The sequence below is a fragment of the Accipiter gentilis genome, chromosome 28 (assembly GCF_929443795.1).
Source record: "Accipiter gentilis chromosome 28, bAccGen1.1, whole genome shotgun sequence".
Lineage (NCBI taxonomy): Eukaryota > Metazoa > Chordata > Aves > Accipitriformes > Accipitridae > Astur > Astur gentilis.
Window position 1 is genome coordinate 2,572,719 of NC_064907.1, and position 288,358 is coordinate 2,861,076.

General features: G+C 38.4%; 2 protein-coding genes across 7 annotated transcripts; both read right to left on the bottom strand.

Annotated features, from left to right (window-relative positions):
- Positions 1-5,238: 5,238 nt before the first annotated feature.
- Positions 5,239-36,540, bottom strand: FEZ2 (fasciculation and elongation protein zeta 2). 4 transcript variants are annotated; one of them, XM_049830783.1, is made up of 9 exons: positions 36,245-36,540; positions 34,453-34,561; positions 31,237-31,353; positions 29,733-29,877; positions 25,952-26,220; positions 23,093-23,173; positions 18,062-18,137; positions 15,771-15,836; positions 5,239-9,271 (listed from the first exon to the last, which is right to left on the bottom strand). In XM_049830783.1, exons 1-9 carry the CDS (start codon positions 36,484-36,486, stop codon positions 9,255-9,257), a joined length of 1,122 nt encoding a protein of 373 aa, XP_049686740.1. In that variant the 5' UTR covers positions 36,487-36,540; the 3' UTR covers positions 5,239-9,254. The 4 variants fall into 4 exon arrangements, with proteins under 4 accessions (XP_049686740.1, XP_049686742.1, XP_049686741.1 ...); XM_049830785.1 differs by lacking the exon at positions 23,093-23,173 and having other exon boundaries at positions 5,240-9,271; XM_049830784.1 differs by lacking the exons at positions 5,239-9,271; positions 15,771-15,836 and adding an exon at positions 15,843-17,785.
- Positions 36,541-38,649: 2,109 nt separating this feature from the next.
- Positions 38,650-242,124, bottom strand: CRIM1 (cysteine rich transmembrane BMP regulator 1). 3 transcript variants are annotated; one of them, XM_049831050.1, is made up of 17 exons: positions 241,449-242,124; positions 227,502-227,675; positions 152,550-152,792; positions 143,574-143,694; positions 121,541-121,662; positions 108,172-108,354; positions 103,465-103,662; positions 84,272-84,400; positions 70,904-71,060; positions 62,835-62,956; positions 58,615-58,824; positions 53,567-53,782; positions 51,689-51,910; positions 47,007-47,201; positions 45,879-46,001; positions 44,298-44,485; positions 38,650-41,549 (listed from the first exon to the last, which is right to left on the bottom strand). In XM_049831050.1, exons 1-17 carry the CDS (start codon positions 241,798-241,800, stop codon positions 41,373-41,375), a joined length of 3,132 nt encoding a protein of 1,043 aa, XP_049687007.1. In that variant the 5' UTR covers positions 241,801-242,124; the 3' UTR covers positions 38,650-41,372. The 3 variants fall into 3 exon arrangements, with proteins under 3 accessions (XP_049687007.1, XP_049687009.1, XP_049687008.1); XM_049831052.1 differs by lacking the exon at positions 152,550-152,792; XM_049831051.1 differs by lacking the exon at positions 103,465-103,662.
- Between the last annotated feature and the right edge of the window lie 46,234 nt (positions 242,125-288,358).

Below are 288,358 nucleotides of genomic sequence, written 5' to 3' on the forward strand. Positions count from 1 at the left end.
CATGTGATGTCATGCCCAGTATATATAAACTGGGGGGAGTTGGCCTGGGGGGGGGCAGATTGCTGCTCAGGAACTAACCAGGCATTGGTCAGCGAGTGGTGATCAATTGCATTGTGCATCACTTGTTTTGTACATTCCATTCCTTTTATTATTATTGTCATTTTATTATTGTAATTATTATTATTAGTTTCCTCCTTTCTGTTCTGTTAAAATGTTCTTATCTCAACCCATGAGTTTTACCTTTTTTTCCAATTGTCTCCCCCATCCCACTGGGTGGGGAGGAATAAGCAAGCGGCTGCGTGGTGCTTAGTTGCTGGCTGGGGTTTAACCACGAAAGCATCACACTGCAGTGATGGATTACTTAGATAACCTTAGGCACTGGAAACCCAGGCCTAAAGGTGAAAACCCTCAGATTTTTCTAAGAATTAAATATATACTCATTGGGAAGCATTAAAAAGAGATTACATACCTCACACTCAGTATTTAATCCCCCAAAGAATTAACTCCCATACATACTACTGTATGTTAAGGTATTCAGAGCTCCTCCCCTGGGCCAGCTTTTGTAGCCAAGCAAATTATCATGTTGTAATACACTTTGTAAAACATGGTTTTCATTAATAATGAATAAGAATACATAAAGGCTTTTCTGTGTTTGTCATATCGCCTTCACAGAGTGACCTAGTGTGAATAGTTTATCTTTGGACTTCATCCAATACTCGAACTGAAAGAGGATGCTTCAAAGGTGACTGATTGCTGCCATCCTGTGGCAGGCACATGTATTTCAGACTGACACTTGCCAGAGAGAAAATACTCCTTTAAAAGGTGTCATTTTAGAAAGAACCCTTATATATCATATTATTCCTAAATGCCACAGAAAGCAAGCTAGACGTCTCTAAATGGCGGTCTTCAGATCTTAGAAAGCCATGGGCCATTACAGCGATTCTAGCAGAAATGACCCTCCTAAGCAGAAAGTAAGGACCAGATGAGAAGAGGCTCACGTCCCCTTTTAAATTGAAAGATATTGCGGTATTCGGTGGTCTAACTCCAGAAAGGGCGGTAACCCTAACCCAGCTCTAACCCTAACCATATCAGACTGCCAGTTCCAGAATGCACATAAATACAAGGATCTCCCTGTTTCTGATGGTTAACTCTGCTGGTGTCCTCTATTGGAAAAGCCATCAGATGGCTCAAATAACATAAACCCACAATGCAATAGCACTGTTCCTAACACTGAATCTAAAGGGTGGGGATATAAATAAATCAGTAGATGACCAACGGGCTGTTGCTTTCCAAGAATCTATTTCTCACATTTTGTCCCCAGTTTGTCTTTTGGGGGAGAAATGAAGTTCACTACAACATGGCTGTGAGACCCAGGCAGCTGTGAGCACATGTGAGAAGTTGCAGACTGACAGCAACATGCTTTTTAACTCCAGATGAGCTGGAGACTCCAGACAGACAAACTGAAGGTTTAAGAGATCCCAGCCTGAACAAAACTTGAACCCTATGAAACAGTACAGTGATCACACAATTCTGGAGAAGCTACAGTTTGCAGAAAAGACCAGAACTGTTGAGTGTGGCACTTAAATCTCACCCTTGGCCAAGACTAAACATGATACGGAACAGAGACACCGGACCTGACTGGAAGGCAGAGAAGCAGAGAGTCTTCAAGACACCCGAGACTCTGCAGGCCCTGACAAATATGGCCACAACTGAGACTCAGGTTTCTAGAACTGTTTTCTTGTTAGAGAACCAAAGACTTCACAGGGACTGAAAACTAGCTGGTATCCTATGCAGGCTGTGCTGCATCTTTGGAACTGGCCCTCAGACAGAGTGGACCCCAGGAGACTTTGCACCTGGTCACCCACGTTCTCCTGTAGCAAAACACTCTCCACGCTCACGTGCCCCTCACAGGCAAAATCGCATCCACTTGTTGAAGAAGCCATGAAGCAACACACTGAAGGATTCACAACACTATTTAGTAACATTTGCAGGACTCCTATATCTCCTGTAACTAGACAGGCACCCACTCTTTTATAACACCAGCCCTTAGACACCACCAGGAACAATTCACAAGCACCAAGGTTACCTGTACCAGTCCTGGTCCCGCCTTTGATGCCAGACTGTGAATGCTCCCATCTCAAAGAGTGAGGGCAGAGTCTCTTCCACCCTACAGATACCAGGTTCTGTGAGGGTCCAAGTCCAATTCACAGCAGAGTTATTATCACTTACCTCCTGTGCTGCCCAAGACCTCAGTAGAACAGGTGTTTGGCTAGACTGTTAAATCTAAAGGACAGGTAGACACTAGGAAAGTTGGTATGATGTGCATCATCTCTGAACTGTGAAGTCTGCACAAAGATGATAAGACATTACAGACCACAGCAGGACTGTGCCCCACAGATCCACATGCAGCCCAGCCTTGCTTTCCCCTTAGCACATAATGACTGAGCAGGCACAAAAAACATGGAGTCCCTCTATTGCCAGCTGAGAACTAGACCACAACAGCCTCCACAAAGCAAGCAACTTACACCAACACAGAAAATACGTGAGCTTCAGTCTCCCACACACTCTCCGAGGCACGCACTGACAATCTCCTCTTTCACCCAGACCTGCTCCTTCTCAACAGCCCCTTCCCTTCTTCTGGGCTCAGTACTCAATAGCTTGCAGCAGCCAGACCGCGTTTCTGCCCATCAGCCTCACAGCCACTATGTCAGCAGCTGCTTCTGGCTCCGATTGCTTCTCTGTGCTAGCAGCCCACCACAGCCAGCCTGCCCTGCAACTCCTTGTTTTCCCTCAGTGTTGTCAGCACCCCCAACACATACCTGCTCAGTTTCTGAGATGCTTTCACTTACTCAGACACAACTTGCCCAACACCCAGCTCCCTCCTGAATTTCCCCTCTTCAGAGATAACAAGTCTTAACTACTTACATTCCATGGGATATTTCAAAGGAAGAAGGGGGCTTACAGCTGCTAATATAAATGAAGAGCCACTAGGCTGGGAAAGGGGAAAAAGAAAAAACATTGGAGTAGCAGGGGGAGGATGGTCACTCCATAATGTTCCTCTTTCTGAGGCAGAGAGCAATGGTTGCCACAGAGATAGCCTCAGGCTAGCAGAAGCAGGTCTGCGAGGGAGCACAGACAAGGGAAGGTGCAGGAAGGGCCACATAGAAAGGAACGGGTAGAGGCAGGGAAAGTTGGCCACTGTGGGACTCAGCTCTGCCCAGGAAACACAGGCTGATGAGTGGTACAGGTCAAAAGGAAGCAATGAAGACCTTCCAGTTGGTCCTGCTGGTTCATGTCCTGAGTCAGTAAGTCACTGCTGTCAGTATATCTTACCTTCTGAGGTCTATCCATCCACAGCTGATCTCCACCTGCTCCTGAGCTCTTTCATAGTGGCAAAGAACACAGCTGTCTCCTGACCTTCCAACACTTTGTGTTGTCTAGACTCTGCCATTGCTTTCAGCTGTGAGAAGGGGATTATTTCCCTGTTCCAGGGAGAATGCTAAAGGTATGGATTGCATGGTATATTCTCATCTCCTGTTCCTGGTATTGCTCTAATGACTGAAACATGCTTGCGAATTGTTTAGGGATAATACTAATGGAAAGTCCATTGAAATCCATTGTGTTCTTCAGGTACTTGTTTATTTAAATAGGCTTTTCAAAACTCAGATTTTCTTTGAAAAAAATTCTGGCTACATACGTAAACTTTGCTCTGGGAGCCATTTGTAAGAGTGCAGAATTGTCTGTAGACAGCCAACAGAGCTGTTGATCAACACTTGAAAAGAAAATGTCACTATCAGTTTATGTCAAAGGCTACATGACAAAGAATGACCATTAAGTTTGCCAACTCAGACATGCATGATTAGATAAAGGGCTCTTAACATTACCCTGAAAACTACTTGATTTTTACTCCAAATTTCAACACTTGCTGTTCTAAGCCAGCAAAGTCATACTTCAACTTCTTAAAAGTCAGTTCAGAGCAGTACAGAAATTTATGAGGCACTGGAAAAGCAATGTCTACAGAAGCAGGGAAAAAAAAAAAAAGACATCCCTGTCTATCCTTCATGGCTGAAATATCATACAGTAATCTTAAGGATGGCAAAAGCTCTGTCCTACTGAAGCTGTCACCACTGCAGTGGTTCTGCAAGACCCTCCTCCCACACCAAGTGCTTATGCAGCACAGCTCGCTCTTGTACCGTTCGGTGTAACAGGCAACTGTAGTGCCATGTTGTGCTCCAATGTCTCGAATGTTCACAGGGGAATCGCCCACTGCACTGAATGCAAAATGAAGCCTTCTAGGGCTCAATCTTTTACAATCTCAGATATGCATTTAGAGGAAGCAATCATTCAATTTTAGGCAAACACTCAGTGGTTCTGGTGACAATGAGGTTTAGATCAGGCCACTATGACTGTTCCCTCCATGCATCAATGACAGATGCATGTACAAGGAAGCAGCTCTCTACTCAACTATTTTCATGCTATTGCTAGCAGACATCATCAACTTCTGGAAATGAAAGTGACAGAGGTTCTGCATTTGCCTTTGTCAAATTTATCACAAGGACAATTTCTATCCTTCAGGTAGGAAAGAGGTGAATGCAGGTAATGCTGCAGAGGTTTTTTTTCGTGATGAAACAGCTGTAAGGTGTTTTGAGTGACTTCCGTGCTCATTTAGGAATCTCCCAACCCCAGATTCCAAAACATGCAGATTAACGGTATGATCTATAGAGGGCTTACTTTGCACGATTAGTTTTCCTGTGAAGGCAATACAAGCAGAAGGAGAAACATTCCTGGGAGTAGTCAATGATTTGTCTAAAGATAAAAATTAACTGACATTTTAACAGCAATGCTGACATTACACTCGAAAGACTTACTGTACGCCAGCCTGCTTGAGCTGGGCAATGGAAGCTGAAGGCCAAAAATGCAGTCAGTGGGAAAATCTGGATTGTTTTCTCTGAACTGGTCAGTCATCTGAACACCATCAAGCCACAGAACTGTGCAGGATTGCATATCAACAGAAACATGTAGGATCAGAACTTGCTTTCCATAGTTTTGAAAAAACTGGGGCATTCTCCAAACATTTTCCTGATCAAGAAAATCCAAACACTTCACCTTCTTTGCTGAGTTTTTCATCCCATTGTATTCAGCCTAAGTTATAACATGTTGTTTCCAAGAAACATGTACTTGAATTCATAAATTTGCATGCAATGCTACAGAAGATTAAAATTAATATTTATTACATAAAGTTAACATAAAACCCAAACACAATGACAGGCTGGAAAATTATGAACTCTATTTAAATTAGCATTCAGTGCAAAGAGAGACTGCTATCCAACTTTTGCAGATTATGAAGAAGAGAAAAACAAAACACAGCGACAAAACTCAGTAACTAGTTCTCCCAGTTCATACAGTTTCTTCAACAATTATTGTTAGGACTGGATACTGATCAGCTAATGCAGAGAGCCATCACTGATCAATACATTCAAATAAAAAGGCAAGAAGTCCTGTATTAGGTCCTGATCAAAAGAACATGAGCAAGGGAACAAGACACCTCATTTCACCAGCTAGGACAAAGCACTTAAAAAAATGAAAGCATTCCTTCTAATTCTTCAGTGATAAGAGACTCTGCAAGGAAGGTATCTAGCACTTCTCCATCATTAGATGGGCCCTAAAAGCCCTCCTAGCACTCACTGCTACCTGCAAAATTGTAGACATCTTGGAAAGAAATTGTACTATCTTAGCATTGGAACAGGTAGATTTCCTGTATGACAGAGTTTCTTTCTAGGCTTAAAATAAACACTGCTGTGCCTCCAAGAGAAGCAGAACACTAAATTCACTCAACATGACTCAAGATCCATTTTGTTCTGAGATTTCATTTTTTACTGGATGACAGAGTTTTTATGGTTTCTGGAGTGACTTTATATCCAGGGATAACTTGGAGGTTCAGGAGAAGTTTTAAAAATTAGGATTGATATCTGAATGAGAACATAGTTCCAAACCCACATGGATTCTGTTGCCGTTACAATACAGCCCCAGCACCCAAAAGAAAGATACACTTTGCAGAATGAGACATGTCAGTAAGGTCAGGCTTGAGTGCATCAGAGCTGAGAACGCTTCACTATAAAGCTTTGGTTCTAGGCCCTTGCCAACTGTATTGGTAGTTGCCTTTTTAAGTGGAGCAAGCTGCTGATGTCCACTGCCCATTGCTACCATAGCTGGAGAAGCAGGCTTCCTGCTACACAGGCTCTGAACCATCTACAACTTCAGGAGCTGAAACCTGTATCTTAAATTGTCCCCTTGGAAATGAGGGGGCAGCTGCTGTAAATGATGCTGCACAGAGATACACACTTGATTACCAACACTGTTGCCAAGCACACAAAGTGCCATTTCTGGGCTAGCTGCAGTTTCCAAGTGACATGCACACAGAAGAATACCAAGGTAATCCAGTCTGGAAGCAACAGTGATGTGAAATGCTGCAATTAAACCACCACTACGAGTTAAAGGCTACAATTACCTGGCACAGTCAACAGCAGATGTTCTTTATCACCAATTATCTACACCACCTGAAGAGTCCAGCTAAATCATTATCTTTCACCAGAAGGGAACCAACATAGTTTTCAAGTTTCTTTCCTTAACCAAGAAAATACAATTCTAGGACTCTTTACTACCCTTAACATACTGTCCAGACATTTCCTGACTCCAAATTTGACTCTAGCTAGCAAGTGAATAAGCCTATATCAAATGAAATAGCTGAAACCCAGAAAAAGGGTTTGATAAAAAAAAAGAAAAAAAAAAGGCTATTAAAGCAAGTGATACAAATAACCTAACTTTAAGTAACTTAAAATTCAATTTTTTTTTTTAAAGAGACTTTGCTTCCTAGACTCTTTGTATTAAAAATGGAACAGATTTTGGTAAAAATGTATTTTTACCAAATCTCTTCTAGGGTATTTGTCAGCAACTGTTCTTGGGTGGCCATTTACAGCTATCACATGCTAAAACTAAAAAGAATAATGAAATCCTGCTCCCTGAAAGAATGCAAGACTCAATAATACATCTGGAAAAAGAAGGCATAATAGAGAATATGAAGTACATGGAACTCAGCAGAAAAGCAGATTTGCATGGTTCTTTTTATTCAAATCTTTTGAGATTTTTTTTTTATGTACATATATAGATATATATATAACACTTGCCACCTTTGGCAGCTGTTTTTTAATGCCAGAATGCTACATACAAGGTAAACAGGTACTTTTCATAATGAAGTGCTTAGCTCACTAAAGCTGTTTCTGGTCTTTAGTGTTGGGTTTTCTTTCAAGTTTTACTCCCTGTAGTATTTTGTGACTAAGTCATCCAAGATTTGCTACAACTAACACCACAAACTTTTTCAGAGGGTTGTTTTTAGTTTTCTTTTTTTTTTTTTTAAATAAATTCTTCCTTTAATTTTCTTCTTTTTTGTTCCCTCTTGTCACCTCAAGCCTCTAAAGTAGGTTGAAACATCTCTGAATAGATCTCATTTGGAGACATGGTCTGTTTCACACCATACGTATCTTTTTCAAAAAACATGAAGCAAAGCAGGGTCATCCCCTTTGCCAATTTCCAAACATCAATAGTCAACATCAAGGATTTCTACAGAAAAAGCATGCCATAGTAAGTTAGTAACACATCAGCTAAAGAAATAAATGGCAGCTTGTTAAAAGAAACCACAAATAAAGTTGAATAAAGCAACAAAAAACCCCTTCCTCACCTATGACACACTTATGCAGAGGATCAATTTACTCCTGAGCAAGCTGGCAAGTATCCACTGGTGGTCTAGTAGGGGAGAGGAGGGACGAAAGAATTTTAAGCTGAAAACTTTACTGACTGTAAAAGGCACAAGAGACAAAAATATTGAGGCCTTTCGACAAAAAAAAAAAAAAAAAAAGAGAAAGCATAATGAGAACTATTTTCAAACTAAATGTGTTTTACTGATCAAATGACAATGATAAAATTGAGTCTTAAAGAAGTGACAAGGTATTCAGGAGCAAATTTCTCTTCAACTAACAAAAAGACTGAAGACTTCAAATGGAAAAAAATGGTTGAAGAAAAGACATGTTTATCTCTTTAGAACCTATCTTCCAGTGCCTTCATATATACAGTATATAAATCTGGGTGTGGAATCAATAGGAATTCATCCTAGATAGTAGTTCCTTTATTTTTATTAAGTACTTCTTATATTTTAATCTCATCTTTAAGACTGGCAAAATTACTTGTGACAAGTATTTAATGATGAGATTATGGGGTATGTTTCTTTTACAGGATTTTTAAAATACATTCTCATCTGTTTGAATGCAGGTACCTCATCACAGATGAGACAGTGCATACAATTTACAAGAGAGATTTGTAGTAAAATTTAGAGATGCACAACAATGAACGTCTCAATATAATACTAACTTGGAACCCAGGTGCAAGTTTTTCAAACTGTACATGTATTTTTAAAAAGATATAGCCTTTTAAAATGTTTATATATTGAAGCATATTCATTAAGATCAAACACTTATTAAAACCAGTAAAATTACAGCAGCAATATGGAAGAATATCTAAGCTACCTGAACATTAATAATTAAAATAAAACCAAATATGAAATATTACATTACTCAGATGTTTGTGTTAAATAAAAAGGATAGGTAACACAGCAATTACTTATGACAAACCATCAAAGAATCTGGATTTGTTCACTGTATGATTGATACTGTTGTATAGTTCAATCAAAGTTACCATTTTAAAAGAAGTGTCAAGTGCTGACTTCCACCAACATTGTTCTGGAGTGTTTCCTGGAGAACTCAAATCTTACAGTCCAAGCCTGACTATGATCCTTTTTGCATCTTTGCTCTAGGAACTAAGGATGCTTTTAAATATGTATTCCTTAAAACTAGGCTTATTTTATTTACACTATTCAAAGTTTACTTTTCCTTCCAACAACAAAATGTGCAGGAGGATTTACTACATGCTATACAATGTAAAAATAGACTTTAAAAAGCCAGAACAATGTGAGTAAAACTGTACACTGTTTGTTCCCTGCTCCAGTTCATTGCACTATTAAGTTAAAATGGATGAGTTGTCATGCCCAGAAGACTTACTGTAGGATCAGAAAATCCACACACACACACAGAGGAGGTAAATGCATACTGATTTAGGTATAGTGCCGAATGAAAAAATAGTGAGTTATCCATGGAAAGCTTCTCATCACAGGAAGGAGCATGGCTAATTCCGAAAGACAGCCCTCTTCATGTAGGACACAGAACTGCAAAAGAACCACAAATACATCTTGATAAATATCAGTGAATTTAGTCTGTATAAAAATGTATTGTATATACTAAAATACTTAAACAGTGACTTCTATCCTATTAGTAACATGGTAAAATCTAGAAATCAGTTGAAACCGACAAGATATCCTCTTCTCAAAAGATAACTAAGTGACACAACCCACTATCTTTAACTAATATTATCCAGAAATGAGGTAACTAAAGGTCATGTCTTAAACAGTGCTTTTTGAGGTGTTCTATTAGAAAACAGAACATTAAATAAAAGGCAACTCATGCAGTTATATTTTAAAAATAGGCACTGACAATTTGAGATTCTAACTCTACTTTCTAATTCTGGTGTGTGTAGTTGAATCACACAGTGGGAAGATAAGACATGTCCTTCACGTGTTTCTCATTCCTGTTTCACATGTAAGACACAAACCTCAGAGCAATCCAGCTTTCAAACCAATGCTAGCACAACACAAAAGCAAATAAAGAAGTAAGGTGTAACAATTAAACAAAAACTTCAAAGGCAACAAAATAAATGTTCTTTTTCTGACATATTTGGATAATTTAAAAATGGAACAAGGTGTAAATTCTTGCTTTATTAAAACAAATGCTGGGGGTTTTTAAGCCTTTATTGGAAGCTTGGAAGATGAGATACAAAGTAGCAAAAGCACGCCTGAAGATGGAAAATGATTCTGCTTTCATGACATCTACATTCAGAAAAAAGCCTAAAAGAAAATACTAGACATATTTAATGTATTTTACTCAGCAGTAACGTATAGCATATTATTTTTAGCACTGTATTTTTATGTCACAATTACTGTTTGAGGACAACTGGAAAAGAACACAAGGCTTAGCAATAAATACATCTTAGAACAGTTTACTGTAAGGATACATGTATTTTCAATGGCATTTATTTCATCTATAAATACACAGTTATCTATTGTTATATATAATAGTTTTGAGAATGTCACAATTATTTACGCTTACATGTGTTCTCGAATTAAGGAAAAAAAAAAAGAACCTTGCAGGGGTACAGAGAATGATTTATTCATTTTGTGTATCGTACTGGTAGTATGTTATATTCAAAAATTATCCCTGTACATGAAGTTAAATTTTTGAATTTTGTGAAAACTGAAAGTAAAACCTAGTAATCTTGAAATAATGTCCCCAGATGGGATACCAGACAACCTATCCCTGGTATCTTGATTCTGTGTATATCTACAGGCTAACATTTCATATATATCATTGATTTGTTCCATAAGTAGCTAAATTAAGGAATCCTTGCTTCCAGCAGATTTCCTCAGATATTTCTCCTTACCATCGTAACAATAATACTAATTAATTCCCCTTCCCACAACACCTTCTTCAGCTTCTACTTTAAATTTGCTATGAACTCCATCCCAGCAGGTCCTCCCCATATTGTTCCTCTGTCCTCATGCCTCCAAACTGGTAGAAGGTATTCTAAGTGCATTCACCGGTACATGAATCCATAAAAGCGATCTGGCCAACTGGATGTTGGCTTTTCAAAGCAAATAGACTTTAGCTCAATAGAAATAGTGGTTTCAGTCCTTCTCCTACCTCGATGCAGTTACCTACAGTATTTGTGAAATGCAGTTATACCCACAACCCTTCTTTCTGTCTTGTGGGGTTGAAATTGGCAATTATTATTTGTGAGGCTGAAGAGACAGACAACATAACCACACAGAGGCATTTTCTTCAGAAAGCAATCTAATCTTGCATACTTCAAGGATTACAGATGCTACTGCTTGTTGCATTATTGTACTTGGCAAATAAATCATAATGCAGAAAGTCATTACATTATACATGCAAGAAGAGAGACTGAAAGCTTCTGTTAAAAAAAATTCAACGGGTATAGTCAATAAAAACATGCTTTCATCTAAGGATATGGTATCTATTCTTGTTGCGACACCTAAAAACAATGCAACTACAAGATATGACAAAAATATCTCCATCTGTGCTCCCTGCTTTACAGCTGAACTTGCGCACAAGAAAACTTTGCTGCCTACTTACTTGTGTAGGTCTTTCAATGGAAACACAATGTTTTCAAAGCATATTATATTTGTTAAACTATCCAAAAAGATCAGTAGAAAGATGAACACAAACAGCACTTAAATACAGTGAGTTTACTAAGCTGCTACCCTCAGTCTGAAAGTGTGCCAAGATCAAGAATTTCAGTGTTGGCTTGATATTTCTTTCCCTGTCAGCAAGCGCATTCCCCCACCCTCTTCCAAATCTCAGTTTCTACTTCATGACCCCTAGTGAAAAACTGTAATAAAAATATTAATATGTTAAAATATATTCAGAAAAATGTAAGCACAGTTGCAAATGCTTATAAATTTCACGTTACCATCTATTTTCATTCTAAACTTATAAAATATAATAGGAATCATACGCTGGTAGGGAAGAACTACAATTTACTTGCAAAGTAAATCACTAAGTCCCTTACTAACTTTAGGACAGAAATGCTCACTGAAAAGTAAAAAGAAACAGAACCCCATGAAAGGAAAAAAATCCCTTTGAAAATAATTTAGGTTGCATCAAGAGTAACATGAACAAGAGAAGGTAAGTTACCGCACTGAACTAGACTCTACATAGAATACATACATAGTCTGGCTTTGGGATACTTACCTCTGAGGAGGTACTCCTTATGGAATAGATCCAGGGGAGAGCTAACTCATCACTGGAAAGAGGGACTTAAGCATGAGGACAAAATGATGATATTTTTAACATTTTGGGGGACACAGGGAATGGCCAAAATTGGGAAAAGAAGATGCTTTAAAAAAACAAAACACCAGAAATAATTTCAAAACTAATAATCCTATTCAGAAATGCTTATGGAGAGGATTGTAGTTTGTTTTTTTTTTTTCCTAACATGAAATGCACTGAGTTGCATTGGCCTTTTTCACTTCTCTATTATACTGGATTTGCATATCCCATGTTCTGAGGATTTTCACTTCCAGCATTTCAGAAGCATTAGCTGGTTATGAAAAAAAGTGCAGGAATGATCTATGGTAACACAGAAGGTCAACAGCAGATCTGGTGGCAGAACTCTCCTTCAAGTTCCAGTCCCATGCTCCAGCTCTTGCCCAAACTGCATTGCCAAAACAAACGCACTCACTTATTATTAAATGAAGATATCAAGTATTAGACAACACACACAGAGGGAGACTGTATGTATCTTCCTACATGATCCAGATTTAGTCTTTCACAAATTTCAGAATTATTTTGGCATTTAGTTCAAGATATTCAAGATGGTGACAATTCTACAAAACACTATGAAATTCAGAGAAAATATAAACTTATTTCACTGTCTTTTTATCAGAACACCAGTGAATTTGGCAAGATTTCTTGTTAAATCAACACTTATTGCTCAGTCTTATGGTTCCATTAACCTTTCCAGGTTTACAGCATTATTCTTTTATTTGTCCCATTATGTTATGCCAACAATACAATGGCAATTGTTAGAATCACTTTTTTCCTGATATTTTTCCTTCAGCTCTTGCTTCTAAACAATCTAAGTAACTTTTCAACAGTAACCAACAATATCTGGGCAAGTTTATTACTAATTCTGTGGACAGCCATAACACCCACATAAGATGGTATGTTCTAATTTTTTAAAATACCATAGAATAAAAAGACAGTGCTGCTTTAAAAAAAAAATCATTAAGGACTGCTAAGATTTTTTTTTTCTTTGCTCTGTAAAATGGAATATAGAGCTAGAAAGGTTTCACCTAGTGCTGACAAATGCCACACTTACCAGATTTTCCATAGTTACACATACCCTATTGTCACATATAATTTACTGCCTGTTTTTCTGTTGTAAGATTGGAAAATGATCCTCAAAGAAACAAGAAGTTAACAGATTTTAACAGAACAAAGTATCCTTGGTGATATAATTCACATATTTCAAAATTTCTTTTCTTGATTAAAGCTTAATAAAAGGAAATGGAATCCAGTGTAAGACAATAGCTAGATCATAGAGTAAAAAAAAATGTAAAATGAATACAATTATCACTGTAACATAAGGATGATTATTACTGGGTCCAGAACTTGTTATCCTCCTGCTTCTTTTAGAAAACAAATTCAAACCCCTAAATCCTCATAATAATTTCACCTTGGCAAGACCTTTTTAGTCTTTCCAGTGAAGAGAGCAAACTCTTCAAAAAGTAGGTCACTCCTTTTGAAATTCAAGGAGTAGGCTGGCATTTCAGGTACAAAAGCTGAGCTGAAAGTTGCTTTAAGTGATTGTATAGAATCATCGAATCTCCCTTTAACAAGCTTTAAAAATAATTTCCAGACAATAGACAGGTGGCTGGGAGTATTTTGTACCATGTATGAAGTCCCACTGAGGCCTCAGGCCAAAAGTTTTAGTGGCAGAAAAACAGAAATAGATTTCAACTTCAGAAACAATTGGAAGACTTTGCCTGTTCCACAGGATAAATCTACACTACAATGTAACACTGTCAGCAGAGCTGTAAGTACTTAAGGTAATCGAAACACAGCAATATGAAGCTTAGACAAGGCTACATTGAAAGGAAGAGTAATATTCTGTGCTCACTAGCTTGTATGGCTTCTTGCCATTGTGCCAACAGACCCACAGAAGATCAAGAAAGGCTTAGTTCTGTTCAGTAATAAAATGGTAGCTGAGGGAAAAAAATCACCTTTTCTTTTCAGTATGAGTGATATGAGTGATTACTCTTCATACTCCCATAATTTGTGTTCTACAATTCAGAGACAACAGTGCTTGTGTATGACGACCTGTTTGATCCAACAGAGTTAATGTGAGTATGATGATTTTGTCATTGTTGCATCTAGCTAGTAGAACATCCCTGGTGATTTTAAAGTCATGAGCATGCAGAGGCAGAGGTAGGAGGGAACCTCAGTATCAAGCTTCCTAAATCAGCCTGTCATATGTTCAGCTAATCTACTTTTATAAGCCTCCTCTGCAGAAGTTTTCTCCATTTCCCTAGGCGGCCAGTTTCTTCTCAGCATCCTAGTAATCTGAAAGCTTTTCTGGATAGCTAAGTCTAAAAATAAGAGCAGACACTGTAAAGAACACTATTAATTTCAATCAGCTTCTACCAGATGTATTATGATGAAGAGTAAATAGCTTTAATTATTGGCAACAGTTCATCCTCTTGGGTCAAAGATTCTGCTTAACAAAAAAAGTCTAGCGCTATCACTATTAAGAAAACCTTGATCCTGAGCCTAAATGGATCTCAGCTCATAATCAAATTCATCTGTCTAATTTAAGAAGGATTTTCAGAAAGGGTAAGTTAACAATGGAGAAATCAAAGGAATCAACTGAAAGGATCGCTGCATTCTTACTGTATGTGGTAGTTCTGCAATGCTACACAAAACTTAGAAATGAGCCTTTTCCAACAGGAAGTCTATCAGACCTTCTAGAATACTGCACAGCTCTCTCTTCAGATTTTCTGAAGCAACAGCACACTAAATTTCATCCACAACTTTAACCTGAAAGCACTTTCGAATCTCTGCAAAATGGGAGTGATTAGAAGTCTGTGTAAGAGATACAAAAACCTTTAAAAATCACACGGACGGACTTAAGTCAAATGACTGTATTTGAAAAAAATATTGAGACTTGGAAAGCATGATACCAAAAGAAGAGAAAAACTTGGCAGTATATGAACATGAAGCAGAACAAAATATATATTTGGGTGGCAAATAAAAAGGCATCCATCATCCTTTTGTATACCCATTTGTTCAGATTTTGGGAGTTTGATGCATACACTAAACTTTAACCACTAAGATGACGGTACCGTTTATATGCCAAGAATGAAGTAAGAACATAAGCATTAGTAAGATCTAGGCAAAAAATGAAGTCAGAAGAAAAACATTTGAAAGTAATTTAACAACCTGGAAACTACCTGGAACAACTCCTTAAAGCTAAAGCAAGCAGTGATTTTCAGCATCTGACATTCTAGTAATATAACCAATGTATAAGACTGGAAAATAAATGACTTGTACACAAACCTTTTAAATAAAATGTGAAGAAGGTATAACAAGTAAATGTAAAGTAAATAATTTTTACTATTGATCAGAAGGTTAACACTTAAAATGAAGCTATAAGCACTTCATCTAGCAAATGCATTATTACCATAGGCAGTTTGAATTCTGATTCTGAAAAACCTGTACAACACAAGTTTTTAACTATACCCATTTAATTTTGTAAGCCATGCTGCTCTGCTCCGGTCACTGTCCTTCACCTATTTGAATACACACCACAAACTTTGCTGTATTGTACTATTACAAACAAAATAAACATGTTTTATTTATGAACTATATGCTCAGAAACCTTGGACAAATTAGAATCACATATAAATGAGAGTTGTGTTTGATAGAAGGGCAACATAATTCATGAATGCTGTAGGACTACTCTTCAAATACACATTGTAGTACATTAAGTTAATTTAGAATACAAAAAGCCCTGCTAAGACACATACTCACCCTTTAAAATATAGTCTGTTAACAAGCTTGGCACTTTCTCGCTGTCCTCTTTCATGGCATGCAGGACTGAAGTATGAAAAAAATATTCAGATATTTAGTCATAAATTAAAGACAACATTCTCAAAAGAAATACCATGGAGCTGTTTCAATTACTTATAGGGATATAACTACCAGATTAGGAAGAAAACTCTGAAATGGCATATGAGAAGATAAAATGAGACACATCATATCTCCACCCTTCACTTGTATAATTCTCACTGAACTCCACAGTAGATGGATGGTTAATTATGACAGTAAAATGTCATTAGTCATAACAAAAAAAGCACCTATTCCTTATAAAATAATCTCTTAAAAATAAAGTCACCATATCCAAAACTAAAATGTGCTAACAGCTATTGGAGGGTTGGGAATCTTAAGCCAAAAAAGTATGCTACATTACTTAATTTATTTCCCTGATCTCAACTCAAATCATGGAATAATGACACTTTTCTGGAGAAAACCTGCTGTGAATGATCTGATGAAAATGTTGGTGGTTTTCTTCCCCTGAAATGGTGAACATTAGCAGCTGTAGCTTAAATACATGACTGAATTTGGCATTAACTTTGAATACTGCCAAAATGCCATTTTTGTTACTTGTATCAAGTCAAAATTGTCCATCCTTGCATATTTCTGAAAAAGGAAAAACATTTAGACTAGCTAAACTTGACACATGTAAGCTTGTCTCTTACTCCATAAAGAAGAACAACAATCCTTTATGAAGTGCTCTGGAAATGACTTAAAGAATCAAAAGTACAGAATTATACTGAATAGCAACAGTATTTAATAAAGTCCAAATTCCTCACATTGAGACTCTAAACTAACAAGTGTTTTATTTCAATTTTTATGTTGAAGTAAAACATTAGTGTTCATAACTATGGAATAATACACAGCTTTAAAAGAAAAAAACCCCAACCAACGAACCCCAAACACCTGCTTTACTGTCTGCCTTAACAACAGCAGAGAGAGTGAGTCAGAAATCTGCAACTGAGTCACAGGATCAAGGTCCAACCAGCCCACAGAAGGCAATACTGTTAATACTCTTTACACTGCATTTGTACAAGACTTTTTGTTAATAAACTGTCAAACAACACAAAATGTTTTCAGGAGGCTTTAACCTCTCTCTGCTTAATACTGAATTTTTGAGAATATTTTCAAGTGAAATTTAAATACGGCAAGAGGATAAATTTCTCTGCAGGAGTAAATATAAAATGAAATATCCATTTGTCACAGAATAAGTATGAATTACCAGCTAAGGCTGCCTACTGAAGAAAAATAAAGGGAATTTAACTCCTGCTTAAACATTTAATTTACTTGAGAATTTGTAAAATACTTCTTTTCTCTTTCCAGGAAAAAATCAATGAGTCTTTTACCATCCCTCAACCACCTGAGGAATCACAGACGCGTGCTGCTGGAAAGCACCCTAAGACGTAGTTATATCCAAAACCCTGCACTGAGATCTGATCAAATACATTGACGCACTGTACCATCTGTTTTTAAACTATAAACCTATAAACCTCAAATGAAGGAAATGTCATTGACTCCCAGAGATGCTCTGCTGTATTTCACCACCTTAAATTATTTTTTTAAAAATACCACCTTATTTTTCATGCAAATTAGAATTTAAAAAAACCAAATCAGCGGACTTTGAACTTATAAATAATTTTGAGGATCTGGCCTAAAAAGATGTGAAGAAGGGGAAATTCAAAGCACTGTGAGAACTCTGGTTTACACTTCCTAATTATTAAAATCTATTAACAAAAAAAACCCAACCCAGAGAGAAGCAGGCTGTTTTAAGGGCAAACAAGTGCAATCATTATACAACTACTCTTAAGTGTCCTAACATCCATTCCAATTTTTGGAAGTCATTACAATAACCTCAGTAAAGCACAGCCAGTTGAAACAAACAGGGGTATATCAGGTACTGTAAGACAGTATTGCAAAATTCCATGACATGCAGTATTTTCCATAAGGCCCACCTGTTGAAATAAAGTGAGAACATTTATTTCCTGATACATGCAAGTTTGTTTCTAGCCTTCAGGGTTCCAGAAAACAGCTAGAAAATAAACATACCACCATGAAGGCTCAGAAAACAAGTAAAAGCTGGCCAAAATGCATGGTTAAAAATCATGCAATCTTAAGTACATGCCACAGGGTAAGGGGGAAGAGATAACTGTATCGATTGATTGGTTTTGAGCAACCACAGCTGGAAATACAAAGAGGAAAGGATCAGCAGGGGAATTTCATATGCTCACTTTTGGTTAATGTTTGAAGATCTTCAACAGATGGGGGTCCATTTTTCTTCTCATAAGGAATCACAGTTGTTAAGTACTGTCAAATGAAAAACAGTGTTACTTGACAGTCCTTTCAAGCAATTTATGTTGCTTGCATTTTATTTTGCAAAAGTTGTAGCAATTGAAATTGCTAGCCACCAATAAAAGCTTTTCAAAAGATCATATTTCACAAGAGATTAAGATTCTACCTTTCCTATCCCAAAGCTTTTATCACAGAAGCCAACTTTTTTTTTTTTTTCAAATTCTGTGACCACCTTAGAAGTCATGCAGCTAAACACTAAAAAAAAAAAAAAAAAAAAAAGTACTTAAAAAATTGGAGCTGTTTACAGTAAAAAGTTTGTCAGGTTTCTTCCTCAGAGCCTATGCAAACCAATTGTAAAATCTTTCCTCTTCTCCCTCCAGAACAACCAGAAGTCCTTCATGTATTTAAAGTACTTCTTACAATCAAATAAAAGCAGGAAGAACATCCTTCCCACCACCTCCCCCCAAACAACGCTATGAATGCAGATGAACAATTTTCAAACTTGATCTTTAAAAAAAAGAAAAAAGTATAAATATCATGCAAGTGTCACCAGTTGTATCAAAAATTGGAAAGTAATTCTTTCTTACCATGAAGTACAGTAAAAAAAAGAAATCTTTCCAGGTAAATATTGATGTTGCCTTCAAGTAACTTGGGAAACCGATAACAGCTTTTTAAAGGATTCCAGAGCACAACTGATAGAGGCTGTGGGGGTGCCTTAAGTAAGGCATTCAGGTTTGTAGAAGTGTGCTAAGAAGTATTTGGGAAAATTAAAAAAAATAAAAATAAAATCTTCAAACTCCACATATACTGTGTTTGAACAGCCTCAAAACAGCTGTAGGATTTTCTCAATGACTGGTTAACTCTTACTGAGAATGTGAAACATTCCAAGGATTTTGACAGGTGAAAGAGCCTTGCCCAGTCCCAGCTCCAAAGGTGATCTACAGCCCTCTGTGCAAAGAAAATTAGGCTGCCCACAGTTAGGTGAAAATGAAAACAGACAACTTTCACTTTCTGATGCTATACACTTCCAACCAAAAGGATCAAACCAAGCCTAATTAATTTAAGACCCCACCATTTGGATTTTTAACTAAACTCTCAGTTTTACTAGTCGAGTGTGCAAACAGATTGTTTCAAACCAACTCCATGTTTGTTCTATTTACTCTTTACTGAAATCTTTCATTCTTGTCAGCTAAAAAAAAAAAAAAAAAGCTAAAATATACTTAAATCTTTCAAGATTTTCATACCTGCAGTGCAACCAAGATTTGTTTTCTAATTCTTGAAGCAACCCTGTTGCTCTTTCATTAAATGAATTAAGTACCATCTTATTGTGCAGCCTGTATGAATGCATCTTCTTAGAGAGGTCAGGATTTCAAAAGTACTGAAATCACTGGCATTTTCCCCAACGAAAAAGCTTCCTGAAATCTCACTCAATTCAATTTTTAAGAATTTAACAGGAACTTTATTCTGAGTTAACAGCTACAAGACAGTAGGCAAAGTAACCCTCTATCTCTCATTCAACTTGAGACATATGTGGTTCCGCATGTAACAATCAGAAAACATGGTATATACAAGCTCTCCTCCTCTCCTAGTAGCCACATCTTGAGCCAGAGTCAAGTGTAACTCAGACTCTGGTGAAGAGGTTCATTTTGCAGAAGGAGATTTGGCGTTACCAAATGCAGCTGTAACTACTGCCATGTTTAGAGCAGGATCATGCACCTCATGCTTAATCATATCCTCTGCCTAAAAGACACTCAGACTCAGTTCTGTGTCACTCATGGAAACCTACTGTACAGGATGTACTGACAACTCACCAAGACCTTATGCAAACACAGGGTGCTTGTCTCCCTCCCTTTCCCTTTTGCATTTTCTCACATCCCCTTAGCACAGCAGAGGAAAGTATGCAACACTTTTTAGGAAACAGCCAATTTTCAATTTCTTTTCTAGCAGATGTAATCAACAGATATCGTCAGAGAAGTGCACTCTTACTAAAATTACTGGAATCAACAGCTAGATATAAGGCTGTTAAATCCGCAAATGTCAGAGATGAAAGTAGATCTACTAACTCAGAAATCAGATTTCAGGCTGTCATTTCCAGCCTTCAGAACTAAGCGGCATTCTACCCTTTACCTAGACAACAAATTACTAGGACATGTGTCACTGGACAAAACACCAATATTCCCTGTTTTCCTTCTGCTGTAAACCCCACCTTCCAATTTGCCTCTCTAATAGAAATAATTTTTAAAAAAATATAATTAATTCTTAGTTTCCAGAAATCACCTTGTTTTTCTCATTTAACACTTTGCTGCCATAACAATGTATCTATAACTGCACTACAAAAACTCATTCCCTGAATTGCTGTGTGAAGGATAACATAATATGAAAAGAAATAAAAATGACTAAAGTGTAGCTTACTGGCATGACCAAGTGTTAAGTCTACTGTGACCTCTAAATTTTCGAAGCAGATTTGACAATATCATAAGCAGCAATTCCCACTGCAATTTGTAATCACCCATAAAATGTGTTCAATATGCCTAAAAATCAAAATGAAGATGACTATTTTGAATTTTCTTCTGGAAATATAATCACCGAAAGAACTACCAGCATTTCAATGGCTTTTATGCAGTTGGTGTTGTTTTTTTCCAGCTGCATTATCAGATGGGAACAGGGAATTCCCACTGGAAGTTTCTCTTTAAATGTTGAAAAATTTCAAGTCATTTTTACTCATGTCTCACACACAGAAACAAAAGAACTAAAATTTTAAAAAGGAAAGTACCCACTATCAGAGTAATACTATCCAGAAAATAGCAAAGGTAGTAAATGCCATTAAAATTAAAAACTGAAAGAGTTCTGAAATAACTGTACAAACTTGTCATAAACTTGTATGTTGTGACTTTATGTGTATGAACTTCTACCTTCTAAGGTATACAAAAAATTGTCTGTCCTTGCTTTTTTTTTTGAGCACAACTCCAGATTGTTAACTAACTCTTCCCTGCTAGCAGAAAACACATTCAGGTGAGTTTATGACAATACACCCCGAAAAAACACTCAAATGAATATTCTGAGACCACCACTAAGCAACTGAACATCTGATACTTTTTTTACTTTGCAACTTGCTGCAATAAGATGACACCAATATTTTAAAAGCAGGGCCAGGGTTTGGTAATGTGACAAAAAACAAACAAATGAAAAAAAAAACCCAAACAAAACCCAAATGCCATAGAAAAACAGATTTATAGGACTAAATCAGAAAAGACATGGTATCTTTCCTACTTCTCTCCCCTATTTTTTATTTTAAGTTCTTGTTATTTCTATGATTGGCTTTAGGATACAGGAAGGGATAAAACCCCATAAACCTGCTAACAAGGATATAGTACAAGATAAACCGGGGGAAAAGTATGATGAACATGAAGGATAACATTAGTAAACTAACTCAAAAAACAACTGGAAGAGTTATCCAATCAGTGTTGTTATTAATACATGATTATGCTAATTATGTCTAGAAAGTTAGGAGGCAGTCAAATAAGAAAAAGTCCATTAAATAGAGACATGCATATAAGCAGTCTTTTAACCAAAAAGCAAGAGAGGCTGGCATAGCTAAATATGTTCACTTCATGAAAACACATGATATTTAAAACAGCTAAAGATACAGGTAAACAGCTGTAATATATTATTAAATGTTAAAGATAGCAAAGAAAAAAACCCCAGCACAGCTATTACTTTACCAGTATTGAGATAATGTAGAGTCATAGAAACTCTGTTAGGTAAGCTCTATGCCTGTGCTCAAGATCCCCACAGCTGGGGACAAATAGCAGATCTATGGATTCATGAGCTCTCATACATATACCTTGCTTGAGAAAGAGGGTAAGTCCATGATTTCTAACCTCGTGATTCAGAAACATCTGGAGAGTTGTTTCACCTCCTGAACTCCTCTGCAGAATACTCCACTCATCTTCGAGACAAAAGCCTAATCAGCCACAACTTCTGAACTACCAGGCAGTTTATTGCCTCAATGCACTTCTCACCAGGGGAAAAAAATAAAATAGTAGTTAAAAAAAAAAAAAAAAAAAAAAAAAAAAATCAAACACACTCCTCTGACAACTGCATAAACTATAATGGGTGGGTATGCGTTAAATAACACAAAATACCAATATTTTGTAATGGGTGCCAAAAGCCTGAACAATAGCATAAGCATTAACACTACCAAAATACTGAATGTATTCAATAAAATACATACTACAGTTCTGAAACAAACAATTAAGTATTACTTTGAAATAAAGCATAAGAATCTTGCTACTTACGTATATGTAACATCTACAGTGATACGTATGGAATGTGGGTCTCTGTGCTGTGTATTTCAACATTTCAATAGTCGATGAAAAGACACAAACTTGCCTATGGCTTATGTATTTTTTTATCAGTAATCTGCATTGCACACATTTGGCTGCTTTTAACATCATGCAGTTTTCAAAGGCAAAAAGACATACAGTAGAGTCCAGGCGTTTTCTAGATGCTACTCTGGTTTTAGATGTATTGGCTCTAAACATTTGAAGAAAAAAGAAAACCTTTTTTTTTCAGTTGGAGATATTACTTAAGTCCTTATGGTGAAGGCTGAAATGCTATGTCTAACCTGATACATATTTTTTGACTGGATATTAGATTTTTACAGACATGCAATGTATTTGAAGCATGTGTTATGCCAAACCAGACTTTTAGTCTGGAGTAAGAAATAAGCGTTATTATTTCAGTGCATCAGGATATCAAGTCCTGACTGTCTCGAGCTGCTGAGGAAAGAAAGAGACTGTAGGCTGACCAGAGTCCTGAGGCAGGGAAAGAGTACAGTTTCCAACATTTTTGTCCTATTTTTTTTCCTGTCGCAGTATTTATCTTCAACTACTGTCAGTTTTCAAGATCTCGGCTCCTACTGAAAGTGCAGGCAAAGAATGAGGAAAAGAGATAAGATAGCCCAGCACCTGTTTCTCTCCACCTGAGTTTCCAAACGTGTGGCGGAAGCCATTCTGTATGACATTTGAGATCCCTTCCATGCTGAAGCGCTAAAAGTAGTGAAAACATAGCAGAAAGAAAAAAGGGACAGAGAAAAGTTCAGTAGACGACTATTAATCAGCATTTATCAAGATTATAAAAGACAAATGACAAAGACAAGCTCCAAGATGTATTTCAGCACATTTCTATTTTTTCGTTCACCTACTTAATTTTTATAATTAAAAAGCAAACCTTGTAAAGGCAGTTCAGCAGTATATCTACATCAAAAGTTAATCAAACAAAATCTTCACATTGCAGACACAATAATTGAGACTTGCCTTTTAAGTCTGCTTCAATTTCAAATGTAATAGTATTTTTAAAGTTTATTTCATAGTACAATCTCCTTTAAAATTTGAGTTTAAGCAATATACTTTGAGACACTGCTGATACCAATTTTTCAGATTTTAAAGCACCTACTAGAAACACTGTTGAGAGGTAGTCATTTTCAGCTCTACTCTTTAAAACATTTAATGCTTTCATGCTTCCTTTTCCATTACTGAAGCAACAATTAGTATTCCCCATATTTTTGTAATATGATGAAATATACACAATTAGTTAATAATGTGCCCATATCAATTTTGAGCTCCATTACAGGGAATCATGGAATCCAAGTAAAGAAAAATTAATAGATAATCCAACCACAGGTTTTTTTTTCTTGAACTCTGTAATCCTTTTTGTTTGCTGGAGAAGACAAGTGGAAAAAAAACCCCCAAACCCAAACAATTCTGAAGTTTAGCATGAGATATAAAAATCAGCAACTGACAAGATTATAAAAAGAAGAAACTGTCAGGCTGCTGACACAGGGCAGTATGATGCACACGCCTCAGCACGCTTATATGAATGTATTTATTTATGGGAGGGGGAATAAAATGTGCTGGAATACAGTATTCACTTGCTTCTAAAGCACAATGAGGTCAGTAAATAGACATAGATGTTGCCAAAGCCATCTTAACTCTTTTAAGATATCCTACTTAAAGGAACTGGTATCTTCAAGACCTGACTATTTTTAATTACTCCCCAGTTTGTCCTTGTGAGAGAGGTAAAGAAGTTTTAGAAGTCTTTCTTAAAGTGATTTACCCCAAGGCTGTATTAAGGACAAAGAATTAAAAACCTCTGTCTATTAAAATACAATTATAGTATCTACAGGAGAATTGATTTTTCTTAAGAGTATAAAAATTTAACCCTATTTGCAAGCTGTGTATTTAAATGAGACTGCATTATAATTTTAGTTAATAAAATTACTAATTTTTACATTATTTATTAACAGAAACTCACTCTTCACAAAGTTACTTGAACATACTATCTGTATGCATATTCTTAGCATTTCCTAAAAAAACAAAAGAAAAAAGAAAAAAAAAGCTCATTGAAGGAAGGAAGCTTGCACCTCTTTCTGGGAGAAGGCTCTCAAATCTGTACTTGGTCATAGTGAAAGCTATTTTCAAAGGAACCCCACGTATGCTGCCTACTGTCTTACTTGGGAGCTAGTTTGTTTAATTCCTCTCAGAAAGCAATCTGACACATCTATATCTTGAAGCAACCAAATATGAAAATGTCTTATATTGGGACCATGCACAGTTATACCTGAAAGCATCATTCAAATCTCTAAACTTGGAACTAACCAGAATAGCTTATGGATCACTCAACTTGAGTTTCAAACCCAAATAATTATTTTTCTTTACAGTTAGAATACCACCTTCTGTTTTTCCATGACTGAGAACCAAAAAGGAGTACATTTGAACTTTTCACTGTGCTCTTGCAAAGGGATGACAATTTTGTATTGTTTTCCAGACATACACTTTCTTAAGAGTTCCATTAAAACTTAGCTATATACAGAAACGCTTTTCATTAGATGGACAAGATCAGAATTCCATCTGGGTTATATCACAGGTATCTTATTCTTGTGAGTTTAGAAATAGATTCTGAAGCATTAATGTTTCATTACAAATGTTTATTCCTTATGTTTGAAAAACAAAACACAAAACCTTCTGATGTCAAACGGAAGCATTCTTTCTGGGACTTAGCCAAGACCTACAATACATTAACCAAATTTTCTGCATTCTATAAGAGACGCTAAGAAATTCTAACATTAATATCCCACTTAATTTAAAATTATACTAGACAGATAAGAAAGAAAAAATTGCATTGACAAGATATTAACCTAATTTCTTTCATTCTCTGCCTCCTATTATTCAAACTCTGTTGAGAAAGAAATTTTTCCTTTTGTTGCTATGTTCTGTAAAGAATAAACCAAATCATCTCCTCCCTGTACACCTACTTTGGCCTCACCGCTGTCTCTCATTGGATGTAGTAACTCTGCCCCAGGTTTCAACAGATCATTTCAACAGACTTTTTTCCTACCTAAAAAGCAACATGATCGATAAATATCTGTACAACGACACCAACAATAATACCGAATTTCCTCCAAGACTAACAGTGGTACACACACACTAAAATTCATACAGTGAAACCAAACAGATAAATGAGTTTGCCTACTGACAACAGAACGCACAGCAGGACATCCAAAGACAGTATTTTTTGCAAGAAAGGTATGTTGATTCCAGCCTAATTTGCAAACAATAAAAAAAAAAAATCTTTTGAGCATGAGAAGAGTAAAATGTTGTATGACCTTGTGAAAAACATAATCTCAATAAGAAGTGCCTAAGCCTTGTCTGCAAATGAAGGCATGGAAGCAGGTGTACCAGGTATCTTGACAGAATCTAGGACTACTACTTCCCATTGGGAAAAAAAATATATTTTGAATGTATAAATAGTCACAAAAATTTTCTTACTGTTCCAGGCATATGACCTCTTTCTTGTTTACCATTCTGAGGACTACCGTTTTTCAGCTTCTTTTTCTTCTTTGCCGTTTCTTTGTGTTCTCTCTGTTTGTTTTGTACTTCGATGAGGACAGAAATGAAGCTGTTTTTCACTTCCTTCTCAAACTCCAACTCATCTCGAAGAGCCAGCTGCTGTACCAGTTCCTCAGAATAATCCTTAATAGCAGTCTCAATTTCTTCTAGCAGTTCATTTAACTCAGCAACAGACAATCTTTTTACTCCTACAAATAGTTGATATAAAAAGTAATCTGTCAAGATTTTAAGCATGAGAATACTTGTGGGAATTACAAGAAAAAAGCATCCTGAAATTTTTCAAAACAAAAAAATTCAATTCTAAACCTACACAGAACAAAACAATTTTCCTAAAGGAATAAACAGGGACAACTAGATTAGCAACAAGAAGATGGTTGAACTTTCTTCTTATTTCTGAGAAATCTGGAATAATCTGCAAATATGAAGAGCATGTCATAGTTATGGAAGCTGAAGTAAACGCTAAGCTTCTAATACTGACATCTCTGTTAACTATTACTTTGCACCTATGCTCATTGTTCAGAGTAAAAGGTTTCCATATTTTCTGACACAATCATGAACACCGGCATCTCTGGAATCCTTGGATATTTCACCTACAGTAATACAGGAAGTATACTCTTCTTGGGGATATTGCTAAGGTATGGATGCATATTAATAAAAGCTTGTGCCAAGCTTTTATGATAATACTTTCAGATGCATTTAGTAGAAAAACCAACAAGTCCTCCAAATTCTCTTTGTCTGGGAATTGTAGTCAAAAGCATGGCCTTCTATTACCTGAAACAAGGACCTAGATCAAAATTAGCTGACAGGCTTGTTTCAATCAAAAATAAGCATGAATAATTTTGAGAAAGCATGAGACTGAATTGGTGAAAGCTAAATCAGAAGCCTGTAAAATGTCAGTTTGGAAACAAAAAATCCGCCAGGTTTGCATTTTGAACATACTGTTGGGTCATGTATTACAGAGAGTGAAATTATGACCAAGAAGAATGTTCTGAGGCCTGCTTGGGTTAAAAGTGAGCACGTTCTTTGAGGACTGCTTTCCATTCCCAATTAAATCTGACACACCTAGGAACCTAGTAAGTCCCAGCAGCCGCTATGTCACAGAACATAATTTTCATTGGCATTTCAGAAACGGCTAGTCCTGCTTACACTAAAGGGTACAATATGTTTAAAGACACTGCCTACATGTTTGTAATTATTTGGTTACGTTGAATTAGTCTAGTACATGTCACATCTAAAAAAACTGTTGTAAGGGAAAGTGCCTACAGACAAGTGTTGAAAAATACAAATAAGGCCACCAAGTACAAAAAACTATAGCCCTTAGAAGCATCAAAGGCAAGAGGTGAAACGTGATTTTTCTCTCTTAAACTACAGCAGGGAAAACCCATTGGAGAAAGCTCCTTGTCACTTACTAAAGAAAAAGCAGTAAAACCTGTTAAGGCAATTCTCCAGCAAGGAGCCACAGTTTTTCAGAGTAGCTTAGGACTTAAACTCTGTTCAAACACTGTAACAGTACTATATGCTTAAGGATCTAATTCAAGGAGTTTGAACCATGCATCGCCTACATTGTTTAAACTATTCTAAGTATGTAGCATGCACGTTATGGCCTCTACTTGCAACACAGACCTTGGCTGTGCTCACAGGCATTGCATGTTACCACAGTAGGTCTTACCACAGCAGTAACTTTTTGCAAAGTCAACTCTGGTTGTCAGCAATAGCAAATAGCAACATCAACTCAAACAGAAGCAGGGGGAAGAAACATAAATTCAGCGACAAGCTTATCTGGTGCTCTGTGGGTGTAAGTTGCAGAATAGGCCTTACAGTCTGTGAAACCGAGTATACTCTGTGGTAAAAGTTAATATAACTAAGTTCCATATGCATTCAGTACAAAGGACAGTCTAAAAAACATAGGTTGCACCACCGTTTTGTTCTTGTGAAACATGACTAGAGAGAGAACCAGTGAGTCCCAGCACTTAAGAACCAGCTTCACAGCCTAAGAAGCAATTGTTCCAAAAACATAGGTAAATATTACCCAACTGCAATCCTGACTTTTTTATGATAGATCAGTTGTCATCAAAGCCTACAAGAGGGCTACATAGGAGCTACTCAGCTGACAGAGGCGAGAGAAGACAGAGTAATTCAAATGCAGAAGGCTACCTGGATTAAATCTTAGATATGTAGGCTAAAGGACTCACCTGTGTAACCAGAGCTGTAACTGGTTTTATTTTTGGACTGTTAATACATGTCTTTTCCTATCCAAGAAGTAAGTAAATACAAGCTTTGATTTCCTGCACTCAATCCTAAGTATTAACACCTCTGCCTTGCCTTATAATAGCCAGACAGTTTCTAGGAAAACCCTTCAACAATTTCAGAGAGATGCAGACTAATTCTGAAGCAGCTTCACACACAAAAAACCAGGTAGCAAGAGCTTTTCATAAAACAGTGACCTAAAGGACATGAAAGCAGATTCTGAGAAACTGGCGAAGCAAAGTTAAATTATCTGCCGAAGTAACTAAAGGCACTGTTTGGTCAAGGCTGACCTTTAAACCATAAAGATGCAATAGACAAGATGAACTCCTAAGGCAAAGCAAAATAAATATGATATGAAATGCCAAGCAAGCTTGATTAACTCCAAACCTCAAACCTAAGGACATATGGAACTGTCAGAAAAGCAGGAAGCCCTGCTGAGCAGTATACACTTTGCTTTCACATTCCTGAAATTTATGTCTTGAGACAGCTAAGAGTCCAACCATGAAAATGGGATCTCCTCCATAAATCTGAAATGTAGCAGAAACTGTAAGTCATGTCACAAAAGGTCAGCCAGTTTTCTGAATCTTCTATAGAATTTATATTGCTGACCCAGACTAAAGGAAAGAAAGCACTGAACTTTGTAAGAGGGACCAAAGTAGAAGGGTCATCTAGCAAATATTCTTTGTGTTTCCATCACCTTCTAGAATTGATTTTGACAAACACACAGATGAAACAAATTTCTACCATCAAACTGATTAATCACATTCTTCTACATACAATTCAACCTACTACAATTAAACTATACATGTAATTTCTCCTTTCCTGTTGTACAGGGAAAACCAGATGATTTCATATGAGTAGAAGAAGATAAAAAGTGTTGTTTTTTTTTTTTTAAACTTTTAACCTTTTTGAAGAGGAATGGAAGGCGAGGAGAGAAAAATATGCAAGGTCCTAATGGGGGAAAAAAAAGCAATGATTGCCTTATTTTTATGTTACTGTATATCAAGATATGTTGCAGTGACTGAAACAGTACCAAAGAAACACCATTTTCTTTATTTACTGCATAGCTTTCAAGAGCTTTAGCTAGTCTTCTTAAACAGAGTGTACTGGCCTCAAGAAAGTGTCTCACTTTAAAATACAGAAATTAATAAAGTTTAAACAAAAATGACCGACTTAACACTTTACCTATGAAGGGACCTCATTCTAGTGAATCAAGCTTCAACATATTTGCTTTAAATTGAAGTTCTGTAAAGTTTTATTTTTATTCTAAGAAAGCTGACAAAGATAAGTCTATGTTCTAAGTCTAGTTTATTCTTTCAGGGCATTTTGAAAATATTTTTGAATGCAGGTATTTCATAAGAAGGACTTGCTAGAAATCAAACAAATGCCAAAATTACTCTTTAAACTACTTTCAATAAGCATAAGAGCGAAATACTAAATAAATATCACTTACTCTCTTCATAGCTGTTGTTTGTACTGGATCTCTTAAGTGTTTGAATTTCCTGGGAAAGTATGGAGAGCCGATCTGACTGGCTAGGTGTTTCATCATCTTCTGGATCAGGCGATTCCTGCATCATTTCCTCTATTTCTTCAATCACCTTCAAAAAATTAAAACCCTTATGAAAACCCTCCTGCACAAAGAGAAACAGCCTGAAATTTGAAGCAAAGCTGTTAAGAGCTTAAGGTTTTTTTACTTTTGATTAGCAAAGATGCTGCTGTATGAAACTAATACCAAGACTGGATAGAAGAGAATCAACAAAATCATATTGACATTTCCTCCCCATCCTTGCTCTCTGAGAATAAGACTACATTTTCAAGATAAATTGGTGACCTTATAACATTGTATATGAAGGTACACATGGTTCTGCTTAATAGAACTGAAGTAAAGAGTTAGCTGGAATATCTTTCCTGATTATTCAGTTGAAGGAAAGCAAAACAACAACAAAAATCAATTACCTCCCCACCCCCCATTTCACTATACTTCTGTAAGGCAAAAAAAAAAAAAAGAAAAAAAAGCTCTGAATAACTTAGAAAGCTACTGTGCTTATGAGAAGTTTTATGAACTGATCCATCATAATCTGAAGCTGAATTGCATCCTTGGACTTAAGATCTGAGCCAGACAGAAAGTATGAGAACAGAAATCCTGTGCATAGAGAGCTTACTTTTCAGTATAGAAACGACTGCATTTCTAAAGACTAAATTATTAACTGAACTGCTGAATAAATAACACATCATCTTTTAGAGGTTTAAAGGCTGTAGACAATGCTGAGATCCACCTTACAGTAAAAAAAGAACTGAGGCAGTTCAAGCAATCCTGTCTCTTGTACTCTTAATAACCATGTTCATCACAGTTCAGAGGTAACCGTTTAAACAACAAGAAAATATATTCTTGCGTTCACTTTCTAAAGGAGGATCTTAAGGGACAGTCATTAACCTTACTCAGAAGAGTGATTTTCAAGATAACTTAAGTAAATCCATGGATTTGGAACAGAAGCCTTTAGACACTACGTAATTTGAAAGCTTAGTAGCTGAACTGTTGATCTGCTCTCATTAGGCAAAAACTTGAAAGAATTCTTGCTAACCACAAAGCCACATGAAGATATGAATGGCCATACACTGATGCTGGAAAATGACAAACTCTACAAAACCACCAATATTCTGAAAATATTTTTGCTTCTTAACACATATATTTAATTTAGCATTATTTAGCATTTCTGACTAATTCATGGTAAGAAACGTATAAAGATTTCAAAGACCCTGGACTATCAACCGCACCTGAAGCGCTGGAATACTTTTCAAATCTGAATGATGCAGTAATACCTCACACATTGTTACAACTCTAAAAAAAGAACAATCAAGAGGCTTAGCTATGGTGAACAACAAGGAAGAACAATAAAAAATAACTAGACTAAAAGAAAATACTACACCAACAACACGGTCTTTGCTGAACACTTTACCTGCTCTGCTGTGAAGAGTGGTTCATCATTGATGCAGGAAACAATGATAGAATGCATATCCAACTGTTCCCTCAGCTCTTCGTCATCTGAGAGGTCAAGGTTCAAGTTATCATTTACCTAGGAAGCATGAAAATGCGTGTTTATGTGAACAGATATACACATATATGTATGTGTGTATATATATACACAAAATACATGTACATATATAAAAAAGAAAAGTGGGATTGAATTTTAAGAATCAAACAGATTCCTTGCCCATAATAATAGAATCAACTGCTGCCAAATACTTGGAAATTGAAGTACCTTAAGAACTGAAATCAAAACTGCAATTGTAGAAAGTTAAAATAGCTGTCAGTCTTTAAATACCCTCAGCATATAAAGACCATATACACAATGACATGCAGATATCTGCAAGGCAGTCAATCCAATGTAGATATTTAAATCTTCAATGAAGATAGATGTTTGTCAGTGTGGGGTGAAAACCTATCTATAATCTCTAACATGACACAAATCTGTTATTTCAAGTGCTTTTATAGTTCTACTTTTACACATAATAAGAGACACAAAAAAAGTTGTTTTAAAAAACAGAACATGGTTATGACGCCAGGTTATTTTAAAAATATACTGTTCAATATTTCAGGGTCTTTTTTTAAAAGAGAGAGAAATAACACTGTTCCCACACATATACCATCAAGTTACACTCATCCTTCAAAACCAAAGAACTACATATACTAAAAGATTTAAGTTCCCTCCTTAATCAGTCAGATATATTTTACTCTCACACAGTGATATATTCTAGTTTATTTACAAAGTTGTTTGCTTTTTCTGCACTTTGTATATTACTAGATTCCAGCCAAACAAACCTAGAAAAGCCCTCCAGCCCCCCAAAAATGTAACCCCCAACCTTTGAGATTTTGAGCTTAATTGCTTTAACTGATTTTGGGCTAATTTAAGAGCATTATGACTAGCTGTATTAAGTCCTTGGTCTCAGTGTATCAGTTTTAAATTTTTGTTGTAATTCCTCTAATTTTCCCAGTTTCTTCAGAAACTTTCATAGTTCTCAGATTCATTTTGAAAATGGTACTGATATCCCCAGATAGCTAGTCCGTAGGGGAAAACATAAAATTTGTATTTCTTCAGCCATCAGAATGAAGTGAAATGCCCACTTTTTTCCAGAATCTGAATACCAATAGCCATGCGGTGACAAGGCTCCACTAAGAACATCTGTTCACCTACTGCACAAATACATCCCAGTTTCGAAATCCTTTAATGTCTGCAGTCCTCAAGTGTTTTTCCATGTATATAGGATTATGACAACAACTATGGGATAGTAAGCAAGGATAACAGTTTATCCAGAAGGAGATCATCTTCTCCTCCTGACATCCCAGAAACAACATTTTGCAAGATTATCAGAATATATTCTGATAATTTAGGCTAATAAACCACCTAAACCAGCCCAAGATACAGCTGATACCAAAAGGACCACTTGGGCTTCCACCCAGCCACACTCCATGCCAGTTTCTGTCCTCACACTCCTAACCAGGGAATAACCTGTTTAATCTAACAAAAATACAATAAAGAAGCAACTGGGCAATCTTGTTCCTTGTACCACTGTACAACACTTCCACCCAACTACTTCTTTGACAGTCAGAGCCTTATAAAAGCGTTCATAGGTCTGTGATGTGAAGCAACAAAAATTAGAAGAATCAGCCTCATTCAGTTTACATTTTTTTCCCTACTAAAACAGGAAGAGAAATACTTTAAACACAAGTGCAACAGCATATTATTCATTTCAAACGCATCAAGGAAGTGTTGCTTGGCTGTTAGTATTCATTGTAAGAAAGTTAAAACAAGCTACTAGCTGGTCCATATGTGCTGTCACCTATCCAGAAATAACTGCTGAAACATAGAGAAGTAGAAAAAAACCAGTATGTCAAGCACTCCCAAACAGATGGGCTTTACACATCAAAAGGCATGCCAGGTGGAGTGAAAGCTGAAAAAACTTGAGATATGTTTAATCCATAAACTGATTTTCCCTCTACTGGCAGCATACCTAAGATTCTTTCTAATCCAGCAACACCACTTTACATTTTTTTTTATGTACTTCCTTCATAACTTCCTGCAAAGAACTTAGAAAAACCTATATGAAACATTTTTTTATATTGTACCTAGTTCCTTATCAAGAAATCCATCAGTCTTCCAGTCCATTTTTCAGTCACACAAAAAGGTCATGCCATGGGGGGGTTGTAAGTCTTTTTACTTTAAATGTAAGGATTTAATTACTCTAAACCCACTTAGAAAATCTGAATAAACATTCTAATAAAAATTAAAATAAACACAAGTCAAATTCAAGGGATAATCATCAGACTCAAATTGAGAAAGTGAGTTCTTCCCCTGCTGAACCCCAAAGTATCCTCTTCAGCAGAACAATCTTTGCTCCTGTCACAGTAAGTAGCAGCTGTGGATTCTATAATGGATGGCAGAATTCAAAGCATTACCCTATTCTCAGGTTACACACATAGATATTTTTACAACATAACTCAACTTCACTATGTTTAAAAGATAAGCCACTTGTTTCCTCAGAAGACCTGGGAAATGGGAATTCTTTCTAGCTTTTCTTCCTAAAGCGTTTTAATCCACTTTTAAGAAGATCAGAGGACAACCCTTTCTATAAACCTCTCTGAAACTCTTCATTCCCTGCTCCCTCCCCAGACCGCTATTCTACTCATTAAATAAGAAAAACAACCAAACCAAACTCTCAGTATCTCCTGGGTTACCTTTCCTGTAAAAGCAGCCACTTCAGTCTCTTACCTGACTGCAGAATCAGATGAACTTAAAAAACAAGACCACAGCGGATTTACTAAATCAGAGTACTCCCACCTTTTTTCCTCCCTTACCCACAATAGTGTTCAACATGAAACAGACAGCTGAAAGACTTTATGTGAAACATTTTCTCATTTTACATTTTTTTCTATCACACTCTGGTTCTAATGAACATCCATTTAAAACTAACCCTGAATTATTGCAACCCAAGGAGATGCAAACATACATCAATGGTTGTTTGATTTTTTTAAAAACCTTTCATGTATAATGCCAAGCACTAATAATATTTTAACCCATTTAATGACAACACTCTTTTATACAGATGCAAATTGTTTTATTTCCCTGCTGAGTATAAAATATCCAAAGAGGGTATTCCTGCTGATCAGAACTTACCCCTTTTTCTGAAAGATTCAGTGTTGGCAAGTGCAAAGCTCTGGTGTGGGAAGATTTCCAGTCAACTGGCATTACGTTACCATAATTATCAGTCAAAGCATTCCAAATCCTGGAGAGAGGAATAAAGGAACAAAACCAAAGACCTTAAAACAAGCAGCAATTGATCAGCAGTAAACATATTTATAAAGATAATATATTTCTGTCAATGACTATTTTTTCCTCCCTAAATACTCATCTAGAAGTTACTGACAGTATTTTTATAATGTTTTGAAGTGAAAAGAAAATGGTTTTTCGAAAAACATAATTTATTCCCTTTTTTAAACCAACAACGTATGCACAGCAGTGAAATAAAACAATGTGATGAAGAGACAGCTTCACTACTACTTATATAACCATACTCAAAATCTTCTTGGGGGGTGGATGAGTCCTTCCTTTAATGAAATTTGAGCTCAGCTACAAATTCCATTCCTAGCATTCTTCCTGTTTTCCTCGCCTTTTGCACATTAAAATCAGGAACTAGCAGAGTGGCAAATTCTGAGCCAAATCTTTTTTTTCTTTCTTTCCATTTATCAGAGAATAATGAACACGCACAAATTATACTAAAATTTTGCAAGAATTTAGTTTTATCCAGAAGTACTCTTGCTGACCTCAGCCCACCACTCGTCTATAGTTGATCTTAACTGTGTCTACAGCGTACAACCTCTCTGGCTGTTAACGGAGGCTTGCATGTGCAGTCCCATTCTGGTATACCAGTTCAGATTTTGAAACAGGGCAGCCCTGTTAGCAGGTTGCTGCCTCAAGTCAGCTAACAAACCCTGCCTCTTAAGTGCTAAGCTGTGGGTGCATGTTTGGAGCGGTTGCCTAGCTAGGCTCAGAGGAGGTCAGAGGAACAGCTGAGCCAGGCACAGAAGGGCAGACAGAGCCTCATCACTGCCCAACATGTCTCCGATTCACGGTTCTCTGAACTTACCTCATTGTTTATACCATAGATAGCTAGTCTTTTGCTAACAGTTTTTTCTTCCTTCTCTTAGGAAAAGATATGCAATTTAGGTACCTCAAAGTAATAGAAAAACTGCGGTACTTCCACTGACGATAAGCTGACTGAAATTTACTGTAAAATAACAAGCATAAATACTTGTAAAATAACGTTAAAGACAGGAAAGCAGCGTAGATCAGAAAGGCCCTACTGCTCAGGGGGAAAAACAATTATCGCTGTTGCAGCTGACATCTTATTCTCCATCTGCTTTCCGTACTTTCCTTGATCAATTTCAAACACCGAAGCAGCGGGCATTTTGCGAGACGCTGAAGAAATACCACCCTCGGTCACTCTGCATTTCCGAACAGCTGCTTCTCTTGCCCCGGAGGTAAGAGGCACCGGGATGCTCACGCACTTCCCCGGCCGTTAGGGAAACGAGACCAGAAGGCTCGACGTCAAACCTCGATGTCCGCCGCGCAGGCTGAACGGGTACGCCTGCCCCCGCCTCCGGGCCCGGGCCCGGGGGCTCCCAGCTGCAGTCCCGCGGGCGGGGAAAGGCTTCAACTCCCGCAGCCCACAAGCCCTGCTGGGACTCGGCCAGGGGAAGGCCCGGGCCACCGCCTTCGCAGGGCCACCGCCTTCGCAGGGCCGGGCTGGCGAGCCGCCGAGCCCGCGCCGCCCCCGCGCCCCGCCCCGCCTGGCCCCTCCGGCCGGGCCAGGCCTCCGCCGCGGGCGGCCCAATCGCCGCCGCCGCCGCCGCCCCCTCTCCTTGCCTCCCCCCCCCCCCTTGCCTCCCCCCCCTGGGCCCGCACTCACTCGTCGTCCTGCAGGGCGCTCTGCTCCGTGAGGGGCCGCAGCGGAACGCGGCTCTCGCCGCCGCCGCCAGCCCGGGCCTGCGGGGGCTCGAAGCAGAGGGACAGCTTCGCCCCCAAATCCCCACCGCCCCAGCCGCCTTTGTCGCGGGCGGCCTCGGAACCGCTCCCCGCGGAGGGCTGGAAGCCCGAGAAGTCTTGCCAATCCCCCGGGTCCCGCTGCGAGGCCGCCGCCGCCGCCGCCATAGCTGCCGCCGCAGCTGGAGACGCCGGCCCGCGCGCCCGCGCCCCCGCCCCCGGCGGCGCGCGCGCCCGGCGCCTCCCGCAGCTCGGGGGGGGGCGGGGCGCGTGACGGCGCGAGGCTGCCCCAGGGCCGCAGCGGGCGGGGCGCCGAGGCGGGCTCGGCGGGGCGCCCCGCCCCCCGGCCTCCTTGCGCGCGGAGGGCGGGGGGCTGCGGGTGAGCGTGCCGCGGGCCAGCCCTGACACCGCGGGCGGGGCGGGGCGAGGGGAGGGGGAGCGGCCTTGAGCGGAGCCGCTGGGCCCCACTCGCGGCCACTTGACGGGGATCGTTCGTGCGCACGGGGAGCGGCAGCCGCAGGCCTGAGGCAGGTGCTTTTCAGGCAGCGAGTAGGGGCAGTTCCCCGGGGAGGGGAAAGGGGACGCTGGAGGAGTTGCGGTGGCTCCACTGCAACCCGGTAAACTACGGACGGGGTGGCTTTTTTGGCTGTCTTTTTAGCCTCCATTCAGCCACCTAACCCATATGAAACTAAGTTTTGGAGAGAACGTGGTGGTTATTAGCGCCGTCACTCCCATGCCCTCTCGTGCTAGCTTTGTATCGTGTCCCTATGTGCAGTAGCTTATGATGGCCTTTTTTTGTCCAGTACGTCTTTGAGCCGCTGTAAACTTTTGATCGCCCAAAGCACGTAGCAAGGTTTTTCTCAGCTTAACTTCTGAAATTTCTTTTGAGCCTCCTTTAAGTTTCTCCTCAAAATTCCTACTTGATGCTTGGAAAGAGACACGGTCAGTGGAAAATTAATTCTCTGTTAAGCATCTGCGTGCCACTGAGGTAATCTGAAGAGTTTTGTCCTATCCTACTCAGTTATAACTTTCTCAAGCTGACAAACCCTAGCATACACAGGCATTCCAATATGATCCTTTCTGACACTGGGAGTAGGGCAAAGGAGGCCAGGACTACTGTGAATCTTCAAATGTGGATGCACCATTATTCTATACATGAGTGCAATGATGTTTTCTGTTCCATTCTGATGGAAAAGCAAAATGTTTGCAGGCAGAATTTGAAGATGCTCTTTCTCAAAGACATAGTCTTCCATAGCCATAGTCTTGGGAAGGAGCAAAAATGCTGGGACAGGTAATGAGCAAGGGAAAGGAAATTACTGGAAATTCAGCATATATAAATGTAAAGGCATGCACAAAAATACCAATCTATCCTAGTCCATTATGGGCTTTGCAGTAACTACTACTACTTGGGCATTTTTGGATTATTTCAGCTAGCTCTGTAAAAGCACTATCCAAACAGTAAATACAATGCTAGATCCAGGGTGTACCATGTTTGAACAATGCAGGCATTTTCAGTCCCTTTACCCTTGATCTTAAAAGGATGTAATAGAATGGGAAGTACAAAGAACAGCAGGGTTGGCCAGAAGGTATGGAACAGCTCCCAGAGAATCATCTTGGGATTTTCAGCACAGAAAAAATGGGGAGAAGATCCAGGTCTCTAAATTAATGCGTGGCATATAGATACCAATCCACTGCTGCTTTGAATGCAGAAAGTCAGGGATATCAAATGAAACCACCAAGTGGGTAGGTTCAAGGAAAGAAAAGGAGGCAGTTTTTCACAGAGCAAGTACTTAAGCTGAAAAACTTGCTTCAGGAAGTTACATACCAGAACTTTACATCAAGTCCATTAACTTACAAATTAGTAGAAGAAAAAAAGCATTATAGGCTAATAGGTAAATAAATGGTCTGTGGTTCAGGAAGTCCATGAAGTGCAAATTCTGATTCCACACACTTTCTATAGGACTTCATGTTAAAGTCCCATATGATTGGTTATGGCTTTCTGACAGGTATGACCACAGGGACTCAATGGCAGGCCAAAGGCTTAACTTTGCATTTGAGAGAGTGAAAGGCTCATCTTTACTGAATGCTGAAACTATTTGGAATTCCACAAATCCCTATAATGTGAAATTCCCCAGTGTAAAACCCAGAACTTTCTGTAGCTGAAAACTGTTCTTTACCCACAGTATGTTCTGAACTGTTCTGATCTAAGGTCAGCAGGACAGTAATACGAATTCCTACTCTCAGGGAAAAAAACTCACTATAATATTAAGATATAAACTAACATCTCAAGGACTGGTGTACGGAAGTAATAAATGTGAGCGTTTAAGAAAATGTGCATCAATAGGTTTAAAATTTTTTTATTGTGCTGCCAAGAGCCAAATTACAAGAAACCGCCTTACAGTTAAAAAAGTAAACAAGCAATCTGCTGAACCGCAGTGCACTCCAAGTGCCACATATGCATCTATTTTTCAGAAAATTATATCTGCATTTCTCTTACAAGAGCACAACAGGAACCAAAGTAAAAGAGTGTAATGGATACAGCACATAGGATAAATCATATCTTTAAAATAATAATAATAATAATAATAATAAAAACCATTTTACACCATGTCCTATATCCTGCTAATATTTTCAGAATATGGCCTTGATTGTAAAACATAAGCAAGCATTTACAATTTCTGGATAAAGACTGCTTACTCTTATGCAAGGAATGGATGTTTTGTCTTGACAAAATCTTTAAGGTAACTGGACAGAAACATCTCTGTTTCAATATCAGATTGAGTACAAAACACTGGGGAGACCACATTTTTTCTTACTGGTGGTTGGAAACGGAAGTTATATAAGCAGAAAAAATGTTGACCCTTAACGATACACCTATTTTTTTTTTCTTTGATGCAAACAGCTAGAACACCTTTTTGATATTCTAAAACAAAAAATTGTTAATCTTCAGATTAATAAATTAGGTCATTATAATAATAAATTAGGTTTTTTTTTTCAGTTTTAAAGTTCAGCAACCTCTGACCAAGTATTTATAACAATACTTGAGAGTTCCTTTACAAAAAATACATTTTCTTTTCACATTAAGCATACTGGGTATCTGTGTCTCTTATGACAAGCATTTGTAAAAGAAAAAAGGCAATGCACAAATGGGTAATTAGTATAAAAGTGCCAAGACCTGTTTGGAAAGTTAACATTGTATTATACAGTCAGAGTTATAAATGAGGCAAGCTACAACACACTTCCAGCTTAATGTGGACAATATTCCAGTAGTTGTTTCAAACAATTGTTTGAAAAAAAAAAAAAAAAAAAGAAAAAAAATCCAGGAGCCGATGGTGTTATTCTATGGAGCTGATTAGTGCTGCATGTATATTGTCATCAGTGTCTCTAGCCAATGCATTCATTAAAAAGCCTTTTTAAGGCTAAGCAGGAAAAGAAAAATAAGAAACACCCTGAAATGTAGCAAGTAGCAAGAGCAACGCTTACTGCTATAATCGTGCACGTACTGTACACACGCAAACACAAGAGTGCACACACACACACGCACGCACACAAACACTTTCAAATCAAATCAAACTGTAGGTAGAATGAGATGCTCTTTTCTTGTCTTTCCTAAACTCACAAGCGATTAAGCATTGATATGGAATGCCTGTTTATCTGTTTCTGCTCTGGGTAAAACCTCTCTCAGATAAAAATACATTCAACAAGAAAAAAAAATAGAAAAATATATACTGTATACATAGTATTTTATATATACAGTATATATATGTATAGTGTATATACACATGCACGTATATATACATATGTATACCTACATGCATTTGTATATACATATATATACACAAACATACAAATACTTTTTGTTGTTTTTAGCATAATTATATTTACATAAATATTCCTATAATGCTAAAGTTTAAAGAAGCATGATCTCCTTTTTTTTCTGAGCTTCAAAAAAGGTGCTTGAGTAATATACAATTAAAATTAAGCAGCTTCCTAGCATGGAAGTAGTTTCTAAATCTGCATACCAGTAAATAAGAACATCAACAGGAAAAAAAACAACAACCTTAAAACAGTCTCTTTTTTACTCTCTTGTAAGCAAGAGCTTTGTCCAACAAAAATATTTTTCCTTCTCCTGTATGAACAACCAGAGATTGATATAAAATAACAAAACAAAACCACAACAGACAAAACAAACAAACAAAAGCCCCTGGAACTGCATGGTGTTCTTGACTTTTCCTTCCTTCCTTCAATACTGCTGTCAAAAGATCCAGTGCTCATATCAGGAATTACTTAGGCCTCAGTCATTTGCTAACTCTGCCGAAGTCCGGCTAATCTAGCCAATCAGCTTCGAAGAAACAAAAATAAAACCAAAAAGCAGCACAAGGTATAATTTTATACATCCTTAATAAACCCACCCTTTATTTTCTGCTATAACCTTTTCCTTGCTATTTCATTAACTACTGCAGCTTCTCATCATATAGAAAAATATTTGCAGCTACACCACACCTGTGATGTGACAAATTCTGTTCTAGGAGTATATTACTGTAGCAACAGCTGGAAAAAACCCAAAAATCAGACCTTTTCATATTTTTTTCACCTGGGGTTAGGCTTTGCTGCAACAGATGCAATTTCAGAGCAACAAGAAAAACCACTATCCTGCTGCCCGGCAGTATTCTTTATTCATTTTTTTCTCCAGCCAAGCATGACCAGCTTTTCTTGTCTGAAGCTTCCTTTTACCTCATTGCCTACCCCTAGCCCCTGATTCCCCCTCCCCAAAAACCTCTATAGCTATGTTACAAGCAAATATATCTTAACAAGTTTTAAAACTTTGGTTCTAAGAAAACACTTGGTCAGTTATCTCAAGGAAAAGTGGGAATGCTTTTTCTGGCACATTGCAGGAGTCAGAGCTCATCCCAGTAAGGTCTTAGAGCTGTACATGTAGTCACAAATCCAATACAATCCACTAAGCAAGTGCACAATTCTAGTTTTATTTTAATAACAGACTTAGTCTCTCTCTCCCTCTCTCTTTCTTAAATCCTTGGTAAGGGTGCAATTCTTCAAACTGTTTGGTAGAAATTATCTGCCTGTAGGTTGTTCTGTTTCTGCATGCTGTAAAATCCACTGTATCTTGAATCTGGGTCTGCAATTCTTAGCATCCTCTGAGAACTGTCCACCTGGACCATGGTACCTTTCTTGCAGTCCACATATACCAGTTGATTGTTTAGGCAAGAAGGCTGTTAAAACAAAAAGGGAATATTGAGTAAATTAAAAAATTTTTGTATTTCACACATAATTTAAAAAGTCTTTTGTGGTTCAATTCTGTAAGCACAAACCAAAATCAAATCAGCAATGAAAGAGTCTGGACTTCTGCTGAACTTGGTAAAGGCTTATGCCAGGCACAGCAACAGACTAGCACTCTCTTCTGAATCACCATTTTTCATCTTCTGAATGGAGGTCTGGTATTCTTATATCCCAGATGGACTGGTTTAAACTGTTCTCTGTTAGTCTAGCACTACACAGGGGCTTAACCTTGTTGCCCTGGATGTGCAGCAGCTTGTTTCCAAGACTTTAACAGCCTCTTTATTACTGATCATTTTCAAGAATGTTCTGTTCCTGGTTGCAATTCGACTAGAAGAATGGGGGAGATCTCAGCTGTTATAGTTAATCCTGGCATGGGGTATCCTATCAGATCCTTGTATATTCCTTTCCAAGGTGGTTTATGTATTACTTCCTTAATTAGGAAATCATTCACCTTTTATCCAGTATTGGCTAGGCCTTACACCCTTGTGAAGCAGAGTGTTATTACGGAGATGCCAGTGTTTGATGTGGCACGTGGTAGAGCTGTCCGTCCTTGCTTGCAAGTGTAATAGGGGATTTAATTTTAGACAAATGTGAATAAGTGAGGTTTTGAGTATGTCATGATCTACAAGCATGAATGCGTATAAAATACTGCTCAAGAAAGAGCTGAGCTATGTGTACTGGCTTTCCAGTCCTGCTATTCCTCTGTTTGAGAACACTTCAACAGAAAGGTTCTGCAGCTGAGAGGAAGGTGAAACAATGCTGGGTGCACACTACCTTAAATGTTTATGGGCTAAGCATGAAGGACGACAGGCAGTAAGCATACTCTATGGATATGTGGGAAGTTAGTGACAATGCGTGTGTATGCTCGCACTGTAAGCATACAAGTGGACTGCAAATCTTAAAAATTCCAGTTTCCACTGACGTACCTTCTTTTTCCAAGGCTTAAATCAGAAGATCAGAAGGGCTTTTATTACTAAAAATTTACCTTCAGTAACCTTTATCACAAAAAGCATTTTACCCAAATATTTATTACAAAACAGTATTTTAAAATGTTTTACATTTGGCTCTTCAAAAGTCTGTGGATTGGATTCACAAAGAAGTCCTGAGGTTCACCGATGTTAACAGAATCATGGCTAAATTTTAGCAGTCCATCTGTAATTTTAAATGTCTTTCCTATCATCTTTCTTTTGGTATTCATATGATTTAAGCACAGTTGTTGATTTGTTCTTTAATAAATAGCTGGACTATTCTGAACAGAAAGAACATAAGCCAAAACAGGCTTGCTAAAATTTATTACTAGGAACCATCAGTCATCTTGCAAGGAACAGGAGAAACTAATGAGTCACATTTGGTTGAAGAAACCTTAAAAGAAAGATAAATTTATGACAAAGACTCTCAGAAGAAATCTGAGTTTCAGTATATGGTCTTGCATTGAATATGTATATGGCTTACTGAGCTTTCTTAACATGTGGATGATGTCTTTTGGTGACACTGAAATAAATGATGTTTCAGCAATAGAAGTGTTTGAGGAAAATAACGTTCTGTGAGTAAAAAAAGTAGGTAGAATTATTGATTCTAGTTCCAGTTAGAAAGTTGTCATTTTCACTTCAGCTTCAACCATTTTGTCACACAGCACTTGGATGGAGAAGAGCCTTTCTGAGACTTTAGGAGTGAATCCATTAGAGTAAAAAATGAATTTTTAAATGCCTTCCTTAAGAAATTCAGAAACTGGTATTGCTTGCTTGTCTTGAAAGACTGGAAACGGGATAATATCAATTCCTCATGCTTCCTATTTAATTAAAATTGAATTCAACTTTATGCTCTGACTGTATTTGTAAGCTTATTGGAAATTATGTGTTTTCTTTTAAAAAAGCTCTGCAGCAGTGACAGAAAGAATTCTGGAACACTTCATTTTTAAAATGACTGTATCACTTTTCTAGGTGAAACTAAAGAAAAGATGCTCTCAAATTATGTTCGAAGGATGGACAAAGTCTGTTTCATTAGAATTAGGAATAAAGTGGGATAAATGGGGGAACTGATATGAATGACATTTGAATATGGAATAAGGGCTTAGTCTGCTGATGGAACTACTATTCAGAACAAAACAATGCTCTTTTCACTGTTGACTTCCAAGCTACTTGCTTCTTCCTTTTTTTGGTGGTCTCAGAATACTTAATTGGTAGATATTGCCTGAGATCTCTCTTAAAATATCAATCCTAGAACCCTATGATGCAGTTACTGGAAAATGTGATAAACAGTGCAAGTACCTACAGTACCTGACGTTGGACAAGACTTTTAAAGTGGATGAAAGTTAAGAAAGCAAAAATATTCTCTTAAGAGTTTGACTACAGATAAGAAAATTGCATGTATTACCTACACATATACAGAGCTGGATTTTTATTTTTATTTTTTTAATTTTTTTTTCTGAGCTTTTTTTCTGTCTAGTGCCAGCTCAGTACTATAAGAAGCAGGAAATGTTCTCATTCAATAGTGAAAAAAAATCATTTAGGAGACTGAATAAATACCAACAGACTGACTGGTATAAATGGTTTAAGACATAAGGAGAAAATAATTTGAGAGTGTTCACATCACGTGAACTCAATTGCATCCTACGCAATATTCTTGTTCACCTTATTTTCCAAAAAAAGTGAAAGCCTGGAAACAAGACTTAAACAGGGCACCTTTGTTGGAGCTTTGTAGCAGGACACTGGAATCCACTGCTTTTTCTGATTGATGAGCAGAAGGACGATGATCAATAACAGCGCTATTGTGATTGGAATTGTCACCAAGGCAACAGAGCTAACCGAGGCATCTTCGCTTGGGTGTGGTCCACTGCCACTTCTGTACTCTCCCTGGAGATGACTCATGTCTGCAAGGCAGATGTCAGCATTTGTTAGCAATTGTAAATGGGCATTGAGCATAAAGAAGAATGTAATTATGAAAATCCCAGTCATGGATCTTGTCACTCGTGTGAATTCAAACTTCCTCTCCTGAAATGTCACCTTATTTATGTAAATTAGAACAACTGAAAGCTAGTATCTTCTATAGTGACTATAATAGCTGGGAAAAGGCCATCAAAAAGAGAAGAAATAGGATGGAATCTAAAGCACAGTAACAAGCAAGTCTGACAATAACCTCTTAGCTCAGTTGTGTTTGCATCATCTTACCTGATCACAACCAGATACCCACTGAAAAAAAAAACCAGCCTGTGTTTCTGTGCTAAGGAAAACCTGGAAGTCTTAGGACAAAAGTCCTTTTTTTTTCCTTTTAAAAACTGGTAAGACAATTACGATGTATTTGCTCTCTCATTTGCTGAGAACATACTACAATACTTGAACCACTCAGCCTGTGAAAACAGACTGGCAGTCTACTAAACTGTAGCAAGTTTTGCATGTAATTGCAAAGAATGGTAGTTTTCAATGACATACATAATATTCACACACAGTCTGCAGTGTGTGTTTATAATCCCCAGCCAGGAGAGTTGCAAGCCAGCTACTAATGCCTGTGAAAAATGAAAATGCTGTAATTATAAAAGTGTAAGCTTACAATTTTGTAAAGCAGTTACATTTCAGGTATCCTTTCTCCAAACAATAGTATGCTATGAGATCATCCTTAGATTTCAAAAAAATATATACAAGTTTAGGTAGTCCTTCAATTAGAAAAGGTTAACAAAGACAGTGTCATTGAGTGTTTCCCTTACCCTGGAATAATGATTTCAGCACAGTTTTAAACAAAAGATGGATTTACATCCTTAGACAACTTTATTAGCTCTGTGTCATTATACCTGAAGTATTTCTTTAACTCTGACTTTTGTCTATGATATATGTTAAGTTGTGGTACATCTTTTCCCATTTTTGTTTATCAATATAAGAATGTCAAATGGATCAAATGAAGGTCTGTCAACTCCAGTGGCCTGACAACTGCCTGCTTTCTAGTTTTTGTATCAGAAAAGACACTGCAGAATCAGTTCTCATTCATCATCGTGTTTTTAATTTTACAGAACTCCATCATACCAACACAGATGTTTCTTCCAAGCTGAAGATGGAATGATAATGAGACCAAATTGCATAAATATAATTTAATAAACTGACTCATCTTTACTCAAAGCAAAAGGCATGTAAGAGTTCTGCACTGAAGAATATTCTCAGATAACCACCTTTTCAAAGCATTATACAGATGCTACCTGAATAGAACAAATAAATGCATTAAAACATGGGGAATAAACACAGACCTAATTTAGCCCAGTTTATATCGCATCTTACCTCTGTGAATGTGGATGATATCATTTTCACTTGGTGTTGGCCAGTTTGGTGCTTCAAGTTCAATGTCTCCTCGATGGTTTGTCTTCTCAATGGGGATGTTAGTAGGTTCAGGTACATACATCTCTGTGAAATGAGATAAATATGTTTCACCAATTACAGGCTGCTTAACTTCCCAGTGCTGCTCTTAATTCAGGAAATATACTTGGCCATCTGCAGTGCTTTGTCCTATGAATCCTTTCATTTGTTCAGAGTTTTCACCATTACTACTCTGGGATTTTGTTTTAAAACCTGTTTCATACTGTATACAGGATACATGCCTCCTGCCATCATCATTATCCTAATGTGAATGGGATGATACAGTTGTGTGGACAGATTTGCTTTTGAAAAATATCACTTCAGAATACACACTTTACTACAGTCTTGCTCCTTTGCGATACTAAACAACAAAAATACCAAGGGAAGGCTACATCTTCCCAGCTGGTATGTAAACTGTCACTCCTGGTTTCTTTGCCTTCCTTTTTTTGTAATCCTCAAAGCAGGAGAATTGCAAGAGGGGGTACTGCTGAATCTCCCCAGCTGTCCTGTCAGAATTAGTTACCAGCTGACTAAGTAAGATGAGCAAACTCCTGCAGAAGTATGTCAGCACTAGCATTAAAAACCAATTGCAATTCTTAGGTTCCTTGTGTCCATAACTAAGAAAATTTCGTAATATTTTTAAGCCAAGTTAAAATGACAAATAAAGCAATGTGATTGCTTTATTGAAAGTAATGAAGAGACTTGGAAAAGACAGAAATGTTAATCACTGACAGAATCTGCAGAGATGGAAGAATATTCATTTCCCTACTCCACTAATGTTTTTCCATAACCTTATGAAAGGACACAGCAGGAGCAAGCAACTAATTTTTGAGTTCACAGCTCTCTCTCAGAAAAAAATAAAATTCAAACTATATATTTGCACAATATGCCTATCTGTTAAGAATATTCATTTTTCCTGAAGTCTAAACACCTGTTGTATTCTTGATATTGTTCAAATATAGACTGATGTTCAAAACCCAATTAAAAACCCCTTATAATTATCAGTCCTGGAAAACCAGCATTATAATAATCTGTGTCGTCATATCACATTACCTGGACACATGGGACAGCAGCTTCCCTCCACGTTGATGGGTTCAGCACAAGGGAGGGGTGGGCAGCTGACAGTGGAGCAGAGAGTCTGGCCCTGCAGGCAGTAGCAGTGTGTGCAGCTATCAATGTCCCAGCGTTCCTCATCTGCATATGTTTTCCCACTGAAGTGGCAGACCACTTTCTTTGGAACTGTATCTTCTGTTGAAGGAAAACAGACTGGTGTCATCACGTGGTAATGGCCAATTACACACAAAGCTGATTTCTTCCCCAAACACAAAAGCGAAACAATAACTACAAAGAAATCCCAGCTGTCATTAAGACCCTCTCTACATCTTTCAGAAAATCTTTGTTAAAAAAGTGTCATTTCTGCTTCTTTATGAATTACATAATTTAGCCTGGGCTGCTTCTCCTCATTTTCCTCATGGAAGAGGCTAGAAGATGGATGATGGGGGACATGAAATGATGATAGTAAAAGTGCTGTGAAAATTAAGAAAAATTTATTTTTTTTATTTGACTGTTTGAGACAGCCAACTACTTCTCGTTTCCTAGTAAATTCTATTTAACTATAAAAAAAAACCCAATTACCTACATTTCTAATTAGCAAGGTTCAAGAAAGATGAACTCAGTCTGGAATACTTGGAGAAAAGATTAGGCAGGATGCCGAGAAGGATGAAGCAACTCTCAGGTGACATACCTAGAAGTGCTTAGACTATTTATTATGATAAAACAGATTTGAAGGGGATCTGATCATTCCCTGTAACTACATCAATGGACAACTCCAGGAAACGGGCAATAACCAAATTCAGTACCTTTTTTCCATGGTTAATATTATACAAATTGGAAATTGATGTGATCTTGACCCTCAGAAAAAGTGAGGTTTCAGAACACCTTTCCCAAAGACTGTAAAGCTAACAACTTTTCAGATAGATTTTGACATAGTACTTAATAGGGACCTGGACTTGATGAAGCAACTTGGGAAAACACTTAAAGGAAGCATTACACTTTCTGCCTAAGCATTCAATACAGCATTTTTTTTTACACTGCACCCTGTGCAAGCCTTTTAGGTGGTCTACAGTATACCTTCTACTTCACTGAGAAGACAGTCATGAATTGCTTAGCCCAGGATGTTTTTTGCTGCTATAGCTCTTTATAATCAAAATAAAACTACACAGCAGAACCTCCAAAAGCCAAGCAGCACCTCATTTTCATCTTAGCTTCTTGCTGCCTGTTTTTTCTTAGAGGCAGAAATTATGATGATGAAACCTGCTGATGACATGAATTTGCAGATTAAGCATATGCATGAGAAAACAGAATGAAATCGCGAAGTAACTTCTTAAACTGTCAGAAAAAATACTGGTTTAACATTCACACAGATTACATATGTAAATATGTCAGTTAGAATTACCTCCCAAATATACATAAAAAGCCTTATTAAATAATTTGGCCATCAGTACAGCTTTTAATTAATGACAACATAATAGACTGACACCATCCAGCATAACAAGGTTAGCAGTCAGCAGACCAGTGCAACAGGTCGGGACAGAGTAAATTCAAATGCAAAAGGACACCAGCAAGAAGTACTGTTGTGAAAATACTAATGGAATTATCTGAAAAGTGTAAATGTTCCAGGCGGCCTTGGTATGGGTATCCCATGGCTTCCATGGCTCTAAGTATGGGTCCCAACCTCTCCAAGTAGCAGATTTTGTAAGTGAACATGGGGTGGACATGGGAAGGGAAGAGTGGGAGGAAAAGGTGGCTGCAAGCTTGCAGAAAGCACATTAGGTTCTTCCATAGATGACCATGAGCCCTTCTTCCATGAGCCCTGTACTGATCAGAATGTCTAGGAAGAGGGTGAGGCACACAGCCTGAGCAGTCCTTTGCAGACCTAAAGCTGTGCACTCAGGGCTGATTTGCTCCCAAAGTGCTACCTTGCTCCACTCAGGGCAGCTTCTTCAACTCAACAGCTGGCTTGGCTAAAAAGTCCTTTAACTTGCTCGGGCTTTTACAAGTTTGTAAAGAACACATTACAATTTAATACAGTAAATGTTTTTTAGAAGAATGAACAAGGGTGAAATTGCAATAGCAGTGTTGCACCCTTGAATCTTGAGAAGAAACTTTTAAGTCCTGAGAAAGTACTATCCTGTTTGTGTCTCCTGTTTTGGTGTTCGTCTCTATGCAAGTATAAGCACAGGATGAAGACGAAGGCCACAACACCAACAAGCGCTCAAAGACAGTAGAAACAAGAGAATTGCAGTGAGAAACCCACATACAAAAATTCAGTTCAGAATACCATGTGTAGCTCTACCTGTCTTCTCTCAAACTTCCTCTAGCTGCACAAGTAAATCAATCTCATCTGGTAGACAAACAGTCATTGCTGTTTTCTGCAGAAGACTAATCTTGTCTCTAATTAAATAGATATCCCTTTATCCGCTCTAAAGTAGAAGGTTATCTTTCCAAATTAATCTCGCTTTGCATGAGAAAGAAGAACATTGAACACACAGGGTGAATTTGAGGAGTCAAACAACAAAGCATCAAAGGCCTGTAAAATTTTGAATTTGAATCTATACTAACTTGTTAGGCATTAACCAGACCTGGATCCAGAAAGAAACAGAATAAAATACAGTGTTAAAAACCCTGCGTAATTTTTGAAATTCCAGTAAATGAAGAAGACCTGTTTCCACAGAGTTTGCCTACTAAACATTTTATCAACTATTACATGAAAATAGTAAGGAAGAATCTGTACAAAGATATGCTTCACAGTTCTCAAGAAATGAAGAGTAAAACAGTAAAACCAGGAAGACAAAAATTAAGTGCATGACCTTACTCCTCTTACAGGCAAAGAGTATATAGTTCATAGAAACCATTAAAAAAGTAAGTTTCCATGAATTTCAGTTATTTAGACCACAAAACATACTGACAATGTAGTACAGCTTAGATTAATAAAATGTATCATCATTGAGAGTCTTCATACCTGAGCACTAATTAAAATCTGGCCTCTGTATTTTGTATTGCTGAGTGAGCAGTTGCTACTAAAAAAAACACATTAAGTTTTTACAGCTCACACATTTAAGTACTTGCAATATTGTGCAATTTTATGGGATTCAAAGTAAATTAATTAAAGCAATAGCTACATGTTGCGTGTGTATATATTTGCAAACCTGACATGCAAGGCGTAGGCACAAAGTTCTAGGGGTTTTAGTTTTGTAGTTCATGGCACCAGTCCCTGTGGTGCATCCCTTCCTCGACCTAAAGAATTCTCCAGTACAGTACTAAGGCTCATTTTCTGACTCTACCGGTTTGATTGCCCAACTGCATACACTCTATATTTTTTTAACATTAAAATGTATTCTGGATTAAAATGATCTTTTTGGTTGCAAATTCAATCACAGGAAGAAAAGCCTGCAAAAAACAGTTGTCAAATAAACTTCAAATCCTCCCCATTTTGTATGCAAACCATGATGAGAAAGTAGTAATAGGGTAATGGTACTTTCCCCTCAAAATGTCCTCATCAGGAATCTAAGTAGGATTCCAAGGGAAACTGAAATTTTGATACTTTCTAACTTTTCCAGGCATTTCTCTGATGGAATTCCTTGCATAATTGTATCACCTATTAGTAAATAATTTTATCTGCAACAAATTAAAGATTTCAAGAGCTATATCAATGGTACATATCTCAAAGGACTTCACAACCTTTGTGACATCTTTCTGATTAAGAACTGTATTGCTTATAGATGGGGAAGTTGATTCACATGTTCAATTAACAATACTTAAAGCCCATCAATTTTTTTATATTCCTTTTTACTGAATTGTTTTCTACTCTATCTCCCCCACTACTTTTGGAAATGAAGGTTACAGTAAGCTCTGAATGCCTTCCAACAATGCTACAAAGACTTAATTTCAGTAAGTTCATTATACGATTCTTTATCAGCAGCTTCCATTCTACAGCCTTTGTACTTACTGTGAATTCACAAAAAAGTAATCTGTAAATAAATACTCATATTCAAAATGCAATGAAAAAATGATAGGTAATCTCAAATTCTGCAACTTCAAAAATGCCTGGCAATTTTCACTATCTACAGCATTCACCATTTACTTCAACTCCAAATTCAAAACCAGTGCATGGCCCTCAATTCTTTATGCATTTTTAGTATTTAAAACCCAAATTCTCCCTAATTTTTTTCTCAAATATATTAATTTGCCTCTTCTGTAACTATCTTTAATGAACTTCCTGTTTTTTCCCTGTATTTTAATTTAGGTCCCTTATTAACACTTATCCATTTTGTGAAATTTCATAATGCTTCAGCTTATCTTCTACAGTCGTAATTAATATTTTCCTCATATTACCACATATCTTGACATAAAGTATGTGTTACCTGGCAGATCTTCCTTTAAATAAAACAATTTTTGTGTAATGTTTTCATCTAGTAAGGTATATTACCAAGTTTTCTGGAGGATGTCCTCTCAAGTTTGTAGGCAAATTACATTTATATCTTCCTGCACTTCTACCTCAAAACCACAAATCATGATCCTCAAAGCTCCCTATGCAGATTTCACTCTCCAGTTCAACTGAAGGTACAAACTACATCTCCCCAAAACAGGGAAAACATATTTCAATACAGAAATAAAACTTCCTTCTTATTCCCAAGAAAGGAACAGCAAGTTATCAACTATTTTCATCTGCTCACCAATACAGTAAGGACAACATTGTCCCTTTCTCAAAACAGGTCTCTCGCAGGATACCAGTGGGCAAGACTCAGAGTAGCATCTAATCACACCATCCATGCAAATGCAGCTAGTGCAGACATTGGGCTTCCAGGACTCAGCTGTCAGAAAAATATCTCCTTCGTCGTTTTTGCAATAACTGGGCATGCTCTCATTGCTTGATGAAGAGGGTTGAAGAGGCTCGTCTGTAAATATAAACAGATTAAGTTATTTAACTTACAGTAGCTAACTTCTTTCATATTTCCCCAACAGGGTTCACTCTTGAAGAACGCAACAGAATTGTAACATTTTGGCTCACTACTTCAGAAGAACTAGAAGGACATGTGATGAGGATCTCATGATGTGCTCTATAATAAAGTTTATGTAGACCTTTATTGAGTTTACTCAAGAAAAAAAAAAGACAGCAAAGTCAAAACCAATCACCATCAGGAGCAGCCCCTCAGAAAGCCACTCTGAATGCTCTGAATTAAATGGTATATAGGAATTCCCCTTGAATTAGATTAAGTTTTAAATCTAAAACATGAATCCCAGCTTCTGCCATGTCAGCTCAAGTCCTTGAATGATGCAAAGTAAAAAGCTATTATACTGCTGTCGCCTTCGCTAGTGGACTTATATGAGTGAATTATAAGCTGTTGAGAAACGGAACTTGACTGGGCTTCAGCTTGATGCCAATGGGTCTGCTTCAATTCTCATGCCCGCAAATGGAGAAGACATATTTCTGCAATTAAGCTGTATCTTAACAGACACTATGGATCAAGAAATATGACTGTATATGCAGAGAACATCTAAGAAAAGGGGGGCTGGGGGTGGGGGGTGAGGATTCGTAAGGGCACTCAGACCAGGTTCTCAATCTAACTATGTAAATTATGAGACTAAGCTCCTTATATAACCAGTGAGGGAAGATCAGCTCCTCCAAAAAGTATTTTGAAGTTAAGCAAATGTTCACTGTTATTAATGAGAAAAATCGAAGTCGGGAGAATTGGCTAACTTTTTTACCTAAAGTATTTTGTCAGAAAAAACCTACTCAAAACCCCAACAAACACCCTGCTGAAGAAATGGCAAAACCTAACTCCCCCCCCCCCCCCCCCCCAGTAATATTTTTAGATTTTGTTTTTAATGAAGACAAATATTTTCACAGTGAGTTTACATACAATTCACAGGTTTGGACTAAATTTCCACTGCAATAAACTCCCCCATTTGCTATGTAAAACAGGAATTCATGTTCATTTATAATTGCATCTCTTTCCTTGGGGGAAAGCAAATCCTGTTACCTTCCTGACACTGTGAGGCAGTCTAAGAGGAATCTGGCACACCTGCTGGGCTGGAATGCTTTGATATTACTCACTTGCCTTCAAGTCACTCTCAAATCATACCAGGTGAAGGTAAAAGCAAACAGAAGTATTTGTGAGACCAAATAGACAATACAGTAAAAAGAAGGTTCACAGAAAACAAGGCATGTAGAAAGGAAAAGAAACAAGCCTGTATCTGCCTAGCACTTTGACTACTTTCGAAGCTTCTCTAATCCTGCATGTTTCCATAAACAAGCCAGTGCATATTTCATAAACCTTCCAACTAAGGATTCTGGTTCTCATGCAACCCTTACATTATTAGGTTGCCTTCAAAGATCTTCAAACTTCAGGGCCACAACTCCCCTTGCCATATAAGATATTTCTTGCACACAGTCAAGTTTTGCAGTTGAAATAGAGGACTGCAGGCTCTCGCTCCAAACTGCTTAACAAAGGCCCCACAACAACCGTGTACATATCGAAACATTCAATATTCACACCATATGTTTTCAGATCAAGAAAGGACTCTGATGAAAGGTGGTTGTCAATATATACCTGGGCACTGTGGACAGCAGGAGTCCTGTGTGCGGGTGGGGTTTTGACAAAGCAGTGGTGGACAGACTTCAGTCTCACACAGGACACGTCCACTGTGGCACGTACATTGTGTGCAAGAATCAATATTCCATGTCTCTCCTTCTACAAAGTATTCCCCACCAGGAGCATGACAGATTGATGGACTGGTGAGCTCTGGCTTCTGCACAATTATTTCATCTGGAAAAACAGAAGTGGAAGACAGGCAAAATGAACTGTGACTCTAATGATTAACAAATGTACGCAAGATTAATAATTTCTGTTATTATTGAAAATATTAGGAATAACAAAACCAGATATTGATTTTGTCACCTGCATCTCATGGAAAATGGGGAAAATATAAACAAGAAACAATTTCAGAATCAGTCTGAATAAATGCTAGTTAATATAAACCAGATAACGTCAAACATTCTTGACATTTCAGAAAAAAATCAAACCAATACGTGATGTAGGAATTCCAAGAGACAACTGTCATTTTCTGAAAAATTATACCGATCAGTTTCTTAACTGCTAAATACTAGCGTCAGTGCAACTCTTGAAAGGATGGATAAGTATGCTTCTTGTCTGGGATTTAGGAAGTCCAGATTCAACTGTCTGCCTTTGAGTTTCCTGAGTGATATGTGTCTGTACTATCAGGTGCCAGTTTGGAAAAAACGAACAAACAAACAAAACAGCAAAGAAAAACACAGAATCCCCCACCCAACCCCTAAAAACATATAAGCACTTAACACTGGTGGAAGTGCTTAATCACTTTGTTCCATTAAATAAATAAATAAACAAACACATAATCTGCAGTCTTTGAAGTAATGACTGCACCCAAGGAGATGCCAGAGTGTGTATACTCATATTTCCAGTGACTGTATCTCACCAAATGAACTTTAATTCCTTTTCACACAATTAATTACATTACCTCTACAGCCCTGTCTAAAAGACTGACCCAGCCTCTAACCCAGGCATTTTAGAGAATGGATTTGATCTCCTTCAAGTTAAGAAAGGAGCTGAAACTGTTTGCCTTGTTCAGCATGAGTGTCCTCCAGCCACTAGGGCATTAAAAAAATAGGGGAACTTTCTTTACGTCTTGGTGTTTTAAAAGAAAAAAGAAACCTGTCCTGCACTTTGAAAGCATTTAAGCAGTTAACCATCAAGAAAAGTTTATGCCAAAAACTGCATACTCTGCAGCTCTGACTGTGGCCCAGTATATAAACTGGGGGAGAGTTGGCTGGAGGGGGCAGATCACTACTTGGGAACTAACTGGGCATGAGTTGGCAAGTGGTGAGCAATTGCATTGTGCATCACTTGTTTTGTATATTCCAATCCTTTTATTATTAATATTGTAATTTTATTATTGTTATTATTATCTATTATTTTCTTCTGTTCTGTTCTATTAAACTGTTCTTATCTCATCTCATGAGTTTTACTTTTTTTCTTGATTCTCTCCCCCATCCCACTAGGTGGGGAGGAGTAAGCGAGCGGCTGTGTGATGCTTAGCTGCCAGCTGGGGATAAACCGTGGCAAAGACACACCACTCAATTATTTGTTTTCACTTCTGGAAAATATCAGTAGAACTCAAGGAACCGGAGTCTGGCCTATCTTACTCTATTCACAAAGTACTCGTGCATTTCTTCTTTCATGGAATTATTTTATCTTTCACTGATTTGCTTATGCTATTCTTTTCCTATTGCTCACATTTATGAACCATATGTGATTCAGTAGCATTTACCTGAAGTGAGATAGCTGGTCTGCTGCCTTGTCACTGTTTGTTTTTTATTTCATCTGGAACAATGTATTACATTTTATGCAATGGCATCCTAACCCCCTACGGCAAAGCAATACTAATTATTTTCTGGAAATTTTATGAGTCATCTCCTTTGCATTTCGTTCCCTGCAAAGTCACAGGCCTGTTTTACTACAGCTCATATACTGTTCATAAACTGAAAAGCATAACCAGAAAGTACTGCTGTACATATGGTACTGCTTACAGCTCCCTTAGCAGCACTGATATTGATACAGCACTGCAACTGAATTGCTACAAACGTACAACTACTATATTCCTGAAGGAGCAACTAGCCAAACAAATACAAACTTTCTGGATAGCATGGTTCTGCAAAACACTAGCAGTTAATGGCCTTCTAAATCTTACAGGAAACATGGAGCTTTTCACAAGCATTGCGACAATCCACTTAAACCTCTTAATATATAGAATCACAGTTATAATTAATGTTGTAGCAGTCAAGGTATATCTTGCTTTGTTGAAAACTAACCAAATATGGAATTGAACGTAACCACTTTTTTTCCTCAGTCTGAAAAATGACCCCTGAGTGCTGCCACTTCCCTGTTGACAGGTTAACAGTGCAATTCAAAACTCAGTACATCAGGATTGCTAATTATTTCAATATCCTGATGCCAGACACATTTGAGCGATGTGCTTATAGTCTCACAATTCCGAAGTTAATTCCTGTTTACTGAAAGCTATGATTTTTTTTTTTAACATCAGTGGGGAATCAAAACATTGCAAAATAAAATCAGAAGTACATTTCTAACAAATATAAAACCTCAATGGGGGACTGGGACTAATTTGGCCATATTAATTCAGATACTTATATATACAATCACTTTTAAAAAAAAAGTGCTGTGTCTGCCCTAGCTTTGTAAGAATTTTTACCAAGTATGACTTCGCTAACACAGAAGCTAGGTGACTAGTACCTCGAAAGCAGGAAAGATGTCAGAGAAACCTACGCAGACATTGTATCTCAAAGGAATGGACACTACTGGGTAACTGCTCTTTTATACAAGAGACCAACATCGCTGGCGCTTAGAATCAAACGCTGATCTCATCCACAAGAAATGTACAGTGTGAGAAGATAGATACTGCTGATCTCATACTGATCTTTTTTCCATGAACTGAACATTAGACTTATGAATGGATTTACCCAAACTTATTCTCTGTAAACAGAGCAACTAGCCACTGGTGCTGCTGAAACACCAAAATTAACATTATTCTTACTTGAACGCTCTGAGGTGTTCTGTATGTGTTAGGTAGATCAATACGCACAAGTATGCTGATAGTAGAGTGAATCAGGAATCAGTCTTGGGGACCTAATACCAGAATTGCTGAAACTGGAACAACTATCCTACATTTTAAATTTTGAATCTTGAATGTTTATTTAATGCAAGACTGACGTGCCAACCTGTCCCCATCCATACAAAGTATACCATCCCCTACAATAGTACACAAATAATTGTGAAAAGGTGAGCGACTGCTGCAGGTACTCCACCAGTTCTGTGCAGCCCTGAATTCCAGCTAGTGCGAGTGGAAAATAACATCCCTGTCCAGTAACATGACTTCAGGAATATGATATTCTGTATTTATTATTTGCTGTTTGGCTGCTCCTTCTGGAACAATATTCACAACTGAATCTTTTTGTTGTTGTTGTTTTCTTCTTTTTTTTTTTTTCTTCTTTTGCCACACTGAGGTTTCACATGGAGAGAAGTGTACTATTTAAGACAGGCTGTGGATGTGTGTGTGCATGGGGAGCTGGAGGAAAGAATGACAATACCTGATGGGATGCATATGGACCAACACTGCATACTGCTGTGGCAAAAAAATGTGCTCCAAGCTGATAAAACACTAAGGCTCCCTTTAAAAATCTTATGATTTCTAAATTCCCCATCAGACTAGCCAGGTACTCGATAATGGAAGAGAAGGATGAGCGAAGGATGGTTCCCCTAGCGTGCATAACTGGTGGGAGTATCCTCCTTAGTGTTTTCATCTCAGCTAAAAATGTCATTAATGGTTGTAATTACTAAGATGCTAAGCACTAAGAGCTCGGCCTCAGTAACCACTGCTAAATTATTTAGTATTGAAAACAGCTCTGGCTCCATAAAAGCCAGTGCCAAAAGCAACACCATGGCTGGCCATGGAACCACAGGCACCACAGTGCCCAGTCTTGACAGTAAGGGGAGGAGTGTGGTGGAGAATAAGAAAGGCTGAAAGGGAGACACACCTTTTGGACTCTCCCATCTTTTTGGTGACTATGTTTTTCCAGCTACCACAAGGTGTGAACGGGCTTGGAGATCACCCTTTGTCTAAGCAATCTAAAGAGACTGGTTATCTTAGGTCCTAGGGAGGATACACTCTGTCACTTTTAGAAAGAGCATCTGGCTGCTTATTTTACCCCTAGGATTTCCTGTTCTTTAGGAAGAATTTGAAACAGCTAGTAACTGCTTATATCCTGCCAGTGCTGTCTTACCATTTTGCTATTTATAGTAGTATCATGAGCCTCGTTTTTCCTACTTGTAACGTGACTTCCAATAGTCATAGACAATATCACTGTATTACAAATTAATCTACTTAGCACATAAAATGTAGGAATCATTCTGAAGACAGAGGGCATTAATATTACACTCTAACATCTTTCATAGATGCTTTTCATATGAACACTTACTATTAAAATTGTACTGGAATGCAGCATTAATTGTACTTGGCCTTCTCACCAAAAGCATTAAAATAATCTACTGCTGGTGGCACAGAAGCCTTTCCTCAAAACACAGAATCATAAGGTTCAATTACTTAAGACATCTGTTTAAATGTATACTCCTTTGAGGGGTTGTGAAACACAGAATCAGGAGATGAATTTTAATAAAACTCCACTTCAAATTAAAAAAGAGAAAATGTAATGACTTATTTGCTATTATGGGTAACAAAATTGTAAATGAGTAAGAATTCGTTATTATAGCTAATATAGACTATAAAATTTTTCTAGTTTAAAGATTTCAATGGGTCAAAGATTAACAGGTTAAGACCCACAGCATGCATATGCTTTAAATATGTAAGTTCCCACTTTTCACATCTGAGATCTTAACAAAAACCACCCATCATGTTATATTTGGGCACAGAAACCTTCATATATACCTATTACTGAATGATGCATGAGATTATTTTCATGTATTAGGAAACAGAACACAAGTGAAATGAAATCCTATTACAAAGCATATAGAAGAAGGCATGTTACCTGGACATGATGGGCAACACTGCCCTGGATGTATGGTGGGGTTGCCGCAATTAGGAACAGGGCAGGTGATCAAGGCACACATTTCCCGTCCATTGTGACAGTAGCATTCCCTGCAGCCATCGTGCCAGCCCTCCTCATTCTCATGTCTGCGCCCATCCATTGACAGGCAAGAGCCTGTTTTAACAGGAGGCATAAGAGAAGCCGTTGCCTCTGCACAAAATCAAAGGAAAATGAAGTGTCCTGATAAGCATGCATTGCTTAGGAAGAAAGCACACCAACTTTATGCCTGGATTGCATTCATTTTTAAAGCACATAAAAGACCAAGTGAACAATAATTCTATCATTTACACTTAAAAATAAAGTAACACCACACATGAAACAAGTAAAAGTTATACTGAAGGGGATGATAGGATGTAGTAGAATGTATTTCCTTAGAAAATACAATCACTTCTGTTACACCTGTACTGATTTTAATCATACAGAAATGCAGTACTAGCTAAATAATATAAGAAAAAAGAGAAATGCAATGGAGGGAAATAGCAGAACGCATGAAGCATATTTAAAATGAAATATTTAAATATTGCAGTTCATTAAGATTATCTATAATGTTATCTAGAATATAAAAGCATTAACTAGAATATAAAAGCATTTACAAGAGCTGAGGATGGTCTTATATCATGAATGACAAAAAATTACAAGCAAGTTCTAACAGGGTCATGCTAGATACTGGAAATATTTCATAAAACACCTATGAGAAATTATTTGGTTACACTACTATGATAAATGAGATGTTTGGAAGATAACTGCTCTGACAATTTTATCCCTCATTCCTAGCTTTTACTGAGATGAGAATACAGTAGCTTGGACTGCTGCATTACTTGCACTCAGCCGGAACACACAAGCAGTTGGTCTAGGAAGGATAAAGTCTCATTTATACCTTAAGGGGTACTTAAGTGCTGCAGGATTCAGCCTCAATCTATTCTTTTTTAATCAGCAGAGTGAATTTAGATCCCAACACTCCCTCGCCCACATCATGATGATGATGAAGGACTTAGGATCAGTTTGTTAGTGAACTGACTTGTTTTCAGTGGTATGTCAACCATTTTCTGCTGATACATATATATAACGTTATTTGTATTTAGTTGCTTATTTCATTTTCTGTTTAAAAAGGATGCAGTATGAAAACTAGTAATGCTTATATGTAATTTTAGTAAGGTGTTGGTTTTTTGTTTGGTTTTTTTTTTTTTTTTACTAACATGTAGGTCAGCACTTCTTCAGCTGTGGCAGATCTGTCAAAGGCAGTCTAAGAACCACAAGCAGATGGTACGAAGTTAGTTTGATGCATGTTATCAGAATAAGAACCCAATACACAGAAATTACATTAGTATACCATTTTGTGAAGTAAAGAAAAGCCATGGCATAAGGATATAATACTTCTTAAAACAGACTTCATCCTATTGCATGAACAGAAATACTATGAAAAAAGTTTATTCATTTACTACACTTTTGTACTTCAGTATCAGATTATATATTAATTCCTATTTGAATTAGTATCACTGGAATACGTTAAAATTATTGACACGTAAAAATCTTAAATGGTAATACCCTTCCCCTTCCTTAATAAATAAAGGATCTGATGTAATCAAACTTTTTTTTCCTGAAATATTCTAAAGTATACTCCAAAGTCTGGAGAAACAAACCAAGCATATAAGCAACTATTCAAAATTAACTTCACAAACTGAGGTTATTTTCACTTTTCAGTTTTTAATTAAAATTAGTACAAAAGATAATACTTAAAGAAGAAAACAAATGCCCAAGTACAAAACAGGAATAACTGGATAACTAGAGTTATATTTGAAATTATCTGGGACTGCAGTAGCTCACAAGTGAAAATGAGTCAGTAATGTGATACCAGTCCAGAGAAGGCAAAATAAATCTAAGATACAAGTACAGGAGCATTGTAAATTTAAGTGCAGTACTACTATCTCCACGAGTTTGAAGTTCTTGCTACTGCTAAAGGTCAATATCCAGTTTTTTAACTGTAGTGAGAGACCAAAATAACTGGGTTTACTTGACTTAGGAAAAAAACCCCAACCCCCAAAACATTTAGGAGGCTCCAGTTGCAACCCCTTAAATACTGCAAGAATTCTAAGGGGAATGGTGCTTAGCTGTTCCATACGTCTGCTGAGCTTAGGACGAGAAGTAACTGGTTCAATTTGTAGAAAGGGCGACAAATATTACAAAATTTATTTTAAAGTGTCACATATTGGTAACCACAGGAAAACTTATTTTAGAGTGTTCTTTTTTTTTTTTTTTTTTTTTGTCTTTTGAGAGTGGAGTTTCTTAATAAACTACATCTTAGACAAACATCTGTCAAGGATTATCCAGACACACTCTATTTTATGTGAGGGCAGAGAAATGGACTCTCAGTTTTCCAGAGGACTACCCCAGCCCTGCACTTCTATGGTTCTACTATTAATCCTAGCATAAGCTATTTCTGGCAGAAGCAATACAGAAAGTGGAGCTAATTCACAGGCAGGGGATTTACCCATCCCTTCCCCTTACTTAGGGATTTTGGGTCAAAATTTTAACAAGGATTCACAGCTCCCCCAGAACATACTGGTGATTGCTCTAATTATTCTTGGACAATTTGCTAATGAAGTGATGTTGAAGTGATACACTCATGGCTCGGTATCTTTATGATTATGGTAACAATAAATACTACTTGGAGAAGGATCAAGTTATTTTCACTAAATATTTGTGCATGTTTTAAAATCCATCCTTGTTAAGGAAAGCACTTAAAAGTGTTCATACACATAATTAGTAACCAAAGAGTTGCATCTGTTTATAGTCTGGGATGCAATTATGGCACACCTAAGAGAACACCTTGTGTATATTCTATATTCCATCATCGCATCACGACAGTCAGGAAAAGAGTGTTGACTGTGAACATGAAGATACATGACAAGATAAGTGATGAGGATTGTCTCAATGGAATTCTATTTGGCAGTTAGCCTTTTAATTTAATTTTTAATTTTTTTTATTTCTAGTAAAAGTCATATATTGCAGATTATGTCAGTGAAATCTCTCTCTACTCATATCTGCAAGGTACATTTATAACATTTCAATTTTTTTTTTTGCTAGAAGTCTTAAAGTTTTGTTATAATTATCTGCAGTGTATGATGTCACGTGGAGAAAATATAATGTCGGATCTGTCTATTTATATAATTGCATGTTTACAGGAAAGTGACTTCAGGAACTCATACACTTTCTTTCAGTCCCATGTTCCCATAACTTGTCTTATATTTTATCATTTTTTAAACTGCAAAAGAAATAGCTGCTAAAAAAAGTTAAGAATGCAGTCATTACACAAAGCAAAGGGAAAATACTCAAACTTACTTGCCTATAGCTAGAAATCAAAACGTGCAAGTAAGAATCAAAGAAGATAAGAAGAATCAAAGAAGATAAGCGTAAAAGAGCAGTTAGGATCAGAGAGAGCCTGAGCACAAATGGGAAGTTATTAAATGCAACACATGGAGATGAGCAATGAAGGAAGTCTGATACCCAGAGTAATACAAAACACAAACTGAAATATCTTAAAAATGAGACACGTTAAAAGCAGCACAAAACTAAAGCAAACAGCTAATGAACATCTTAACCTCAATCTCCCCCTCGAACTTGGTGGTTACAAGTTTGGGATGTGGCACATGTGAAATTAAGCTTAAGAATACCCAGCCCTTTCTCCTGGGTGAGCGTTCTCTCTACTCATTGTTCCTCGAGACCACCTGAAAAGTGTCCAAGAAACAGCACTCTAATTTTAGGTGGTGTACAGGGCTTCTATCCAATCCAAAGCTTGAGTTTGTAAAGATGATGAAGAAGCTAAGATGAACACTGCTACTGACCACCCCCACCCCCCCTCACCAGCTTATTTCTAGTAGTTACTTATTAACACATGGATCTAATTTTTATTAGTGATAACAAACTCTGACTTTGTAATGGGAGATGAAAGTGGAGCAGAGGCTTTCTGTTGAAGCCAAGATAAACACAGATAATAACAAATACCTGCAAAACAATACACTCCTTTGAGCAAAATTGAAGCAAATCTCCCACTAGTTCCCATATTTCAATTCTTACATATTCTGTGCAGTATTCCTTTTCTTTTGCTCTAGCTTCCAGCTGCTTTGAAAACAAGCTGTAGTTGGAGGTGAACTCGCACGTACCTCTGCACTTGCAGATAACACAGCCGTGACTGTTCTGCTGGAAGCCCATCGGACAGATTTTACCACAGGGCAGGTCTGGGCATTTCTTACACCGACAGATTTCACAGCCATGCTTGTTCTTCCTAGATGACCAAAATAATTTGTGAAAGGTCAGCAGGTCACTTTAAATATCTACATGTCATGATCTTTAAAGCAAAACCATCCTCTCAAGAAGTGACTGATCAAGTAAAGAAAATTATTGCAACTGTAACCCTTAGGTTCAGTAGGTCTATGTGGTGTACAGGTCTCCATCCTTGGCATGTGCTCCCTCCATGTGACTGGCAAAATCTCTGCATTTGGTACTTTCAAGCTATAGCAAATAATACAGACATATGTGCTTGTTACTACTATCAATGATCAATTCTTTTTCAAGTGAAAAAGTTGAAAGAAAAAATTCTACAGCTGTGAAGAAGTTGGAGAGGTAGGTAGGAATCTGTTATAATTACTATACTTTTATAACACAAATTGCTGCTAACTTTCTTCCTCCAACAATAGGTAAAGTACAGCAGATTTCATCTCTTGCATATTAGAACTACAGCGAGATTTCTGAAAACATGAATCAGACACAAAGCTTACTTGAAAATTAGCATGTGGAATGCCAATAACCCATGTAAAAAGTAGCAGACACACAGTATCATATTTTGAAACAAAGAAAACCAGAGAACTTTTCAGCAGAGTACAGAGAATCAAGAACACAAATGCTTCCAAAGCTTCCAGGTGAAGCTAGGCAGGAGTCTAGAGCACCACTTGACAGTTAACCTCTTCACAGTGCCAAAAACATGCTGCTTCTGAGAATCCTATACTGAAGATTTGCTTGGTTTTTTCCGGAAGACAGATAATACCATTCAAACTTTAGGCACAAGCGTACTATTTCCCTTAATATACAGAGAGAGTAATATTCTGTGCCTTCCCAAGACGCAGGAGGAAAAAGAAAAGTTGTAGTGAAGAAGTTCAAGACAAAGAGGGACACCCCCCCCCCCCCCAATAAATGATTTTCATGAGTCTGCTGTTAAACATATCGCTCCAACAAGGTAACTCACTAAAACTGGGAAAAACATTTATTGGGAAACTGACAGATCAGATCCCTCACTGAATACTATACCGTTAAATGCCCACCATTTTCCCCCAAAACAAAGAAAAGACATGGAAAGTTAAAGAAGAACGTCTAGAGGGATAGAGAGGAAAAAAATTATTTAAATCTCTAGAAAGCCTCACTTAAAGCTCTGGAACACTTTATTTAATTTTTAGTTAAAAAGCTAAGGAAAACAAATCGTCACATAGTAGGATGGGAAGAATTAAAGACTTTCTGTCCTCCTATCCATCTATTTTTTCCTCCTTAATCTTTGTAACCACAGCCCTTATAATATCAAAATAAATGCTTCTTTCCATTAATGTGTAGAGCTTTCAAACAGTGAACTCTATTGAGCAGGTTTTTCTCAGACAATTGTGAAAAGGTTTTGGTTTCTTTAAAGACGCATGAACTTAGATTTTCGAATTACTAACCTCTGACAGTCTTTTGAAAAAAAAATCTCAAACATGACGATTACTCCTTAACTTTTCATTCTCTAATATAATTTTTTTATATATATATATATGCTTCTTTAGTCTCCTATTTATGACCAAAGTTTTACATTAAAATAGAGATTTGTATTCCGTTACATCCCATGCTTTTGATGGTTCATAACAGGCTTGTAAGTCACACAAGGCTTGCTCTTTTAGAAAAGAAATTGGCACAGTAGCAGTAAAGAACCAAACAAATGTACTATACAGCTGCAAATCTAAGTAATTTTAGCACCAAAGTAAAACTTGAAGTGAAATAATCTTAAAGTAGTTCTCACCACAATTTTAGCCCTTTATACTACAAGCTGTTACATACATAGTTATTTTTAAATGTTATTCATTTTATTCAGTGCAATTATTCATATATTTTGTAGACAGTGACAAGATTAAGGTGCTTATTTCCAATCTGTGTTTGTTGTGGTGGTTTTTGTTGTTTGTTTGTTTTAAATGACAATCATCTTAAGACTTATTAAACACTCATCATTTAAAAATACCAGCCAAGTGTTGTGCATAATTAAATTACATTGTACATTTAAAACCAGAATTTAAACTGAAGATTATTTTCCAATTAGCTTAAAGAATTTTAAAGTTCAGATTTTTTCAGGTGTACAAAAACGCAAGGGAAAGATCATCCCCAAAACAGGGTTCCTAAAACACTAACATCAGCTTGAAATGAACTTGTTTTTAAAACATCTTTATCTTACTACCAGCTACCATACTATGCCCATTAGTATTTGCTATAATTTCTAAAATGCTTTTGCTACCTAGTTCACATAGATTTTCTAATAAAACTCTTTTATGCACACTCTACTTTAAAAAACAGAGAGAGAGGGAGAAATGTGTTTCAAATTATCCAAGTACAGAAAACACATAAAGTTGTAATTTTCCTTTGTAGGTCAATATACTACATACAGGCTAAAAACTAGTACTCTTTACAACAAGCAGTGCAATTCTGTGAGAGGCTGAACATTATCTTTTTAATAATGTTTTCAATTTGAAGACAAGCCATGTGGTTCAGCGCTAGCCATGGAGCAGCCCTGACCTCTGTGATGTTTTCACCAACCTCCCACAACTCCTCTGAATGGGATACAGTAGGATGGGGCAGACAGCATGCCTTGGACTGGGGAAAGCCTGGGCAAGACATTAAACAGACCAGAGATCTGATACTCTGTGAGTCAATGTATGATCAAGGTGCCATTTTATCGTGTCTAGGACTTCAAATGAATAGTTGCGTATTGCAAGATTCAGTATTTATGCTTTTTAAATTTAACCTGTTTACCGTTCTTCTTCCTTTTCACTAAATTCCAGACACTTTCCATTTCTGAAGAGCTGAGTTTCCATTTCGAAGCATATTACTTTGTAATTTTAGTCTTCCTCAGGTATACAAAGTAAGCCTAGTAAATCTAGGAAATAAAAGTCTGTCTTACTATTTTCTTCTTCAACATCATAAACCTTAGTATTTTTCCAAATTTTTCCTACTCTTATATAGAATCATAGAATCATTTAGGTTGGAAAAAACCTTCAATATCATCGAGTCCAACCATCGTCCATGCCCACTAAACCATGTCCTGAAGCACCCTGTCTACATGCTTTTTGAATACCTCCAGGGATGGTGACTCAACCACTTCCCTGGGCAGCCTATTCCAATTTCAGTAAAGAAATTTTTCCTGATATCCAACCTAAATCTCCCTTGCTGCAACTTGAGGCCATTTCCTCTTGTCCTATCTCCACCCACCTGACAGAAGAGACCAGCACCCATGTCATTACAACCACCCTTCAGGTAGTTGTAGAGAGCGATAAGGTCTCCCCTCAGCCTCCTCTTCTCCAGACTAAACAGCCCCAGCTCCCTCAGCCACTTCTCATAAGACTTGTGCTCCAGATATGACAGTATCACACAATTTCTTAGACAATGTTTGCTTCCTCCACAGGTTTAGAAAATCACTGGGATTTGTGCCTGAAATTTGTATCCTTTAACAGACTACCCTTGACACATGATTGACACTGAAAAGTACCTGCGCCTAGGACTAAGCATCTCTGTATTTAGAGTGCTTTTGCAGCTCATGGACAATACTTATAAGGCCTTTTCCTACCCTTCTCAGAAACCGAGACATCAGTTCTTTATTACAGGAAATCATTTCAGCAAAGTGAATGATTTGATAGATTTCTTTATATAAAGCTAGGCCCATCTATCTTTTTTCTCTTCAGTCCTCTTTGATTTTCATTCAGAAGACTGAACCATTTCTGGGTAGACAGACAGCACTACTGCAAGCTTCAGGTATGTCCACACTGAAGAAGATGGCACGGACACCTTTAAATTTCCCCATACAATCAGCTAGATTACTATTGACACATACCACAACAATCACCTTAAGTGCTTAGGCACAGGTATCAGCAGGATAATACCACAGATCACACAAACTAAGGGGCCTACAGGTCGAGAGGATTGCACTCAAACACAGAAAATCAGTTTAATAAGGTACAAAGTATATTACGCTGCATTCTTGGGTTCTTATCCTTCTCATTTTTAGAGATTTCTCCTTTAAGGCCTTTCAAAATAATGCAGGCACATCTCACCTAAAATGCAACAAGAGAAGACCAACAGAATTATTTCAGATTTTCAGTTGTTGTCCAAAAAGGTATTCTTGATGATTTATACTGGTGTGTCATAGTGTAACCCTTAATATCACAGGTCAAATTCACTGCAGTCTGAAGGTCATCTTCCAATTATACATAAGGATCTTCCTCATCTTTGTTTAAACCTTTCTTTAGAAAACCAGTTGTCACAATTCATGAGAGACCATGAAAATCAGACCTCTCAAACCAAGTAACAAGTTTCTGAATTAATCAAAGTTCATTAATTCATTAATTAATTCAGTTAACATGGAACAGCCAACTTCACTGCAAAACTAACAATACTAAGTAGTAGCATAGGAGACAACAGTAAAGAGAAACCTTTGCTTAAGAAAAGAAAGTAAAAATCAGAAGTTGCAGAGTAAAAATGTATGTAAGCAGAAGTAAGGGGTGCATCTTTACTGAAAGCTAAGGAAGAAAACAGGACCAAAGAAAATACTATTCTTTTTAGCAGTTATACACTGTCTGGTGACTAATGAGACAGACTCAAATCAAGAACATTACTGCCAGTCACACACACTGGGAGCACAGGCCCAGGAATGGAAATTTACTGTCTTATCTTAGAATATTTGCTTCTTCCTGAAGATTCAGAATTTTGAAGGTAAAAAAATACTGAGTTCACCACAGGTTAAGGTCTCTACTATGTTCCATTTAAAGTTTTAATAATATTGTTCACTTTCCTCTAAACAAAAATTACAGTTTAATATAACCAAACGAGATAAACCTGCTTATTATGTGAAAGAGAGTGTTTCTTCCTAAATCTATGCTGTTTGGAAAGGTAGTGTACAATAAACTAAAAGAATGTAGTGGTAACCTTAACACATTTACACAAACAAAACACATTAATAGTAAATGACTTTGGTAAGTATAGTTCAGAACAATCTTTATCAGCAGTAGAAAATAATTTTTAACACTTTAGGGTGACATCTACATTGGGACTGCCAGTAAAGAAAACCAGTAGTAGTAAACTGAAAGAAACCAAAAGGAGAAACAAACTTGACTGCTCTAGATGCCGCAGCTGGAATGGAAGTAAACACCTACACCTTGGTTCATGAACATGTTCAGGCTATTTCCATGCAAGTCCAAAAAGACAATGACAAAAGACATTAAATAGACCTTAATTAATGCTTTTCTCATAACTTTTGAATAGGCTAAAGCAAATGGCCTTGAAAATAATTTGTTTATGCACTTGTTAATTGATTAAATTAAAAAAAGCTTTTCCTGTTCCAAGCAGAACGATACTCAGTTACACTGAGTAAACAATACAAAATTTTGTAGTTCATACCACCTGTCTCTGCTATTATTCAAACACACGCATACAAAACAGAAATAAAAAGAAATATTCAGATATACAGTCTGGAGACTGCCAAACTCACATCCTGTACTTGCTACTGAAGATGCGTTACGCATCATGAACAAAAAAGATGGCTTCCATCTTTGTTGGAAATAGCAATGAAATAAATTCTGATGGTCATTTATTCAGAACTTTTCTCTATTCTGTGCCAAAGTTCAAAATCAAATTTAAGCTAGTGCAAATGATTTCAGTGCCTCTTGAGAACTGGTTACACCGTATGAGGACTATATGGCAATTTCCAGTAAATGCTTGAATACTGTTATAAGTTGTATTGCTTTATTGCTGTTGTCTCATCCCAGCTACCCTTCCTGCTGATTCCATCATGGAGTTCTCCGTTTCAGATACCCCAACACCATTTGCCTCTTTGGCTCCCAGCTTTAAGAGACTTTTTCTTGGATTTTGTGCCTGCTCAATGGCATGGCTCAAACTTCACTCTCACTGTACGCTTTCTAAACAATTCTGCATGCTTTGTACTTGTTTTGACTTCACTCCTTTGGTCCTTAACGTAAACAGCTTTATCCTATCTGAAAAACCAAGACATCTAACCAGTCATTATTTCTGCTCAGTCTTTCACGTTTCTTTTGTTCTGCTACCCATCTTCAGTCATCCTTGCCTTTGAAGCCACTGGGCAAAAGTTCTGGGGACAACAAAACTGACATCCCTTTTCTGTCTCCTGCTCTACCTTCTCTCACTTGCAAAACTGAAAATAATTCTCAGTTACTCTTGAAGTTAACATGCCTGAAGATAGTTTTACTAACCTTTTAATTTAGAAGTCTTACTTCTCCTCTCTCACCTACTAAACTTTGAGTTTTGGGGACAGAAGCGAAGTTTGATTTAATCTTTGCTGTCTTTCCCTCATTTTGTCTTATTTCAATCCTATCGCTCTTATGAGTGCCGTTTCCTGCAAAAACTTCTATTATTTAACCAGAGGCAAGCCTAATTCTGCATCTCAAGTAACAGATATGGGATTATATTAAATAGTATTACTTTACTTTGTTTTGCTGGACTGCTATTATGTAGGTATTTTCAAATTGCACTAGGGATGTCTCAAGGATACAAGTCAAGCACCCTTTCTAACACAGAAAAAAAAGTGACTCAATGTTTTCAAGGCAAACATATTCTTCAAACATTCTTCTTTCTTTTTTTTTTGTGTGTCTGTGTATTGCAGCATATTTGCTTTTTGTTTGATGTAATGCCATCTCCTGTTTAGCACCACACACAATGCAAGAGCTGCATGGGCAATAAAAGTGAAGTCAACCAGCACATTCACTTAAGTGGAACACCACTCTGTGGCTAAGAATAGCGTGAAGATTAAAGAAAAGTGTAAGGCTGGTATTGTGTCTCTTTTTTTTTTTTTTTTTTCCTTTGGCAGCACAACTAGAGAGACTATAAATTGTTCACTGGCACCATCTATGAGCAGAGCTGATTAAATCTGTGAGAATGCCGCTATGTCACAGCTTGATTTCTATTTTTCTAAAATCTCTGGTACCTCTTTGGTCTTTCAGGTTCTACCATATTTTGATTCCTCCAAACTTTATTAAAACTGTGTACTAAGAGGACACATTACAGTATAGATTAGTGTTATAAAAACCTACAGCATTTATGAACCAATGTCAAACAGAATTCTGAAATGAACCAGAAATTAAAGGAGTACTAGTATCAAACACTAAGAGTTGCCACATTAGTAAACTTCATTACAAATCCTAAGAAAACAAATTACATCTGAACATTATCTGAAGATCAGCTGTCATGAGGTAGGAATTAAACTGTTATGAAAAGCAGGCAGTAACATGGAATGGACCCATCAAAAATAAAATGCGTTGGTAAAATATAGAAGCTGCTAGACTGATTACTAAGAATTTCTATGTGACAAAAGATCTGCCCAATTTTTGTCACCTGTTTCACAAATTATTAAATACTGCAAATATTTCCTTTTATTGAGAAAGAACTCCAGCAATGATACAGGTTTTGAACACATTTACAAAAAATTAGATGAGAGATGCTAGTGTTCTTAATGAATCCTGTAAAGTAACTATCAGAAATGTCTCACTAAAACTAGTCTGCTGTCATAGAACATTAAAAAACCCTTGAAATATTAGAAAAATAATTAGAATAAAATAACTGGGCTATAAAATGAAAGGGTATCACCGCGGAACATGCAAACAGAATTTCAAAAAGCTACATGCAAGAGACATTACTTGTAAGTAGCTTTTTCATCTTGTTTGTCAAATGTTCTTAAAAAAATTTAAGGACTGCTTTGCTTTTACAATCTGCCACTGTTTTTTTAGTTGCTGTTTCTTAATCTGTTGATCAAAATCCATTTTGAAGAATACCTTAATCTTATATCAAGTAATGACATTTCTATTTTTCTACATTTTCCCCTGCTTTGCCACAAAGTAAACACAAGTACATATGCCTGGATTTTGCATATTTTCAATATGTACAGGGTTTGTATTAAATATGCTTTCAGAATAAGAATACGTACAAGTATCCAAAGGGACAGTACTTGTCACATACAATGGGTTTGCACTTCTTGGGCCGCGGTCGGCACTGACAGATCTCACAGTTGTGGACGTCAGTCTGGAAGCCGAAGGAACAGTCCAAGGAACAGCCTGAAATGAGGCCAGTGCACAGCTCCTCCCCTGCGAACAACACATGCTGGTTATCACAACGTGAAAACTCTTTATACCAGATAAATGCATCTTTAGCGGACGAAACCTTCTGCTCTCTTTTACTTCATAACTTTTTAAATACTGCTAAGCCTTACCTTTGGACTGTCCTAATTTTAAAATATTCAACAGAATTCTCCAGTCATGACCCAAACCATATGAGCAGACGCTACAGGATGTCTTCAGTTCCAATCAAGAACTTGGGGAGTACTACCCAGTCCCCTGAACTAACATTATTTTCTGAACGGATGCACAGCCAAAGGAGTCCAACATCTGTGACTGTTGGCCTTTTATAAAGCATTTAAAATAACGTATAGTTTCAACACATTATGTGTGTTTAATAGGTTTCTGTTCAATATAAAGCATCTTTATTTCTCCTCTGCTTATTTTAAATAGAACTGAAAGGCTGGGATATATTAACAACTTCTATTCTTTATGCTGTTTGCTGCCAACTGTTTGGTGATTAAGACTTGCTTTTTAAAAATGTAACTATAATACCCTAAGATGTGATCTAAGCTTAGGGATGCTAGACTAAAAGACCATTCTCTTGAAGTCCACTACCATGTTTTATCAGCCTCTTGGGGCATGAGGGAGAGATGCTGGATTGCTGGCATCTCAATTTCTCCAGTACAGACATAAATAATGGTCATTACATTCACTCTCACTGGAATTTATTATTTTGATAATGATCAGTTTCTTTTTGTTCTTCTTGCAAGAAGTACCAGAAAGACCATTTTTACTTTGGGATACAAAGTTCATTTATTCGTTGCAGAGGTGAGAGAAAAAAGAAAATTATGATTTTTGTGACACGAGGGATGCAAAACACAGACAAAACCCCATTATTACAATAGCCAAAGTGGAATCAAAATAGAAAAAGAAGGTAATGTAATTGAGATTCTTCAACAGAAGAATATGATGGGTGATATCCAAAGGGCTGACTTTCAGAGTGATATTTAAAAGGACGGCCAATCTCCAGTTGAAACATCCACACCACTACAAAGTGCTGGTTAAACAGAAGGCAGCTGAAGAGTGCTCCTCCAGACGTGCTCCTCATTCAAGGTCTGAAGACCATTTTCCTTTAGGGGTATGAGCATTTAGGGACAGGGTTTTTCCCAAAGAAGACATCAGCGCATTGACTTATTCTGTTCCTTACACTATTTCTGTGGGTCTGAAATTTAAAGATAATCTTCACATCACTAACATGGTAATATAATGAAGGCAGACCACAGAACGAATCTTTGCTTTACTTAAATGCTTTCTCTTCTGTTTTTGTAATGTTGCATTTAAGACTGCAAAATACAGACTTGATCAGATGTGGCTAACCTAAGCATTTCCTTATCTATTCTACCAGGTTAATGCTGTTTTTGTAAAAAAGGCATGTTTCTTAGTAGCTCAGAGTGAGACTGAAGCCTCGGAGAAAACTGGAAAATTCACTGACTACTTCTGCAGTGGAATTTGGGCACACAAGTGCAATGCAACGCAAGAGCCTTATTATCCCAAACAGCAGTTCTCAGTTTAAGTAGGATGAAGACCATCAGGTTCATGGCCCCCACCTCTCTACTTTTATGCAAATTTGGTGTCTGAAGCAAAAAGGGTGCAATTTTTTTTGTCATTCAGAATATGGAAAAAGAAATGCGAGACCCTTTCACAACCTCTAGAGGTTTTCTTTGTCAGCAGAGTATCAATGCCACAAGATTTAAGCATTTACTCTCAGTCAGAGAGAGTGGTAACCATTATCTCAGGTTCTTGCTTTACTTGGAGAGAAACATATATACAAAGATCTTCATGAAATCTTACAAGTTTTTGAAGGATATTGTTCAGGCTGATCTATCAAGAATACTAGATCTTTTTAATACATAGCCACTAATGCTGATTTGAAAACAGTGTAATGCAGAAGAAACTCTGATACTCTTCTCTGGTAGATTGATACATGTGTAACACAAAGAAAAAGACTTTCTTTGAAAGAAGTTAAAATAATGAGAATTTGTCTTTAATGAGCTTATACAGCAGGATGTTTGTACACAATTATTCCTTGCCAGCATATAGTGACAATAAAATTAACTAAACTTCTTGTTATGCATGACTTTATAAGGTGGTCATAATTTTTAAAGTTAGGCTTGAACTTTTTAAAGAAGGTACTAAAAAGTACACCTACACTGGAATAGCTCCAAAAAGAATTAAGTTCAGTTATGACCTTTCACATGATGTAAATTATGATATCTCCTGCAGATGCTCAGAACTGATCAGTGAATAATCCCAGAATTGCATAGGTTGGATCAATCAGAACCATTAATTTTCTGAAGCATACTTTGTCATAGAGATGAAGTGTTTAGGTGGCTATCCATAAACATCAGGCTCATGGAAGACAGATCAAGGAACATGAAGGTACAAATGCAAAGGCATGGGAGAAATGAACAGGCATCTTAAAAAAGTGAAAGGAAGAGCTGGAAATAAAAATTATAAAAACTAAAATAAAATAAAAAAAAGAAACAACAAGAACATTTTTTTTCAGTTGGCATATTTCTTATCTTATTTGTCTCCACATTATGTGTTAAGGAGAGCTACCAAGTCCTTGCCAAGCCACTCTCTATCATCTATCAGCAATCCTGGTCAACAGGGGAGGTCCCAGAGGACTGGAGGCTTGCCAATGTGATGCCCCTTTACAAGAAGGGTCAGAGGGAGGATCTGGGGAACTACAGGCCTGTCAGCCTGACTTCGGTACTGGGGAAGATTATGGAATGGTTTGTCTTGAGAGCACTCACATGGCAAGTCCAGGATAAGAAAGGGATCAGGCCCAGTCAGCATGGGTTTACGAAAGGCAGGTCCTGCTTGACCAACCTCATCTCCTTCTATGACCAGGTGACCTGCCTAGTGGGTGAGGGAAAGGCTGTGGATGTTGTCTACCTTGACTTCAGCAAGGCCTTTGACACTGTCTCTCATGGCATACTCCTTGAGAAGCTGGTGTCTTATGGCTTGGACAAGTGTACTCTTTGCTGGGTGAAAAACTGGCTGGCTGGACAAGCCCAGAAGGTGCGGTGAATGAGGTTAAAGCCAGTTGGCGGCAGGTCACAAGTGGTGTTCCCCAGGGCTCGGCATTGGGGCTGGCCCTGTTTCATATCTTTATCAATGATTTGGATGAGGGGATTGAGTGCACCCTCAGCAAGCTTGCAGATGACATCAAGTTGGGAGGCAGGGTCGATCTGCTCGAGGGTAGGGAGGCTCTACAGAGAGATCTGGACAGGCTGGATCGATGGGCCAAGGCCAATCGTATGAGGTTCAACAAGGCCACGTGCCGGGTCCTGCACTTTGGTCAAAGCAACCCCATGCAGAGCTACAGGCTTGGGGAAGAGTGGCTGCAAAGCTGCCCTGCAGAGAAAGACCTGGGGGTGCTGGTTGACAGCCGGCTGAATATGAGCCAGCAGTGTGCCCAGGTGGCCAAGAAGGCCAACGGCATCCTGGCCTACGTCAGAAATAGTGTGGCCAGCAGGAGCAGGGAGGTGATTGTTCCCCTGTATTCGGCACTGGTGAGGCCGAACACACCTTGAGTACTGTGTTCAGTTTTTGGCCCCTCACTGCAGGAAAGACATCGAGGTGCTGGAGCGTGTCCAAAGAAGAGCAACCAAGTTGGTGAGGGGCCTGGAGCACAAGTCTTATGAGGAGCAGCTGAGGGAGCTGGGGCTGTTTAGTCTGGAGAAAAGGAGGCTGAGGGGAGACCTTATCGCTCTCTACAACTACCTGAAATGTGGTTGTAGTGAGGTGGGTGCTGGTCTCTTCTGTCAGGTGGGTGGAGATAGGACAAGAGGAAATGGCCTCAAGTTGCAGCAAGGGAGATTTAAGTTGGATATCAGGAAAAATTTCTTTACTGAGACGGTTGTCACACATTGGAATAGGCTGCCCAGGGAAGTGGTTGAGTCACCATCCCTGGAGGTATTCAAAAAGTGCATAGACAAGGTACTCCAGAACATGGTTTAGTGGGCATGGACGATGGTTGGACTCGATGATCTTGAAGGTCTTTTCCAACCTAAATGATTCTATGATTCTGTGATTCTAAGAAAGAAAAGCTCTTCAGAGCCTTGGGATGGATGACTGACTAACCACCACTGCCTCTCAGGAACAGACACTGAAGAGCATACATACTATGATCAAAATTCTGGCTATGTCAAACGTACAGGGAAAGTTTGCTGAAGTCAATACAGACCACTCTTCACATCTCTACTTACTAGTGTTATGTCAGTGCTATACAAGGAAATCAGAATAATCTCCACAGACCTCTGCTGACAGTCTTTCTAATAAGATGCAAAAAATGATGCCTTCTGAGAAGATGGTTGTTACTAAAATTAACATGTTATTGTACTTAAATTTCTGATAGTATGACACTACAAGCTGTGGAAATAGATTTCAAATAGTTTTTGAAAAAAATTCTCTATGAAGAAATTTAGTGTTATGAAAATCAGAAAGTGAATTCTGGTCCGCTGTCTGATTTCACATCTAATCATAAATTTCTCCTACTGAAACCGTATTAAAAACATGACAAGTACTGGCAGTCTCAAACTGAAGTACCATCTGGTACACGCGCAAAGGTTATGTCTGCTGCACAGGCCTCTACAATGTTTAAAACCATGTATTTTTTTTCAGAAACAGAGTGAACCATCAATTTTACAAAGGAGAGTGTAGCCCTCAGAGAAAGAAAGAAAAAAAAAGAGAAAAGTATTGTAAGCCTAAAGATTCAAATGTGAATCAAATTCAATGTGTACAGTTGTCATCCTGACAATATTTCTATAGCCTTAGCTATAGCTTTAAATTCAGCATCAATAAAATAGTCACAAGTTCATTATGAACGGATAAGTAAAAACAGATTTTCTGCTAAGATTTTGCATATCAAGTGACAAATACTAAAGAATAAAGAGAATTAGTTCATGAAAGTCAACTGCAATGAACTGAGAAAATTTATTATGGCAAAATGTTAGGAGGTTACTTGTTTGGGGGCTTTTTCCACCTCTGCTTAGATAAATTTCATCAGGAACCTGAATCCCAAATCATGGAACGTATTTGCAGAAAAGAGATCCAGCCCTAATTGGGCTAATACCTGCTTCAAAAGTGTACTGGGGTAATCAGACAGTCTGAAAGGAGAGGATAGGAAACATTTTAAAAGGTAATGCAGAAGGAAAACTACCTTTCAGAGAGTTTGAAAGCAACTCTAACAGAAGGGGATCAAGCTTCTGATCACATAGTATAAGCCATCTTTATTTCTCTAGCTGATTAGTTACAATGACATCACCTAGGGAACTAAACTAATGGTTAGATTGGCAGTAGAAGAGTAAAACAGAAACAAAATTATGAATAGGAAACCAATTAAAGAGAAGACATCACTCATTATGCTGCTTAGGGAAATAACTGGCTGGAGAGTAGAGTTCTTCCATGTGAGTAGTAGAAAGATGTTTATTAATTTTTTCTTATGAAACATGAAATGTGTATGAGGTAATGTCAATACAGAAAACAATCTTTCTACACAAGGTTATAGGAGGGCTTAGGGGGATAAAATAATAATAGTGGGGTGAAATGTAATACTGAAAATGTACAAGGTTGTGCCACCTATAGGGAATAAACAAGAATTTGTGCTACAAGCTGAGAGTTCAGGCGCAGGATATTGGTTGATCTTAGAATGATACTGACGTGATATGACTTCAGAAAAAGATGAATGTGCTCCTGAATGTCTCAGGCTAATTTTTAGCACAAATACTTAGCTTTTTAATGTGAGGACAGACATTAGCTGAAATACCACATAAAATCCTGGCAGAATTTCTACTGAATTAAGTACACCAGATAGCTAGGACAGTAATCACGGAAAGGCTGTTTGTCCTCAACCAATGACATTATTAAAATAGCCTCCTGCTAGGAACAAATACTCACTCAAAGACAAACATGCAACAAACATAGCAGTGAATCCAACCCACACAAGACCATGCAGTTTTCTTTTCAATGCACAACCATGACTACAAAAGCAGCAGCAAAGTCAGTTACCACCAGGTCCACGTTTCAAGTCAGAGTCCTTACTAGACCTCACTTACACTGGCAAAAGCTATTGCTTGTAGACTTTAACCCCTCTAAACACTGTAGGTCTAGCAAACCCTTAGTTCTGTGGTTTGCAACAATTTAACACATTATATCCTGACCTGGATATGGGAATTTCAAATTATTGGATTCATTTGGATCAATGTGATAAGATGCTGTTGGAAAGAAAACTAGAAAGGGAAAAGAACAGTTGAAGATGAATTGGTCTTCCAAAAAACATTTGTGAATTATTAACAAACAAATGAATATGAGCACCAAGGTTTTTAAGCACGGTCACCATTGCCCATAAATTCCTTTTAAATATAGTGATTTCTTTCTCCCCCTTTCTTCATGCACTCACAGTTTCATACACACAGACTATAATAAAACAAATATCAGAGTTTCAGAAGAGCATGATACTGTTTAAGGCAAATCTGTCTGGGATATGGGGGATGAGACAACACTCTCTGAAGAAGAAACTCTTAAGAACAGATGACCACCAAGATATGGTGAGGCCCTACCAGAGCACACTGCACACAAACTAAAGTGGCGTTTTAAAACTCTTTTCTACTAAGAATCTTATTCTCAACACTAACATCAGCTCTTGTTTTAAAAGGTTGTTGGATCACTGTAAGACCGAGTTACTGGCTGCTAAAGGAAAGAAAGATATGTACAAAAATCAGCATGTAAGAGCAGCTGATATAGCGACATGACCTACTATAGTTCAGGGCCCACCCTGCAAACAAGACAACAACAACATTCTGTCCCAGGATATGCAATGTTAGAAATCTTTGCATTTGTGAGGATTCACTCAGCAGTCAGATATTTCAGATACAACACAATCTCTCCTTCTCAGGTATGGTATCTCAGAGGCAATGTATCTCAAAAGGAATCACAGTTCTTTGCCCTAAATTCAAACCATCAGATGCATGATTTATTCCTGATTTCAGAGTGCTCACATCCCCACCTCACATGAACCTATGAATATTTGGAGTGTTATAAAATATTGCTCAAAAATCAACCTGAAAAGTAAACAAAATTCAATTCCGTGAAATGCATGTTCAGGTCTAAAAAAGGTCTTCTGTTTGAACTTCTAATAGCCTGACTGTAATTCCAGCTAACTCTTATTTAGAAAAAGACTTCTCAGTTTCCTTCTTCTAGCATATATATGGCATATAATAACTTTTAAGTTCTTAAACTGCGAAATTTATTTTTCCCCAATTTATTATTTTACATATGGACACACTGATAATTGTACTGTAAAGACTGAAAGTAATCTTAGTCTAAAAACCTTTGAAAATGCATTCTAGAGATGCATAGCTTGTTGGAATACTTTTAGTTTTCAATCTTCTAATTCACAGATTAAAAAAAAACCTGCCAGAGAATATTAATAGATACTTGATATGAATTATGTCAGTATTTCAACTTGGCTTAGGCTGGTGTCCATTTTTTGAAAATTTGTAGCGTGGCTACACAAAGCTAGCTACATACCTTTACCATCATTATTTTCTTGACGCTGAGGCTAGATCGTATCAGGAGAACTGTTTCACAGTACCTTTATAATTAAGCACTCCTCAGCCGTCCTCTTGGTGTGGATTGCTACTGCTGGTTAATCTTCAGGGGTGGGGATCTGGGGAGGCAAATTTATGAAGGAGAAAACTAGGTTACTTATCAGTAACTGGAATTCTCTGAATATATTGCCTCCACAGATCCACACTAACCCTCCCTCCTTTTGTTAGAATTAACTCACGATTCACAATAGCTGGATAAAAATGAAGGGACTGGGCACTGTGATGCTAGAAAACACTGTTTAAAAAAATATTCTCCTGAGTCCGTTGAGGCAAATTACCCGCTTGGATACTTGCTCTAAACAATTCTAGGATTCCCATACAACACATGACTTCCTGAAAATGGATTTGTAGCAGTGATAGCTCAAAGGTGCAATTATTGGAAAATGATCCAGCTTCCACAAACCTTCTAGCAGCACACTGTTTTGGTTGGGCTTTTTTTTTTGTTTGTTTTTGTTTGGGTTTTTTTTCCCCACAAGTCAAGTGAAGTTCTTATCTGCTTCTATTGCATTAGATATTTTGTAAGCATTACTAAACCCAGTATACTGTTGCAATATTCAGAGATCCCCGCCAAAGACTTTTATTCTAGTGAGAAGAGAGATAATATTTATTTGGCATGACATTACTAAACCCAGTATATTTTTGTAATATTCGGAGATTCCTGCCAAAGACTTTTATTCTACTGAGAAGAGAGATAATAATTATTCGGCAGGAGCAGTTCATCATAATTCCACCCTCTTCAGGGAGCACTTCCACTATCTTCCACATGTGTACTTAGAGTTAATATTTCTATTCTACTTAGAATATGTACTTTTTTCTGATCTAAGCCTAAAATTTTTAAGAAACATGCTTCACACCCAATTTTCCATGGCTGTATTTCACATCACTGCAGAATGATAGTACAATATCCTTTTTCTGCCAGGTCTATGAAATTATTCAAAAATCCAAGATGCGCACTTCTTGCACTAAGGGAAATTACCTGGACTGTCTTTGTTTTTATAATTTTTTGTTCTGTGGAATTTGTTGCTAAATCAAGGTAACAATGGGAGATAATTGTTACTAAAATAGAAAAGTGTTACCTAATTTATATTTTACTTTACTATTTCCAGGAATTTTGCATTGTCTGAAGCGTACGTTTTGCGTGATTAGTGTGTGTGATTATTTGTCCCACTTTAGTTTGATATAAAAATAAAATATGTTTATTTAAATGGACAAAATTAACACTGATGGAGTTTTGAAGGGTTCAGAACACATCCTGAGTATGGATTATTTACAGGAATAAATGAATGAAATAATCAAATTTTGGCTAGGAAGAGTGAAAGGTTATGATAACTCATCCCAAACTCTAACTACTGAATGATTAACACAGAAAAGGAGTTGAGATGTGTTCTCCCATTGTAGTCCCTGCAAATTTTTTCTGAAGCTTTTTCCCATCATCACTTCATATACTTTTTCAGAGCCTTAACTGCTGCTATTTATAGACAGCCCATAGATGCACCTACCTAACTTTTCTCAAACCTTGCAATCCTGTCTTTGACATCTATGCAACTAACCAAGTCCCACACTGCCAAACCCAAATTCCACATCAGAATTCCACTCCACTTCATCAGCTATAAAGGGAGATGGTGTGATTCATCAGAATATTGTAGTCCATGCTGCAGATGTCTGCTAGTATAGAATGAATGATAGTACCTCCTTTTTAACTCCATGGCAGAATACATTTTCTTCTCATTTAAGGAAAAGGTATCAACACTCTTCCAGAAATATTTCTGTATCTATATAGAATGTGTTTGGGGGAAAGGGGTGGTTTTATTTCTAGAGAACTATGCAAACACATAATATACTAAGCTTTCTAATATTTGAATAGTGATTTCATGGTTTGCTTTGACAGACAGAAGAGACCGCAACACGAAGTAGATGATGATGCACTATGATGTGCAGGGAAAACAACTCATCTCAGCCTTCTACAACTGTGTCTCTCCATAAGCAGTCTGGAATTAGTGAAATTGCATGACAGTTGCATCTTGCAACTGCAAAGGTAAGCCTTCTAAATGAAGCAAAGAATTTTTAAAATTGACAGCAATGCTGTAATTTTATTCAATTTTAGTAAAATCTGAAAGGTTAAAAAATATTAAAGCCATACATGCTTGCAGTTATACCCTCAACAGTATTTCACATTTAATTCTTTTGGGCTAAAATGCAATAGTCTAAGTTGCAGGAGACATTTTAAAGGCTTTTTTTTTTCATGAATATAATATAGTGAACAGACAACGCCAGATAAAACACTGGCCCTCACTGCAGGCACTCACTGAAGAATGATTTAGTGTCCAGCAGCAACTATCAGATTTTAAATCCTATGTTACTGCAATCAGCAGGCATTATTCAATGTGCCTGTTAAGTCTTCTTTGGAGCAACTGCCTCACAAATAGCCGATCTCTGGTCTTGTTTCATTCCTCCAATGTACTCCTCCTAAAGACTTTAATCCACTCCAGTTGTCCCTATGAAAGCAAAGGCCTAGACACGCCAAACACAATAGCAATTGCTGCACCCTACAAGTAATAATTTTTTGCTTATTTATTTTTTCTGTTTGTTTTTTGTTCTTGTATCTTCTTTTTTTTTTTTTTTTAGTGCATTTCATATTTTTCCTGCTGTTTTAGTTTTATTCTTGGTACTTCGCAGCAGTTTCTCCTATATCCTGGATTTTACTTTTTTCCTTTTATCCTCATGTAGTGCTTCATTGGCTTCTATATGCTACTAGTCAATATGGTCATTCTTTCTCCCTCATCATTTGTGGTTCCATCTCTACTCACTGGAACTTTTCCCCCATACCTATCTGTGCTCCCTCTTTGGTCAGTGGTACTTTTTGCCTCCCTTCTCTTACAGCTGTGGTCTGATTCTGCTTTTTTTAAAAAATTTATTTTACTTCGAAGCATGTTATGTTTTCACCAAGTGGTGTTACAGTATGTTTTTGCATTCACTGCAAAAACAGGAAGAAGGATAAAGGACAAAGTAAACTATTAAAATCATATTCTAGAAATATTACGATTTGCTTCTTTCTTCCTTCTCATTCTGTAGTTGGCTTGACTCAAGAAGGACAAACTTGAAACTAAATTACAATAAAGCACCAAACAAGTTTCATGATATTGTACTTAGATAATGATTTCAAATAAACCTGTTATACTGATTTCTCGCTACAGGAATGTATATGAAGGTAATAGTGAGGAACAATTTACAGCTTTATTCTATGTTCTTCCACTTTGTCATTTTGCTTTTATTTTGGCTGAAATCAACTGAAGTATCACAAATCTTCAGCAGAGCTATCTAAAGAAATTAGCAAAAAAGGAAACTTTATTGGAAAGAGATTAGTAGAATTAGGATATGACGACTTCAAATGTAATGGGGGGCATGTGGGCCTCCTTTACTCAAGCACTTTAAATCTGACTCAGTCGAGCAGCTTAGACCAGCAAGAAACAAGTGGGTGCAGTATAGAGACAGCGATGTTCCCAAAAGTCCATACGAGTCTACATGAGCTAAAGATAATACACATCCTCACATTCTTAGAGAACCAAAATGCAACTAAACTGGTTTGGACATGAAAGTACATAGGATCTCAAAATGCAGAGAACTAGTGCAAGACATTTTAAGCATATTTGACCTAAAACTCCTTTCTTCTCAGTGCTCACACTCATTTGTCCAGAGCCTTGCAAGCGAGAGACATTACCTGACAGAAACTTCTATTTCTGTCATTTTGACTGATAACCACCAAGTGATGAAGACTTCCAAGCTGTTATTTTTCTTCACTTTTTTAGAAAATACAGGTTTCCCCTCCCTGAATGACTGAGGAGATTTTTAAGCAACCTACCATTCAAGTTATTTAACTGAAAAAAGATGACAGACAAATGATACTATTAAGTTTGCTCCAGGCAGTTTGCTACTGCAAAATCAAAATAATTTCAAGCAAATCTGGCAAGAGAAAAATTCCCTTGAACAGGTTCTTAAGCATTATTTAATCAGAAACACTCCAAGCAAGAACACAGACTTCCTGGGATGTGGTATGTGTACACGTGCAATCTGGTAATCTAGGACAAAAGAAATGATCCTTTGGAGCGATGGGTCTCTTGTGCACCAAAGTGGAGGGAAGGACTGCATGCATAGGCATAGATGATGAAATTTGCCGAGTGAGTCCATCTTCTTGTTTGTGTCAAAACTCCCCAATCAATTTAACACCAATAAAAAAGAGAAGGAAAATTAAATTACAATGTTAAAAGCAGAACTTAACGTTTCTAATTTTGTCTTTAGGAAGAACTAAGCAAGGCATGTATGCGATAGCTTGGATGCAATCTATGGAAAGTTGCCCTTGCCATGAATACAACTTGTAATCAAAGGTATTATTTCTGTATTACCATAATGACATTATTGCTTGCCATGTATTTACTTGTTACTAAGATGTCCTGTCCTTTATGTTATTCAAATAAAAAAAATGCACATTTCCCCAAAAAAAGAAGTTGAAGAAGCCAGGACAAACACTTTTCTTATTCCTTAAGCAAAACACCAATCCAATCCTAAAACTCTTTAGTTTGTATCAAGTTTTATTTTGACCATTTCTACTGGGGACCCCTAAAATAGTCATATTGGCTTAGAACGTAGCTGAGAACGGGTGGGCCGAAATCAAAAGAAGAGGAACAGAGTAATAGCTTAGTTGTGAAAACCTCAGAGGCTACAAGGAAGCTACAGAACTACATAAAGAGATTTTAAACCCACTCCTAGGGCTGGGCTGGCAGCCAGAGTGATGCATCCTGCAGCTGAGACTAGTACTCCACAGGTGTCCTTTGTTGGGCAATTCCAACAACCACCCTGACTTTGCTTTGTATTTCATCTGTAAACATCAAATTCTTAAGGAAGCACATACAGAAAATACATTTTTGCTGCTTCACTGATACACACCAAGTTCTCACAAGGCACAATGGTTCTCCTTGGGGAAGAAATAGATGTTAAAGCCTCCATAAATCCTAACTAAAGTATTATATATATATAAAATATAAATATAAGAATATGTTATAGAAATAAAATCATATAGAGATATGTTTGTATATATACAAACACTCCCCCAGGCATGTAATTTTCAAACATTTATCCTCAAAACCTAAGTTTTGAGGAAAAAAAGCTAAGTTGAAAATAGGCTGTTTACCAATAGGAGTTTTTGAAGTGCACAAACCTAGATGCTCTTAAACTCTTTACATACACAGAGGAAAATGAAATGTGGAAGTCTTATCAAACTTCTCGAAGTCTGAATGAGCATTAAATCCCAAATGATAACCTTTTCTACTTAGCTGTTAATCTTTATCTGAAGTCAGACATTTTATGTTTTCCTCCAAACACATTTTAAGCAAGCAAACAAGCAATGTCAGAAGTCAGGAACCTATCCTTTAAAGATAAACAATTATAAAGCACAAGCAGATTAATACAACATATAATCAACTTCATGAATGGAAAAAACAGCATACTAGCATTTTCATATAGAGCTTGATATAAAAGGTAGAAGCCATTGTATTTCCGCATACTCACTAGTTTTGCACTGACAAATGCGGCAACCATTTTGGTCCAGTTTGAAGCTATAGATACAGTCTTTTTCAGTCAAAGTGCAGTTCACCAAAATCTCACAGGTGGGTGGACCTATTGTGATGTATGTTGGTTCTAAAGGTAAGAAAAAATAAAAGAAATTAATTTGAGATTACTTAATTATTTTAATTACGTTCACAAAAAGACATACACAGTGCAACAGTAAAGAGAATAATTTTTAATTAATTTTGCTTCTGATTAATGAGTATTCTTGGTACTTCTGAAACAATTCAAGAAAGAGACTTTGTTTTGAAGTGATGTACACTCATCACAAACAGTATAAAGCTGCATAAAATTTTTGAAATATTGAAACAGGAAAAAAATACTGCATTTTTTTTTTGTTCACTATGAAATCAGCTTTCCTGCATATGCAGTTTAAAACTGAATGTAAAATATTTATTTTGCCCACTTTTCTCCAAAAGTTTTTCATCAAAAGTTTGTGGAGATTTTTTACTTTAGAAACTAAACAGAGCTTTCTCCAAATCTCAGCTGACTGATACTACAAAGCTGCAAATCAAACCATGTCACTCAGTAGATCAAATCTTTCTCTGTGTAAATAAGATCACTTCTACTGAAATTTAAAGCATAAGAGACTCTGAATACTAAAAGGGAATGTAAGGCACACTGTGTGTGAAAGATCTCTGGAAACCATTTAACAAATCCATTCATTGAAAAAATCACTTCTTACAGTATACTTTGCAGTACCAGATTATGCTTTTTGAAGTTGAGGATATTATTGCCAATTATTAGGTATTTATGAACAGTATAATACTTACTTTTGGACACCATCTAAGTATGTTGGAGTAGGAAATTTGTTTTAATATGTATGGTAGCCAGAAATATTAACGTGTTTTAGTATACAAAGTTGTTAGAATACAATAATATCCAAAGACTTATGAAAATAACAAGGAACCTCAATACTACCATCATAAAACAGGATACAGAAGGAATGAAAAGCTTATCTTTTCCTGAATGGCTTTTTGTTCTGTGAGATTCATATAGTGTGTCTTGTGTTTTTCATAGAACTCAAGCACTTAAGAACTAACGAATTTATAATCACGAGCATTATTAACATTATACTAAGCATTCGGGAAACACAAGTTGCATGACTTTTAAATAACTGTGAGCTTTTGTTCCACTGTTTCAATTGTTTGGGTTTATCCTGTTCCTCTATCTCAACAAATGAAGACTTAAAGAAAATTACACTTTAAAAAAATTCAATACATATATCGATAAATTGTGAAAATATGGAAAAACATTATACTAAGCATCAGGGCAATAAACCGTAATATGTTTTATAGAGTATGCACATTTTCGTAGACTGGAGGTGGCTACATCTTGCCATCTCTCATCCTCAAGCCAAATACATTGAAAGGCAGATTTTGCCATCCTTACTTAAAGGCAGCTAGTCTTTACTCTCAGACTGAGGGTAAAATACTACTTAACATTAAGTTGTTAGAAGTATACACTGTTAAGCAAAATACAAATTCCTGTGCCTATTGGCTCCATGGCCAGCAGGCAGCTTTTGCACCCATGCCTTCCAGTCAAGTGAAAATTATCCTATTATGAGAATGAGCTTCTCTGCATTCATTGTCTTTCACAATTTTCAGCTTTCATAGCTTCTCCCCAGCCCTACTCTTCCCTTCACAACAGTTTATACAGCAGATGAACATTTGCAATCCTTTTAAAATTAGGTCAGCTAAGTACAGAGTTTGGAGGGAAAAACTGCATGAAAGACACTACAGTGAAGTTGGATGACTTCAAACTTATCCCACAGGTCACAGTTCAGATTCCTCACTTTGCTGGAAGTTTCAAATTAACATTCAAATTCTGTTGCTTGTGTAATTTTTGTAGGAAAAGTAGCTATGCTCTTTATATGTATATAAACCAGCACCAACAGCTTTGTTCAAACACAAGCTGGAAATTTGTATAATGGCATCCGTGTCTCTGTAGACCCCTCAAATCTCTTCTAATTTAAATTATAACTTTTCCAGATATTTTTCTAAGAGTTTAATACAGATTACTAGGTTGGCGGTCAAATGAGGAATTCTATAAATTTCTGTGAATTCTTCATTTCAAAGCTGAGTTTGCACAGGTAGCATGGAGGAGTAGCCATAATAAGCAACGTATTTTTGAATCCATGGATTCCCAAACTAGACTTCTTTTAATCTCAGTGAACTCTTCATATTTGTTTCCAAGTTCATTCAGTAAACTGACTAAATCATATTCATGTATAATATTTAACATTTGCAATTTCAACAAACCATTAGTTTAGGAATCCAGAACATATTGATATATACCAATAACATCATATATTCCAGAAACTTCATTAATTAATCACATCTGTTTAGGACTCAGAGCATATAAACTAGTTTTGCAAACAAAGTGATTTGTAGCATCTGGTGCCTATTCTGAAAACCTCCTTTCCTACCTCACTCCATTCTCTAACCAAAATACCCTAAACATGCAAAAGACCAAAGTACAAGAGTTACCCTGAAGCTACATTCAGGTTACTGGTCAGCCAGCCCAAACCCTACCCTGTCATTTTGTCAAGTGACAAAAAAGCCACAGCAACGCTTACGCTCACTGGTAGTTAAAACCACTACAAATCATGAATCATTAATGCTACCTAAAGTAAAGTTCACACACAGTAACAGTAACAGGAGAACTGAAGGAAACTGTAGCTTTACCATCTGACTGCAGAACAGTTAGGTAAAACACCTAGTTAACCCAAAAAATTACTGAAAGCTGAGATGCAGATTAGTGTTCATTGATCCACTTGGGTGTAAATTAAACCTAGAGAAAAAACAGGATTGTGTTTCACCCCCCCATCACTGAAGTTCACCCCTCAAGATAACGTCTTTTTAATTGCAGGTATAATTTAATATCTAGAAAAAACTCCATGGATATTTGTTACATATTTTTGGTGGTGAATTTTCAAATCTACACTTCTCTGTTTTGATGCTCTTGTGTCTTGGACACACTGACACAATTTTATGCCCCCTTGATACATCCAGTAATGTGGTATTTCTTACAAGGGACAAAATTAAACTGTCATTATATTAATTTGAAAGGTTTTTACTATTCCTCTAGTCATTGTGTTTTACTAGTTTGTTACCTCCCACTTTTGTGTCTGCTCTCAGCATCCTCAGTGTTTCCAGACAAGCTTACAAATCTGTTTTTTCTCCCTCCTGTCCCTGAAGGTAAGCCCTGAGATACAGTAATTTTATATGCATGCCTGCTTCTCAATGAGCTGCAAGTAGAGAACAAAAGAAATAATTTCGTTCCCTACCCCCACATGTGCAAAAATGCAGCCGGGGGGCGGGGAATTCAGCCCTTTTCACTTCGCTAGACAAGACTCAACAAATGCAGCTCTGCCTCTGCCAGGCTTCTGGCTATTTGAACAGGCAAGCAGTAGCTAAGCGTGAAAAAGCATGTACCACCACATGATCTGAGCTAGGCTTTTCACTGCTGCTCTTGATAGAAACTGCATAAGAAAGATCCAGTGCACAAACACACAGACAATGGGTGGGAAAAAAGGGTGCTGTTTCTGTCTGTGTGCTTTACCAAAAATAAAACTATACCGTAGAAAGAGAGAAGAAGAAAGTAAAAAGAAGGGGATTGAAGAGAATCTGGATGAAAATAATGCATTTTTAATAAAGCACAGATTTTGCTGATGTCAAATGCTTATATATAAGGTTAAATGCAGATTTCTGTTAGAACATCATGCTTCCATATACTCTCTCTGAGCCTGATACTTTCTATGCTGAATTTTAGTGCAGAGGATTATTAATTTGCCTGCTGTGAGGCTGATAAAAATTTTGGAATTAATTTTTTTACACTACCACTTGCTTAAAACAATTTCAAAAAGTTTGAAATCTACAGTGGATATTTCAGTCACTGGTGGCCCGTCAGTCTGACTGGTCCACTGAAAAATACTACTGTATGTGATCAAAACCCTGAATCTTGTTCATCCCAGCTTGAAATCAAACTGCATTTGTGGGGAAAGACAGACAGTGACATCCAAGTAATACCTGGAGCTGGCTTTGTCTTTACTGAGCCTACATTATCAATACCAACACAAAACTGGATTTCACAACAATAACAACAACAAAAAGAAAAAAGAAGTTGTCAAGGTGTAATAAGACCATATTTTCAATGGTATTTTTCTACCCAGGATACTTTTGTAATATGAACAAAACCAATCCCCAGGCCCCTCTGTTCTGCTATTTTCTGATTTTTGAGACCTCTCACTTCTCCTGTGAGTGATATGACACAGCTTGCATTACAAAGACCAGACATTTTTTTCTGTTAAAAAATACTGTATATATACACGCCCCCCCAAGAATACAGGATGGTCGATCTGGTTTAGCACCATGCCCTGTATACAGATCTTGTTATAACTGTATGAGTATTGAGGTCTTAAGATAGAAGTATTCAGAAATGGAGAAGTACTGATGCATCCATGTTTCAGTGAGACCAGGGGAAAAAGTTTCTTAGGATTAGAATTTTATTATACACACAGTTTGATCAATTAAAGTTATCAAAAATAAAAGAAAGAAAGCTAAAATTCAGCATTGATTGCTGAAGCCCTGGAAAACAAAACAAATCAAAACAAACAAACAAAAAATCAGAGAATTCATTGCAATCTTGTTGACTTCTACTGTTTATCTGAAAGTTAAAAATGAACTGTTCACTGAAGATTTTGTTTCTCTTTCTAACTTTGGAGATTTCATTTACATAATTCTTTAGTTAATTTTAAAGAGAACTAAAAAAAAAATCCTCCCTAAGGCTGGTACCAGATTGAAAAGTTATACTCATCTTCCTATCACATCCTTAGTTGTTCAAAATCTGAACTCAGGCCATTGAATGTATTTCAGAAAACAAAGAGGGATTCCCCTTAAGTGTACTACTGCAAAGCTGCACGTATTACGGGAGCACCAAGCGTTCAGTTTTGGTTTGTATGAAGGACAAGAGGGACCTGTAGTAGCAGGGCCAGAGCCTACAGGTGTAGGGAAGGGATGCTTCTCCATTTAGCACTTGGGAGCCCACAACTGGAGTAGTGTCCAGCTTTGGGCTCCTCAGTAGAAGAGACACTGACACACCTGACTGAGTACAGCACAGGGCCACCATGCTGGTCAGGGGGTGGAGCAGGTGGCATATGAGGAAGGCTGAGAGGCCAGGGCTTGTTCAGCCTGGAGAAGGAGGGTGAGACGGGCATGCTGCTGCTGTCCACCACTACATAACGGGAAGGTAGAAGGACGACAAGGCCTGGCTCATCTTGGAGGTGCTCCAGGCTAGGATGAGAAGCAATGAACACAAGCGTGAACATGGGAAATTACAACTTGATGAAAGTTCTTTTGTTCTTTCTTTCAAATGACGGGGGGTGGGGGGGGTGGGGGGGTCAAACCATGCCAAGAGTCCTTGAGAGGTTGTGGGATCTCCATCCTTCAAAATACTCAAAACTTAACTGGGACAAGGCCTGAGATCCTGCTGTCACTGGACCTGCTTATCTCTGGTGGTCCTTTCCAACTTGCACAACTCCACGCATTTCACTGTCACATAAACTCAGGACATTTCCTGTGAAAACAGCAATATCCTTGATGGATCCTAATCAGGGAACTGAAATCTAAAAGGTAAACATTTCAATTTCTGATGATTTCTGTATGCTTTTGCCAAGTACTGATGACCTTCCTTCCGCAATAAAAGTACGCATTTGCCTAACAACATCTCTCTGAAATCTACTTAATGACTTCAAGAGTAGCTTTTTATTCAAAAAGCAAAATTTCTTCCAGGCAGTTAAACCAGTAATTCTCTCTGAAGCATTATTTAGTGACAACCACAACCACCTTTCATCAGTCTCATTTTTTGTCCTCCTTTAAGTTAATACATTACCATGCTTCACCACTTGGCGAGGTATTATTATTATTATTACTACATGAAAAACACTTAAAACAAGCTCTTTGTTTCATTTGGAATGCAGTATTTTAACTCAAAACAGGTTTTGTTTCACACTTTCAGTAATACCATGCGAGGGAAATACCTACTCCAGGCTTTTACAAAATTGGTTTTAAATAGGGAAGTAACTATTGCATTTTAAGTTTTTAATTCTGCACATTGTTAAATATTACATTGTTAAACACAAATGAATTTAAATGTAAATAGAGAACTTCTATTGCTGCTTCTAATTGACTGTTAGAAATCTGGACCATCATGTATCTTAGCCCAAAAGTATTAGAAATCTAAGGGGACAGGTATTTTACACTACTCAATCATTCCAGTTTTTAATTCCACTTGTAAATGTTGCCCTGTCAATACAAAAGGGAAAAAAGCTATCCCTGTTGTAATAAAATCACTGTATTATTCTTTGCCATAAAAGTATGGCAAAAGCATGCATCAAAAACCTAGGTTCAGTTACTTCGATTCTGACTTCTCTTCATCGGTGCTCCCAGTGCAACTCTACTATTATTCTATGTGCATATGCTTGAAAGCCAGTGATTCCCAGCAACGTTTGGTATAAAGTGTCCCAAACATCACAGTATCATTTGTAAATATCATAATAACAAACTACAACACAGTGTGGGTTGACAGCAGTTCATGTGTGTAGTGTATATATATATATATATATATTCAACAGAAACTGGTAAACAGAGGACATTTTGGACCCCAAAGCTGCAAGTGTTTTATGTATGTATGCATGCATGCATGTTTTTCTTGCCTTGCTGGATTTTATATATATAAATTCATCTGTATTCATATAAAACCAGCATTTCCAGCCAACTTCACGCTAATAAAGAGGTTTCAATCTGCATCATAGAAACACATTTCTTCATCGAAACTATACAATTTTAAGCTCTATAGATATATCACTACAGAGAGGTTGAAAATTATCTTTTGAGATCCTTCTTTGAATACCCAAACCGCCATGGATTTCATCAATTCCATTGTAAGACTGCAAACTACTGCACAAGTACCTATCTTTTACAAGGAATTTAGCAGCACAGGCTGTAAAAATTAATTGCCAAGTCAACAATTTTTACACTAATAGACATTAAAAAGAAGTATGTCCCTGGAACCCACCAAAATACTATTTGTATTTTATATTTATTCAGTATTTGTATACTGACTATTAATGGCATGCTTAAAAGCAGTTTCAGATGTTTGTTTTCATAGTTACTATATAACACAAATACAGTATATTCTGATCAAGTTATTTTGAGGAATTTTGGGGAATATTGCTCCTGCAACTGGAAGATAAAGTTGCCAGTGATTTCTTCCCATGTATAAGAAAAACATATGAAAAAAAACCTGCAAAAAAAGGCATGCAAAAAAGCATTTGTACTTTCGAAAGGCTAAATTACAATCAAGATCATTTCAACATACAAGTTCATAGCAACAGTAACACATGAACTTTTCAAACACACCAAACTAACTGTTATACAGCACAATGAAGCCACCAGGCCTAAAAATAATCATAAACTTAAATGTGAAGACTGTGTAGTCATAACTACAGAATAAGAAGTGGGATTGTATGCTTTACCGCTCAGTGCTACAACTCCCCAGCCTCTTTCATATTCCCATCTTGGTAATGTGAACCAGTCCATAGTTTAACTAAAGACAATCAGATAAAGTAGATTAACTCCTTGTGCATATTATTAAAAAGGCTGGAACATGGAAACACATTTTCAGTGTATAGCACGGGGAAGCTTTATATCCACTTGTGAGCACCACTATGTATGTTCTTCCTACCTTTAGACCAGCAGTATTGCACAACAAAACCCCTTTTCAGTATAATATTCCAAATTCTGCCCAGTGATATTTCCAATACTTTTAACAAAAGTACCTATGGGTAGTTTTGTTTGTTTTATTTTGGTTTGGTTTTTTTTTTTCTTTTTTCTTTTTTTAAGGACCTTTTTATATAAAGGTCTTATTGTGCTCAGCCACAAACTAAAAAAAATAACTCTCTGAAGTTTGCACATTTAATTTTACAATGATTTTTAACCCCAGAGACAACAAATCATATAAAATAGCAGTGCATTTAGATTCTGCAACAATTGGTCTTGGGATATTTGGAGAAAGCATTAGCCATGTAGAAATAATAAGCTCAACAGAAGAGGATTCTAGAAAGCCCAACATCTCATCGGGAGCACGAAATGAAAATCTCTTCTGGGGAAGGAAGGAAAAATGAGTCAGAATCATGTTCTACACACGGAGAAAGACCTCTAACATCAATAATAAAGGACATGCCTGTGTTTGGGGAAGGCGAAATAGCTCCCTCTTCTGTAGTATTTCATAACACAAACTACCTTTAAAAGGATTAAGCTATTCTATCCTATGAAACCAGTACCAACTGACTTAAATACAGCATCAGTGCATTCAAACATTTACTATAAAAATTAAGAAGAAAAAAAAAAAAGCAAGCAGTAGTCTCACTTTTTACCTAATGCTTTACATGATAACTGGCTAAAACTGGTCCTGAAGGGTGTGCTGCTCAACAGCCTTTCATTCGAGTCTGCGTACTTGTTTGAATTTTGTCTGCTGTCCAAAAAAGTTAACTGCAGCCTACTAAGCAGCAGCATGTGTGTTTACTTAAGCTTCCTGTAAAAACATTCATATCATTCCAAGAGTGACTAAATGGTTTCCATCCTCATAGTTTGCATTCCAGCCTTCCCCACCCCTCCAGTTCATTACATGAAAAATATCAGTCCTGAATCCCGGGCAAGATTTCCTTCCTGGGTTTGAAATACCTAATGCCTTGCTGAAATTTTTTTCCCAGCATTTAGATATCCATGTTAACTATCAGGTTCAACAATTCAGCGTCACGTAACTGTTTATACAATGTCTGCGAGGACTTAAGATGATATAATTTTCTAATGTCATAAACAACTCTGAAAATATATTCACTAATACTTCCAAACACATAGTTCAGTTTGGCAGGCTTTAGTTTCAAACTTTATTCATAGTGTCAACCTGAAACTCCTTAAATAGGTATTTTTCCTCAAAAGTAACTATTATAAATCAAAGACTATTTTTATTGTTCCAAACTGAAGAAGCCTCCTATGAACCAAAGCTGCATGAGGGGAAGCGTTTATTTTTTGCAGTGACACAAGCAAAATACAGAAACTTTCCACTCCCAAGATGCGAAGTTAAAAACTTTTGTCTGTCACAGTCAGTTCTTCCAGTTTTCGGTTTAACAGGCATATACACTCTTCAAATATATTTTAATGCCAATAAGACTTTTTTTGACAATTTTATGTGGAGTGACACTAAGAAATAACCACCTTTATTAAAACGGAATCAATTAAGCCTATCAAGAAACATCCAAATAGATTCAGAAGACTATTCGGTTATCGTTACTAGGTGAAGATACGGCAAATGCACTAAATTAGTGTGCGTCTGGGGCAAATCTATGAATGCTAAAGGCACTGAAAAGAATTAATTAGAGGATCCATGAGGTTCTTTAGAAGCGAGACATCCTTAGCTGCATTGATGTACATACTCATTAGGATTCTTTGGTTATTTATCCTTCCAGTAGTCTTCCACTGAACTTAACAATGAATCACTGAAAACTAGGAAAATATTATTTTATACTAGTATAGTCTTCCTGACTTTCTTAAACTCAGAGTGACTTTCACTGGCAGTAGGTTTCATTATACCCTGGGTGGTGTGGTTCAGCAGGCTCAGTTGCCTTGTCTAAAACTGCTATACTAAATCATGATCTGGCAAATGTTAAGCCCAATTCTCTACAGCACGGCACTTGCATCCCTTAATTGACTTTGATGAAAAGGCTGGTTGAGAGCTACAGCACTGCTGCTGAACAATAACTTATACTTCATGCTCTAAGGAGATCTCTGGGCCCAAATCCTGCACCGGTGAACCCCGCTCACTACCACTGACTTCATCCTGAATGAATCAAATTTCTTTTCACTGGACTCTGCCGCCTGTTTTTACTTAATGAAGTGCTGGACAAGCTAAAGGAACTGAACTGAATCACATCTCAGCTAGAGTTTGGAGCCCTTTATTGATGAAAATGTTAATTTCTTTTTGTGAAGATAAAGTGTCAGCCATAATGACAGCAAAGTAATGTGGGCCTTATTCATGAAAATCCTCTGAGGGGATTTTCTTTAACACTTAATTTCTTATTCACAGCTTATGCTGGCACCCTGCCACCTGTACCTGAGGGCTCTCACGTAGAAGGATGTACTGCGAGATAATCAATTACTGTATATGAGCAGACTGGGTTGCAGCTTTCACTGTGAATAGCCTGAGCCTCTGCGAGATGCAAGGGAACAGAAGTGACCACAGACTCTCCTAAGGGACATTTTTGCATCACAGCCAGTGCTGAGCACTTGTATTTATTATCTTGTTAAAAAAAAATAAAAATCTCTCTCTCGCTAAAAAAAAAATAATAATAAAAATAATCAGGTATTCTCATACTAACCTACCCAATATTTACATGCTGTGAACACAACTATTATTCCAATTTGCAGATGGCTGTCCACAGATGCAGATGGCCTGAGGGAAACATGGTTATTTCTATCACTGTAGCTTGTTTACTGTTATTCATATGCTATTATATATTGACACTAAATAGCTATTTTAAGCTCCAGTATTTTACGCTCCAGTATTCACTTTTATTTTGGTAAAATTCATTAAAAATGGAATTGCTACTTAAACCACACCAATTTTATTTGGAAAATAAACAGTTGTTAGCCCAACAGAGAACAGCAGTACTAACAGCAGTGTGATCGCCAATGGATCTGGTTACCTCCAATGGGACAGGTACACAGACCAGCTCCTGTGAAGAACCTTTAAGTCTAAAGCAAGCATGAGCGCATACCAAAATTTCGCAGTCTCTTATGGCACTTGAAAAATCACTTTCTCCCCTCTGCCTAGCTGTCTGTTTTCATTAAATCTGTAGAAACGGGTTCTCTTTGAGACTTCTGCGTGCTGCAAGAAGCCATTGGCTCTAAAACTGTGGGGAAAGCACAGAGGGCCAGTATGATTACCTAAGCCTTGGCTCTTAATGAAGACAGTGTAGAAAACAAAGAAAGAAAAAACAGACTAAATAGATAATAGATTAAACAAACAAAGGCAAATCCCAAAGGACCAATGTCATTACAGCAGCTATAGAAGCTATATGGGAGCATCCATCAGAAGCTTAAAACTAATTCTTTGTGTTGGATCCATAGAATATGATGGGTCCGCTTTTCCCAGCTCTCACCAATTAAAGGAGGTGCCTGCCTTGAAAAGCTGCATTGATTGAAGAACTTGACTTTGGGGACAGGCTGATGAAGGAAGGTCTTCCCCTGAACACTGAACTGTCTCAATGTGCCTCTGTCTCTAGCCTCACGACTTAGCGGTGACCCTTGCTTTCTGCCTTCCTCCCCACTCCCTGGAAACACTGGCCTCAAAGTAGCCAGCCCCCTGCTCACACCTTGGGCTTTTATCTATACACCCCTTGCACAACCCACAGGCATTGCTGTGTCAGAAAACCAGCAAGAAGTGACAGGGGTGCACACACTGTAACAAGATGTCTTGCCAAAAGGGCTTTGATCACTTTGATGTTTACTTAAAAAAACCAGCAGCTATATATTGGTGAGCCACAGCCACCCCTTACGTAAACACTGAAAGCTACATGTGAATTACTATTACTGCTTTCAGTTATGTATGCAATTTCCCGAGTGAATCTCCTTTCACTGAGGCTGAAAATACAAACTGCGATGGATGCCCTGAATGGATCAAAAAGACAATCTTAGTCATGACATGCCACTGGAGGAATTTAGTTTTCCTCAACAACTTTCTGTCTTCCTCTAACACACAACTTCCCTCTTGCAATTCAATTCCATTCTTTCTTGTTCTTTTTCTTTGCAACAACCTTTTAGGCACTTGAAGACAGATATCTTCTCATTCCGACTTCATCATTTTCTCTTTCAGATAAGCCAACAATGTGTTTTGCAAATTTTGGACTGTGCTCATAGCTCTCCAACTCTTTACAGCTTGCTTACATCTTTTTCAGAGGAACAATGTCCAAAAAAGAACCAAGGGCCTACTATGTCAGCTAGGTACATATCCACGCACAGAAAATGGAGCAGAAAGTATTACTTCAGGTCTTGCAAACTGTATTCGATTGTAATTTCAGTGTGGTGTTTGCCTTGTCAAGGCTCTGTTAATCCATGTTCAACTTTTTCTTTCCCCTTAATCACCAGACTTCTCCCAGTGAACTGCTATTTAACAATTACTCTGGTTCAGGACTCATGAAGAATCTCCTCCAAGCGTAGTGCATTGTATTTTGCCTTGTTGAATCTGATCAACATCCTTCTGCCAACTCTCTGCTTTAAAACAAAGATATGAATTCATACTCTGCTCTCCAAGACACTGACTGCCTTTTTTAGCTTTGTTGTCTGTAGATAAAACAAATTTAGCTTCAATCTGAGCTAGTGAAAACATCAGAGCTGGACCCAGCACAGATACTAGAGGATACCAAGTATAATGCCACTCAAGAAAGGCTGCCCACAGGCTTGAAGACTAAATCCATATACAAACCCATCGTATTAGAGCACCACATCCATACATAACCCTGTCCTCCTTGCACCTACCCCGTGTTTCTGCCTCTTCCTCCCCACAAATCTCCCCAGGGAGCTCAAGTGTAAAGCATCTTGAGCACCTCACTCACCTCCCCCTTCCACCAGCAGCATCGGTAGACAAGATTCAAGTATGGAAGGGGTGAGGGGAGCTGAACAGTGTGATCAGTTGACCCCGGCTGAATGCCAGGAGCCCACCAAAGCCATTCTACCACTCCCCCATCCTCAGCTGTACAGGGGAGGGAAAAATATAACAAAAAGCTTGCGGGTCGAGATAAGGACAGGAGAGATCATTCACTAATTACCGTCACGGGCAAAACAGACTCAATTTGGGAAAATTAACTCAATTTATTACAAATCAACCAGAGCAAGGTAATGAGAAATAAAACGAAATCTCAGAACACCTTCCCTCCACCCCTCCCTTCTTTCCGGGCACAACTACCCTCCCGGATTTCTCCACCAAGCCCCCCCAGCGGCACAGGGGGACAGGGATGGGGTTTACGGTCATCACATGTTATTTTCTGCCGCTTCATCCTCCTCAGGGGGAGGGCTCATCACACTCTTTCCCTGCTCCACCGTGGGGTCCCTCCCACGGGAGACAGTCCTCCATGAACTTCTCCAACGTGGGCCATTCCCACCGGCTGCAGTTCTTCACGAACTGCTCCAGCATGGGTCCTTTCCACGGTGTGCAGTCCTTCAGGAGCACACTGCTCCAGCGTGGGTCCCCCACAGGGTCACAAGTCCTGCCAGAAAACCTGCTCCGTGGGCTCCTCTCTCCACAGATCCGCAGGTCCTGCCAGGAGCCTGTTCCAGCATGGGTCCCACGGGGTCACAGCCTCCTTCAGGAACCCACCTGCTCCGGCGTGGGGTCCTCCACGGGCTACAGGTGGAGATCTGCTCCACCGTGGAGCTCCCTGGACTGCAGGGGGACAGCCTGCCTCACCAGGGTCTTCACCACGGGCTGCAGGGGAATCTTCGCTCCGGCGCCTGGAGCATCTCCTCCCCCTCCTTCTTCACTGACCTTGGTGTCCGCAGGCTTGTTTCTCTCACATGTTCTCACTCCTCACTCCGGCGGCTGTTTCTCCCCGTCCCAACTTTTTTTTTCCTTCTTAAAAATGTTATCACAGAGGCGTTACCACTATCACTGATTGGCTCGGCCTTGGCCGGTGGCCAGTCCGTCTTAGAGCCGGCTGGTATGGGCTCTCTCGAACACGGGAAGCTTCCAGCAGCTTCTTACAGAAGACATCCCTGTAAACCCTCTTCCCCCCCCCCCCCCCCGCCCCGCTACCAAAACCTTGCCACACAAACCCAATACAAATAGTTACCCTCTTCTCCAAGTCCAGCAAACCCCAGAAAAGCATTCAGAAAATTATATATTTCAAACCAATCTGGCTGGCTGTCCAATCAACACTGGAACGTGTATCATGTGGGCTACATACACTCATAGAGGATATACACTATGGATACATATACTGTAGCATTAAAAAGGGTTTACTGTAGAAAACTGATACAAATCAAGTCTGTATGGTAATATTACATATCACAATTGCTACTCCTTGATCTCTCATTTAGAAAGCTGTGAATAGCGACTTCTAACTTCAGTCTCTACAATCCTCGCACTCCGGTTTTCTCACTGCTGTAGTTAAGAACACCAGGATTTTCTTCATGACGGAGTGGGAATGTTCTTGTTTGGTCTGAATTTACTGTGTTCAAAGGCTGCATACATCTGCGTGCTGACATGCCGTGCTGATATTTCAAGAACCTGTGTTCACAGAATTTCTACTACATTATATTTGATCTCTGACCGCAGAATATTTTGAAAATGTAATCCAAGACCAATTTTATCCTTATGTAGCTGCAGGAATGTAAACTTCTCTAGGGGAATATATATTTCCTTCACTGAAACTGATTATAAAACAGCCAGGAAATAACTGAATTGGCAGAACTGTAGGTGCAGCGGCATTAGATCAAAGACAGAGGGGAAAAGTCAGAAGTCACTGATACTAATAACCATTTACTCTGGATGAGCCACAGCCAGGCCAGATACACAAGCAGCTTTGATTAGAATTTGTCCATCAGTTTCATGTCCCACAAACCACTCTATCCCTCAACACTCAAAGCAAAATAAATGATAGGAACATCTTTGACTAAATATTTTGTTTCACATACTAAAGAGCTAATATCTGACATGCTTAAAGTAAGTTCACACAATTGAAGCTGGCTGCTGGCAAGCAAAAGGGTTCTCTTTTACATGTAAACAGAAGTCTGATGAGAAATAAACGTATACTTAAAAAATAGTGATAAGCATATAAACTCTGTCTTATTCTTGATCTGATGCCTATTTTTAAATGGAAATATGGGCTTGAATTGGTCCATCAGCAACTAAATCAACAAAAATAATAGAAAGTTTTCAACAGGCATCAGTCTTCTTCCTGCTCTAGAGCTGAAGCATAGTTAAGATTCTAGAAGAAAAATAATTGTTTCCTATATTCTGCCCTCGTCCCTCAAAAAAGTGAAGTAGTTCATGCAAAAAGTAAGAGCTATAGCTTAATTGAGAAATGTAACATGCAACACATGTAAGAGCAGAAAAGTAAAGTATATTCATGATGAGATTGTATAATATGACTTCAGAATTACCATATACAGTCATTTTAAACTGATCTACAAAAAGTACATTATTTCACTATGGTATATTCTCTATGGATTGAACATTTTACAGCGTGAGTTGAGATGTGAGTGAGAATTGGAAGCCATTCAAAAGAAAAGTGTAAGATGAGGTATGTTTATCCTTACAATCACTAGTAAACTACTATCTCAAAATCACCTGCTAAGTTTACATTAATTTTGCCCATTTATTGAACATACCACTAAGTTCCACTGCTTTCTCTCTTGGACTCATTTCATAAATAACTTGTATAGTTTAAAATACGATACTATATAACATCAGTGATCCCAGAACTTAGTCCACACTAGTTAAGGTTTTTGGTTTTCTTTGCTGAACAGCAGGAGATAAGATATGCAGAAAGATGGGGGAAAAAAAGGAGAACAGACTGGAGAGGACAGGACCGCAGGTGTAAACTCTTGGTGCAACGTTAGTAACATTTGAGGTTCTATTCAGTCAACACTTCTGCTCATACACTACACTGTAAAATTAAGGTTAAGCTACAGATATGCAGGTTTAATGGGGCAGTATGCGGAAAAGCATCATAGCGCTGATAGTGATGTTTCTTAATTCCGCTTAGGAAAACCCGTGCCTGGAATGTATTTTATTGCTCGTAGATCTTCACTAAATGTACTGTACATCTTGTTCATTAGTATCACTAAAATCAAGAGACTGATTTGTCAGCCAGTTTCCCAGCTAGGATCATCTTCTCCCCTGATACCACCACCTCTGCAGGTCACTGACGATGCAGTGAGTATTGGGAGCAGAACCTCTTCAACAGAAATGACCCTCAGGAAAATGAGAAGCTGATTTAAAAGGGGAAGGAGCACTGACCCATGCAGCCTACCTGGTTCAGAGAACAGAGATGTCAGTTGGCTGGATGATGACAGAAACAAAGTAGTATTTCAGATAGGACCATGCTGTCATTAAAGCTATATAACCAAAAATCAGGACAGTAGAAGTGCAATGGAAGCAATGTTTTTAGGGCCTGTCCTCCCATGGGATACTCACTTCCCCAGTTCAGTCCTACTACAAGGACAAAACCAGAGAACAGAAATCTAAAGAAGCTCCTTGTCTAGTGGGTTAGCGAGCAATAGCTGTATTGTAAAGAAAGCAGATAGTACTTTTTTCTACCCATGCATCGAACTCCAGGTAGAAGCACTATTCATCTCAGATGTAATGCTTAAGATGCTATCTGACCTTGGAGGTGGGCCATAAGTCTATGGCTAATACACAAGTCCCTGTTGCCATCAGCTCAAAAGTTTGTTTTGTTTTGTTTTTTTAATAGTTTAAAAATACACAGTATGCAGACAGCCAATGTCTAACAGATTATTAATTTTTTCCTCATGTTCTGGGATTTTTTTTAATGTAAGCTTTCAAAGAAAAACATTAACAGATTCAGAAAGACACACAGGTCTCCATAGTTAACAAACTTCCAATCTGGTAACACCTTGCTCTCTAATATATGTAAATATTTTTATTCAGGCTGCTAACCACAAGGCATAGCAGCCTTGAGCTCATTTCATGCCCCAAAATATAACTTCAAGAAGTTTCCTGCTACCCTTAACTGATTCATTTCTCAGTGATTTTTTAATTTATTATTATTGCAAGATAAGTTAAGTCTCAGATGCTGAGTAATTTCTCATAAAGTCATCTGAAGCTGCTTCTTGCAAACTCGATTTTTTATATCTTGGGTTCTAGCATCTGAACTCATTGCTGAGTTTTAACAGTTCAGATTTTTGATCCTTGAAATATTCCCAAATCTAAATTCCTGAAACTAAATAACTTGGCATTATGGAGCACAATCATCTGTTTTGTTTGGGTTTGCTGTGGGGGAGGGAAGGGAAGAAAGAAGAGAAGATTCAAGTGTGTTTTCAGTTATCCTCTGACCACTGGTACCTAAGTATGCTCAAATCCCCTCCTAGAATGAACTAATACTACTTCCACTAATTGCTGGTTCCATCATTTATGTAATTTCATTACCCCTTGATTGTTTATTTGGCAGAATGTGCTATCAAAGAAACACTAAGTCAAATGTGATGCTTTAAGCTTAAAATTTAGGAAGTCACTCAAAATACCATTCAGTATTGCTCTCCTCCAGATGACACACTCAAAACCAGATGACTACAATTAAATATGCATCATAAAACAGCTAACATGATAAACAAAATAACAAGCCAGATTATTTTCTCAGAAGATATAATTAAGATGACACAAGAATCTAATTAAAATATTGATTCCATGGTGCTGTTGTGTCAGTCTTGATCTATTTGACATCATTTGCATCATAAGTATAATTTAACACCACATCCCACACGACCCAACAACAAAAAAACTTTTACGGACTTAAGCAGTTGCTAGCTACTTCTGCTTCTAAGAGTAAAAACATGTTATAGCACTGAACTACCTAACCTAGTCCAGATGAGCTAACTTATGTTCTGAAAGCACTGTAGATGCGTTAGTGTCGTACCTTAATGAAGCACCAGTTTGGATATGTTTTAACCTTTAGTAATGAACGATGAAAGCCTACGCTATACCCTGTGTTTGCTTCCCACAGTTCATCACAATTATCTAAGCCTGATATAGATAAGCATTTAATCCAATTATCTCTCATCCATTTTCTCCAATTTGGAACAGGAAAACAGAGACATTAGTCCATCCTTCTCTCACTGGAGGAAAAAAGCCCCTCAACATATTGAAAATACTTCCATCAACCTCTCCTCTCTTCTCTACCTTCCCAAGCTTGCTCACACAAATGCTAAATAATGAAGGGTGACAGCATATACTCTGTGATATCCATCATGAGGGGATCACTGGGGTTTAAAAGCAGTTAACCTGCTTCCTCATCGTTAAATTAATTCAGTGCAAGTAGCAACTCTCTACAATTCACCAGCAGCTTTTATACATTATCAGACACCTTCTTCATATCTTGTGATGTCAAATTTGGAATGAAAGAGCACCTGTAAGAAATTCTTTATGCTCCTCAGATTTATCCTAAAAAGTAAGTATCCCAGTGAACTTGGATGGATACTGCAACCCAAGAAAGGCCCTGAGACACACGCAGTTACACAAAATTAATTTTGTTCTATCAGAGAGGGAACAGGAAAAAATATAAGTGGTAGCTCACCAAGTACCCACAAGCATTTGTAGACCGTGAAGACGGCTCTGAAGACAGGTCTAGATTAACCATTTCTAAACTTCGCAATTTGGTGTTTTTCCTGACAAACTACTCCTCCAGAAAAAGCAACTCTGAACGTACATACATATATACAATTATTTTAATGTCTCAGTTTGCAAATCTTCACATTTCCACTGTCAGGCTGTGCAGGCATTTACTATATAGTTAGGTTAAAAAGTCAGTCAGTTATACAGGATATATGTATTTCCACAAGGTAATGAAAACTGCATTTTAAACTCTAAAAATTAATCTATCTCCCAGATAATATCATCCTTTGTAAGTTTCACTGAAATAATTACATCAAATATCAAACTATATTGTGCAAAGAGATTTTTAGTTGTAACTAAATGACACTGGTGAATAAGAAACCAGGAATAATCCAATTATCAGAAATACCAGCCGATGAACATTTTGATCTTCTAACTCTCCTATATTCATTACTAAGCTTTAAGCAAAAACAAGAGTAAAATTAGTGAACAATGCTGATCTTAAATGATCTCTTTACTATACTCTTTTGGGCCAAGAGTATCGGGCATTGCCACATAGAGGTGTAGTTGAACCAGTCTTATTTTTTCCACCCTAACTAGTTTATTCGGTCACAGGCAATGCTGTACCAGCTACTTCAATCCTCCAAAATTTTAAAGTAAACCACGAATTGAAAGGTAAGCAGCAGCCATGGCAGACTGAAGCGTAATAGAGGAAATACCAATCTTACCTTCACACACCGGGCAGCACTCCCCAGGGACTTTAACAGGATTTAGACAGCTCTGCCCACAGGCCGTTGCAACACAGTGTGGATCTCCATTGATGCACTGGCAGAAAGTACAGTCGTCCTCTCGCCAGCGGTCTCCGTGAGCTTGGATCTGACCGTTAGCATAGCAGCCAGCAGGGTTATTTATTGGATAAACTGGGTCTGAAATGAGAGGAATTGCAACAGAACAACAGTTTTTATCTTTCCTTTTACAGCTAAACTTTATGTATGCATAACCACAATACCGTGATTTTTACATTACCTAGAAAGTGTTAAGTGCAGACACTATCAAACCCTGAGAGAACCACACTGTGGTATACCGTGATAATAGAAGATAGCTAACAACTTCGATATTTCAATATTGAAATTTACTGTCAAAAGAGTTAAGTCAACTTATACTCAACATTCACAAATTCAGTGTTCTATTTTTAACTATTTCAACTCAAGTTTTGGACGTAACAATTACAAGGCTTAAATTTTTTATTTTTTTTGATTTTGTTCTACAGAACAAAACGGATCTTAGATCTATTGATCCATTTTTTGTACCAACTTAAATTCTGAGGGAAAGTGACAACATATCAATGAACCATTGGAATGACTCCTGTCAGCATCACACCACTATTTTATAGTATGAGCAAAGATGAGACTTCTTGCACATTTCCTGCTGGAGCAAGGAGACTGCCTTAAGCTACCTCTCATCACAGTTCTGGAGATATACTAGTTTTCCTGAACAGATGATAAGGCTCAGTTTTCAACTTCATTTCAGTTGGAGCATTTTCCCCTTAAAAGCCAGAAGACCCACTTACCTGCTAGCAATCAAATTAAGACTCGAGTATTTAAATAACAGAATTTGGGGACACACACTTTAAGTAAGGTTTCTCCTCAAGTTTCATGCAAATAAATAATGTAACTCTGTATATGCTAATTCTTGAAACAAAAGCAGCTTTTACTCTTCAGAAATACCATGTTTTACTCTTCAGAAATGCAATAAGCAACACTGATATTAATAGCAAAAAAATGCATTATGTGAATGTGTGCTAATAAAAAGGTAACTGTTAGACTCAAAAGTTAAATATCTGAGAATGTACAGTAATTAGGTCAAGCTTTCAAAGCAAGCAGTAATACAAATTACATATTAAAGCAAATTCAATATATTAAAAACAATAAATACAACTAAAAGCATTTTTTTAGCAGACATCAGATAGCAGACATCAAATAAGCACAAGTCATTTACCAATAAGTCAATTTGCAGAAAGTGTTAAGTTTGAAGGACTTGGGAGAAAAGAGATGTCCTATCTAAAGCTGGGCGGGGAAAGTTACTGAATGAAACTTGGAATATTTCTCTCAAGTTTCATCACTCCCCTTTGGAAGGAAGGCAATACATCTTAAGTGTAGATAAAACTAGTAGCAGCACGAACAGCTGTTGTCTTATTATAAGACACTGTATCACTTTATAACAGTGTCAAACTCTGAACACTTGGAGTGAAACTGCACATAACTTCAACCTCTACCTGGCATTCACTCCCATCCTGAGTTTTAGTGATATTCCCAATTTTAGCAAAAATGGGTTAAGCCAATATAAAAAACAGGTGTTTGGTAAAATAAGACATTTAAAAATTAAAATGTTACCTAATCTCTTAAGTTTGCACCTTTTATGTTTTAGAATTACCTTGCATCTGTAATTAACTACTTTGACCTAGCCAAAAATCAAATCATAAACAAACAAATGAAGTAAATTTCATCATTCAGCTCATGTACAGGATTCTGACTGACACAGGAATACAGAGAAAGGACAGAAAAGCCATATAAGACTTGTGTTATTTGCAATAGTCTCCTATGCAAGTCAAAGCACAAAGTTCCTGGCACCCTTAAAAGGTCGGTAGTGTTTAAAGCTATAAATTGAGCCCAGCAAATTACATTTCCTGATGCTGAGGTACCCTACAGGACTTGAGACAGAATTCTTCCTGGAGCTAAGGCAAGAAGGGCTTCTGCCTGTACTACACAATGCATATCAAGTTTACCATTTGCCATTTTAAAATTGTTGCAGAAAAGAAGAAAGCATTATATTTATTTACATTTCTATCATCAAGAAAACATTAGTAGGAAACAATTAATCACCCTGAAAATCAGTCATGAAATAATCAAATAGAAAGAGAGCAGGTAGAAAAAAATGCTACCTCTTCACCAACTAGAAAAGGATGAATGGGCAAGCTGTTAGGTATACATTCTGCCCAGGTAGACTTATCTTGTCAATTTAGGTGTCACTTAACATAACCTGAGTTATTAAGAAAGGGATCAGAGCTTTTGTTTAAGTGTTTAAAGGACCCAGCAAAATTGTAATACATTAACGGAGCCAGTTTCTAGCCTCATCTAAAAGAATTCCACTAAATAAAAAGGGATTTATAGTAAGAAACAACATATACCTTATCATCCAATCATTCAGAAATCAGACTTCCTTGATTCAGGGCTATAAGCCCTATCAGAAAAGCACACAACAGAAACAAGCAAGCCAAACAGCGCCAAATGATTTGATGAAGGGTCCTGTAACTGGCATCTCAGTCAGCTGAGCAGAAATTAAATCACAGCAATTACTTGAAAAATAAGATTGTACTCAATAATTATGAATCATTATCCAATTTATTCTATCTACTAAGGACCTGCCTTAAGAAGAAATTTCCATTGCAAACCAAATACATACCAAGTCATGAAATGTTAACAGGTTTTCTTGACAGTGTGATTCGAAGGTTGCAAAAATGGAGAAATCAACTTTTAACATTGTATGATGATACAGCAAAACGATTTATTGATAAATGGTAAGAAAGTTGAATATCTAAATCACTGAAGAGGATGAAGGACATATCTAGAACTGTAAGTCCAACATGGAAAATCAGCACCCACATTTAAGTACGACAGAGCTGATAGAGAGCCCAGATATAGCAGATATGTAGATACATTGTTTATGTATCTATATACATTGTCATAATGATTTCATAATACCAAATCTCAGGACATTCACACATGTGGAAAATAGTAATTATAGGAAAAAACCAGACTTCACGTAGTCTATAAAGTCAGCAGGTCATACAGCAATTTCTTCAGGAGTGGATCTGCACTTACTCAGGAAGGGCTTTACCACATCAGAGATGCTTTCTCTAAACTTTTTTAATCTGTCATTAAATGATGGTATAGCACTGTACCCTTTTTTTCTCCCCCACAGCTTGAAGGCTCTTAAAAGCATAGGCACCACTGTACCAGGAAAGACCAAGAAGTCTAGCATCCTGGCTCCAACTGTAGTTAATAATGAATGTCTAGACCAGATCTTAAAACAAAGGGCAAACATGGACTGGTATCTCTTTAGAATACTTAAGCCTACAGCATTTGTATTTCAGCTTCTCTGCATGTGAACACCAGGTATCAACCTATCTCATATGAACTGATACACTAAAATATATAAAAATACAAATACTCTTTAAAGAATGACTTCCTACTTCCTGCCTTACCACCTTGATATTTCATTATCCAGATTTGGTTTGGTTTTTTTAAAATCTCTGAAGAAGCATTCAATAGTTTGTAACAAAACAGGGCACCTAAACAGTATCCTTCACTAGATCCTGTGCTGATTGAGAAGGCCCAACTCTTATAGATGTCTCTCTTAGACTCATTTTTACGAGGTTCTTTACTTTCCTAATTCTCTGTTTGGAATGAAACACAGCCATAAAGGTCTTTTGGATTATTTGCTCCTGCAAGGAACTACAGGAATACTGATATTAAGCAAACTACAAAGTGTTTCAAAGTGACACTGAAAATTAGCTTCCTCTCCTCTTAGGAGGAGATTTGAGATTTCCAGCTTATTTTGTTTATTGAGAAGTCATTTGTAAGTTCACATTTAAACACAGGGACCAGGAGTGTTTCACAGGCCTTTTGTCTATGTCGTGGCTATGACCTGACCCCCACTGGGGTGAAATCCAAGTGCAGAACACCAGCCCCAGCACCATCTCCCTCTGCTGGATTCTTGGTTGTATTCCAGCAGAAGATGTCAAATATTTTCTAGTGTAAGCAAGAGGGTCAATGTGAAATCTCCCACAGAGCCCTTTTTGGGAGAACTGCAGGCCTAGCAAACAGAGGAGAAGGCTGTCAACAGGGCAAAGGAGGAAGAGAGAAATATTGAAATCAGATTACTACCCTGTGTCTTTGCTATAATTGTAGAGAAAAGAAGGCGTATGGATTGCTCTAACTGAACAGAACAAGACTGGAAGAAGCAGGCTGCAAAGCAATGGAAATGTGTCATAGGGCCACCACTGTTGCTTTGGAGAAGCCTTTCTAAATACCTGGTGCAGAAATTAGGAACAGCTTCTTACGTCCTTTGGGAAGAAGGGCCCCCAAAAAGTACTGCACACTTGACCATGTCTAAGGAAGTTCTGATGCAGAAGGGAAAGGAAACCCAAACAGCTCTCTATGAAAAGGGTAGAGTGTCAACATCAGAGAAGCACTGCAAAGAACAAGACAGTACACTCAGACACAGCAAAAATGTACTAATAAACTGAATTAAGGAGGAATCTGCAAACTTTAGAAGAACAAAATAAAGCACTTGTTTGCTCATTTGCCTTGAAAAACCAAATTAAAAAAAGCAGCAGAAATTCATAAGCAAACAGGATTAAAAAGATATTGTACCTTCACACACCGGGCAGCACTCTCCTTCTGGCACATAGTACCTGTCGCAGTGTAGCTCACCACACTGGGCAGAGAAACAAATAGAGACTCCACCTTGGCATCGACAAAACCGACAAGCATCCATTCGAAATATGTCTCCATCATAATATTCCATGCTGTTAAATATGCAAGTTGGCTTTACTTCTGAAAGAAGGAGGAGAGAAGAAAAAAAAAAAGAATAATGTATTTTACAGGTACTGATAAATGGGAAATAGTTAAACTTGTGTTGCTACTGACAAAAACAGATATTAAAGAGACAGTTGATTTTTCTTTCATTTTTTAAACTCAAATACAGTGTTGTTTTTTTTTTTAAGAACGTGGTATATTTTATTGTCTGTTTCAACAATGGAAAAAATAAAATGCCATTCAAAATAACTTTCACAGCAATTATTCACAATTAAAAGTCTCCATTTTAAAAATTAAAATACTGAAGGAAGGTTACAGCACTGGTATTTCTTCATAGGTGTTAAATATTTCTCATTCTAGATGAGCCAGAAGCTACCTCAAATTTCAGTACATGAAGCAACAGATTTTTCTGTTTTGAGGTTTAAGCGTAATCTTCCTTTCTGCAGGACTTCATACACAGGTGCATAATTGCACTAATGCTGTCCAATCCACAGGGTTATGTTTAAAAAAACCCTAACTACTGTATTTCATGACTGCATGATCTGTTATGCAGAACTGAATACTTTTCAGTTCAAGCAACCTGGAGCTGTACTAATCAGCTCACATCTATATTCCCCACAAAAAATAACCTCAATTGTAACAAATATTTATGTGATCACTTTAGTGTTTCAAAAACACAAGATGACTATTTCTTGTATGCCTCCATCTACAGTAGAGCCCTCATGTATAATTAAATTCAAACTTCATGGGAAGCAAAGCCTCTGAAAATTCTTAAGTATTTTGGGAAGGACATTGCCTATTTACTTTGTTAACATTAAAAAAAAAAAAAGAAAAAAGTAAAAAGAAGCTAACTAAAACAACGAAACAGTTTGCAGATTTAACCATCTTATTTTTTAATATTATTTTTTTTTAATACCAAAGAGGTTTGGTTCCAGATTATGAAGTGGATCCATACATCATGAATACATCATAAGGTTTCCTTAGGGCTTTTGAACTTGCAGTTACCCCACATACACAAACCTTCCTCCACCTCCACTACCTATTGCCAGGAGAGCGTATTCTGTTCAACCAGCCTACCTCACACACACACACACAATGCTGTGCAGCTCCACAGCCCAGGACTGAATCATTGTGACTCAAGACACTGTAGAAGACATACTCCAAATTTATGTTCAGCTATAATATAGAACATTAGTCATTAGGAAATAATGACTTCACAGTTTCATTACTACATTACTCAATGACTTCAGCCTCCTCCCTCTTCCCCACTTCAGAATAAACTTTGGCCTTCTATGACACTAGCCCAAGAGACCTGAAAACAGCTACCTGAAGTAGAACAGTATCTACTGAACAGATGTATTTTTTCAGAAGCTACCAATCTAGCCAACGGTTCTGCAAATAGGAAACTATTTCAGCAACAAAGTCAAAATTAAAGACTGTAGATAAAACCATCAAATTTCATTACATCTGAACTAAACATAGTGAAGGAAAGAAAGGACAATTGCCTATGGTGCCGATTTCTGTAGAATGCATGGAAAAGGCTATTCATTCACTTACATGCGTAATGCCTAGCCACATAGGGCTGAAAACTGTTCCCACTTCGCGGTCAGGTCAGTCTTCAGTCTTATATGGGAGATGAAAAATATTTAAATGAAAATTCAGCATTTGCAGATTCCTTTCCACCCCAATCCTCTTACTTTTGGGGGCTAAAAACTCTTCATCTGAGTTACTCTTGACAATGATACAGGTTTTCTTTAAAACTCGAAAGCATTTCAAGGACTCTAGTATTTCTTGCCACATACACTTATATTGAGCTCCAGCCTCAAGTCATTTAATATGACTGTAAAGCATTAGAGTTGAAACCTGGAAGCGTCCTGAGCAATGTTTGATTTTTATATGCCTGTTCTGCCTTCAAGGCATCATGTAGAAAGCTGCATAAAAGAGTAAGAGGAGGAAATACCACTGTGTCCGGGAAAACAGCTATGACCTCATTAGAAAGCAATTCACATAAACAAACACTTGAGAAATATTTCAAGTTTATGCAGCTCAAGCTGTTAGTTTAAAAACCTTCTCAAAAAGGAAGAAAGTGCCAATGCAACTCAAAAGGCCTTCAATCCATTTGCTTCTGACTTTACTGTTTTGATTGCAGCCTTCCAGATTTTTACTGATTCCACCCTCCCCAACTTCTGCCTAGCTAGAAATAGAAACATCATCTTTCATGAATTATCATTCGTTTTTAAAATGTTCAAAACAAGACCAAGCAATAACTGTAAATCCGAAAAGGAAACAATATGTTTTATTCCTACAATGAAAACCACCATAGTATTTCACTATATGTGTATTTTTACCATCCAGATTTATGGTATTGTATACATTCACACTAAACTACTGACCTATGCCTATACATCCAGCTATGAGACAAGGATTACTTTTGTTGGAACCATATGTAAGACTGCAGTCTTAAGACTCAGTCAAGCCAAAACAAGCACTAAACGAAGAACTCTAGCTTTAGATGCTCATAAAGTGGAAGCCTAATGAAAGACTGAGCACCATGCCATGGAATTGTAATGATGCATTTCTTCCACCACCATATGCTGGAAGATTCTCCAAGTTCTTTCTCTCTCTCTTTTTTTTTTTAAAGTGCTAATTTTATTGCCTTGCTGATCTACGTATGGCAGCCACAAAGGAGCGAAAGAACATAAAGTAAACATTAAATAAATGCATCTTTTCCTAAAAACCAGTAACCACAAATTCACTCTTCTGCCAATAACAAGAACACTACAGGTAGAATTCTTCAAACACCAAAGCTTCGCTGCATGACAAAGTAATTTAAATTGACTGAACTTCATAGCACAAAGTGCTTAAACATATCCAAATCCCTAAACCCCTTTTCTGATACCACTTCTGATTATCTGCTTTCTGATGTTTCTACCGCAACGAAAGAGTGGGTGCGAGACATACACCCAGGCCATGGATTCGTGAACTTGAATTCAGTATCTGCCAGCTACCAGATAACCCAGTAATACAAGATTGATCCCAACCAAGCACAGACATACAACTGCCCATCCATGAAAGGAGCCAGGACAGAGGGGACAGTACCCAGAACAAGACAGAGTTTATACTGGCTATTGAAGGACAGATGATATCACATCTCTGCTCCTATATAAAGTTAAGTATGACTAAGAGACGGGCCTTGATTTGACATTGAAGTTCCCACCACAGATTTAAATGGTAAATAGTTCTGGCACAAATTTAGCTCTACAGATCTCACAGCCACAGCCTTTTTGTTCTGGGAGCAAGAGCCCTAAAAGTCACTGTTGCAGCAAACCACACAGCCTCATACTACACAGACACAAACTGTGATTATTTCTCAAGACCTTTATCTCCAATCTGAACTGCAAACAGACACAATCCATTTTATCAAATCAGTTTTTTAAGGTATTTTACCTTATACTTTTAAATCTGATTAAATACACTTCTATTGGGTGAACTAGCCCAAAACAAAACTTCTGTTACTGAGATTTCTTTAGTTTCCCAATACTTGTGGTTTTCTTTGATCAGAGTCATGGAACAGCTCAGAAACACAAGCAAGTTTGGCAATCCACCCCTTGTGAGGCAGCAATTCTGCACACAGTTATGCCGAGTGCATGAGATGCTTCAGGCATCAGCTGCCTGTAGGCAAGTTTGAGCATTTTCTTTTTTAGTATCAGAAATCCCAGCCCTCCTGAAGTGGAAGTGAGATTCAAAACAATTTTCTGTTGTTTAAAGGATTAAAAGGTTCGTGATTCCAGCACTTTGGATTTCCTTCAGCGTACAGAAGTATTTGTACCAGACTCTTGGAAGGAACTGGGGCAAGTGCTGTGAACTTTCGATTAAATGAAAGGGAAGGAAACTGATAAACTTGAATCCTGTGTCTGTATAAACAAAATACAAAAAAAGCTTTTCATTTTTCAAAAGCTGTGCTGATAGGGAGTTTAAAAAAGAGAAGGATACATTTCATTGGACTTAGCCCATAACAGTGTTAAAGGACAACACACTGTATGCTTTTGTTTCCTTGCAAATATATAAAAACAAGCTAGGTATAAAAAAAACCCAAAACATTTGGATTCTTACTATTCAGGTTGTACTGCTTAGTGCAGTGTATTCCCTATTAACACAATTGCAGGACCATTCTGAAAATCCTTTGGTCCTCCATCTTCTGAAAAGGTCATCCAGAAACAGAGAGATCAGAATTAAAACAAACCTGTAACTATTATTTGTAAATCAATGCAATTTATTTATGCATGCATTTATACAATTATTTATACATACTTAGCACAGCTTAAAGGAAAGAAACAACATTTTGTGGCACCTGCAGCCTGTAAAAGATACTAAAAGATACTTGGGACACTGAGGAAAATCAAATTCAGCAATTCACCTTTAAAACCAAAGAGAAAACAATCAGATTTTTATAGTAAGGTTTCTAGCAGAGAAAGTCCATATCATCACATTAGAAACAACTTGTACATCCAGCTGCCACAATCTATATACAGTGTTGACTTTCAACAACAGTCTTAACATTTTCTGTCCACCTCAGCAGCAGATCCCAATCCAGTAATCTTTAGGCAGCTTCAGAAGACAGCTCTCATGTAGGTTGATATACATGTCTTTTACACACAGCAGACAAGACTGCGAGGTGTTCCCCATAGAGACAGAAGACTTATTTCCAAGTCACCATATCATGGAAAAGAGCATGTTGGGGGAAAGATCCCCCAACAGAATCAGCTCTACCCAATACATCTCTGGTGTAATCTTTGCTTTAAAACCACTGGTAATGGAGAAACTGCAACCTGCTTATTAAACAATTCCACAGTTTTAACTACTGTAACTAAGCTCAAATCACAGCAAGGGTAATTCAGGTTAGACAGAAACAGCAAACAAACAGGAATTTTCCCAAGTTTCATTACTTTTCCCAACTTTATTAAGGTATATGTCCTGCTGTTTTTTACTTTCCTCCAACATGCAAATTTGTCGCTAAGAGGACTCATCCTGGGTCCCTGCCCCTATCCTCTCTTACAGATAAAATACACACATTTCTTTCAGTTTTAATTTTTCTGCATCAGGTCATGCTTTTCAGTGTTTGATTGTCTCTGTGGCTTTCCTCTAGGCTATCCCCCTTTTGTCTGTACCTTCTGGAAATTAAGCAGTGCTACTTTTTAACATCCTGCAGTACATTACAGCCCTACCACAGAAAACCACCAGGACAGCCAAAGGAGGAGCTGGGGCCACCAAGGGCTGTGGCTGTGGTCTAAAACCCCCTCAACAGTGACAGATTTTCTCGGTAAAATCGCCAAGCAATTCTTGGAAGCAAGCCATGTTCTTCCTAACAGAAGAATGCATTTAAATCCCAGTAGTCTCTGTCAGTCTCTCACAAAAGAAAAGACATCTTGTGATCAGTTTAGCCCTAGGCACATTACCAGGACATAGGCATCTAAAACAATCTCAGAACCCCTAAAAGGTACTGGCACAGCCTATCCTTCACTGCTAGCACATCTGTGATAAGACTCCAGTGCATGAGAGAAGTGAAAAATTGCAGGAAAAAAGAATCCCCAAACCTGTAACAAAAGGCTGTGATTTGGCATTATAACAGGTCAAACAATTTCTTCCATTCTTTGAGAAAAATATTTAATTCTAACCTTGTCCTCCAAACGTTGGCAACCTTGTCCCCATTTAAGCATCTAGAAATATCTAAGAGTCAGAACATAACTAAGACATTAACTAATCAAGAAAATTCACTTTGGCAAAAAACATTGCTACTTCTCCAAAGTAAATACTAGAAGTTTTTTTTTTTTGTTTTTTTTTTTTTTTTTTTACTTTTAAAACCAGACAGAACTGCACCATCTGGCATCTAATACTCTTTGTATATGACATATCGTCAGTTCCACAAAATCTATCTAGCATCTTGTTTTTCATTAACTGATATGAACGAAAGAAGCGAGTTAGACTTTGTCCTTATGTTATTTAAAACTCAGTCTCTACTACCCATTGACCAACCCTCCCACTCACACCGAACCACTGTAAAAGCTTTGAGCTTGGTTTCGCATCCAGCTGCGGTCCTGACAATTGCTACACCTCCCCATTTACTTATTTACGTTTTAAAAATTTATTTATTTTATTTATATGTATCTGCAGACTAAGTATTTTAATGAGGACTTTTGGGTTGACTGGCCTTCAGTTTTCTGCATCATCTTCTTCCCTCCTGTTTTAAATGTAACTGGTAATGACTTGCATTGTTTCAGATACTTTTCCCAATTTGACTACAGTGAGCATAATCAAAGTTCAGAGGATCTAAAACCTTTGACTTGATTTGGCAGACTGATCTGCTTTTTCAGTATACTAGACCAAATTCTCACACTGCGGTGGCTGGTGATTAGCCATGATTTCCAAATACTGTTTAACTGTTCTGACTGAAGAAAAAACAAGCAAACCCCAAACCCAGAACCCCACCCCGCAATCACTAAATCTCTCTACATTTTGGCATCAGATTATTTTCCTTTAATATTAATCTGCCTTTTATTACTTACCAAACAGTCTGTTATCTTTTACACCTCGCAAGCTGCACTTTGCATCTTGTTATTTTTAAGCAGGTGTCTATTTAAAGTCCACCACAAAATTCTGTGGTTTTGGATGCCCAGAGAGAAATATGCAGTAATGTTTAATTAGCATCAGGCCTATATTCAGTTCTCTGCTCTGGGACAGACTCTGTTACCTTGGTCTAATCATTATTTCTTAAGAGCACAGGGAAAATAAGTTTAATGAAAGTGCGATATACATTCTGTCAGGATTAGTGCAACAAATAATGGGAACTCTGTGTTAATTAGCTGGTGTCTGTGAGATGTTTCACTTAGACTCCATTCTTCCTTCTTTAGTGAAAATTTTCCTTGCTAACTCAGTATTGCCCATCAAATTCCTTCAGTACTCATTGATGCTCCCTTTAGAAACAGGTGATTCTTATTTCCATTAGAAATAGTGGAATCACCTTTATCCTTTCCCATACCATGAGCCTAATAATGGAACTGCAATTGCTGTGCAGAGTAAGTGCATCAACAGGTGACAAGAAGTGTGAATAAAGAGGGACTTTTAATCTCTCCTCCAATGCAATACCACTGTATAGAGATGCAAGTATGAAGAAAGCCCAGAGGCACAGAGAAAAGAGAAAAGCCTCATCTATGTCAGTGGTATCTTCTCAAACGAGGAAAAAAAAATTACAGAAGCAGTTATAAAACACAGGCTATGTGTCACGTCAAGTGAATAAGCTTGAGTATTTAGGAGATCACTTACTATACCACCATGTCATCACCAGTACAGTCAAACAGCAGTACAGAAAGGGTCACAGTCTTAAGTCCCAGGGGAAGTTGTCATCCTTTTTTCCCCCTGTATCAATACCAGTTATTTTTGTGCATGCATCAGGTAGTCCTATTTTCAATGGACAGGGCAACAAAAGTCCACACCTCACCTCTGCGGGAAAGGGACATGAAGTGGGGCTCCAGAGCCACTCCTGGCGAGGCTGGACTCTCAAATCACAGCTTATACGTGGCCATGGCAGAAAGCAGCCTGGTCCCCTTGACCTTGGACCACATGGACACATTAATGAGGACCACTCTCACACATGCAATTTTCCATATTTCAAAAAAGCAATCAGAGACCCTTTTAAAGTAGCTGTTGTATGCAAGTAAACTTACTGAGAAATGGAAGCCCTGACTGACGGAAGCATTTGCAGGATGCTTGGTAATTGCCTTCTCAAATTTCTAAGGCAGAGCTCAGTCAGTATGTGCTTTAGCAGCTCAAGAGAGCCATGCATCAATACCTAATTAGAGAACAGGCAAGTTTGGATACTCATTTCCAAAGACTTCTGCTCTTGCTGCATGCACAGCTTTCAGTCTCCTTAGATTCACTTGTTGATGCTTGTGATTTAATGCTGAATCAATTTTTTTTCCTTACAAGATCTCCCATGAGAAAAGGCAGCACAGTAGGATTAGTAGACAAAAATCCTGGCGAGTAATATATTTTGGGTGGATCAGAAGAAACCTTGAATTAACTTTTGTAAAACACAGGATTTTGGGAGGCACTGCATCTTGGGAATCTCTTGTTCAATTTTTCCCAAATTTGTATCATAGACTATCTAGTGTTCTCTAGATGGAAAACAGATTTCATGTAAGTGCAAGTAGGGAAACTTCACAGCAATTGGAATAATCTACCTTTAAACAAAGCAATATACACCCTCACTTTCACCGAAATGTGCACTTTGTTACAATGCACTGGAACAACACAATAGGCAAAACCTCATTTTCAGTTTCATATATTAAGATGAAATTATTTGCTACAGATTTCCCATGTTGCCTTATTTTCTCTGTATCTACTTCGCACTTCTCAGGAATGAGCATATTGGACTATGGATGTAGCTCTTCCCTGAAAGCTTGACTACTGAACACCACCATACTAGTCTCTGATTCCCATATGCAACAAGCAGTGATGTATATAGCTATATCAGTTATACCTCTAGTTAAACTATTTTGTGGCAGCCAGAGAGTTAAATTTAGCAAATCACCATTCTGTCTCCTTCAGGCTAAAATTCTGTTACATGCACAACCTGGGGCTTGCCCTGAGGGTGATCAAGAAAGTAAAATTAGGAGAAACAGCTAGCCAGCCATCTTCTAAGCAAAGACGGCTGACAAAATCCTATCATAATTGCCTTATAAATCAGTGTTTGCCAACAGTTCCAGAGAGCTGCAAGGTTTAATTTACAGATTAAATAGTGAAGACCTTTCTTCTGACAAGGAAAAAGGAGCAAGAAAAAAGAAAGTTGTGGCCATCATTGTCCAAGCTATCATTTTGACATCCAAAGACCAGGCAGAGTATGCTCTGGGATGGCCCAAATACTCATACTGGATAAATCATGACAGAGGAACTTCATTGCATCAGAAGAGAACTTTGGCTTCACTCCTATCACCATTTAAACAATACAGAATAGTTTTATCTACAAAGACGCTTTCCCACAAAATGAAGGATTCAACCCATTGCCTTAAAATTGACCTTTTTAACTGACTCACCTTTGGGACAAGAACCACATTCTCACGATAGTAATACCTGTGCGTTAATTGTAATGATGAATTCTTTTAACCACAGCAGTGTTTTAAGAAGCACAAATTTATGTCTCCAGTTAGTATAAGTTTTACATAAAATACTCTGATCTCTGCATATATTCATGATGATTAAAAAGTCACACAGAATTATTAGGAGCATCAGCTCTCTGTAATATATTTTTTCTTGTCACCAATGAGAAAGTCGTTCTCAGCACTTTCTCAATTATTTCCTGTATAAAAAAAAAATCCCCAAAGCAGCTCAACCTATGCAAAGATCGAACAGTCACAGACAGTAGGTACTTAACAACAAGCTCAAATTAAATCATAATATCAGGACCATTTCCAAGCAGGAACAAATCTTATTTTGGTGATAAATAATGTCTATATAATTATATAATGAACTATGAGGAAACAGCAGATTACACATAATGGGAAGCATAAGGACACACCCAACATAAATCTGAAGCATGAAAACAATGATTAGTGTATTGACTTACTGCTGTATCTACAATCAAACAGGAAATCCAACTCCACGATCTGCAAAGAGTAATTATTGTAGAAATTTCTCTCACCTCAGATTAATACACTTATCTAAACCAGACTAACTAAAAGCTAGTCTGAAACAGTGTGTAACAAAGATAACCTCACAAAATCTACAGACATATCGTAGACCTTTTAAGTTGGTTTTATATTAAATCCAGGAATAATATTTGTGAAAGAATGGTTGATCTGTCCCAAAACCGCTGACACACAACAAAGAGAACATACTGCAAAGTCTACACAACACATATTTTGCTGCCCTTATTCATTAACTACAGCCTCAACATTGGCTAATGCTGTTCTGCAACAAGAGCAGACCTCTTTCCTATACAGTAAAGACAGCCTCCCCACACTCTCTCTGAACACACAACTCTGCATCCACCACATTAGCACATACTTGCAATAAATATTGCAGAAAGCTGGCCTGCTTTGACACTCTGCACATAATTAGTGTTACCTAAATACACAATTTAGTTACCCCACCATACACAAACCGGATATTTTTGCAGTCTACATACACTTATTTGTAATGGATGCCTTTATTTTAAGGTAACTCAGATGATCAGTATTATTCCTGGCTGCTTCCCCTCCTAGCCCCCTTATTTAATTCTAACATTAAACAGACGTTACAACAGCAGGAAAACTATACTAATGTGTCTGTGCACATATCCTTTTTATTCCATCTTCCTGCCTGTTTTCAGAGGTTTTCAAACACAGAACTAATGGAACTCAGTAACACTGATTACACGACTTCCTCAGTTACCATCTATGAACCCATTAACTTGCATTTGATTAAAACATATTCTTTAAAAAGGCATCTAATCCTAATTGGAAAGGATGAAGATAAGGAATTCAGCACCCTCCTGGCAGTCTGTGCCAACAGCTAACCACCCTCACTGCTGAGAACAGCATGTCCTAGATCTTACAGATTTGGCTCTTGTTACTTTGATGGCAATGTTTTTTAATGATGTGAAGAAACTGATCTAAGACTTTCACTGTAAGATATTTTCTCCATCTGTCACTAATATCTAACTAGAACTCTGCTACACTTGTTAGTATTTCAAGACCCTTTTATAATCTCCACAACTATTATATTCAACTATCGGTCTCACAAGCAACTTTCTCCCCTCCTCTTCATTTTAAACTGACAGAAGTAATGGTAGGGATTTTACATATATATATATATATTTACCAGTTTGTCATTGCACTAGACATTTATCTAGTAAATTCTTGTCAGAATTAGTTTTCTAGGAATTTAGAGGGTTTAGAGGTATGGCCTGCAATATTTGTCCCTGATATAAGAACCACCTAACCATCCTAAAATGCACTTGAAAAACAACAAATTATAAAGCAATGCAGATCAAGTTCTATGACTATCCTGTCCTCTTTACTAATGATCTGCCATACAATCCAAACATTACGTACAGAACTCATGAGTAGTTTCACAGTTGCTCCCAGTTTGTTGATAAAAACAGTTACCATCCTTCAGGCTTATAACCATTTCCTCTTTCCAAAATGAAGCATCATTAAAAATTGCACCTGGAAGTTTCTCACTTCTAAATATACTTAAAGTGCTTTCAAGTCACATCATACAGCATTATTTTTTAAAATCTGATTGTAGCACTAGGTAGCATAAAGACAAATGTCCTTTTTTAAAAAAAGCACGAGTATTGAACTTTTCTGACCAGGTTTCTCAGAATTATTTTTTTTAAAAGAGGAACTTATTAAAAAAAATAATTTTCATAGTGGCCTGTAATATTTTAAACCTGATGTTTTAAGGAAATAAACAAAAGAGTCTCTCTCCCTACAAACCTTCGTTGTCCTCCAATCTGTCCTTTCTGCTTCCCTCTGTGGCATCAACCTCCCTTCAAAAACTCGTATATTTTTCTTCCAATTTACTCTGTCTTCAAAGGCTACTAAGGTGAAGATTAGGAATAGGAGAGCCTGAGAGGCAAAAAGAAAACCTGACCCAAAAGCAGGCTGAACCTTTGGAGTGAGTTACAGTGAGCAACAAGGCAATGACGCACAGGGCAGCAGTGCTAAGACAGTCCAAATACACTGTTAAAAATGAAAAAATGAACTCCTCCTTGGAAATAGGATATGAAAATGACCAAGGACAAAAAAGTGGGCAATATAAACAGCTCCATCTGACACCTGATATGACATATACTGCAACAATTTTGATAGCAGTACCCACAAATAACTTGCGGACTGAAGAGAAACAGAAATGTTAGCAAGGTGGTTGTACCTTTGAGACTGTTTCACACCAGCACAGCCATCGTATCAGATATTGGTTTCTCATTTCTTGCTCAAAGTACTAAAGTAAATCCTGAATCAAACACTGCATTGAGGTGTGCCACACAGTTAAATCAAATTCAGAAATGATACTTTCACAGAATGACACAAATACGAAACAAAGGAAGATGAGTATTACTTTAGTGTAACAGGGGGGATATAAGCAAAAATTAGGTAAGTTGCATTTGATTCTACAGTATCCACAACCTTATCCCAAATAGTGAAAGAATTAATCTGAAAGCTAAAGAACCTGTGACTCTTGTGATGCAAATTCTTTTATTCATATGAAAGAAGTTTATTTTTATATATAACATCCCATTGTATGTACTAAGCATTATTTCTGAATCAGTATTTGAGTATTTAAAATACTGCTACATGTAAATATCACAAACATTCTCCTGTGGCAACACCGCTCTCTCTACGTATATGTGCATATGCAATTAAGAATGTAAAATAAAAGCCATTTCAAACATATGATATATGCACCACTAAACAAGATTAACTATTGCTGCATAAATATTAATTAGTATATACTGCACCAACACACAACTTTTTATGCTCAGAAATTATCTGAGCGTGCAACCCTTCAAGAATATTCTTCCCCTCCTGCCTACCAATAGTCAAATAAGTAAGTCTCTTCCCAACTCACCATATACAGCATATATGCAGTTCTATAGATATAGCATAGAGCAGTCCTGAGATGCAGTCACTTGTGTAACAAATTCAACGTTTTTAAACATTTTCTAAACATTTACATTGGGAAGCAAAGAATGTGAATCAGCCCATTCTTACACTGACTCACAATCTCCAAAAGTTGTACATTCATGTTAAAAATTACTTTGCAAATGTTTCTTAAAGTGAACCCCATAGTCTAAACAGCATGCTTTTGCCTACAGTACTGCAACAAGCAGTTTCAGTGCTTAGCAAAAATTTAACTTCTAAACGGACTCTCGTGTTTGCTGCTGCTAAAAGAGTACCTGAAAAACATGCAGTGAGAGAGTTTTGCTAAAACTATCATTCCCTGGGTCACAGGGAAAAGTTTTTCAGAAATTAAAGAAACGTGACAACTTACAAATTACAGTTTCGCACTTCAGTATCTTCAGCTGAACTTCCAGTTCCTTCTTACTGAATGAACCTCAAGAAAATTTTCTTAGATCTTGACAACATAGTAAAAATAACCACATGCCCAGCATGCCCCCCAGACAGATAAAATCCTCTCCCCAGATGCAAGAGAAAGCTTCACGTACCATTGACACATTCAAAGACATCACAGCACTTGCCAGGTGTTCCATCTCCACGCGAGACTATCTGAGGAACGGAGCCTGCCTCGCACATGGGGAAACCACATAAACCAGAGAGACACTCGCATCTGAAACCAAAGAACAGTAAGGAAAACTCCATAAATAAATGAAGCCACGTATAAGCGGAAAGAATAAGCAAGAGGAAAGCGGAAAGCTAGAGCACAAATTCCAGTATTTGCACCTCTTAGAATCATCTTTTATTAACGTAATGACCAAGATAGCTTATCAACCTGAAGGGGTTTTTTAACCATCCAAACTTTGTTTGCTTGACCAGCAAACAAGAAAGTGGTACTGTGCAACACCAACACTTCTCTAGTGATACATGTAAAACCATAGAAAACTGTCATTCCAGATTGTTTGAAAATAATTGTATTCTCCAGACTTGCAAAATTAGGCTTCTCCAACCCTCTCTGAAAAAATCAAAACTGGTGAAGCACTCATAGCAGTAAATGCACCCATTCATTAGGAAACCATATTCTACCCAGTTTTATATAGGGAATAATTAAAGAGAAAGGAAGACAATGCAAAATCATTAAATCTAAGCCAAATGAAAAAAAATTGCAGGTTCTTTTTTGGTTTTTGATGGTGCTGCCCTCAGTTTGTGGAGGAGCAATCAATTACATGAGAAGCTAGGAAGTTAGGTATATTAAATACTGTGGTTAGTTTTGGAGATTAGATCATTCTAAAACAAGTATTTTTTCCATGTAGGTAGTACTTATTTGCTTATTTAAGAAAACAGCCTTAAGGGCTGGAAGACGTAAAATGTAGATAAACAATAGTCATGTTTGTTTCCAGATTCTTTGCTTTATGATTAACATAATAGTTTAAAAGTCAAACACTTAAGACTTTTGATAAATTACATTTAACAGAGTTCTTACCCAGAACAAGGGCACATTCTAAGGATAAGCAGCGATGATTCAATAAAATGCAAGACAAAAGGAACAAAGAGAAATATGCAAAAATCATAGCTGAGAAACTTCATGGAATAGCACTTAAATTTTTCAATTTAAAATCACAGATTTTTTTTAAAAACAACTTGTAGATTAATTTAACATACTAGAAATACACATAAATTTTAAAAGGAAAAAAAGAACTCAGCAGAAGATCCTGTAATTAGGAATTCAAAAAATAAAAATAAGAACTCCATTTGGAATACTTAAAATATTTGAAATAGTTATTAACAAGACAACTGCCACATTAAACCACCCATAAGTAAGAAGCATCATTAGTACTTAATGCATTTGCTTATTCTTTATGCTCATTCTCCTCTACCATGCATGTCTCCTTAATTGCCCAACCACCATTTTATCTCAGACCAGTGTTCAATGAATGAGGAAGAGCCACCTCTCAACAGGCAGAGTTTTAATATATCTCCCTTTAACCTTGGTGTTAGGTAACATTGTTATATTCTCCACTGAAAGGTATTACTCAAAAGGAAGTTTGCAAGAAGAAATACAAGTAAAGGAATCTCACAAACATTTATTATACTGTCTGAAAAGGATTCTTAAAAGACCGCATTATAGCAGCTTGTTACTACAAGGGGATAAATGAGTCAATAAAAGGAAGATACTGGGGTGGGGGGAGGCAGGGAGAGAAAAAAGAATACCTCTAGCAATCAGCAAAAAAAGACCAATTAGCACTGTCAGGTTCAAGGAATTTGTACCTTAACCCAACTAGGAGACATGAATTTGGAAGATGCTTTTTCCCTTGTGAGAAGAATGAAACGAAGAAATAAGTGCCTACATATTACTAAAGATGAAAGAAAAAAAAAATCTTTTAAAACATATATATATAAATAATTGGGTTTGCATGGCAAAGTTTTTTTTTGGGGGGGTACAGGGGTGGCTTCTGTGAAAAGCTGCTAGAAACTTCCCCTAAGTCTGACAGAGCCAATGCCAGCCGCCTCCAAGAGGGACCCGCTGCTGGCCAAGGCCGAGCCCATCAGCGAAGGTGGTAGTGCCTCTGGGATAACAGATTTAAGAAGGGGGGGGGGGGGGGAATAACAAACTGGGCAATTGCAGCTGGAGAGAGGAGTGAGAACATGTAAGAGAAACAACCCTGCAGACCCCAAGGTCAGTGAAGAAGGAGGGGGAGGAGATGCTCCAGGCGCCGGAGCAGAGATTCCCCTGCAGCCCGTGGGGAAGACCATGGTGAGGCAGGCTGTCCCCCTGCAGCCCAGGGAGGTCCACGCTGGAGCAGGTGGGTGCCTGAAGGAGGCTGTGACCCCGTGGGAAGCCCATGCTGGAGCAGGCTCCTGGCAGGACCTGCGGACCCATGGAGAGAGGAGCCTGTGCTGGAGCAGGTTTGCTGGCAGGACTTGTGACCCCACGGGGGACCCACACTGGAGCAGTTCATGAAGAACTGCAGCCCGTGGGAAGGGTTCACATTGGAGAAGTTCGTGGAGGACTGTCTCCCGTGGGGAGACACTGCAGCAGGGGAAGAGTGTGAGGAGTCCTGCCCCTGAGGAGGAAGGAGCGGCAGAGACAATGTGTGATAAACTGACCGTGAACCCCATTCCCCATCCCCCTGTGCCGCTGGGGGTTGGGGGTCGGTAGGGAATTTGCGAGTGAAGCTGTGCTCAGGAAGAAGGGAGGGGTGGAAGGAAAGTGTTGTAAGATTTGTTTTTATTTCTCATTAACCCACTCTGATTTGACTGGTAATAAATTAAATTAATTTTTCCCCAAGTCAAGTCTGTTTTGCCCATGATGGTAACTGGTGAGAGATCTCCCTCTGTCCTGATCTCGACCTACGATCCTTTCGTTATATTTTCTCTCCCCTGTCCAGCTGAGGAGAGGAGTGATAGAGCGGCTTTGGTGGGCACCTGGTGTCCAGCCAGGGTCAACCCACCACAATACAAAAAAAAAAAAGTACAGACACAATCTGAAAGCAGTATTAAAAGCCTAGATAAAATACTAGGTTTCACTTCAACCACCCTATATTCAACACCCCGATAACCTCTGGGAAAATAGGTAGATCAAACTTCATAAAAATTCACAAGTCTTTCACAAAGAAAATGGCACACGTGATGGAAATAAAGTTGTGGACCTTGATTATCCAATTCTCATGGGCTGAAATTACCATTCTTAGTTTTATCTCCTTCACAGTATGGTTTTTCAGACATGCCTGTATCTTCTGTATTCTTTACCTCACATTCGTTATCACTGATGATTTCAGTTGCAGGAGAACATTAAATAATTAGATTAGTAACTTGTACTTCTGCCCTCTCATATTCTTCCCAATCAACTGCTTTAAAAAACCCCAAAACCTCAAAACAAAAAAACCCCACAAAAAACCCACAAAATCAGACAATAAAAAAACATGAATCGCCAGATTAAATAACTTAAGATAGGACAATCTTCCAGGAAAAGGGCTGAAAAAGATGTTTAAAAGACTGGTGGGAGCCAATGTTCCTTTCTGCAGGAAATTATCCCTCCCATTCAGAGTAATCAAAGCTTCACATACTCATTCACAGTGTAAGCAAACAAAACCCCACCATCCAAAATTTTATAAATTGACTTCCCATTTGGTTAAAAACCAATCCATGCATAAGAGAATGTCAAAGTAGCAAATGGTCTCAGATGGACTTTTAAATAGTCTGCATTCTTTTCAGCCAGCTGTGCTAGGAAAACCTTTGACCGTCATCCAAGCTATTAGCATGGAAAACGTTGTTTTGGAGATACAAGTCTTTCAGGAAGAAACCCAAGGAATTCTGGTAGCCAATGAACGGCTGTCACACCGCCAAAACAACAACATCTGGAAATCTGGAATAAGTGATCCCATTCTCAGTAAGAGAACAAAATGAGTTTTATAGTACTCAATTTTTCTGAAGCACCTTTTGGAGCAGAAGAACAGATGGAAGAGTAGTCCGGCTCTGTGCTCTATCAAAGGCAGCTATCTACCTGCAGGGTGTGTGTATCTTAGCCTTGGTATTGAGCCTTAGGTTTGAAGAAGTTTAGCAGGCCAGATAGTGATAAGCCTGTTGATAGTGGCCATGGTCCCCCTCAGAATAATTTCTATAAAATTTAGCTCCTCAGACTGCTGATGAGTAAGGTAAAATGTTGCTTATAAGCTGCTCCCTCTATAACTATAACTTGCCTAGGGAAAACAGACACAGCAGAAGTTACTACAAGGAAACTTTCTGAAAGAAGAGACAACTTTACACGTCACCTTCTCTCTTTACACAGCCTGCAGAGACACCACTGCAACATGAAATAGCATGGCGGCAGGTCAGTGCTTGAGGTACTGAGAAGCTGGCACTCAGTATCTGTGCCCCTCCCCTTATTAATAAAGGCTCTAAAGAAACACTTCTTTTGGGATGTTGTACCATAACAGCACTCAAGTCAAGAAGAACATGTTCTTTTAACAAGGAAGAACAGTCCTGTAAGAGAGTACAATGTCCCCTAAGATGGCCCAGAAATAAAAAAGGAATCAAACAGTCATGCAAGAGACTTCACTGACTGCAGCCTGAATAGGTGGTGGGGTTGCCTGGAAGGAACCAAATATCCCAAGTAAGAAGTCAGCTGTACTGAAATTTTGAAAATACAGAATCAACCTGACTGGTAAAAGGAATTGTCTCCAGTTCTACAGGTTAAAAAAAAGAAAAAAAAAAAAGTAATCACCAACAACAACCCTAGAAATTTCAACAACTGAGCAAAGGAAGCTTCAGTATATAAAGAACCAGAAACAGAATGATGTTCATTAACCAATGATGTATGGACTGAGGAAAGTAACTGCTTCAGTAATATAAATGGCCTGATTTTTAATTTCAGTTCTTAAGTTCTTCAAAACAGAAATAATTCCATTACTTGTTTCTTTTACGTTTGAGGGGTTTTTTTTCTATCATAATTTCCCTTTTTCCTTTATGTCACCAAAAGCGTGAAAAGGAAGAAGGAAAAAAAATTTTAAAATCAAATGGATTAGTTTTAAATGACATTTTTTATTTAAAATCTAATTATCCTGGTTCATTTACTTCTGCTATTGAAACAGATGAAAAGAGAGAAGGGTTGCTTAGCCTCAGAAAAGCTGTTTTGATGGTAGGATCAAAAGATTTCTCCAGGCACAAGGCATAATGGCTATGAAAATGAGAACGGGCACTCTGGAAGAAAGATTTAGTACCAGTGAATGGGAAGATTGGGGCGGGGATGTGTTGAGGAGAGGGATATTTATTTTCAGGATCAAAACAAAATTAAGTCTAGAGAATTAAGACTACTGAAAAGCATTCCTGAAACATACATCACATTCCTGTGGAGATACTGTCACAGTCCTCCTGTTTTTCCTTGCAGGAATCTAATACAATTTGCATCAACATTATTAGCACTTATGTTACATAAATGTAGTAGAGAAAACTCCCACAGATCCATTAATAATATAAACACTTAAAGATACTGTAAAACAAGGAATTTTCAGAATAGAACTCCCAGCATTATCAAAGCTTGATGAACTAGTGGCAAGGAAAAGAGATTAAATGCAAGACCCTCTCTATCATCAAGCACAGGGTATAAGAGATGACAATACAGCAAAGTGAAATATTAACATAGTCATTAAACCAGTGAAGCCACTTGAACAGTGAAACACTTGAAGCCATGATGTAAGCTAAGTAGGCAAGATGATGAGTTTTAAACGGGTTAAGCTACAGCTTGAGGAATCAACCAAATGCTAGTCTTAAGAAAAGATAAATTCCAGTCCTACACAGAAAGTGACACTGCCAGCAAAGACAAAGCCCTTGGGACACCTTCATCTAAGATGTTTGGCTATAATTTTCCTAAATCTTCAGACATACAGAATAGAGAGTTTTCACCCACAAGTTCAGGGTCAGTGTTTCATGCATTTTGCATTTTCGGTTTCAAAGATATGATTAAGCAAGTCAGTAACGAAAATATTCCTTTTTCCTGGAAAGCTTTTAGTATTTTATTCCAGAGATCAATAATAAACCTGTAGAAAGAGATAGCAGAACAACTGTGGAAGCTGCATGTAACAATTATCAGACCATTTCCAAATGCTCTAAAGTTTTGCATCACTTCTGTATGAACTGACTCACATGGAAGTTCTTCCTATTTTAATTCTCCAGGGGGTTTACTTATCAAGAAATCAAAGCTTGTGTGCTCCCAAGTAAGGATGCCTTTCTAAAATTCTGCATATCATTACAGATACCCAATATATTAGTGCATTTTTTCCATGATTATAGTAATCTTCATACACAGGGAACATTTAAATATTACAAAAGACAACTATCCAGCTTTTAATCAAAGATACATTGATTAAATGAAAGGGAATTGGGTTTGTGCATCTTTTACATATCATTGTGTTAGGGAATAGCAAACAGATGCTAAGCAAGGGAAAAAGTCATAAAATCAGCATTCTCATCAAATAGATTATCATCTTTCCAAGGCTTATTAGAATCCAGAGTTCATTTGACTAAAAGACTTGATTTCATCCTTTGAACTGGTCTTGTTCCCAGAGGGATGAGATGGGAAAAGAGGATAGTCATAAAACAGTCATGCCATGGAACCAGCAGGAATACAACAACTGGCCAAGTGTACTGACTTTTTCAAGTACACCGATATATGTACAGACCCTTTTGAATTAATCAGTATATGAAATAAAATACAATATAAACCATTATATCTAACCCTGCATTTTTCTCACATTTTGCCATACCAGCTTATATTTCTGTTGAAGATCTGTTTTTTACCACTATGCACCTCAGTTACTCTTTTCTTAGGTTTATCAGCCTCACTCTTCATAATGTAACAAACATTTCAAAACCAAATATAAGACATTACTTAGGATGTTATACAAATGTTAGTTATCTGATATTATAAGAATCTATTTCTTTTCTTATCTCACTACTTTTTAATGAGGAATTATAAATATCTGATCCTCTTACAAATAAAACACAATCCCTAAAAACTTCAGGTCAAAAAAAAAAATCACTTACAAATAATAGTTTTATATGTAATTCACTAACATCAATATTTCTGTAACTCCAAAATTCCTTACTCCTGAATGACATATCTCCCTCAAACTAAGCCATCAGGGATGGCTTTGCCATAAGGAAACCAAAAAACCCCAAAACCAACTACAAAAAAACAAGCAAAAACCTCCCCCAACCACACTGTTGTTTAATTTATCTGATTGTTTAAATTTGATGTCCAGTCTTTCTTCTTTGAAAGAAAAAAAACACAATAATTATTCCATATTTAGCTTTTCCATGCTATTCATGGTATTAAACACCTTTCTCATACCCCTGTACAAGTTTAGGAAGGATAATCATAGAATCGCAGAATAGTTTGGGTTGGAAGGGAACTTTAAAGGCCATCTAGTCCACCCCCCGCTGCAATAAGCAGGGACATCTTCAACCAGATCAGGTTGCTCAGAACTCCATCCAGTCTGACCTTGAACGTTTCCAGGGATGGGGCATCTACCACCTCTACAGGCAACCTTCTCCAGTGTTTCACCACCCTCATTCTAACAAATTTCTTCTTAGTATCTAGTCTAAATCTACCCTCTTTTAGTTTAAAACCATTACCCCTTGTCCTATAGCAACAGGCCCTGCTAAAAGGTTTGGCCCCATGTTTCTTATAGGACTCCTTTAAGCGCTGAAAGGTTGCAGTAAGGTCTCCCCAGAGCCTTCTGTTCTCCAGGCTGAACAACACCAACTCTCTCAGCCTGTCTTCACAGGAGAGGTATTCCAGCCCTCTGATCATCTTCATGGCCCTCCTGTGGACCCGCTCCAACAGGTCCATGTCTTTCCTGTGCTGAGGGCCCCAGAGCTGGACGCAGTACTGCAGGTGGGGACTCACCAGAGCAGAGTAGAGGAACAGAATCACCCCCCTCAACCTGCTGGCCATGCTGCTTTTGGTGCAGCCTGGGATAGTGTTGGCTTTCTGGGCTGCAAAAGCACATTGCCAGCTCATGTCCAGCTTTTCATCCACCAGTATCCCCAAGTCCTTCTCCTCAGGGCTACTCTCAATCGTTTCATCCCCTAGCCTATATTTATACTGGGGGTTGTGCTGACCCAGGTGCAAGATCTTGCACTTGGCCTTGTTGAACTTCATGAAATTTACATGGGCCCATATTTCGAGCTTGTCCAGGTCCCTCTGGATGGCATCCCATCCCTCAGGCATGTCAACTGTATCACTCAGCTTGGTGTCATCTGCAAACATGCTGAGGGTGCGCTCGATCCCACTATATCATTGATGAAGATATTAAACAATACTGGTGCCTATACGGACCGCTGAGGGACACCACTTAACACCAATCTCCATCTAGACAGGGAGCCATTGACCACTACCCTCTGGATGTGACCATCCAAACAATTCCTCATCCATCGAACAGTCCACCCATCAAATCCATATCTCTCCAATTTAGAGAGCAGGATGGTGGGGGGCACTGTGTCAAAGGCCTTACAGAAGTCCAGATAGACAACATCAGTGGACAAGGGAAGAGCTATGGATGTAGTCACTCCATCACAGAAGGCCATCAGGTTGGTCAGGCAGGACTTGCCCTTGGTGAAGCCATGCTGGCTGTCTCAAATCACACCCCTGTCCTCCATGTGCCTTAGCATAGCTTCTAGGAGGATCTGTTCCATGATCTTCCCAGACACAGAGGTGAGGCTGACAGGTCGGTAGTTCCTAGGCTCCTCCTTTCTACCCTTTTTAAAAATGGGTGCAGAGTTTCCCTTTATTCCGTTCACCAGGGAGTTCACCTGACTGTCATGACTTCTCAAGTGTCATGGAGAGTGGCTTGGCAACTACCTCAGCCAATTCCCTCAGGATTCTGGGATGTTCCTCATCAGGTCCCATAGACTTACATATGTTCAGGTTCCTTAGGTGGTCATGAACCTGATCTTCTCTTACAGTGGGAGGGGACTTTGCTCCCCCACACTCTGCCTTGCAGTCCATCCACTTGAAAGGTTGCCAGTGAAGACTAAGGCAAAAAAGTTGTTGAGTACCTCAGCCTTCTTGTCTATTGTTACCAGTTTGCCAATTGTGTTCATTGCAGGGGTTCATTCTTTGACCTTCCTTTCTGAGCTGACACACTTGTAGAAGCCTTTTTTACTATTCTTTGCATCCCTTGCCAAGTTCAGCTCCAGCCGTGCCTTGGAGATCCAGCCACGCCTTGGATAAATTGACTAAGACTCTGAGAACTGTTCCATGCTGTTTTCGTATGAGACATGCCAGAAAGCAAACTGTCCAGAAGGGGCAAACACGACCTTCCTAAAAATGTGGCAAACCATTACATAATCATTTAGCTTCTGAATTTATTCCATTACAGACTAAATTTAAAAACGAGGCCAGAAGATTGTTCCAGAATCCCAGAGTTTCTGAAACGAAACAACTCCATTCAATTAGTGAGACCTTTTCCAGGTAGTAGGAACCATGTATGCAAGAACTGTAACCCTTTCCCAGAAACCAGATTCTTGAAATTCCCCCAATGACATTTTAAGGAAAAGTAGTGAGAAACTACTTCCTATTTTAAAACGATCCATAACCTTCAGTTCCACTTTTTAAATATTAAATAATTTAAGAAGGAAGAAAGGAAACAGTGATTTGTGGCTGCTGAAGTCTAACACCACGTTTCCTGCTATTTTCTATAGGAAAAAACTTCAAAATCTTTTGATGTAACCTCAGTAATGCTAATATTATCATCTGCTCTGAGTACAGTTGGAAACTGCTGGGAAATTCTCATGTCTACTTTCCTTCTAAAATGCAAGCATCCAAGGGATAATTTTATTGCTTTATTATGTACGTGGGTCTCCCTAGGCATCTGTGCAGTTGTGAGTTTGAAAACAACTATCAAAGATATTACTGATCTCTGTGATAGAAATAGAAATTTGCCTGTTCTGATCAGAAATTATTCTGAACTAAATCACCTATACAATTTCCAAACAAGTTAAGAGCTGATTAAATAGAAGAAATAGAACAAAATAGAGTGGAAAGTCTTGCAGGGAGGAGGGAGAGCAACATTCAGAGTGATCAAGGTATACGCTAATTCTTAGATTGACAACCAAACCCAAAAATTTCTAACAGGAAGATGTCTACCAGCTTATTATAAATTGAAAGAGCTCAAACACCAGCTTGCTTGTCAAGAATGAAAACAAACCCGAATTCTATAGACACTACAACCTCATACTACTTCCAAGCATAAAACACCATCTAAAAGTAGATAAAATTAAGAGTTAATTTCATTTATCTGAGTTAAAATTTCTTCTTAACAATGAAGGAGTAAATATACCATTTTACCATATACCATATATACCATATACCATAATATAATGGTATATACCATACCATTATACCATAATACAGCACATGGTCAGATTAAAGTACTACATATACTTTTACATAAAAACTCATAGATAAAAAAAGGAAGGTGCTTGCATAACTATGATCAATACTTCTTCCCCCTGTCCAAATGCTGGGTTTTTTTTGCTTACGGGCAATGTGCTCCTTCCTTTAGGTAGGATTTTCTTGAAAGGTTTCGCAATTCAGTACTCCCTAGGAGTTGGTGGAAGAGCATGGATGTGTATTTTTAACTTATACAATACAGGTGCAAAAAGCTGATCTTACAAAAGATGCAAGCAGGGACCCCTATATTTACAACATCTTACAGCTTCTACTGCAGAAGGTTTACTTGCTATTTCTTCTGAAAATGTTCTCATGTTTCCTCTCTTTGTTAGAGGTCTCTGACAGTCAGAAGTCAGTCATCAGGCTCCAGAAATGCTTGTGTTTTAAGAACTTCTGTTCCAAGTTTTATTGAGATGGCTTTAAAAACAAAACAAAACTAAATTAAACCCCAAAACCACCCAACCCCAAAAACTTATCTTTTCCTCATTTGTGGACTTCAGGAAAACATGGTTACTTGCCAAAACAACCCACATCGTGAGGCTGGATGCCAAGGCAACAATAACTATCATCACACTGAGAACATCTAGGAATTGCTGAGGCAGCTGTAGTAAAGCAGGAAGAAGGGGACTACCTGAACATTGAATTCAGCAATTCATTACATCTCTTGGATAAACCAACATGAAGAAGATGGGACATGGAACATGGGTCACCTATAAAGGTCACACAAGTGCCCTTTTACCTTGCTCTTTGTGGATATTCAGTACAGTGCAGTCTGTAAACAGGACTGAATACCACTTTCTCACTTAGCAGACCTGAATGAAGAAAAATGGTTTTCCTGGGAAAACTATTTGCTGTTTCCTAAATTTTGAGGATTTCTCTTTAAAGACTAAAACACATGAAAATGCCTAAACACTTATTTCCAGGTATTATGAAACTTCACAAAATTGCAGTGTTCTATTTAGCCTTTTCATCAACTGTTAAAACAAACAAAACCCCATTATAAGCCTGAGCTTGACGTGGGATGGGTTCAACTGGCATCAATGTAGACCCTTCCTTCAATACAAAACCCACCTCTTCAGTAAGGAACAGAGTCTCCAATTCAATACCAAGCATTACACCATGGTACTGGATGCTACAGATGCACTTGAGATGGCCAGGTGGTCTACTAGAGTTAGACTACAGGAGGAACAACTTGAGGAAGTTGGCCATGACAGGTAGAAATCAGAGTTTCTAAGACGCTGATGAAAGAACTGAAGGCATAGTAAAGCTTCTGCAGAACCCTTAACATGCTTTTGTTAGATCTTTGGTCCAGCTACCCAGGTCACTAGAAGTCAAGCCCTGAATAGAAATCTCAGTAAGATACAGGTGCTTGGATTTGTATTTGGTGTTACCAGTTCCAGCTAAACTTTCCTTTAACAAAAAATGGGATCTACAACCATTTTCTCTGGGATACCATTTCTTGAGGATGAGGTGGGTGGAAGAGAAGGATCTAAAATTCTAGAACAAATACAAGGGAGACCTCTGTACCAGCAAAAATTGCTTAGGAGACGTGACTGGTACAGGGGGGAAAGAGAAAAAATTGTACCTCCTGGGAAATCATGACTGCCCTGTAAAGAAGGTTGGGAAAAAAAGAAGCGGTGAATCCTGCACCAAACACCCAAACAATGTATCATAGAATTAAGGCCTACCAAGTACAGTAAGACCTAAGAAAAGAATCTAGACAAACATGCAAGGATCATGTCATATTTTGATAAGGAACAACGTAGAAAAGATCTGGCCCAGCCAAGCAGCTAAGAACAATGAACAGAAAGGGTGTACACTACCCCTCCTATTGAGTAGGATAGATGCAAAGGTAATACCGCTACAGATGGTATTGGAAGAAAAACATTATCCAACTAGCTGTGTATGGGTACTCTCAAATATAATGCAAATATAAATTGGTAATAGCTTAAAAGAGAGCTTACAACTATAGACTTCCCAATTATGATTCTGGTGGCTGCCATAAAATGAGAAGAACTGTGCTGGCTTATGTGTAGCTGCCACTAGGATTGCCTAGACACTGTTGTAACATGAACTACAGAATATCGGCTGGTAGGTCTAATGCCATGACAGGTTGCGGACACAACAGATAATACAATGACAACAAGTCCAAGTGTCATAAAAGGGGATAAAGTACATTAAAAACAATTGCTTACTGGGCAAAGTAATCTAGAAGGATAACAAAATAACAAATAAATTTAAATGACCTCTGAAGGCATGTGATTTTTTGCATAAACAGCTGCCACAGGACCTCTGTTTCAGTTCACTAACATGAAAGGACAGCATAGTTGACTGAACGGATATCTACAAGTCTTCTGAAAAAGAAAAAGTGAAACTGCTAATGATGAATTTTTCAAGTGGCATCTATAGTCTGCCTAAGACAGCAAAAAGTTTTATTAGAAACAAAAGACTATAAATAATAGAACAGGTAATTTCTTCGTTTGGAATCAAAAACAATTCAGTAATGGTATGCAAAATTTAGAGACTCTCTAATATAAACTGCTATGATTCCTTAATGTTTTTAGAACTGCTAAATGAAGCACACTCATGTTAAAAATATCTTAGTACAGGACAGATACAAAAGAGTGTTTTCTTAATTTAATAGATTATTCTGAAAGGGAAGCATGTTTTTGTAATTTTACTCTTTTTCCTACTATTTCATCCCTTGAAAGGCAATTTTCTTAATTAAATACGAAAATAAAATCTGGTTTTGTACTGTTCAAAGTTGTATTCAATTTGTATCCAAATATAACTTAACATAAACCTTGGGTAAATAAATTATTTGCTACTACATCAAAGTATTAAATTTTTATACAGCTCAAGAAAATGAATAAGTATTTAAGAACTGGGGGCTGGGGGGAGGAGGGGGCCGCATAGCTGTTTTCTAAGCAAAGCTTTATGTTTGGGGAAAACAAAATGCACATATAAATTGCTCCTCCGACCGTCCAACAGGACTGAGTAGGTGATTACAATGTAAAACAATATTTTACTATATCGTCCAGAGAACTAACACTTTTGCTGGTCAAGTACATTTCACTTCCTTACCATACTGCAGACCAAACCGTGGCATTGCCATTCACAGCAGCCCCAGATTGAGACATTCTAGCCACACATAAAGAAAAAAAACAACAGAGAAAAGACTATTCAAACAAGGAAAAAGAGTTCTAAGACTAATTAATTTGAGAAACTTTTTCAGAGGTTTTCTTCTAAACAATCAACCTGTAATCCTACTCCTCCACAGTACTTGAGCTCATTGAGAGTTTTGATTTGCAATGCCATCCAGCTATCTGTAACTAAGTGATAGTAAAATGGTCCGATTCAGAGTTTCCATTTGCTCATCCCTCAAGCCCAAGCCTTTTGGGGTCCAATCTTGCAAGATTTTATCTGTAAAAAGCTCCTCTTCATTTTTCTAACATATTAAATAGTCATCGCGACTTGTATTCCTGTTTCATTTAGATTTATTAAGCAGTTCACTGCTCAAAGTTTCTGTCTCTCTGTTACTTATCTTCCTCTGTTACGCTTCATTTACGTTTGTTTCTTCCCCTCCTCCTCCCACCACATCAACCTTGAAACTGCTTTTTTAAAGCTAAGACTCAGAAAATAACATATTGGAGATTTTGATAAACACGTATCAACTACTTCTGAACTTTTTCTAATCTAGAACATATTCAGGCTTATGGTGTGAGCTTTTTAAATAAGTATGTCAAGCAAAGTTGTTACTGAGATTTAGCGAACACACCCCTGGATGCTTCTCTCTTCTCAGAAGGATATTATTATATCTTGTATTATCAGCCAGATATTCAAATCCAGCACGTGCATGCTGCAGGAGTTCATCTCAGGAGGTAAAGGACCATAACACTGACTCATCGGGGCTGAGTCACCTCCAAAGTCTGAGGGAAGAGGGTTGTGGGAAATGTTCCTCTTCAATGTTAAGTAGTTTGAGGAAGGAGATACATTTCTGTTGGAGCGACGGAGGAACGCACGTAAGTCGACGCAATATGAGTGATAGAAGTGATTCAACTTTATTTGCACGGATAGCTCATATTTATACAGTTTGCGATAATTATGCCTACTAGTCCTAATATGATTGGTACATTGCTAATGTTTATTCATTACTAAAACACACCCACTTGTGATTTGCAGCTATGCGTGTTCCGTAACTTTCTCATGGGAACTTCTTCAAAACTTACTTATGAAGTTATGCCAAGGTCACACCGTCCCTGTCTTTCTCCTGATAACAGCGAGACCAGCTGTTGTTTTTCTCCTGATATCAGCAAAGCCAGCTATTTTCAGCCAAGGCCTAGTCTTGCTGCTCAAACTGACATTCTTTCACACAGAACTCTGCTCGCACAACTTTTCCACAGGCCCATGTCCTTTTTCATCAAGCCAATTCCCAACAATTCCCCCTTTTTCTTTTTGTGCGAGTAGAGCTTGGTGTGTCAGCTTTGAGACTCCTTTTATCATGCACCCATAAGCAATTTTAACTATTACACAGATTAATATCAATATACCCAACCACCGTAAGGCTTCCTTAATCAATGACATTAGCCATGGTGTTATCCTGCCGAATATTGACTGTAACACCCCATCAAACCAATTAGTTTCTTGCTGGATCTTTGTGTATGTTTCTTCAGCCAATTTATCTGTTTGTGTATAGATTGAGGTAAAATTTTAACACCTGCTGTATTGCCCTTTGCAAAGATCTGTGAACACAATTAATTAAGCACAGTAAAAACAACATTATACCTAATAAAATACATAAGCACACAAAAAGAGGTTTGATTAATAGGTTTAGCTAGTGACACCCAAACATTCTTACTGTCCCATGGCGTTAACCGATGTGGATCAATCACCGGTGTCACTGTCATGCTGCTTACTACAGTCAGTGTGTTCCATATCAATCTCAGCATAAGGTTTCAAATTTATGGGTAAATCAGGAACGTATCTGCCAGACATGGAGTATGTGATTTTTTGTCCAGTTGCTGTCAAGGCTTGCCGTCCCGGTGCACTTAGATGTCTTGTAGAAGTTAAGCTATCGCTGCCCCTCACTAAATCCAGCAGCGGCTGTAAGTCTGTATTTGTAATACCACAACAAGGTCGAATCCACTGTAGGTCCCCGTTTAAATCTTTCTCCCCCTTTTTGTTTTTGAGCAATCCAGGCTTGCTTAATCCAATGTCTCTGCCTTTCTTCTGCAGCGGCTATTACAAGCGGCTCCGCATCTATCATGGGTGCGGTTGGTTTCCCCGTCTCTTTTTCGCATTTCCTTTAACAATTCTAACATTGTCTCTTTTTGTTCTATTATTAGAGTAGCCTAGTCCTTATTTGCGTTATTTGAATCAGGCTATATGCTAGGTATAATTTGTTCATGTTGAACGGTGGTATCTGGGGGCTGTTTTTTCGTAGGCAGATTTTTACTCACTCCCTGATTCTGTAGGGTTTCCTTTAATCGTACGGATAGGGAGGCTTGGGAATTGTCAGATGTCTGATTAATATCGGCAGTCCCAGGGAGTGGAGCAGAAGTCAAGGGCACAAGAGCAGGCGAACAAGCTCCAAAAAGTCTCTCTCGCTGCATTATGTTTTTCTCCCCGCTTTTCCCTTTCGCTTGCGGTTGGAGAGAGAGAGCAGCAAAAGCAGACGCAGACGCTTTATGATCTGCTTTCATTTCTTACAGAGTTGTCTTAATCAATTTCCATAAAGTTGCAAGACCTTTAACTTCTTTAGACCCGTCACTAATTTCATCCCATAGGGAGGTTCCGATAGCATTCCAGGTACTAAGCTCAAAAGCTGTACCCACACTAATTGAAAGGTTTCTGTCCTTGCTTCATTAGTTTTTTAGCTGATTTATCATCGTCAATTACCATATCCCATAATACGTCTCCTAATCTACGCCATTCACTCTGCTCAAATAATAAATCTGGATTCTTAAAGCATCCCTTAACACGACCTAAAGCAACTAATCCCGAAACTTGCTTAACGCAATTTACCCCCCGCTTTTCTAAAAAGCACTGTAATAATTATAGGGCTACCTCTTGATCCATTGCCGGCCGGCTTCTTGATACTCCTGGGTGCTACCTTGATTAAGGCACCTCGGTTAAAAAGTCTTTGCAGCCTTTTTTCCAGTAGCCCTCACTGACGGCGAACCCCTTTTGGACGGTCCAGGCACGAGAGTTAACACACCAACCAAGACGATCAGCGTTCGGTTAATCTTTTGCCCCCCGGTCGCTGCTACCGGTGCTTCTCAGTGTCCGTCGCTCCAATTCCCCTTTCTTCGGTCCCCGTTCGGGCGCAATTTGTTGGAGCGACGGAGGAATGCACGTAAGTCGACGCAATATGAGTGATAGAAGTGATTCAACTTTATTTGCACGGATAGCTCATATTTATACAGTTTGCGATAATTATGCCTACTAGTCCTAATATGATTGGTACATTGCTAATGTTTATTCATTACTAAAACACACCCACTTGTGATTTGCAGCTATGCGTGTTCTGTAACTTTCTCATGGGAACTTCTTCAAAACTTACTTATGAAGTTATGCCAAGGTCACACCGTCCCTGTCTTTCTCCTGATAACAGCGAGACCAGCTGTTGTTTTTCTCCTGATATCAGCAAAGCCAGCTATTTTCAGCCAAGGCCTAGTCTTGCTGCTCAAACTGACATTCTTTCACACAGAACTCTGCTCGCACAACTTTTCCACAGGCCTATGTCCTTTTTTATCAAGCCAATTCCCAACACATTTCCATTCTAAAAAGTACACCCTGTCAGACAATATTAATTAAAAAGTCCTAGTTTTGTTTCAGTTTTGGGGTTTTTCTGTTTGTGCATTTGGGGGCTTTTTGTTTGTTTGGGGTTTTTTTGGTGGGGTGGGATTTTTTGGTTGTTGGTTTTTGGTGTTTTTTTTTTTAAACAAGGAAAAGGACTGGCACTACAGAAGACAAACTGAGAAGGAAGGCACTCTGATCGTCAGGTTTTTAAGGCAAGCTTAGCATCTTCAAAAGACAAAATCAAGTTTCATAAAACTGCTTCTGTCAAAGCAACATTGGTTGCTTTTAGCTATAATTACATCCTTTAATCCTCAATTCAATCCTCTAATCAGTTTTCCCACTATTTTTCTCAGAATTGATATCAAGATAATCAGACTTTAATTACTTAGGTTTTGTTCTTTTTAACATTGGCACAGTACTGACATCTTTCTAGTTCTCTAGAATTTTCTTAGTTTAGCTGGTTTTATTGAAAGACTGACCAAGAATAGCTGGGGCGCAGGGTGGGGACGGGAGGTGGGGGTGGGCAGGGCAGAATCTCTCAAATAACAGAGCACTGAATGAATCTTGAAGTTACCAGATTTGTAACAGGTGACAGCAGGGAAAATGGAAACTGGAGGAAGGGAAAAGAGCACAGAAGCAGGGGTATAAAACTAGAGCAAGAAGCAGAGAACTAGTAAAGAATAAACTTCCAAATTATTCTAATAAAAGAGAGCAGCCAGAAAGAAAAAAAGATAATCCAAAAATACTTGGTGCAAAGCTATCCTAACATGCCATTTACTCCCTTATATATAATCCTATGAAAAATGTACAAAACCATGTGAGCAATAAAGATATAAGCCAAAACTAATCACTGAAATCAGCTCCTGTTGTTACAGTCCAGTCTTCATAGAAATAAACAGATTTTGATAAAGATTTTTACACTTACAAATTAATTCTCAAAGAAATCTGAAAATTTGAAGAAAATTTATTCACAACAAACACTGAAAACACCCAAAGATAACAGATTCTGTACAGTTCATATTGATCATCTCTTCATTTAACTTTGTAACAGAAGATGACAAACATATTAATAAAACCATGATAACATGTTCTAACACATTTATCTTCGATAAGCTCCCTGGAGAAGTGAGCATCTTTAGCAAGACCAGAGACAGACATATCATTTAGCTTTCCTAACATAATAGCTGGAAATTTAAGCTAAGTGTCTCATGACAGTCTGATGAAAGCCGAAGCAATCAGTAGTTTGATAGCAACGCCAATAATAAGCTGTTCTGTTTGAACCATCGCATTAGAGATCAGCGTGAAACTAAATGTAAACTCTGAACACAAGTACAAGAACTTACAGCATCAGATGTTTTTTTACTATTCCCACATTTCCCCTGGCATTGGTAAAGGAGTTTTCAATATTATGAATATGCATCCAAGAGTTCACTCATAAAACAAATGCCAACTTAACTGCAGATTTAAGGATCTCTCTTTTCCTAGCATATTACATACAAGAAACCAGCTAAGAACAAGATGCAGGACAGACGTCTATCTGCTCCTGCTGCATTTGAAGTTGTCAGCTACTTGTTAACAGAATCAGTGATACACCATCCATCCTTAACCATGATACTTTCCTTGACCGCTCTCCAGTTCTGCTAGCATTAAAGTCTTTATTTTAGTGGCAGTAAATAAATAATTCTAATTTCTTGAAAAGTCCATAATCTTAACAAAAATAGTTCCATGAAGTCTAAAGATTGATACATTATTCTCAAATGTACATTAAAACATACAGTGCCACTTCTTTTGAATTTAATGATTAAAAAGAGATACACTATGGATTTAGGTGATTCTAAACTGAAGCACAATCAATGCAATGTTAATATTTCATCATAAATTTAGTAAGAAAATCCAGAATTAAGGAAAACCATCCCCTTTTCAGAGTGTAGATTCAGTCATCCATAAATCTGCACTTTATCTGACTTTTTCTATAGTTTTGAAATGCAAGTCTCATGTGGAATAGAAACCCTGTCTTCAAACATAAAGCTCCAATGTTTCCTCAAATATGAGGAAACATTGAACCCGAATTCAAATGGTTTGACTTTCATGTTCGAACTGAACTTAGTTTCCCTTTCTGCTCTCTCTCTTTTCTTACGTATACTTCTCTTCCCTCTAACCTTCTTCTAATCTTTCTTTCCTGATTATCCCCATGTCTATGTTCCTTTATTCCCCTCTTCAAGTAATATCTTTACCTACAGCACATGAATGATGACTATGGCACTGTTTTCCTTAAGAAGCATAGCAGTATATTAAAATCTAAATAACTAAATACATTTCTAGCAGGCACACAACACGTAAAGCATCTATACAATCTTATTTCTACCACATTCAGCATTTCTTTTTTTGTTCTCACCAAATTCTACTAAAAAATGCATTATTGCTTTTGCTAAATTAAGACAATCAAAAAATCTAGCAACCCACATAATAACTATATACAGCAACATGGACTGAGCCACAAAATTAAAAATTAATGGAGAAGTGCAAGATACCTATAATTGTTTCAACCTGCCTGCAGACAGACTAGGTTATGCTAATTGTGGGGTTTTTTTTTCTTTTCAGTTTTACACATCAAGGAGGACAGAGATATTAACACGACCCCGTCCGAGATCCGATCATAAGACTCCAGGAGCTAAGAACTTACCTATCTCAGCTCTAATCCCTTGTTAAACCTGATCCCAGTAATGCACAGCAATCTGATTTCCAAGAGGTTTCAGTGCAATTCACAATTATCTAATAATTCACACACTCTAAGCCTGCTTGTACAATTGGGGTCTTTGTGTGCAGGAGCTGAGAATACTGGTTTTGTCACTCAAGTACCACACACATGTACAAGTATGCTTCAGACATCAGTTACAGTAAATACACAGCAAACCAACTGGTTATATTTTTAAACATTATCAAAGAAAGAAAAAGATTCTGTCATGGATATGTTTGCACTAGGTGTTTTATTTAAGATCAGTTCCCTTGTGTGTGCTAGAAATAGAAAATATTTCCAACTGGTCATTTTTCTGAAATAAATGAAGTTTTACTTTCTTGGTACTCTATGTTCCCTGATAGAAGGAACACTGAAGTTACCATCTACAAAGAATAAAATGGGTATTTTTCATTCCCTTCACCCAAGCAATAGAAAAATCAAACCACATCTTACATTAGATTGCAGAAAAATAGAACACAATTTTACTTTGGGGAAACAAAAATAATTTGGCCTATATATCACTTTTTAATCCAGCAAGTTGAAACAAATTTGGAAGTAAAAATCTACTTTTAATCTAAGTTTTCTATTGTGTCATTGTTTGGGTGTTAATCTAAACTAGAAATTTATGAAGTTTTAATCTGAGATTGCTTCTTTGACTGTATCTTTCCAAACACAGTCCTTAGTAGCATTTTATTCTAGTTGTCTTGAACATGCTGACCTGTACTGGCAGCAATGCAAGTACGATGACTGCTTAAAATCTACAGCCTCCTGTGCAATCCCAACTAGCCAGGTCAGCTCTCAACTAATACTAAGTTATCATAATTCTTAGGAAGGTTAATAAGAATATGTTAAAGAATAAAGGGAGGATACTGAGAATCCATACCATGTTCTGGTCCAAAATTCAGAAAACAAAAAAAAGAAAACAACTCTGAATGAAAGAACATTTGTAGCATTCACTGAGTAAGAAGTATTTTTTTAAGCAGCAGACTACTACATGTATTCTACAATTACAAATAAAATTTATCAATTTAGAAATATATTTTCAAATTTTAATAGACAGGATTACTGCACTATATGAAGTTCTTTACATCTCTTTCTGCCTTAACTTGTATTTTTTTTTTAAATAGATGTGTTTTTAACTCTCCATTCAATAAGAGACCCTCATATTTCATGGAAACAACAGTTGTAAAGAAGTTACCGTATTACATGTCTACCCGAAGGGTACCCAACAGGGAAGACCCCTGATTCATTACACAACCTTTGCCATTTTCTACTTTCTGAATTCTCTGCAAGTTTATCACTCCTTTACAATCTCACAAGGGGTTGAGAATATGGCGATATCGTATGGTGCGAAGACCTTTATACCAAATAAACCTACTAGCTACATCTACAAGAAATACTTTCTTTTTGGGTAAAATATTTTCATTGATGGTACTTTTTGCTTGAATTCATATTTATTGGGCATATTGCTGAATTGGTTTTGGGGAAGTCTGTTGTAAAAACAGAAGTTGAAACAGTTGTGCAGAACTTCGGAACAAAACCAATTCCATATTGTCTTATTTTTCTGAGTTGTAATAAATTATACCTACCTGAGCAATAACAGAAGTAAAACGGAAGCGAGTAATTGAAATTTCTGTCTCCTTACTGTTCCACATAGCCACTATCTTTCAGCTTCTTACAGTGGTCTTCCACATACAAAAGAAATAATTTTTTTTCTCTAATTAGGCAAAATTTTCTCGAGCATGTCTTCTGCCATCTCCATCATTTAATTCCTTACAAAGACCTTCAAAAGTTTCTCAAAAGACTTTAGTTTTGTAAAATTAATTGAATACACTGAAAATCAATCTAGAGGCACAAATCTCTCAGTTTTAGCAAAAATCAGCTTCATGCATTTGCATTGAGAAGAATTTTTTTCTGCTTCAGAAAGATAGATTTTGTATTTGTATTAGCCTGATATACCTTTAACCTACTTCACACATCTTTTATTCTGTATTAACAATTATTGCCACAAAAGTATGCATTATTATCTTGTATTTATAGTACTTGAATTGTAGAGAACAAGTTAAAAATACTCAGCCATCAAGACACCAACCTTGTGGGCAGGGTACAGCAGCCATCAGCCGTCAGCCTGACTTGGGTTTCATAGCTATCCAGTGGGCAAACAACTTGTTGAACAGGAGGACATTCGACTGTGCTGCAATCCACACTGAACACTACGGAGGAAGGGGAAAGAAAACTCCTTTTACTCATGCTTTAGAAGCTTTTTGCAAATTACTTCATCATAAGCAACCAGTTATGCATCGGCCTTTTAATTTAAGTCAGAAAAATTATCTAGTGAATGCATGCTTGGTAGGTAACATTACAAAAAGACTTCCTTTCTCTTTAAGATTCATTTTTCAAAACTATTGACTTGGGAAGCCACTAAGCTAATACTTGTTAATAAAAAATTTCTAAAAGTTAGGCAGGCAGCCTTAAACAATCATTACACCTGTGAATAATATTAGTTACTAGAAAGATACTAGGTTACTGAGAATATATTTTCCCCACATCTTCTAAAACAGTAAACAATTCATTGTTTAGTTTTTTTCTTGATTAAAGTCTGTTTAAACAGTAAAATACCAGGGTTATAGCAAATAAAAAAAAAATAAAGATACGCTGTCAATTTATGCCTACACATGTAAACTACATTTTAAAGGATTATTCCATTAGGTTGAGTTGTTTAGGTGTTTATATATGGCAGAAATGAAATGTAAATTACCAAATCTATCTGCATTAACGAGATGAAGAATTCCACATAACTAGTAAGACTGACTGATGCTTTTTAGAAAGCAATAAATGCTTAGAAATGCAAAAAAAAAAATCAGGCTGAATATACATTTAATCTTATGAATTATACTCAGGAAAGATGAAACACATTTTTATCTTATTTGGTCCTAAATCTCCCATGTTAACAAACAATACCAGCTCAGGCTTTATCTATTTGCTATCTCTTGTCATAATTATACTAAGGAAGTACAGAATAAAACATGGTTCCCTCTTTAAAGAAATAAGCTACCTACCAAGTAGGCAGGATGAACAGAATGTTATCAGACTGAAAATTATACAGTACGATATCCCTGATTACTGATTAAACTTCACTTCAGTTTTGACACTATTACAACTGCTTACTGCAGTGTTAAAGCACCTTGGAAATGCTACACCACACTTCTTGCAAGAGCTGATACTTTTCAAAGTCCCATTTTCTGTCTTCCTAGTCCTACATTTTTCAGTCTTGATCCACAGAGGTACACAGCAATAATAATTCAATCGGTCATAATGAGACATCAGTCTCAGAATTACATCTACTTAGCGTATCTCATTAAGCATTTAAATGAAAACACAAGTTCAGTGAAACCAGTTTGCAGCTCATCAAGGTTAGGACCAGTAGGTTTGTCCTCAAGACCATTAACTTTCAAAGTACATAAGTATGTGCATATCCGTATCCTCTGTGTAAGCCATATTCAGAATCTGCCTTTTTCCAGTTATTTGGGAAACAGAGCAATCTGCTAAATAAAAGCAACCTGACAAGTTCAAGAAGTTCTCACCGAGAAATGCACAAATTTAATAAAAGCCCATTTTGTGGAGCAATGCAGAAAGCTACTAAAGTTAAATAAAAAGATTCCAGTTACTCATCTTGACAGTAGCAATCATCAAATTAACTTTTATATCTCTTCGTAAACACACAAATATACCTGTTTGCCTTTAAGACAGGAATACTTAATTTTGTAATATTTCACTTAAAAACGTAGAGTTTTATGTTCCATTTTATTAACAAATAACACATTTGAGACAGCTCTTCTGGTAGAAATATACATCTAGTTCCTCCATTATCACAACAGGCATTGAGAATCGTGAGCTTGTCAGTATGGCCCAACGCGACCAATACAATTTGCATGATTCTGTTGTACCAAGTAACTACCGATGTCCAGTTTCCTGAAATTAAACTACTAACCTTTCTACCTCCCTGGATTCAAGGTCCCCTCCGCTGTCTCCCCAGGTAAGCAGTCTGGGAAAAAACAGCCAACAAGTTCTAGCAATAAGCTGCTACTGCACAGCTATTTTTGTGTCTATCTTTCCATATATCAGCAATGACAACGAAAGAAAAAACCCACAAGGATATTCCCTAATTATGCCACCATGTCTCAAGTAAGGTGCTCTTTCTTCTTAAGTAGTTCAAATTCTTTCCAGTGGCTATAGTGTGCTAGTCCATGCCTCACTAACACTGAAAAGCAGCCCAAACAGTCCTTCTTTATTAAAAAAAGTACAAATCTGAGAAAAATTACAAACAAATGCCAAAGCAAGTGCATTCAAACAGAAAATTCTCATGTAATTAAGCAGCTGTAGTCACTCAGTGGTTCCCCTGTTTGACTTACCCATTTCTATTTATTTTATCCTGATCTCTTACTAGTACCAGAGCGCCCTCCAATACTTGTAAGGATTAGTAGGATTTGGTGAACAAAGGGTATGCACTGAGCTCATCCACCACCTGCAAAATTTTATAATCCACACTCATACCGCACCCCAGACTTCTCTCCAAATTGGGAGATTTTTATTATTATATTATTCATCATGGAACGGGACATCTGGATGTCATTTGGTCCAATCCCCTTCCCAAGACAGGCCACATAGATCTGGTTGCCCAGGACTGTGTCTAGATAGCTTTTGAGTATCTCCAAGGATGGAGACCCCACCAACTCTCTGGGTAACGCATGCCAGTGCTCGGTCAACCTCACAGTGAAAAAGTGTTTCCTGATGTTCAGAGAGAAGCCCCTGTCTTTCAGTTTGTGCCCATTGCTTCTTGCCCTGTCACTGGGCTCCACTGAAAAGAGCTTGGCTCTGTCTTCTTTACACCCTCCTTTCAGGTATTTATATACATTGCAGAGACCTGCCCTGAGCCTTCTCTTCTCCAGGCTGAACAGTCCCAGCTCTCTCAAACCCTTCCTCACAGGAAAGAGATGGAGAGATAAGGGATGAAGGATATTCGAAGAAGGAAAAAGTTCCTACTTTTTTCAGATTTAAATGGGTTTCTCAAACTCAAAAAAGCATTGAGCCAAACTTCCAGATAACCTGAAAATATTGTAAGGTTACAGAACAGTCTGTAATCGGATTCTTCATTACTTAAAGTGATATCCCCCAGATTAGCTGCACTACCATCCTAAAAAATAAGACTGCAAACATTTGCCACTGAAATACTACTTTTGTTTTCACATCTTACTCTGATTCCAATAATTACAAAGTGTACTCTTCATGAACAGATTTATTACAAGCTGTTATTATATATTTTATTATAAACTAAAAACAATTAAAATTCTGTCTAAATAAAATTATTTTTGCCTATCCTAGAAACTTCAAACTTTACACATATAGTTCGACAAATATATATCTTCCAGAACTCAAACACACTGCAATTTCCTATCAGTAAAGATGCACCTGATCAACCTTTGCTTACAAGTCTTCAGGAACTTTATCATGCAGTGAATTTGTACACCGTAGCATCTGAGAGTTACTCATTTTTCTACAAGAATGTAGCAGAAACCCTACCATGATTGCAGACCCTGACATAGCTGCATTAATCTACAACCTCCTTTGTAGACTACAAAACCAAAGGTCTCTGATCGTGAGGCTATTAATACCTAGGTGAAAATGACTTTATAGTAGAATACATTAACACAAGCATATTAAGTTTCACCTTTAAATATTATGCTGGCTTTTCAACAAATAATATGTACAGTTTAGGGGCAAGATCTGAATAGCTACCTATGCATCTAAAGGTCCAGGATCAAGGCAGTATTTGCATCTCTGATGCAACACAGTGGCTCAGCACAGGAAAGACTTAATATTTTTCCAGAAGTCACAGCTTTCTGAGGGTCCAGTACAAGGGTACACAGTCTGCTTCTACAGCAGCTGAGAAGCATCACACACCCCCTTTGCTTTCAGTTCAGATGCATTTCTGATCCCTCATGAATAATGCAACACAACACGACTACATCAGGTAATGGTAGTTACACTTTCTGCTCTGGGAGAAGGAGAAAGAAAGCATGAAAGTATCTCTCCATGACAGTGCATCATCCTTTTTACATTCATTTACACTTCAGAACGTAGTAAATACAACCAGAACAGATGGCGTTCCTGGACTTTCAATACAATTGTATCACTGTCTGAATCGCTTCCTTAACTCCCCTATCGCAGGTTTTTCCCAACATGGACCCCTGCATTTGCTCATTTTCTTTTTCCTCCCTTATCATTACTGTCAACTTATAAGCCATTTCTCTAGCTCCATTAGAAACGTATCTATAATTCTTCCCCACTCATTTTCTCCAGTCCTTTCCCAATCTCATCTCTTAAGACCTCCCAACATCAGTTTCTATAAAGCATCCAATATAACATATATTTCTATAAGCAACAGAGAATAAAAAGAAATTATCTAATCCTGTTTCTCTCAACTATGTACAAAAAGTTGATTTTGTCCTTGGTGCAAGACTGTAAAAATTCCAGACCTGATTTTCAAAGCTGAAGCTGTACCAGGATGGACTACAAGTTACTTCCCTGTGCATCATTACACGCTACCTACTAAATTTTGCTGCTGATCTCAGACTTTCCATCAAGCCCTGACTGCACAAAATTCCCCAAAGAAATAAGCCAAACAATAACATTCTCTTTAAAATTGTGTTGAAATCAAGATTTGATACCAGAAAAAACCCCCTCTGTTTCCGTAAGAGTAATTTGCAAGCCATGCAGGGGTGCTGGAGAAGGTGTGTGTATGAAAGCTCTGCCAGAAAGACTGCTGGAAGAATGACAAATGAGTGATCTTTTCAACAGAGGTTCTGTCTAGTATGACAGACATTTCCCAATGCTTTCTCAAGGATGTCAGAAACTAAGAGACGACACTCCCCATCTCACCATATACAAAAACAACAACAAAGTTACCAATAAAGGTACAACAAACATCTGTCAGATAACTGCCAAAGTAAACTATTTACCTTTCTTTATTCAGAAGTGGCAGCTAGAGTTCCTATCACAACTTCAGCAAAATACCTTTTAGGTTAGATTTTAAGTCCATCTTTAAATAAACAACCATGATTTTAAAAACATCATTGCTCATACTGTTTTAGCTTCTCAGCAAAAGAGGCACATATACTCCCACAAATTTTGATTCAGGTTCTTTTTATTTTTACTGTTAAAACATTATGCAGCTCCATTTGAGACCATTCATTCAAACTATCTTTAAGAAAAAAAAACCTTATTTTGAGAATACTTTTTAAGAACTGTAACTCCCAGCTTAAAATGAAATTCAGTGCTCATTCAGTTAATTCACTGCTCATGAATGGCTAGTTATACATAGCTCGTAGGAACAAAGCAGGTTGCTTAAGATGCCAAACCAGTGTTATCTCACCTCTGAGCTTAGCAATCACAACGAAACAAAAGGGACACAACATACTTGTTCTCAGTAGGTACAACTGTGGGGAGATGCTTGGTGGAGCAACGGGTAAGAACTTCAATACAAATCAATCCGGAGGTTAATACACAGGTATGACTAAGCTACTAAGTTTCTTCACTGTTAATTTTAACTGAATGCCAATGCCTTTAACCATTGCATTCCTAAAGTAAAGATGTAGAAGAGGAAGTGGATCGCAAAATGAAAGATTTTATTTTTATTCTAGCATTTAGTGTTAAGGAAACACTTCCTATTTTCCTTTCAGCAACTCAGTTGCCAACCACAGTATTTGAACATATGCAGTTCTCAGCAGAAGGCTCCCAACTCAAATGCCACTGTAAACTGGAGAGCAGTGACATCTTATTTAAGGAACAGAAATAAACACATTTTATGCTTTGATTACGCAAACACTTTATATCGGCATAAGGCAGCACTGCTATCAAAGGAAGCAGTCCTCCCACCTTCTGTCAATTTGTTTCCACCAGAAGGCCCTTGCTGGTGCAAAACCCCTATAAAGACTGGTTAAGCAGACATGGAGGTGCAGGAAGAAGGTTCTGGCAGCAGCACTCACAGAACTAAAGTTTTCAGGTCTGTAGCAAAGTATGGAAAACAGTTTTCTCTATTTGACATGTAAACTCCATAGACATGCTGACACCATTCAGTAAAACTAGTGACATTAGACCCATAAGAAACTCTGCATGAACACTTACCTACCAGCCCTTATACTGTCCATTATCCCTTTTTTTTTTTTTTTTCAGCAATGTGGCATTAAAAACAGAGGAAACATGAAACAGAGCACTGCTAGTTCAGTTCTTCTCCAACTCTTCTTTCCTACAACTCTTCAGGTTACCAAATCAAACTTTGAAGACACAAGATTTATTACCAGGCTTACCATGTGGTCAATAAATATTCCTGTCATGTAAGGAACATTCTCTGACTTCACTTTATGACCACTATATCAGCAAATCCACAAAGATAATTCACATAATGTTCATACATACATGAAAACAGTTATGCGCTACTACATATAAAGTAGTTCATGTATATACACAGAGAATAAATGGCATTAAAAAGTACAGGAGAGGCAGGATGGACTAGATTACCTCCAGAGTCATCTAGCCTTCCAACCTAAATTATTCTATAATTCTATAAGCCTATGAATATAAATATACAATCCTAATAAAACAAGATATTCCACTGCCTGTTCTTAAACAAAGAAATTTATTTAAAACCACAGACAGTGAACACGATGGAAAAAATTGGATGGAAAATATCAGCAGGGTTCATGCTGACTTGCAAATTTACAAACAAAATCTCTAAACTTTCTGCAAAAAGGGAAACAAAAGATTTCAGTATTTGTCTCTAATTTTCTCTGTATATCAAGCACAAATTATGTTGTCTATACAAGTACAGTTTATACTCTTCAAAAATGAGGTTCCTTTGAAAACTGAAAAGAATTCAGATTTGCAAAGACTTGCCATTTAAAAAAAAAAGTGTTCTGTGTTAAAAATTTGTACTCTACTAAGATTTATTAACATTCAGCTACTCCTTTCCCTGTCTTCCAGTCTTGTGTTGGCTTGTTTTTCTTTTGTGATCTTCCCACTATGTCAAACAGCAAACGAAAGAAACATCTAGACCAAAGTTATAAAAGTCACCTTGGATAGCCACTAAAGTCTAACTTGACAAAAATCAGGCTATGTAGTGGCTAATAATTCCATATTAATAGCACTCCCTTTTTCTTCTCTAAAGCCAAGGCACTGCAACAAGTATGGGCCCCACTTCCTCTGTAGTTTAACCATTACATCTTCCATCACCTATCACTGCAGGGGTGCACAAGAGTACCCACCTACACTCCTCAGCCTCGTAGCCACTGCCTAAGAAATACACTTTCATCATCTCCCAAGGTAGGGGAGAAGTCTCTGCTTTCCTTCAGCCTCTCAATTTCTGACCCCCATTGCAAAGCTCTACACCTCCCTTAAATTCCATAAGTCTCCACCCCCAATCTCTTCAAAGCCTCTGGTCTTCTACCCTCCTAACATGCATCTTCATTTTTCCAGTCACATGTACCTTCACCTCTTAACTTGCTACAACAAAAAATACAAACTACTTCAGAAAACAACATACACAGTTACATAAATCCACTAATGCAGTAAATAATCACATACTCAATTTGAAGATTTTGTAATACTAACAAGCTGAAAACAACCTTCCAGAAATAACCTACAAAGGTAAGTTTAGACTGAGTTATTTGCAAACTAAAGGACAGGAATGCAAATAACAGTCGGGAGGACATGATCAGAGCTAACATTTATTTTGATAAATAAATAAATAATCCAAAGTCAGCACAATAAAATTCAGTAAAGGCATACCTGAAGTATATGTAGGAAGAATTAAAATGTACAAATATAGTGGTTCAGTAGCAGTCATGCTACAGAAAGATCTTGGGATCACAGCATTTCACAAACTAAATATAACTCCTGCAAAAGAGTCAGCTTTTATTTAGAATTCTGCATGAAAGACAAAGTAATTATTCCACAGTATTTAGTGCTGATGAAGACTCACTGAAAACAGTAAAATGTGGTGTCCAAACGCAGACTAAAGATGTGGATAAACTTAAGAAAACTTATAGAGGGATGACATAACCAGGAAGGAGTCCAAGGAAACTATGCCCTAAGAAATTACAGCTAATTCTAGATGAAAGAAGACTAAGGTTGACAAAATGTTCCAGAGCAAAAATTATAAAGACTTGTTCACCAACTACCCAGGACAGAGAATGAAAAAGTTTGCTTAGATCTCCACACAGGCAGCTTTGCATTGGATATTAGGAAAACACAAAGAAAAGCACTAGAAGATACAGAGACTGTACAATCTTCTTCTGTGGAGGATTTAAGAAAATGTTAAACAAGCATAGGAAAGGCACAGCCTAAGCATGCTTGAACCTGTTTGCATATAAGATTTTGGATTATACAATTTTATATGCCTGCTTTCATCCCTCTATTTTTATTATTCGTCTTTACCAAAGCCTGGTTAAAAAGAAGAGTGAATTACATCTTTCACCTCACGAAGAATAATAAATCACAAGAAAGAGTGATTTGTGTTGTTATGAAATGGAAAATGGGTAAACACTGAAAATGTTGTAAAGTCTTTCACTATGCTCCTCCACAATCCTTTCACTCTGCAGTTTTTAAGGGTCATCATTTTGTAATCTAGAGAAATCTTAAGACAGAAACCTTAATTCCCTGCCTATGCACAATATACTCCTACTATGAAAATCCTTTATATAATCTAATCGGTATATTAAGTATGTCACTTTTACTAGTAGCATCCACAGAAATGCAATATTCTCACTAGGCTACTTCTCCCTTGTTGCTCAGTTTAAATTAATGTCTGAAGGAAAAATAGAAAGTAAAATTTATCATAGGTTTTTATTTTTGAATGGTTATTGCCCACATATAATCATTTTAATTTTGAAGAAGAATCAGAAGAATTTAGAGACTATATTGGCTTTATTAGATGGAATTATATAGGTTATTGTGCTTGTCAGACAGAAAAAAATAAAAAAATGGAAAAAAAAAAAATCAAGTCCACTTTTACCTGGTTTACATTCATAGAGATCACAGCATTCCCCTGGCTTTCCTGATGCCTTAGAAACCAAAATGTTCAAATAGCCAGGCTGGCAAACCTTCCTCAAGCAGCCTGCAGGATTACACACACAACGGCTCGGGAGTGGACAGCATTCACCAGGAGGAGCGTAGCCTTCAATCAAGATGGAATCTTCTGGACAGCGAGGAGAAAACTGGACTTCACAGCGGGCCTTGGAGCAATCAGGTTTCTCTTCTGAAAGGGAGAGAAAATCAGCATGCCATAAATGTCAGTAAAACACTGTACTGAAGCTGTAACAATGAGCTCAGATAAAGCTCCCTTTCTTCTCCCTCCCCCCAAAACCATAAAAAGAAAAGGAAACTGCTGCTGCTGAACTGTTTCGCAAAAATTACAGAATAAGCTTAAAAAAATATCTTCGTAATTGCAAGATGGCAGATGCGTTATGAAATATTTTACAAAAATTTTAATTTGTGCAATGTGCGTGACTGCTGAACCCACACAGCATCAATAAACATCTGTGAAGCTACACATTTGGCCATGACATTAAGAAACAACTTGTCATATCATGCACAGCCCTGATGTTCACACCTACACCTTCAGTCTCTTAACACTTTCCATTATGAGCAACTGATTTTAACGGATTGATTTATTAAACTTGAATGACCTGAACTGAAATCTCACATATTCAAAAAGCTGGTTAAAAGTTCAACAGCTAACATATTTGGGGAGTTCATGCATTAGCAGAAGAGGATTATTCTTGTACACACTGCCAATGGTCACATTAAAAATGTTGTTCCTATGTACTTCAGTGGCTTGAACAGTAGAAGAGAAGAGGTTTGACTAGCACTGGTTATAGACATTAGAGGTTTGAGGTGCTAGCTGCAGGCATGTAGCAATAAGAAAAGGAATATGAGGAGTAAGGTCAACAAGTCGGTGGGAATGGTGACAAGCTGGGCAAACACTAAGACAAAGACAGAATCAAGAGATAGAAGAAGATTCTTGGACAACTAGGTAACACTCTTCCAAAACTTGGAAAATAAGTCAAGATTCCCCATTCTCAAAACCACAAATCTTAATTCTGGCAAAAATGTTGTGTCATGCCCTCCAATGACTAAGCCACAATGGGAAAAAAGAGACCACTCCCATGACCAATTTACTCCATAATGTGAACAGTGAGAAACTTGCTCATATCCAAGTGGGTCTCACTTTGCTCAATAATACCTGAGCCCTGTTAAAAAACAAGTGGACCCAAGAAACTCAGAAAAGCAGTATCTTCAGGTCAATCGGACATAGTGACTAAAGTGTTTGGAGGCAACACAGGAAGGCTTCCCGGACCTGACCAGAAAAAACATCACAACAATAGAAAACCAAGACCTGAATTTATAAACTGTACCACTCCTTGGTTATTTGCAAGTTTGCAAACTAGATGGTTCTACTACAAGCGTCACTATTACCCCTACAAAATTAATTGAATACTTTGCTTGTTGTCACTAAAGTTAGATGCAGAATAGTAGAAATAAGTAAAAACAACACTAACTTTATTAATCTGATGTTTAAGCTACCGCCATTATAAAAATTAATCTCTAGTGATAATTCCAATGATTGAATAAGATGTAACAAGTATGAGCATCTCTGATAAAAAGTCAAGAATATCTTCTCCAAGATTTTAGTAACTCATTGCTTTTGGAGTTACTAAAGTTACTGGATGTTGTGTTTGGGTTTTTTTAACTAAAAGCAACACAGCAAACGTGTAATTCTGCTTCCAAACATACACTGAATGTCAGTAACAGCAATATGATTTTTTTTCCAGAGGATCATTTTTACATTTAATTTTAGTATATTCTTTGGAATTCTAGATCATATTGAAGAATCAAAGCAGTATTGCTCATCTACATGGTTGATTTGCTAACTGTGCTTTAGTTTCTTTTAAACTTTGAGGGATATAATGCCTAGACATGCAAGTGCTTAGAAAAATATTAATGTAGGTCTTACCATTAGTAATTGCAAAAGGAAATCACCAATATAAACATTTGCCTCAATTTTAGTTGGTAAATATAGCAAAACAGATTCAAAAAATAATTACACATATTTCCTTCATGTACAAGTACTTTACATTCTTTCTTACAAGCAAGAGATATGACTAACTTAAATGTGATACTAGATAGCGTCATAACTCTTTTCTTACAGTTAACCCCCCCCCATTTCCATCTATCTTTAAAATAGCCTAGGCTAGATATGTACTTTGCCTAGCATTTTAAATAACATTTGTAAGACCAATTTTTTTTTACACCTACCCTTACGTTTAGGTTCTTACCTACTTTATTAAACACATTGTTCAGACTGAACATTACCAGTTACAGAGGTTCACTGCAGAAAGGTGTATAAATAATAGATAACATACTAGTTTCAGTATTTTATTGATCTTCTTTTGTTTATGGATATAGTAAAAGGCTCGACATTTTAGCTTTTAGAAATCTTTTCATTTTCCACTGCATATTGTTCAATCGCGCACAGCGAAGTGACAGGAGTCCAGTAGCAGCCCTTGAAGTCCATGCTCATGATAAACTCTTAAATTCACACTGTTCATTACTTGATCTGCCCTAGTATTACACATCCAGTGATTTCCCGATTTCCATGACTAAGAGATAATCCCATCCTCATGCAGTCTCTCTTGTGAAAAGACTTCATATTATACATATTTTAAAAAGTTTACCTACTTTTTACTTGACTAATTTACATACATACATATCTGTATCAAGATATCTGTTTCCTTAAGGACTACTTGTATTTGACCAATTCAAGCCAACTTTCAGAAATACAAGGTTTGTCAGAAATGCAAGTCAAACTGTTGGGATTGAGACTATTCAAGACTCCAGATATATTTTTTTGAAGACTAATGCAAAGCCTGCTGTTGGAGTTGATAAGATTACCTAGCAAAAATATGAAGAAAACAAGGATATATCCCTATCAGCATGTAAGAAGCATCGCAACCAGAAGAAGAAAGAATTCTAAAATAGAGAAGCGTGACAAGTACTTATGTATGAAATGTTCACTCAGTGTTTCATAGTTATCTTTGATAGTCTTTTCCACATTAGAGTATTGTGCTCAATGTAGTTAACTGTAAAGAGTCTACTATTAAATAAAACCAGCATCACTTTCAGAGGAAACGGTTTAAACACAACCACCACCTTGCAAAGACATGTTTGTGTTTTAATACCAGGTTACATAACGCCAGCAGATATTTAGAAGTTTTTCTTTTTAATCCAGTGTCACTATTACTTTTATACTTCAGTCCTGAAAAAAACAAACTACTTGTGTAAATATTGTGCTTCCAAATGATAATCTCAAACTGTACATGGTAAAACATTCCCTTCCCACTATACAAATGCAACTGAGCAACAGGAAAGTCAAATGTATCAACTGAAGCTGGATCAGCCAACAGAAAATTGTCCCTTCAGCTTCCCTAACTCCAGGCCGCAGCAGAATCAAGGGCAGGTAAAGAAACTTTCTGCAGACTACATCACGATTTGGTTCTTGATGTAGATGCGGTTTTCCTTTTGTGGAAAGAAGCAAGTGGCTGAAATGATATGTGATTGGCAGTATATAAAGTGTTTTCTTGTAGAGTCCCTACATTATACTTCTGAAAATAATCTTTATCCAAAACGTGAAAATCTAGCAGGTCCCAGTGTAGCATTACTATATTTTAGTTACAACTTTCATCAGCTGGCACCACACACTAGCATAATGGTGTCCTCAGCCCAGCACTCACTGCAGTATAAGAAGGTGGGAGATCTGTTTTACTGCAGTTCAGTAAAACCTGACAAGGGCTCCTCATTTTGATACGAAACCTGAATAAAAGACATTACTTTTAACAAACCATTAAGAAAACTTTCAAGGTTTTTCTTCTTGTTATCTCAGCAAATAGCAAGCATACCCATCTTCTCTGTTTACAGGGATAAAGGTTTGTAGGAGACATATTTCTACAATTCATTTTAGTAAACTTGTTTACCTTTTCATTACTTGATCAAAGAAGGCATCAAAATTAAATCTGTTCTCAAAATAAATTACAAACATTAATACAGCCATAAAAGTCACTGCTTTAGCAGGATTCCTGATTTAATTCCATTACATACAGCTATTTAAGATTTCATCAAACAAGAGGAATCAGCGAATAGCTCTTTTTTCCTTTACTAATAAACACTTCCAGCCCTATAAGAAAACATGTCAGAGCAGAATAATTAAAAATACAACAGACTATGTCAAAAGACAGAAAGGTAGGGCAATGGCAAGCTGCATTCCACAGAAAACAACTGTGAAATCACTCACCAGGGATATTTCTGATACTTTACCCCTTTTATACACCGAACAGGGACTATTTCAAATCAGCTTCTCAATACACCAAGGTAGATTCACAACCATGACCTACTGCTTCTCTGTCAAATACACACATGCACTGTGAAGCACTGATCTATCTCCCAGATGTTGTTAAGCTGCTATTACACAAATCAGGATCTTCCTAACCAACATCTTCAAAGTCAAACATGGTATCAGGACTTAAACCCCATTTTATTATCTTAATTTTGATAATAAATACAATGTAAACAATTACTATGTGTGCCCCAAAACAGGAGAACTTCATTTTCAAAGCAGTTTATTGAACCTAAAATGTAAGATTTTCAAGGAAAGGGAGAACTACGTATGTGACTTATTATGAAATAAATTAGCACAGCAAATATGCAAGATACTTATTCCTGAATAAAGAAGCATCTTAACACACGGATTGCATGGCCAAAGATACACGTGCATCACACTCTCCTAATCTACAATGTAGATTCCCTCACAAGAACCATTTCATACAACGCTAACTGTATGTAGAAGACAGTAAAATTATTTGTTGAAGCAGACGTCTGGTTTTGCAATTAAGACTTTGTACTCCGGATACTTACCATATCAATTAAAAATATATTTTTATAGAGCATTGTTCTGCCTCTACCCTTGAAGCAGCTGATAGGTCTCATTTAAAAAGTTGACTGTTTCAGCAAGGTAAGAATTTGCTTATGTAACTCACCAATAATTTAATGAAGTGAGGAGTCGTATACACTTTTGCTGTTTGATTTTTACAGAATCAGTTAATGGAAAAAGCGTTTACAACTTAATCACATTTCAGTCTCTCCTTTAAAAAAAAGCAACTATTAACAAGGAGAAAAATTACTTGTCAAGGATGCATCCATCAAACTTCTCATAAATTTAGTCTGAAGAGATAACCTTCAACCCACTCAGAAAAACTTAGTTGGCTGCAAACATTGCCTTTATGTTCAAAAAAGCAGTATTTCAAATGACTACACAAAGAACAGAAAGGATCAGTTGGTTTGCTGATGAGGTTTCTCTGTGGGACACATTCTCTTCATAGCCTTTCATCAACCACCAAAGCTGGAAGTGTTCTGCTATCTCTGACATCTCACCAGCCTGAGCCAGCAAAGAATCTCTACAGAGATAAAGGAAGAGTCTGGATCAATCAAGCTTTTACAAACTATCTATTCTGAGCCAATCTTCTGAAGAAATTCAGAAATGTATCTGGAAAGATAACATTTTTAATAAATTGAACACAATACAAACAGGAAAATTGACATTTTGACGAATTCAAAATAAGACTCCTATCCTTGGAAACAAACTTCATATCTATTCTAAAAGGCAGCCTTACAGACCATTTAATATAAAATTATTCAGTTTACCAGTGACAGTGCTATTTTTAGGTATAAATTACTACTGGTACCAGATTTGCATTTCAAGACAAACTTTACTTTCTCTAGGTCTGAAGGTTCAGGCTTATTTGCTGTTACTTTGCAATTAGCCTGCAAAAAAAACCTGCCATTACTAAGCACATGACAGAAGACACCCTACAATTACCAAGAATAACTGAACCACCTAAGTTACAATGTGTAACTGAACAATAATGACTAAGTTAAAGTACTGTGTGCTTTAATATTAGGACAGAGATCATTCATTTAAAAAGTCAGGATATGTCTCAAAAACGCTTCTCATCTTCATCTGATTTTTGTCTCAGAAGCACACAGGAAGGTTGTAGCATCTCAGAAGTCAAGGCGTAGTAACATTCAAACTGACCTTTCACTGCAACCACAGTGTATTTGTTATAAAGTGCATGAGGAGGAGGAGAGCAATCTTCAAAGGATAGAATAAAAAGAAGAAATCAAGATGTGGATTTCTTTTTTCTTTGTTATTAACATTAGAAAGTCTGTCATAAAGCAACAGATGTAAAGCTAGAACTTTCACAAAGTTTCTCCATATGAAAAGCTGCTACATCTTTTTAGAATTATGTTTCCCATGACCTTACAAAGTCATTATGAGGAAATGGAGATAAAATGGCAGGTTTCTGAAGTCTTCATGTTATAACCAATGCTTTTTCTGAGAGAAGGTAAGTTCTTTACCTTCCTGAAAGGTTTATACAAGACTCAAACTGGCCACTAGTTAGAGCTGTTTTTATTGAGACAGTCACTAAATATAGGAAGTCTAGATCTCCGGGGAGGTTTTTTTGTTTGTTTTGTTAAAGTGGATCGGTTGTAACAAAACCCAACCAAACATAAACACACAACCCCATCTTGGCTAGTACCAAAGTAGTATGGAAATAAAAATGGTTCCTGAAGAAGAAGTAAAAACTTTGCTTTCACCTCTGTATCAAATTCTTTTCCTTCATTATGTTTGCTTGCTCTGCTTTGACACGCTGAGAAAGTATACGCCAAGTTTAGTTAATGAGAAAAGCAGAGCAGTTAAAACATTGGTTAGCACACCAAAAGGATCGTAAGGTATAACCTATTGTGGGAGAAATGGAGAAGAAAAGCCCCAATGGGGGCGGGAGGGTCTTCTCATTCTCCAGCTGGAACAAAATACACCTGTGCTTTTCTGGAAACCTTTTCGGGGGGGGGTGGGGGGGGGGTGTGTGTATCATTTTGTCAAAACTTTGTGTGACCAGAGATGCCTTTACTCAGTCACCATAGAAACGAGGACAGAATGTTTTCATTGAAGGAGAAGGCTGAAGAGAACTATCAGAGACTCGGGTCTGAACTCTTCCGCCAAGATACTTAAACTGTTCTACAGCTGCTCCTTTAAAAACAAGTTTTTAATATGTACAGGTATGGATATACATATACATATGTATACACACAGAAAGAGAATAATTTTTTTTCCCTCTGTCAGGTGCCTAAGGAGAATACAGAATAAGAAGCATTTTGAAATAGCTAGCTTAATATTTCTTTTTTCAGAGCAGTTCAAAATAGAATATGGTTCACAAGGATGAACATTTTGTATGACTAAGCAAAGTGATGTACTAAGCTCAGCATACATGCTTTGAAGACACATGTTGTTCAGCTTTGCATTTTTGCTTCATTGTAAACCGGTTTTGTGAAATCTAGGCTAAAATACAGCCATTTTTACTGCACAGTCTTACAGTAGTCACTAAAACACATTCCAAACAATAGTCATACTGTACTGTTATACAGTGGCAGGAAGGAAATATTAAAAGGATTAGGGATAAACAAGAAAAATGATTACCCAGCTGAAGCAGTCAGACAGACAGGGATCGATATAGGAATGCAAAATACCCAAAAGGATTTTCAAGAATCAAAAGGACAGTTATAGTAGATTAAAAAATGAGATTACCTTACACATACAATATGCACAGTACTGTATACGGATGAACTGCTACAAATAAAAAAAGGAACTAGAGACTAACCTTTTACCTAAAACTGAACTTTATTTAAAATCCATTCTGTTTTTTAAAGGAGTTTTGCTTTGCTTTCCATCATTCTGGCACTCTGGATTTTATGTACTACACAGTGGAGCAACCTGTCTCACCCATATTATAGCCTAATCTCCTTGTAATTTAACAGCAACAGCCTGCAACTAACCTGGGTTAAAAAAAAGTCACACACAAAGACAGTCATAGACACAAATTTTACTAAATACGCACTTGTCAATACACATCTTTGCAACATGGTATTCACTATGGATTTGCCAAAGCAAGGACCAAAGACCCATGAACAAGGGTTATGCCACTCAAGACAGCTAGAGCCAAGAGAGATAATAATCCCACTTGGATAGCAAAGCTATTAGGACATTATAATTCCAGTTCCTGAACATTTTTACTTCTGTGTACTGAAAATATTAAAAAGAAAGGTGGTAATCCAAAACCAAACACACACACTAAAATTGCAGTCAAGCTTTAAACCCAAACTGTCGTCTACGAAAAAGAGTTTTAACAGAATCAGTGAGGATTTGTCAGATACCCTGCATCTAAATGCAAATGCAAGTTCTATGAAACCAATATTGTTTGTGGCAGTAGCTGTATTTGGGTTCAGACCTCCCAGCTCAAAGCATTTCTCTGTGAGGCTTAGAAACAGTCAAATCTGGAAAACTCAAAGGTAGTTTTTCTTTTCCTCCATTTCATTTAAAACCTGCTTTCAATGGATATGTATTAACATTTTTTAATATAAATTAACAGCTTGAAACCAAAATTTAATCCAAATCTGTAATGGATAACATTAGCTTTCTGAAAGAACTGTACATGCAGCGAAGGACATGATCCCAGCCTGCTGCACAGCAGACAGGGGTAGGTGTGCCATCCCAGGGACAGGATCCATTTCCACTGGTAACTGCACTCCTTTCAATAGCAATAAAGTACCTTTAAACTTCAGTATTGAAAATACTTCACAAGTTAGATGGAGAGATGAGCAGGGCGCTACCTGTAGTCAGATTTACAAATGGGTTGCCTCCATTGTAAAAGAAAAAAGTGTTTTCAATACTGTCATGACTGAAATAACATTGTACATTGTGATTTCTTTATATAAGAAAGCCTATTATTCTGGGTGAATGATACTACTCCTACTTTAGGTCAATCTTTATATTGGCAAATCAAGTGCTATGTCCAAAGAAAGAAGGGTATGTAAACAGTAATGAGGTAGTCTCAACTACAGAGCCAAGACTTTAAAGAATGCCAAAACAATTTGGAAGTAAACCAAAAATGAAAACACTAAATTTGCACCAGTATAAACTGTATACACTTCAATGACTTACAAAAATGCACACCAGTAGTAAATTTACCTAAAGCAGAAAGTATTATTTACTACAATGATATAAGCAGCTGCAAACCAAAGGTAATGCTGAATGCGTACCAAAATGATGATAAAGCACAAATATTTGGAACAATTCTGCTTAATATAGCTTAAGAAAAATATATGCTAGCTGATGTTTTGAGAAGTATTCACTGATGCAACACTCACCTTGATGTGACAGGGAGAAAGGGATTTGAATTTGAGCACATAACTTATACCCCACAGAGGACAAACACCTCTAGAGGCAGCTGTGGATGTGAGGAGTACTGAACAACATGCTATACCACGCAATCACACCCAAAGTAGTAGTCCCAAATCGCTGTTTGCTTCCTAATCAAAGTCTGAAAACATAAGCATAACAAGGACCCAGAAAACACTTGCATTTGCAATAAATGTAAACTACAATCAAAACACATGATTTTACATAGAAATGAGAATTCACATATGTGAAGTTAGCCACCGAGATAAAACGCAGAACAGCAAGAAGAACAATTAGTTTTCTAGAGCTAGTTTAAAAAAAGGCAACTAAGGTGCAAAAATTAACTTAGAAGTGAGGGGGTTGATATTCAAAGGAACACAGCTTTTTCTTCTTAGTGAAATTTAATCAACTCCTGTCTGCCCATCAGTGTTTTGTTTTGTTAAGTCAATAAAAATAAATTTAAGAGATGTGCTTTCTTCAACTTCTCTGATCTCTGCTAATGTTAAAAAAAAAACCAAAACCCAAACCCCAAAAGCCAAACCCACACCCAATAAAACAAGGACTTAAATGCTTTAAGATAACTTCTGGTCAGTAAACTCCATTATGCAAACTAGTTTTTCCAGCTATTATGTTCAAAGTACCTCTATGTCTGATTAGCAGCTTAACTGCATACTTCTTAAATACTTTCACAAAAACACTCAAGATGCATAACATCAGAGAAATCAACCCTGTTCAACATTTCCTTCTTCATTTTACTAACGTAAGATACCATAGTTATAAGAAAGTACAGAGAGGCATAGTTTCCTTCATTTAAGCAAACAGAAGGTGACTGCTTCCAATGGTGAAGGCCCATGCCCAAGTGTTTCAAGACATTTTCATTCTCCAACTGCTATAGTTCATCTCTCTTGACTTCTCTGGGTTGGCTTCTTCCCAATTTCTTCTAAACAGCCTCTCTAAATTTAGACTTTAAATGCATTTCTATTATACAAGATTTTACATATTACCAGAGACCTTCCTGAATTCTTACCCCCCCCCCTTTTTTTTTTATTTGACATATTTGTTAAATTTGCCTCCCTAGAATGAGGATAAGTATCAACTTACTGAACAAAATTTCTATGCATTACTTCGGACAACAGAAAAAGAGCTCTAGCTACAATATGAAATGTGACAACAAAGCAAAAGGAGCTATTATAATTTTGGGTGAAAACTTTACTGACACAGTGAATTCTTATGTAAAAGTTCTTGCTGCCTTGCAGTGAAGAGATTCTACAATATTCTTACTACATTTCCAATTACAAGAAAAATTGTCAACATGAAAGAATTTACTTAAATAGCTTAGTCCTCCCGAAAAAGTAGATACAGGTTTTTACTAGATTTATTTTTTCAGAGAAATGACACTTAACATAACTCTAGTTTAGAGCATTTCACTGAGTACAGAGATGGTGGATATTCCACATAAAACATTATCTTTTCTCCAAAGACAAAGTCTTCTAATAAACTGCTACATCTGACACTTAAGATGCAAGAAGCACAAATAAGCAGCATATCAGAAGACTTGGTTATAAAAAGTTAACGCACTCTGTTCTTTGGTTCTTACCCTGGAGGCAATTTCTCATAGTCCATGTAAAATATGGAATATTTAAAATATAATATTCTCTGGATATAGGCTTTCTTGAATCCAAAGAACATGTGCACTAGGAAAAATAAAATTAAATAAAGCACTTACACATCACACAATGAATTTTATTAAATTCCAAGTTCCTGCTTGCAACACCTGTTTTCAGTGCTAGCTTGGATGGGTTTCTGTTTAATAAATAATTATTTATTGGGAAAAACATCATCAAAAGACAAAAAGAAGCACATGAAATTTTAATTTTAGTCTAAGATCTAAGCAGTTTAAGCTTGAGAAGACAGCTGTCCGACTGTTTGCACAAAAGTTTTTGAGGACCAATTAGAAAAATAAACAGACAGACTACTGGAAAATTGAGAATCATCTTACTCTTCCTGCTTCCAAACTACAGTAGTATCCAAACCAGAAAAATCTACACATTTATGATAAAAAAAAGCAACATAAGTCACACACACACGTATTCACAACCAGCCCCCAAACACACTAAAGACCACAAGGAACTACAGTATGGGAAGGGCAAACAAGTTGCTCCATTCTGCAATACTGCCATACAACACCCAATGTAAGGAGCCAGATTATTTTGAACACAAAGTGAGAAACATGTAATATCCACAGTGTTCCTCACATAGTCACTAAACCGGTGTCTGCGCAGGGCTATGCAGGTACATAAAATACTCAAAATAGATGATAACAATTAAACACAGCTTCATGTCCATCATACATTAAATGCTACTACATAGCACCACCCTGTTACAGCATCCCTTATTCTACCTCAAAGCAGCAACATCCCACAGAGGGAATTAAATGTCAAAACTACAAAAAAGCAGTAAGTCAGAGCTTACACAGCACTGAGCTTCTGTTAACACTTGTACAAGGATTTTGCTGACTGCAATAGTCATTAAACTTGGACCCTTCTATTTCAAGCCGGATGAATGCCAACATCTTTTATTATGAACAAAAGACAGTGAGTCTGGAAAAAGACCAATGACTCTATGCCAAATATATAAAAATAATCTCTCAATTTCAGAATCTTGTTGGCTGCAACATTCTTTAATTAGATTCAGTTTCTGATCTCATTTGAAGCATACAGTTGTGTATTAACTAGCTAGAAAGCTCGTTTCCAAAAGCAGCTTAAAGAATGATCTAGATGACTGCAAGTATGGTAATCCATTTTTCCCAAGCGCATTGTTTAGGTTTGGGGGGGGGGGGGGGGGGGGGGGTGGGTTAGCAGAACTATCAAGTAGAAGAAGATCACAAATTACGCTGGCTTAGAGATTTATTCTGATTCTTTACCCTGTGCTTTTCTTATTGTTTCTTCTTCATTGTCCTTTCTTCTTAAGTTATCCACTTATTGTTTATGCCCTCCGTAAAGCAAACCCCCCAAACTATCTACTTCACATCTTTTCTAACCTTTTGTCTTTCTTACTATACATCCCCACCAGTACAATATACAGCAACATACTTGGTTTGTGTAACAATGTACCTTAATACAAAGTATTATTTTCTCTCAAACACCAAAGGAAATCATATTTGTGGCATTTTGTATACCAACTTCCATGACACAACTAGAAAAAGAAAAAAACTAAGAAGTTCAGATGCAGAAGTATTTAATTAACATAATTTCTTAGGGCAGTTTAACTAAGCCTCAAATGCAGATTTAATTTACAAGCACTAAAATGTGGGTTGCATACCTTTGTGGAACATTATGCAAAGTAACAGAAGTTACTGCCAGGAAACTGCAGATACGGTTGCACTTTGTTAGTGAAGTGAAGCAAATTAGTATTATTTCCAGTAAGATTTCCATGATGGCACTCCTTGCATAGGTTTGGGATTCAGTCACACCAAAATGCATTTTTATATCAAACTCTGTACAGTGCATGGCTCAGGAATTTGACACTATCAATGTACATTAACCCTACATATAAGTTTGCAGCAAACATGTTAGTTTACAGAGTATAAGGTTTGGTGATCAGAGACAAGGCACACCAGGTTATTAATAAACTGGTCAAGTATATAAGATGGCACCTAATCTACAAAAGTGATATTAGCATCTCCCAATCATGAGAGACACCAATGGTGTATTTGATGAGCTGACAGACTCCTCAACAAACCTGGAAAAAGAAGATAAATGTAGTTTTGAATGATAACTACCGTGTGTCCTGAGGAAGGGATTGGCTCTGTATGCTCTCATACTACAATGGTAGTGATCCTACCTCATAAGCACACTCTGGGAGGCAACATGTGCAGGAAGACCAGAATTTTAATTGAGAGCTGTTGTGAACAAAATCATTTTATTGCTCAAACCAAACTAACGAAAAATAGAAGAAAAAAGCTGAGTTTACTAGAAAACACTAGGAAATTATATCTCAAAAGATGCAATGATCCTTACAACCAAGATTATACAATCAGTGCAATAACTCATGCAATACATCTAAGAAATCCAAAGGCTGAGAACACATTCCTTCACATAGGTGAAGCTGAGAACCAGTATTGCAGGTAGTCAGCAAAGCCTGAGCAATGCTAATCAGGAAAGTCTGTTGACATCCAACAAGATAAAAAGCAAAAGCTACCAAATAGCTTTACCAGATACCATAGACACTGATGCTTATGCATCTCAAAGCAGAGTGATGCTACTTTAAACAACCCTGTGTTGTCACTGGTTTTCCCCATTTGGCTGGAAAGAGACACCAGAGAGAATAAAATCTAGTATTGTCACATGATGAGATGCCTCATGTCACTTAAAATACCAGTATCAGTGAACAGCAGTCCTCACAGTAAACCAGCAACAGAAGTAAAAGAGAAAGAATGAAAAATGTTTCTCTATACTTAAAAACAGACATTTAGTTAAAGAAGTTGTAGGTGTTAATGAAGGCAGTATGAATGAGGTGAGTTTTAAAGGAGACTTTTCATTAGCATGACTCAAAATGCACATTTTTTTTCAACAAAAAGACTAAGTTGCATAACATACCACCTAGTATTACTGCTGACGATCAAACGATTCTCCTCTAATCTTCCTTCCAATCTATACAATGAATGCATTTTTTCAACACAGAACAAATACTTGCTTTCATGGAAATCTGGATCAAGACTTATGAAGATTTATCAGAAATCTCTGAAATATAAGCATGCAAGATAGACGAGATTAAGTACCACTGATATGTCAGTAATTGTAAAATAGGATGCAAATGTCAACTCTGTCACCTGTGAAGCATGCCTTCAGAATCTCATCACGATAAAAAAAAGAATAACTGAAATATAACAGAAAAAAGTTAGAAATTTTACTCTACATTTCTTACACACATGCATACCCTCCCCATGCACTGTCCAATTAATGCCTTAGGTGAATGCTTAAAAGGAAGCAAAACTAGTGAGTTTATAATAAACCTTTCACATACTTAGCTTGCAGTACTGATCCCACCCTTATGCTTAAACCACCTAATGTCCTGTGGAGAAGGTTTTTAAATATCATCTTTTAACACACTGACCTTCTCCCATTTCACATGATTTTCTTGAATCATTTCGATCTCAAGATATTTTTAAAATAGCATTAAAGCACCAACTATTTCAGAAAAAAGTTAAAAAAATAATAAACAGAGTCATTGTCACATTTTAGCCACAATTTCTATTATGTCGCAAAACAAGCAAAACTGAGATCACACATAAAAATGGTGAGTAGGACAAGCTTAAATAGCCTGTAAATGCACAGTTTAAGAAATACAGAAACATTCTCTTCGGAAATAAGTTATTTATCTAGCAAGATTTAAGAACAAATCTGCAGGTAGCATAAACTGCCTTAGATGCTTGACTTTGTAATCAAGGGCTTCAAAGTACTTGTATGAACGTACACTGTCTCATGTCCTGCATGCTAAAATGTGATAACCAAGAGTACTGACTGAAAACAAACAAACCCACCAAAAAAACCCACCTCACCCCCCAAAACCCCAAACAGAGAAAAAAAAAAAGGCATCACAAGAAGAGAGAAGAAAACAAACAAAAACATACCAATACAACAGAGAGACTTATATAACTAAGCAGCCAAACCAAGAAACACCAAATGGATAGAAAGGATGTAGATCGTGTTCCCTAGCCTCCTACTCAAGCATCCTTCTTCCATTAGGGATCCCCAAACTGGGCACACTACTCCAGATGAGGTTTCACCAGTGCTGAAGGAAGGTATGAATGTCTTCCATTCTGGCTGCGCTCCTGCTAATACAACCTGGCATGCAGTTGGCCGCCTTCACCGCAAGGGCACACTGCTGACTCACGTTCAACTTGCTACACTGCCCGTCATGGTCAGGATTAAGTCATTATTCCTGCCTGGGACAGGTAAGCTTTTTCCCTGCCTAAGTTTTCATGAGGACAGAAAATTCTACAATTAGTAACATATTGCCCCAGTGTGTCCTTTTCTTTATTAGTAAAACAATTTAAGGTAGGTTTCCCATCCCATCAGCTTCTATAGTCCAGCAAGCCAAATAGAAACTCCAAGAAATTTTATTACAAATTATTTTAATTATTTTCTTTCGGAGCTAGATGTTTATGACCAAAAAATGTGGTAAGGGCAGTTCAGAGATATATTTTTTAATCTTGGATTCAGTTTTTATCCTTCCTTCATCTCAGTTACGTCTCCTGAAGCTGTTCAAACATTCAGCTGTAGCACAGACTTACGCACTGCAAAAAAAGAAATTAATTTTGTCCACAAATTACTACTGCAGTGGGGAATTTATGTGCTCCTCACCTCTTAAATTGTGGCCTGAATTCAACTTTACCTGTAATAGACAAATTCTGAATAAACAAGAGGAAATTTTCAGAGTACCACACTTAGTTTACTGCTCTATTCATAGAGAAGTATTTATCATTTTTGTTAGGAACTTCAGCTCATTTGGGCTATGAAGGAAACAATCCTGCCTAACATTTTGTCATCCAGCCTTCAGTTTCGGTACGCAATATAACCTCCACATAGTCAGATCAGATGCCCTTTTCTACTCTCGATCTAAATATTAACTTTGAACTTAGCTTAATTTGTTAGCGCTGAGAGCTATATGGACAGGAGTGTGCAAATAAGCTTCCTTCTAGAGTTAACATACATTCTTCAATAATTTACTTACTTGATTTTATATAAGGGGATAGTGCAAGAAGCATTAGGATGAGTTACGGCAACATTCCCTCTCATCTCAACATTTCTATTTCTAGTACTTGAGCATGGGGTGGAAGGGTGTGTGCTGGGGGAGTATCTGTATTGAATAACAACTGAGGAAAAACAATAGTGCTCTTAGCCCCAACACCAAGACAAACTTGTCCCAAAATATTTAATATAACCTTAAGTTATCCTGGAAGCTCATCTGCTTCCAACTGAAAACCCTGAGATCTAAGAGGCTGGCATAGTCTAAGAGTTATCATCTCCTCCATCTTCACTCAGTCAGCACAGCCCCTTCTTCAGATGCCTGTTCTTGTCCAGACAAGTCTGAAAAGTCTACAGCCTTGTTTATACCGGTCAAGTAGAAGGCATGTCCCAAAATACCAAACTTCGATACAGCAGGTTACATTCTTCCATCTAAACACACCCACCTATACTAACAACCACAGTTCAGCCACCAGAAACTTTCGGTTACACTGGGTGACAGGTTTACCACACATGTTGTGTGGACACAAATGAAAATGACCACACAGAATAACTAAACAGGTATGTATTATTTATACCCACACTGTGTTTAACTACATACATGACTGGCCTACGGTAACTTTCTTTTCCTGTAGCAACTCAATATAAACGAGGAAGACTTCCAATTAGAAATCATTTTCACTTCCACTACAAAGCACTTGCCTTCAAAAAAAGACTTGGTTGCAATGAACACTGAAATAAAACAAATACACATGCATTCATGCCCACAGTCACAGCTCTGTGTTTGCCCTGTAATACCAGGCACACTGATCCTCTGATAGAAGATGCAGTTGACATTACAAAACATAGCAGTGTAGTAATGATCTGAGAATGAAGGGAATAAAGTTGCACAGTAGCCAACAGTAAGTGGGCAATACATTATGCTAACAAGGCTCAGATGCTATAGCTACATCACTTCTGTGCTTCAAGAACACTATCATGTTACAGTTAAATGACGATCTATTTTACAAGTGGTGCAAAATAAATATACAAATTTACCAAAATAAATGTAAGCTGTTTCTTTTAGAAAGTTCAAATATTGTTTTTCTTACTATATATATAATACATATATCAATATACTATTAAAATATGGGGGGGAGGAGGGGAATCTGCCTACTGAGGAAGACCAAATGTGTAATGCACCACACTTTTTCCCCCTAAGAACAAGAGCACTGGAACTTCTTCTCCTCTCTTTTAAAATTAGAATGACTTGCAATACTTTTAAAACAGAAAATAAATACTGCTTGGACTTGAAAAGAAAATTTAGTGAGGACATATTGACAGGACACTAGAACCTTGTATATTAAAAATAAACACTCTGCATATTAAACAATACCTAAACATCAACTTACAGCATGCATCTGTGAAGCGGAGAGATTTCAACTGTAGCAGGCTCGCTGCAGTCTCAACTTTACTAGAGTGATTCAATTTCATGAGCAGTAGCATTAAACAAAAGGATTTCTCTAATACTTTAAATTCCAGAGCAAGAAGTCAAAGTGAAATACAGAAGCAAGATGTCAAACCTAACTTGACTATGGTGAATTCTTAAAACAAGCAAGCAAACTCTTAAAGCATCTGTAGAGAAAATGATGCAAAAAGCCACTGGCAGATCTTGAGAGCACCTGAGAGTCTAGATTACTAATTCAGCTTAGCTTGAAATGTTCAGCAGGCAATCAGCCAAACTTTTCAGGACTTTATTTGATAAACCTTCATAAATGTACTGGAGTTATGTCATGGTTTAATGCCAGCAGGCAGTTTAAGTACCACACAGCCACTCATTCACTGTCCAAGCACCAGTAGGATGGGGAAAGAATTGGCAGGGTAAAAGTGCAAGAAATCATGGATTGAGATAAAGACAGTTTAGTACAGAAAAAAAGCGAAGGAGAAAAAGAAAAAGCAAAACTTGCCAAAGAAAAACAAAACCAAGAAATTAAGTGATGCAAAAAACCCCAGTTGCTCACCAACAGCCGACCGATTTACCACCAGCCAGTCCTGGAGCAATGGCAGCACTGGCAAACCTTGCCTCCCCCTGAGTTTTTGTTGCTGAGCATGACATTGTATGGTATGGGGTATCCCTTTGGTCAGCTGTCCCAGCTGTGTCCCCTCCCAGCTTCTTGTGTACCCCCAGCGAACTTGCTCGCAGGATAGCGTGAGAAGCAGAAAAGGCCCTGACTCAGCGAAAACACTGTTCAGCAATTACTAAAATACCAGTATGTTATCAACACTTTTTTCATCACAAATCCAAAACACAGCACCACACAAGCGATTATGGAGAAAATTAACTCTATCCCATCCCAAATCAGCACAAGTTAATACCAGAACTCAGCTTGCAAGATAGTATTCTGCTGTATACGTATGTCAGGTAGAGCTTTACTCACCCTGAAGTACACATTTTTAATAGATTAACCTTCTCTGATTATTCCGAGATATTCAAAGATGATTAGAATTTAGTTAAATACCATATTTTCCTGTTAGAGGAACGTTCTCCCTAATGTTCTCAGACCAACTCTATCCGCATCACAACCTGGACATCAGTTTATGCATTTCCAAGCCCCACTACTGTTGCCTAGTAAATAACTAAATGCAGAAACATTTTACTCTGACAAAAATAGGAAGACTTTTTAAAACACGTATGTATACAAATAGATAGTTATGGATCCCTCCAAATGTAACTTTACTTGTATCCCATAAATTACAGGATTTTTGAGATGACATTTCTTTTAGAAAGTTGCATTTATTTTTAGAAGAGAATATAAATTTGCATCATTTGGAATGATATTAATTCATCAATAGGAAGGATATTTATTAGATTCACCACAGATCGACAGTGTCTGTAAATAATTTCTAACAGTAATACCTTGCAAGACAGAGCAAGTTATGAATTTATATCTGGACCAATATTAGAGTGAGTCAGGACCCAACTTACCCTGTATTTGTTAACACATGAAATTTGTCCATTATTCCAAGCTTGGATTGCAGATGGAAGGTGCAAAGACCCAAAACTTTGCGGATCTTTCTCTCCCCATTTCCTCTTCAAATGCCAGTCCCTTATCACCATCATCTGTTCCAGTTCTTCCTTTCTGAATACCCCGACACGACACCATTTCCCTCATCTCCAGTCACCTCGTGTTTACATTCCTAGTCCTGTCCCTCTTCCATACTCTTCCTTCCCCTTCTTCAGATCCCATCCCTATTCCATTCAGTTCAGACAAGCTCCTTCCACACACTGCCCAAGCGTGAGTGGAGCAGTAAGAGCACAGAAGTCTGTCCTTGCTGTCAATCCTTATACCTAACAACAGAGAGCTAGCTATGAGACTGCATGAAATCCTCCTTAGCCTTCTCATGCCCAAAGCACATGGAATCCTCAGAGAACCAAAATGGGAAAGTTTTTTCTTAAATCTCTACCAAACCTTGGCAAACTTTTTTTTCAATGTTTTATATCCTAGTCAACTACAAGCAATGTCTCTTTTGACAGATAATGTCGTATCAAAACCAAAAGGGACAGCTGATAAAGGAAAGAGTATAATGAATACAGATTCTCTACCAGTTATCTCCAAGTACAAAAGTCATCAATGTCAAAGTTAAATCTGATGTACAGCATGCCCATGGCAGAGCTTTTCCGTGAAAACACTGCAAGAAAGTTTTTTTTATAAATGAACATTACAATATTAATAAATACTTAATAAAGAAAAGAAAAGAAAAGAAAAGAAAAAAGAAAAGAGAAGAGAAGAGAAGAGAAGAGAAGAGAAGAGAAGAGAAGAGAAGAGAAGAGAAGAGAAGAGAAAACCTATACTGATTATTTGCTTTGGGATTGAACTTTGTTGTTCTCACTTTGTTTTTAAATCATCCAGAAGCAGATGTAGCAAAATACACTTCAATTTACACGTTTAAAGTTCTGCAGAGCTACACAACTAAAGACAAAATTATTTAAATTGCTAAATTATCCCAACACTAGTCATAACTTGCTTCCTACCTACTTCGTCTCACATATGAACCACCACCAAGAATGCAAGAAAAGAGCACAGCAACCACCACAGCAGTTTTAACAGTCTTTTTGTCCTGTAGCATACAATGCACACAGAAAAACAAACCATGGAAGGAAACATAAATTGTCCACCCTCTTAAGAAGATTTTCAAGTGACACATTTGCTTGCACTTAAGGGTATACATGCAGAAGCACAAAAACTAGAACCCATCATTAGCTTGATAACACACTTGACTCACAATCAAAAAACAAAGACAGCCAGAACCCTGTAATTGTCTAAATAACTTTCAGATACAGTAACATAACTGAGAGGGCTAGTAATACCAAATTTGCACCTGAAACATGATATAAAACAGGGTCCTGACCTAGTCGCTAACATAAAGAAAACTAAATACCCAGTGTACTTGCATGTTTGTTCCACACAGTATGGCTGTGCCAAAAACCGACTGTAGCAGTGCCTTAATGGCTTAATCCACCAAAATTTAGGCAACTTTAGTTGTTGCTGGTTCTCTTGACTTCATCAGTATCATGCTAGCAAAACTATCTATAGTGCTTACACAACTGGACACCTCTTTCTGAGAGAAGTATATTAGAATATCTTATGCTTTTTAGTAAGAACTTTCTAATTGCCATATCGGTTCAGCACCAAACTTCAAGAAAAACCAGGCAGCTCTGGAACTGTACATTTACTCTCCTCAAAGGGAAACACAATTAAGAAAAACTCTTCTCTCAAATTATATTCTGAAAGATCACCTATACTACATGCCATGGTACAAATGCATTTAGGCAGTCTGATACCTATCTGTATTGGGTTTGTGTGGTGGGGGTTTGGTAGCGGGGCAGGGGGCTACAGAATGGCTCCTGTGAGAAGCTGCTAGAAGCTTCCCTGGCACGAAGTTGGACCTGCCGCTGCCCAAGGCCGAACCTATCAGCAACAGTGCTAGTGCCTCTGGGAGAACAGGTTTAAGAAGGGGAACCTGCAGCAGAAAGGGGAGTGGGATGTGAGAGAAACCCCTCTGCAGACAGCAAGGTCGGTGAGGAAGGAGGGGGAGGAGGGGCGCCGGAGCAGGTTTTGATGCCCCTGCAGCCTGTGGTGAGACAGCAGGCTGTGCCCCCCAGGACATGGAGGTAAGTGGGGGACAAGATGTCCACCTGCAGCCCGTGGAGGAGCCCACGCCGGAGCAGGGGGATGGATGCCCCCCAAGATGGCCGCCGCTCCCTGGGGAAGCCCACGCTGGGGCAGCCTGTGCCTGAAGGACTGCATGGAAGGGACCCACGCTGGAGCAGTTCATGAAGGACTGCAGCCTGTAGGAAGGACTCATGTGGGAGAAGTTCATGGAGGACCGTCTCCCATGGGAGGGACCCCACGCTGGAGCAGGGAAGAGTGAGGAGTCCTGCCCCTGAGGAGGAAAGAGCAGCAGAGACAACATGTGATGAACTGACCACAACCCCCATTCCCCGTCCCCCTGCGTCGCCAGGGGGGAGGAGGTAGAGAAAATTGGGAGTGGAATGGTGCCTAGGAAGAAGGGTGGGATGGACAGAAGGTATTTTAAGACTTGATTTTACTTCTCATTATCCTGTTTTGATTGGTAGTATAGTAAATTAATTTTGTTTTTTCTACAAGTTGAGTCTGTTTTTTACCTGTGACCGTAATTGGTAAGTGATCCCTCCCTGTCCTTGTGTCAACCCACAAGCGCTTCTTTATATTTTCTCTTCCCCATCCAACAGGGTGGGGCAGTAAGCAAGCGGCCTCATGGTGCTTTGTTGCCTGCTGGGCTTAAACCATGACACTAGCATAAGTTAAAAGCCTGTATATGCCTCTCCCTAAGTTTCTTTAGGTTTTGTAGAGGCCCCAGAGGGGGTTCATAAACACCTGGAAGAGGAAAAAGAATGGTGTGTGGTGATTATCACAAGGGGACCTTCCTGAAGGACTTGGGCTCTAAACCCTATCCTGGAGATCAGCATCTATAACATGTCAACACTTTCTCATGATAAAGGACCATTTCCTTTTTTCCTTAGGATTCTACAGTAAGCGCACACCACCTTAAATGTGGAAGAACCTCAGGTTCAAATCCTCCTTCTGCATATGAATCTAAGCCCATATTTTTAAGAGCATACTCATCACAGAATTTCACAGGAAAAGAATTTTTCCAGTTGAGGCTACTACATTAGGCGTTAGAAATTAAATACCATCTTTCCCTCCAAATTATGTTGCTCGGGGATTAGAAGCTTCACTTCACTGGAAAACCAAGTTCCCATCCCTTCACCAATTAATACTTAAATATTTTTATAGAGAGTAAAACAGTTTCAACCACACAATGACAGAAGCTACTTTGCACAAATCTGTTGTAGTTTAATGTAGGAACCTGGAAAGAAGAAAGACTCGGCCAATTCCAGTTCCTATAAATACTCTTTTGAAGCCAAGCACAGGTGCTTTAAAAATTGAGAAACAGATGCTGCCAACAACTGAATATTGGAAGTAACAGACTTAAATATACAGATGAATTGAAAAGAGAGAAGGCTTTAGCTTTGACAAAGTATACGAAAGAATAGTTTGATACACCTGAAATGCTGTGCTTGAAGTGGTACAGCTGGAATAGTAAAAATGGCAGTTCTACTCTCAGTGAAAACAGCAAGGAAAGTATCATTGGATCTGTTAGTTATTAAATCAAAGACATTTGGATTATGAATACTAAGAGCAGAAGAATACAACAGGGAGAGTGTGATGCAGGATGAAAGAGGATAAAACTACTTCCCATACAACTTTGTGGGAAGCAGAAATGTTTTGGGCATGCTTTTTCGGCTTCTAAGCTACACATTCAGCTTTGAACAAACCCCACACTTTTCAGTGAAGATAGATTTCTCACATCTACCCAACAATATGGAGAAAAATAGGTAGAAAAGATTAGGAAGTAGAAGGGCACGCTGTTAATAATGTTTTAAGTAACAAATATGAGAATGGCAAGTCTAAACTTTGCCATTTGAGAATGTGAATTATTAAAAGGAAATCTTTTCTTGCTTTACCAAAACATGAGCAAAATGACAGTGAAAGTCAACTCAGGTTTTGTACGAAGACGTTTTCACAGAACAGTGCAAAATGACATGGGATGAAATCCTGATGAAAATTTTATTGACAGGAACAAAACCATAAATATTATAAACAAAACTACGGTGTTAAAACTATTACTGTACCTGAGGTATTCCACCAGTGGTGGAGGAAACACTCTGCTCTTAAGAAAAAAGTAAAAGCAAGTTAATTGCAAGTTTACCTCTCAAACATCACAAGCTAGCCCACAGTGACCGTATGACAGAAGAGTACATACAGGCAGTCACACCCTAACAAATAATACACTAAATTTACACTTCTAGCTTGCACTGAAGACTAGAAGTTGTGTCCTTTGCTGTCTGCTGTTATTCTTTTTTTAAGTATTGTAGTTTCTTGTTGTTGTTTCCAGCCCAAACCTGCCAGAGTTGAAGATTCATCATTGCTGACTCAAGCAGTGCTCATAAATATGAGATGCTTGGAAGTACAACTTGGGGGGGGTGGGTGAGGGGGTGGGGGGGATAAATGCAGGCTTTCAACATAATTGCATCAGATTTCAACAAAACAAATTTGTAGCACTGAAAAGGACAGAGACTGCTTAAAGACTAAATGCATCCTCCCCATCAAAATATGGGTTTAGTTATAGTACTAGGTATGATATAATTGAAACAACTATAGACACTTAGGAATGCAGAAGTAAACTGCATAATCCAATGAAGTAAAAAGCACAGCAATTTCTCTGAAAAAATAAAACCGCTATAGACAAGAATGATGACTAACAATGCTCTGTCCAAGTATCAGATGGTAAAAAATGAGTTTTAATTACAGAAGAAAAGGGTATGTAAATACCTTCTGGAATACTAAACAAGCAGACAGCAGAATGACGACATTGACCCTAAATAATTGGTAGAATGTTACACCATGTGTATGCTATTTCTAGCTTTGCTGTTTCCAGTAACAGAGGCTGTAAACAACATTTAAATACAATCCAATTAGAGTTCCTATATATATATGGGAACACTGAATCAGCATACTCAAACTAAGTTTCCAAGCTCATACCAGAAGTTACAATCTCAATATCAAATGAAATTAAAATTTGCAGAACAGGAATTTTGAGCAAAATAGTTGTCTTTTCCTACTCCCATTCTTCAGGAGTAGCAAATCAAAATAAGCAGGGGAAAAAAAAAAATATGTATTTTTAAAAGCTTATTCAGATTAAATATGACTTTTAAAAATTTGAGTTCAGATTTTCATTTTGCCCCAAAATTATTTTGCTTGTGCTGAAAAATTAGTTTACTCAATTCTTTTCCAACAATTTTCTCATTAATGATAAACCCCAAGAGCTTTACAATTATTTAATATTCATATATATAGCCAGTAATACCTCTTCACAATTAAAAAAGCAAACTAAAATGTAAGTAGAAATGTACATCCTCATAATAAGTCACCCGAAAAAATACTTTACTAGTTCAAGCTATAAACAAATATTAAGACATACAAACAATGCTTAATACCCTACTCTACATTTCAAAGTGGGGAGAAAGTAAAGAAATTAAGTCTTGTTTTGAGACAAATGTTAATGAATAAAACTGTCAATCCATTTATACAAATATAAGGTTCAGACAATTGGAAATGTCCATAGTTTATAACCTAAGTTTATTTAGTCCTTTATATATAGTCCCTTCACAGCCATGATATAGCAGCTTCATTACACATTAAAAGTCTGCCTTAATATTACTCTATAATAAAGAAAGTTAAATATCATTGATTACGGGGTGGGGGGGGAAGCAATTTGCTATATTACTATTTTAAGACTGTTAGATAAACTTGGGGGTGGACACCAACTCTCTTCCATTGTCATCAGTGCATTTTTTCTCATCACAAAGCATACTGTTTTGCTCCATATATTTCTGACCACACTGAACTATGCATAACATTTGAGATGATACACAGAGCTGTTCTTTGAAATGATACAGAAACAATGAACTACTTAGCTATTTTAAGTATTCAAATGGTAGGAAGATTTCCACACAAATAAGCTAAAAGCCCAAAACAAACTCTACTGCTTATCCTAAAAAGACCCCTTTCTCCCTCCTCAAACACACACACAAATCCCATATTCTACACAAGTAGCCTCCTATGTCCATGAAGTTCACATTATAAAAAAAAAACACTTTCAGGAAGCAGCTGATACATCAGGGTTGTGAACCAGTCCTACATTATATGATGAAATTTTAGTCAACGGGTCTATCATTAAAGTTGGGGGGACGACAGACATATATATTAAAACAAACAAAAAAACCAACACAACATTATGTCATCCTGGAAAACCCACTCAGTAAAATGATCATTGAATTTGCTACAATATTATTCATACATCTGCTACTACTAATAACAACTATAAAATGCGTTGGTAGATTTTTTCTTGTTTGCTATTGTTAACTGTAAATCAGAAGCATAAAGTCTCACTGGAAGCAAGCACTGGAAAAGGAGCTACCAGACCTGTACCTTCAGAAAAACCAAGCTACTGTCACTTTGAAATATATATTCCTAGAGTATTCAAATTTCTTTAATCATATTCTAATTCTCTGCATCACCACAAACATGGATTAGAAAGAAACACACATCCAGAGCAATCTGAAAAACTCTACTGTATTCAAAAGAAACTATGTCCGCTATTGCATTGTGTCTAAAGAGGTAGTAAAGAACACCTCCCTCGGGAGAATCTCTCAGGGGGCGTCACTGAAGCAAGCCACAAGTAAATGAACAAGAATACTCATTTTGTCTGAAGACAGATGAGTAACTCGCAGGTACAACAGATTTGGCAAGAGTTAATTACACTTGATACATTGTGAAGAACAGCGCAACTGCAAAACACGGCAAGGACTAGGAATAATCCAGATCTTCAAACAGGCAACCCTGAATAGCGAGAATTGTTTGCATTCACCACAAGCATTCCCCTTGCGAATTGAGCCTGACCTCCTCACGGGACCAACGGCATCACAGAAGCTGCAAGAAATTAAGAAATAAAAGATGCTGCCAAAAAGCCTTTTCTTTTTAAGAAGGTGGCTACCTTTGCAGAATAAACCACGATAATGAAGAAAAACAGCCAATGTGGTGATCAGCTTGCCACAGAGCATGGTGTTGACTGCTTCCAGCATGTTCCTCAATCAAGAACACAGCAAAATGAAACTGCAAGTGGGTTGAAGCCTAATTGACCCTTGGAGCAACCTTCAGCTTCTTTTAGCACACCTGCTGCAACCATATGCTTTCACCATTAAATGTTATTGCTGGAAAAAAGTAAGTGATGAACGTTGTCCACTTTGTCCATAAAAGCACATACAGGAGAAAAATTATCCAAATCAAGTTCTGCTGTGATTTTTTTATGATGTTATTGTTATAAAATACACAGAGCTTATTAGAATATCAAACAGTCCAGGGCACTGTTTTACTACGCAACTGAAGAGACTGACACAAGTCCACCTGAAGGTAGAATCAACCACAAAACAAGCTCTTGTGCTACCAACAAAATTTACCATCAGAAATGCAAAACCTAGTTTGGGAGAATTTTAAAATAGTAGAGGAAGCTGTGAAGTTGAGAAGGAATATCATATTGTGTAAATGGCTTTTATTCACTGGTACAGTAAACTCCAAAATCTTCCCTTAATGCTAGGCAGAGTAAACAGAAGAGAACCAACACCACAGTACGGATCTCCGCCTGAAGGCAGCGCCAGGGAAAGCATGAGACCACCTGCAGACTGCTGCAGGCAGGCAGCACAATTGCACCGCGTGGAGCAGAAGGAAACCTGGCAGGGCTGCTCACTCACTTACATCCCAAAACAATCCCAAGTTGGACTTGGTCAGCATCCTGGTCCTCAGTGGCACCTCAGCAAGCCAAAGGACTTTTGGCCACCTGCCCACTATCAACTTCCCTGCAACAGAAACAGCTCCTGTCACTTGCCGACGAGTTAAGCACTGCAGGTAACTGCAAGCACTAAACCTACTCATTTCTACATAGTTTTTACAGTGGGCTTGAAAATATCCGCATCAAAGGTAATTTTCATACCCTTTTCAGTCTGCAGTCTAACAGTGAAAAACATTTTCAAGATATATTTGTGACAAACGTGTAATACGTAGCTTCATACTGCAAAGACCTTTCCACACAGAGCAAAGGGACATAATTGTGCAATGAAATTCCAGGAACCTTCACATCAGACACTCAACGCAGGAACAATTCCTCTCATGGACATCAAATAGCTACATTGACTACTTGGTCACGGTATTTGTGCATTCACCATGTCAGTTATAACAGGTAAGGTCATTTTTTCCCTCTCAAATCTTCTATCTAAAATACAGTTCCATTACCCAGAATCGGTAGTAACAATATACCTGAGCACCAGGGATTTCTTTCACGGATCTGGTGGGTAACATGCAGGTATTAATAAGGTCATCAACAAAATTAACTTAGATACATCTAAATTCTGTCTACTCCCAGCTTGTATCTACTGTTGTCAAATTAACGAATGTCTCTGTCTCAATAACAGATCAAGTACAGAGGTGCAAGTTGTAAACCCGTACCAACCCACTGATTAAAAGGATGACAAAATATAATTTGAGTACAGATAACATTTAATTTCTTACTTGTATTAAGAAACTATTTTGATAAAATGATACATAAAAAACAAGCATAAAAATGTAAAAATATAATCAGTTACCACTTAGAATATAACACCACCACCACTCATTGTTATACAACACTGCTACAGCTCTTTACAGAAATTATTTAAAAAACCAAGACACAAGCATCTCCAAATAGTATCTGTTATGATTTACCACCCTAGATGGTATCAGTAACCAATTAGTTTTCTTAAACCTACTGTATTTTCTAACATATTAATGCAATGACAGCAGCACCTTACTCAATACAGGATGGGACAATAGTCCAAATAGTATGTGTTAAATGAAATTCTTTTTCTGGAAGGATTTTTCATATCAAAGTTCAGTACAGAGCAAAAGTAAAAAGGTAACAAGAAGTAATGTACAGTCAAGGTCAAGACAGAGCTAGAGATGGAGAAACATCAGCCATAAAAAGCCTCAAGAAATTGAGGACAAAATTTCCTCAAAGTTTGCATATCAATTACAACTTGAGGTGAGCAAAGCTCCAAATTAACATAAATAGGGTTAATCTCTTTTTGTAAACAACGCATTTGTTTTTGATCTTTATTTAACATAACTTTACTTATGTTGCCCTGAGGAAGGATTCACTAAGTCTACTTTAACTGACCACAGCCTTGTATATAACACAGAATTTCATCAAATACTACTCAAACCAAATACTGAGAAAAAAAAAGAGTACTATCTGATTAAGCAAAAGAACAGAAATTCTAATAAATAAAATACTCAATCTTTATACAAAGTAAAACAAAAGACTTAGAACTTATGCAGAAACCCTGGAAGCCTTCTCCACCTCAAAATACATTTACTTCAGAAGTCTTCTCTTGTTCTACTTTGCTTGGTCACACACTTTTTTGTGGACATGAGGTGGTATATTTTAAGTACGGTGTAAGATGCTGAGGAACGGCAATGGTCCTTTTACCACCACCTTCTTCAGACTCCCACTTAGGTGTCTTTGCAGTCTCCACAAATTACCATTGAGTGCTAGTCCACAAACTCAAGGACCCACTTACTAAAGGCTTTAACAGATTATTGTTGCTAAATCTTGAGTATATGAATCTCTCAGATGCTCATTTAGTACTAACAGCTACTCTATAGCTTTTGAACTTTAGTGGTTTATTTTAAAGACAGTATTATGTAAATCCTAAATGGAGCTACTAGCTAACCAAGTAACACTCAGCGTGAAGGTGACTTTCAATTCCACCATTTTAGAAAAGAAAAAAATTGTTTATTTGAAAAAGCTTGTCTAACTTGTTGAATCAAGCACCACTTCCAACCAACAAGAAAAGCTTCATGATCAATGAGCAAGTACCATGTTGAACTCCATCAGGCAAAAGATAAGAAACTGGTCCTAAAAAAGTGGTAGAACTGAAGAGATCGTTTTCAACCCATGATTTTCTTTTAGCTAACCACCTCCAAAAACGTACAGGTTACAGGAGCCTTATAAAAATATTGTTAAAGATTTTTTTTAAAAAAAAAAAGACAAGAAAAAAACTATGAGGTTTTGTTTGTTCTTCCCTCTCCCATTCTTAAGTAGCAGTCCTGCACCTCTCCACCAATTTCTACTTAACAAAGCTAACTTTCTACTAACTTCATCAGAGCCAGATCAATCAACCAAGAGGAAGAAACGGAGGAAGCACAAGAATACATTCAAGCCATGATCTGTGACACTTGGTGGTCTTCCAGCTTTGTGACCAAGATTACTGATGGAAGGAAGGAACCACAGAGACTGAGAGGCTCATGGAAATAGATGCTTCTTTCTCAGTGCAAGGAGAAGCAAGCAATTAACGGATTAACCAGGAGCTGCAGAAAGGCACAGTCGGATAAACATATAACTGGGAGGCTTAAGAGTTTTTCTCCAGATGAAACCATGTCAAAAGACCTCTGCCATGCCTGTAACCTGGAGGGAATACAAATGTTGCATGCCATATAGTTAAAGGTTGAGGGGAATTTATGTGCTGCTTGGGAAGAACAGAAGAACAGGTAGGAGAGGCACTACTGTCCAGGCCTCTATCCCAATGGCCTCTACTCACCTGCAGAACGGCTGAGGCTGTTCCTCCCCCAAGACCATCTGGGGCATCAGCAGCAGTGGGAGAAGTCCCACTGTGCAACCGGGAAAGTGGGGAAACCACCTACAAACAAAATGGAACAAAAAGTAAAATTAAACTTAAAGAAGTTGAGATAGGTCAAGCTCATCAGATCCTAAATTCTAAGAAAATATGTTTGAAACTTTACAGAAAATCAAATTATATATCCCAAGCTTAGAAACTGTTGTCTAGTGTATTTTTAATAAAATGGAAGATTTTATCCCAAAGAAATTCCTGGAAACATTCCAACTATAAACAGCTATATGAAGAATTCAGTTTAAATATGAACCAATCTCATGAACAACAGATACAAATTAACTAGAAGAAACTGCATCCAATAAATTAAATCAGTATTTTATGAATTAACATTTCCACACCCATGTCAATCTACAGCAAAGCAATGATGCCTATGTAATTACTGAATGCCTTCTAGGACAAAATCAAAATAAAAACACACATGCTGCATCTGAAGAGAGTCAGGACTTGGGGAAAGGCAAGTGACATTTGTTTATATAAGAATTTTCCCCCCAATTTCCAGAATCCTATTATGCGAGAAAAAAATTAGAGGTTTACACTGCACCACAATGCGACATCCATTATGGCATACTATCACAATCTGGGCCTTGAGATCTATCAACAAAGAAAAAGACACATGAAATTACCAGTCTAAGCTCTATGACACAGAACATAGGAGGCTGTTTTTACCATATGGTTTAAATACAAAAAAGTACAAACTCAACTACGAAATCTTTTTTGTTTGTGCTACAGTATTAACATTCAATAGATCTATTGCCAATGACTCCTGTTAATTAAACAAGTATACAAAGAGAATATATCCTTCCATGTAAAAGACAGATAGCAATATCTCAAATTCTACACTCTGTATTGAAAAATATTAGATAAAAACATCTTAATCACCTTTGACAATCAATCTCACCCTAAATGTTTAAAACAATCATGTTGAAGACAGATGAGTTGTTTAAAGGTTACAGCCATAAAAGCAATCAGGTCTCATATTTATAGAGCTATTTAGAATTAACACAAAGGCATTTTTTGCATGAATAGTTTCCTGCAATTTCAGAATTCCTGGAATGCAAATTCAGCTATGAAACCAATTAATCTTTTAAATTACTTAATTATGTCTGAGATCCAACAAACAGGCAAAGAGAAACAGGAGGCAGAACAAAGGCATTTGTAACTGTACAACTTCTAATCTACTCCAGAAGAACAACTGCCCTCTGGAAGTGGCAGTTACCTCTGTAAGGCAGGAACCCCAGCACACCTGTAAGCAATTGGGCTGCTCTGGTTGGAGTGTTTCTCACATGCCTGGGTATACTCTATTTGACATTTGCACTTATTTTCATCAGAAAAGGTGAACATGAAATAGACTGTCAACAGCAAGAAACATCTTGGATTCAAATTTGATTTCAAAAGGCTTGTTTCAACCTTTCTAGAGCAGAAGGTTCACCTGTTTCTCCTCTCTTGACATGCATTGAGTAATTTTTACTTTATATCTAAAAATATATATTCCTTGTGAACAAAAGTTAGATCTTTTTCTTCACTGCAATTTGTCAGGTTTATTTTGATTTAGCACTGACCCCTGTTCACATATACTTTTTCCCCACTTGCTCGATTTTGCTAATTTCCTCTTATCTTGTATAGTCAGTGCATTAATTAATCCCTTTTCACCTTGAGAGGTCTGCCCCATCTATCACTGTTCCCAGTGTTACACATATCTGCTGCATATTCTCAGGGGACCAATGCAGTACTCTACATACTTGCCTGTTACTACCTTTCCTTCAGGCCTGGATAGCCCACATAAGTTGCTTTCCTTTGCAAATGGAAACAGTTTGCTTTTTGGAAATCATCTATGTCAAGATAACTGCAACCAAGGGATTTTTTTTATTTTTTTTTTTTTTTTTAAAGCTGCATTGGCCTAGTCCATTCCCAAAAAAGTCTTAAAATAGCCTATTTATACTGTTTGCCACCCAGTCACTACGTCTGCAAGCCCATTCAACACACTGCCCTTCAACTCCTGATTTCAAGTATATTTCAGACATACGTGTCTGTGGTTTTCCTTGAAACTCAACCACAAGTGTCACGGATATTTCCCCAAAGTTTTAAAATAAAAAGTACATTGTACTGAAAGACTCTATGGGGGAAATAAACCCTTCAAAACAACAAAATAACATAGCATCAAAAGTCTCTGGTTTGGTCACAATTTCTAATGATGAAATGTAATTAACACTATTTACCATTTCCCTTTGAAATCATATTTTGGTTGCTTCTAACTGGCAAACCAAGCCCTTTAACCCAGAATTCTTTGTATTTCATCCCTAGGCTTTACTATTAAGGAGGAAAAACATCACATTTCAGCAATATAAACTTGGATTTCTTCAAGGAAATGAGAGAAGAGAAGCAATACTGGCATTTACTGCCAGGGCTGAAAGCAAGCTGATCTTGTTTTATTCTAGTCTCCCAACCTTATGTAATCTGCTAGCACCTCAACCTGAGAGCTTTTAAACTTGTTGCCAATTCTGTTCAAGTAACAAAAGTTTGAAATACAGGAAAAAAGCTCCTAAAAGGTAAAGGGTAAGAAGGAGTAAAGCTGGTACCTGATTATTACTATTAACTAGTGACTTGAGAGACAGAAAAGTAGAAAAGGTGGGGTTTTGGTAGGGTTTGAGGTGGGGTGGTTTTTTTCCGGGGGGGTGGGGGGCAGGGTTTTTGGTTTTTGGTTTTGTTTTTTTTTTTTTAAATTCAATACTGTTTTGCCTTTCAAAAACAGTTGGCAGATAATCATCATATGTTTAGCTGTCAATTACATACTGTGCATATTTCTTTGCCTAGTGCAGGTGCTATGAAAGATAGAGAAAGAGTCAGGAATAAAATAGAACACAAACTTGTGTAACAATGACCAAGAACTTTGTAGCACCTAGACGCACTCGAGGCATCCAGCTGAAGTATCTGAACTATGAACCCAATTCTCCCATGCTGACATAATGCTATGGACAGGCCTGGATATATGCAAAGGCAATTCAGACCTTTGGTGGCCTAGATCATCTTCCCCAACTTCCCTATTAACCACAATACGACGACTCCATACTCCAGACACATTAAAAAAAGGGTAAAATGTATCAAAATCACACTTACCAGAAACTAATCTAATCCAAATAGCCCTGTAAAATCTTCAACCCTTTCAAAGAACAGGTGTACCATTGTATTTTACTATGTATAGTAGTACTCTGTTACAGTATAAAATGGGAAGTTAAAATATTGTTCCACATTTGAGAAAAATGAGGAGGACAAATACAGTACTGACAACAAACATGCAAAGTTTTGGGGGCTTTTCTTCGGATAGAGACATGGGAAAATGGAGCACAACACAAAGACAAAATACTCTAGAAAGGAAAAGTTTAACCTGTTGCTCACTTTTTCAGTATTACGAGTAATTTTTATACTAAATTTATATTAATATGCTAATAACCATGCCAAGGCTGAGAGTATGCTGCAGTGCCGCTAGACACTGTACAAAACCTTTGCTATGAAAAAGACTGTTTTAAGTAGGGTAGAAGTATGGAGAAGAGATAGTCATAATTATATTTATTATTTATGAACTTTGTGCCACAATTCGTACAGAAGAGTACGGGAGAAAGTAAAAGCTGCAGTGCAGAAGAGTCACGGGTGGAGGGGTTGGGAGAGGCTGATCCGAACAGGCATTTGGAAGGGGGGTGAGAGGAGCTGGAGCTGTTCGACCAGCAGAGGGAAGAAACTCTCCATGCTGGAAGCACCCAGCATTAATAGTCAGATGGTTCAAACAGCTCCTACTGCTCTTTGAAGGGGCAGCTTTAAGCTCTTCGTGGCTCTCCTACAAAGCTGCTTCTTGAAGGCCTTTTACTTCAGGGACAGAAGCTCAAGTGCCCTCATTAACTCAAGCAGCAGCTTTACAATCTCCAAATATCGTAACACGGACAAGTGGCAGACAATCGCTTAACCCTATGCTCTAAAGTTATACTGTGACAGCACATGAAAAAAGTGAGCATAGCTTGATTTGCACACCTTCCTCAATGAGGCTTTAGGGAGGACAGTTAGGAAACGATTGCTTCTAGCAAACTTTGCACACAGTTAAACATTATTTTCATCCTGCTGAAGTTCTCTTGTTAGAGCAAGCTAATGTGACATGAAAAGCATTTTGAAAAATAGAAATACTGTACTTCTGCAAGATTTCCTTAGCTTTAAATTAGCTCCATGAATTAAAAGATTAGGCACTTCATGGGGCAATAGAGACCAGTCTAAAAAGCTTTACAGTATCTTTCATCTTTATGAATTTAAAGCAGCTATCATTATATTAACAGAAAGTTAAGGTTTAGTCTACTGTGCAAGTCAGGATTTTCACACTGTCAAAGTGCTAAATTCTATAGCACTTTCAGTGAACCAGAAAAACACCAAAAGATTGCTGAGGCAAAGTAGGACATTGATGGAAAGCAGTGGGGAAGAGAGATACAAAACCCCAAAAGCAAATAAAAAAGCTCTTGCCCTTACTCCATATTTATTTGCAACATGATTAATTGGGGAAAATTAATTTTGGATGCCAACATTTGTTGGACTTTTTCCTACCCAAAAATGTAAATGCATGCAGAGAAAGTTTTCATCTGTATTTTCAAACATTTTGTTTTAAAGACTGGATTTCTTGAGACAAGACTCATGGTTACTTCTTATACAGTTCTGAAGCAAGACAAGAATGTCTCAATTGGACTTTGAAATTAGAACCTGGCCAAGATGAAGGGAGAGTACATGCTAATGAACGTTGTCTACAAGGTGAGACACGCTACCAAAAGCCATTGTCTTCCAAGTTAGAATTATAGTAGCATGAAAAAAAAATCAAGCCACACTCTAAGGGTTAGTAATTGTATCTTCTTCCTCCAAGGTTTGAGGGCAGAAAATTGCAATAAGCTTTCAAAACTATGTGAAAGTCATTGGAAAATTGTGATTTTCCTGCAATACCATGATATTGTAACACCACTATTAAAGCTATCATTTATTGCAGAATGTATCATTAATATTTTTATACAATAGAACACTTGTCATTTAAAGACACTAAGATGGGAGCATACTAAAAAAATAGAAGATTAAATTCAAACATTGGGTTTATGATTACCACAGTTTCTGAATCAGATGTTATTTCTATTAGTCTACAATTCTTAGAAAGAAGAAAAACCCTTGAGGCTTTATTTTAAAAGTAGTACTGACAGCAATGATTAGTCTTTATGTTCAAAGGAGAGAATAGCATGATCCAGGCAGTGCTATCCTGTCTTACATGACATTATGAGCCCACACTGGAAAATTTCCCCTGCAGTAAGCACTGCATCTTTTTCAGCCAGGCAATAGATATTACACATCCTCTTCCTCAAAGACCTATACAGAAGGTCGCAGTTGCAGGAGAGGACATAAAAGCCATCGCAAGTAGGCTTTCTATTTTTTTTTTATTTTTTTTTTTTAAAGAAAGACAATCCATTTTTTCTTCTATAAAACAAAGTCAACGGTTTTGTGTCTAAGGCAGGGGTGTGCATCTCTAAAGAATTACTATACAAGCAAAAGTTTTGTTTGGAGCACACAACTTGCTCACAGAGGTTGACAAGTGGTACTATTCTGTTTAAATCAAGAAGACAGAAATACACAAGCTCCAGTTTCAAAACTTAACAATTCAAGCCCCAGAGTTTTACTGAAGTATTCCATATATATAATAAAAATATCTTCAATTTGGTGAAAAACTTCAAATAAAAAAAATCACATTACAAGCTGTGCCTGTTAAATACTATTCTAAAAGGCCCATTTATAATTTTACTGTAAAAAAAAAAAAAGTGTTGATGAAATTGCAGTGTCCTAGTTCACAGACTCACAGAGTAGTTGAGGCAGGACAGGACCTCGGGAGGCCATCTGGTCCAACCTCCTTGCTCAAGCAGGGCTATCCTGAACAGGCTGCCCAGGACCACATCTAGATGGCTTTTGAGTATCCCCAAGGATGGAGACCCCACCACCTCTCCAGGCAACCCGCTCCAGGCCTCAGTCAACCTTACAGTGAAAAAGTCTTTCCTGATGTTCAGAGGGAACCCCCAGTGTTTCAGTCTGTGCCCACTGCCTCTTGTCCGGTCACTGGGCACCACTGAAAAGAGCCTGGCTCCGTCTTCTTTACACCCTCCCTTCAGGTATTTATGTACATTGCACAGATCCGTCCTGAGCCTTCTCTTCTCCAGGCTGAACAGTCCCAGCTCTCTCAAGCCCTTCCTCACAGGAGAGATGCTCCAGTCATTAATTATCTTTGTGCCTTTCATTGGACACTCTCTGGTATGTCCATGTCTCTCTTGTACTGGGGAGCCCAGACCTGGACACAGTACTCCAGGTATGTCCTCATGAGGTCTGAGTAATGGGGAAGGATCACCTCCCTTCACCTGCTGGCAACACTCCCCCTAATGCAGCCCAGGATACCATCAGCTGCCTTTGCCACAAGGTCATATTGCTGGCTCACAGTCAACTTGGTGTCCACCAGGACAGCCAGAGCCTTTTCTGCCAAGCTGCTTTCCAGCTGGGTGGTCCCCTGCATATACTGATGCATGTGTTTTTTCCTCCTTAGACGCAGGACTTGGCAATCATCTTTGTTGAGCTTCATGAGGTGCCTGCCAGCCCATTTCTGCAGCCTGTTGAGGTCCTTCTGGATGGCAGCATGACCCTCTGGTGTATCAGCCACTCTACCCAGTTCTGTATCATTAGCAAATTTGCTGAGTGTACACTCTGCCCCGTCATCCAGATCATTAAGGAAGATGTTGAACAGGACTGGACTCAGTATTGGCCCCTGGGCTGCCAACTAGACTTTACACCACTGATCACCACCCTCTGGACCTGGCCATTCAGCCAGTTTTCACCTCACTGTCTGCTCATCCAGCTCGCACTTAATCAGCTTCTCCGTGAAGATCTTATTGGAGGCAGTGCCAAAAGCCTTACCAAATGCCAGGTAGACAATTGTCTACTGCTCTCCCCTCATCTATCAAGCCAGTCATTTCATCTTGGAAGGTTATCAAGTTGGTCAAGCATGACTTCACCATGGTGAACCCATGCTGACTACTCCAGATGACTTTGTCTTTCCTCATGTAGCCCACGTACATTACTCCCTCGCTTTACACTCCATTCAAATAAACTATATTTCATACATATGACTCCCTGAACTATTTTAATACCTAAGAATCACTATTACATAAACAGACCTGTGTAACACACACACAAAAATCGTAGCAGCTATTGTCTCCAATTAAGCTCAAGAATCTGTTTAGAAAGTTACCCAGATCCTGACTTTGAAATTGCAAGTGGTAGGGGGAAAAAAAAAATATTAAAAATCTACAGCTTAACCAACCTTAATGTTAATGAGATTTTTTTCTAAGCTTTAGCTTGCAGATTCTAGATCTGTTACACCTTCATCTTCCAAATCCATGTGCCCACCTCATTTAAAGGGTTCTTTTCTCCTGTTACAGAATTGTAAGAAAATTAACCAGTAAGATGTCTCTTTATACACTAAACACACTGAAGTTGCCTTACAAGGTAGAATGAACTTTTCCAGTTCTAAAAAAATGTTCCAAACACATCTAGAAATATTTTCCTAAGAGCACAAGCTAGTTATCATTGGTAAGGTTCTTGAACCAATTCACAAAAAAACCCCAGGAAAACTCTGAAATAGTATTATTTGATCTTAATTTCCCTGAAATGTATTCACAGTACTGAAAAGAGCTATGCATATACAGCAAGTAAAAAAAAAAAAAAGTAGTAAAACAAGTAGAGTGCACACCTTAACAACAATACCTGAGGCAAGTAACCTATGCTTTCAATTGACCTGTATTTGCTCACTGCTTAATAATCAAGGAGTGAATATTCAAGCAGCATAATTATCCAGATATGTTAATCCTGTCTCACCATAACCATAATCTAAACAAAAACAGAGAAAGTAAAGATGACAGTTGAACAGCAAGGCTGAAGGACAAATAGACACTCTCCCTTCCAAAACAAAGTGCGGCTTCCTCCCTCAGATTACTGGACTGTCCCACAGTGTCATTAACCCTAGATCCTTATTAAACACCTGCTAAGATACCAAATACAAATCTTGACAACATTACATTCCCAATTCTAGCCTCCATACTAGCCAAATTTTCACTGATTCTTTGTAGTTACACATTTGTTGGTATCCATTGCTTACTTTCTGCTTAAGTTGGACAGAAAAATATTTTCGTTTTGAATCTGTATAATTCCTAATGCAATTTGAGCCACTTGGCCAGGCACACATTATGGTAGTGTCATTAAAAACAAAAAAACCACCACCAACAACAAAAAAAAAAAAACAAAAAAAAAAAACCCAAACAAAAACCAAACCCTGTCTGTCTATATTACTAGCCACATTGATCAATCTAACTGCTACACTTGATTACTACAACTCACAACAAAGAGTAAATATCCATTTTTAATACATACTACGACTAAAACAAAGTGAAAGAACTATTCATAAGCATATGACTGCAGTAAAAGATTATGCTGATGATATAATATTAAAATTACCTTCTGAAATTCAAGATTCCTGTTGAGTCCTAACAGCTAAATTTCAATAAAAATGAAGCTGTCAAACTAAACCGGCTGGTAAGTTTGCATTTTGATACAGTATGATAGGTGACAGGAAGGGAGACCAGAATGGCTGACTATGCCCATCTGAAAGAGAGCAGAAGTCCTCAGCGCAGGAGAGACTGGTGTGGAGTTCATCTCATATTTAACAGCCACAGGAAAAATTCAAGCTTCGGCTGAAGATGTGGATTCCTTGTGAAAGGAAAATTTCCTCCAGAAATACAAGATTTGGAGTGGGCTATTATTACGAAGCCCTAGAGAAAAATCACAATGGAAAAAGATGTGTTTTACTTTAAATACCCGATTTTTAGATTTATGTCATTGCCTTGGCCTTACTAGTTGTTCCACCCAGAGTTAGGTCTGCCTCTCCCCCGCCTCTGGAGCTGTACCAGCACTGGGAAAAGCAGCCGGCGACGGTCTCAAGTCAGACTTCCTATGGTTCACCACAAAGCAACTACCCTGTGGTGAATCGTAAGTTGTTGTGCTGTGGGGCTACCGCAGTAATCCAAGGCAGACCGCCGGTCGCTGGGGAGTTCTGCCAGTTTCCCATACAGACACATCAGAGAGAAAGCAGAGACAACACAGCACGGATTAACCTGTCAAGTGCTCATTAAGACAGCTACGCTCTTCCAGTACCCAAGTCAGGTGTTTCAGAGCGTGCATGGGTATCCCCATAGCAGCGCACTGCACCCAGGAGCACGCTTTTAGCGCTCGGTGTTGAGCACGTTATTCGTCAGTTAAGTAAACACTGAGTATGGTGGAAGAGCCATGAGGAAGGTTGCCTGTTTACTTTGTCCAGCCTGTTGAACTCTTTCAGGTGAGATCTTGGGAAGGAAGGGAAAAGTGCCCCTTTCTTGGAGGCACCTAACCATACCCAGCCAGGGGAAGCTGCTGCAGTCCCAGGAAGAGACAGCAGGCAGGCAGAGACACAGCAAGCCAGGATCCCAATGCACAGGAGACGCCTGAGAAAGCAGGGAACATGTCAACAGATAAGCCACAGATGTCCGAATCACAACAGGATCTTCCCGGGGTCCAGACAGGGACTTGGAAAGGTTTGCTGTAACTCGGGAAGCCTCTGAAAACTGCCTGATTGGAAAGCAAAACTCTACAACACAGAATAGACAGTTTTGATTTTAAACCATTAATCTTAGTATTTCACCAAGCAGATGTGAGCTTCTATGGTACACAGGTTGACTTAAGTTAGTATTTTGTACTTGTACATAACCTATTTTTCAAGGGAAAACTGGTATTTTGGGAGACTTATTGTAAGCATGGAGCAGGACAGTTCTACCTCATGGCATCCTAACCAGTAAAGCCATTACAGCAAGTACAAAAAGGATCTTTGCTTCTACTTCTACAACGTTAAAATTATTCTGAGGACAAATTTTGATGTTATATACAAGCAATTCTTTACGCAGTACACTTGCGTTTATTATATATTCTGAAAACAACTAGCCTGAATGCCCAGTCTTAAGAGTAAGGTCTGAATTTCAATTTCATCGGATAGAATAAGAAAGAGTGCTATGGCTTAAGGTGTGTACTGCATTTGAGTATTTTCACTGGTTATTGCATATGGACCATCTTGCTATTAATCTTTTCTGTTTCACTGGCTAAAATTATATTTGCCATTTTAAACTGGAGGTCAAATTGGATGGTAACTTCTGGCTTAAACTACAAGAATTTGGTGTTTGAAAATGCTGTAACCCAAAAGAATGCCAAATTCTACATACTAAAATTACTTACGAGATCAGGACTAATTAATAAGCCTATTGGAACTACTACTCCAAATTTAAAGACTTTCAGAATTCCCTTATAAACACTGTAATCCCCTTATTTTAGAAAAATATCCAGGAAAAAGATGCCTGTATTTCATTAATTTTTACTATGTCAGAGTCAAACCTGTTCTAGGCAGTACTATACTCTCTGCATTTATACTATAGCACAAGGTGAATTTAATGAGACAACCCTTCAAACTAGTCCTAAGCATTTTCTCCATTGCTTCTTGGCTTGTCTTCCCAACAACATTCTACTTCACTGCTGAAAATATTTCTCCTTTGATTCCTGAATATTCTTCTAAAAAAATTCAGAAACTGAAAACCTGAGTATGATTTTAGGATGGCGATTTATCAATTAAACTCTCAAGATCTCCTTTAAGAAACCACAGAAGTAAGAATCTATAATTAATGAACTACAGAGTTGCATGAAAAACCATATTTTAAGGACATAGTAAAAATAAAGTGCCACATTTCCTTGAATGATGCAGTTCCCAAGATGTTTTCACTGTAAGTCACTGCTAGATCTGACTATGTTACAGTCAGAGTCAAAAAGTTTTAAGAGGCATGAACTGTTCCTTTTAATCCTGAAAATATGACTGATACCTACATTTAAACACGCCTGTTTTAAAAACAAGAAATATGGGGAATTCTGAAATTGCCGAAATCTGCATATACTCCTCTGTGCACAGAAATCACTACGAGACAGAATATAAAAAGTAGGAGATAAATGAAGTTTCAACTACTATGAGCCACCAAACCTAAAATTTCCATTTATGAAATCTCAATACTAATGGATGCAAGGTATATATATTTGAAGTAGGAAAAACTAGTGAAGGAATGAAGATGAAAAAGGTGATGCTTCTCTCCAGAACTGCAGGGAAGACCTTTTATTCCTGCTCCAGTATGCAATGGCTATTTAAACAGATCAAATGACCTAATTACAGTATGTCCTTGCAGCTGTATCCCAGACTTTCAATCATTACATTGTTCATTAAATGATCAGGTTTTGGTTCCCCCCCCCCCCCCCCCCCCAGTAATTATTTCAAATTTCTTCCCTTTTGCCTCCCTCTAAAATATAAACAATATGGACAGAAAATTTCAGGGAACGCTTTGTTACATCCTTCTAGTTTCTCTGGATATAAATATATAAAATACTTTACTTCTTGCACAGTTATTCAATTCATAATCATGTGGAAGCTTTAATACATACACTGTTTATTACCACTTCCAGCACACTGACTGAAAATACAAAAACCTACTCCATCAACAAGATACAGTACCCTAATATACAAGTATTCTTACACTCAATATTTTAGTGTTTATTATTGCCCTTCATTATACTTATGCTGCTTTCCAATGTGCGTGAATATTTCAGCTTCAGATGCATCTGAAATGCTGCTTTATTACATTAACACTTGCTTAAAGCAGACTTATTAATTCCTCAATATTCCTCAAGAACAAAGTGAATAATTGACAACGTTATAAATACACCAAGACTAGAGAAAACACTGCCACCCATTCTTTCCTATCTTGCTTAATATTATACGATTCATGAACCACCTATATAACTCCCATCACCTACTTAATAAAGCAAGTATGAAAAATGTGACAATTGTAGTAAATTATAGCCAACAAAAACAATGAGGAGGCTACAGATCACCAAGTCAATGCAAAAATCAAAGGGTAGAATAGCTAGAAAACAAAAAAATCTTTTCCTCAAGTGTACACACAAGATTGGAAATCTCCACAGGAGAAGCCTCACAAAGATGCTTCTGATCAGGAGCTTCTGCTGAGGAACTGTGGGAAGTGCTGCTCTGTCCTGCAACGGTTATTGGTCACAGACCCAGGCACAAGGTCACTCTCTTGCTTGCCTTCATTGTGTACAGCACATGGTCTGTACAAAACATTGATATTAAAACTTTCTGAATGTTTGTATTTACCAGGAAAGCATGAAAAGAGACTTAAAATTATAGACAATTATTATAATTTTCTTTTGCAGATTTTCACAACTGTACCAGAATAAAACTCATTTCTTCTCAGTGCAAAAAAACAACCCAAATTAGGACTGCTATTAGCAGGCAACTCCCAAATTCTCATCATCTGGACTTTTTTTTTCTAAGTTTCACAAATAAACTTCATCAAATGCTAGTTTTCTAAAGCTTTTATCTGTACTTCAACCATGAGTATTTTTTTTCCATACAACTTCATCAAGGAAGAGAACATATCACTTAGTATCTTGGGAACAAGGACAGACAACAATGATGCTTTTCAATTGAATTTTTAATGCTGATTTTTGGAAAAGCTTCTTTCCTGCTTCTTGTGTACCTGAAAGATAGTTAACCCCACTCCTGCAAACTATTTCTTAAGATTTGTTGTCCTTGTAAAAAGGTCAAGCTTTTCGTAGTCTGCAGTTATATTCAGTACACAATAGCCCAAATTTAAAAACAGCTAAAATAAACCCAACCTCTCCGAGACAATTCCTGAATGAGGAATGCCTGACTGTGTGCGAACTCAAAGTAAAGTGAAAGTGGAATTGGGGTGCTCGGGAGAAATACAGAGACACTGCTCAGACACACAGGGGCGAAATCAAGAAAGCCAACGTTGGGCTGGATTTCAAACCAGTAATGGGGCTAAAAGCCACAAGGACTTCTGCAGGCTGCGTTGGCAGCAAAAAGACGACCAAGGAAAGCGAGGGCAGCTGCCCAACGGATGGAGGACCTAGCAATAAAAACATACAGGGAAGGCCGATTTACTCTATGTCTCCTTTGCCTCAGTCCTTCCTGTTGAGGTCTACTATCAGCCCTCCTGGGCCTCTGCCACTGCACATTCATGAGTATGAAGAACTATTTCATCAGAGTTGAGAAGGATAAAGTTGGAGACAGCTAAGAGCAAACTGGACATACAGAATTCCTCAGTCGACAAGAATAATATGGAGCAAGTCATTGGGGAAGCCGCTTCTAGGTACACAAAGTAAGTCACTGGGAACGGCCACCATTGATTGAATTATGCCTAATCACTCCCTACAATGAAACGCCTCGTTTGGTGGATGAGGGGAGAGCAGTGGATGCCATTTACCTTTCAACGCGGGTCCCCGGTAACATCTTTGTAACCAAGAAGTGAGAAGCAGACTGGACAGGCAGACCGCAAGGTGAGTGAATAACCTGCCAAACTACCAGGCTTAAAGCACAGTGGTCACAGACCTGATGCCCAGCAGGTGATCCGTTACTAGCAGTGCTCCTCAGGCATCTCTGCAGTGACTGACACAGTTTGGCATCTTCCTGAAGCTGGATGATGGCACAGAACACACTTTCAGCAAGTTTGCAGATGACACCTAATTGGGAGGAGTGGCTGATAAGTGGGAGGTCATTCAGAGGGATCCTTACAGGCTGGAGGAACAAGCTCACGTGTTCAGTGAACACGAAAGCACTGCTGCTGACAGGAAAGTCACCCCACACAGCAGTAAGGGCTGGGGCTAGCTGGTCAGAAAGCAGCTTTGCACAAGGACAGCCTGGGGGCCCTGTTGGCCAACAGCTTGCACATGAGTCAGCAGGGTGGCCTTGTGGCAACACAGGCTACCAGACACTAGGCTGCATGAGTAAGAGTTTACCCAGCAGGTTGAGGAAAATTATTATTTCTCTCCACCTGTGACTTGGAATACTACACTGGGCATACACTCTGGGGATCCTCAGTACGAGGTACTGACACATAGCAGCAAGTCCTGAAGAGCCACCAAAATGAACTGGCTCTGAAGCCTGCAACGTACAGGGAGAAGCAAACAGGAATGGTATCGTTCAGCCTCAAGGAGGAGGCTGAAGTGGACCCAGCTGCTGACTCCAACTGCCTGACAGAAGGAGGCAGCACCCAACTCTTCTGAGAGGTGCCCAGTGGGAGGGTGAGGGCAGCAAACAATGTTCCAGTTCGACACAAGGAAAACATTCTTCATAGAAAGGGTGGACCAAACACTGGATCCAGCTGCCTGGAAAGCAGCCTACAGTCATTACACTTGAAAATGTATTACTTCAGTTACTTTTACTTACTACTTAACTCTAAACAATCCTCTTGGTTAGGTGCCAGATTTCTCTTGAACAAATATTCTTTCAGCCCAACGTACTAGTCACAGTGGGGATTTCTGGTTTCTTATGAAGCTGGCTGCATGCTTCATTACAGAAAATTTCAGGGTTGTTTTTTTTTTTTTTTTAATTCATATTGCAGTACTACTTCTCATTACGTACCACTCACTAACTGTTTTATAGCACCTTTTCTGAAAATCTGTTTGTCTCTGATTCCAGAAGTTTTTCTTAATTGACCAGTTGTCTTGTTCTCCCTCAGTCTAAGTATAATATACATTTAAAACAATTTCTGATCTTGGAGGATTTTTTCTCTTTCAGGTCCATGCATAATTTATAACCACCACCATTAGCTATAATCACCTAAAAGCTATCAATTATTAGACAGATAGCTATATTTTTCCCTGTACACCCAATGGAGTATCTATAACTATGGTACTCCCACAACACGTCATGCACTATTTCATAGCTAATGTCTTTTGATCATCTCCATATGGGACATTTCACATATAAGTAGAAGTTATTCATCATATCCATACAGTTCCTTTGAGAAGAAAAATCAGCTATTGCCAGAGTGAGGAAATACAGCTCTTTCTGAAACACATGGGAACAAGTGGAATGGGAAAGAAAAGCTGCACAGAAACTTGCAAGAATATTACCACTACAATTTTCTGAACTCAGGGATAGGAAGAGGGAAGAAAGCGATTAAGCAGACTTCTGGTGTTTTCTAAGATGGGTTGGGATAAAAAAAAAAAAATAGAGGACCTGTCACTGTTTTGCACTGATTCTTTGTTTCTTCTTCCAGCTGACTATCACACCCTTAGCTCCCAATTAGAAGTGGTAAGATGGCATGGGTGCTAAGTAGACGTATCAAAGCAGAGAGCTATGCTGTTTCTAGCTAGAACTACTTCTGGACATCCTTTGAATAGCATTAGTGCAAGAGATTAACTGTTTGTGAAAGGGAAACTATGTAACTTGCAGCAAACTAAGTGCTAAAGGCATATATGCCAGCCTTTAGCACACATTTTATTTGACACACATAACCGAAATGTTTCTCCTTCCAGTCATCTGAAAGTATATAGAAGTTAAATGCTTATGACTTAATAGTTCCAAGATGGTGCCAATAGTTTCTTGGTACTAAATTACTATTTTCTTTTCAGCTCCTGTAACCTCACTAAAATGAAACTGTCAACTAAAATCAAGTGGGATAACTCCATTTCTCTGTGGAGTCTGTCAAGCCTGGCCCTTTAACCTCCCCTGCCTCTGTTATTAGAGATACTAAAATACATGAGCACCCTCTAATCTTTATCAGGCTCCACAGAGGTGCAGAGTGTTTTCCAGATTAAGAAACTGGAGCAGAAAGAATACTTGTTTTTCAAAGGACCCACAAGGAAGCCTGCCACACTTACAGAACACTTGATATTCTGGCTTTCTGTGTTTGCTGAGCTACCAGACTACACTCCAAACATCCAGAGTTGAAGTTAAGAAAGTCTGATCAGGCGTTAATATGGTTTTAAGACATTAAGATGGCTTCAAGGCATCAAGGGTGAAAATCTGTGACAACACAATAATGTTGCCAAAATTAACTCTAGCTTACAAAACCTGATGTCAATAAAAACAAGGGAAGTATTAAATTCTGAATCAATAACTAATTTTAAATAAAACACTATGAAAGCAACATTTCCATGTAATTGGAGGTCAAGGAAAAGTTTGACATTTGCAAATATTACAAGATAAGTTTCTATTCATGCATATAAAAAACCCCATTAACAAAGCAAGTATCTCTCATCCTCTAATGTTTCTGATTCTTGTTAAAGTACTGTTGAAAGATGCAACAGACAGCAATTTTAGTTCATAACAAACCGTTATTCTATCCTGTAGAAAGGAACCATTTATCCTTGCATACCCAGGTCCTAAGGCAAATGCATGCAATAATGCATTTGTAATCCATCCATACCCCTGCTTTGTTCATAGCATCTTTTTTATTACTATGCAAATTTCAGCAAATAATGTAAAAATTTACCTCCCTTAGCAAATTTCTTTGTCAGTGTACACTACCTTACCAAGTCTGTTCAAGGCTTTCTAGAGGCTTCCATTCTGGTTACACAAATTTACCCCAACTCATTGCTTAGTCAGAAGGATGGCAAACACCATTTGATGAACGAGCATTCTACAACCTGCTTTTGTGTTTTACACTTGTAAAACTATTGCAGAATTTACTTGTAAAACACAGTAACTTGCACAGGTTACTGTGACCAGATGTTTTTCTATGTACTATCATTACATTCTAATACCTTATGAAAGTTATTACGGAGCCAGCCAGAGGCAATCTTAATGTAGAAACATGGCCAGGATGCTTCCTGAAACCTTCCAGTAATTTTTAGTGCTGGCTCTAGCACAATAATCAGTCACGTACTTTCCACTGAAAATCAACACTGAAAAAGAACTGTAATGTTGATGCTATATGTAAAACTAATCGTTTTCATCACACAGCATCAAGATGTCACCTATTCTGCAAGGCTATACAAAGGGCAACAGATACTGAATTTAAGTGGCACCGCTCATTTTTCTCATGTACAGATAGACCAGATAGTTAGCCATCCCTATTTCATGCTTCTCTTCCTCTGGCTACAAAAAAACATGCTATGGGCTTTACTGATACCAAAATGCAAGCACCAACGTCTTGTTCTTTCTCAAGCCTATCATACCATCGCCCAGAAATCTTAAAAGATTTTAAGAGTATTGGAATGAAACATATCATCCCAAACACACATCAGAGGCAATTCAATTAATGAACATATGTTTGCCTGCAACATCAAAATGCTATACCACCAAACATCAGACATGCTTATGAAACACCTTTATTCCTTTTACAAGGAAACCATGCTCTTCCATCTGATTTTGTCAGATGTATTTTGCTGAGGGTGAACCTTCTATTCTTAATACGCTTCCTAACATTGTATTTGAGCTCTTCTAATTTAGAAACATGCTGGAGATTGAAAATCCCGCTACTCTGAAGCCTCTCAGATTCAGAGTGCCCTTTACACCCCCATTACTTGGAACAACTATTCTTAGCTTCTCTGATCCCCTGGGAGTTTAAGATGTGTTCCTAAGTAATGCAGAAAGTTTCCCAGGAAGACTCAGGAACAGACACATTTTCATCCAGAATCAATCATTTTTCCAGAACAGTCACCATATATCATTAAGAACTTTTATGGAAGGGGAGGAAGTGTTACTTACCAGTAGTCCTGTTTATTGCAGTCTTCCTCCAGTCTACAACAGAGTCCTTACACTAAGAGTTATGGCTCCCACCTATCAGGAAGCAAAAGAATTGTCAGCCAAGGTCATTAGGGAAGTACCAGCCTGTGCACTTCCATCTCAGTTACATTTCCATAGCATGGAGACCTAAACTGCATGTGAGAATTTAGAAAAACTTCACCACCAAACTGTAACGAAGAAGAAATAAAAGGAAAGTAGTTGCTTGAGGCATTAGGAGGCTGGAGAGAAGCAATGGCTTGTTGATGATTTCTCTCTCCCCTGCCACACACTTCTTAAATAGGAGCCTCTGGTAAAAGAATCAGAAAGAAAAGAAAGGCTGCTATAAACAGTTACCAGAGACCAAATGCATGCTCAAGGCATGCATCCAAATCTGTGCAGTCTAAACACTAGGAGAACAGCTGAAACTTAATGGGGCATAGCAAGTTACACAGGAATAGGACTTCGTTGCTATTACAGACAGTTATGTTTCTGCTACGATAAGATGATGTGCTACCAGGTGAAAAAACTTCATCTACTGTATTTAGCTATATTGGCTACTGTCCTTTGAAGACAACAGATATGAAAGGACTTAATGTTTCTCTATTAATGCAACTTCCAGAGGAAAGACTGTACAAAGGACTGATGCATATTACCCATCTTAAACTATTCTGTCTGTACCTGTGTATCAGTAAATTATTTAATTGCATTAAATGCACATACCTTTTAAAAGGTTGTGGAGAGGCATGTTATACTTACCTATTCCTTTTGTTGGAATTTATGAAAATATCTGCTCAATTAATCTTACCTTTGGACAGAGGGGAAAAAATTACCTCTTCTCAGAAGTCTTTGAAGAGGAAGAGTGAAAAATGTATTGACTAGTGCCAAACGGTGTTTTTAGGAACTGTGTGAGCTGATGTAAGACAATTTACCTGTCTAAACTGAGGACACCTGACAAAGTTGTCATAAGATTTCATGCCTCTAACATGTTTTTTCCAAGTATTACAACTGTTTTATCAAAAAAAATGTGGTAAAAGTGACAGGCATCTCAGCTGCCAAACTTACTGGCATTAGCACATTTGAAACTCATAATCTCTGTGGAACTCAAAGGTATAAAAAGCATAGCTACAGACAAGAGGTTGATGTGATGATACATGAGGATCTCATTCTTTTTTCTCGTCATCTTTCTATTTGAGGTTCACCTTTCCCTGGTGCTAACTTTCTTTACAAGAAAGTTTCTCTATATAAAGTTTTTGAAATCATTTCTTTTAGCAGCTGAGAATCAAAAATAACCCACTGATCTCTCACAAATGATATAAAGTTTTCAAGGATAGTCACATATTACTGTAATTTACAGAAACTATTCTATAAAGCCAGAAAGCTCAAAAAACCTAGTTTTTTCTACTTTAGCTCTGTACAGTATGTTACAGGCAGTTGTAAGCAATCAGCAACTACAGCTATTTAAGAAAGAGGGATGAAATGAGAAATATTAGTAAATGAGAAAAATTGTCATTATTTGACCAAATAAATCAAACCACAGAAAACATCCTGTGTGCTAAATAAAGAATCTAGGGATAAAGACAGCATGTCAGTGAAGCAGTATCTGTTTGAATTACTGAGACCCCAGGGAGCTCACTACACTCAAGGTGAGCATGGCCTGGACAACACCCCACTAAGGTGAGAATTTTGAAGGAATGGAGTCTCTTCTTTACAGATTGCCAGGAACCAGTCCCGGAGGGTATTCTCACAGAGGTAACTCAAAACTTTACAATTTAATTTCTCTGCAAAAATGTCTGCATTCAGGCATCTGTATTTTTCAGACACTGCTTAAAAAAAAAATAATCCCCAGAATGATGGTAGCACAGTTACCAATAAAATACAAGCAAGAAAAAAAAAATCATGGCAAAGGAACATCAGGAATTATATTAAATGGGGAAGGAAACGAGCATTTAGCTTGTGTAAGAGCAGAATAAACCAAGAGGCAGCACCTATTCTTCCTGCCATTCAAAAACACCCAACACCCCTAAGAAAATGGAGAACTTTTGCACATGGAATTAGCCAGGACAACTGAACAGGAGTTGAAGGTTCCTGGTTTGAAGCTGGAAGTTTAATATCTCCAAAACTTTGAAGTTGAATAAAACATTTCTCATTAAGCATGAAGCCCAGCAGCTTAAAAAAAAAATAATGCTCCAGGGCACTGGAGCATTTACAAGATGTAACCTGCACTATGTGTTCAAAACCCTTGAGCCAGTAGGCACTGTATGAGAAACACTGGAAAAGTGCACAAAACACTTTCGGACAAACACCTAAGCAATGCTTGACAGTTGCTTTAAATGCTACTCCATTCTCTCTCCCCCCCCTCAGCCAATATACAGCTATTTACAATAGCTGAATGAGCACTTCTTCACACAGATGTGTTGACCCAGGAAAACAAGCTTCTAAGTGGAAAATACTGTGGTTCTTCACCCTGACAGACTGCACCTAGCCACTACTCAGTATCTATCTTATCAAATGCTCTCTGAACGCATTTGTAAACCATCAGGCTGCCAAAAGCCCTTCAACAGGTATTTAACACTACAATGGCTTCCAAGGATGGTGATATCACTTGCTTCTGTTAGATGTCATGTTTCTGTCAAAATCAAAAGAGAGCCCTTAAATTCCCAATCCACAGCTGACCTTTCTGCCTCAGAGAATTAATACTCTTCGCATCGCTCAGTCATATCCTCTGTACTTTCCCTGTCACTGATTCAGCTCATCATCCAGAAAGACAATTTTCCTTAAGAGTGACACTTTTCCCCTCCATTCAGGGTGACAGGCATTCTTCTCAACTGCTCTCGAGCAGCACAAGCATCTTGCAGCCTTCTCATGACTGTGTTATTCTTACCTATTACCACAGCTACAGAGTTAGGATTTTTTCTTCGTGACTGCCTTCTTCACCTTCTCCCTTTTCTTCTCAAAACTGCACATAACTTACACGACTTTCCTCAGTCATCCTCTTCAGTCATGTTACTAACCCCTCTTCTGTTACTTCCATTCCTTGACCTTTCCGTGCACCACACCAGCGACCATCACACCTCAACCTTTCCTCTGATTCTCACCCAGGCCTTAAGCTGTCAACTTTAACATCTATCTAGTTTCTCTCCTCTGTTTTCATATCTAAAAAAATCCAATTCTTGGCCATGCCACTGCCTGTTTCTTTCTTTAAGCAAAGTTCCCATTAACTGGCATCACTGTATTTCTTACTGTCCCTTTTCAGTTTTCAGCCCCTTTGCACAATGTTAACAAAAAGCACATACACACATTGACACTTGTCTAGTATCACTCTATATCTTGAAGGAAGAAGGCATTTCTGTACAGATGTTTTCAGACAGAAGCACTGCATGGAAGTGAACTTTTGTGAAGCAGCATTTGCCTCTCAGAACTCAAACAGAAGGTCTTAAGTTTTCTGTTCTTTGAGAATTTTGCTTTCTTGTAGCTATATTCTGGTTTAAAATTAACTTGGGATTGAAGGAATCCCCTTAGAGCCTTAACCTCTAAAATACTACCATGAGACAGCATCTCATTTACTTCAGTCCTTAATGTAGTTAACAGAGGTTTCCATCCACATTCAATGAAAAAAAACTGAGAAAGCCTGTTTGCTTCTCAAGGTTCACTACGACTACATCTGTAACTATAACATGGAGTAGCTTTACCAGGAATGACAACACCAGAAAAGCCTGAGTAAAATGCTATTGAGGATGTCCAATAGCTCTACAGCAGAGAGGACAACTAGTATTTCACAAAGCTTTTTTGCTTTTGTTAATGCAAGCGAAGTCAGTAAGATAAGCAAGCAGTGATTTGCTTAAAATATAGTATAACTCAAGCCATCAAGAATCATGTTTGAAAACACTGAAAGGAAATAATGATTCCAGGCTCTACTAATAGAAAGCCCGCTACATGCAGCTGTCAAAAATAAACAAACAAACAAATAAATAAAGTGCACAAAAGTTCCATATCTTACTAGGATACAATCATTAGGGGACTAAGCAAACTTCCACAAAACATTTTAGTTAATGAAATGAACATCTAACACCTGAAGCTACTCAGAACTGAGCATCTGAAGATGTTCAGAGTCAACAGAATTAATCCACGAAAAAGTATATTAGATCTTCAGGGTGGGGTAGGAGAGGATAAATTCAGAGGCAAACAAATCCCAAAGCATTTGAAAATGCCTGTGTAAGTTTTTCTAGGAAATTACCGCAAGGACAGTTTCTCTAAAAGAAGTTTCAAAAATCTGTTTCATTATTGAAAGGGCTCTCTTGGGCTTATGAAAAAAGAAGAAAAATATTTTCTTAATTTAGAGCAACAGTATTAGTTATTGCAGTACTGTACAGAACAAACATAAGAGTGGATATCAAGGATGGATAACACTGGTCAAATTTTAAATTGTCAATGCTTCCAGTGAGGCCAAGGACAAAAATATGCTATCTAAACCATATTGATATTGCCTTGTCCTAACAAGCTATCACTTATCAGCTGAGCTGTGACAAGAAATGACAGTGTGCTTACTCTGTCCCAAATGCAAATTCCAACTAAACTTAGGAATTTCAATTTGCATTTCCAGTAAGCTAAGCATGTGGGCAAGAACAGTTACAATTTATTCAGCTGACATTCACCTAGCTACTATGAGATCATATAACCCCACATCTTATAAAGAAAGTAAATCTGATTACAGAAGGATTCAAAATGGTTTAACAAACACTCAACATTGTTAGCAAATAATCAGCAAGACTTAAGTGCAGATCTAAGACACTTTCATACATGCTTCCACAGATACATCATGAAACAATTTCCTCCTCTGCTAGAAAAGCTACGCTATAAGATCATACATGGATAAGTAGAGCTGCTGATGAGAAATATTCTTACTGTTAAAGGAACAGGAGAATACGCTGTAAGGAAGAAAGCCAGCCAAAAAAGGCAGCAGCCTAGGGAAAGTAATTTCTTGGATTATCTGAAATAAATGGACAACTGGAGATCCAAGACAAGAGAAGGGAAGAATTAAAGACAAGATGATTAACTTAGCACCATTCAACTTGAAAAGCAAACATACATTTTCATCTAGACACGGCAGTCCTACTACAGGACTGCTAAAATTAAAAGATCATATACAAATTGTTTTTTCCAGTTCATTTAGTACACTTACCAGCATTTGCTGTATAGAGAATTTCATTGATGGGTCAGTTGTACTTCCTCTCTAAAGTGCTTTGAGGGGAGCTCAAGTGCATCATCTTCCTCAATCTTTGAAGTGTTTACCTGTACCACCAGCTTTGAAAGTAAAAGGCAACAGGCAGGCAATGCAGAGACAGGAATGAGGCTGAATACAATATTATAGTACTCCAAAAATATTTCAGTGTTGCTCTTCAACTCTTTCAGGGACACAAAGTCCTTTTTTTTTTTTTTTTAAACAGAGACTTTAGATACTATTTAAAAGATACTATTTAAAATTGACATTTTGGAATTAAGTCAGCAATATATCAGTTTACAAGAAGATAAGAACAGATAATCTGAAACCATATACATTATATACACAAGTACATAAAACAAAGAGGATTCTTAATGAATAAAATTATTGGTGTGCTATAACAAAAAGCAATTGGAAAACTCCCAATATTAAATGAAACAAAATCAGTATTAGCTACTAAGAACTAATGGGAGCACATTATAATAGGAATATTGATGAGTGTGGAATTATGAAAAATAACTAATTATGTCCGTATAAACACATCAGAGTAAAAAGAATTCCAACAGTGGTGGAAATACTAGGTGAAGACTAAAACTGCCAAAGATTTGTCCACAAGGCAGGGGGGAGAAAAGTATTTAATGGACAAAAAGTGAGATTTATTCAACATTCACATCAAATGTTTGATATTCCACAAGTGACTAGGAAAGATAATGCTACTCTGCGGTGTCACTATTATTAATAAAGTTATTTCCAAAACCCAAAAATTAAATCTGCAAGATGAAATGTTTCAGACAAGAATTAAAAAGAACTGGCAAGAAGCCAATTTTGACTACTTCTGTTTATGTTACTCATCTTTATGTTAAAAGGACAAGCATGTTGCAAAAGCATGAGAACGAAGTTGCTTCTGAGCTGATGACTGTGACTAAGGAAATTTCCACCATACTTAAAGGTTAGGAAGCTCTGAGTGTTTGGTTTCCATAGTATGTGTTATAGGTCTGCTGACCTAGCAAAAGTAACCTGCTTCTTATATAACCTGGAACTTAAAGAAAAAAAAAAAACGAAAACTGACTTTTTCTTTTTTTTAATTAAAACTAACTGGCAGACAGTCAAGCTGCATAATACTAGAGGATCTAAATATGACTATGCAAGAGCAAAATACTGGGAATTAATTTAGTTTAGTCTCCATCTCTTCTCTCTACAAGGAAGAGACAAAAAGGTAGTGGTTGTTGTTTGTCCTACCTTCTCCAACTTTCAATTATTTTTTTTTTTTTTTTTTTTTGGGGGGGGGGGGGTGTGATTTTTTTTAAAAAAGTTATAGTTTTAACATTTTCATGACTAAATTCTAAAAATAAGTTTAAGAATTTTTTGTTTCTATACTTCCATGGTCAAGAAAAAAAAAAAGTACTACAAACAGTGGTAAAACTTATCCTGTACTTCCACATGCGATTACCAAGGAGCAATTTTGGCATAATAGTGAAGAGGGAACATTTGAACATTTCATAGTTTCTGGGGAAATACAGCACAGAATAAAGCAGATGTCTTGACTAGAGGGCAAAGGATTTTATTATGGAGAATGGTGAACCTGTCCCTAAAGTGTTAACCCTAGAGGTGAATTAAGTGAAACATAAGAATATAAAGCTCCCTCTACTAGCTGAGAAAAAGTCACCACAAATGTTAGTATGTAAAAGAAAGCAACAGGCAGAAAACTGTAATAGATAAAATGAACAAAAAACCTAAAGGAGATTCATAGTTTCTATCATGTTTGTTGACTAACCAAGAGGAATTTTCCAAATCCAGCTGCCAACAATATAACATGGATTATAATAATGTATTTGCTACAACAGAATCTTCACGAGTGAAACCTACAGTGCACCAATACTGTAATTTGTATTGAACACTCGCTCATGAGTCAGCACCTGTTTTCCAGGCAAAAAGGCTGGAAATATGGCAAGACAAAAATTCAGTATCCTCCGTGGAGAAGCTTCAACCCTCTGTGCATCAGAAACCCAAAATTTCTCTTGTTACGAATGTCTAGAAAGCGAGTCAGGGACTGTTTTCAACATTTATCCCCCTTCCCCAATTCTTAAACTCTTGATCCATCATTATTTTCTTAATGCTGCTCTTCCATCTTTTAAACTGTTATTTCCTGTTTCATAGATTAAGAATTGAAAACTGAGATACAGTTGAATTCCTGTGTGGCCAGGACCTGCAATGGGAGCAGGTGAGCGAGTTGACTCAGTGGTCATCTTTGCTTCCACTCCCACACAAGGTTCACTGCAGAAACAGTAAGAATTCCAAATATCTAGGTATCTTCTCAAGCCACAGACAGCAGAAGTCTCAATCATTTTATCATTTTTTGGACGTTAAGAACCACAGTCCGTTTATGTACTTTTTAACAATAGAGAGAAAACTACATGACATAACTGTAAAAGAGATACTTCACATTTTCACAGACAAAACATCTGTATGTTTAGCATTCCTTTTGCTAAGTCTTAACGGGGCAGGGAAGGTAACAACCACTTATTACGCTTGAAAGAAAATAATTCTACCGTCGCCCTCAGGGAAGGAGGTCAACGCCTTTGTACGCACAAGCAGAGCGTCTCAAAACTTTTGGAAAGCACGGTTCTTGCTTGGCTCCTTTGCTCTTGCACAGTTCTTTCCATCAGCTGCAGCTCCGCTACCGCGGAGCGAGGAGGAGCTGCAGGCCTGTCCCCCTCGGGGGAGAGGGACGGCTCTCAGTGGTTTCTGCAAATGCTCACAGCCAGTAACCGCAGCCTGTTCTTTGCCTCCTGCCCTGGCTAAACGGAGCAAAGCAGGGCTGCAGGAGGAAGAGCCACGGTACTGCTCTTGAATGCTCTCCTTGGATCCAGTGAAACTTCGCGAGCCTCGAAAAGCCACGCTGCGAAACGCTCCTCTGCGAGAGTTACGATTGCGACGTGACCACTTGGCATGCGCAGCACTAGCGATAACGGTCTGAGTACACAGCACTGTCACAGTTACTGCCTCAAAAACTAACTGGAAGTGATGCTGGGTTTGGTGGGGGTTTTTTATTCCAAAGAAAATTCCCTTTTAAGGGACTTACCTTCTCCAGTGCCAACGAATCCACAGGCTCAAGACTGATGGAAGCCAGGGACTGCAGAGCTGATAGACTTAATCCACCTGCTAAAAAGGATCATGCTGGAGCTGGTAAGAACCACTGGCTGCACAGTCCAAACCTAATTTACTTAACCCAGTGTGACGTCCCTAGAAAACTTTATTGTCTAGCTTCTTGGCCAGGCAGAGTCACGGAAGCAATGTGAAATCAACAGCCCAGGGTGACAGCAGTCCCTAAGGGAGCACAAGCCCCTAAAGGCACTCTTGTAAGTCAGCAGAAAAAGAATATCCCACACCAAGATATACTGCAGAATTAAAACACTTACAACCCAGTCAGCAGTTATGTCTACTGTGAACCGGAAAAGAACTGCAAGGCTGAAATTAGACTTTTGTATACAAAAGTTGGCACAAAACTTATTTGAACTGTTTTATCCCCAGGCTGACAAGACCACAGCCACAATCTGGACATACAAACCAGCACTGTCTGTCTTCTCTGTCTCTCATTTCAGAACAACTAAAGGATCGTCATCGTTTCAGGAATTCAGAAACACCCTTTCTAAATAAAACCCACCGCACTCATACAGTCTCAGTACGACCCTGTACATGAGGACAAAACAGCATTTTAAAGCCAAGCCCCACTTCAAGCAAGCGTGTCTCCCAATCTCACAGGCAGACATCATCCAGTGTTTCACATACTCCAAAACAAGGCCTAATATAACCCAAGGTTGATAGTACAAGGTATTTTCCCTCACTGTGGATTTCCAGCTCCTCTCTCTAAACAGACAAAAACCCATCAAGACCCCATGCAAGACCTCTGCCACAAAGTAGAACTCCTCTTCAACATTAGTCATCCTCTCATCAATAGGACAGAAATAAATACACCTTTATCTCTAAAACTGCTTCTCTGAACACATAGTCCACAGCTATGTTTTGAATTGTACCAGGGTATTATCAGTGAAATAGTATTTTCAGTGTCTCCACATGCCCACAACATTTTCTTTTTTTCAGTAATCCCCTTCGCCAACACTGAACTCTTCAGCATCTGAGGGCTGCCAGGGCTTGCTTAAGAAGTTTATTTATTCTCTCTCTACCTCACTGCAATAGCTCCATAAGAAATCATCATCACTTCAAAACAGGCAACAAAATTGGGATGTTACATCCAGGCATCACTCTCGTTTACAGTTCACCTGCTTAGTACAAACTTGCTTTCATCACCAGTTTAGTATGCTAGGCTGTACATCGCCTTAGATGACAGTATTAAGATTCACCAGGCATCACACAGATCTCACATATCAGAGCTCTCAAGTTGCCAGGGTCCAACCAATAGCTATTTTCAACATGACATAGCTAAGCACAGCATCAACACATTTCTTTCTGAAAGGAAGACTGCTTTCTACACAGAATTTTTAAAGAAATGTCAAGTTTTAATTATTAAAATAAAATTAAAAAATAAATCAAACTTTTGTTATTCAAATGGCTATCACCATAACAACCAACCTCCTCATAAACGTTCAAGAAGTATCATCTTCAAAATACTAGATGAAGTAGGAAAGTAATAACTTCATGTGAGGAACTGAAAGCATATGTTAGAGGTAAGTCATTTTCAGAAAGAAATCTGTATTATGCATGAATACCCATAGCTTTTACACCACCAATAAAACCTACTGAATGATCTCTGGGGTATTGGTTTGTAGGTAGCCATTATATGGAGTTGGATGACATGAACAGGATACAAGTGAGAAACTATACATATAATTCTGAACACCAAGATGCTTCAGGCATTTCTGTCAGTGTAGTGTATTTTTTAAAATATATTTACATTAAAAACAGATGACTCTTTGGTATTTGGGAGTTTTATTTTAACTTATATTTCTATGATAAACAAACCTACAGCCAAAGTAGCACCTTTCTACAAACTACCCTAATTTTTGGCTGAATTTCTCTCCTTCACAGTACTTCCTTCAAAGTTCTTTTATGCATTCCACAAAGATTCTTCAGTCAAGCACTAATAATTTCAAAGGAATGGTAAAGACAAACCAGCCTCACACATGTGTAACAATAACGAGCTTTTCAAGGTAGGCCACACTGCCTGTGTTTCACAGCCTAAGATCTCCTTCTTAAAAAAACAAACCAAAACCAAACCAACGCTGTCCCAACTAGAACGGGAGTTACACCTAGTACCACCCAGAGCAGAAGTTCCCAAACACCCGTATCGCATCCTCAAAGCGGTACTGCAGAGCTGAACTGTGGCTGCAATAGCACTTGCATTTCCCGATCAGCTCTTCAGAGCAGATCCACAGAGGATGAACCAAGGAATGAGGTGTCCATGAGATGTGGGCATGCCCAGGAAGATCAGAAGAGAGGACTGATTTGATGCAGGGTAGCTGGGGAAAAGATGGTTAGGAGTAGGCACAGTAGATGTGCTAGAAAGGTGAAAGAGTAAGAAGGTTGTGCAGAACTGACTGCAGCACTAGAAGAAAATTAGAAGTGGGGAGAAATCTTTTGCATTGGAACTTTTATTTGGACTTACTGAGAAATAAGAGACTTGTACAATTCCTTCAAGACACTACATTCAAAGAGTCATTCTCATTCACATGATTATTCCAGAACAGCAAAATGAAGTTATAAACTAACCATCAGGTACCCAACTAATGGAACAAGCTGGCATCCCTTCCTATTTCTTCATAGGTCAAGAGAAGTATCTGTATTAAACTTCCCTCTTGCAGCAGAGTGTCAACTGTATACAAAATTCAGAGTAGGCATCAAATTCTGTTAAGTGATTCTAACCCCTTTTGAAAACCTTAAGCTGCTTTGAAATTTGACACTTCAGTTTTAATCAATATTAACACTCTGAACTGAAATATCTAGATGTTCCTAAAATACAGCACCTAGAGAAAGAAACCCATACTGTTACTTTTAGATTTGTCATTTAGTATTTAACAGACTCATTACGAAGCATTCACTAATCGAGGTCTTCATTACATGAGATGGTATACTTATGAAGTAGATCACAAGGATGTGGATTTCTTCTGGCTTGGTCCCATTGTATCCCCAAATGCAAGATGAGGGCTGTACCCCAGGTATTACAATACGCAAACATACAATAATACCTGCAGAATTTATCATATCCCCACACCCATGACCTAGATAGCCCTCTACTAGTAAATACAGGCAGGCAATGATCCTCTTCTTGGGCTGTTCTCAGCCACCTCCTGAGCTGCTCCGTAAGTCAAATCAGCAATAAAATGAAGCTAAAATAATCTCCCACATGACAAGCACACTGCAAGCAAAGACTAGCACTAAGAGAAGAGGAACCTTATTAAAGTTAGCTATTAACAGCTATTGCTTCAAGATACATTTGTTTCCAGTTGGTAACTTTATTCTGCTACAAACATCTCGCCAACAGAAATGAGTCACTCCACAACACTGTAAGCTTCCAACACTCAAAAATCATGCCTTCCACCATAGGTTAAACCATTCCCCATCTTCATGCTCCTGCCACTGCTGCCAGTACTTTACAATGGATTCCTCTTAAATATCACTTTGTCATCGCTTCACTTCTCAACTATTATCATTAGAACCAAGAAATGGGGAAAGAAGAGAGTCATGTGTTGACACCTAAATGCAACCAAATGCAAGCAACCACTTTGAGTAGCGGGCTTTTCAGGAGGGGTAGAAGGCCAAACAATAAAGGATACAGAATGTTGAAAGCCCTTCACATTTCCACAACAATGGTCGATATGAGCCCTATTAGGATAGCATATAAGCATCCCTACCGATGTCTATTCTCATTACACTACAGCTGAAAAGTACTTTTGATATATACTCAGATGAAGAATAAAGACACAGAAAGAGACATCCACAGAATAGATGCAGGGGTTCTGCCACCTAGTGGCACCTAGAGCTTCAAATTATTGTTTGTACCATATTATTATTACCTTATTTATTTTTTTTTTAACTGGAAGCACTTGACAGCACAGAACAGAATAGAGAACACACAGTTTCACTAGTATTGAAATTACCAAGCCTGATTCCCTGTGGCTGTTTCAGAATTGCACTCTGTAGCACCCAAGATGATGAGATTTTTCACTTGAAGCTTTTCTAGCTGTTCAGATAGTCACAGAATATTTCTCTTCATCCCTCCTCCAACTCCTGTAGATTCCCTGCTACCTAATATTGAAGCTGATTTCATGTTGTATACTCTGTCTCATAATCAGCTGCCCATTTTCAGTACTTGCAGTATTACTGTATCTTTGAGGTCCCTATCCATTTATCACAGCTGCTGGGATCATAACTCTCAAAAGTAACTGTGGGCAGGAAACAGGGAAAGGCAGAGACTGAGAGACAAACACAGCAGAACGATAAAAGCCTCGTTTCCTCATGACACCGTCTGCATCACTGTTTGTCAATAGAGAATCTTTGTCAGCCCCAACAGCTTACAGGATTCCCCTGCCCAGGTCACAGCATGGACCCACAGCATGTCATGTCAAGGCGACAGGGTCAGAGAGGAGCACAGAGGCAGGAACTCCTTAAGGCAAGCCGCTAGCAGAAAACCCCCTTTTTTGCCAGACCATAAACTCAAAAGCCCCCTTTCCCACTTGGGATTCAGAGCCAGAAGCACTTTAATGCCTAAACTAGGTCAGTCTTTGTTTACACAAAACACAGATGAGAAAGAAAGTATCACTCACTCAGCTTAGTCAGGATCAGTCCAAACCACCAGACTGCAAAGCACAAAGCAGCATACTGCATCCCTCTTTTTTAAGAAACGAAACCTTATCAAAGGCACACTCAGAGAACACACCTCACACAGACATACCTAGGTAACAAACAACTCTCTTCCATATAAGACAGATATGCTTCCCCTGTAGGAGTACTAACAATGTAATTTGAAGCAATCTCATATACTTACTAGGCTATACCCTCACAGATGCTTTAGGTTCCAGCCCCCATTTGCCAACTTTTGTAACCCTGGTAAGCCATGAGCATTTCTGGGCTACATCTACTACAGATTCCTTAGTAAATAACAGATAGGTTTGGATATTTTATTTTCAGTCCAGAACCAAAAAACAAAACAAAACAAAAACCCCAAAACACAACAAAAAGCCACCAATACAAACCACAAAACAAAACCAAACCAACAATAACAAAAAAACCCCCAACAACAACAAAAAAACCCAGACCCAAAAAATCCACAGCATAGGCAAGATTACATGCACTATACAGCTGTAAGTCCTGTCCTTTTGACATTTTTCCTTTGCCTTCAAATTTTTTCCTTCGACTCCATAGCAATCCCTGTACTCCCCCCAAAGTTCCTTAGCTGTAGCCTATGGCAACTTTCCCCCTTAAGGGGTGGGGAAGAAAAAAGGAGGGAAAAAAAAGGAAAAAAAAAGAGGGGGGGGGGGAAGATCTGCCAGAGGAGATCACAGGTGTGCCAATACTGCAGAGCTAGCAAAGATTCACAGATCTCTGCTGGACTTTTATCAGAAAATAAAAGGAGAAGGTTTCAGCAAGTTTCATTTCTTGCTTTCTATTCCACAGATTTGAACTTCAGCTGTGTAAGGTACAGCTGTAAAACAAGCATGTAAGAACTACCACAGTGATGAAGAGGTGCACATGTAGCTTGATCTGAAACCATGTTTGATCACTCAGTGATGAGTTTTGCGGACCACAGCTGTAAAGACAGACTAGATTTCTGCTAGAAAGCAAAGCTCTCTTTCCCTTGTCAAGAAGCTAGTAGCTTTCACAGTAATAGTCCCTAGGATTGAGAAGGAAAACAGAGATTGTTGGAATAAGTGTGTTGGCAAAGCAATACTTCACAAATGTAGGACTGTGAGTAGAAGCCAGACAGAAATTGCTTCTGTCTGCAGCCTCCTGAATCAAACCAATGATGGCTCAGCACAGAAAGCATTAGGCTTTCTTACAGTGAGAATTCATGCTCTAGTCTATGTGTAGTTCTAGTCTATGTGTAGTAAGCCACTCCCATTACTGGAACATCATGGTATCATTCAAAAGAAGTCAGGGATGTGTTATCATGAAGATACATCTCTATCTCTATCTAAATTTTCAGGTTTCACTTAGTCTCACTTCACACTAGTACTGAACAGCTCTGTCAAAACTCAGATGCAACCTATGGAACTTGCAGAGTACAGCAGTAAACCACAGTTCCTCATATAGGACAATCCTCATAAGGGTTATTAATGAGAGGTTAACCAGACTCCTCATTTATGCCTCATTTCAACAAATAGCTTGCTCAGACAGAATGGCACAGGAGCCAGCAAGTTGTTTTCAGGCAGTATTGATGTGTGTCATCCCTTTACATGATGCCAGCTCCTATAGACCTGGTTCAGGAATCTCAGTAACACACTACAGAGTTTTGAAAAAGCCTAAGGAAACACACTTCCAAAAAAACAAAACCAAAACCCCAACCTGATAAACTTAGACTAACTTTATGCAGTAATAAAAAGTTCTAAAATTGCACAGTTTACATGTTGAGAAGGGCACAATTTTCTCCTCCCCTCATTTCTATGAATCTCTAGAGCTGCACCTCAGACTCATTCATTAGATGTATCACCCACCCTTAGCTACTTGTATGTTCTCCCAAAATTCCACTTTCCTGAAGTACTCTATTTCTTGCTTAACACACCTATTGTCACAGAACGAACAGCATCCCCAGACTGATCTGTTAAGCATTTTAACTCTTCAACACTAAGAGGTGATGTCTGGAAAAAAAAAAGATAGGCTTTTCTTTCTCATTTCATCCCCCCCACACACACACACACTCCAATTTGGTCTTGCTTGGCTCACTTGGTGTTTCCAGCTTTTAGGACAGATGGGAAGAGGAGTCTTGCTCTTCTTATTCATGACTTCTAGGGGCTACTAGCATCTTGTTCAGGGACAGATCCAGTTCAAGGAGACAGACAACATTTAGCTCCCAATAGCTTTCTAGCTCTAGCACACAAGTTCCAGACTCAAGGTGTTTGTCCTTCTACCCAGTCTGCCTACTTTGCAGTACATCAAAGCCCCAGCAGAAGGTATCCAGTTATTGCAAGCGGGAAGCTGAAAGCAGTGGCTTGCACAGAGCAGGCAGGTAAGGACTGGATGCTTAGACCAGTGTCACAGACTAAAGAATACACTCCAACTATACGGCTGATGTGGCAGTATGAAGTGCATAACTTTTGAAAAGCAGCAGCACTGAGATTGCTATTTTAGTTTTCTGTCACATGTGATCTATCCAGGTAAGGAATACCCACACTGCCCACAAAACTATAACAGCACAATAATTAGAAAATGTTGTTTAATAGACTTATTTTATTTTACATCTTGTTTTCTATCCATCATTCCAGTATAGTATATCAGTCACAAGTTTATTGGACAATTTTTGATGTTCAAAGTGGTTTTCTTCAGAAGCACCCAGATTGGCTTTTTAAAAATACAGTATTTTTGCTCAAATTGTAAAATCTTGATACTAATATTCTAACCTGGCTTCTAAAAACATACAAGAGATTAGGAACTCATGTTCCAAACTCTCATAAATCAATTAATAGATATTACAGAAGGACCTAAAGCAGAAAGATGAAACATCTTGTTTTTGGCATTACTCTGTGTCCTGTTCACTTCTACAAGAAGCCTGCAATGACAACTGAGAAGAAAAAACATCAGACCTACACAAGTAAGTGTGCCAAAGAGCTGGAAGCCCCAGCTCAGATGGCTAGAATGTCAGGCATTTCCTCCCCTGCTGTATGTGACTGCATCTCCTAGCCAGAGGTCAAAAGCAGATTTGAGTTCCCAGTTTTGGGTTTTGTTTTATGTTTGTTTGTTTTAAATCAAGACGGTGTTTTCTTTACCCTTCTAAAGTTATATGCCGATGCCAAACATGTTTAACATTTAACATATTAGTGCATTCATTTATAGCAGCTGCGATTCTGGCATACATATCTGACAAGTCATTTAAATTCTAACACCTTAAATTATGTAGATTAGTTTGTCACCATGACAACAATTTCTACATGTCTCTAGAAGAACGTTGATCATACGAAAGTACTATCTGTTCTCTTCCTAACTGAAGCTAAAACTTAGTGAAAGCTTTACCTCTTCTGGACAGAAAGGCAGTATTTACATCTTTTAACATAAGTTGACATAACCCATCTGATTCTAGATAAGCTATATAATGTACATCATATAAGTTACTTGATGAATGAGGATGGAATTTTTCTTGGATTTGAATAGCAAGAATTTAAAAAATACTTTGAATACAGAACACTTGAGGGAATCTAGAACAACAGGGAAGAGAACACCCGCAGGAATTCAGGCGGGTAGAGCTATTGCTTGTTGGCACTAAAGCTAAGAATGCCTTTGGCTGGGGGGTTTGGGGTTTTTTTTGAGAAAGCCATTCAACCTTGAGGTCAGTGCTTTGCCTATAAAACACCCATGTTCTCCCCAAGTATTTGTGTAGAAGAATCCTTTATCAGTAACTAGAAGCACAAACATGTGCCCAAAAATATATTGACAGCAAATAGACAGATGCGCCAGCATTTGGAGAGCACACATTTAGTTTTTAAGCATCCATAGAGGGCACACACGTACCACCTATGCTCAGGTCTAGCATGTAAGGATATTGGCCAGAGTACCATCTCACTGCAGTGTCACCAGGAAAGGTGGAACTGAGTCCTGAAAACCCCATTTACAACTAGGTAGTTTCCATACTCTTAAACAGACATTTGGACTTTTGTTTATACTGTGAGCTGTATCCCTGATAACACTCTGGAGCAGGGTGACAAATTCTCAGACATCTTTGTAAGAGGAACTTATAAAAAAGTTTTACGCAGCGCTTTTTTCTAGGGGGCAGGAGGGTGCAATCAAGCAACACCCACTCATACTGAGCCTAGAAGGGCAGAGTAAGAGGCAAACAGGAGTAATAATCTCAGAACAAAACTTTCCACCTAGATCATTAGATCAGGCTGTCAGTGACAGATTACAGCTAGTTAGGCTGAAGCAGTCATGGCTACAAGAAAACTGAAATGGTTTTGCACACACACACCCCTTTTTAAAAGGGAAGGGCAGACTATGGATTTGTCACATAGCATCAGCCAGAGGTAATGCTACTAAATTAGTAAGGACTGATAACCTGCAGAAGAAAGGTTAGTAATGCAAAATCCCCTTAAAAAAATAATAATTATTCCGCCCAACCCCATGGGAAGATGAGAAGTAGTTAGCCACACGTCTGAAGAGATTCGGACGTGATTTTTAATTGTTATAATAGTAGTGCTGTTCTCCAAAGATCACCTCTATCAGAGAAATAATCACAGCCAGTAATAATGAAAGGGCTGCTTCATAGAGAGGTGCCTCACAGCTAGACCTAATGAGGTATTCACTTGACAGAGAAGGAAGCTTTGCCATTTCTAGGAAAGAAAATGGTCCCAGACTAAACACCTCATTCCCAAGGTTGTTTAAGTGGGTAACAGCAATGGGATGAAAAAAGACAAACAGAAGGAGGCCAGGTCTTCCACGTGAAATGATCCACAACGTACAGTAAAACAGACTAACCAATGGAGCAAGTGGTGTGAGTGCTCAATGCACAACCCCATGATAGATCTAGGACAATTACAACATTATTTTCCAGAGGTTATCATACTCAAGTCTTTGATACACTTCTGAATGTGGAAACAAACTAGAGACTTTCTCTGCAGATCAGCACCACTGCTGGCAGCAGTGCTGAGCAGAACCTTGGGTTGAAGGTGATGGGAGCAGGAGCGCAGCTAGACCCCAAAAGTTTGACCAGCAATTAAAACTCCCTGCATTCACCAGCATAGAAAAAACAACAGTGAAAAGGCACGTCAAGTCCTGTATTGGATAAGTTAATGCACAGAACACTAAATATTATTAATTTTTTTGAAAAAATAATACAAACCTACATTTTTTGTAGTGGAATAATTTTGTTTTTCTTATCACACTAATACCACAATTCCATTGCAAATATTAATCATTTTGCTTTCTTATAGAGCAAAAACGTTACATTTGCAAATTATTTGATAGGGACATCTTCTATTACTGTATTAATTAGCAAGTGCTTTTGTATGGAGAGGGGGGGAAGAAATGCATCATCTTCTAGTAGTGAATAAAGATAAAACACAGGCTCATACACATTTTTGGAATGTTTAAGTTGGACTGAGTTAAATTCTCATGCATCTTGAAAAGAGTACTCTTGGAACAGCTATACAAGTATCCTTGCTCTATTTAAAAGCTGCTGGGGCAAACCAAGCTTATTAAGCATCCTATCTGCAGCCTGTTCTGAAGTAGGACCAATGGAAGTTTTCCAGAAACACTTCTCTTTCTCCTTTCTCCTCCCACCTTCCATCCTGTGCAAGAGATTATCCAACTTCACCAATGTTTCTCTGAAATGCAACTGGTTCACAGGATCTTGCTGACTCTAGACTCCATCCATCCATCTTGGAGACAAACATTTTGCTGGCAATGCTTCATTCTATTGCATAGAAAAGTTAGTTTGATGCTGTGGAAGCTCCATAGTGTTCTATTTAGAAAAAAAACCAACAACAACAAAACTTCACAAAATCATTCAAGGTCTAAATTTGGAGACAAAGAGCTAAAATAGTTTGTCACCATGCTATACAACCACTCAGAATTACAAAACGATGGTACATCATTCTTTTAAAGAGACAACTGTGAAGTCTACCAGAGGTGATCAAACAAAAAAACAACCAGCCAAAAAAAAACCCAAACCTTTCTTCTCCAATAAATTTTTCCTCATTATTTTTAGAAACACAACTATTGTATTAAAGTTGTCATATTGACCAGTAAATCACTGATACTACTATCACTGGATACATTCACTCAACACTGAGTTATCTCTGTCAACATCAATGCTGCATATATCCAAACAAGACTTGCCCTGTCAAAACAAGACCTGTGACCCAGCACAGCAAGTGCCACAGGAATACAGCTTCCTGCTAGTATGCAACATTAATCTTAATGTTTACACACCATTCAATTTGAGATCTTTGCTCAGGTCTCTTCTGTCACAAGTAGATAACTTTTGATCCTTAAAATCAACACTTCATCTGGAAGCATTCTGCTAAAAGTCACCCGCTCCATTTTCTCCCTCTTCCCCAGTTTTAACAGAAGTTAGGGTCAAGCATTTATTAAAACCTGTAACTTGCCACTACAGTTAAAGTGGCCATACTTCTGCACAGCCTACTTGCCAACATGGAAAATAACATCTGAAAGGCACTGAACTTATCAAAACCAAGATCTTACCAGTTGTAAGATACATGTCCTGTTCTTCTCCTCCTCTTACAGAGGCTCCAGATACAGTAAGTTATCTTGTATTCAGTTTCAGATGAATGCAGGAAAGCATTTAAAACAGAAAAAGGCAAGAAGAATGCTCCTTTGTGTCTAGGATCAACCACGCTTTGACCATCCACATCTTATTGCTAGCTTTGTAGGATGTATTTGCCACACAGTCCTATCCCACAGCCTACAGTTAACGTTACACTTCTGTCCACAGCAATCTCAGAAACTGCAAGTTTGAAGGAAACTGAAGTGTCACAAATTGAAGATCCAGTACCCTCTCCATAAGCATTACACACCCAAGGGATTTGGATGTAAGAAGAAAAGGCAAGAGTGGCATCTGCACAGCAGCTCACATGAGCAAGTGTAGCACAGAAAGACAGTTAAGTTCAGTTACTACACAGTAAAAACACCACGTTTACATAAAATGGCAAGGAAAAAAAAAATCAAAGTGTAAAGGTACAGTATTAGTTATAATTGAAGTAATTTCTGTAATGCTAACACTTCTAGTTTTCTGACCAGCTGCTCAGTTTTGGGTTCTTCCTTCAATCTTCCCTCCTAACAGTTTCTGCAATGCAGTTTTTTCCCCCCATTAATACAAGTAGCATTATTCATAATCTAATTAAGCCTAAAATTAGGTGTCCAGCCACATCAATACAAAAATATGAAAGTCAGTTTTCTCTTTTGATATCTTTCTGAAACTTCTGCTAGGTTTTCTTACTGTCAGCTTGAAATTTCATGGCACAGATGTTCTCTGTGTGACAACTCATCTTAAAAATAGGACATGTTAAAAGAGCCAATACATTAGAAAAAAGATCATACTTCCTTGATCAGGGAACAGTACTGTGAGGAGCTAGAGTCAGAAAAGTGACAAGTCCTGCAAATTTAACACTGCTCTGTTATGCTGTGAAGGCTACTGCACTGGCAGATGTGCCACTGTCACAAAACCCTCTCATCAATTAATGAGCAAGTTCTCTTCCCTTTTGGATTTTGGAAGATTTCTTTGTATTCAAGTTTACATCAGTATTCCTAATCTGTACTATTTCCACATCAAACAGTTTTTCTTTCTCTATCTATGCTTTCAGAAACAAAGCCTGAAAGCTACACTGCCATTTTCCTCTCTGCTTCATGTGAAATTTTGCTTTCAAATACATTTACTTGCTTTCAAATATATTTACTTGGCTCCCACAAGCATGTTCAAGGGTAAAATCTGGACCTTTGCCACAGTCACATTCCTTATTGCAAATACATGCCAACCTTCAAAGTTCTGTTATTTGAGCAAAAACATATGTTAATTGTTACGCGAGAGGAGTGGAAAGTGTATCAGATTAAGCACATTTGAAAGTATTTCGCTCCTCTCCTTGCTTGATAATTCAGCATAAAGCTGGATTTATTCTGTTCTAGTTTTTCAATGTAGCCACAGCCATTAGGACCACACAAGTGAAGTTCAACACAAAATTAGACCTAAAACCAACCAAACAAGCATTCAGAATAAAATTACCTTCTCATATTTGTTATTCCAGGACTGGTCTAACAGGTATTGCAACATTTGCCAGCATAAAGTTATTCAGTTACATGTAAAAAATAATGGAATGCAAGGAGTATGTTGCAATAAGCCAGTTTAATAGATACCAGCGACTTAAAAGGCCTTTTCCTTTCACTTATGAAGGACAGCAGTGAATAGTGCAGAAAGGTACAAGCCAGGTAACCAAGAAGCAACTTTTCAAATAACAGTTTCAATAACTTGGTAGCAGCAGCAGGTTTTACATGCAGAGATGCAAGTGAAGGGTGTTTATTTACCTAAAGCACTAATCCCATCTTTCATCAAAAAAGGTACAAATTTTATCCTTCACCTATATTCTGAATAAAGACTGGGCTTAACTTTGACATGGAAAATACTTATACTTTTGGTAGAATATGAACCGATAAAGAAAGTCGATTGGTTTCTCCTCCTAGAGCTCAGGTGTGCACTGGGAGAACTCGAGACACACAGAAGCACTGCCTTTGCTATGGCTGGCGGCACTTACGCTCTCTGTGGTACTCGAGAACACCTTGGGTGTTCTTGGTGTCACACCAGTACCTGGTATTATCAAAACAAACACTGCTACCAAATTACTTCTGAGAAGCAAGCTAGTACCAGGAAGTTTCTTACCTTTGAGAGAATCTGCAGACTGAAGTTTTTAGTAAATCCCAACCTGAAGTACAGCCCACCTAGTGAAAGACTGGATGCTTCTGACCCAGGACTTCCCCCTCCCTTCCCAGAGGGAAGAGGAGATAGCTGTTCTAGCAGGGAACATATTTTCAGGAGAGAGTTATCATTCCAAAGGCCTGCCACTACCTCTGAAGGGGGAAGGCAGCAAGGCATGCCACCTGCCCACAGATCCTGACCTGCTCTTGTGGAGGAGGAGGAGGAAGAGCAGAACATCTTTGGGTTCCTGTTCTTTAAAGCTTTGCTGGGCTATCTGAACTGCTGCCAGGCTAGCACAGAGGGAGAGAAAGAAGAAGATCCCAGAACTGGAATACAGTCTTTGAAACTACTGAGGTTGGGTCACACCAGATACCACCTCCCAGTGATTCTTCATACATGCTAGGCAAGACTGAGATAATGGGACTGGCACTACACAACAAGTTTTGAGTGCTGCTACCTACCAATGCCCTACAAATGCATCCTGATGAATTACTTTCTTTCACTTCTCTCACCCCCAATCCTCAGCATCTCACACAAAGTCTGAAGAACTGACTCTTCTGTACCATCTGCACCTAATTCTTAGCAGATCATGACTGCAAGAACGTATAGATGCAGCTTATTAGACTTCTGCCTCTTACTGTGGCTCAGCAGACAGATGGCATCTCATCACTTTTCACCCTCTGGCCTTATTTTCCACAGTCCACTCCAGCAGCCCAAGTTCAACCAAGCTGTCATCATTAGCAGCCTCCTGAATAGAAGCCAGCTTTCCAAGCTCAAGAACACAGGATTTCCTGAACCATATCAGAGCAGGCACTCATCAAGACAATAACCAAAAGCAAAACATTTTAAACAACAACAAGAAACACCAACACAGGAATCTATTATTATTTAGGTATGCGATAGCTTTTCCAGACAGTTTCTTTCTAGCCCCAAATGTGTGCATTTCCTCGCAGTAGGATGGTTTGTGACCTCTATACCAATCTTCTATATGAAAAGTCACTGACAGTCCATGTAGAGAAGCAGATACTTTAAGCCTGGTAATGGAGTTGTGAGACCTCTAAGGCCATAAATGAGCTTTATTCTCATACTAAATCCAAAACATAGCACTGTACCAGCTACTAGGAAGAAAACTAACTCAATTCCAGCCAAAACCAGGACAATGCTGTATGGTACTCCATTCAAGTAACAAGTCTTTGGATGCTTGCAGTATGTCTACACAAAGATTAGAAGTTAGCTATCAAGTTCCATGACAAAACCAACCCTTTCCAATGTATCTAATCCTACGGTTTCCCAGGAAAACAAGGGCAGAGGGTGAGGACGACAACTGCCTTCAGTACCTGTATTATTGAGACCCCCCCCCATTAACCTCTCCGTACTTTCTTGCAAACAGACATCAGCACCCCTACAGAAGTTACATACATTAGAGACTAAAACAGATGCTCCCTATTACAGGCTTCCCCAGCTGAGGGCAGAGCATGACTTTGGGAGACAAAATAAAGAACATGGCTTTTGGGCCTTGTCAACAATATCTAAGCAACATGATATTAAACCCATGCAGCCTGATTTTTGGGACGGAAGGACAGATAAAATTGTCTTATTTGCCTTATGTGGCTTGTTTAAGCGAACTGGGGTACAAACAGGATGAAATAGGTAGGCAAAGAAAGCAAGGAAAGGAGGCAGGGAAAGGGAAAGGTAAAAGAAAATATGAAGAGCCCAGGAAGGCAGGCAGACACAAGCCAATAGGGAAAGAAAGATCCTATACGAAGCTAACAAGAAAACTTTGGGTTAGCTGAGTAAGCAAGCTAGAACTGATACCAAGCCCAGAAGGGAAGACCACACACAACCTGAAAAACTTGAGTATAAGACAAACTAGAAGAAAAAAAAAAAAAAGGAAGATGACTTGAAAGGGAAGGTGCAAGCACAAAAAGACACAAGAAACCATGCGAAAGCCCTAACCCCTTAGCACATACACATTCATATCTGGAAATGGGACTGCAGATTTTGGCTCACCGCTTATTATTTGCCAGATTGTATTTATGGAACAGATTCCATGTCTGCAGGCAAAGATAGCTTTCAGTGAGCTGTACAGGTTGATTGAGCTGGCAACTACAGCTAACGCTATGCCATTAGCACCAGCATCTCCTGTGCATGGACCTATGTATACTTAGAATGGTTGGGGGAACCTAACTGCACCCTTCCTTCTTCTTTCAAGGTAACAACAAAAAATCCAACAAGAAAGAAAACAAAAAAATAGAGAGACAAAGAAGACAGAAAATGCACAGAACTCATTTTAATCAGAACAAGCAAACCACACTGGTCTAGCACCACTGGCCTCTATAATAGCCTTGCCTCCACTACTCAGGAAACTAAGACAGGTCCTCGGTTAAACGAATTATACAGCCCAAAATAACTTGTCATAGCTATGCAACTTTAATGAAATTGTTTGAGCCAGAATTTCTCTAGATGCCATTGTATACTAATTTTCTAGGTTCCAATTTGTCAAATATTCTGTAAAGTTATAAATCTATTTCAGCTGTGCTTTTAATAATATTACTACAAAAAAAAAGTTCACTTGATAGGACCCTCCCAATTACCTCCATAATTAGAATGAAAGCTACCTGACCCATTTTCTCCTCAGCAGGATGGGGTTAAGCATCTTCCCTTGCCTCAGCTGTGTTATGGAAGTTCATCAACATGTGAATAATACACAAACTTATAATGAATATCAAAAACCCTGCAAAGTGACACATCACTGAACAACACAAAACATTCTCAATTGCTTAATAAGTATCTTCAAAGTAGAAAACACATGGAAGTAGCTGCTTAGATGACACTTTTCTTTTAAGTTTTCTTCAGAAACTCCTATTATAGTATATCCATCAATCAGATGCTCAACTTAAGTCTTTTTAATCACACTGTGTATTAATTATCCATATCAAGTATGGTGAGGAGAGGGAACTTAGACTACCCTGTCTTGGTCCCACTTTCCACGGTAGCAGGTTCTATTAAAGTATTTCAGGATTTAAATTATTAGTTTCAAATCTTCCTGCCATTATCTTTAACAGACAAGCCAAAAGAGTGAATTATACATCAGTAATTTGGATTTCAGTAAAATCTTAGACATATTTAACAGATCTTATGAATCACCCCTTTTTACATGACACTACAGTTAAAGACTTAGCTTGCCTTCAAGAAACTGAAATATTTCTCTATTTTAACATGCTGAAAGAGCCCTCTGGTTTGCATGCTACCTAAGTTGTGTTTCAGGTGGATTTTCCGAATGGATGAATTCAACTTTCAGACTATGAACTTTGAAAGCCTGAAATACTCAAACAGCAAATACTGGGTCAGACACACCAAAGTGGCTATCCTGTTCTACCTAAGAGACTTTGCTTGCTTACCAAACAGGGATGGGTCAAGTGCAAGGTGAAAAAAAGTTATTCTTCTTTTCCATTAGCTTAGGTACATGATGAAGCATGCATTTTAATTACCAAAACAAGAAGTAATGTATTTAAAGAAATAACCTCCATAAGCAGTTAGCATTCAATTCCCAGTCCTAGTTAGAGCAAGAGGGAATAAACATTTACAGTGCAAAACACAGTAGGCAGATTTGACTGACTACAGCTGTCAAATGCAGACAAATCAAAGTTATGCTATGACTTCTGTCCTTCTAGTAAGAAATATGGATGGATTTAATTTCAAACATTCCTCAGCAGTAGGGTTGGATAGTCTGAGGATGCAAATGCAAATTCACATTCTTATGAGTAAAGGCTGGACTGTTACAACACTCAAGTTATAACTGCCAGATTTCTGGTATTTAAGGATACCATTGTTGTTTCATCACTTGCATCAACTATCCTTCCTGTCTGTCAAGGATTAAAAAACCAGCAGGTCCTAAACTCTTCTACTCGCACCCTATAGTGTGAGGCCTTGGAATAACACCCTCCCCACTCCCCAAAAAAAGAAATAAAACCAAGAAAACAAATAAACAAAAAAGAAAATTACTCCTCTGAAAAACAACTGCACCATCACTGTCATACCAAATACTTTATATGTAGAATATTGTTACCTCATGGCTAAGTTTAAAATGCTATTCTTTTTAAAACAGGAATTTAGCTGAAACAAGAGGTTACTGAAGGAAAGCTACTCAGAGAATCAACCTGCTTTAGCTATACCATTCCACAAACTAAGTCCATTTCTTCCGAGCCAAAAAAAAAAAAAAAAGGCATCCCACAGCAGATTTTCTTAGCAAGTTAAACACATGATTAATTGTCATGCCAATAGAGTCCTGCTAAACTACTGCAGACTTAGTCATAGATTCACAAGTAAAAAAGGAAGTGGTGAGTAAGGTTACTTAAGAACCCATATATGCTACTGCCCACTACTACAGCAACAAACAAGAATCCAACAAAGGTTGTGCCTCTCCTCTTCCTAGAGCTAAAACACCACAAAAAAATGCACACAAAGCACTTGTATGCCTTTAGTGACCAACATCATGACCAACGTCAACGAACATTTCTGCCAGCTACATTTTTTTTCCACAAGATCTCCTTGTTTCAAGTCTATAGCTTGAAAACAGTTTTCTTATCACAAAACAAGTACAACAGATGACATCACATCACACTTCCTTAACTTAAACATAGTAACTTTAAATATGGTTAGTAACCTTGTAATATGACTTTAAACATTGGTTTAAAGTAGACTAATTAAGCAGGTTCACTCCACTAATCAACTTGTGCATGTTCCTGGATACCTTAGATAATAAACAGTAATTACAGCATCATAGAAAGAGCCCTAGATCAAGCCTTTGATAGCTGTTCAAAACAATTCTAGAAATACACTATGGGAATTTAATTCCAACTGGATACACTTGAGCCAACTCATTTCCAGTTCAGCCATAAGCAAACAAGAAAACCCCAAACAAAAATATCCATCATGTATGTGTGCGGAAGCATAAACATATGTGGCCTAATGCAAGTCTAATCAAAGGAACACAGAAACTGAAAAATACAAGCATTGAAGTAATGTAAACCTAAAGAAAATAGTGATTCATGCATTCATGTAAGAAAAAAGTATTATCAACAACTACTTTTTCTATGCCTTTGCTATTAAAATGCACTGTGTTTATTCACAGTTCAGTCACATCAATACATCTAAAGAGAGTTTTCCACACTGCTTTACAGCTAAAGATATGTGAAGGTAGGTACCATGAACTATGAACAGAATTGGTTTAGTCTCAAAATCTGCAAACATCGTAACACACAAAGTATTAGTTTCTTCCATTCTTAAACCTATGCATTTGGCAGGCCTAGCTTACTGAAGTGCTGTCTTCCTTTAAAATGTACAACTCTCTTCTGAAAAGCACAAGACCACAGGTATCTGAAACTACCCAAGTCATCCTGAAACATATTAAACTAGGCCCTAGCTTTTCATCAAATGCACAGAAAAATTACTAACTCTGAATTACTGAAGACAAGTGCTTACCTTCAATCCTTTTTAAGGCCGACAGGCAAGTATCCCGGCTTGGAAATTCAAATGGATTATTACAGGTCCGAATGGTGTCACATTCGCATTTCCCGCTGATTATGTTACAACCTGTTATAAGGTTTTCATTGCACGGTTCAAATCCAAGAAGCTGATCATCATCCCAGTTTTCATCTAAAATAAACAAACAAACTCGCTCACTATTGGATTTTGGCTGCAGTTTGTAAATTCAGCTGCTTTGGAGTTTGGTGCGATTTACTTCAAGTTCAACTCAGTGCTAAACAGAAGATAACAAATTTAAAAAAATAATGGATTAATCTAAACTGTGGGATTTGCCAAATACCATGTTTTGCAGCTGTTCTATTGCCCATTTTGCTACAGCTACTGGCATTGTTTACTTCCATCTGTATGAAAAACTATGACGTCTTGCAGAAATGCATAGCTGCAGTACAAATGAGTGCTATTCTAACTGAAATAACTTTCCCAGATACTTGAAGTTATATTTATCATGGAAGTGAGAATGTTGGGACAGAATCTGCAGCTGTTACAGAAGTCAAAATTGAGTTAGAAGGAGAGCATTTTTTAAACCCGATTAAAAAATACATCACATAGAATTCACTCCACAGAGATAACTTTTTAATAAAAAAATACTGCAAAATGCCAGGCCTCTGATTCTGTAATATGACCAAAAGTGAGTTTTCCGAGTTTTCCAGCACCCCTGGATTACCATCCATGCTCTAGGACAATCGCTCAAGCACATCACGCTCCTTGCTGTCAAGGGCAGGGGGATAGTTGGGCTGGAACAAGTCTCTCTGCTCAAATAATTCTGCTCCTTTTGAATCAGTCCCATCAAATGTGTGTAACCGATGTTCCCACTGTACAACTGACCATTTTCCTTTTAGAAGGCTACATGCAGCAAGAATTTTTTTTTTTTTTTTCCAGGAAGCAATAAATCCAGTCGATCCAGAGTTCCACCAAGATTACCAGTCCTACAAAGTCTCAGCTTCCTTAGGTCAAGTGCATATACAGCGACATCCCACCAAGGCACAAGTTTAAGCAAGATACATGCTTTTTATGCAAAATAAACTAGGCATTAGGTATTCTTTGCTATAGAGCGCCAGATCATTTTCCAGCCTTGTCTGTCTACCAAAACAAGTACTACAAAATAGTCACACCAAGTAGTCCACTAACTTCTAGTAATGACAAAAGGAACAAATACCTATTTTCAATCTTTACATCCTTATATTCCACTTCTTTACATCCTTATATTCACATTGTGCCTTCTAGCAATCTTATACACTATCAACAAGCAAAGTTTCCAATACAGATCCTGCCAAGAAACACTTCAAAAAAGTTAAGACATCTTCCAGCTATGAAGGGTAGGGTTTGTTGTTGTCTTTGGGGTTATCAGAAGCTGTCCTCCAGTATGGGCGGCCACAGCCAAATACAAACTGTTTGTCATTCAGTAGCCTGACACTTAAAAGAAGTTTAAAAGCTGATAGTAGATAACAGTATATACACACACACATACTGACATCGACATGCGAGTACTGTCCACCCACAGAAACATGCAGAATATTCACTAACCTGCTGTTTTCGGGAAAAAACAACTAACACCTAGAAAGCTGTTTACCACTTAAATATTGTACACGACCTACAGAAAGCATCACAGCAGATTCTCGCAGGTATGTTGTTCCTCCCTGTACAACCAACTGCTTGCCTTCTGTTACAAGTTGGCAAAGTAACCTGCTGACAAAAAGCACTGAATAAACAACTAAGTCGATTTTAGACATGAAGAAGGGAACCTCCATGGGAACCTCATGGCTCTTCTACTCCATAAAAATAGCAAAGGAAGAGTAGTCATTAACCCCAGGAAGTAATTTGTCTTCCCCCCCCAGTTAAAGTTAACCTATCATCCCATACAGCAGCTGTATCAATAAAAGTCAAAGGAAACACAGAAGTTCCTAAAGAGAAGCTATTAAAAATTTTTCAAGAGAAGATGCTGCTTCAGTAATGCTTGGGACACTTTAATTGTGAGGAGGCCATGCATGCAGAGGGAGGGAAAAAAAAAAAATCATGAGAATTTGGAGAACAATAATACATCCTGTTTTTGAGAAGCCGGAATACAGCCTGGACAATTTGTATTTTACAAATCACAGCAGTAATCCACGTAATGACAAGAACAAAAGAGGCTACAGCTATGCTCCAAGACTTGGTGTTTCAACTTCTGTAACCGCAGGGACCACAGCTTCATCCGGACCGGTCCATTTAACGGTCTGAAGAAAAGGGTTTGAATTGCTCCTCGTTTCTGAGGCGCAGGCTCTCCTCCCCAGCAGGGTGTCTGAGCCAGGAGCCCCCCCGGCCCCGGCGGGGCCCACAAGGCAGCCCGGTGCAGGCAGGGAGGGCACGCAGACTTTTGCTTTTCCAGCGCACTGCTCTGGAGCATTTGTGCGGTTTTGCCCTGTTGTATTTCAGCAGTACGTCTTTTCAAGGCTGACAGGATCAGCAGGATCCCCGTTACACAAGAGCCGCTCGCCCCACGTAAGGTGGGGCCCAACTGGCACGGAAAGCAGAGCCATCCTTTTCTCACGGCAAAACGCCTCGATGCAGACGTACCACACGCTGTGGCACTACATACAACATTATCCGATTTCCAGGACAGATTAGTGTTTGATCTCTCACCTGCCGCCTCTCGCAGCTTTTCAGATGGGAACAGAAAAGGAGGTACACAGGAACCGCGTGGCCCCATACACTCAAGTCTTCAGGGCCACACGCCTCAAAAATTAGCTTGGTAGCCGTTAAGAGGATGGAAGAGAAGATAAATCCCTCAGTAATACTTGCAGACTATACATCTAACGTGCTGAATCTTGAAACAAGGTATTTTTCATTACTTAGAGGAAATACAAAAAAGCCCCATTCAGACAGGAAGAATGCAAATCCAGTTTAGCCTGGGCATCTTTTACCAGACTGCTTTTCACACAATTTCATTTAGAAACAAGATTTCTATCAATGAAGGAGCAAGCACGTAACAAGAAAAAAAGCTTATTCTAGTTTAGTAAATCAGTGCCAAGTCTAGCATGATCTCTCATGCAGACTTAAGACTCATTTTCCTAGCTGATTTTGTCCTTTTATGAACAGAAGTTAGCGGTCCTGTTAAATGAATACTTATTCATTTACCACTTAAGAGTAACTCTCAGAAGTCACATCGGTATAGGCAAAATTCCTTGGAATGAAAGGTACAACCACATGAAAGCACTTGCACGAGCTAAAGGGATGAATCCAGGGTCTCGCTTTAATTACTTGATGCAAAGGCATCTAGTACTCTGCTTGATACAGATAAATGGTGGCCCAGTACAGCATGCTTGTTCCTTTAGAGGTCAGCAATATTTCAGCTAATAATGGAAACATGTCTTGAACAAAGTCTAGGCTCTGTGAAACATATAACCTAGCCTCTATTATTCCCAAAATCATCATGTCCTGCGGACTATTCCAAAAAACTAAGTTTTACACACCAGTAATTTGGAGACCTAGGACAGTTCATGAACAATTCCAGACTGTAGCACAAATATTTTCCTGCATTCTCCGTTTGACCTCCTCTATGGCTTCCTTTTCAGGACACTGCTCTTTCACGTGTACCTCTCAAAAATCTAGATGGTATGAAGGAAGAAATTGAGATACAATCATTTGTGAATGCTTTACTCCTCTGCAAGCAAGGTTGACAAAACCCAAATGTAAGAATCTAAGAGCCTCTTAAACCTCAGTACGCACATCCTATCCACTAGCTAACTTCTAGGACACTTAAAAATACAAAAATCAAGTAGGTGTTTAACATTCTTAAGTTTTTAGAAACAATCCAGCTGAAGGGCAGCCAAAGTAAATTGTTAGTTTTCATCCAAACTGACCTTAGTTTAGCTGCAATTTCCACCATCTCATTGTACTGGCATGATCAGGTAGGGGCAAAAAGAAGGGAAGACCTATTCTTTTTAGCAGTCCCAAGTTGCACTGGACAGTTGTTACATAGCCACTGAACTACCTTTTGCACACGTCTAGAGGCTGTTCAAATGCTCCCAGCAGGCCGATAACTATAGCTTGAAAGTCACTCTTTCAAATCATTTCTATCCACGTGCAGTCCCCCACTCTCTCCAACTCATTCAGGCAAGTTCCCTTTTCAGACAATAAAGTAGTTCTGCATTTACTCAGACAAAAATTAAGTCTTGGATGTAATACTTTTTTAATTCTTCTAAGTGTGCTTTCATACCATAAGGAAACGATGGGCGGGGAGGCATCATCTTAATTCAAAACTTTTTTTCATTTTCTTCCGTCACTCATATAATCACTTGCTTTCTGCAAAGCAAGCATTTCAGCTTGCTAACAATTCAAGTGCTGCTCTGGGTTGCTGAACTCCCAAGGCCTGTCATAGCATGCATCTAAAGTAGGGAAGAGGATTAAGGCATTAACAAGTTGAACAAGAGGTCCTTAAACAACAGGTCCAGTCTGGGAAACAGACTGAGAAATATGTCTCTGGTAAGCAGCATTCCATCACTACTTCTGTGCTAAATCCTACATACCAGCACTCACAACACAGCACCACAGCAGCATGTGAGGCATAACGTTCATGATTGAAGCAAGCATTTGTGTCTTCTTCACCTGAAGAGCTGCTTGTGTTTCCAGGAAAGCATCCAGCTATGAGAAACTAACTTGGAGCCTTATTTTTAAAGTTCACAGTAGCTCACTATAGTTGTATTTATTGTCCCCATATGCAAAGGATCATCTCAAAACAGGTGCAACTTAAAAGTACCAGGAAAGATCTTTTCAGAGACTCCTTCTCTGTTGCTTAAATATTTTGCTTTCCCTCCCTTGAAGTTCTCAATTTCTTCTGCCTGCCACAGAATTTTCTCTTTTGTGCCCCAACCCTTCTCCTCCTTTCTGGACATTTAATGAATATCACCTATTGTTTGGAAAACAATATACTGTTCTCCTTCACTGTTTATAAAGTTAATGCATCACCTCAAACCTACAAGCAACACACTGTTATGGTCACTGATGTACCACTGTTGAAAATTAATATTCAAGCATTGCACCCACAATAAACTTAAATTACAGTTCAGGGGTGTGTGGGGGGGGTAAACATAACTGGAGTGAATAAAGTGAACTCCCATAATTTACATTTATCTGCAGCATGTTACTCAGCCATTTCTGCCTTTTTAAAGTGTGACAGGCAGGTTCTCAGGATGCTGAAAGAGCAAAGACACCATCCAATACATTGCTGATCTGAAAGTGAAACAGCCCAAGTCACATCTTACAGACTCTTGCATCCTTTTAAATCCTGCATTTGAAGGAGGAGAGAGAATGGGTTTCACAGTGACACAGAAGTGATCCTTACTGGGACTGGTACTGCCCTCTGGGAAGGTGGGAACCTTTCAGAAGCTTCTCCATCAAACCAGACCCAAGGTCAGAGCCCCACCACTCCAGCACACTGGTATACAGAACAGCATTTTCAAATCAGTGGTATTCATTAAGATGGTATGAGACTCTGAAAGGATTCTAGAGACTTTCTAAAATAAAAAAAAGGAAATACTTCTTGCCAGTAGGCTTTGGCTTCTCTTTGAACAGGAAAAAAGAACGAAGGAAAGGAAATTCATGTTTTGGAGGAGCTGAACAATAGAAATGACTAATCACCACTAAAGAATGCTTGAAACCCAGCCCCAGACCTTGAAAAGCAGCAGAAGGGAAGGCTAGCCTTTAAGTGAGTTTGAGCTTATGCACTGGCTGCAATCCTCTTCCCTCTCAAAACTTACTCCTTCAGTAAATTCATGAATTGGGGACCAGATCCGGCAGAAACTTCTCTGGTAAAACACACAGCTGAGAGTTTCATGATAAAGCAGTTTTTCCACCTTTTGGAAGGGTCCACTTTCCAAGATCAAATCTTCATGTGGAATGCACATCAGTACAAAAGTGCTTTGCAGCCTCCTGATAAAATTTCTAGTCGAAGCTAGAAAGCAAAACTGTACCACAACATTTAGATACCTCAGGAACATTATGCATGTAAGGCTTGTCTAGAATTTGACTGCCTGCTTTATCTTATTCAAACTAGAGCATGTATCTCAGGTGATCAAATCCCCAGTATTGCCAGAAAGATTTTCACTGCAGCAGCTCTGCATGCATCTCAAGGCAGTTATTTCATACTAAGGAATGCAGAAAGTATTTAAACAAACCAGCTTTCCACTCGATTATCAGAAACTCCACAGAAGCTGTGAGGAAAGCAAGGAGATAAATGGAAGCAGTAAGCGAAGCATGTGATTTAGACAACTATTTCAAGCTTAAAGTTTTCCCTTACCCACACTGTCTGCAATATTTCAGTTCTCCACATAGTCATCATCCCCCCCCCCTTTTTTTTAATTGGCTTTGGGGGGTGGGGGGGTGGGTGTTTTGTTTGGCTTTTGTTTGTATTTTAAGACTTTTGCTATTAGGGTTGCCCCCAACAAGACTGAACGGTATTTCCAATAGCCTTCTGCCCCAAAGATGGTCTGAAATGATAATTAGTTCTGAAGTCTGACCCCTAGACATTTAAGCACCTGGAAAAAAAACTTGCAAGTTACTTTAATCTTATGACCAGGACCACATCTTGTTTGTAAATAGTTGACTGAAAATACTACACAGTGTCCCAGGGTTTAATTGGTCAGACAGAGCCTCTGCCAGTACTCCCCTGATAAGAATGAGCATGGACAGCAGCGTTTCAGCTGTCCTAGCAGATTTTTCCTCTAGCTCTAGAAAACTCTTTAAAAAAAAATAATTGCTAAAGCCTTAGGAAAGGGCCAAACCTTCGTACCCATTTTCCAAAGGAGGCTAAAACTCCATTTATTCCCCCTCCCCCCCCAAGCTGCACTCTGCACCCACACACTTCAGAAGCCTGCACATACAGCAGCACACATCAGCCTTGCTGCAAACAAGCAGCTGGCTGGCAGCTTGCTTAAGCTGCTCAGCAGAGGCAAAGCTGACAGGAGTAGGAAAAGTTTTGCCCAAGACAAATTCTGGAACAGGGCTATGAGTAAAGCAACCTACACCAAGAACAGTCCACATTATTAGAAGAAACCTGACATCCTAAACCTTTTGCCACTTTCCCCCCCCCGGGGTCATTAACGCAGAGTCACTGAACACCAAAACTGCAGAATGTTTCAGAGGAATTACACCCAATTTCTTAGTCACAGAAGACTACACAAAAAACTCTACATACCCTAGATTTAGAATTAGCATCAAAGGTTTAAAAAAAAAAAAAAAACGAAAAAAGCCAACAGAGACAGACATCAACTTGAGTGTTTCTATTATCAAGGCAGCACATTTTATGTTAGCACATGTAATACTATTATCAGTACGACCCCAGTTTTTTATCAACAGCCCATCAATGAGGGGAAGAACCACCTCCACGTGCATACAATCAGCCTTTCTGAAATAACCCTGAACAGAGCATAACATAGCTGTAGCAAAACACTAAAGTTTGTTTGAAGGATAAGTGACCCAACAGAATGGGCACTTTCAGATTCAGAAACGTCACACTTGCTAGACTTTTCGCTAATTTAAAAAAAAAAAAAACACAAAAAACACACAACAAAAAACCCAACCAAACAAACAAAAACCACCTGAAGCCTATCAGTACCAAGGTAGCTGGCTATATAAGGCTTAAATTTTGGAAATGAGTAAGAAGAGGGGAATCGGTGCATGCCTGTGAGCTAGTGCTTTTCCCCCCGCCCACAACCCTATGCTCTCCTGCTTGTTTTCTTACTGAAAGACTTGCACACTAATGCCCCACAAGGTGTTAACATGATTTGCAGATGCTGAAGTTAAGTACCCAGTATACCCAGTGAAAGCTGCTGGGGATTGAATATTGCCTCTGGTAAAGGTGCGAACTGCTTCCCTTCATCTCAATACGTTACTAAGGGCTTACTTCCCCCAAACATGGTCAAACTAGTCTGTTTAGACTAGAGCTCCCTCAGGGACCATTTTTTAATCTGTATGCTTCTGTGGAATTTAATCTAGATAACCTTTATACGAAGTTATATTCCCGTCTTAGTTTATATTGGTAAGTTTCTCCGTATACCTAAGCTTTCTATGTCAGTATCAGTCATTTTCCAAATTGCATGCATACATACCAAAAAGCAGAGTTAAAACACAGTTTTGTCAGACTACACAACTGTTGTCACGTTAAGACTCAGGCAAAACCCTGAATTCACCACTTCCAAGTTTACACTCCTTGTGGATCAAATGCATTCTCAAATGAAAGCAGTTTACAAGTCACAAGAGACATTTAATAGGTCACTTCTACAACGTATTTAGTCCATTAAAACAGAGAAACATTGGGTCCTGCCTGCAAGATGCTAGAAACTTTACTCATTGAGATGAAGAATCCTTGAGGGGGATGCAAAGAAGGAGGGGAAGAGGAAGGCATTTTTGAACCGTATTAATGGATTAATTATTGCATAATATGCCCGTCAGTCAAATGACATTTTGGTTGACTAAGTACTATGCAAGAAGTTAAATTATGCAAGTATTCTTGAATCAGCCAGAGGGTACTTAAAACTGCAAACATTCCTAGGGCTGCAGAAGTTACTATCTGACATGTTTGAAGGTAGTTTAAAAAAAATAAAAAAAAACAACCACAAAGCCCACCACTTTATAAGCAGCATGATTTTGGGGAACCTGATGAAATAGCCATTTTCTATGGGAAAAAGTCTACATCTGCAGAGGATGCTTGCACAGTCATGTGAGATCAAATGGTTTAAAAAAAAAACCCACAAAACGAAGTATTCCTTTTAACAGAAGTTAAGAGATTTAGTCATTCAGCCTATCCATGGTGAGATTTCCAGTTTTAAACTAACTGTGCTGATCACAACAGCAAAAACCTACCAATTCCTGCATCCGTATCCCTCCTCATATCTGTTGGATTTTTCCATTTTGTTTTTGTTCAAATATTGGAACCAAGTGATTTCTAAAATCGAAACATGATGCCCAGAAACAGAGAGGAAACCATTTCCAAGTCAAATAAGCACCTGATCTAATTCAAATTCCATACCACAATCAAAGTTACATGTTCTTACCGATGTTAAGATTTCAGCATCGACACAAGAGTAGAAATAGCTTATAAATTATCCAACCTGTGCATAAGAAGTCACTGCGTGCCTAGTAAGTGTTTTCTGCAGGGTAGGGGAAGGGGACTGTTAACTATGGTCAAGACTAGCATATCAGAAGCTGAACATTTGCCAAAGAACTGCTTCTCCTTCCAGTTGTACAAATTCAGTAATTTCTGTGATAATTTTTTTTGACGCCATGAATAAGTTTTCCATTTTTTCCTCCCCTGATAGTCTGGATTACTGATAGCCTTTGAACCAAGTATTTTGCCTATCTTCATGCCAACAATCATTTGGTCCACCACTTAATACCGATTAAGTCCCCAAATAGACCATCAGTTCTAACACTTGGTGTTGGTGCAGGAAGTTCGCTGTACACACATGGACATCAGAACTATTTGGACATTTCTCCAGCCATTCACTACATAAAAGAATAAGAAAACAAACAAACAGTTAAGAAATCTGGGCAACACTGTTCCAGTCAAACAGATATAAACAAGCAGGTCACCCACATGTGACTTCTAAATTACTTGAACTTCGGTAACTCTCACTCAAAGCAAAATACTACCTGATCTTTAGGGGTCTGGACTGCATCACAGAGAAGAAGCCAAGCATGTTGTACAGAAGTCTATCTGGAGACAAAGCTTCATGTTCCAGGCTTTGGGTCCACTGACCCATCAGATACAGTGCATGGGACTGAGAACAAAAACAAGGTTCTTCCACAGGTACTAGCTACAGAAGTTATAAGCAGCAGCACTACTTCTGGTAAAAATACTAGCAAGTCTGTAAGCAAGTTGTTCTTACTTCAGAAAAGCAGAAGAGAACTCCATTACCATACATGTAAACTGATGCTCAAACAAAAACAGCTTAGCTCTCCTCCTCCCAATTTTGAAAAAGGCTAGGTTTTCAAAGTTTCATTTCTTCTCATCAGCTCCAGTTTCACTACACTTTGGTTACATACAATATACTATGCCCTTACATATCATACTCTATTATGTTTCCAGGAGAGGCAAATTAGTACACAGTAGGCTTAAGGGGGGGGTGGGGGTGGAGAGAACACCAAAAGCTCTCCCTGCTTGTCCCAACAAGGAGACAGACAATAATGCTCCAAGCTCCCAAAAAGATGCAGTTCAGCAGAAGAGACTGGGACTAGCCACAGTAGGGCAAGCTTCTACCATCATCCTAGAGGATTAACCTGCATACTTCCTGACACTTGCCTAAAATCTGCTACAGCAGCTTTCTCCTGGTCCCAAGGGAACCCCAGTTCAGAAGCTATGCATTAGGCAGACAAGCCTCAAGTATTCGAGGCAAGTCTTAAATTACCTGCAGTAGGCAAAAAAGAATACAGCAATAACTGTATTCCCCACTCCCCCAAAAAAACCCAAAACAAAGTACTACATGTTACTGGTCAGCTACCAGAGCAGAAATACTTTCTTTCAATGGCTACCTAGATGCCAATTCATATGGAAGTATATTCTAAAAGGAACTGAAGAACACAGTGAGACTAGCACTTTTGTTAACAATGGATTTCAAATATATCACAAAAAAAATTGTTTCTATTACACAGTTAAAAGTAATTTCAGCTCATTTTCAGTGTTATTTTATATGCTAGTTAATGCCTTAGAAGAGTTTAGCAAAGCAATCAAGGCCTCTATCTAAAAGCACCAGGAATTGGGGTAGTGTTGAAACTGAGAAAAGAAGAGAGTCATCACAAGTAATGCCTTCACAGAGTAACCAAACTTCTTTGGCAGAGCTTTTCCAAGGCTTTCCGATTCCCTGGAAAGCAGGAATCCTGCCCAGCTGGACTGCTGCAGAAGCCAAGACTAACACGTTTCTAGAGAACTCCAGCCTAGTTAGGAGGTGGCTCTAGGTCTACCTTCAAAGGCAGAGACCAAGGGCAGTCCCTGCTTTAAGCTCAAAACTTCTCAATGCTAAGAGTGTTTGGAAGGGGCTGTAGGCTCTTGACACCTCATCAAACCAATCCAGCAGCACCCCTGTAAAGCCAGCAGAAGCTGGAGGTGTGCAAAGTCTCTCAAGATTGCCCATCGGAAAGGGCAGCCACCTACACCAGGGGAAGCTGCCCTCAGAATTATTCTTTACCAATAATACAACTACATTCAGGAAGGGTATTTACATACTTCAGGACAGTGCCACAAATTAAGCCTTTGAACTGCATAAAGATGTGGATAGTTAAGGTGGTGAGGTGAACAAGGACTTCCCTCAGGTTTTAAAAGGATAAAGAAAAGAACCCAGAATCAGCAACAGATTTCATTAATAAACACTGGCTTAACAAAGACTACTCCATTTCTAGTTTCAGAAAGAGAGGCTACCAGTGACAGATGCTACGGAGACTTCTCCATCAGGTGTTACAGAGTTCACTTATGCCAAGTGCGTTAAATACTAAAACGAAGTTAACAGACAAGTATTTTTACCTGCTGCAATTCCAGCACTTGAAGTTTTCTGTAGCCTAGTAAATGTTGATACTCTGAGACAAGACACTGCTGAAGCTTCAAAAATGATAAAAAAAATAATGCTTATAACTGTAGCCAGTAGGGGTCATTTCAGTGTTAAAAATTGCAGTGAAAGAAAAGGCTAGAGACAGGAAGGAGAGTAAAAACATCAATTTCTAGTCACACAGTTCTGTAAATCACTTCCATTTCCTCCTCCCTGAACTGGGGTAGGAAAGGGTTTGCACTCCGAGTAGACAGGGTAGAAAAAAATAGCAGCCTTTATTCTGTTACCGGATAAAGGCATGGCTACTCACACATCAGGCATCACCAGCCTAGCCTGTTGCATGTGTGCCTGTAAACTGCACAATTGTTTAGGTCACCATGATCAAAAAAAATAGAGCTAATCAACCTCATTTTGTGACTGGAGGTAGTATACTAAGTCCCCTTTTTTCCTTGCTGCCACCCTTCACACACAACACACACCATGAAGAACATCACATTACTTCTGTTGCTTAGAATGAGGCAGTTTCCTGACAATTCAGTAATAGGTATTCCAGGGCTGTTTATTAGGCTGACGGTGCAGCTCAGTTGCTTTTCATTTACGAGAATGAAAATTAAACAGATAACTTATCTCCCTGACTATTCTTATAGGGACAGCTGGAACTAGCTCCTAACCACAACACTAATTGAAATGCAATCTTGCCAACAAATGCTTCATACTATTTTCAACAGTAGATGGGACGTGTTACGAGTTGAACTACAGCAACATACAGATTGCATCACTTCAAAGGAATGAAATACTCCTAAACTGCCAGAGACATCCGTACTCTGTGATACAGCAAGGGAGTTGAAACATTAAGGCATTTAATGACTGCATGCTTCTAGTTCCTTTAACCAAGGGCGGGGGGGGGGGGGGGGGGGGGTGGGCAACACACGACACGAAAGCTGTTTAAGCCAAGCTTTTACTTGAAAACATGCAAAGAGAGAAACTCATGCAAAACCAGGTAGGTTTTTAAAGTACCTATTCCCTCTTTGCTGGTACTTTTCTATTTAAGAAAACTTTTCCAATACGTATTAAAAACAATGGTAATAGAGAGAGACTACAGCAATGTACATATTCAGCAACATGGTCTCAACCAAAGTCTTCAAAGTACTTCAGGGACATTTTTAACTGTTTAACAACAAAGCTTTTAACCCTGGAGTTCGTCCTACCCAAGCAACAACTGCACAGGCTGATGGCACTGGTTACAGCACAGGCGGGACACACTGCCTGGCTCCGCTCTGGTTTGCGATTTATTTGTTTGGGATGCAAACAGAGTCTTAAACTAATAACGAGCGCCGGGACAAAGATCAGCTGCCCACTGAAAGTGACCGGGTTTAGCTCTCTCAAAACAGTGCATCATTTTAAATGCAAGTTTTTTTGGACAGATGCTGCCTCACCAGCTCTCCGGACTTTCTACTGCCCTCTACCCGCCGAGAGGAGACCGGCTCCCTCTCCTTTTCCAGAATTGTCGAAGCTCCCGCTCCGAGTCTCACATACATTTATACATATCCCAAACTACTGGTTATTTGTAATCTCTTTACAGCGCCATGTTTTCCCTCAACTTGGGGGAAAAGGGAGCTGGAGGTACAAGTCGAAAAGAGACTAAAAACTTGCCTTTGGCCTTTTGTTAAATTATTATACGTAAAAAATAAATCTCAGGGACTCTGATAGACGCAAAATTGGAAGGTGGGGGAGGTGGGGGGTGAACTCCTCTTGCATTTCGTACCAATTCATCACCTCACAAGCAGCCGGCAGGAAGCAAAGTGACTTTGAGAGGAGTCCTGCCGTGGGGACTTCTCCCTCCCCCTCGATGCTCCAGCAGGGTTAGAGACATCCCTTATCATCCTACACCGAGTAGGACAGGCGGGGAGATATTAAGTGACAGGAACAGGAAGGAAAACTTTACAACAGATGATCAGCCTTTGTGTTTCCTTACAGAGAAGGGGAATCCGGAACAGGCACCACGCGTGCACGACTGACCTCCGCCGATCTCCCATCTGCCAAAACCCCTTCCCAAGCCCTTTTATCGCAGGATTTTAGTCGGGCATCAGTAGTCGCTATAAGCTATTGGCAAACCGGCGAAGCGCTATGGAAAACGAGAAGTGGAAGAGCCTGGAAGTTTCGGCCCAGAAAATTAAGGGTGAAACTTTTAAATAGGGTGGGTTTTTTTAAGCAGGGAGGGTTAAAAGACACCCTCGCGGATGGGACAGGCGGGCGGCGGCGGGGGGAAGGAGGGCGCCCTCCTTCCCCCCCCCCTCCCCCCCCCCCCCCCGCCGCCCAGCGGGTACCCCCAGCCCGGGGGATGGAGGGATGATGTCCCGCCGCCTCTCACCTTCGCAGACGCCCACTTCGTACTCGGTGATGGAGTCTCCGTTAAGCGGCGGTCGGATGACACAGCGCAACCCCCGGTCGCAAGCTCCGTGCAGCCCGTAGACTCCCCCGCAGCTCTCGTTCCGTTGCCGAGCGCACATGAAACAGCAACCGCAGATGCCCAGTACGATGCTACCGGGGCAACTCTTAGGTTCTTCGCATTTGGATTCGTCGCAGGGTAAGCAGACGAGAGCCCGCGTCCCCGACTCGCCCAGCAGCAGGGCCAGCAGCAACAGCCACCCCGCCGCCGCCAGGTGCCAGCCGCCGTCTCCGCCCGGGCGTCTCCTCCCCGCCGAGACCGCTGCCAGGTACATCCCGGCCGCCGCAGCCCGGCCTGGGCCGGGGGGGAGCCTCTCGGAAGCCCCCTCGCCGGGCGGCGGACCCGAGCGTGCCGCGGCTCCTTCCCGCCGCCCCCGCCTCCGGCCCCCCGAGGAAAGTTTCCTCTCGCGGCGGCGGCCGCTTCAGCCAAACTTCTCCTCCGGGCGGCGGCGGCTCCGCCCGCTGCCCCCTCCGGGAAGCGGCGTCCCTCAGTCCCTTCGTCCCTCACCCGCCGGCTCCCGGTCCCACAGCACCGTCCACGCCGGCGGGGCGGCGACCCGCGCGCGAGCGGCTGCGAGCGAGCCCCCGGGTGAGGCGGCGGCGGCGGCGGCGGCGGCAGCAGCAGCTGGCTCTGCCCCGCTCGCTGCCCGAGTCCCGACTCGCCTCCTGCCTGCGACTCGCCCCGCTCCGAGTGCGCCCTCTGCCCTTCCCCCATTGGGCGGTGATAGGCTTCACCCCGCCCCGGCTGCCTGCTCGCGCCTCCTCATTGGGTGCCGCGCAGGTTGGCCGCGCCCCCTCCTCCTCCTCCCGTCCCCCCCGCCCCCGCAGCCCTAGATCCTGGGGCTGGGGAGAGACGCAGCGGAGGCGAGCAGCAGCCTGGGCCCCACAGCGGCCGCCGCTGCCGCCGCCTTCCCTCCGCCCCTCCCCTCCCCCGCCTGGGGCTCCGAGTGCGGAGCTGGAGCGGAGCGAGGCCGCGGCGGCGCCGCCGCCAGACCCCGGGGCCGGGCCGGCGGCAAGCTCGGGGGACACCGGGGGTGGGGAGGGAGAGAGAGGGCCCGGGCTCCGCGAAGGGCGCAGCCACAGCAGGGCGACGTCGGCGGGGAGCCGCGAACGGGGCCGCGGCGGCGGGAGCCTCCTCCTCTTCCTCCGCCTGCCTCCCCCCCCCCGCCCCGAGGGGCGCGGGCATCCGGGACGGGGAGCGCTTTAACGCCCTCTCAGCCCCTGCGCCACGGCGGGGGGAGAGCCGCCCGCTCCCCGCAGCCGGGCCCCCGATCGCGCCCAGGTGCCCCGCGGGTACGGAGCCGCGACTGGCCCGCTCGGCGGGGGCTGCGCCGCTGCCCCTAGCGCCTGCCGCCCCGCTCTGAGGGCAGCGGCGGCGGAGCGCTGTCCCGGGCCGCCCCTCCGCCCGCTCGTAAACAAGCGGCGGTGCCGCGGCTCGCCCGCGGACCGCGGCACCCGACACCGCCCCCGGGCCGGCTGGTGGTCTTCGCCGGCGCACGGACAAGAGGCGCCCGCGGCTGCCGGCCGGTCTCCCCGCCGAGCGGCTGCCGTCGCCGCCCAAGCCGGCCGGCGCGCCTCGGGAGCGGCGCGGGGCGGGCGCCCGGTGCGCCGGGGCAGGGCGGCCCGGAGCCGCGGCGGGAGGTGCGGTTGTGGCGGCGCTGCCGCGCTGGGCCCGGCGGCGGGGGCCGGAGCCCGGCGGCGCCCCCGGGGGGGCCGGCAGGCGGCAGCGCTCGGCGCCCGGGTCGCTCCGGCTGGAGGGGGCTGCCCGCCCCGAGCCGGGTCGGAGGAGCGACCGAAAGAACGGCGTCGCCGAAGGGCGCGCAGCTGGCTTGTCCGCGCTCGGTAACCGCGGGCGGCAGCGAGGGTCGGCAGGGAAGCGGGAGGTGGTTGCCGTCACGAGGGTCAAAGATCCCTCGGTGTAACCGAAGAGCGGGGGCCGCCGCTGCCGTGTCGCGCCCTGCCCTGGGTGCGAAGGCGGCTGCGGAAGCAGCGTGTTCCGCCGTCAGGAACGCCTGAAGCTGTGGCGGTTGAGAGAATGAAGTAATGTACTGGGCAGGTGGGGTTGTGTCAGCTGCACCGTGCCGAGCCTGGAAAGTCTTGGGTTGCGCATGCTGGGGCCAGCGATGTGGGAAATTTTAGGAAGAGGTTCTGGAAACTTAATACAGGTTATTACGGCGAGTGCCAAGGTATGGCTTCTACAGTCTCTCCAGTCCCACACGCTTGTCCACTTTAGCGGAAAGAACCAGTTCTCGTGTCAGTGGAGGAGCTGCTATGTAAGGGCAAAACTCCCCATTGGCAAGGCAAGGGACAAGTTACTACCAGTGACAAAACAAACTATAGTGTAAAGCTTTGTCAGCAGTAGCATACCTTTTTGGTTTGTTTCAGAGAGCACCGTAGTTCACTGTCACTCAGCCTAAATGCCTACTGGTCGCAGAGGTTCCCTATTACTGGCACAGGCCCCCTACTAATGGAAACAGTACATCTGTGTAACATGCTGAAAAATAAAGCATTTCCGTATTTGTCTAAAAGAAAGCATTTCCCATATTTGTCTATTGATGTTTTTAGCATACCAGAATGACTGCCTATATTCTGATCCATTCAGAACTTAAACTAAATTGTAGACAATTATTTTTAAAGAGCTACAAATGTTTTAATTAGCCCCCGTAGTTTGCAAGGCATTGGGTGGTTGTTCAGTGAAACGCTACTATTGTGATAAAACACAGTCAATGCAGTATACGTTACACGGATTAGGGCCGTTCAGCTGATGTATCTCAACAACAAATGCACAACAAGAAGCAGCCATCTACCGGGCATCAGTATTTGAACTGGTACTGTGCTACATTTTTAAATAGATTTGGAAAGTAAATGACAAACCGATGTCATTAAAGGCACCCTGTTTTGGTGTAAACAAACCCAATGCATACATTTGGAGAACAAAGAAAAAGACTGTGTGTTCCTGTGTCCTGGAAAGCAGTAAGTCAGGAAAGCGCCCTGAAGGTCATATTAGACAAGCACTCAAACTCTGAATGTTATGGCAAATGGAGAATACTCCCAGGTGTAGCAACACGCCAAGCAAGAACTTTTGTACTGTTCCCACAAAATGCTGGTTCTTCCCTCAGCCTCAGCCCTCTCGTGTCAGTTTGCCGGAGCACCTGCAGGGGTCAGAGTACTTTTGATTCACCAGAAGTTTCCACCAAAAAACCCACTGTGATTTGGATGAGAGCAGTTTGTAAAAACATACCGTTTCCTACGAACTGGAAACACTGCCTTTTGGTCATGTCTTTTACTGACGAGGCGCATGAAGGGGTTTTACCTTCTATGTATAGCGTCGCTGAGATTGCTTTTTGAATGAGGCATGTGGTTCCTGCGGCTGTATTTTTAAAATACTATTCACAAACCCGAGATTGTGCAGAAAGGAATCACAAAAGTGATTTCAGTGCTAGAGAGGATGCTGCACAATACAATACATGATCAGAGACTTGAATTCAATAAGCTTAGTTTATCAAAAGATGAAAAGTGAACTGATTACAGTGTATTAATCCCTTCATGTGGAAAAATGAACTGGTCTATGAAAAATATGTAGGTATTTTTCCAGGACTTGTGAACATTGCCAGCATGGAAATCCCAGACATGTTGGATTGCATGCACAGGCGGTTCAATATTTCCCAGACATGCCAGACCTACCAGTCATGTACTGTACTGATGTGCAGTATACTCAATGCACAAAGAATTCATTGGACCTACTGTGCCTGTTTGCCTGTGTGGGAACGAACAAAGGAGTGCTAGAAGCAGTACAAAAACAGATGAAGAGGAAAGCTACGGGCAGCTTAGATAAGAATGTTGCAGGGCCCTGAGAAAAAGAGAGCGAACTTTTGAGCTGACTGCCAAATGAGAGAAGCTTCAGCTGTGAACAGGATTAGTACCCTGCTTCATACACTGTTTACCCAGTGATAGCTGCATGTAAGGGAGCAAAATACAGAAATATGTATGGAACAAGGAACAAAATTTAGGGTTCTTTTCTCCTTATGCCTTGCCCTTTAGGTACAAGTCACAAACTGCTCATGCATATGCTTGTGTTTCCCTTTTCTGGCCCCAGGAACCTAAATACTTCATTGCACAGTGGCACAGATTCTACAGGAAAGGTAGAGAATGCTTCTGCCCTAAACCTGAGAAGAGTTCATAGGAACAATGAGGTACCCCTTGGAAATCAGCAAATCTGATATCCGACAACTTTACAAGGAAAGTGAATATCCCTGCTTTCCCCAGCAAGCAGCAGTGAAGGATCCTTACAGGGAAATTCACTTACCCCTGCTTCTTGCTGCCTCTTGATTTATTAAGGGGTCTACTGATCCAAATAGCTTAGGAGTAAGTAGATTCAGCTACTGAAGTGAAATCCAGCTCTTAATTTCCCCTAGAAACAGGTTAGTAAATACTGCTAAATACAACTGTGGGAGGAAGAAAAGCATTCTGATAAACAGACTGTAGCAGCTGAAATTTTCTGGGCTTGTTTTCCTGTAATGTTAGTGTTGTATCAAAGCCACATCTAGGCTGGATGAAGTTGCAGCAGTAACCGAGTGGAGCTGTATAGCTTTCCTGGTCATCACGTAATGTGGAGCTTTTTCAAAACCACACAGTGCTATGAGAAAATTACTACCCCCTTCACTAATTACTCAGTCCTGTACTCACTCTCCTTCCTACTGGTAAATCTCCCCATGTGAAAAATAGGTGTTCCGCATAAATCTCCTGATCAGTCTGATAGTCACAATAATGACAACTGAAATATAGATTTCTATGACAGAGGTGGAGATAACATTTATACTACCAAAAATAAAAACATCTCCCCCCTCTCCCCAACGCTAAGTAAAATATCAAAATGTCTCCATTTCAATTCAAAAGATTGTTTCTACTGGTAGCTCCTTACGTATCTCTGAATTTGGGGAACATTGGTGATTTTAATACCAAGGTTGTACTTTTTTTGCAAATGTTTTGTTTCTTTTCTGTGCCTCGTTGCATCTTTGTTGCACATTAAATTCCTTTTTTATTCTTTAGTCTGTTAAGATCGTTTGTGTGTCCTTTGTAGCAGGCTTTTGACATAAACTCTTTTGTAAACAGGTTATACACATGAGCAATCTCTACTCCCAGAAAAAAAAGATCAAGATGAAACCTGCCACTAATACAAGCAGTGCTGAATTGGTCTGAAACACATGAGAATAATTTTTCTTTTCTTCACAGAGATATCATGGACTTACTACCTTAATAGCTGCAAGGTGTTCCAAAACCCTTAAATGGAAAATGGTGGGAAATTGGGAAAGCAAATATGAGAATTCATTTCAATAGAAACAACCTTTTTAAGAATTGTTTTGAACCAGTTCATAATAAATAAAAATCCCATTAGGTAGTCTCAGTTGTTTTTCTCAGCCCTATAAGCTTTTCCTCTCAGTTGAATGCCTAGCTTGGGAGAGCTCAGTAGTCCAAAATTTAAGTTTGGAATAACTACCAGGCAGAATTGTTTGTAGCTTTTTCCTAATACATATTTGATTGCTCATATGGAACATACAAGTGAAAGGACCTGCTTTTTTAATGGCCTCAGAGCAACTGCATAAGCAATTTTAAAATACAACTGCATGACTAATTTACTTGTGCATGCTTTTTCACAAGTTTAGAAACTATACATTAATTAAAATGATAAATAAATAGGCTATAAATTAAGAGGACTGGCCATTTACAGGTGCAGTTCTTCACATTGCACTTAAATCACTGAAATTGTGCATTCAGCCTAAGGACTTTTTCAGATCTGAACATTTTATAATAAATATCTTAAAAATTGCAAGGTTAAAGAACTAGGGAGTCACTATCTATTTAAGGCTATCTACCAGGAGCATATCAGGAGAAATAACTTCTATATCTAGAAATGCAGGTTTGTGTTTAAATTGATCACACTCAAGGTCACGTTGGTTTTAGCTTCTTTAGCACAAAGAAAATATTTATAACAAATAAGCACAGTTAGCAAGGAAAGACAATTTGCTGTTAGTTTACAAAAGAAGAGTAGAAGTCTTTTAAACTGCTATGTCATTCTGGGGATTATATGCTTTTATTATTACAGAAAATCTGGCCACCAGAAAAGTAGGTGGATTTGATCAGCATCTACATCCTTTTCATAATGCTGCATACTGATAAGATTTTAAATGTTAAAATATAAAACTGAAAATACTGTGTTTATTTCCCTGCAATCTGCTGTGTATCAATATCTGCAGTATAAAATAGAGGAAATCAGATAGGATGAGGGATACGCTGGATGTGACCTAAAATTTGTCATAGTTAATTCCCTAGCTTAGTATGTCCAAGAGAAGTTCACAGTTTTAGGCAAGGTGCTTCCTATTCTGAACATGGCTTTGAACTCTTGAAGGAAAAGCATGAGAGGCTGGAGTTGATGGGTAAAGGCTAAGCTGGTGGGTAGCCGATTATCAAGTTAAGTCAGGCCCTAGCTGTATTACTCTTTGTTTCAGTTCAAACTCATCAAAACTTGACTGAGCTTCAGCTTCAGACTCTTCAAATAACTGATTCAATAGGGGAAAAAGGGCTCGTCCTCTGGTTTGCAGCTGAATCAAATGCTAAAAGGAAGGTTGTCTAATTACGAGTGAATGGCAACGTTATTCAGAGACCACTGAAAAAAAGATTTTTTAACAACATTAATGACAATGAAGATCTCCCAGTTTTCTTTTTCTAGGAGGGTTATACTTATAAAACATCTCCAAAATGTATTTTCTGTGTTAGAGAAATTTCACCTCAGCAGGTACATTCGTAATGTGTGGGCCGAGTCGGCTCTTGATTATCAAGAGTAACCTGAAAAGGGGGGAAAAAAGCAGCCCCAAACCCAAACCTACCCCAAAACCACAGGCAGTACAAGACGAACACAAGGTGGTCTTTGGGATCACGCAATGAGAATGCGGTGGGGAAGAGAGTAGGCTGGTGATCCTGGTGACTGCGGCAGGGGGTGACCCGGGGGTTTGGGGTACGCCGGTCTGGCAGTGTCCTGCAGACGCCGCTCTTCAGCTCGCAGACATGAGCTGGCTCATGGCAGGCCTTTCAGGTGTCTCCGGTCTTGCAACACAGTTAATCCATAACCCAGACGAGCCATCAGCAGTTGATTGAGAGGCAACTATAGCTGACCCTGCTTTACAGTAAGGGGGCTATATAAACCCCTGTGAGTTTCCTGACAATGTTTTCTGTAAGTCTGTCAGGCAGCACTGTATATTCTGGCTGTATTCTGACTGCTGGAACTCACAGATGGCAGGGGTTATTAAGACAATCTCAACCTGGCCCTTTACTTATTTAGCAAATTAAAACTATTTTTGATGTCTTTATGAGAGCTGGATAGAAGCTTTCATTCCAAGAAATCACAGCATATTTCCAGTGTGTTTTTCTAGCTCTTTGTAGATTTTAATGCTGATAAATGCAACTGGCCATAAAAGCCACCTATCCCTACCGACTTGCTTCCATTTGTGTCTATAATCACCTTCCCTATTTCTGGAGATGATAATGTGGGTTAGCAAAAATGTTTAGTACAAAGTCAAAGGCTGTTCTGATTACTACAACTTCATGTACGTCAGTAAGAAGTTTGACTTCTGATATCTACCAAGTACCTTGAGGAAATCAGTTTTTGCTAGTTCATCCGTCCGTTCTAGGAAGATAATGTTGCTTACGAGAGTAAAGCAGAGACATTTTCCCAGAGTAAACCAGTATTTCTATAAATTGTTTGAGCTTCTTTATTTCTCTTGATGGATAGTAAATAGCCAGTCTAACTGTTCAGCTTTTTAACAGCTTGGTTAGAACTATGCACAGCTTGGATACCATTTGCAAAGTCTGTATGTCTAAAGTTATCGTGGTGTGGTTACAGTGAGAGAAAAAGGTTAGTATAAATCAGCATTCATATCAATTGTTTGGTCTGTGTTAGTTTTTATAACATCTTAGGGCAAAAAAACAGATTACTGTATTTTTTCAAGGGTATCTAGGCCTTACTTATTCATTGTTGGGGTTTTTTCTGTTAATACTTTATTATTTGTGTTGTGATATTGGTTGGCCTCCCATGGCTGATTTCAGTATATTAGCAATAACTATTAGCTAACTTCTGGGGTTTTTGTATTTAGAAATATGGTGACTCGTGTTGTAAATTGCTAAGTAGACTGAGAGTCTGGATTTCATTGTAGGATTCAACGAACATTAATGCACTCAGCCTATATCAGAAGATAACATCATGCAAGATTATATACCTTTTCTTTCAGGCTGCAGGAAGATATGTTCAGTAGATTTCCTGGTCCAGCTTGGCTGAAAGAAGCAAATGGACATTGCTATATACCCAGTGTTTTGAACAGCATTTATCTTTTCAAGAGTGAACTTGGAATCTTAAGTTTGGGGACTTGGGTGGGAGTTAAGGAAAGAAGCAGGAAAGTAAGACGGTTTGCTTATAACATGGACAGTGATACAGTTATGAAGACAACACAGCATCTCCTGCTTCTCAAAACATTTCTGCCTCACAAAGTTAACATTTCAGGTAAAGTTGGGAAAATGACAATGAGAGGAAAGAAGCTCTGAATGGCAGAGAAGCCTCAGCAATAAGAAGGATTGGAAGGAGGATGGTTTGATTAGTATGGACTGGTAGAGACCAGGCCGATAAGGAACTTTTTGCAAGCCAGGGGAAAGATGGGACGGATGCAATTATGGGGAATAGCATCCTACCATTGGTAGGAACTTGCAAGATATTAGCAGTTACCTACACATTTCAAGTTCTATCACTTCCTGACAAAACAGTAAAAACCCAAGACATCATTGGTATTATTCTCCCAGTCCTTCCCTCTTAATATATAGGGAATTAATGTCAACAGCCTACTAAGTCATCCTCTTTAAAGCAGAAGGGTTCTCCGCTCATGAAATCTTCATGTCATAATTGCTTTTGAGCTGAAGCAGATCCCCCATTTTAGGAAATACCTTGTTGTCATGGTTTAACTCCAGCCAGCAACTAAGTACCACCCAGCCACTCACTCACTTCCCCCATCCAGTGGGATGGGGGAGGAAATCGGGAAAAAAAGGTAAAACTTCTGGGTTGAGATAAGAACGGTTTAATAGAACAGAAAAGAAGAAACTATAATGATAATGATAACACTAATAAAATGACAACAGTAGTAACAAAAGGATTGGAATGTACAAATGATGCACAGGGCAATTGCTCACCACCCGCCGACTGACACCCCGCCAGTCCCCGAGCAGCGATTCCCTGCCCCCCCCACTTCCCAGTTCCTAAACTAGATGGGACGTCCCATGGTATGGAATACACCGTTGGCCAGTTTGGGTCAGGTGCCTTGGTTGTGTCCTGTGCCAACTTCTTGTGCCCTGGCTGGGCATGAGAAGCTGAAAAGTCCTTGACTATAGTCTAAACCCTACTGAGCACCAACTGAAAACATCAGTGTTATCAACATTCTTCGCATGCTGAACTCACAACATAGCACTGCACCAGCTACTAGGAAGACAGTTAGCTCTATCCCAGCTGAAACCAGGACACTTGTTTATGGGATTATGTTAAAGCAGAAATTCCCCTCTCCTCTCCTAGCTAGTTGGTCTAGCCCCATGGCTTAACAACCTGCCCCCAGGTTAACTAGGCTCTAGACTGAGTAGGCAGATTTTAGCATGCTTTAACTCATGATAATGACTTTATTTATCAAAGACACTTTCTAAGGTTTAATATAATTAATGTGTTCTCTTGAGTGCTTGACTGACATATTTTTGCCTTTCTGCATTTCTGTCATTAATATTATTTTTTTTTTCCTACAGAAAAGAAGATACAGAGAGTTTAGGTGACAAATCTGGAAAAAAGGTTAATCAACTCTCACAAGCCAATCTTTGAATTCTGCCACAAGCATCACTATGGGGCTCCTATTATTTTATGGCAACGAAGTTGTTAGAGTTTTCTTACTTAGTAATAAGGAGAAAGATTTGCTGTTACCCTTTGTCTGCTTAACTCTTCACAGCAATGCAGACTAGCAGTAAAAATTTATTTTTTACTGGACAGTTAATCGGCTGTAATTCTACAGATGATTTTTCATTGCTAGATTTGCAAACAGCAGGCAGATCACACCTGTGACTATTATACAGGACATATACCGCCTTTTCACACTCTGTCTCAGCTACAGTCCATCATGGGAAAGTGTAGCACTGTCACCATCTTGACTTGAGTTTTAGAAAGGTTTTTCTTGGCCTTCAGCTGGATCTCTTGGTCAGATTGAGACTAGAGTGCTGTTCCAGTCCTGTTGTTGTCCTACTCTTTGTAGTACATTTTAGGAGGATAAAACCACTGATACTGTCTCAAGAACATGAGCAGGTGAGCAGGAAGAAGAGGACAGTTTGCAGTTCCCCTGACATAATTGAAAGAATCTCAGAACAACTGGCAGCAGGATGTAACCAAAGTCCAGGTCCTTCCTACACCTTCTGAATCAGTTTTTATATCCAGCATCAAGTAAGGGCAAAAGCGTCCTGAGCCACCTTCCTCTCTTTGGTCATCCAATATAGGCTTTAGCAGATCAAGCTCCCAATACATTACTTTTTTAATAACATTTTCCTATCTCGCAATTTACAGCTTTTTGGGGGTTTGTTTTTCTTTCAGACAAGAAAGAGTGTTCCTTGATTCAGCTTAAGTCATGCAATTGGAATCATATCATATATATGTTTCATAGAAAACCTTTCAGAATGAATAAAAAACCAATATACAAATGTACTCTTTTTTAATTCTTAAAGTTCTGTAGGTATTCATTCTCAATATAACAATTTCGAGGCATAATTACACTTTAAAAATATAAAAAAGATAAAGTACTTTTGATTCTGTAGCTGAAGCTTAAAAAATTATAATTGTGCAGTATGCAGCATTTCAAGTCCACTTGGTTATTTCTGTTACAAATTATTCCATATCTTTGATCTTTTACATTTGTTGTAAGAAAGGAAGGTCTTCATAGACCCGCACTGAAAGCTACAGTTAAAGCTGTATTTACTCACAGTTGAGGTTGAAGCAGGAAGCACCTCATCTGGAAAATTTAAAGAAATAAGGAATTAACAGAAAAAAAGGCTTATGCATTCCATTCTACCTTCTTGCTATCTACAGTGTTATTACAAATGAACTGTAGTACTTCACAAAGCTTATATTTCCATTCACCCCAGAAACCAAATGGGAACATAAACCCCAACTTTAAGTTTCCACTTTGATTTATAAAATTTTGATAATGGTCTGGTATGGTATCAGCTGAACAAGTCATCTGCCTTCCATAAATTGGCAAAGACATTTCCCTTAATTCTGCTGAGGTTTTCTGTTTTAGTGGAAGTTGTTACAGCTGCTTTTTTGGCTGGTGTCCTTCAGAGCTAAAAGCTTGAATCTGTATAACTTCTGCTGAAGAGCCAGCCTCTTCACGTCAGGGCTGCTGCAAACTCAGAACGCGGGTGGAATGAATGCAGTGATAGATGCATACACAGAATGTTCAATAGAAAAGGAAAATGAGTGACAAATAAATGGAAAGTTCATCTGGTGGCTGTCACCATGGCTTGATGATGATGAGTGATCACCCCTGACTCATGGGCTATCAGCTTTAAAGTACATTCTTATAGTGCAGACTTAGCAATCATTACAAAATCTGCAGTGTGTTTATTCAGATACTAATTTTAAATGCCCTTCCCTCATGTGACAGAGATGGTTGGGGTACTATCTTGCTCTTTGTAGAGGAGTTACTGTAAAACTCTTTGATTTGATAGAAAATTGCCCAGTGAGTTATACATCTGCTTAATAGTTAAAATTAGCAAACATATCAGCAGACCTTTCCTAACTCAATCTTAATGGCAGGAGATAGAATTTAGCATCTCTTCTGTATTGGAGATTTTGGCTTTGTCATAAAAGGGAATGAGGTATACGTGGGAATTTTAGATAGCAGCTAGAAGCAGTGAAAGCTGGTATTTTTCTTTTTAGTGTAGAAAATAATCTCTCCGAATTTCTAGGGTGTTAGGAAAGTCTTTTTCTGATGTTTTGTTTTTCATTGTATTAATGGATAAGCCAGGGCAGATTTGTCATTGGTATCTCTGGGTTCAGTCTGGCTGAGTAGAGAAACATACAGCGCAGAGAAAACATGCTGGTGCAGAAGAGGACTCAAAGTAATTTAGATATTTCTTTTCTTTTTACAAAATAGGCAAAGAAAAGTGAAAATTATCAATGGGAATATTCTTTGGACATTTATTATTCTCTCTGTATCAATTAATTTTTCCAGATTACCAAGAATAATTTAAATAGACATCTTAGTTTATATGCCATGCTTTCTCTTTTTGCTATTTAAATGCAATTTTTAATAAGAGAGATTTAAAGCTTGAGTGACAAAAAGAGTATTGGTTTAAATATGGCTGTCTGATGAACATATTTTTAATAGAAAAATCTGCATTTGGCTTGCTCCTAAAACCCACTGAAGCTAACTTTTCATTACAAGAACTTTATGCACATAACTAGAGGACTGAACACCTACTGAAGCTGATAGAAATGCTTTAATTAACTTCATAAAGTTCTAGCTAATAATTACTTAGGTGAAATACATGTATCTTTAATCAACTATGATTCTGATTTCTCCTTTCTTCTGAACTTTGATGTAATAAACTTGTTTTTTGTAGGCACAGAAGCAATATGCAAGGCTGCACTGCTTATTTTCATTCTAAATCTAACTGGTCTCAGAATTTTTGTACATATATATTAATAATTTAGCTGGACTGTAACCATGACAATATTGATAGCATATGTAGAATAAATAGGACACAAGACTGCTTACCCAGGAAGAGTCAACATTTAGAATATTGTCAAGATATTTGCAATTCTAAGATGTGAACTAGACAGTAGTTATTAATATTATTTCTTATACTGAAAGCTACCAGAGGTTATTTTTTTTATTTGTTCTTTTCCTGTTATACATTTGTCTATCAATAGTCTCATTCATTTAATGGTCATGACGTATAAAAGGTTAAACCTGACAGTTCTCCTTTAAATTATATTCCTTTAAATGCCAAAGTGTATCTCTTTATTTAAACCTTCTGCTGGGGAGAATATTCATTGGAGAATTGTGTTGACTCGATCTCATATTCTTTTTAGGTGTTGTATTTAAGCCCAGTCAGAGCAGTTAGGGCTGATTTTTCACTTCTTGGGACCTCAGTGCAAAGCACTTCATATCTGATATGGAAATATTTGATTAAATTGCAACCATATTATCTGAAATTATTGTTTGGAGTTCAAATCAGAGCAATCAGGTGCCCCATCTTTTGCAAAACTTCCTATTCATTCCAAAATACAATTTTATTCATGCCTGCTTTCTGAACCACTTTCCTCTCCTGTGTTTTTTACAGTTCAGAGCTTTCACTCATTTCAGTCAATACAAAGGTGCAAAAGGGCTATAAAATGAGCTTTGTCGACAATTTCGGGACAGTGCAGATGTCTCTTGTTGTGGCATGTATTTCAGACGAGTCAGATGAGAGCTCGAGTTCTACCATGGGCTGGCAACTTCTGTCAGGTAGGACAGATTATTGATGACCTTCAGTACTGGGTAGAACCTAAAGGAAATCAGAAGTTGTCAATATAATGTTGGGTGAAGGGAGGCAGAGAAAGGGTTCTTTGGTAGTCCTCAGACTCCATTTAGGAGTATTCTTCTGCGTCTTTCACAGCTACACTCTGTGCAGAAAACTTACTTTCGCTTTATTACTATTGTTAGAACAACAAAATAATCACATTTAAGTGGCCAATGTTAATGTCAGTCAAACTGCTGTTTCTAAATCTACATGTATTTGTAGGTCTTTCTTCACGATATATGAGAGTAAAAACTATACTGTTAAAATATCCCAAATACAAAGACTAAAAAATTAGAAAATGCAAATAAAAATAATCTTGACCTAAAATAAGAAGGAGATAATTTTGACGTGCCAGTAACAAATGGTGAACTTCAAGAAGGGCTATTTTCTGTCACAGTTGCATGTTAGTTTTAACCCTGTGTTGCTCTAAACACAATTAGAGCCAGTGCTGTAGAAGGAAGGGAGTGGTGGCAGGAGGAGGGCTGGTCATCATTGCATCATATGGGCAAGATGTGACAGGGAAGTTGATACCTGGTAATTTTGTACTGTTTGGGGAGTACAGCTACCTTCACACTTCAAGGTACCACTGATACCTATTCTTATCTGTCAGGTTCTGGGACCTTTTGGGGAAAACACCTACAAATCCTTCTTTAATTAGCTGGAACTCTCTTGTGGCCTAGGGAAGCCTTACTAAATACAGACAAAATCTCTCTAAGATGCAGGGAAGTATGCTGCGTAAAGCAATGGAAACTTGGGCATTTAGGGGAGCTAGCTGTACTCTGCCTTTGCAGCCCTAAGACTTTCCACCTGCGTGAATATTCTATCTGCAGATAGATCTCCTCAACCTTCTTTAGCATTCTGGCTTGAATTGCTCTGTCCTTCCTTTTTTCCCTCTCTCCTCTCCTCTCTTCTCCTCTCCTCTCCTCTCCTCTCCTCTCCTCTCCTCTCCTCTCCTCTCCTCTCCTCTCCTCTCCTCTCCTCTCCTCTCCTCTCCTCTCCTCTCCTCTCCTCTCCTCTCCTCTCCTCTCCTCTCCTCTCCTCTCCTCTCCTCTCCTCTCCTCTCCTCTCCTCTCCTCTCCTCTCCTCTCCTCTCCCTCTCCCCTTTCTTTTCCCTCTTCTCTTCTCTTCTCTTCTCTTCTCTTCTCTTCTCTTCTCTTCTCTTCTCTTCTCTTCTCTTCTCTTCTCTTCTCTTCTCTTCTCTTTTTCCTCTTCTTTTTTATCTTCTTTTTTCTTTTTCTTGTTGTTTTTCTTTTTTTTTTTTTCTTTTTTCCTAAATGTGGAGTGTTATGAAGAAGTTTGTGATAGGCAAGTTTAAAAGCACACAATTTCTACAGGTTCCATAGAGTTGTAGCTATCTCTGTTCACACAGTCCTATGAAATTGAAACTGAATTTGTATTGAACCTGAGTAAAAAATACTGTGCAAAATATTTCTGTATTTTGGATATTTAAGAGAGCTCACTTCTTGCTTCAGTTAACTCTGCTATGTTATATGTAAGTTACCCCAAAGATTTGGGGAATTATTTGAAGCACTGTCTGTGCATTACTACACCAGCTACAACTATCCCAGGCACTTTAACATCCACAGCATAAATTCTGTAGGGTAGCAGAGTTCCTCCTACACCTTCACATCTTTGAAATTAACTTCCTTTTCAATTTTGACAGATCACAAGTTTTGTTAGCCTCAGAAGGCAATGAAAAAAGCATTTATTTAAGTGAACTTTTTTTTGATGCTGCACTTTCCATCCAGAGATGAAAACCTAGCCCAGACTCTAAATGCAGGCTTTGCATCCTACATGTATTTTACTGTGCTTTCATAAAAAAAGTGTAACCTTAGTAGAGATATTGAGGTAACAGACAACGGAAGTAGTAGTAGTAAAGGAAGAAAGTACACTAGCTCAGAACAGAAACTGAAGATGCAGTCTGGTATAAAGCATCCTCTGCCGCTAAATATATAACACACAAAAAGATGGAGAATGAATGTTGCCAGTTGGTAAAAGTGGTAGCTAATAGCCTAAACCCTCTTTTTACATGAATTTACCTGTATCACATCAGTGAACAACAGTATATTCTGTTTGAGAAAAAATAGACATTTTATGACATGCATTAAAATTTAGTATTAGTTAAAATAATTTGTTCAAATACCACTTTTTGTATGAAGCACATTTTCTAATAGATAACATTATTAAATTATCCAGATTCTTGGAAATAAAAGCATATGTGCTCAACAGATTACATTTTTAGTTTAAGTCTCTTCATTTCATACAATAGCAAACGGCAGCAAATGCAAAAATAACATTCTTCTAAGATACAGGAGGTATGGCAGTAATGATAATACTTGTGCCTCAGTGACCATTCACCTACATCAGCAAATGTCAGCTGGAAATCTAAAGGATAATGAGACAATTTTTATACTCCCAGAAATGCAGATGAGAAAGCTGAACATCTTTACATGTATCCAAATGTGCACTACATGATCACATGGATTCTTGACAAGCCAACCAACTGTTATGAAATTCAGTCAGAAAACAGAAAATGAATTATTCAACACAATCTGAAAGAGTTTTTCTTCGAAGGGTGACACTCATTTCTGCTGCATTACACAAAGAACCTTGCTTGGAGGGCAAAGACTCTGAGGGGGTTTTGTGTGGGGGGGGTTCTGTTTGTTTAGTTTTTTTGGTTTAGTTTTTTTTCCTTTGATTCAGCTGTCAAATCAATTACACAGACAATAAGTCTCTTTGATATTTTTATTTCTTGTCACCAAGATTAAAATCCAGAAATTGAATGGAACCCAGTTCCTCCAGACTGGGGAAACCTTATTTTTGATCCTCCAAAGCTGAAATATCTTGGTAGCATTTAGTCGTTAGTTTGCCATTTCTAAAGCATTTCAGTTTTCAGGTGCACATTGATAAAAGTCAGGGAGATGGAGACTTAGATTCCTAGTGGTATTACTGACAGGGCTTCTGTTCATATGAGACAGCCCAGGAAGGAAGTGGTGAGGAGATCCTTTCTCTACCTGAGATGACTTGAACCTGTATTATCCTCCTTCCTGAGCAGCGCTTCCACAGTGCAGCACAGATGACTCTGGGCAGATCCCCAGTCTCTCCAGATGGAGACGCTCCCCTTCGTATTAGAGCACAATGCTTGAGCCCAGATGTTTCATGTCCTTGTCAGCTACCAATGACTATATTCTCTCTATACCTCTTCTTTTTCTAAATAGGCCTCTCTCACACAATGAATAACATCAGTTAAGGACATTGAGAAAGCCCTGTTCATAGTGTATTAGGCAACAGTGAGGGGATAGTGCAACTCTTCAATAACAGTATTTCAAAACTTCTCAAGAAGCTGGAGTGCAGCCTGCATCTCCCATTTCTCATCTGGATGATCTAACTACAAAGCCTAGCCCTTCTTTGACTTTGATGTCACATAAACAAACACTGATATGTTGAAACAATTAATTTTTGCGTATATGTCAGTTATTACTTTTTGATACTTTAAAAACTTTTCTGCTAAAATTACTTGGCAATTCAAAGCAAACTGGTGACCAGTTTCTATATATTTTTGGTGACATACTCCCAGAATGTTATTTATGCATAATGTCAGTTCCTTTGCACCAAAGTCACTACAGGAAGTCTAAATACACTCTGAATGATAGTAAACAAGACTTCTTAACAAAATGTAAGAGAAAGGTAGGAATATAAGGGAGAATCTACAATCAATAAACTGTACTGCATTACATTCCTACTATCCAGGAAAAGCCTCTTTCATTAAAGTAATTACAGAATCACTGTGACCCAGAATAAATCAGGAATTCATAATGCTCCATTTCTATTCCTGCCTTCCTCAGAAAATGATCATTCTGATAATCTTTCTTGATAAATCGCCTGCAGATAAATCTGTTGCAAGTTACTCATAGACATGTTAACTAATTTAATGCAGTCTGATTTCTTGCTGTTTTGGTAATAATCTGATCCAGTTTCTCTACTGTCTTCTCTTGTGGCAGGTCAGGTCTCCTCTACAGCAGTCTTCTCTTTTTCTGACACATTTTAGATAAACTAAACTGTAATGCAACTGTCTGTTTCCTAAGCACTGGGTGGCATGCTGTCCTCTTTAGTTCTTTGCAGGACATTGTGATCTCCTTATAGAAACAACTTTTCTCAAATTTACTGCCAGACAAGAAAAGTACAATAGGAGTCCACTTAAAAATATTTTAAAATAAATACTACTGCCATAACTTTACAATGCCCACCCGCCACCCTGAAGTCTTTTCATCCTAACTAATTAGGTCTCAGGCAAAACCAGTAATCAGTTGATGAGTTTCTCTTAGAATAGGTATCCCAAATACTCACATTTTAAGCAAAATACCTCACCTTCATTTTTTTTGATATAATTTTATACATGCCATTCAGCAAGCCGAGCTTGTCTGGATAATGTTAAAAAAAAATAAATCAGGTTTCTTTTTATTTCAAGAAATAGGCAGATGTAGCAATATGTTTTCCTTCCTCCAAACATGGTTACTACACTGTAATCTAAAGCAGTGTGTAGAAAATATTTTTATGTTTAATTTTAAGGGTAATGAAGTTAAATACTATATGTTGTGAACCTGAAAGGTTTTCAAAGACATACTTTGCTGGAGAAATCATAATTCAGAAATACTTTATATAACCAATTGCCCTATAGAGGAGAAAAAAACAGGTAAGAAACAAGGAGTCAAACTACTAACTTTAGTACAAGGAGTGTCAAAAAGGAAATACATTATCCAAGCTGGAAGCAGTGTCAGTCAGTGCCTGACAGTTTACAAAACGGTAACAAACCTTCGGTTTACAAGCGGTTTACAATTTAGGTTTCTGAAGAAAAAGACCTATGAGGGCAGATAAGTACTAATACAAAATCAACTAAACTGGAACAGACTAAGTGTTCTTTTAAAATCAGAAATAGTGTCTCTAGCTTCTAGAAACAAAAGATCTTTTATCAATGGTCCATCTTTGCAGAAGAAACAGAATTGCAACTATCTGTTGTGGTCTGCTTTTTTGTGGAGTCACCATTTCATTGACAATATACCTTGCTCTTGGTCCCATTTAATTAACACCAAGATTCATATTGTCATTAATGGAAACAGATTTGGATCTTAAGATTTCTGTCTTCTGAGAATTCACAGACTGTAGTTGTATCACAGGCAAGTGAATCGTAAATTCACTCACTAAGAGATTGAAAGAAGTAAGCTAGCAGAGAAATGATATCTAAAAATTTCCAAAGTGCACTGGCTTATTAAGGTGCTTAGGTTCTGTGTTCAGAAATCCTACTGAAGAACCGACATCCCATGTGACTTAAGACACAGTTTAGATTTTCAAGTGTATATAGGTGATTAATGCCCTTTGTGTAAAATCCTGTATGCTTGTATTGATTTGAAATCAGGATCTAGTCTTCTAAGTCAGTTAGGCTGTATCAAGATTTACCTGGGTGGTACCAGGTACCCACAATTACCCAGTTCAGGGGACTTGATGGGGCATGCTATGGTTTGGCCTCTGTGTGTTCTTTCTTTTCGTGGAGGCAAGGAGAGGAGGGCTAACTTACACACTTGCCCTGCTATTCATTCAGGATCCAGTCAGGGCACATTCCTGGACTGGAAACTATTCCTATAACTATAGCTTATATTTAAACCTCTTTCTTTTTCCCTTTTAAAAAGTATTATTTGGTGAGCACACATACGTACTGATACAATGATCAGCAGCTTAAGGTAGGCTTAAGCAGTCCAAACACTTTCCAGTAGCAAAAAACCATAACCCCAAGATGAATTCTATAGATGGAAACAGTGTTTCCTTTTCAGGAACTTTCCTCCTATTTTGGGTGCTCTTTCACATGACTGAGGATTTGCTGTGGAGAGAGGCAAAACCAGAGATGTAGACCTACCAGCAGAAGTTCTTAACTGACATTAGCTTTGCTCTGAGCACATTTAAACTATGTAAATTCCAGTGACCTTCTGAATTTTGCTTCTGGGCAAGTAGCGAGAACTTGATAGTACAATTCTTTGGGAGCTGAGGATCCAAAATGCAATCTGAAGACACGTAAGTTTTATGTGTGATTGCTGCTAGACCCTGATGAATCCTGTGAAAGCCCCTTGGACTGAGCCCGCTGCTTGTTCTGTGGGAACACAACCCTTATTTTCTCCCTGCAAGAACAATACAGCGGAAACTGCTAGGAGCTTGCAATGGAATTTCCATTTCCCCATGCAGGATTTTCCTGTACAGGACTAATCTGGACAGTTAATGGCTTCCTAGCTGAGCTTTAACATAGGTTGAAAAGCATATGAATGCTCTCGTGGGTGGAATAGCAGGCTACTGGAGGATATGAAATATTTCCTCAATGGAGGCATTTACCAAAGCCTCTGTAGGACTTCCATGAATCTATGAAAGCCAAGTCTTCTGAAAATTTTCATGTTAATTTATATAGATGTTTTAAAAAAGGAGTCATGGAATTCCATACCTCATATACATTAATTTTCCATCCAGCAGAATAACTCTGGCCATCTTGTACTTCAGTGAAAACCACCTCTGTAAGCAGAGTGTGACTGAAAAAGAACTAGCATAATGGAAAGTTTCATTTCCAAAATACAATAAAGTTGCAGGAGTACTGAAGGAAGTGAACATTACTTGCATTTATGGTACACTCATTTATGCCTTTATGAATATGAATTTATGTTTTCCTCTTATGCTGCTGTTTGTATAGACGAAATTTACCATGCCTTTTAAAACTGGATTAAAATGTTTGTTTCATTTCTGCTTTTGAGTCTTTTACAGAATAAATTATTTTTTAATGTTGCTATTATAAATGTTTGTGAGGGATAATACTATGCATGGGCCCAGTCTAACTCCCACTTAACTTGGTGGAAAGATTCCTTTGATGTTGGTGGGAGCTGGATCAGGCGATTGATAGGTCTTGCTGTTTATATACATTAGTGTACAAAAGTGTTAATGCTCTCTAAGTTAGCAAAGATATTATTACCATTTGAATTTCCAGTATATAGTACCTAAACCAAGTAGTTCCATGACCAGTGGAATTAATGAGGCCTAATTTTCTACGATTTGTATCTGAGGGTGAATTTCCTTGTGGATTCTCTTATGCCTAATCATGGCTGCGCTCAGACTGCAGCCTTCGCTGCCAGAAGAGCAATGTCTGCATCCCCCTTGCCTCCCTGGCTGCTTATTTTCATGAGATTTGTAGAAAATGAATCCAGATGAGTCTTCTAGCTCTCTGTTGAATTTGGGTAAAAGTAGCTAACAGATTTACTAGGGGCTGGCAGGCAGGTGACACAAAAGCTTATACATGCTATAGTTGCAAGCCACTTTCCTGGGGAAACTGGACTAAAAGTAAAGGAATGCACACATTGGACTTTGTATCATCAGACTTTGATAATATGCTAAAGGAACAGTTAATAAGAAACCACAAATGTAGATTTAAAAGGCATAAGAACCAATCTGAGTTTTAATAAGCAACACAGAAAGCTCAGTTATCCCCGCAAGCGCAGCTAGGCATTACGTAACCTCATGGCTTCCCAGGGGAGGCATCTTGTTCTAGTGAGACCCCAATGCTTCCTGGAGCTTCCCAGTGTACAGGCGGTATTTGAAATATTTATGGTACTGCTACATGCCTTTGGGAGCAGGTGACTCTCCCAGGGATTAAGACTTGCTTTGTAAGACAGAGCAGAAGGGGAACAGACCTTGGCTTGGTTCTTCCATCTGCACTTTGGTAAGCAAAATAGGGAATGACCTTATTTCATTACTGGGGAATGCACTTCTATGAACAAGGGAAAAGTCCTTAAATGAGCCAGAGGAGGGAAAGGAAGAATTCATAGTGTCAGACCTTGTGGTCTTTTTTCATTCTTCTTCATTCTTTCCATCCTCCAAGCCTGCATTTTCAAAAAGATTGTTGCAGAAGTAATAGTAAGCGTACTGGGTCAAACTGACCATTGGAATTGACTTTGTTTCAGTTATTCTGGGAGGAATTTGATCCTTAAATTTTTTTACTTTAATTACATTAATAATTGATAATTGACAACAGACTATAACATTTCATAAATATAAGAGCCTTAATTCCTACATATTTCCCTGTCACGGAACAGAGTAATAATATTGAAATTGATGTATTTTAGGTGGAATCAGTACTAGTATGCAAAGTTAACATTGCGTAGTTCTTTTCATTACAATTGCCTACAGCTTTGCCAATGTCAACAATTTGAAAAGAAAATTTCTACACTTATCCTCTGTTCCAAGCGGATTTTATATTTTAACTTAAATCAAAAGAAAAATAATGAATGAAAGGTAAAAAGTATCTGTGCAAATGTTCAGTCCTCTTCTCAAAAAATAATGTTTTGTAAAGCTCTACCGTTTCCATCGAGATTACTTTGAAAGACAGAAAGAACAGATCTGAAATAAGATAGATGAGCATACCATTCTGAGGAATATCCAGACAGAATGGTCTGAATTGTAAACCTTTAAGAACTTTATTTGTATATCCTCATTACAGTTTGTTGAAGGCTTACTGATAAATTCTCAAAACTTCTCATTTGTACTTTCTGCCTAAGCTCTTCAAGTGATTGGCATTAATTTTGTGCACGACATTGTGTAACCTTTGTTTGGGTAATTTTTGTGCCTAATTTATGCCATATTCCTTTCCACCAGTTAGGGTTTGAGATAGATGGTGGGTGAAGAAAAAGAGCCAGAAAGAAATGTTCTCTTTTACTTCTCTTTACCAAAGCAAGACCTGCAAAAGCTTTACTTTGCCAGGAGCTTCTGTACACTGTAGAACAAGACTGTTACAGTGCATATGTTCAAGTAGGTCAAATCAAAGTTATTTTTATCATGACATTTTATCATTTTGCTACTTTAGTGTTCTTTTAAGACCATTTTAATTTGAAATCAAGTGTATCTGATTGCTTTACAATCTCCTACTTCAATTAACAGAACATAGTTAACTGTGACATACATTATTTGATAACTTAATTGTTGTTCTCGAAACGATGTTAGAACTCATCATGCTCTTGGGAAGAATCTGTATCCTATTGGCTGCTCAAGATGATAATTTTTCAAAACTCCAAGTACATCAGCATTTTTCTTGCAAATCTTTTGCTGGACATAAAACGCAATATGTAGAATGTTATATGCTGAATATGGTGGTTTATTGTTCACCTAGTGATGTATCATCTTGTGAAATTGCTGCTGTATTTTTGTGACTGTGTATCCATCCTGCTGCAGACTTCCTCTCAAATTATTTTGTTGTGTGTTGTTTCCACAAGATAAATGTCTAAACAGTTTGAAATCAATACTGCATGCTCTGCCGTGTAGGTGGTATCCAAAAATCTCTTCCAAATTTAGCTATATGCTTTGTAGCACCTGTTTCACAAGTTCTTAGCACCTGCTTTCCTTATGGGAGTATTAACATTTACTTCAGTAGGAATAACATCCGGTCCTATATTTGTTGATAGTCCCACACAACATCAACAGCTATACTACTAGAAGAAACAAACTGTATGTACTTCCTTCATCAGAATAGATGAGCAGGACATACTGGCCCACAGATCTTTCTTGTCTTAATGCTGTGTCTATTCCTATTAGACTTAAGAGTCTACCACTCTGGGTAAGGTGGGGAGGATGCAAAACCTATGCTTCCCTCTATGTTTCTGGTAAAAGCAACAGGAGACAGAGAAAGAGTTTGCAAAGTATGGCTTTTCATAGATGCATTATGCAATCCTTGGCAATTTTTTTTGCACCATATCATGTGGCTGGCTTGGGAAAAGGCAAGGGATGGCCAGTGAATTTGTACACAGTCTACCTCTGCCACTGTGGAGGTCACTGCCACTCTGGTCTGCACTGTGGAGTGCTTCATTTGCTATTGCTTGGTCAGGCTGTGAAAGGTCTATTCTTAGCTACTGACAGTATAGCGAGTAGCAGCATTTGACACTTAGCAATTAACCCTGTTAATGAAGAATTGCAACACTTACCAGGGCACAGGCCTGCACATATGAATGTTTGTGCTTGGCTATTGTGACCACTTATGTGATCAGAAGAGTTTATGTGGAAATTATCAGTTAGATGTCTATCATTTTCTGCATATGAAATGCTCACAATGCAGTGGTGGCTACAGATGAAGCCTGCTGATTTTTTATTACAGTATTTCACAATGAATGTATATTACGTCCCTAGGAAAGCCTTGATTTATGAGACCTTTGAGGTTTAAGTTTTGACATTCTTTTAGCTTATCAGAGCAGAATATAATTTTTTAGCATAATTAGAGAAACAGGGACAGAAATTTAAGCTTTGCTGGTACATACTGGTTTATCATTGAACAGACTGTCAGTCACTGCTATTTAAAAGCAAAACTGCTCAAACAAGTACTAGTGACCCTGCAATCTTTTCCTATTGTTTCAGTTATAAATTAAGATAAACAATGTAGCTTTTTTATTCAACATTTTAAAGCACTTTACAAAAGAGGTCAGGATACTAATATCTTGATTAATCAAGAAACTGAGGAAAAGAAAAAAAAACAATGATTTTCTCAGTGTTACCAGGTAGGTAACACAAGTAGCACACGTTCCCGCTATGGGGCAAGAAGAGACAAAGAAGAGGCAGATACCTGTGTTGATCTGGCTTTACAGCCCAGTGCAATGTTAAAAGCTGGCCAATGTATCTTTAACCTATGGAGGAAAGAAGCAGCATGTGCACCACCTCTTTCTCCCCCTCTCATCTCAGGATGAAAACCTGGAAAAAGTGCTCTGTACTTGCCTTATAAAGGCATAGTTTAGTCCTTAGCATATGGTCTGAATTGGAAATACTTTGCTGAAGCTAATATTAGCTTCTTGGGTAAATTTAGTTTACTTTTTTTTTTCTTTTTTGTTTTTTTTCCCTTTCACATCTTAACCTCCCTCCCCCAAATTCTTAATGTTGAATCTACAACCATTATTTACTATTAAAATTCCTGTATGCTTGAACTGGTAGTAATTTTTTTCCACTATCATGAATCTTAGTTTGGCACAAATTGACTGTATTCAATATATCCTAATTTGTTCTAGGTTCTCATTAGCCTTAGCAGTTGAACTTTAGCTCTGATTCACAAAAAATGAGGAGTCCAAAAGCAACTGTTTTCAAGTCTTTTCCAGGCAAAGCTAGGTAGAAGTTTTATCAGAGTAAGAAACCCAGGATTTGACCCTCTGAGTAGATTTTATTTTCAAAGCAGGTTCCCAGAAGCCACACAGAAAAGGGAAACAAAGCTAAAATTGGGACAAGGTCAACTGGATATAGAAATGACTGTAACAAACCTCAAATAGTTCTGTTATTTTTGTTTCAACTAAAGTCCACAGAATTTTTATTCAGAATCTAACCTAGATATTTACACAAGAATCAGAAAGAACAACTTTTTAACGACTGCCCAGTGGAAGGTTATATTCATAACTGGTGTTAACTTCATACTTCATGCTGACAGATACTACTATTGGTTTAAATATTCAAAGACTGAGAAGCCTCCCTCTATCAAGGGTATAACATATTAGAAAGTAAGACACTTGGAGAAATCTTTTGAGAAAATTTTGTAATTATTCATTGCTTGGAAATATATACATGTATATATATGTTATATACACATATAAACACAGAGAAACACATGTATTTTATAAGAACAAGGCACAATTCCATTGTAAGGGCTTTACAACCAATGTGCATAGGAGAAGGGTCAGGTCTTATTTAAACGTGATACAAATGCAGACTGTGCATATTTTCCAAGCAGAAATTATTGATTTCAAATCAATCAATAGAGCTAGTTCATCTCAATTAAAAAGGAAGACACTCTTGTTACTTTAGACACTCCTCTTCTAAAGGAAAGTTACTGTATCATAGATGGAGCAAATACTTGCATACCCATGGTCTCCCCACCCCCCAAAAACTACCCAGAAACATTAGGTATCAGATAACATAAGTCACGGAGGCAGTCAACTTAGAATTTCCTCTGTTACTAAGAATAGAATTTACTGTTAGAGGTTTCTCTGAGAAAGTGTCTGCATATCAGAACATTTTCTGTCCAATCTAAAATTGCTTAAATTTATTTGTTCTTCTTCAAGGTATGTTACTTTAATATAAGAAATGCTGAAGAGCCTGAGTTGTTCTTTATTTAGGAATTTTAGATCTGGAAATATTTAATTTAGATAATTTCTAGATTTTGCTGCTGGTGTGAATATACAAAGAATATTTTGTCATTCTGACTTTCATTTTTGCAATGATTTTATATTCTATTTTTCATTGGTGCAATATGCAGATATTATTCTCTTTCATGTGCATTTAAGTAAATATTAAGCAAATATACAAAATACATAAAAAGGATATTGGGAAGATAGGTATACTCTGTATGCTTGTATTGAAGGCTGTTGTCCACTATTCTGAAAGATGACACTTGAGAATTCATGCGACATGGAAAATACAGTTGTTTTAAATAGTGATACAGCCAAAATGCGAAACTCAGCCAAGGGCAGGAATATCCCTTTCAAACTGTTTTTAATAGTCGCAAACTGCCAAATCCTTTAACAACAGAATTAAGCCTAACTGACAGCTGAAGAAAAGAGCACCTGATATTTAGAGATAAACATGTATCTTTTTCAGTGTCATGAAAAGGTAGGCTAGATCTAGCCTTCAGCCTGGATTCAGAAGGTCATGGTACAAAGAGAAATAAAGTTTCTTTTTGTTCTATCTTGGTCATTATCATGCTGGCTAAGCGAGGAGCTGGCTCCAAGTCTTAAAAATGGGAGCAAAAAGGCAATTTAATAGCATCCTAATTGCAAAAATGCCACAATAGTCTTCATACTTGTCAATAGTCCTAATGACCCTGAGAAGATAGGCCACATATAGAACATCTCTATGGGACTACTCTTATTCTTAAAATCATGAATCTGTTAAATTTGTTAACAAATTATGGTCCTTATTGTATAATTAGTGAAAGCTCTTGATCCTCATTGCTTAAAATCCCAGTAATGTGCAAAGGTGGGAAGAAGAGGTGAGCAATTTTTTTTCATTTTACAAAGGGTAAACTTAGGTGCAAGAAGATGGAGAGTCCTGCCTGAGGCTGGGCAGGGAACCCTTGGCCAAGCCCTGAACTCTTATGTTCCATCTGAGTACTTCAACTTCACAGCTGTAATTTCAGTTTCACTGAAAAAGCTATTTAATTACTAATTTGATGTAATGACAGCTGACTGAAGGATAATCTTCAGGTAATTTGAGAAGAGAGGATTTTTCTACTGTCCACCTTAAAAGAGCATGAGTAAATTAAACAATCAGAACTGGTTACAAAGGTAAGCTAAAAGCTAAACATAGTAAGACACTGTTTTCAGTATTTCAAAAGAACTAAATACAACACATCAGCAGCTTCAAAATCCTTTTGAACAAGTGCACTCAGAAACAACTAACTAGCAAACAAAGCTATTATGAAGATGTCAGTGTGGTCAGTGAACTTTTGGCATGTCAACTCTATCAAATGTAGGCCTCTAGAAATATTCCTCACATTTGAGTAAGTAGAAAAGAGGCAAATTTAGCAACAGATGCTGTGCATGGTGTATGATGATTTGTTGCTTTTTACAAGGTTTGATAGATGAGAATCTTTAAAAAGAGAAGTATATTCCTTATGTATTGTTGAAAGGATTTAATTCTCCTTGAATTTTAAAGGATCAAGAATAATAAAGTGATCAGAATTTTAGAGACCAATGAGATAATTTTATCACATTACTTTATATTCAGGTGAACTTTTATTCTTTCCAAGCAATACAGAAACTGCTTAAACAACATCCCATATCATGGGATAGATACTCTATATCCTATCATATATCATAATTCATAGGTAATTAAGCTGATTCCATTGGATAGATAGATTATCCTAGTCTAATAGTGTGGGTCAAGTATTACATGAAAATGAATGTCCTTTGAAAATAAAAAGTCTTTTTTAATAGTTATTGATTTCATGTAACTATGCATAAAAAGGTTTATAGGAGAAAAAACTACTTCAACCTCAATAATAACAAAAGTTATAAGAAATAGGTAGGTAATCATGTCTCATTATCTTTGGGGAATATCAGAGCAGAATCAGTGTAGCTTCCTGCCCACAAAATCTATTATAAATTGCACTAACAAAGTCGCTTTTCTGCGTTTTGATTCAGGAAAGTGATTAAGCACATGCTTAAAGCTAACTTTTCTGAACAGGAGGCCTTTAAGGATTAATATAGGCCTCTGAAGATGGGATATGGGATATGGGATTTTCTGAAGGATGCTAGGCTCCCAAATAAAACAGGGCAGAAGCTATGAACTGATCTCTAACAGTCTCTTCTGCATTGCCAGAACCACTAAAAGACTCATAACAGCAAAGGCAAAGAGCTGCAGCTATGCTTGGTTTCAGCTCATGACAAGTACGATCTTGCCTTTTTGTTTTTTTTTCTCTTTAATAGTTCTGAATCTGCACAGAATTCAGAACAGTGCTGCTTGTGCTATCAGAATATATTCATAGTTTTAATAATTTTTTTTAATATAAGTTGGAATTGTCTCAGCACTTCTATATTGTTGTATCTTTCTTTATAATTGCGTGCTTTAGAGTTACATACTTTATTCATTTGATTTCTGAACATCTTTTTTTATATGTTGCATGGATTCCTAAAATAGGAAAGATATTGTGTACACTTATATCATTAGAACAGAACTGTTCAGCATATTGTTTCATTAAGAATGAACTGTTGCACGATTTTCAGGGCAATTACTGCAATAGAAGCCCTTGTTGACTTTTCTCAAATTTTTTTTTTCTCCTTTGATTTCCTATTTCTAAATTTAGATAGCCTTTTTTATGATGTCATGGTTCTCATGAAACCTTCATAGGGTTAAGGCACGTTGATATGAAAGATAAAAAAATACAATGTTGATATAAAATATGACATGCTGATACAAAATGCAAACTATGGGCAACATACTTCAGATCCCAATAGTTAAAAATAGAAATGTAGCAGTAAATGAGGGAAAAAAGAAGAGGAAAAGGAATTAAGTTTAGAGAGCAAATCAAAGCTGATAAAACAGGTTTAAAAGGACAATGCTTTTCCTCACTGGTATCCATCTAACCTAAAATAACTTCAGCAGTCACTTTGCCGGAGAGAAACATTTATTTCACAATGATAAATATAGCTTTTTTTTTTTCTTGAGATTTATGCCCAACAGATAACAGCACCCTCCCCAAATTATGCATAATGGAAATGTATTCAATGCATTTTTAAATTCACTTATGGGTCACAAATAATTTGCATAAGTATGATTATTAGATATTTAAACTATGAGCTGGCTTGCTTAGTTGAGTAAGCATGATAAATCACATATTAGTCATGTTACCTGATTGGATGACAAGCAGTTTTTAATAAAATAATGAATGGTCTAAAATCTACTTCTATGAGCTCAAGCCTGCATTTTTTAACTTCAGCAAACATGAATGTCAGTACATTTCAATTACCAAATATTCAGAGAAAATACGTGCTGGGGCTTTTTTCTTTTCCCTTTTTTTTTTTTTTTTAACATGTGTGATGGAAAATTTGCAATTTTTTGCAACAATATCCAGCCAAGCCTTCATTTGCTACATAATGTATCTTTTTGTATGATCACTGTATTAGGCACAAGCTAAAAGTCAATTATAGGGAAAAATAAAAATGATGAAACAAAAAAGAAAAACAGAACACACAGAAGATATGAACAACTTAATGGATTCTTTATGATACTTTGAAAAAACAGAGAGCAAATTAAATTTTCAGATTGATACTGTATTTTGCTAAATCTGGAAATAAATTAAGGATAGAGAAATTCAGCAAAAGCAAAAAGTTGTTATAGCCTTTGAATCACCAACACTCTGAACTATGTAATTAATGTAAAATATGTATGCATTTCTGTGGAATTTAAGGACTGAAATGAATGAAAAATGTGGAAGAAAATCTGTGGCAAAAGTTTTTTTTTTTCCTATGAAAAATGATAATTTATGGAAGAGGTTGGGTTTTTTTTGTTCTTGCTTCTCAATATAGAAAACAGTTTTCCTTTACTGTAAAACTTTTGAAGAGCAAAGAGAAATGCACAAATGCAGAGGAGACGTAGAGACTTCTCCGGATCATCATTCAGAGCACCTAAATTTGACACCAGCTTTGACTCTCTGGTGCTGCTGTTTCATGGCTGGCTTAAGCTGATCTAAAACTGCTGCCCTGGAAAGGAGCAGTCCTGCCTTTCCCCTCTCCATCCCATCCAGGACTGCTCATTCCTGCCCTCTCCCTTGCATAAGCTACAGTGACTCGTGCGGTCATGGGGAGATCAGGTCAGTCAGCTGATGTTGCTTAAAACTCCTAATGTTTTTCCAGGGCTAACTTTAAATCAATTTACCTTGGTAATAGAAAAGAAGCAGCAGAAATGTGGTGAAAGCTGGACCATGCATCTCAGCAACAGGCTGTTTTTACATCAGCTTAAATTCATCATGAAACTGAACTTCAACAAGATGCCTAAAAAAGATTATATGAATAGACAGCCTTTGGTTTCTTTACTTTAATAAAAAATGCTGATAATATGAAATTTCTCAGCCACTCTGACTTGGGCTTTTATTCACTTTTCTTGCCTAATAATGTTAAATGTCAAGGAATATATAGAATATTTTTGCATTGTAGTTTCTGCTACATCTGTTGAACATAAGTTCCAGAGCCATATTTACCTCTTACTTCCTCTGCTATAGTCCCTGTTTTCAATCACTCACTTTATCATCGTGCTGCACTTTATATCATTGGTAGGTATTACTGTCAAGACTTATATTGAGAGAGAGATATATATATTCCTATTTATATCAGAAATCATAGTTCACCACTTAAAAAGAGATTCCACTTATGATGCTCCAACAAAAGCTCTTAAAACCCCCTCATATTGAGGGTCAGATGTAATTCTCCATCCTTACCCAGGATGTTTTTCTTAGACAACAAACAACATCATTTTCTTTAACATCACACAGGCCTGTGATACCACTCAGGCACCTCTGGAGCTATGCGGTAGTGCTGTGCTTAAATCCTGCAAATTTTTCCTTTATAGTGTCTCTGCAATATGCCGTTTCTTTCTACCTTGTGAGATACCTCCTACATCTCAAAACTAGTTCTTTTTTGCCCTCTGAACTTGACAAAAGGAATCAGATCCATTAAAAATTCTGCTGCAAAAACTGGTTTCCTTGTTCTTGTCTTTGACAGACTTATCCCCTCCTGTGCATTAACACATGGCCTCCCTGTTCTTCAGCCCCTACAGTGCAGTGTCCTGCTCTTCCCACTCAGACTTCCTCCCACATTGTTCCTCCCACACATCTCTTCAGATCAGGTCTAAGATCTTGCCTCCACTTCCTGTCATGTTAGGATGCTAGCATCTATCATCCACCCGTTAACATTTTGGAATACGCCTTTTCGAGTCTGCTTCTTGCACAGCGTTAGGTTTTGGAGGTTTTCCCCGTGAACCTATGCAAAGTTACCATGTCATCCGCCTGTAAATGCTTCCTTAAAATTCTCCTGTGTGAAATTTCCTGCAAATCCCTTGAGAGCAGCTAGACTCTCTCAACTGCTGTCAGTCCATCATATTGATCAAATTGGCTTTACTGTTTCTTGATACTTCCCTGTTTGTAACCCCTGTGCTACAAGGGACTTGTTGTCTGTACCCTTAAATTTAAAGGCTTTGGGGAATGGGCTATTTTTTTTTTTTCCTTTTCTTTTTTTACATGGTACATTTACATTAGCACAGTGAAATCTTAGCCTATGACAGAGTTTGAAGGTGCTATGGTAAGAGGAATAAATGATGATAATAGAATAACAATTAGTAATTTAAGAGTATGGAAAACAATATACCATAACCAAACTCAAATTCTTTTATTACTACTTTAGTATTAAATTTGGGACCAGAAACATCTCAGTGCTTTTTAAAATTAAAAATCTCTTTATCAATTTAGAAGTATCTCTATGCTTTTAATAAAAATATCACAACAATACTAAACTGTTGGCAGAGGTTCTGTACTTGAATGTTGTGAACAATGGAGAATGCACTTTGGGATAAAAGTCACTGGATGACACATGAAGAAGAGATGATTTCTTCCACTTTTCTTGGTACAGCCCATAGTCACAGCAAATGGCCATGAATGGCTACAGAAGTTGCTGCTGGTATTATTATAGTAGGAATTCTAATAACTTTTTAGATTTATATAAAGGAGAGATTGTTATCTAATTATCTAAGAGCAAAAATGTAATTAATTGCAAATTTTAATTGGATGTATGAACAAAGAAACACTGTTTTTCCAGACTGGATTTATTTTTCCTTATTATACCCAACCCTGAACATGCTCTTTAAGTTGTGTAACCCTCTGTGCATGTACATACAGTAGGCTGATTCTTTGTGTAGAAGCCCCCTTGCTCAACTGCCACTTTCTAGGATAAGCTAGACACAGCAGCAGCAGTCTAACAAGATGTTCCTTCATCAATGATGCCATCAGAAAGAGCTGCTGTGTGACCTCAACATTTGGGCAAAGTCTTGCCTCCATCAACTGAATAAACTATGAAATAATTCGTGTTTATCCTTCTGCAGCTCTTCCACTTCCCCAGTTCAGGTAAGAAATGGTGATGGTTCCTCAGAGAAAGCAAAAATGAGGACTGGGGAAGATGCAGACATCTCATATCTTCATTAACCTCATTTTAGCAGATCAAAAAGATGCTGAGTCTAGAGGGCAGATGAGCTGGATCCATTACCACATATGTATTATTCATAGGGTTAGACCTGATTATGCCTTCTGGCATCAAAATCTAGTAATTCATGAGGATGGCCCTCATTCAGGGTGATCTGCCTTTTTAAGGGCCTTCTACTTTTCAGTGTCCTCTTAGATGCTAGGGAAGAGACATACTGCTTCAAGGAACCTTCTCAGATCTCCCTCAGGGCTTCAGTCCCTTCACACTGGGCAGGCCAGGTATGGCCTATAACAGAGATCTTGGTGATGAAGCGGTCAACGCTTACGACTTTATATATTGAAGGGAAGCACAGAGGAATGATTTAACAGATGTATTTGTGCCTGCAGAAACTTATGGGCATGTTGATAATCTGTGCCAGGACTCTTGAGCTGCTGGCTAATATCCTTGCCAAAAGTCATGAAGCTCAGATTTACACAGAGTATATTTGTCATTAGGGTTGGTATTCATCAAATGTAACCTCGGTATCTTGAATTACTAAATGTCTTGATGTGAGTTGTTTTAATTTTTTCCAGAGATAACCCTGGAATTATCTTTAAAGCACTCAACATTCAACCCCCCCCTCTCTCCTGTTTTGCCTTTGCTCAACTCCCAGCTCTCTGTGCTGAGTGCGATTGGTGACCTTTCTAAAGAAAGGCACCATCACTAAAAGTTCCCTCACTGGCAGTGTCCATACTGTCACCGTTTGGAGGTAATGGACTTTTTTACTATCGAAAATATCATAAAAGTTTTGTCTTCATAGAATATCTCACACTGCTGTAACGTGATGTCTGCAACTTAAGGGGATGGCATCTAAGAGCCTCTGGCGTATGGGTTTTATGTATTAAGAGTCTGTAAAGGAGATACCACTTGCAAAGATTTACAGTGTGCCAGGACTGTGTGCCAGATGGTAAAAGCCATATGAGTTGTGGAGTCCTTAGAGATTTTTTTTTTAGTTTGTTTTTGTTTATCATAGAGAATACGTTTCTGGGTTCATAAAGTCTCGGCATGTTCTGCCTACTGCGTCATGGAGAAAAATATTAACTCTATCCTGAATCCAGGCCACCGGGAGTTACAAAAATAGTATTTAAAAAAGGAGGTAGGCAGGCCATTTCCTGGGACAGAAAAAAATAGTTGTTTTAAAATACATTCTTGCTATTTTGATGCTAAAATGAATAGGTTGTTATCGCTGTTATTCTCTGAAAGGATTTGTTCAGAAGATAAAGCAGAGTTCTTTGAAACAAGTATATTTACACACTGCTTATCCTGCTCGCCTGGAAATGCAATATTGTTCTCGCTATAAAGAATTACTCACATCTGGGTTTGAGCATATGTTCAAATAGTATAACAGAGGGGCTTCCCCAGTCACAAAGACAAATAACTGGTGTAATTTAAAAAGCCGTTGCGATTTGAGGTCACAGGCCAGGCAAGCCAACGTAATTCATGGGACACGCTGGACTAGCAAGATTTCTAAGTACAGCCCGCATAGGAGTAAGGCACACTGCATATGGTCTGTAGGAGGGTGATAAACCCACAACTTTTAGTACAATAGATCTACTGCAATAAAAGGACACACCATCACGTTATTTGACTGGGTTGTTCATCTTCTTTGAAGCCTGCCAACTACTACGCTTGTGAAAATTCACCTGAACCCACTATTTCTGCATAGGAAAGAAGACACGGGACACACAGGAGTCCTGTGGAGGCATGGGACCGAAGGGACCCTGAGGGCAGCGAGGCCTACGAGGGTCCAGCCCTGCCTCAGAGTGCTGGCGGGCCCTGGATAGGATTAGTCAGTTTGTACATCGCTTCCACCCCCTGCCAAATGGGAGGTCTTCCTGCTCCCCTGCCGTTTCGGTGGGGTTTCAGCAGCTCTCCCTCCCCCCCCCGCCCCGGTTTCGGTGGGGTTTCAGCCACCGCAGCGAAGGCCTGCGCGGCGACCGGGGTCAGCCAAGCGACGGCGGCTCCGCCGCGGGGCGCCCCGCCAGGTGGCGCCCGCGCGCCCGCTCGGCCGGCCAACGGCCAACGGCCACCGCCAACGGCCGGGGCACGCGGCGGCCGGGGAGCGCGCGGGCGGTGTCACCGTGGCAACTGCCCGGGATTTCTGGGGCGGGGTCGGCCACCACCATATTTTCCTGTTTATTGTACCTCAAATAGCTGACCTTGGGAGAGACACAGCCCCGCTTTGAACAGCGGCTCTCACAGCCTGCCTCAATGTTATCAGCGGTTTGTTTTGCTGGGTTGGGAGGCTGAGAGCCATGGGCCGAGGCCTCTGCCAAGTTCAGGATTTTTCCACCAGCTACGCTAGTTTATTTCTAGTCTCTTCTCATAGCAGAGTCTCTTGACGCACAGGGTAGGCCCTGGTTTTAAAATTTATATCCTCAGGGGTCCCTTAGGGAGCGCAGTGCTGCAAAAGTGATCAGAGCTGGCTCCTAACTACACCCAAAATGCCACAAGTTTATATGAAAATGAAGTAATTTTAGATTCAGCATGAATACCTATATTAAAATCCCCACTTTATGCCTTGAATCCAACTGAGTCACTTCAGCTAGGCTACAGCTACCATTGACATACAGGCTATGGATGCAATCCAGCAAAACAAGATATTTTGAGACTGGCGAAGGGCATCTCAAGTTTGTGTTGCTTACTGGTAAAATTATTCATTTTTATTGAAACCTGTAATTCCTGGCTGAACCATGCTGTGATAAATAGGGGTAAAACGTGGCTTGCTCGAGTATTAATAGTAAGCTGCATACAGCTTTGTGTGAGTGAGAGATCAGTGCTGCTTGCGGAGGCGTCCCAGTCTAATCCCTGCCGTAGACAAAATTGACAGCACAGCTACATGGCATACATGGCAGATGAACTGCATGAATGCTTTATATTAGTAAATTCAAAGTGTAAATTGGGAATTCTGTTGTAGGCAAGGCTGATGTTTTAGGGTGCCATCAGCTATATGTAGCTGAAACTCAGCAGAAGTCTTTACCCCTTTACTCCTAAAACCTGGGAAATGAACTAACTTCCAGTTTACTGGCTTTTAAAAAGAACTAATACTATGTGTTATCTGCCAATGAAAATATTCTGCTTTACTCTTAGTGTTGTTTAATCTTCATCTTTGAAGATGTCCTGGGCACAGCCTACAACAAAGCTGGGTACGTTGCCAGCAGTGCATACGGTTCACCAAAGCACCCAAGAGCTAAACCCCTGTGAATTACACCAGAAATAACCACACCTTGTGCCGGTTTTCCCCCCTGTTTCCTGATACATCTTCATTTTCTTTCCCTTTAAGTCCATTGCAAAACATGGAAGCTTTTAGTCACTCAGCCACTTCAGGGAATTTTTCTTTTTTTTTTTTTTTTTTTCTTTTTTGCTATCTAGCTAATACAGTCTTGGTTTTAGGCACCTGGACCTAAGACAGTTTAATGGGCATGGGCATTTAAGCTTAGAATGCAGTGACCACCCTCATTTTACTTTTTGGAGAAATAATTGTCTCACCTCTTAGTTATTTGGAGCCGGTTTGCTGACTTAAATGTGCCATTTCACATACTTAAGTGTTGGGGTTTTTTTCTTTCCTTTTTCTGTTCCTTTTCTCTGAAAACAAAGATTTTATCAGCCAAAACCAACTATTCCAGAAAAAATAACTGCTGTGGAAAGCACCTAGGCAACACTGTCAGACACTACCTAAGAAAGTGTCTCAGAGCTCTGAAAGCACTACATGGAAGAGGAGCTCCACACCTGCCTGTTACTGTTTATCTGCATTCCTCTTGAAATAAAAGATGTGTTTAAAATTAATTGGGAGGCTGTAAACCATTCTTGACAGAGCTGGAAAAGAAAAGTGGTACTGGCAAAATAAAATAAAAATACTAAAGTTAACAAGAAAGATACAGAGCAAAGCTCTGTAGCAGAGCAGTGCCAGATTTGTGGGGACAGAAATTGCTAGCCATGTTGCTTAAAACTTCTTTCAGGACCTCCTGAAGTCAGTGTAAGGATTTGTACAAATGTGGTAGGATTTTGGTTAAGAAATGGCAAATACAGGATCTTATCAGAGAACAAAATTCAGAGATGTATTTAAAGAAGAAATTACATAAATGGGGAAAAAACTATCTTGGCATAATAGTGTATTTTGAAACTCAAAGAGAAAAAATGCCCGAAGAAGTCAGGGATAGTAATTCAGAAATTTACTTTCAAACAACAAAAATTACACACAGGCCAAATTATAAAGCGTCAAGAAGCTCCCAATCAGACCCAAACTTGCAGCTGCTGATTTAAAGCGGTAAGCCAATTTTTTATACAGTTCTGCAAGGCAGTTCATATGCAGGACAGGCACATATGTGAATGATTCATCACACAGAAGCCCTTTACAACCAGAGGCATCCTATATTTCCAGAAAGGAACAGATCCATAAACAGAGAATCAAAGTAAGTTTATAGAGAATAGACCTTACCAAACAAATCAGGTTGGGCCTTTTTTGGTAGAAAAAACTTTGAAGCTGTTTTTCAAAAGTTTGTGCAGCTGAGAGTTGAGTTGGCTAGAAGGAGGTTTTGCTTTTCAGTGTAAGGTAAATATTTTCAAGGATCAAAGAGGTGGGAGACGGGGGTGGTTAAGAGGTAGCTACTCAGCTCTGAGTGGGCTATTATCCAAACAGGTATTGTGCCTATGCTTGTGTCTACCACACAACCAATACTCTACCAATCAACGAAAATATATATGGACTTATGTTTTGGATAAAATGAATAAAACACATCCAGAAACCAAACCTTAGAAGTTCTTGGTTTTATGGTCTGCTTTCTCCTCTAGCCTTCCAGAGGTAGGGTGTCTAGCCTTCTGTCTTGCCACACCTTTCTCCACTGACAGAAATACTTTGAGCTTCATTTGGAGGGATTCAGGGTAACCACTAGGTAGAGGTTAAGAAATTCTCCATTCATGCAGAGATCAGCCCTCGGTCTGAGTGTTCTTCTTAATCTAGCTACTGCAGCTGGAGGTTTGTCTTAAAAACAGGTAGAAGGATCTGTTGGACAGTGTTTTAGTTGCCTTATGTTTTAAGAAGAGGATTTGGGGATCAAGGCATGAACAAACATAAAACACAGACACCTCTTAAAGCAACAGCCAAGAGCAAGGGCCTAAGCCTGAGTGCAACTCGCAAGGTGAGGGGTGGAGGCCTCTATGGAGGCCTCTCACAGCTCTTTCCCAGCAGTCTGACCCAAAGTGACACTACTGCACCGTATTGTAGCTGTCCTTGAGTACAGGCAGCCAAGCCCCAGCAACGGGGCAGGGAAGAGGTTGCAGAACCCCTGAGTGCATGCAGGGACCTCACAGACCAGCCATCATCTGTCTTTCCTGGACATGAGAAACAAAATAACTGCACTGAGGTTTTTTTTACACTGTTCCTCAATGTTTTCTTTATACATAGCAAAGAAGAGGAGATGTAAAATTGTTACTGGCACAGAAGAGGAAGAAAACATGACACTTGTTATCCCTACAAAGGCCTCACAGGGCTTTCAGCCTGAAATCTGACAGTTTAGTGACAAGCGTTGCAAGGACCACCTCAGCTTCCTGTCTGAACTAAGTACTTCCTCTAGGTCCCCATGCTTTTTGTCCTCACTTTTGGGTGTTTGAGAGTTCCTAGTTCTTTTGTCTGTCCTTGCAGCAGCTGCCTTCTCTCCACCAACAGTTTGCATTTGTCAGCCTCTGGTACAGATGTCCCTAAGCTTCATTCTGTGCTGCTCTGTGTTTATGGAGAGCCTCCCTTGAAATGATTTGGAGAGCCACTCATGCTCTCCTCCTTCAGATCTTCTGCCTTAAGATTCCTCTTAAGGAAGGTGCATTTAGAAAATCAGCCAATTACACCAATGATGGCTAACCTGAGGGGCAGGTAGGAAGAGGGTTTTTTTTTTTTAGGTATTGTCATATTTCAACAATAATTATGTATTAACATGTGTTTCCAAAATGGTTTAAACTTTACATTCCCTTTTTTTCACCAATCCCTTACTCCATTTCTTTATTTGTATTAGTACTCTAGGTACAATCTCCATTTGATTTTGTCTTAAAAACATTGTCCTTCACTAAAAGAAAGAGGTGATTAAGAACATCTTAATTATGACTCTGATCCAGAAAAGCAGACAATTTAAGTATGTCCTAAGGAGCTTTGCTGAACTGGAACCAAAATTACTAATGCTACTTGTAGTATAATTTTTGCCTGTATGATTTTGTTACCTTTTTCTTAATTGTAAAAGAAGGTTTCTTTCTCTGCCAGAGATTTGAGCAATGAGAGTATTTGACCCATCAGATTAGGCTATAGGACAGTCTTTTAGCACTTCCATGGAACTTCAATTTCTCATTTGCCTTAATTTAAGCATCATCACTAATTTATCATGAGCATGTCTAGTCCACTGACAGAGATGACTATATTTAGTAGGTTCTACCAATTGTGAACTTGTCCGTTGAATAAGCTTCTATGGTTTAAGAACCTGCCAGCAGCCTAGTATTTCTTTAACTAGATATGCCAAAGGACTTGTGTCCAGAGCTGGAAGAGTTAAAATACTCCTAAAGCATAGAAGAGAAGGCACTAAAAGAGTGTTGTGGGTTAGTGTGCAGAATTACTTTGAATAAGTAGGGTTTTGAAAGAGCAGCCTCAGAAAATATGCTGCTTCCTGATGATGTAGTTTCTAACTTTAATAATTGCTCTGGGTAGCAAAGTGACACAAAATGAATGGGACTCAAATCCTTCACGTTGTCACACGACACATAGCTGAGACAGAGTTTACAGCTGGATTTTGCAGAGATGATTAATCAGTCATGTAGTTAGCTATAGCTGGTGCTTATCCCAGGTGTTCAAAGCAGTACATAGCTTTGTTGACTGGCCAGAATATCAAAAACTCATGGAGTTTATTGGTTGTTTCTGGATTATCTGAAGAAATTGTCTCATAAAAGTCTACAGTTGTTTTGAAACAATTTCAGATACATTCACTAAAGCATGTTAGAACTGCTGCATACCTCCCAGGATCAAATGGATAAACAAGGCTTTTGTACATACATTTGAAAGGGCACTGGAGGAAATGAATTTTATTTGCAAATACAAACTCGGTATCAGAGTCCACCATCCCAGTAACTTTAAGTGAAGTCTTTCTAGACTTTATGATTTATTATAGAAATGATTTATTTTGCACAGGAACTGGATGAACATGGTAGAGGAAATAGAATCTATAATATATGCCTCCCAGACATTCTGCATCCATCAGTAGGATGTGCATAAAATTACAAGGGATGAAACAATTAGGACAAAGGTGTTGTCAAGAAGGTATATTACTGGGAGCATGGCATAGCTGCTTTTGGAAAAAGGAGCATAATGAAGAAATGTATTGACCAGCTGTTACCAGACAAAAAGGTTTACGAAGAGAAAAGTGCGCTGAAATTAAAGCTGATGGCCATGCAGTTACGGGGGAGGAAAATGATTATGCTTTTTATTGGCCTGAAGGGGATGTAAATGAAAATGTTACAGTAGAATGTGAATCTTTTAATACAGATGAAGAGCTGAGAATGAACAAATGCCAATTCCTCGTCTAACAAGCTACCTTCAGCCATAGGGCAAATACAGAATAAAACTTATTTATAAACATGTGGTGGGAACCATGTTAGGTGTATGTTACATGTGGTTCTCTTATTCATGAATCCATTACAATGAACAGTGATTAATAAATATATTATATATCTATGTCTATATAGAACAAACTCCTGATTTATGAAGACTTTTAGGTATCTGCTTAAACAAAACATGTATTTTAAGTCCCATTGATATTAGACCTGTGCTTGGATCTTTTCTTGATCTGGGACCTTAGGCAGTTACTTTCCTTTTCTGGGCATCTTGACAATTCTTGAAATTGGCTTTCTGTAAAGGCAGCTCCCATTTTGCAACACAGAGTCAATATGATATGTTACAGAAAAGTATTTTCTCATGAAGACTTTGTTATTGTTCCCATTTTCTTTCATCTAAAATAAAAATAACTCATGCTGAAAATGCAGTCTGTGTATACTGGCAATTAAAAACAAATCAGGAAATCACTCTGCTATATTAACTCACACATGCCTAGTTATGATTTAACATGCTGGGGAATGAAACCAAATTCCACCCTCCCATGGCATTTTGTGACAGTGATAGCAATAATTTATTTTTTTTAAAGTCTGATTGGAATACATATTTAATGCCTTTGGTGCTTCAGCATTTCTTTTTCCCTGTAAAGGACCATTTTAGCTGAAGTATCGAACACTGCTTTCATAAACACTAGGCTTCTCATTCAGAATAACTTTTTTTTTCCATGCTTATACCATTAATGTATGCATCCAAAGATTCCTGTGGAGAATGAAATTATTGGGTTGCCTACCAGTAAATACATGTGGTTCCTGTTTAAAACGATGTTCCAGGTAACTTAAAATGAGAAATCTTGGAGAGAAGCCAGGTTTGCTTTTTCAAATGAAAGCGAGGTGTCTTGCAATTGGCTATGCTTCTTCAGTAAAAAGGCAGCAAGAGAAGACATTAAAAATAGAGAGGAAGTGAGAAAGAGTATGTGGTGACCTAACACAGCACACTGGGTGCAAGTTCTGCCTTTGTTTTCACTGAAGCAATCCTGCTGAAATAACTACTGCTGGAATTGAGCCTTGATTTTTCAAGATATTCAATAAACAAAAAATAATTGATGTCACAGTGCCTCAAAGTGGAGGAAATTCCCCAAAGATGCTGACGTGGGCCATTCAGCCAAGCTTCTTGGTTGTTCGCATCAAAAATAGTTAATTCATTTGTTTTTTACAGATCTGTTTCAACTGCTGTTTCTTTCTCTAAGCAGTGAGAGAGTATACTAAGTTTATATAAAATATTTTCTATGAATAAGCACAGAGTCATGAGGCTGGGATCCAAAGAACCATTATACATGTAGACAGTTGGCGAAGTCTGTTATGGAGAATTAATATTGAAAAGTATGATTATTATTAATACTAACATCTGAGGGAATATTGAAACAGGCCTAAACATAGATAGCAAATTCATATGACTGCAATAGAATATGGCAGTAGAAAAAGGACATTGTAATTTTACGCTGCACACAGTGAAGCTGTATCAGAGAGGAATGAGAGAGCTGCAGAAGAGTGCTAATGCAAACGGTACCTGGAATTCCATTTTTAGATTGCTGGCCAGGATGCATTGCTGGGTAGGAGACACCCAAAGAACAGCAAAATACCTTGGAAATGTTTAAGATAAGACTGCAGTATTGAGAACATGTTGTTTTGCTGAGAATGGCTGAAGAGAAATGTATTTTAAGTGTATAGATTTAAATGCCAAAGAAATGCAAGGGTAACAATTAAACAACATATGGAGGGTCTCAATACGAGAATGAGAAGACGATCCTGGTCTCAGGGGCACTCAGTGACTTTGTTGATCTTACATGCATTTTTCTCCACCTTTAACATTTAGAATAGCTGCTAGGAATGATCTGACTGCAGTGAAGTATCTCAGGACACTCGTCATTTGTGAAACTTGCGATTAGTCTGGTCAAAATATTAGAAATATAGATGGTAGAGGATATGCCTGCAGGCATAGGGCAATCGTTATAGGCAGCATCGAGGCCTGTCTCAGTCAGTGAAACTGGCAAGGCAGCTTGTAAACTGGCACACCAGTGAAGACCCTTGTTCTTTGGGCGGTATCATTCAAGACAGACAGGGCCAACTTGCTTTGCAGACACAGTAGGCAGTAGCCAGCAGTAGCAGAGCCAACTGCTTTGCCGATGCCAAAGGGCACAAGGGTTGTTTGTAAGAGGAGTGCGTGCTGCATAAACAGCAAATTCCTGCCACCGCCTCCTCCTCCTCCGCTCTGTGGCTGAGAAAGGGGTGAGAGTTTGCCCAAAGATAAGCAGCGCTAATCCCCGTTTCGTAGACACCTGAGGAAAGCTCCACTGCTCCATCTTAGTTTGACCCTCATCCCCCAGGGTCTCTCCAAATCCTCCCAGCCCCACCATCTGCCCCACTGCCCATTAAGTGCCTTTAAGTCCTTTCACTCTGCTGATGTGCCAAGCTACCTTAGTCTTTTCCCACCACTAGCTTCCCTACAGCAACCTCCCCAAGAGATTTCAGTTCTCCCTGTATAGTAAGTTGCTTTGAGGGATTTTGTTTACCACCTGAGAAGCAGATGATTGGTCACATGAGGTTAATTTTTACTGGCCTAAAGGGACATCCTAGCTTGTGATAGATAAGTTGGTATAGTAACTTTCACCTGGTGAATGTGAGCCCCAGGCTAGGTCTGCATCAGCCCGCAGAACAGCTGAGGGGGAGTAAGGCTATAGACCAAAACAGTTGGTGTCCCTCATGTACATGCTTCATGCGTTTTGGGGGTTTGTACTCAGCTAGATCTCTTCTGATACAGTCTGGAGGTTAAATACCTGGTAGTGTTTGAAGTGTGACAGGTCTGCTTTAGGCTTCCATCTTGTGGTTTAACTCTGTGTCTGGAAGGAAACCTGTTTGTGCATTCTGAGGCGGCTCCACAATGCAACCCAAAGCACAGCGATTTGAATTAAAACTCTGATGTGGATGTACCCTCAGGCATCTATGACTTCCAAATATTCTTAAGAGCCACTTCTAGGAGATTTGGTTTTTAAAAGTCTTTGGAAAGAACAAATTAATTGTATCCATCAGTTTGCTTTCATCTATCATTGTATTAATTCTTTCAAAGAATTTTAATAGGATAGAGAGACATGTTTACTATTACAGAAGCTGAATTGTTAAGTTCTTATCATTTTATATTAATCTGTGGTGCTTTGCAGCTCTCTATTCAATTATTGTTCTCAGCTGGTTTTCTTTGCACTGAAATAAGAGGACCATAAACAGAGCCCACAAACATAATAATATTTACTGTGTAAAGCATCTAATTTCAATCTATCAAGTGAATAGAGATTGTTTTATCTGTGGAATTTGGACCAGATTTTTTGCCGTCCGAATGTTTGTACCAGTTGGAACAGAGAATATGTCACTGAATAGATGGTGAGTAAAATCTTTCTATTCAAAGAGACTAGGAGATCAGATACTAGATCAGACACCATGTCTGAGAGATGTATGATTATGTTAGAGGCCTTTCTGAGTCTTAAGTGTAATTGCCATGGCTCAGTGGGACAACGGGGAGCATAAACAGAGGAAAACAGTAGATTTCCTGTGAATATGTAAGATGTGGTGGTGGGCATTGATAAAAGTCAATAGATGAATGAGCCAGGGTCTACTTGTGAGAAATGTAATGTTTGCATGTCTCTTGTATGGGCTGAAACTGAGGAGGCAGAAGGGTCCTAGGAACTGCGCTGTGAGAAAACTCTGAAGCAAGGACTTCTCTTGACTCTTAGGTTCACACATTCTGACCAGCTTTGCAGCTTGTTATTTTTCACCCTTTCTTTGACTCCTAGCGATCATGTTCAGGTAAACAATGCAGCTTCTCAGAAAGTTGAGTTTTCCCAGGATATCCCTTTTCAGCAGCTAGAAGCTGGCAGTGCAGGGGCCTTCTGTCTGTGACTGCAGGTCTGTGAACTCTTGCTGGGGCAGTGAGTTGCCAGTCTGCTCTACTGCAGTGGGATACCCTCACTGCAGACCACCTCAAATGCATGTGGAGAAATGGTAATTTCAATATAGAGGAAGTTATAATTGTAAAAATGAGCATAATAAGGGGGAAAAAATCTTGTACTTTCCATGCAGGAGATGTGCAATACAACAAAGGAACATTGGCAGTGGGTTAAATTTGAACTACTGAGCTCTCAGTAGATATGCAGGAAAAGATAGCATAAAATAGGCCAGAGAAAGAAACATAGTTAATCCAATAGCACCATTTTCCGCATGCATTTTACATGGGGACAGCTAATGAATTTTGAGTTTTTTAGGTCTGGTGAAGCCAAATTCTGATAGAAATCAGGATCATTGATACTTTCTCTCCAACAGCAGGAATGTTCATCTGATAGGATATGATCTCTCTTTGCCATTCCATCTACAATGCATGGAATTGCGTAGATGGAATCCTCTTTAGCCATGTTTTAGAAGTATTAGTGAAAGCATTAAGACAACTAGAGAAACTGTGAAGAGAAAGCGCCAAAACAAATGAAGCAACTTTCTTTAGAAAAATTCTTAAGTAAGGCTTCAAGTGCAATTTAGGACATCATGTAGAGGAAACAACAGGACAGAAGATAAGCTTTCTTCTGGAACTTGAAATGAAATTATGAATCAGCAAGATACAGAAATATAGTGCAAATATTTCAGACAGGAGGTGCTGCAACAAAGTCCCTGTGAATATTATATAGCTAATTACTTTTATACTTTCTGGGTGAACCTAATTTTAGGCCTTTTTAATAGATTCACAAATAATCTTCTGGTAATAGTATTAGCATTTCAGAGCATCTTCCATTATTAAAGTTAGCAATCAATTGCTGCTTACCAAGCAAGTTTTGATTTCTGAAAGGTGTCTTATTTATTTATATAATTCTGGCTTGATTAGGATGTAAGGTGATATTTTTTTCTCAGACAAAAATGTCAGACAAGGAAAGGTAAAATATAGATGCTTTTTCTTGTTGAAGCCTAAGCCTTTGATTTTTATGAGAGGTACTGGTCTGTGAGGATGCAGAATATCTTAGGTCAGAGAAGAGCCTGGAACAGAGATGAAATTCTGGATTGATTGGAGGGCATTGATAACATGTAACCACTTCCATGACATGGGGTTCAAATGGCTTTATATCACTGGTTGTTTGCAACAAGTAATAAAGACAAACTAAGAAAGGGATAGAAAGTGGAAACAAAATAAGATTTACCAAAATCAAAGCAAGCTTTCTGAATTACTCTAAGTTTTTTATTTCTCAGCCTATGAAAAATAGATCAGGCTTCTGGTAATACTCTTTCCAAAATACTCCATTGAAAAACAACTCCAAACAACCTTGGACTGTCCAAAAACAGTTTGAAATTAATCAGCTAGCATTCACATTTTGGAACAGTTCACAAAAATGTTGACAAGCACTGAATTCTTCTAGCATGTTTCTGATTTGACGGATTTGGGTCTTTATACAGAGTTTTGGGGTTATAGATTGAAGTCCGTTTCTCTTTTTGCAGACATTCAATTTGGCTGTTGCCATTGTCCCTGCAGCTCTCATATTTACAGAGAGAAAGGTACAAAATACAAGCCTGTGAATTGAAAGAACAGACAAGCTAACTTCTTAAGGTTGCAAAGGAGGCATCTATAGCCTGATAGCCTAAGCATGAGTCTGATATAATAAATCAGGCATTAAAAGTACTCAGTAAAAGAATAGCCAAAATGAGATGCATACTTGTGTGAAAGTTTCAATAGAGCTTTTAATAATAATAACCGTAATTAAAAAAAAAGGCTCAGAAGGTGTGGGGGTGTTCATATGGCCCACCTCTGGAAAATGGCCTGGGTAAAAACAACCCTAAAATAAGGTAGTGATGATAGACAGTGTGTGTATATGGCGTACCCAAAACTGGTAGGACCTCTGCCCCAATCTGATCATTTGGATTAAACAGCAACTGGGAATTTACAAAGACACTTTTGAAACATAGTCAGCCTGAAAAGACATACAGCAGAATCAGGGAAATCTTCTGTTTGAGAGACCTTCAAGAGGAGGGTGGAGACCTTCAAGAGGAAACAGCAGCCAACACAACCTGACTTGACACTGCAAGAAATCACCCTGTGGGCACCATGACCTGTGTCCAGGACAGGCAGCGCAGCCTCCTCATCAGAGCTGTGGGTAGCCTGCACCCAGCTGGGAGCCGGATGGCGTGGGGTGCAACAACCAGAGACTCGCACTCAAGATGTACACGTGTGCCCTCCTGGGGTGCTGTCTCACCGGTGCGTGCATTAGTGGATTGTAGGGAGCAGCGTGGGTACACATGAAGTGACAGCACCCACATCATCTCCCTCTGGAGGTGTCTGCAAGTAGGGGAAGCTGGGCTCCCAGGAGAGGAGAGCTTGTAACCCACACCCCCACTGCATGTGTGTGTGTGTGTGTGTGTGCATGAGTGTGTACCAAACTGTGTGTAGGGGGGAATAGGCCTTCTTGGGATTACTCACAGAAGGGAGTTTAGAAGCTTGTGGGTGTTTATTAGCATTTCGTAAGTATATAGTATTATGGTTTATCTGTTTTACTGCTTATATTGGTCATGAATGTATGGATTCACTGATTGTCAGTTAATTATGTCGTTAAAAAATCAGTAAAACACTGTGATTCCAGTTTAGCTAAGCTACGCGCACTGAGCAGTTTTTCCTTGTGATAGAAGCAGAGACGAGAAATCTTTTCTATTTCAGGAATAGGAGAGGATATAGCTTGCCAAAGGGGCCTGGATAGGCAGCCCCATATTAGTCATACAAATGGAGTGGCAGAGGTGGATTCATAGGCTATATGGAAAAAAAATCTGACCAATAGGGGTCATG

Bases quoted from the DNA above. Each gene is read 5' to 3' on its own strand.
- FEZ2 (XM_049830783.1), bottom strand. From the start codon at position 36,486: ATGGCGGCGGCGGCGGCGGCCTCGCAGCGGGACCCGGGGGATTGGCAA. The intron at 31,354-34,452 runs GTAAGTTCTGAT...CATGCTTCCTAG, and splicing joins TGAATCTTTCAGAAAAAGGG to GTAAATGATAACTTGAACCT. The intron at 15,837-18,061 runs GTGAGCATATGA...TTCATACTTCAG, and splicing joins TCTTCAAACATTAACCAAAA to TCCTGCATGCCATGAAAGAG.
- CRIM1 (XM_049831050.1), bottom strand. From the start codon at position 241,800: ATGTACCTGGCAGCGGTCTCGGCGGGGAGGAGACGCCCGGGCGGAGAC. The intron at 121,663-143,573 runs GTTGGTGTCTTG...CTTTGGTTTCAG, and splicing joins TGCTGTACCCTGCCCACAAG to ATGCGAGTGTCTCTCTGGTT. The intron at 108,355-121,540 runs GTACGTGAAGCT...TCCTTCTTTCAG, and splicing joins TGTCTTTGAATGTGTCAATG to AAGTAAAGCCAACTTGCATA.